The 227,073-nt window shown below is 48.9% G+C and overlaps 4 protein-coding genes, 1 long non-coding RNA gene and 1 other non-coding gene across 17 annotated transcripts; 3 read left to right on the top strand and 3 right to left on the bottom strand.

The window, feature by feature from the left end:
- Positions 1,009-17,718, bottom strand: PQLC2 (PQ loop repeat containing 2). The gene is given in 9 exon segments (NM_001243851.1): positions 1,009-1,909; positions 3,015-3,200; positions 3,767-3,859; positions 4,028-4,170; positions 5,039-5,126; positions 5,464-5,593; positions 12,047-12,063; positions 12,066-12,269; positions 17,671-17,718. Coding segments are annotated over 8 exon segments (873 nt in total). The 5' UTR covers positions 12,210-12,269; positions 17,671-17,718; the 3' UTR covers positions 1,009-1,837.
- AKR7A2 (aldo-keto reductase family 7 member A2) lies at positions 17,970-25,407 on the top strand. The gene is given in 7 exon segments (NM_001243822.1): positions 17,970-18,303; positions 21,224-21,411; positions 21,588-21,692; positions 22,499-22,595; positions 22,844-22,943; positions 23,530-23,659; positions 24,963-25,407. Coding segments are annotated over 7 exon segments (1,110 nt in total). The 5' UTR covers positions 17,970-17,975; the 3' UTR covers positions 25,125-25,407.
- MRTO4 (MRT4 homolog, ribosome maturation factor) lies at positions 25,655-31,780 on the bottom strand. 2 transcript variants are annotated; one of them, NM_001243715.1, is given in 8 exon segments: positions 25,655-26,271; positions 26,365-26,441; positions 27,062-27,213; positions 27,454-27,521; positions 27,807-27,888; positions 28,450-28,553; positions 29,458-29,516; positions 31,710-31,780. In NM_001243715.1, coding segments are annotated over 8 exon segments (726 nt in total). In that variant the 5' UTR covers positions 31,738-31,780; the 3' UTR covers positions 25,655-26,115.
- Positions 31,799-56,205, top strand: EMC1. 11 transcript variants are annotated; one of them, XR_002344927.1, is made up of 24 exons: positions 31,799-32,148; positions 34,859-34,983; positions 35,944-36,009; positions 36,253-36,346; positions 37,190-37,318; positions 38,049-38,175; positions 38,716-38,865; positions 39,152-39,319; positions 39,826-39,897; positions 40,229-40,288; positions 40,947-41,045; positions 41,773-41,869; positions 42,198-42,320; positions 42,931-42,939; positions 43,930-44,129; positions 44,266-44,415; positions 45,377-45,538; positions 46,167-46,286; positions 48,800-48,937; positions 51,184-51,357; positions 51,946-52,156; positions 53,335-53,419; positions 54,611-54,740; positions 54,893-56,205. It is a non-coding gene; the product is annotated as an ER membrane protein complex subunit 1 (transcript). The 11 variants fall into 11 exon arrangements; XR_002344921.1 differs by having other exon boundaries at positions 40,923-41,045; XR_002344926.1 differs by having other exon boundaries at positions 40,226-40,288.
- LOC110261106 lies at positions 49,647-71,453 on the bottom strand. Its single transcript, XR_002344931.1, has 2 exons — positions 71,333-71,453; positions 49,647-50,451 (listed from the first exon to the last, which is right to left on the bottom strand). It is a non-coding gene; the product is annotated as an uncharacterized LOC110261106 (long non-coding RNA).
- UBR4 (ubiquitin protein ligase E3 component n-recognin 4) lies at positions 71,588-211,170 on the top strand. The gene is given in 108 exon segments (XM_021095464.1): positions 71,588-71,824; positions 80,776-80,873; positions 82,129-82,232; positions 83,006-83,135; positions 83,250-83,389; positions 83,899-84,001; positions 84,113-84,254; positions 84,413-84,537; positions 88,665-88,789; positions 89,499-89,558; positions 89,698-89,888; positions 93,533-93,632; positions 93,773-93,910; positions 94,321-94,438; positions 95,880-96,067; positions 97,262-97,421; positions 97,542-97,627; positions 104,344-104,513; positions 106,049-106,331; positions 106,965-107,100; positions 108,325-108,404; positions 108,892-109,020; positions 109,732-109,914; positions 110,063-110,185; positions 110,276-110,505; positions 112,229-112,350; positions 113,308-113,405; positions 114,599-114,756; positions 115,505-115,714; positions 116,833-116,934; positions 117,244-117,344; positions 117,564-117,762; positions 118,139-118,327; positions 118,721-118,784; positions 120,195-120,386; positions 120,924-120,994; positions 121,084-121,231; positions 121,647-121,874; positions 122,879-123,049; positions 124,840-125,022; positions 125,854-126,012; positions 126,352-126,504; positions 126,950-127,177; positions 127,465-127,622; positions 128,800-128,971; positions 129,219-129,420; positions 130,308-130,471; positions 130,896-131,112; positions 131,911-132,127; positions 134,116-134,179; positions 134,620-134,754; positions 135,644-135,818; positions 136,690-136,830; positions 137,665-137,786; positions 138,440-138,551; positions 140,366-140,496; positions 140,616-140,793; positions 141,255-141,359; positions 142,873-143,010; positions 143,776-143,950; positions 152,587-152,683; positions 153,352-153,459; positions 153,898-154,014; positions 154,948-155,157; positions 156,437-156,586; positions 157,766-157,993; positions 159,020-159,098; positions 159,552-159,671; positions 159,674-159,799; positions 160,255-160,423; positions 160,935-161,079; positions 161,918-162,003; positions 163,259-163,346; positions 163,594-163,787; positions 165,387-165,626; positions 166,032-166,170; positions 166,903-167,028; positions 167,142-167,270; positions 168,282-168,540; positions 168,543-168,624; positions 170,485-170,575; positions 170,916-171,000; positions 171,153-171,280; positions 174,242-174,371; positions 174,494-174,651; positions 175,376-175,485; positions 176,168-176,309; positions 177,140-177,221; positions 177,553-177,726; positions 179,780-179,901; positions 181,097-181,294; positions 182,218-182,298; positions 184,413-184,500; positions 185,002-185,129; positions 186,002-186,109; positions 186,789-186,908; positions 187,622-187,812; positions 188,202-188,375; positions 188,743-188,842; positions 195,943-196,161; positions 197,066-197,179; positions 198,116-198,258; positions 198,713-198,838; positions 200,567-200,761; positions 203,590-203,814; positions 207,600-207,690; positions 208,317-208,479; positions 210,788-211,170. Coding segments are annotated over 108 exon segments (15,543 nt in total). The 5' UTR covers positions 71,588-71,648; the 3' UTR covers positions 210,853-211,170.

The raw sequence follows: 227,073 nt of genomic DNA, 5'->3' as shown, positions 1-227,073 counted from the left end.
TGGGCCGTGAGGGCTCCTCCCTGCAGAGGCTGCAGCCCTGTTGCTGGACTCCTTCCTTTCTCTGGGGCTGGAAGAGGAAGGTTCTAAAAGAGAGGCTCCCTGGAGTTCCTGTTGTGGCTCAGTGGTTAAAGAATCCTACTGGGAACCATGAGGTTGCGGGTTTGATCCCTGGCCTTGCTCAGTGGGTTAAGGATCCGCATTGCCATGAGCTGTGGTGTAGGTTGCAGATGTGGCTCGGATCCCGTGTTGCTGTGGCTCTGGTGTAGGCCAGCGGCTACAGCTCCTATTAGACCCCTAGCCTGGGAACCTCCATATGCTGTGGGAGTGGCCCAAGAAATGGCAAAACAAAACAAAACAATAAGAGAGGCTCCCGCTGAGGCCCAGCTTCTCCCCAGCAGCATTCAGCCACACCTGGCACTCCCCCCAATGACTCATGGGAACTGGGGTGTGGGGGGCAAGAGCAGCTCCTCTGTCCTCAGGCACCCACGGGGTTGTGGCCAAGAAGAAGGTGGACTCAGGATGGGGTCTGGGAGGCAAAAGGGTAGGGAGGGGCCCAGGACCTAGCGCTCCGGGCTAAGCCCTGTCTCCTCTCCACCCTTCCTACCCACAACACCCCCACTTGCCCCCTGGTTGTCTGCTGCTTGAACTTCTGCCATGTCACTTCCTCCAGGGAGGCCTCCCTGATCTCCAGAGAGATCTGGTTGTCCTCCTCCAACTAAAAATTATCAAAGCTAATTTGCTTTTTAGGGCTGCACCTGCAGCATATGCAGGTTCCCAGGCCGGGGTCGAATTGGAACTGCAGCTGCCAGCCTACACCACAGCCACAGCCACAGGGGATCCGAGTCACATCTCATGGCAACGCCATATCCTTAACCCACTGAGTGGGGCCAGGGATCAAACCCACATGGATACTAGTTGGGTTTGTTAATTGCTGAGCCACAATGGGAACTCCCTCAAAGCTAAATTTCACTGGCCTTACCACATCCCGGGCTTTGGGGCTAGCCTCCATAAGGACACCATTTTATTTAATCATTCCATTGCACAGATGAGGTAAGTGGGGCACAGAGATACTAAGATGCAGAACCAAGGTCTGAACCTTAATGATTCTGCTTTGTGCTGGGTGCCGAGGTGCAGGGACGCTGCTGGAGTGTCATTCTTGCTGCCATGTCCCCACCACCAGGCGTGGGGCCTGTTACAGAGGAGCAGGTTCAGGAATCCAGAGGCCCGGGATGCTGGGCAGGGGCAGGCCAGCAGACACGGTCCCCTCCTGCGTGGCTCCTTTCCACATCCTGACCCCCCTGGGGACCTGTAGGTGGGTCTTGATCCCTATCCATCACTCTTCCCCAGAGCAGCCCAGACCCAGCACCTCAGGGAAGGAGCACCAGAACTGGCTTCACACGGGGTACCATTTCTCTGGCTGGGGGCACCAGGCTTAGGGAGGGGGCCCTTCCCCGGGGGGTGAGCAGGCAGAATGAGGTAGGTGAGTTGAGGGGCAGCCACAAGTCCTGAGAGGCAGGGTCTTGGCTACAGCCCCTCCCTGGAGGCCCCCAAGGACGGCTGTCTCAGACCTGGGCGGTGAGTCCCAAGGTGGGCAGGGGTGGGGGGGCTGGCCCCTGGGTCCGTGCTGCTCCTGGAAGAGTCAGTCAGTCTAGGCTTCAGGAATAGTCAGCTCACAGAGGTTTCGGAGGTGTGGGGGTGGCGGTTGGGAGATCTGGGCCCACCCAGCTTCCTTCAAGGCCCAGTCCAGGGTCAGCAGCCCTGTCACTGCCCATACTTCTTCCTTCCTGAATGTGACATCCGGAGGTCCCTGTCATCCTGGGCTTGGCCCGGGTCCTGGTCAGCTGGGGAGGAGCGGCTGGCGCTCGGAGGAGGTGGCAGCGTCCCTGTATATCAGGAACTGTATGGAGATCTGGAAGCGTTGATGTCAAGGCTGAACGGAGCAGAGACGGAGCTGGACCCGCCCCTGGGTGGCTTTCGGCCCCATCCAGAGCTGCCTCCCTTCCCCCACCCCCATCCAATTCTGCCAGGCGGGAAGGGGCAGCCACGGCCTCCCAGCCTCCGCTCTTGCTGCCTTCCGCTGAGCCAAACCCCATTCATCTACCAAGGCCAGCGCTGAGGTCCTCTTCCTCCAGGGAGCCTCCCCTGAGTGCAGCCCCAGGATCTTGCCTTCTTCCCACCCTACAGCATCCTGGGGCTTTCACCAAGTTGCAGGGGCCATTTGGGGGCCCTAGAACGTACCTTTTCTTTATCCCTCGCCGCACCCACCAGGGATGCAGCAAATGTGGAAACAGGGCCATGTTTGCCTTCTCCAAAGGAGATTGAAATATTGCCCTCCTCAGCCAGTCCAGCTCATTTACTGAGCCCCCACTGTGTGCTGGGTCGGCTGCTGTTTCTGGAGAGCTTGGCTTATGCAACTGCCCCGTTACCTTGGTGAGAGCGAGATGAAGCTATGGAAGCGCAGGGAGGCTAATGATTTGCTCTGCATCACACAGCTGGCAGGGGAGCCAGGATGTGAACTCAAGTTTTTGTGTCTCTAATTCACGTGTGTCTTCAGGTTCCAGCGTTCCTTCCTCCAGCCTGGATGGGCTAATATAGGCCCTGTTCCCCAGGACTTTGCACAAACTGTGCTTGCAACAGCCTTCCTTCGGAGCCCAGTTTACAGGGCACTCATGGAGGCCTCTGCTGAGCCTCCGAACCAGGACAGCCCCCTGGTCACACACTCTTGCAGTTTTCCTCTGCGGTGCCTCCAAGATGAAGGGACCATTTATGATGATGTGTGTCTGTTGGACTTCCCACTGACCTCTAAGCTCCCTGAAGCCAGGGCCATTCTGTCGCTGCTCACGACTGGACCCAGTGCCTAGCGGGGTGAACAGCACACGGGAAGTTTGACTCTTGGATGGATGGATAGACGGATGGATGGATGGACAGATGGATGGGTGGATGCTGAAGCCGTGTGCAGGCAGAGGCAGCTGCAGCCATGCCTGCCCCACCAGCCCTCACGTCCTGAAGGATACGATGGTGTCAAGCAGCAGGACGCCCAGGCTGCCCACGAGCCAGGGCAGGTGGTGCAGCAGGTAGCTGCCCTCACTCTGGCCCACCTCGGGGTTTTTGAGCAGCACGCTCAGCCCGTACAGCGTGTTCCCCAGCATCACCAAGGCGAACAGCGAGTAAGAGATCCCCTGGGTGGATTTCCGCAGGAACTGGAGGCGAGGGGGGCGGGATCAGAGACCTCCTAGGGCTCTTGTCTCTCTGGACTGTAACTTCCCACGTGTCCGTCTGCCCGGCCGCAACAGGCCTGCTCTGAGCTGACGGCACACCATGTGACAGCGTCCGACATGGGCCCGGCACCCAGACCAGCCCCTTCCAGGGCCTGACCCCTTGGCCCCACTCTGCCAGGGACCCACCCCCAGGTCAGCCAGACACCCCAAGGTGCCCTCTCCCCAGCCCCGCGCTGACTCGCTGTCCCGCAAGCTGCCCCCATCCCTGGCCCTCCACCTGCCCCTCATTCTCACCGGACCTCCTACCTTCCTGGGACACACAGGTCACCCGTACCCCTGGAAGGCAGGCGCCTCATGCTCATCTCTAGAGGCAGAAACTGAGGCTTGGAGAACTGCATAAAGTCACCCAAGCCAACAGCGAGTGTGGACCGGGCCTTCCATACGAGACTCTTCCCCCCTTACCAGGCCGGGCCACGCCTTCACCCAGGGGCCCAAGCCACCGGCCGCACTTCTCCCACTGGGCCCCACCGCCCCAGCCCCCGGCTCACATTGGTGCGGATCTGAGGCAGCCGGGAGAACAGGTACAGCACGCTGGAGACAGAGCCGATGACGAAGCCGATGATTTCCTGCCGGGTGAAGGGCTAGGAGGGCAGAACAGGATGCTCAGCACCCAGTGGGGGTTGGGGTGCTGGGTGAGAGCCCCAGGCTTCCCCGAGACGGCAATTCTCCCGCTCCCTTGGCCGTGCAGGGAGGGCCCTCGGGACACAGACCCCACCCCCACCCCCTCCCATCCCCCCCCAGCTCCTCACCTTACTGCCTGGCTCCACAGACAGGAGCGTCCGCCCCCGGAAGACCTCCCGCGGGGCAGCCCCGGCGCCAGAGCTGCTCAGCAGCGGGGTGACACACGTCATGCCCACGATGAACAAGAGCATGGAATTGATGTGGGCAGACCCTGGACACGAGGCAGGAGGGAGGCTGAGGTTAAGCATCTGAGCGGCAGCAGACAGACTGGGCTTTGAGTCCTGGCCTTGCCCCCTCAGTGGCTGTGTGGCCTTGGGCAAGGGACCTAAGGCCTCTGAGCTTTAATTCCTCATCTGTAGAATGGGTGTAATAAGAGTCATTTTCTCCCTAGCTTGTGAAGGTGACCCAGTGAGGGCAGGAGAGGGGTCCCAGGCATGAAAATGCTAATGAGACAGCCCCACCCCTAGTGCCCCCCCAATCCTTTTTTCTTCCCTTTTTTTTTTTTGGTCTTTTTGTCTTTTTAGGGCCGCACCCTAAAAAGGCTACTAAAAAGGCTAGGGGTTGAATCGGAGCAACAGCTGCCGGCCTCCGCCACAGCCACAGCAAGGCCAGATCCGAGCCAGTCTGCGACCTACACCATAGCTCCCGGCAACGCCGGATCCTTAACCCACTGAGTGAGGTCAAGGATGGTCCTCACGGAGACTAGACGGGTTCGTTAATGGCTGAGCCACGATGGGAGCTCCTCTCTGAATCCATAAGGGCAGCGATGGCCTGTGTGCCCGGTTCCTGTCTCCCCAGCTCCTAGCCCAGGGTCTGGCACAGAGGAGCAGCCGAAGCCACATTTGCTGAATGAGAACTGCAGGGAGGGGACTGACTTCTTGTGGTCCTGCCCGGATGTGCTCACTGGCCTCTATCGAGGCTGATCAGGGGATCAGGGTTCAGGCCTTCAGATAAGGCCGGAGGAAGCCTTTCTGCGGTTCGGTTTACCACCAGCCATCGGGAACCTGCCTCCTCCCAAGCTCCCAGGCCTCCCCGCTGTCCCCTAAGGCGCCCGACGCAGAGGGAATCGTTGCACTTACAGGGAGAGGGGCGTTTCTTAAACTTGTAGTGAAAGTACAGCGATAGCATCACCACGTCGGCTAAGACATAGTACACGGCTGTGTAGGTCTGCAAGGGAAGGAGGGGGCCCAGGGCACTGGCTGTCATCCCAGGCTCCAGGGACCACACCCCGGACCAGGGCACCTCGGCCACACCCCAGCTGGGTGACCCTGAGCCAGTCACTTCACCTCGTGGCATTTCTGTCTGCATGTCCAGGAAAGAGGGGATCCCACCTGGCAGAGCCCAGCCCGCACAGTTGGAGGAATGGCAGCGGGCATTACCAGATGCGACAAAATAGGACTCCAGAGGTTAGGCGGTGGCTACAGCATGGGGCCCGAACAGAGGGGAGGACGCCTCCGCCATGGCTGTCCCGGGCAGCCCACCCTGCCCCAGGGGACCGGCCCACCTGCAGGGGCAGCTGGTCAGCGAGGAAGGAGCCGATGAGATTGCAGGAGTCTCCGCCGATCCAGCCCAGGAGGAACCACAGGGACACGGCCTGGTCCATGTTGCCCGTCTTGCAGGCCTTGATGTACTGGCTGCGGTGGAGGAAGACCCGTGCTCAGGGGCTGAGGGCTGTGAAACGTGGAACAGCCAACGTGGAAGCGCGTGGCGGGGGCAGTGGCTGCGGGCTGCTGGTCCTTCCCGCAGGCAGGATCTTTGTTGGCCCTTCTTTGCCCTTTGGGGATTCCTACTGAGACACCCCTTCCAAGCCAGGAGCCTTATGGGACATGCATCTTTCAGAGAGAGCTGTCATGATAAGGATTCTCCTCCAGAGCGCCCTGGGGACCTGGGATCTTCATAGGGTCCTGACATCTCACGTCCAGCCCTGAGAACCACTGCATAGGGTCCCTGGATTCTCTCTTCTCTTGGAGGGGCGGTGGGGGGGTGTTAAGAGAAGGATGGTGGCTGTGGCAGTGGGCCCAGGGCCTGGGCACTGCCCTATCTCCAGGGGTGATGGATGATAAGATGGGCCAAACCACAGCCTGTTCTTGTCAAAAGAGAGAGAAGGGTGGGGCTGTGGCTCCCGGAGCTCTCATGACACAAGCCATGGGGTTGTCTCTCTCCCTGACCCGCCCCTCTGGGGATGGGAAGTCGGGAACCGGGATTCACACCCAGACCTGAGGCACCTGGCTTGCTCTGGGGTCATTCCACGATGGCCATTCGCTGTGTCCTTGTTTTTTAATCATCTGCATGTACTGAAATTAGTAAAAGGTAACTATTCATTATCTTCTTTGTCTTTTTAGAGCAGCACTTGAAGCATATGGAAGTTCCCAGGATAAGGGTCAAATCGGGGCTACAGCTGCCGGCCTACACCACAGCCACAGCAATGCCAGATCCCAGTTGCCTCTGCCATCCTACCCTACACCACAGCTCACAGCAATGGTGGATCCTCAACCCACTGAGCCAGGCCAGGGATCAAACCCGCATCCTCATGGACACTAATCGTGTTCTTAACCTGCTGAGCCACAACAGGAACTCCAGCACAAGGTAACTAAATAGCACCTTATCCCGCCCATCACCCAGGACAGAAGCTCGGGAAGCTGGGCGGGTCCCTGGTTCTCCCCACAGGCGTCCTCCCACCTTCATCCCTGCCCCCCTCTTGGTCTCCCACCCACGCCTGTGCCCCTCGTTTCCGTCTTCCTTCTCAGAGTTCTTTCTATAACCCCAACCTTGCCCAAACCTTTCAGAGCCTTCCACTGCTCTTCAGTAAGAACCCCATCCTCCAGAGCACGTCCTGACAAAGCCCCCAGGCCCCCTGTCCCTCTGCCCCTGCCTCTCCAGCACGACCACCTTCCCTTCCCCCAAACTTTTTTTTGTTTTTTTTGTCTTTTTGTCTTTTTAAGGCCACACCCATAGCATATGGAGGTTCCCAGGCTAGGAGTCGAATCGGAACTGCAGCTGCCTGCCTACACCACAGCCACAGCAACACCAGATCCAAGCCGCATCTGCAACCTACGCCATGGCTCACGGCAACGCCAGATCCTTAACCCAGTGAGCAAGGCCAGGGATTGAACCCGCCACCTCTTGGTTCCTATTCGGATTCATTAACCACTGAGCCACGACGGGAACTCCGCTTCCCCAAACTTCACGGGCAGACGCCCAGCCAGGCCCTCCTCTGCATCTCTCAGCACATACAGTTCCTCCTCAGGGCCTTCCTGATGGGAGCTCGGCCAGCACCCGCCAGTCCCTTCTGGACTCAAGCTTTCCAAGGGATGCGACAGTGTCCAGCACAGACCCTAAGGTTGACCCTGTGGCCCTCATTAAAGCCCCTTCTGGGAAACTGTAAGTTGAAGAGTCTCCATATATTTCACGAAAAGTGACCTGGTCAGGAGAGGCCGAGTCCTCAGGAGAAGCAGGAAGGTGGCTGCTGTTGCTGACAGCACCCGGGGCTCCCTCCTGGGCCTCTGGCCCTCCTCTCTGGTTCATCAGCCAGGCCCAGGCAGGCCCGGTATCATGCCAAAAGGGGGATCCGCAGCCCACTCCTCATGGTTCTGGGGAAGCTCACACCCTAGGACAGGAAGTCTCTCTCCCTCGGCCACCCCTGGTCACCCGGACCCATCCAGTGTGCCACCCATCCAATCCCCTGACATCAGTGCTGGATGCCTTACACAACCTCCCAGGCACACCCCCTGCCTCCAGTCTCTCCCTGTCCCTCCCTCCAGGCCTGCTTCCCCAGGGCTCCCGGGTTGTCTTTAACAGGTGCCAAAATGGATGCTCTGCAAAGTCAAGGATGGTGTCGGCTTGGCTTACTTCTGCCACGTCGAGTGTGGCAGCTGGGACAAGGTCAATCAGTGAAAACACCAGGCCCGCAACAGCATGCTAGGGGTAGTCTTTTTAACACAGGGTACAGGACAACTGGGTACTGTGTACAAGAGAGTGAGGCTGGAGCCCTGCCACACACCGTATACAAACCTAACTCAAACTGGATCAAAGCTCTAAATATAAGAGCGAATATATGCTACTGTGATTTATAAGAAATATATATTTGAGGAGTTCCCGTTGCGGCTCAGCAGTACCAAAGGTGACTAGTATCCATGGAGATGTGGTTCCATCCCTGGCCTCGCTCAGTGGGTTAAAGGATCTGGTGTTGCCATGAGCTGTGGTGTAGGTTGCAGAAGCGGCTCGGATCTGGCGTTGCTGTGGCTGTGCTGCTGGCTGGCAGCTGCAGCTCCCACTGGATCCCTAGCCTGGGAAATTCCATAGGCCATGCATGCAGCCCCCAAAAGACAAAAAAAAAAAAAAAAAAAGACAAGCAAAGCAATATATTATATTTGATCCTCTTCCCTGTTCCCTGCACAGAGCTCCTAAAACCCTTGAATGTCCTAAGGGGTGACAGGCAGAAAGGTGTCACAAAATGTTAACGAGGTGACTTTCAGAAAGTCCTTAGGTCACCTGAGGAGCAGGACTGGTTGCAGGGGAACCAACCGTGATGAGAAAGTTATAAAGCCTCCCTGAAAGACATTTCTCGGACTTCTGTGAGCAGCTCTAGCAAACTAAGGGAGCCTGAGGAGGGGTGGGGGAACCGCTGATCTACAGCTAGAGGTCAGAAGTACAGGTGACACCTGGGCTTGCGACGCATCTGAAGTGGGGACAAGGGAGCAGTCTCGTGGGACTAGCAAGACCGGGCTCTTAACCAGTGGGATCTCGGGCTGTCTTCAGGTAGATAGAGTGAGAACGGAGTTGACTACTTGACGGTGTGGGGCAAAAAAACACATGCAGTAATTCACCTCCACTTGGAGATTTCTATATAAACCTCTTAGAGGAAAAGAAAGAAAAGGATGACTCTTTGGATACCTGGATTAAGCTATCATTTCTCAGAAGTGACATCAAAACCACAAGCAGGAGGAGTTCCCATTGTGGGTTAAGGACTGCAGCAGTTCAGGTTGCTGCAGAGATGCAGACTTGATCCCTGGCTCAGTGCAGTGGGTGAAGGATCTGGCATTGCCACAGCTGTCACAGTTGCAGCTCAGATTCAATCCCTGGCCCAGGAACTTCCATATGCCGTGACTGCGGCAAAACAAAATTAAAAACAAAAAACCCACACGTGACAAAAGAAGAAATAGATAAATTGGGAGTTCCTGTTGTGGCGCAGGGGAAATGAATTCAACTAGCAACCATGAGGTTGCGGATTTGATCCCTGGCCTCGCTCAGTGGGTTAAGGATCTGGTGTTGCCATGAGCTGTGGTGTAGGTCACAGATGAGGCTCGGATCTGGTGTTGCTGTGGCTGTGGCTGTAGGCCAGCAGCTGTAGCTCTTATTCGACCCCCAGCCTGGGAACTTCCATTTGCCGTGGGTGCAGCCCTAAAAAGCAAAAAAAAAAAAAAAAAAAGGAAAAATAGACAAATTGGACATCATCAAATTGTTGAATTTTTGTACTTCACACAACACTGTCAGGAAAGTGAAAAGACAACACACAGAATGGGAGAAAATGTTGGCAAAATATATTTAGAATATATAAAAGACTCTTACAACTCAACCACACAAAGACAACTCAACTGAAAGACGGGCAAAGAATCAGAAGAGACCTCTTCTCAAAGAAAATATCAGTTGGCCAATAAACACTTGAAAAGCTACTTAGTATCACTAGCCATCTGGAAAACAAAATCAGAGTTACAATGAGGGAGTTCCCAGGTGTCACAGCAGGTTAAGGACCCAGTGTTGTCACTGCTGTGGCTCTGGTTGCTGCTGTGCAGTGGGCTCGATCACTGGCCCTGGAACTTTCCCATGTGTACAACTTCACACCCACTAGGACAGCTATAATAAAAAAGTAGAAAATAATGAGCAGCTTTTTTTTTTTGTTTTTTTTTTTTTTGGCCACACTCACGGCTTGTGGAAGTTCAAAGGCTAGGGATGGAATCTGAGCCACAGCTACAGCAATGCTGGATGCTTAACCCAAGGCACCGGGCCGGGGATTGAACCCACACTTTCACGGAGACAATGCTAGATCCTTAACCTGCTATGCCACAGTGGGAACTCCAACAATAACAAGTGTTGATGGGGATTTAGAGAAACTGGAACCTTCACGCACTGCTAGAGGGAATATAAAATGGTGCAACCGCTTTAGAAAATAGTCTGGCAGTTGCTCAAAAGATTAAACACAGAGTTTCCATGTGACCTGGCGAGTCCATCCCTTGGGTATAGACACAAGAGGAGAATACACATGTGTCCCCACGAAAACTTGTATGCGGATGTACACAGCAGCCTTAATCATACTGGCCAAAAGGTAAAACCACCCACATGTCCATCCATGGATGAATGAATAAACAAAATGTATACTCCTACAACACACTCTTATTCGGACATAAAAAGAATGAAGTATTGATACTCGCTACATACGACCTGGATGAACCTTGAAGACGTTACGCTGCGTGAAAAAGGCCAGTCACAGAAGGCCACACTCTGTATCCATGGACAAGAAATGTCCAGAAAAGGCAAATCTAGACGGAAAGCAGGTTGGTGGTTGGGGCTCGGAGATTTAGAGGGAAATGAGGAATGACTCATTTCTGGGTTTCTTTTTTTTTTCCTCTTTTTAGGGCCACACCCGAGGAATATGGAAACTCCCAGGCTGGGGGTTGAATTGGAGCTGTAGCCGCCGGTCTACACCACAGCCACAGCAACATCAGCTCCAAGCCACATCTGTGACCTACACCACAGCTCATGGCAGCGTTGGATCCATAACCCACTGAGCGAGGCCACGGCTCAAACCTGCGTCCTCATGGATGCTGGTCAGATTCATTTCCTCTGAGCCGCAATGGGAACTCCCCTTCTGGGTTTCTTTTTAGGGTGAAGAAAATGTTCTAAAACTGATGGTGGCGATGCTTATACACCTCTCTGGATACACCAAAACCTTGGACTTGTACATTGAAAGGGGCTAATTCTATAGTATATGAATTCTCTCTCAATTAAACCATGACCTTTCTCCCTCAGGATAAGGACCATGAAGCTCCCTAACAGTGGGGAGCACCCTCCCAGAACGGGGCACTTGATGACTGCTTTGACCTCCCCTCACCTTGCTCTCCCCCGGACCCCAGCACCTTCGAACCCTCTGCCCAGCCATGGGATTCTGTGCAAGGCCATCCTCAGAGACCCCTATGCCATAGGGAACAATACTCCCATTTTACAGATGAGAGAATGGAGGTGCAGAGGCGTGAAGGGACTTGTCCAGGTCACAGTATGTTCTTGTTCCCTAATCACAGTAGTGGCCAGGCTGTTTGTTGGGGTTTTTTGGTCTTTTTAGGGCTGCACCTGTGGCACATGGAGGTTCCCGGGCTAAGGGTCGAATCAGAGCCACAGCTGCTGGCCTCTGCCACAGCCACAGCCACGTGGGATCCAAGCTGCATCTGCGACCTACACTGCAGCTCACGGCAACACCGGATCCTTAACCCACTGAGCGAGGCCAGGGATCGAGTCGTCCTCAAGATTATTAGTCGGGTTCATTACCGCTGAGCCACAATGGGAACTCCCATGCTGTTTTGTAATCACTGCTTGGCCTCCACCAGACTCTCACATGACAGAGGCTGCGTTTGGTGCCGGCCAGATCTCCCACTGCTCCGCCTCCTCTCTTACTTGCTGTGCAGTTCAGAGCACGTTATTTAACCTGTCTGGGTTTCCATTTCCTCATAAAGAAGGGATCATGATTGTACCTACTTCACAGGGTGGTGATGAGGATTAAATACGGTAAAAACATGCCACATACTTAGAAATGCTGCTGGGCACACGGTGGGCACTTAGTGAGCAGAAGCAGGTGTTAGTATTATTATCTGTGTGCCAGCATAGCCTAGTATGAGGTGGGACCTAGAGCAGGGGCCGGGGCCCGGCTCTCCAGGGTGGACTGGAAGTCGGTGAGTGGGAATGGGGGAGGAAGCACACTTGGCCTTGAGTCTGGAGAGGCCCAAGCCAGCCAGGCAGCCCCTTCTCAGTGCAGCCCCTGGAGCCCTTGCCCCACCCATGAAACCCAGCCCGGGTCCCACCACCCTGATGCTACTCACGGGAAGGTGGATGCAGCAAGCAGAGGATGGAGATCAAGCCCAGGCCCACGCTGGCCTCGTCCCAGCCATCCTGGGCACACTCGCCAAACACGTCCCATATCCACTGGCGGGAGCCATTGGGGCAGCTGGAGAAGTTGCCAGAGCCCAGCTTCTTCCAGACCATGGCTGCAGAGGTGGGGAGGGAGGGATGGAGGCTTCCAGTGTGCCGAGGCAGGCGAGGGCTCTGAAGGGTAAAAGAGAGGGACCTTCAGCCTCGGGAGGTCCTGGTCCTAGTCACGGCCCCGCCACCCCAAGCCCATCCCAGCCTTATCACCCAGCACTGACCGAGTCCCTGAACCAGAGGGCAAAGGGGACACAGGTGCGGGGAGAGCACTGGATCTGCAGTCAGGGGCAAAAGCATTCAAATCTCAGGTCTACGTATTGGTGCTGTGACTTTGGGCAAGTGACAGCTGTGCCTCAGTTTCTTCATCCACAAGATGGGGGCAATAACAGTGCAGCCTCCATAGAGTTGAGAGGGTTAAATGAGTTCAGAAATGCAGTGGAGAGAACTGATCCCTCGAAGTCACCTTTGTTCTAACTCTTGCACATTTAGATTATTTTCAATCTTGTAAATTAGGAGTTTCCCTTGTGGCTCACTGGTAATGGACTTGACTAGTATCCATGAGGATGCGGGTTTGATTCCTGGCCTTGCTCAGTGGAGTAAAGATCTGGTGTTGCATGAGGTATGGTGTAGGTCGCAGATGTGGCTCAGACCCTGAGTTGCTATGGCTGTGGTGCAGGCCAGCAGCTGGAGCTCCGATGTAACCCCTAGCCTGGGAACTTCCAAATGCTGGGGGTGCAGCTCTAAAAAGACACACATACAAAAAAAAAAAAATCTTGTAAATTATACTCTGCAGGTTGGCTGAGACCACGCCCATTAATTATATCCTCTTATTTAACGTACAGCTATCCCCTAACTTTGGTCAAATGAGGCAAGCGGCGAAAGCAGAAGGACCACGTGAGTCTTTCCAGGGTTGCACCAGTGTCTGAGAGTCAAGCCGGGCAGCTCACTTGTGTGGGACACCTGTCAGCAAAGGGTCCAGAGCCACCTCCCCATCTTCACTGGCAACAAAGCCAAGAGCTGGCTGGTTGCAGGGGCAGGCAAAGGAGTCCGTCCCAGTGTCCGGGCACCCTGAACAGTGATGAGAGCAGTCACTGCCTGTGTGACAGTCCCAGAAGAGGGAGACAGCATGGGACTGCTGGAGCATCTCTACCCCACAGAATCATCACAGCCTCCGATTGCTGAGCCCTTTACCAGCCCTGTGCTAAATACCTTGAAGGCCTTTCGGCTTCCTCCACCCCCAGCAATACCTGAGGCATATGGAAGTTCCCAGGCCAAGGTTCAAATCCAAACCACATCCCTGTGACTTAACGCCACAGCTGCAGCGATGCCGAATCCTTAACCCTCTGTGCCACAGTGGGAACTCCCCTTTCTGATTTTTGCTGCATATCAACTCTATCACGTGGGGAGCTACTGATACGTCTGTGAGGACCTGGGAAAGTGAAGTGCCCAGGCCATCCAGGCAGAAAGGGTTCACAGTCACCATGCCACGCTTCTGTCCCTGGGCGTGGTGGAACCCTCCTGTGGTCTGGCCAGGCTGTCCAGCATCTCACGAGGCCAGAAGGCAGGCTTCCCCTTTTCTCACTGTGTGCAGAGGGGTTTTTCTCGCTCTGGATGAGGCTCTCTCCAGCCCCCTTCAGTTCCTGCTTGGGCCAAAAGGTCCAGGATCCTAAAGCTATGTCCTATAGACCGAATGCCACTGACTGAATGTTTATGTCTCTACCAACCCCAAAATCGTACATTGAAACCTAACCTGAAACGTGATGGTAATTTGAGGTAAGTATTTCGGTAATACTCCCGAAATACTTTGGGGAGTATTTCGGTCACAGAGCTTTCATGAATGGGATTAGTAGCCTTATTAAAAAGATCCCTGGAGTTCCTGTTGTGGCTCAGCAGGTTAGGAACCTGACTAGTATCCATGAGGATGCAGGTTCAATCCCTGGCCTCACTCAGTGAGTTAAAGATCCCGTGTTGCTGTGAGCTGTGGTGTAGGTCTCAGACAAGGCTAGGATCTAGCATTGTTGTGACTGTGGTGTAGGCAGGCAGGTACAGCTCCTATTCAACCCCTAGCCTGGGAACCTCTATATGCTGTGGGCACAGCCTTAAAAAGGAAAAAAAAAAAGGCCAAAGAACACCTTCACCCCTTCTGCCAGGTGAGGACCCAGCGAGATGACAGCCATCAATGGATCAGGAAGCGGACCCTCACCAGACACTGAATCTCCCAGGACCCTGATCCCGGATTCCCCAGGTTCAAGGACTGAGAAATCACTGCTTGTTTACAAGCCACCTGGACTGCTATGCTGTGACAGAGGCCTGACTGCCCTGGCTGGACCCTTGGAACTGCTGAGACCACAGCAATCTGAGAGCATTGTGGAGGGAAAGGAAGCGAGTCAGCTTTTTCTCAGGAAGCTCTAGGCTCTCCACTCAAATGTGACTCAACAGGGAGCTCTGGTGCTCAGGGCAAGGGCGCCCCAGGTCACAGCCTGCCCGGCTCATTGCAGCACCTCCAGGGTCTCGCAAGGGGGGAATGAAAGCCTCTTCCAGCACCTTGGTGACCCACCCTGACCCTCAACACAACTGATACTGGAGCCGTTTATCTGATGTCCTGCCACCAGCACTTGCAAGGCCACCCTGGGGTTAACTCACAGCCCAGGTAGGAACTGCGCCTCTGCGGGGTCAAAGGTTATTTCCAAACAAGGCCTTCGGTTCCCCAGCCACCCCTCTACTAGACTGCCTCCCTCGCCCTGCTCCTGTAGATTCTGGACACGCCACTGCAGGTCACCGCGGTGGTCTGCTGTCATCCTCCTTAACTTGTCTGTGATCAGAACACTGTCCTCATATCACGGATAAGGTTGAGTGACCTTGTGCAACTAACTGTCTGAGCCTGTCTGTAAAATGAGGATCACAACGGTCCCTCCTTGGGGCTGCCGTGCAGATGACATACACAGAAAGCTCTCAGCCCCAGTGCCTGACTTAAAGATAGCAACCGTTTCGAGAATGAGAGACCAGGATTGCAACCACCCTGAGGCTACTCTCACTCCCCCCCCCTTTTTTGGTCTTTTTAGGGCCGCATCTACAGCACATAGAGGTGCCCAGGGTAGGGGCTGGATCAGAGCTGCAGCTGCCAGCCTATACCACAGCCATAGCAACACCAGATCTGAGCCATATCTGCAACCTATGCTGCAGCTTAGGGCAATGCTGGATCCTTAAACCACTGAGTGAGGCCAGGGATGGAACCTGCATCCTCATGGACCCTATGTCCGGTTCTTAACCTACTGAGCCACAATGGGAACTCCTCACACCTTCTCTTCACCGGGTTAGGGAAGAAAGAAGGGGGGATACACACCCAGTGAGGAAGGTGGCATCTTGAAGGACGTACCTCGGCTCACAGTGTTCGGGGCACTGAATGGGAGGTCCCCTGTCCACACATAGGGCCCATGTGCAGCTAGAGGCTCAGAATACTCTGAGACACACCTGAGCCCTGGACAGAAGGTGCTTTCCTCTGAGGGTGGCTGCGCCTAGGGCTCATCACCCGTAGGTTCTGACCCAACTAGGAATCCAGGCCTGGCTTCCAAGAACAAGCCCGCTCCTGGTCCAACAGTACTGAGTGAATGGATGTCCAGGCTTGCAACAAAGGTAGACCAGGTCGGTAGGTCTGACAAGGACCACAGCTGGGGTGTCTCAGAATCTGGGAGGGGACATGTTTGAATTCAGGATCAATGTGTCCGGACTGCGGATCAGGGACCTTGGGTTTAAGGAGCTCTTCCAGCAGATGCTGGCGTACATGGCGGCCCTTTAAGCAAAGCATCTTGGAGTTCCTGTCATGGCTCAGCGGTTAACAAACCTAACTAGAATTCATGAGGATGCGGGTTTGATCCCTGGCCTCACTCCATAGGTTAAGGATCTGGCATTGCCGTGGAGCTGTGGTGTAGGTCGCAGATGCAGCTTGGCTCCCAAGTTGCTGTGGCTCTGGTGTAGGCCGGCAGCTGCAGCTCTGATTCCACCCCTAGCCTGGGAACCTCCATGTGCTGTGTGTGTGGCCTTAAAAAGACAAAAAAAAAAAAAAAAAAAAAAAAAAAAAAAGACAAAAAAAAGAAAGAAAGAAAGGAAAAAAAAAAAAAAAGGAAGAAAAGGCATCTCCTGTCATAGCCAAGCTCCTCTTCCAGATTCCAAGCTGAGTCCAACAGATACTCCCTACCAAAGCTGCTTGAGTAGCCATCTTTACCTACCAGGTAAGTCCAAATTCCTTGAGACTGAGCCCAAGGGTACTCCCAGAACTGCCCTCCCCACCTCGTCTCCTGCCTCCTCCCTCCAGATCTTCAGACAGTCATTCCCAGACCTCCAGACTTCTGTTCCAGCTGCCTCTTCCCCCAGGCATGTCCTCTCCCCCTGGAGGGCATGGTAAAAAGATATTAAGACCCATTTCTAAATTGCCCTCTTGGACGGGGCCTTACAGGAGCTGTCACCTTACAGCTCCTGTCACCTCTTCCCCTACCCTCGTTCCCACACCTGAAGAATGATCTTCACATTCCTCAGCCACCGCTGCTCACTCCTCTCCGTTCCATAAGCTTCTTCTTAGGGCCTAGACTCATCAGCTAGGCAGGAAAGGCTCAGAAACAGAGAGGGAGAGAGGGAGGGAGGGAGACAAGAAGGACCACTGTGAGCATGGATGGCCTAGGGTTAAGAAGAAAGCACTCTGGAACTGGCCTGCCGGATGCCTACTCCTAGAACTCCTGAGCTGGTGACTGAGCCACAGACTCTCAATCCGTAAAAAGGGGGCAATGAGGCAGGTTAACCGCAGAGTTTAGATAATCCAGGCCGAGCGATGAGAAGGGTGCCTGAGCACAGGTCAAGCACTCAGTGGGATAACCTGGGATGGCTTTTATTCTGTTCTGGCCGGAGCTCTTCCTCCCCCTCCCCCCCGCCCCCTGGCAAACCGCAGGCTTCAATAAACACTGAATAGATAAGAATGCACCCGTCCGCACACTTCCAAACGGTGGACTCGCCACGCACACGTTTGGAGACCTATCCTAGGCGTGGAGTGGGAGGGGACAATCGTCCCGGTTTGGAGCTACCACCCACTCCAGCCCTCCAGGTGCTCGGTCACAACACCCTCCTAGTGACTCAGCCCAGCACGGGCCACCTGTTTGGCGGGGATAATGACAGGGCAGCCGCTGTGGTCAGCGCTCATTTGCCGCGAGGCCCCCTCCTCCGGCATGCCCTGGGGAAAACAAAGCCATCAGGAGCGAAGGGGCCCGTCGGCCGGGATTAGGAAGTGAAAAGGGAACCCATACCCCACCCCTGGCCAGGTCGGTCCCAGAGGTTATGCTGGTCGCCCCTGAGAGGGGGACCTGGGCCGCCCAGGGCCTCCCAATCTCGCCCAGAGCCTCGCTCCAGAATCTTGCGCCCCAAAGGGGGAACGGGGACCCCAGAACCGTCCAGGGGCCGGAAGAGGGTGTTAGAAAGATGTGGCAGGGAAGGCCCGGAGTTCTGACCCACGGCCCCAGCCTCAAATTCGGCTTACCGCGTCTAGATCCTCCCCGCCGCCCGGCTCCTGGGTTCTGCCTCTCCTGCCTGGGTCGGCTGACCAGAAGCGCCGCCCCGCGCCGGCCCCCGCCTCCCTCCTCCCGCCTCCCCGCCTGGGAGCTGAGCGGCTCCGCCTCTGGAGCCGCGCACTTTGTGGACGGTCCCTGGAGGAGTGGCGCGCTAGCCGAGCGTGCGTGGGGGGGCGCAGCGGCGCTTGTCCTTGCTCCCTTAAGGCTCCCGGGGCTCCTCCCCCGCCGTGGGTAGGCGGGGCTCGAGGCACCCCAGCGCGCAGGCGCCGATCTCATGCTGAACGCCGTGTCTCGAGCCGTGGCTCGTGCTGCCGTCCGCAGCTCGCGTCGCCCCAGACAATCCGAGGCTCGCCCCGCCGCTAGCGCAGCCGTCATGTCCCGGCCCCTGCGGGCCACCTCGGGCTCCCCAGCCCGACCCGCCACAGTTCTGGGCACCATGGAGATGGGGCGCCGCATGGACGCGCCCGCCAGCGCCGCGGCCGTGCGTGCCTTCCTGCAGCGCGGCTACACTGAGCTGGACACTGCCTTCATGTACAGCGACGGCCAGTCCGAGAGCATCCTGGGCGGCCTGGGGCTCGGGCTGGGCGGCGGCGACTGCAGAGGTAACTCCTGGCGCCTGCGCCCCCACCCCTGGTCCTCCCCACTGAACCCTGCAATTCAGACCCTGCAACAGCAGGACGCTAACCCAACCCCAGTAAGCTCACGGGCCGTGGTCAGGACCGGCAGTTTTCGTCCCCGCTTCCGGGGCGCCGACCTCCCTTGGCCACCCAACAGCTCTGTGACACCCCCCCCCACCCACCGCTCCGCAAGCCCCCTGCACATCCAGGCTTGGATAGCTGAGCAGCGCTTTGTCCTGACCACCTTCCCCTTCTCTTCACCTTCCCCTGGAGGCTGCACCTCTGTAACCCCCAGGTGTGTTACCCTCAACCTGATCAAGTTCTTCGCTTCCTACCCGCGCTGCTTTCTTTGTGCACCTTTCTGCCGCCCTCGTCTCCAGAACTATTCCATACTCACCTCCAGCCCTGCCAGGTGCCTATAACCTGTGTCTAAGCGCTCTTCTTAGCCTCTCCTGCCCTTCTTTCCCCGCCTAGGCGCTCCCCGAGCAACTTTTCTTCTCCCAGTCTTTGATCTGTTCCTAGACTTTGCTCGGTTCAGTTGACAGTTCTCCTTGGCCCTCTCAGGGAGAGCTGCAGTCCTGCCCTAGGCTGGATTGGGGGAGCAGGGATGTCGGGGTAAAACGTAGGGAGTGGGGAGGGAGTGGGTAACCACTCCTATAGCCCTGTGCCAGGCTTCTTAGGGGCCTGCAGGAGGGAATGTGACTAAGCCACCCTCAAGGAGCTCAGAGGATAGTAGGGAACATTGAAGCAAATGATTGTCGGGGAGCCCAGAAGAGGAAGCAATTTTAGGGGGAAGAGGGTGGATGGGGACAGGAAGAGGCACTTGGGAAGACTCAGAGGATGCTGGAGCTGGGCTTAAAGGACCAACAGTAGTTTGCAGAGATGAGAGAAAAGGGCATGAGAGGCTGAGGGCAGAGCTGTGCAAAGACTGGGCTTGGAAATGCAAAGTGCCTGCTGTGTGGAAGGACAGCCAGGAGGCAAGTGTGGCTTGAGTGGAGAGTTGTGTGTGGAGGAACAGTCCTTTATTAGCCTAATGCCATTGGAAATGCCTCACTATTGCTGTTACACACCCTGCCTCCTCTTTTCCAACCTGAGGCTCTTCTTTTCCAGCCCTTGTTGGGGCCCCTCTGAGTCCTCCTTTGATTCAGGGCTTGGGGGAGATGGAGAATGTGCATCTCGGACCCACACTTTCTAGTTCGCCTAGCTGCTTCTAGTTGCTAACGAAGATTTTGTTTCTGAATTGGTTTTTGTCCTCCAGCCCTTCCCTGCTTCCTGCTCTGAGGCCACCGAATCAAAGTCCTCAGGTCAGGACCGAGGCAAAGTTCACACCAAGAATGCAGGGGGTTTAAGGAGTGCCTGCCATGGCGCTCAGCGGAAACGAATCTGACTTGTATACATGAGGATGCGGGTTTGATCCCTGACCTCACTCAGTGGGTTCAGCGTCCAGTGTTGCCATGAGCTGTGGTGTAGGTCACAGATGCGGCCCAGATCCAGGGTAGCTGTGGCTGCGGTGTAGGCTGGCAGTTGTAGCTCCGATTCAACCCCTCGCCTGGGAACCTCCATAGGCCATGAGTGCAGCCCTAAAAAGCAAACAAACAAAACAAAACAAAAAACCAAACAAGCAAACAAACAAAAAACCCCAAAAGAATGCAGGGGGGTTGAGAAATGTGGGGAATGGAGAAAATCTGGATTAAAAAGCCGTGGGACCTGGTGTCTCTGGTGTCCGAGTGATCTGATAACTCCCTCCGCTCGGAACTGCTGACTCACCTTTGCCACGTATGGAAAGTACAGAGTCCAGAGAGTTGGTGTCTTTTTTTTCTTCTTCTTCTCTTTTTGGCTGCTCCAAGGCTACCTGACCCACAGTTGCGGCAACGCCAGATCTTTTAATCCACTTTATGGAAGGCCAGGGATTGAACCTGTGTCCTGGAGCTACACAGATGCTTTGGGGGGAACTCCCTGGCACCCTATAAAAGCATTTCCAAGCTGCTTGCATGGCAGAACTCTGGTTCTCGTGGGGAGTGTGTCTACACTGGATGTGTGAGTGTGCACGCTGCCGGGAGCCTGGAAGAGAGGGGGAAGCTGTACCGCCTTCAGCTGGATTTACCTTCTACCTCTCTTTCAAACTGACCTGCCAGGGCTCAGATGCAGCAGCTGCACCTCTTTCCTGAATTCTTGCAGCCGCCTCTTTCCTTGTCTGCCCAGGCCTGTGCCCTCAACCTGTCTATGCTGTAGCCAGAGTAAACCAGATGACTCTTCAGTCATAACACCTTTGGGTGCTGGTATTTGAGGAGACCCTCAGGGATCCGGTCTGTGCCCCCTTCTCTTATCTCCTGTCCCACTGCTCCCTGCCTGGAGCTGATGCTCTTACAACTCAGAATGGCAGGCCTGGCCCTTCACATTCTGCTTTCTGGCCTTTGTGGCTTTGTCCAAGGTCCCACCCTCTGGAATGTATTTCCCGCCCTTCCTTGGTGGCTGTGACCCTTTTGTGGAGACTCAGCTTGGGGGCAGAGTGGGTGTCAGGCAGCCCATCCTGGAATTCCCGGGTTGGCCTTCTCTCGGCTCTGTGCTCTTCGGTATCATACATAACCTCACCTTCTTGACTCTGCGCTTCTGGGGGGCAGAGGTGAATATGTTTCGTTCATCTCTGCGTACTTGGCCCCTGAGACAAGGCTTGGCACAGCCAGCAGTTTGGTGACAGATAATGTGATAGCTGTGAACCTTGGGAACCACACACAAAACATTATTTGATCCCCATGACCTACTTTTGAGGACAGTTCTATTGTCATCCTCCCCATTTTATAGATTAGAGAATTGAAACTCAGAGGACTTAAGCAATTTAGCCAGGGTCACATGGCTAGTAAGCAGTTAGAGTAAGTTTCTTAACCATTATGTTCTTCTCGCAAAGTGAAAATCGCCACCAAAGCCAATCCCTGGGAAGGAAGGTCTCTGAAGCCCGACAGCCTCCGGTCCCAGCTGGAGACGTCACTGCAGCGGCTGCAGTGCCCCCGGGTCGACCTCTTCTATCTACACGCACCTGACCACGGCACCCCCGTGGAAGAGACGCTGCGCGCCTGCCACCAGCTGCACCAGGAGGTGACGCAGTCCCCCTGCCCCTCTCCTTGGCCTGTCATAGCCCAGGAGAGTGGAAGCTCCAGGGCTGTCCCAGAGCAGAGCTAGGGACAGAGCCCTCTCCCAGGGTCCCCAGCCCAGTCTCCCCCTCCTCGTGTCCTGGGCTGGGGTGGATTCTGACCTTGGTCTCTGCCCTGCAGGGCAAGTTTGTGGAGCTTGGCCTCTCCAACTATGCTGCCTGGGAGGTGGCCGAGATCTGTACCCTGTGCAGGAGCAACGGCTGGATCCTGCCTACCGTGTACCAGGTGAGGCCGGGGCTGCAGGGGCCTGAGTGTCCAGGGCCCCTGCTGATCCTGGGCACTCTTGTCCCTCCCACTGCCCCTGTGCCATCTCCATAGCAGCCACTCCCCTGCTCACAGCCTGCAGGTGGCTCCCTGCCATCTCTGGGTCTGGCTTCCCTTGCTACCCGCCTCTTACTCTGCCTGTCAGCCTGGAGCCCTCCTGCCCCTTCTCCCTGGAAGGAGGGCCCGGGCCTCGTTAGATGCCTCTTCCTCCGGAAGCCTGTCCCTGCAGGCCAGCGGGCCTCCAGTCTGCAGACCTAATCATTCCCACGATGGTGATGAGTATTTGTGAGACTTGACTCTGATCCCAGAACCCACCTTCACATGATCACCTGTTTTCTGTCTTTGTTCTTAACTTGACTCTAATGTCTCTTGGAAGCAGAGACCTTACTAGATCCACTAGTGTTTGGGAACTCAATGTCCAGCCCACAGTTGGTTCCTACAGATTTTTGTGGAATGACGTATCTAGTCCCATGTCCTTTGCTGGGACCCAGCACCATCTCCCCATTCCCCAGCCACCACTAGTGATTGGGCGGGTTTTGTGTGTGTGTGTGTGTGTGTGTTTTTCGGTATTTTTTTGGCCACACCCGCGGCATGTAGAATTTCCCGGGCCAGGGATCAAACCTGCACCACAGCAGTGACAACACCAGGTCCTTAACCCACTGCACCACCAGGGAACTCCCCTTGGGCAGGTTTGGACTGAAGGTTTTTAAAGAGGGCTGGTGTTCCCCACCCCATGCGCTCTCTCCACCTGGCCCTTCTGCCTGCAGGGCATGTACAACGCCACCACCCGGCAGGTGGAAACAGAGCTCTTCCCCTGCCTCAAACACTTTGGACTGAGGTTCTACGCCTACAACCCTCTGGCTGGTATGGGCGACTGCGGGGACAGGCTGCCCCCCACCCCTGGGTCGGGGGGGAGGGCATTCCTGACCTGTTTCTGCCTATTTCTGACCCAGGGGTACCTAACCCCACACCTGGGAAGCAGGGAGGGGCTGGACAGAAGCTGGGCTGGGTCCACCATCCTTCCTGGGTCCCACCCACCCCACTGACCCCACTTCTGGTCCAGAGCAGCCTCTGTGAGCAGAGCCGGGGATCTGATCACAGCCTTCCTGCAGGGGGCCTGCTGACCGGCAAGTACAAGTATGAGGACAAGGATGAGAAACAACCCCTGGGCCGCTTCTTTGGGAACAGCTGGGCTGAAATCTACAGGAATCGGTGAGCTGGGCTAAGTCAGGATGGCTCAGATGGGAAGGGGTCCCCTCCATCTGAAATGGAGATGTTCAAGGCTGCTTTGCTGGGGGCTCCAGGCCTCCCTGGCTGCCTGGACGTACCTCTCTTGATTCCTAGAGAAATCATGAAACCATCTATGGGGTCTCTTTTTGTTCTCTTGGAACCTCTGTGAGGAATGAGGAGCCCTGGAACTAGACTAGGTCTCCCAGGTCATAGGTCTTCCCTGAGAAATGCTTGTCACCTGCCAAGGGGGAAAGCGAGGGCCTTGGATGAGGCTCAGGAGGCCTAGTGCCGAGTGGGCCCGGTACTAGCTGCCTGTTTGTCAGGGTGAAGGAAGGGCAGACTTTGAGTTCTTAGGAGTAAAGATGTCATTGAGATCCCTGGTGAGCGAGCCAGCATCCTGGGTGGTTCTGCTGCCCAATAAAGCAGGAGCCCCACTGCTCGAGGGGACACCGGCCCCTCTGTGCTGCAGGGGTGGGCTGGGCGCAGCTGCCCTGGTTGACTCTTTGGCTGTGGCCCCCCATGTGACCCAATGGTCCTGACCCCTGTGCTACCACTGACACCTGCTTAGGTTTTGGAAGGAGCACCATTTCAAGGCTATTGCCCTGGTGGAGAAGGCCCTGCAGGCTGCCTATGGCACCAGTGCCCCCAGCATGACCTCGGCTGCCCTGCGGTGGATGTACCACCACTCGCAGCTCCAGGTAAGCCAGCTGCCCCTGGAGGCCCCGCTTCTGCTCTCCTGGGGGAACCAGAATGACCTTTAGGTGATTTCTAGATAGGTTTCCCCTCTGAGATTCCTGTTCCCATTCTCATGGCAGCATTCCTATGGCTCTGAGCAGCTACCCAAGTGCCAGGCCCTGTAATGAAGGCTTTGTCCATGTGGCCTTGTTACTTAGGCCCAATGAAGTGTGATTATTACAGTTTTACTGATGAGCAAAGTGGGGTTCACACAGCTCCGAAGGGGATAGAAATGTAGCATATTTGACCGCTAGGCCCCAGCATGGCTCAGGCTGCCAGGGTTTCTTCCTTTTTTGTCCCCTTGTCTACTCTCACACTGGCCGGCTTTGCCTTAAGCTGATTTAGCCCACTGGTTCTGTTCCTCTGATGGGAGCTGGAGTTTCCCCATCTTCCTGGCTAAAACTTTACTCCAGCTTCAGCCTTACACAGTTGCACAGTTTCTGGCCTATACACAGCAGGTTTTCAATAAATGGGAGCTAAGTACTTTACATCAATTCTTCTTTTGGGTTTTTTTTTTTTTTTTTTTTTTTTCTGCCCCATGGCATATGGAATTCCCTGGCCAGGGATCAGATCTAAATCACAGTTGTGACACTGGATCTTTTTTGTTGTCTTTTTAGGACCACACCCGTGGCATATGGCAAGTTCCCAGGCTAGAGGTTAAGTCAGAGCTGTAGCTGCCAGCCTACACTATAGCCATAGCAATGCCAAATCCGAGCCACATCTGTGACCTATGCCACAGCTCACAGCAACACCAGATCCTTAACCCAGTGGGCGAGGCCAGGGAATCAAACCCGCATCCTCATGGATACTAGTTATGTTTGTTAACCGCTGAACTACAAGGGGAACTCCAACACTGGATCCTTTAACCCACTGTGACGGCCGGGGATCGATCCTGCGTCCTGGGCTGCAGAGGCACTGCCAATCCCATTATGCCACCACGGGAACTCCACCTTTACATCACTTCTCATTCCCATCATCATGCTGAAAATTGAGAAGATTGGAGTCTCAAGGAGGTTAAGTAGCTAAACCAAGTTTATGCAGCTGCTGAGTGGCAGAACTGGGCTCTGTGCTTGGGTCTGCATGAGCAGGAGCAAAGACAGGGTTTGGAGTCACATGGTTACAGTTGTGGAAGGCACCTTGAGTGCTTTCTAGAACTACGTGGGGTCTAAATAAAAAATCAGATCCCAAGTCGTGGCAGGGGCAAGGCTTGGGAGGGGGGGTGTCACTGTGGTGCATTAGTGTCTTGACGTCTATCTCCCCTCGCAGGGTGACCATGGGGACGCTGTCATCCTGGGCATGTCCAGCCTGGAGCAGCTGGAGCAGAACTTGGCGGCCACAGAGGGTGGGCCCCTGGAGCCCACTGTGGTGCAGGCCTTTGACCAAGCCTGGCACATGGTTGCCCATGAATGTCCCAACTACTTCCGCTAGGCCCCAGCATGGCTCAGGCTGCCAGGGTTTCTTCCTTTTTTGTCCCCTTGTCTACTCCACACTGGCCGGGCTTTGCCTTAAGCTGATTTAGCACAGTCTTTCTGCCCGGTCTCTTCTCCCCGCTCTGGAGCCTGCATTATTTTTCTAGTTTCCTGCCTCACTCTCAGTTACCTTCACAATGTGTGAAGGCTGGGGCTGAGCCATGCGTGGGTATTTCTTGTCTGAATAAAGCGGGCACCTGACCTGGCTGTCGCCCAGGCCCAGAGTGAACCCCACAAACTCATCTCCCTGACTGCTTGCAGCCTGTTTTCACCCTGCCTGGGGGCTTCCTGCCAAAGGGGTACAGCAGTGAGTGCAGCCTGACCTGCCAGCAGTGCCTCACTCTTCCACACCCGACAGGAGGGAGGCCCGTACCCCAAAGCAGACCATCTCTCCCTCGGAACTACCTCACTGCTTACAAACAGAAGGCTCTGGGCACAAGCTACCAGCCAGAGTCCCAAGCAGAAGAATAAGCCCCCAGGATGCGGTGGGACATTTCTGTCTGCTGGGTTTCAGCAGTGGCTTTATTCTGGTCATTGCCGAGATCCTCCTCGGCCCTGGTCTGGGAGGGAGGGGGTGGGAGAAGGGGTAGGAAGAGGGGCGGTGGCCAGGCACCTGCTTTCCTCTGCAAATCCCAGTGTCAAGCCAGGGGCACCAAGGGCCAGAGAAGCCTGGTCACACAGGAGCCAGTGCTGGAAACTGGCTTGATGTGAACAAAATCCTGGGAGTCCAAACAAGTCCGGAGGCTTTCTTCCCAAGCGAAGTCCCTCTTGCTGTCTACAGGGAGACACCCTGCCAAAAAGCTTTTATTATTTATCAAGAGAGCCTGTCCCTGTCACCCTCCTGCGTCTTCATCCACAGAACAAACGCTGCTCCCTCTAGAGGAAGCGGCAGTCCCACGTGGTCCCGTCAGGCTGAGACCTGGGATGGGCGGGGCGGTCCCAGGCGCCCATCAGCTGTCGTCGTCGTCGTCTTCCTCTGACTCCTCCTCCGACTCTGGCGCGCTCTCTGGCAAGTCGTCGCCCATCTCTTGGAACCTCCCAGACTGCGCATCCCACATGTACCTGATGGTCACCTTGAATTCGGCCATTTCATACCCAAAGAGCTTCTGCAAGAGACCAAAGGAGCCGGTTGGGGAGGAGCCAGCGTGGTGGGTGGTGTCTGCGCCCCGCCCGCCGCACCCCGAGGATGCCGCACTCACCAGGATGCGGGCCTGCTCTGGGGTTAGCACGTCGCCCTCCTTGCACACCTCGTAGTCTGACAGCAGGGTCACCACACCTGCAGAGACGGGCCCCCAAGCAGTCACCCCGGCACAGAGGCCTGTGCAGAGCTGTAGGCACGGTGGTGCCCCTGTCCCCCAGCACCCACTGGGCAGGGGTTCGTCGGTGAGGGCTCAGCTGCCTGGGAGGGTTTTTTTCTGGGGGGGGGGGGGGCAGTGACCTTCTTCCTTGTTCCTAAATGGCTGTGTTCTGGCTCTGAGTTCCTGTCCACGTTCACCCCAACTCTAAGGTGGACACTCAGCCTCATTTTCATGTGAGAAGATGGAGGTGGGTAAAAACCCACTCAGCCAGAAAGGAGTGGCTGGGTGGGGGGACTTTTGGCCACTAAGCTGTGTCCTTTCTGCTCTAGGGACCTCCAAGTACCTTTCCCTTTCCCTCCCTTTCCCTTCCCTTCCTTTCTTCCCTCCTTCTTTCTTTCATCTTTCTAGGGCCACACCGCAGCATATGGAGGTTCCTGGCCTGGGAGTGAATAGGAGCTACAGCCGCTGGCCTACACCACAGCTCACGGCAATGCTGGATCCTTAACCCACTGGGTGAGGCCAGGGATAGACCCCGCATCCTCATGAACCCTAGTTGGGTTCATTAACCCCGGGGCCATGGCAGGACCTCCACGGGTACCTTTCTTGAGGGTAGTGGGCAGGCCCAGCTGCCTCAGCTGAGGCTCCATGGAGTGAGGGAACTGCTCCAGGGGCCCCGGGTCCAGGTTCACGGTGAACGTTGCTTTGTTCCCTGCTCGGGCGTAGTCCATCTCCCCGTATTTCGTGAACCACCTGAGGGGAAAGAGAAGTGAGAGGGGGTGGTTGTTTCTGACAGCCACCTGCCTGCCTGAGGCCAGCCTCCGCCTGGGCCTCGCCACCCCCTCCCTGGCTCAGCCTGGAGCTCTGAGCTGGAGAGAATAAAGACTCAGTGACAGGGATCCGAGAACCAGTTCTTAGTTGATGCGCCTGGATTTCTCCTTCCCCGGAGACCTCACCAGCTTTTCCTTCCCGCCGCCTCCCTCGAGCACTCACTCGTTTACTTCCTCCTTCGTGCGGTTGGTGAAAAGGAGACCCACTTCACCCCTCAACTTCTTGCTAACCTACAAAACCAAAGTAGGGTTGGTCACAGGAGAGCAGTGGCCCTCAACTGGGGACAGTTTTGCTGCCCCCCCACCATTTGGCAACACCTGGAGACATTTTTGGTTACAGCTGGAGAAGGGCGGTACTACTTGCTGGGTCTGGAGGTTAAAGGAGAACCATGCTTTAGGCCTTTAAGCCGACACCACCCCATGCCCTGCCCCAATGGCTTGTGAGTGTCACATGAGAACGGGCAGGAGAGAAGACAGCCTGGCCCTGGCCCCTCCCAGCGAGGGCGGGACACTCACCTGATGCAGGTTGTCTCTGTACTCATCACATGGGCTCCGACCCAAGGCCACCATCATCACTTTGTTTTTGCCAAAAAACATCCTACAGAGAAAAAGAGGGGTCCATGAAAGAGCTGTCCTGCCCTCTCCCCAGTTAAGTGCAAACCAGCTCCAGTTCTGGAGCCCAAGCCAGGCCGTTTTGTACCAGGAGGTGTGCCCAGAGGCTCCCACTTTTCCATGCAGCCCGCCTGCTGTCCCTCTTGTTATTTTCCTGCACAGAGCCGGACACGCACAGTAATCTGTCTCAGGCCATTGAGTGTGTCTCGATGTATGCAAGAGGCCCATTTAATGGTCTAAGCCAGAGCTGGCGGGGTGTTCTTTAAGGGACCAGACCTCAGGGTTAGGGGAGCCCCCTCTCCTGGGGGGCTCACTGCTCAAACAGTCCTTGAACAACTCCCAAGTCCACCCACCCCATCCCTGTGCAAGAACAGATTTAACAGTTAACAAGTGCTCTTCACACCCTGTCACACACAGGGGTGTGACACCGTGTCCTTATTAAGGCGCCACTGGTGACCCAGGTACCCCAGGGTCACTAACCGCCCCTGTGCCTTGCGAACAGCCTGGTCCCTTCGGCGCGCAGGCCCGCCGTGCCCTGCCTGCTCACCGGCTGTGCTTCCAGGCGTTGCGGATGTCCTTGAGCTTGCTGTTCCTCATGTTGGCCACGGAGAAGATGAAGAGAAACTTGTACGTGTCTACACATTTCCGCAGCTGCGGGACAATTCATGGGACTCTGGAGTCCAAGGGGCGGCAGGGGTTGGGCGATCCTCTGGCCTCAGATGGGAAGGTCTGCTCTAGGGCTCTCACATCCACGGACGTTTGGAGCCTCTAAGCAGGCCGGCTCCCCCTCACCTCTGCTACCGAAGCCAGGGTCACCGAGCACCGGGGCTGCCCTGACACAAAGTAGGCACGCTGGCCAAGTGCAGGGGACATGGAGCCACCAGTCAAGATCCCACTCTTCCCAGGTCCGACTTCCTATGGCCAGCAGTGCAATGGACCAGTGCTCTTTGCTCTGTCCAGTAACTGCTGACAACCTAGAACCTCAGCTACAGGAGGAAGGCTCTCCTGCTATGTGGAAACATACACAGCCTTGTAATTTACTCCTAAGGGGAGTCGGCTCATGGGCCCTGCCGGCCGCACGTTGCTGGCTGCAGCCACAGTGAAACAGTCTCAAGGAGATGGCATCGTTGTGCAGGAGAGCCCGCTCTTGCCCAGCCTGCAGCCCCGAGGCAGTGCAGACAGTGGGTTGGTGCATGTATCCACACCTGGTGACCCCTGGCTTTTTGACACTGGGTGGACTGAACCAAGCTCTGTAAGCTTCAGTCATCAGAGAGCAAAATAGCACTAAGGCCACCCAGCATGTACCTCACAAGGATGTTTCACCTATGAGACAGTGCCGTGCAGGGCACAGCAAGAGTTCAACCAAAGCTGGAAACCACCACTATGGGAGTTTTCATTGCTGCTGCTGCTGCTGGAGGAAAAGGAGGCTGGATCAGAGCACCTGGTGAGTTTTTTTCTTTTTCTTTAAAAAAACAGTATGTTTCCTTGACAGCCCTATACCCACCTTTATACACCAAATACTGGGTCTGGAAAAACAAAAAGAACAAGCTCTTACCTCTTCTATCAAGTTCTGTTTCAGTTCCAAGCCCTTCTTGGCAGTTTTGGTTAGGGAAACTAACACATAAAAGAAAAAGAGATGATGAGTGACAAATCTGGATGTCCTAGACACTCATTTTCTTCTCCCCTTTGGTAGCCCAGCTGGACCAAGCCAGTCTGAAGAAAGGCAGCAAGGTTTTGGTGGCCACATTTCTGGCACCGAAGACTACTCCCAGGGTCCCCAGAGCGCCTACGCTCGAGCCTGGCGATCCCTTCACATGTGTCGTCTTCCTTAGACCAGCTGGTATTCCTCAGCCCCTCTGAGGTGAAACTAAAAAACCCGTGCTGAGGTGTGGGGGCAGGGCATGTCCCCGCTCTGGGGGCGCTTCCAGGGGCAGACCTTGCCCACTGGCCGAGGCAGGTCCCTCTGTGCTCTTGGCCATGGCGCATAGAGACCATCTATGGCTGGTCTGTGGTGTGGAAGGACAGTCTGGGGACAGGATCTCTGTACACCTTGTCCTACAGTCTGGATCTGTGGATGCAGCCGTGCCTCTCTAGGGAGGGACAAGCAGCTCTACTCTGACAACAGCTGGGGCCCAACTTGCCCCTTACCTGGAAGGGTTTGGCATTTGCCAGATCTGACCAGGGTTCCTGCCACAGAACCTAGTCATTTCACAAACTCTTACAGAGAATCAAAGGCCAAGTCGTGGTTCTGGGAGGAGGCCACCTCTTATTCATCTTACCTGGCACTCCCAATCCCTCTTCACAAAGCACACATCCAAAAAGGGAAACACACAGGTCAGGGGCAAATGCAGTGTAGGAGCGTAAACAAAACACAGCTGTCCATTTCCCAACATTTCTACTGCTACAACTGTGGACCAAGCCAGCATCGCACTCTCTAGGATTACTGCTGGTCCCACTGCTTCCACCTTCGCCCATCGCCCCTGCCTTCCCTGGTCTATCCTCAACAAAGCAATAACTAGGGTGATCTTTCTACTTTTTATTTGATTTTTTTGGAACACATGGAGGTTCTCAGGCTAGGGGTCAAAGTGGAGCTGCAGCTGCCGGCCTTCGCCACAGCCACAACACCAGATCCAAGCCCTGTCTTCGACCTACACCACAGCTCACAACAACGCCGGATAGTTAGCCCACTGAGTGAGGGCAGGGATTGAACCCGCATCCTTGTGGATACTAGTTGGGTTTGTGACCCGCTGAGCCACAGTGGGAAGGCCAAGAGTCATCTTTTTAAGAAGTGTAGTTACACCCCATCATTCCTCCGCTCAGGCTCTTGTCTCCCATTTGACACAGGTGTGAAAGCTGATTCCTTGTAAAGGCCTTTCAAGCCCTGTACACTCGCCCAATTCTCTCTTCCTCCTTTTAGCTCACTCTGCTCCAGCCACACTGGCCTCTAGACCTTAGAACACGTTAAACACGCTCCCACCTCAGGGCCTTTGCACTTCGTGTTCCTTCTCCTTGGAACACCATCCTCGCAGGTAAACTCCACGGGTTGCTTATTTCTTTTCTTTGGGTTTCTGCTCATCTGTTCCCTCAACAGAGACCTTCTCTGGTCACATTGTACAAAAGAGTATCAACCTCTCTTTATCTTACTTTTACTCTACAAAACTCATTACAACTTAAATTTATTGATCCGGTTTTTGGTCTTTTGGGAGGTTATGCTTCCCTTAACTAAAACGTTAAGCTGGCTGAAGGCTCTAGGCCTTCCTTGTAACTGCTGTATCTTCCAACGCCTAGAGAGTACAAGGCTCTAATTTGTTGAACGAATATGCTAGACAGCCAAGGTGAAAAAGACGCACCACGACAAAGGAAGGTGTCCTACAGACTGCCATCTGAGAAAGGCAGCCGCACAAAGAACGGCACACAAGCCTGCCAGGCAGAAGCAACTTCAAGCACATACAAGCGACCAGGGTTGGGGGGGAGCGCGGAGGGCTTAAGAGAGATGGGCTGCAGTAGAAGCGAGATCGGGTGGTGCCCGGGTGTTCAGAGGCTGTTTCCCGGCCAGTCGGCCTTGGAAAAGCTCTCAAGGCCAGGCAAAGCAGTCTCAGCTCCCTGCCTAGACCAGGCTCCAGCCTCCTCCGAAGCTTCCCATGCTCCCGCCGCCCGGAAGCCCCCATCCATCCCAGCTCGCAGCGAGCCAGCGGAGTTCCTTGCGGGCCTCCCGGCGTCCCTCTCCGTCCCCCCCACCAAAGCCCCCATTGTAGCTGACAGCCAGCCTACGAATTCCCCACCGTTCCCAACGCCCCTTTTGCCCACCTTTCTTGTCGCGCTTGGATTTGGGCATCGCGTCGCAGCCACGTGCGGCGGAAGGCGGTGCTGCCTGCTAGGACCCCGGTGGCGCGGGGGCCTCTGGGATGGCCTTCGGGGGCTGCCCTCGCGCGTGCCTGAACCAATCTGCGCGGCGGCCCGCCTCTCCCTGCCGCCTGCACGCTTTCCTGTGTTTCCAAGGCGACTTCTCACGCAGGTTGGGGATCCCCGAGTCCCGAGCGTCCCACCAAAGGCTGTGCTTGCGGCCCCAACTCTATGGTTCCTCGGGGGCCTGCGGACCGGTGCATGCCGGGCCGGCGGTGGGCGGGGCCCGGGCTCCTATCATGGCGGCGGCGGTGGCGGCGGCTGCTTCCCGATTCTGGCTGTGGGCCGCCCTGCTTATCCCTGCGGCCGCGGTCTACGAAGACCAAGTGGGCAAGTTTGACTGGTGCGTACGTGGGGGGCCTACTTGGAGGTGTGGGGCTATTTGCATACCTGTCTTCTGTCTAAAAGGAGGGCAGTAGCATGCAGCAGGGCCAGCTACATAACTTTGGGGCCCAGTGCAGAATGAAATGTAGCACCTCTTGTTCAAAGATTAAGCGTTTTAAGGTGGCGACGGCAGAGCATTAAACCAAGAGTTGGAGACCTTTCTGTGCCAGTCCCTGTGCGACGGTACAGGTCACTAGCCCGTGAAGTGAGCTCTGCCATCCGGGTATGCTTGGGGTTCTGGTCAGAGGTCACTCTTCTCCTCCCCCATCAGGCCTCATTTCTGTGACTGTCAGGTTTCTGATTTACTGGGTTTCACACGAAGACAGCCCACCCTTCTAGCTCAACTCTTCCACGGGCTCAGAACAGGACCGCCCAAGACTCACATCAGCTAGGTGTCATTCATTCGCTCTCTTACTGGCTTACTCACCCATTTACTCTTCCTTCATTCACTCATTCGCTCATTTTCATTCATTCACTTACTCTTCATTTATTCATTCATTCACTCACTCGCTCACTCACTGACCCAGCCACCCATCCCTTCCTTAACCCCACGGAGTTTGCTCACTTCTGCGTGAATGTCAGTTTGCTACTGAAGGCTGTACAGTCTTAGGAAAATGACTTAACCATTCTGTGTCTCAGTTTCTTTATCTGTAAAATGGGTTTGCTAGTTTCCTAACAATTACCTTCTGCAATAGTTGTGAGGATGAATAAGATAATTCCTTTAAAGTACTCTCAGCAGAGTGCCTGGCTCATTGAGTACAAACAGTATGTTCCCAATTATTATTATCATTATTATTAAGGGGACACTTTAATCCTTCTGATTACTCCTTCGTGGCTCTTCTTTGAAGTCTTTTCTGGACCAATTGATTTGCATATTTATTGAGTGCCTGTATGGGCCAATGGTTGTCCTAGACGTTGTGGCTACAGAGACGGAAAGGAGCTCAGTCTAGGGGGCCAGGTATATAAGTATGTGATATAAGACAGTGTGTCAAATGCAACATAAATCACATATTTAATGATGTGAGCAGATGCTCACAATATAATATGTATGGTTGACTCCTGAAGAACACAGGGGTTGGGGGGGGCAGACACCCTCTGCAGTCAAAAATTTAGCATAGCTTTTAGTCAGCCCTCTGGATTCATGGTTCCACATTTAAAGATTCAGCCAACTACAGATTGTGTAGTAGTGTAGTATTTAGAAAACCACCAGGGTAAAAGTGGGTCTGTGCAGTTCAAGGGTAAAAAGTGGGTCTGTACAGTTGTACAAGGGTCAACTGTATGACACATATAAAGTGTATATGGTATGATTACAATTTAGCAGAATTCTAGGTATATGCAATTTATAAATTGAAAAGTGAACGGAAGGAAATACACCATATAAAAAGTTTATGGTGGTGGTATTTTAGGCATTTTTTGTTTTCCTTGTTATATCTTTATGTATTTTTTTATGTTTCCTAGAATAACCAGGAATTATTTTTATAGCCCAGATGAAAGATAACAGCATTTTAAAAGAGGGCATGGTTCTCCAGCAGGTTAAGGATCCGGCATTGTCATTGCAGTGGCTTCAGTTCCTGCTGTGGCGTGGGTTTGATCCTTGGCCTGGGAATTTCTCCTTGCTGTGGGAGTGGCAAAAAAAAAAAAAAAAAAGAGAGAGAGAGAGAGCATGAGCAAAGGATGTAGTCTAAGAAGGTCTTAGTTCTGCATTCCAGTTCTGACAGCAATTGGTTGACCTCAGTGGACTTTGGTTTACTGGCCTGTCAAATGATAGTAATAATTTTTGTCTTACGTGCTTCATAAAGTGTTCAGTGAATACAGTGAGATTAAAGTATGTGGAAATACAGGTAGAAACTGTTACATGTTGTATATGCTTGTCTTTCTACATTGGTATAGTTTTTCCTTTTTTTAAGAAAAATAGACCAAACATCATAAAAAGGGAAATTCAGGGTAAACGTCATGTGTTTAATTTGCTAGCGATTGCATTTCATGAATAGCAACGTGTAAGCACCTCCTCTGTACTTGGTAGTATACCACTGGAAGCTAATTACATTCCCTCGATGCTTAGAAAAGTGTTGGAAGTGATGGGGTCTCTTCCAAGGAAAGTATGAATAGTGAGTCAAATGGATCCCGAATGTGGTATGGGGGCTAGAACAGGCTGCAGAGAACAAAGACCTGTCCTGATCTATGGAGTTTTGTTCAAAGATTTGCATAATTTTTCTCCTAAAGTCAGTGAAAATAGAAGGGAAAGTTGGCTTGTATGCTCGTTAGCAACAGGCTTTGTGTCTCTTGTGTGTAATGTGAGTGTCTAGTACTATCATTAATGAATAGAGAGGGAGCTATAATTTTGTTCTAGTAGGATTTAGGCCAGGTGCTCTTTTGGGTGTTTCTTATCTTGAGATAAATGCTTGCTTGTTTTTAATCACTTACTTAGTACCAGAAGTAAGACTGTCGTGTTACTCATCTGTTAGGAAGTATTCTCTCTTCTTGCTTCTGACCGCATTGCATGGAAATCTTGCTTTTGGTCAGATCACTTCATTAACACACATTTCTTAGACATCCTGAGATAGGTATGACGGTGATAACCTCCTGTATTTGTGACATTGTCTTTCTCCAAGGGGTTTTGTGCGGTGGTGGTTTTGGCCCCTTACATTTCCCTGTGCTCTTTTCTGTAGGAGACAGCAGTATGTTGGGAAGCTCAAGTTTGCCTCCTTGGAATTTTCCCCTGGATCCAAGAAGTTAGTTGTGGCCACAGAGAAGAATGTGATTGCAGCACTGAATTCTCGGACAGGGGAGATCTGTGAGTGAACTGTGTAGACGGTTAGGTCGGGATCCCTCTAGTCAATCCAGGATGGCCCATGGCTTGAGACGTCTGCCTGGCTGATGACCAGCTTGAGGACAAGTTGGCCACAAGTTGCATCTCTTTGTAGATTCTGATCATTTGGTTTTTTTTGGTCTTGTCATCTTTGAACATTTAATGTATTCCTGTAACTGGCCTTTGAGTCGATTTCCTCAGCCCAAGTCCTGAGTGTTCTTAAATAAGATATTGCTGCAAAAAAACACATTGTTCTGTTTTGCACTAAAGCTTTGGATGCTTCCCACTTCCACCCTTAAAATTTAGACATTTTTTCATGGTTATTTTTAGGCACTAAAGTCATGGAAATATAGGTTTTTTTGTTTTTGTCTTTTTGTCTTTTTAGGGCCACACCTGTGGCACATGGAGATTCCCAGTCTAGGGGTCGAATCAGAGCTATAGCCGCTGGCCTGTGCTACAGCCACAGCAACAAGGGATCTGAGCTGCATCTGCAACCTACACCACAGCTCATGGCAACGCCAGATCCTTAACCCGCTGAGCGAGGCCAGGGATGGAACCCACGTCCTCATGGATGCTAGTCGGGTTCATTAACCACTGAGCCATGATGGGACTTCTGGAAATATAATTCACAATCATTGTTTTTCTTGTCAATCAGGATTTCATTCATTTTGCCGTGGTCTGTTTATATGCTTGATGGGATGGGGTGGGGTGGGGCTGGGAAGTGTGGAGACCTCAGTTTGGGACAATAGCGGCCCCTCTCAACCCATCCCCCCACAGCCCAGTGCGTGGGAGGGAGTGGATCTTTGCCAAGGAGTTGTCTTCCTTCCCTCCCTCGAAGTAAAGCTGGACACTTCCGTGCAATTTGGACACTTCAGTTCTCTCCCACCCGACTTCTTGGATACTCTGCTCCAGTTCATAGTAACGTCTTACTCTCCTCTTTCTCAGTGTGGCGCCATGTGGACAAGGGCACGGCGGAAGGGGCAGTGGACGCCATGCTGCTCTACGGACAGGGTAGGTAGTGTCCTGCTTTGTCTCTCTGATGCTGTTGCCTCCCTCTGCGCATCCCTTGCTTCTTCCTCTGCAGTGTCTGGTAGGGACCAGAGTAGCGGTGTCCCTAATAGGAAAGGACAGCTACAGCTCTAGTTTCTATTTGCACTCACACATCAGAGGTGAGGTCATTGCCCACAGGCTCTGGAAGGCTACAGACAGAGCAGCACTTTGGCAAATGGCCTCAGGTGGCCTTTTCTCTTCCAGATGCAATCACTGTGTCCAATGGAGGCCGGATCATGCGCTCCTGGGAGACTAACATCGGGGGACTGAACTGGGAGATGACCTTGGACAGCGGCAGGTAGAGAGGAGGAAGCTGGATTTCCTCTTGGCCTGGTTAAAGCCTTTGCTGCCACACTGATCTGCATGGACAGCAATTCTGAGCGTTTTAGCTTTTTTCCTAGTGACAAAAACCACTGACGAGCCGAAGAGCATCAGGCACCCAGTTTTTGACGTTCTTGAGGTTGTGAGGCCCATGAGCTTACTCAGCTCGCACTTATGGCCCGCCTGTTAGCTGCAGAGCTCTCTGCTGGGCACTGTGCTCGCTCTTGTACTTGACTGCTTTTCCTAATTTACTATCCCTGAGTTCTTTGTGATGTTCTAGGTATAAGGACATGATATAAAACTTCCAGTGTTCCAAGTTTATGTTTAGAGAACAGTTTGAGCTACTGTCACATGTTTGCTAAAGTTGTGTGAGTTATAGGGTTATTAGGTTATATATATATCTTCTGATAGTAATTCCTTTGGTAAATCCTTTGGGAGCCCCCCAGGCAGTGGGAACACACCTGTGAATATGACACAGTCTCCATCATCAAGGAACTTGTCAGCTGGTGGAGCCAGGTGTGCAGCCCACTAACGACAGAACTGTCTGATGACTGCCAGGGTGGAGGGTTGGCTGTGAAGTCCCAAGGGGAGGAGGGACCAGCCTAATCTCTCCTAAGGGAGATTCAGGGAAACAGTACCGGCAAGTGGCTGAAAGTACAGCTTCTCAGTCAGCCAGTGGAAAGCGGAGCCACGCTTAGGATCCAGATGCATTTGACCCCAAGCCTGTTCATTACCTACTGAGCTATGCTGGTTGTCCTGGATTGTCCAGCCTGAGGCTCAGGAGGCTCTGGGCAGCACTCACCCCTGTACCGGTGCTCAGTTTCCAGGCGCTTGGGCTGGTAGGCCTCCAGGAGTCGGTGAGGTACGTTGCGGTCCTGAAGAAAACCACTCTTGCCCTCCATCACCTCTCCAGTGGGCACCTCAAGTGGGCAGAACATCTCCCGGAAAGGTAAGGCCACCCTCCCACCAGGTGACCGCCACCTCCTCCTGTTCTCTGCGAGCCTTTCTCCTCGAGGGTTGAAGCGTTTGCTTTGATGCAGGCTTACTTTAGCCTGAGTCAGTGATCACTAGCTCACTCGGATCTAGGGAGCCCAACACGCTGCATCACATGTAGTGTGTTGGGCTCACTAGATCTAGGCCTGAACTCCAGTGGCTGCCTCTAGAGTTTCCTTCGCAGCGAGGAGAAAACTCCATCTGGACATGAGAGCCAGTCAAGCAAGGAGAGTGGCTCACTCACTCACTCGCTTTGGCAGGGACTCCAAACTCAGATTCTTGTGGGGCCAAGTGCAGAGCACCCAAGAGCAGCAAAGCAGGCCCAGAGGGGATTGTTGGGAGCTGCAGTGTGTCTAGCCTACCTCAAGGGGGCAGCCTTACCCAGCCAATTGGTGTCCTATAGGAACGTAGGTTGGCCTGGTGTTACCACGCTTTGTACTTTTAAAGAAAAGCTTGGAATCTTATTTTTACATGTAAAATCTCAGTTCTAAATGTTGACAGCGAATTCAAATTAAAAAAAAAAAAAAACCCTCCCAGCTGTGCGCCACATAAAACCTATTTGGGACTGAAGTTTTGTGACATCTGGCTGAGTACCTGGTAGTTTGGTTTCAGAAGACCCCAGAGGATGGTCCTGTCCTGTGGCTAAAGCTGTCGCCCCCTGCTTTTCCTTCCCCTCCCTCCCTCAGTGACAACATCCACTACCAGATGGTGTATTCCTATGGCTCTGGGGTAGTGTGGGCCCTCGGAGTCGTTCCCTTCAGCCACGTGAACATTGTCAAGTTTAACGTGGAGGATGGAGAGATTGTTCAGCAGGTATGATTTGGCTCGAGGAGCCTTGTGCACTGTGGAGGGGAAGAGATGGAGCCTGTCTTTGCACCGGGGACCAGGGGACTCAGCTGGGCAGATGCAAAAGGCATTTTTGGCCACAGATTCTGGGCACTTAGGGGCTGCCTTCTCCTCATCAAGCATTTATTTAAAGCTCTCAGCTTTGCACCTGGTGCTCTCCGGGGGTGGCCGAAAAATTTGCATAGGTCTGTTCATTGCCTGCAAGTATCTCACAAGGTAATTTGAAACCACATGTGGCAAATACAGTAGAGGAATGCTTATTTGACATATCAGGTATTAAAAGCGATCTGGTATATTTTTCAGATAACCAGAAAGAAAATCCTGATCTTCTCCAGCTTTGGAGTTTTTGAGAAGCTGGGAGGGATGGGGAGAACTCCTTGGGAACCAGCCAGGAAGAACCTTTGAGCTTAGGTCCCCAGTGGGATCCGGTGGTGATCTTGCTGGTGAGGTAGGAGGGAAATGTAAAGAAATCCCCATGAACCACCTGTTCTGATGTCTTTGGTGAAGGTCAGAGTGTCGACTCCCTGGCTGCAAAGTCTCACTGGAGCCTGTGGTGTGGTGGATGAGGCTGTCCTGGTGTGCCCTGACCCCAGCTCACGGTCCCTCCAGACCTTGGCCCTGGAGACAGAGTGGGAGTTGAGGCAGATCCCCCTGCAGGTGAGAGGCAAGCGCCTTGCCTTTGTCGCTTTGAAAGGCCTTTTTCTCCCGGGGTCATTGCTTCCTTCCTCTGCATTGGCAGCCCTCGAGAGGTCAGGCCTCTGGCTGAACTGGTATACAGGAAATGGGCCACTCTCCTCTCTGGAGAACCTGGATGGGGGCTTCTGGAGCCACATGCCATGGCCTGGTTACTTTCACTGCCAAAGTGGGACAGAGGATGCTGGCCTGGGACGGGTCAGTGACTTGTCTCCTCCTAGTCTTCATCCGTTTGCTTCTCGTCTCGCAGTCTCTTGACCTAGAATTTGCAAGTGGATTCCAGCCCCGGGTCCTGCCGACACAGCCCAACCCCATGGATCCTTCTCGAGCCCAGTTCTTCCTACAGTTGTCCCCGAGCCACTATGCTCTGCTGCACCACCACCACGGGGTCCTGAGTCTGCTCAAAAACTTCCCGCAGGTAACTGCAGCGGGCGTGGTTTGCTGGGATTCCGGAATATCTAATCTGGCATCTGATGTGGCTGCCAGAAATCCCTGCCTTTGAGTCTGGAGATATTTGCTCAGGAAAGAAGACATCTTTCCATGAGTGGGTTGAGTGGAGTTAGCCTTAGAACAGAAATGGATTTTTTTTTTCCTGAGAGTTGCGAAGGATTTTTAGAGTAACACAGCACCTTTCTGAGTCCGCAGGAGAATGGGGACATTAATTAGAGCTTCCCTCTAGATCTGAGAGCAGCATGGGATGTAGGAGTGACATGTGTCTGTGTTGGAGGTCGGAGAGAGCCCTGTTTTCAGCTGTGGATACAGGGGGGCCTTCCTCTGCTCTCAGATGCCCTGGTCATTGTGCTCCAAAGTTGGGAGCACGTTCAGCTCCAAGGCCAAGGGTCCCTTCCTATGGAGGTGGCCCTCTCTAAGGCTGCTGGCTAGGACAGACCCCGTTTAGGAATTGACACATTCCTCTCTCCCCAGACTGCCCTAGTGAGCTTCGCCACCACTGGGGAGAAGACGGTGGCCGCAGTCATGACCTGCCGGAATGAGGTGGTGAGTATTGAGAGTAACAGCACTTGGGGTTTCATGCCTTATCTTTGCCAGGAGCCCTGAGAACCAGAAGTCGGGCACATGCACCCAGTCACCTCGAGCCCAGAGAGCAGGAGGCTGTTGAGAACCTCTTCATCTGTAGAGCTTTCTCTACCTGCCTTGTCCCCAGGAATGGGACAACCTCACTGTCATCTGGGCCCCGTTGAGCATTGCATGGAGCAGGGATGGGAAGTGGGATTGGCCTTCTCCCGAGGGCTGAAGAGAGAACTCATTTTGGTGACTGGGAAGGGACCCTTGGCTGAATTTTCCCCTTCTGTCCTCTTTTCCCTAGCAGAAGCCTAGCAGTTCTGAAGATGGGTCAATGGGGAGCTTCTCAGAGAAGTCCAGTGCACAGGTAGGGTGTGGCATTGGGCAGCGTGCCAGACCCAGAGACGCACGGGGCCACCCACTGAGGCTCGGGAGCAGCCAGGGCTGTGAGCAGTTCTCCTAGAGTTCCCAGCCTCGGAGGGGCTTTCTGAGTTATGTAAACTCAACCCCGTTTCTCTTGATCCATTATAATTGGGAGATTAGAAAGCAGAATCCCTAGACTCTGTTCCGAACTACGTTCTCCTCTGGGCCTCAGTTCCCCCATTTCCCTTGGGATCCCGGCTGGCAGAGCCGAATAGCAGTCAGTGCAGACGCACTGAGGCAGAGCGTGGGACCCTGGCCGGAGGCACCGGTCTCGGCCGCGGCCTCCATCCTGAGCCTTCCCAAGGGGCTGTGGTCTCCCTGCTTGTGGTCTTACTCTTGGGGCCGTCTCCACTGCATGCTACTGGCTTCCTTCTGGAACGAGAACGTATAGCGGTTGTAGTTTTTATTTATTTGCTAAGGCGCCTTATTTCTGCCTCAGGATCCTGCTTTTCCCTCTTATTTCCCTCTTCTGGCCTGGGTCCTTCTCCAGGGTATCTCCCCCAGATTCCTGGGACTTCCTTCGGGGGACTTTGCTCTGGGGGACCCCTCTCCTTGGCCCGTGTTGTCTGTACCCTTAGGATTCGCTGGCTTGTTTCAACCAGACCTACACCATCAACCTCTACTTGGTGGAGACGGGTCGGCGGCTGCTCGACACCACGATCACCTTCAGCCTGGAACAGAACGGCACCCGGCCGGAGCGGGTGCGTCGGGACCTGTGGGCTTCGCAGCCTGGGGCTCTCTTTCCTCGGGGCCAGTCACAGCCTGGGTCCTAGAGTAGGGTTCTCTGGACGTGGCTCTAGTTCTTCTGGAGCCACTGACACGTCATGACCCCTGTGACTCGCGGTATGAGTAGACTCTGTTTATGCCCAGTCATCAGTGTGCCAGGCTCCTGCGGGGCTTTTTACGTATGCGCTGATCAACTAACCCTCGCAACGGCCTCGTGTTGCAAATGAGGAAACCGTGCCTAGTGATATTTAGAACCCTGGCCGGGTGGCCGACTCCACAGCCTGCACTCTTCACTGCTGCTCGAGGTCAGCTCTGTGCACGTCCAGTGCTGCTCCTCAGCCTCTCTGGCTGTGGCTTCTTCATCTCCAAAGTGTAAAGTCTGACCCGGGCCTCCTGCTGGCTTTAAGGATGTGTTCGGTGTGTGACCCAATGACGCATCTGTGAGGTGCGTCAACATGGGCCAAGTAGAGGGGTCCCCTAGGGCCCAGCACTGTTGCTGTGTCGGCTCCTAAGGATACAGGTATCTGATTGGAGTCCAGGTAAAAGCTGTATTGTTTGGATATCAAATAACGCTGTGACCTGGTCATCTGACAGCTCATGCTTTGAATTTTGGAGTCGGGGGCTTGGGAGGGGGCAGTAGGTGGTGGTGGTGGTGGTTGGACTCTCCCTGACCGAGTGGCCCTGACCAAGTTTGGTTTATAGCTGTACATCCAGGTCTTCTTGAAGAAGGATGACTCCGTGGGCTACCGGGCCTTGGTGCAGACGGAGGACCACCTGCTGCTTTTCCTGCAGCAGCTGGGTGAGTGGACCGCATGCAACCCATTTTTTTAGGCCAGTCCCTTAGTTCCAGTCAGACTCTTTGGGGCTGCGGACAGGCTTCTGGGAAAGAGTCAAGTCAGGAGTATCCTGGATATTTTTTCCAGAGCTCTATGTCACCTGCCTTTCAATAACTCCTTAGCATTCTAGGGTGGGCTATAGAATTTTCCCCACTTGACCTCCTGATTCCAGCCCTTGCCCTGCCATTTCTTCTTCTGACTCGAGAGCTGTGGTAGCCCCTGAGCCACCAAGAAGAGTCCCTTCAGGGGGTGAGGGAGGCGGGCCCGGCTTTTGTAACCCAGTTTCTACAGCAGGGAGGGTGGTGCTTTGGAGCCGCGAGGAGTCCTTGGCCGAGGTAGTGTGCCTGGAGATGGTGGACCTCCCCCTGACCGGGGCGCAGGCTGAGCTGGAAGGGGAATTTGGCAAGAAGGCAGGTATGAACTCGGGGCTGAGAAGCGGGGGGTGCCCTGGGAGCGGGCTGGGTATTTGCCCCATGGGAGATGCCAGCTCACACCTCCCTGGCCTCCAGGCCCAGGTGTTTGGCCAGTCCATTCTGAATTAGGCCTGTAACTGGTTCCCGGCACATTTGTGGCCATACGGTTTATAACACTGCTCTTCCCTCCGGAAGGAATACCTGTGACGCCCTCTAGGGGAAGGTCCTGATGAGAAAGAACCTTAACACAGCACAGTAATATCTACCCTGCTTGAGCACCTAAAATTTGTCAGCCACTGTGTCAGGCACTCATGGGTCCTCTTTGTCTCCGAAGCAGCAGTCACACCTTTCTGGGGCGACATGACTAGGTTGGTGACAGGCCAGTGCCCTTTGAAACTGGCCACGGGCCCAGTGCCCAGCGCCCAGAATGAACTTGGTTTACTCTCCTGATTCAGTCCTGCCCTTCTCCTGCCTCCTGGCCAGTCACCTGGCTGTCCAGGTGCTGTTTATCGCGGTCCCGTGCTGGGCCAGGCACTCTGCTAGGTATTGTAGCCTTTCTTAAGCTGAGGATTAATTTGACTTTACTATTTATTTCTGCTGCCTGGATCCAGCAATTCAAGGTAAAACCTGCTTCCTGTTGCCTGTTGCTCGTTGCCTGCCCACATGGTTAGCTTTGGGTCAGTTGCTTGTTTTCCCTGACTTGCCTCCACGAGATGTATACCATGTGTGTGTGGACTGCTCTGCCTGTGATGCGTCCTGTTTGCTGTCACTTCTCTTCCTTGAGCAGAGGTTGATGGAAAATTGGAGAAGCAAAGGCACAGCTCCCTTTCAGTGAGCACCTAACCACGTTCTGGGGTCTGATCTTGGCAACAGCCCAACCGGTTATATGCCATTTTATAGACGAGGAGCCAGAGGCTAAAAGGTCAAGTACATTTTCAGGGTCACCCAGCTAGTAAACAGTGGAGCTGGGACTTTAATCCAGGGCCGCCCGACTCCAGAGGCCATGCTTTTTACTGTGCCGCCATGCTTGGTGACCAGTCTCATCTGTGGAGGTTTGGGGTGGGAGCCTTATTGGTAGAGGAAGGGGTAGAATGACAGACGGCCCCAGGAATGGGTTGCAAGTGGGTCTGTTGGGTGCAGACTAAATCGTTGACAGAGTAGGATTGAAGGAGTGGGAAACAGGTACCTGTTCATGGCACGTGTGCATCTGGCACTTCCACGCCCCGCCCTCGTCTGGTTTTGTCATGGCTCCCAGAAGCCTTCCTCTGGCTGTTCTGGATGTGGGGTTGTGCTGGAAACACTCACAGCATGGTTGCATCCTGCATGGCTGATCCCTGACCTCTTAGGCTCTTATTTCAAGATTCCAGGCAGGTGAAGTGCTGAGAGTCAGGTGAGTAGGTTTTGGAAGTTCCTGCATGGCTGTTCCTGTGTGTGAGACTATTGGCATCAGGCAGGGCACTGCCCCGTGAGCTTGTGGCCTGGTTGTGGATGACGAGCACTCCACAGGAGACAGAGAGTCTCTCCTTAGGGAAGGCAGGTGCCCCCTTGCTGGAAATAGCCAGTCTGATGGGGAGCGAGCCTCAGCTGCATTACCTTTTCCTTGACACCAGACGGCTTGCTGGGCATGTTCCTGAAACGCCTCTCGTCCCAGCTCATCCTGCTGCAGGCGTGGACTTCCCACCTCTGGAAAATGTTCTACGATGCTCGGAAGCCCCGGAGTCAGATTAAGAATGAGATCAACATTGACACCTTGGCCAGAGACGAGTTCAACCTCCAGAAGATGATGGTGATGGTGACGGCCTCAGGCAAGGTGAGAGGGGCTGGAGCGAGTTCTGGGTGGGGAACAAAAACCCTTTGGAAGGGGATCTCGCCTGCTCCTGTTTTCAGGGAGAGAACCAGTCCTTGGGTCTGTCTTTCTAGCGGCGAGCCAGTTGTTTGTATTGCAGCTTTTTGGCATCGAGAGCAGCTCTGGCACCATCCTGTGGAAACAGTATCTCCCTAACGTCAAGCCCGACTCCTCCTTTAAGCTGATGGTCCAGAGGACAACTGCCCATTTCCCCCACCCTCCTCAGTGCACTCTTCTGGTCAAGGACAAGGTGAGACCTCCACCTCTCTTTTGAGCCAAAGTGGGTGTGGTTTTTTGGTGTTTGTTTGTTTGGTTTGTTTTGCTTTGTTCTTGTCTTTTGGGGCCACACTAGCGGCATATGGAGGTTCCCAGGCTAGGGGTCTAATAGCTGTTGCTGCTGGCCTATGCCACAGCCACAGCCACAGCAATGCCAGATCCGAGCCACGTCTGCGACCTACACCACAGCTCATGGCAACGCCAGATCCTTAACCCACTGAGCAAGGCCAGGGATCGAACCCGCAACCTCATGGTTCCTAGTTGGATTTGTTTCTGCTGCGCCACGATGGGAGCTCCGTTTTCTGGTGTTTTGTGACTGATGACGTTTCTTCTATGCCTTTGGGATTCTCAGAGAGCTAAAGGCGGAGAGTCAGGGGTTAGAGCTCCGTTTCTTCCAGTTTTGGGCCTGAGGGGAGGACCCATCCAGGACTGATGTGGAAGGGACTGAGGAGTAGGGCTGACGTCACCAGGTCCCTAGGAGGCCAGTTGTGCTGCTTCCCGGACACAGGCAGCTGACAGTGGCTCCTGAACGACTGTTGGCTCTTCTCCAGGTGGTGCAGGGCAGGACACGAAGCTGTTTATCTCTGCCTCCCAGGGGCAGACGGCTCTTTGTGGACTGATCCTGCCATCCTCAGAAAGGGGAAGGGGGCTTGGGGCCACTCCCTGGAACGGCCGCCCGGGGGTTACTGAGTTGGTCTGACCGTCTCGTTTGTTCCTCAGCCTGACCTCTTCCTGCTTAGCTTTGGAGCTAGAGGTATTGTAACTTTGACCTTTCTGCCACATCAGCCTTCAGACACTTTCACCTTCAGCCAAGACTATTTTCTGCACGGAGGCAGATGGGGCTCTGCCATGGCCGAGCTGGCGTCCCCACTGTGCAGCTGTGCCCTTGGGGTTTCTCCCCGTACTGACGGAGGGTGACCATTTGCCCCTTTCAGGAGACGGGGATGAGTTCGCTCTATGTCTTCAACCCCATTTTTGGGAAGTGGAGTCAGGTGGCCCCTCCAGTGCTGAAGCGCCCCATCTTGCAGTCTTTGCTTCTCCCCATCATGGATCAAGACTACGCCAAGGTGCTGCTGTTGATAGATGACGAGTATAAGGTACACTGTCTTCCTAGCCGCCGAGGAGTGCCGGGTGGAGTCAGGTGTTGGGCGGGTGGTCAGGCTTGAGGGCCCATTTGGGAGCTGCCTGCAGTCCACACACATTTGGGCTTGAAGGGCAGTCTCGCAGCGACCTGATTACTCTTTCTACACTTAGGAAAACTCGGAGACTTAGCTCAATTTAAGCCCTACTTGGGTTTAGTAGACCTTAATTCTTTTTTTTTTTTTTTTTTTTTTGTCTTTTTGCCTTTTCCAGGGCTGCACCTACGGCACATGGAGGTTCCCAGGCTAGGGGTTGAATTGGAGCTATAGCCGCCAGCCTATACCACAGCCACAGCAATGCGGGATCTGAGCCGTTTCTGCAACTTACACCATAGCTCATGGCAATGCCAGATCCTTAACCCACTGAGCAAGGCCAGGGATCGAACCCACAACCTCATGGTTCCTAGTCGGATTCATTAACCCCTGAGCCACGATGGGAGCTCTCATAGTAGACTTTAATTCTTTTAAGCTTTGCTGTTTTACTGTTTAAGGCCCTCTTTGATGGGAAACAGTGATGAGTCTTAAGAAACTGTGCTCAGAGAATCCTTTTCCCCTTAACTCTTTTCTTGGGCTCTGGGGTTTTAAGGTCACCGCTTTCCCGGCCACTCGGAATGTCCTGCGGCAGCTCCATGAACTCGCCCCTTCCATCTTCTTCTATTTGGTGGATGCGGAACAGGGACGGCTGTGTGGCTATCGACTGCGAAAGGTAGGGGAAGGGCATCCTGGCAGGGCCTTTGTCAGGTGGATGTGGGCATTTCTGGTTACTTGGCTAAGAAGTGAATGATACTGTTGGTTGTGTGGTCAACCTGGATCAGCGTGATCCTGACATCTGGCTCAGAGTCAGTCATTTTTGTACTTACCGAGCAGCCGTTGCGAGGCAGGCCCGGCCTGGCTGCTGTGGAAGGAGCAGCCCTGGAGAGACGGTCATGCCCAGGGCGGTTTCATTCCCCATTCCTCTCCTCCTGCGGAAGGAAGGGACGTCCTCTCCATTTTAGGAGGGTGGGCAGCGGGACTGGTGGCTGAATAATAGGACTTACAGTGTGAAGGTGATGTTGATCCACTCTTGACAGAGTGTGGGCTCTGAATTTTATTTCTACAAGTGGGATTGATTCACTCTGATCCTCACATACTCGAGACCAGCTGTTGCCAACAGGGATCCACCTGGGCTCTGAGGTCCAGCTCTGGCCTCGGCCCTGGGAGCAGGGCTGCATAGAGGGTCATTTGTGGCGCGTGCTCCCCAGAGGCCTCGCAGCCCATCCGTTGCTGAGGCCCTGCAGCCGCCGTGGTCAGGAGCTTGGCCCCAGCCGCTCGTGCAGGAGCCTGGCCTGAGTGCTCGTTTGCTCCTGTCCTGGGCAGTTGACTCCTCCCCGGTGCTCTGCTTCCTTGTCTGTAAAACAATATGGTCGCGGTGCCACGTCATGAGTTTGTCCCTGGGGAGGAGTTGAGGTTAATATGTGTAAGTCATGTAAAGCAATGCCTGGCACACAGTCAATGCCATCCAAGTTTTAGCTGCTGTTGTTTTAAACATACAGGACCCTTCCTGGCATTTTATAACCGCCAACCTTTAGCATAGGAAAAGGTCTGTCCAGAACACATGTTATTTACCCTGTGAGTAAAAAAACCGTCCTTCCAAGTTGATGAAAAGGGGACCTGGGAAGAGACAGTTCTTCGTGACTAGGGGGCATGGCCTGGGGATTCTAATGGTTTCATGGAAGTCTATGGTGACGAAGCCTGACTTGTTCTTAATAGAAATTTTTATTATTTCAAAAAACTTGGACTAAGTAAACACATAAAATCATTCTCATAGTATAAGATCAGATCGCTACAGAGGTCCACGAGCACCCCGTGCATGGGCGTCAGGGCGTCCCCTCCCACCCGCTGTGCCCTGGGTGGAGGGCGGGGTGGCTGCAGCACTCTGTCCGAGGGCCTCCCTGTAACTCCAGTGCCGGGGAGACAGCTGGGCGGCCGCACGGATGCTCACGTCATGCTTATTCTGTCCTAAATGGAATTGCCCTGGGCTGAATAAGAAATCGATTTCTCCCACTCACGGTATTTTCTACCACATTGATTTTTTTTATTAAGCCTATACTTTATTAAAATTCAATACTGAGTAAAGTGCAAAATCCTGCGATTATTGCTTAGTGGCCCTTCACAAAAGGAACCCATTTGTGTACATGGCAGTGAGCACAGGAAGCAGAATGGCCCCAGGAGGCCCTTGTGCCCCCTTTTCAGTCACTGCCCCACCCCCTCACCCCCCCAGGATTCCATGTAATTCCATGGCATGGGTGTATAATAAAGCACTTAGCCGTAAAGGATGACTGGTTTCTTACGACTCTAAAGAATGCTTCCTGTAATATTCTGAGGTCCCCACCAGCTTATTAATTTGCTGTTGGATCAGCGTACAGGGACCTTAGATTTTAGTAATAAAATGTAAAAAATAAGTAATAATTGCTCAGTGTTCTGTCAATTATTTCTTACTTAAACAAGGGGATACTGTTGAATGTTCCTCTTCTTTCTTATTGGCTTTAGTATCTTTTTTCTTTCCTCTTTTTTTGATAGGAAGTAGGATTTATTGGTGGGTGCGAGTGAGGAGGAGGAGTTCTGAGGTCCCCATGAGTGCAGGGCCCGCCATGTGTCCAGGGGGCCATCTGGGAGGAGCTGCTTTTCAGCCACCGAGTCTTCAAATTCATTCTCATTAGACCTAGAAAAGCCCCACGTCGCAGTGAAGTGGGTCTTTGGGTGGCCAGTGTACCTGAACTCGGCCCTGTGTCGGACCTCAGTCACAGACTCCTTATTCTGCAGCTTGGTGCCGATGGACAGTGGATTTGGCCAATGTGGACACTGGCCACTGTACCTGGGGCTTTCCAAGGCTCAACTGTTTGGAGCCTAGACTGGGGACAGCATGAGGTCAGACATGGGTGTCCACTGGAAGGGGCCATCTCCCAAGTCCCTTCATGCAGTGCAGATAGGCAGCAGGTGCGCCCACTGTCCCAGAGGCTGCGGTGTGCAGACACTGCACGCCGGGCTTCACTGTCCTCCTTGGACTGAGAGTTCCAAAACTTCTGCCCAAACTAGGTCCTTATTGCTGTTTCTCCTTGGAGCTCTGATCCCTGTTCCTTCCCGCCCAGAGGCCCAGTTGAACTGTAGGACATGTCTAGCTCTAGCTCTCTCGGGTATAAGTGTCCTTGCTGATGAGCAGTGCTGGCTCTTCTGCCCTAGGACCTCACCACTGAGCTGAGCTGGGAGCTGACTATCCCCCCGGAGGTACAGCGCATCGTCACGGTGAAGGGGAAGCGCAGCAGCGAGCACGTCCACTCCCAGGGCCGCGTGATGGGGGACCGCAGCGTGCTCTACAAGGTACGGCCAGCAGTCTGGTTGAATCCCGGCTCTCGGACTTGGTGGATACAGCATCTGGCGCGAATCATTTAATCCCTTTGATCCCATAATGGGCACGCCTACCCTCCTCCTATGATTGTTGTGATCGCATGAGATCACGTGAGGTTCTCATGACCCAGTCGATATTAGCTGTTATTATTAGGGGTAGTGCTGACGGAACTTTCTGCGTCAAACCTTAACATCAGCAGCTCCGTCTTGGTGATCCAACACTCTAGTTAGTGGTCAAGGCACGGACCACTAGTTGGCGGCTGAACTGCCCTATGAGGGAAGGTAATGGTGGTCGTGGACATGAGCTACACCCTGTGCAGGGCAGACTGAGCTGGAGGAGGAGGTGTCATAGAACAGGGGACGCGGCCCGCCCTGCAGATGGGCAGTCCCGGGTCAGACTTGCTGACCATCGTGGGAGACTTGCCTAGGCTTCCCAAACGTCCCTCTTCACCAGTAGAACGGGGACAACAGCTCCTGCGGCACAGGGTTGTTTTGCAGATTAACAGTGACAGGTGCTGTGGTTAGGGCCACGCCTGCTGTGTTGTTAATGGTACACTTGGTGCCATCACTTGAAATCTTTGTTGAGGGGTGCGTTTCATGGGGCTACCGTCAGTTTTACTTGTTCAGAATGACCCAAATAATACAGATTCTAAAGTACATTCTGATTTATACTAGAAAAGGGTGTATTCAACATATAATTTTACTTTTATAAGGTAAGATACATTAGAATGCTTGTGTTTTCATACATTAAAAAGAATAGTGGTTAAGAGTAGGGCTTTGTGGATTCATATTTTTATGCAGATTTTTTTAGCTTAGCTTTTTTTAAAACTTTTTTTGGGGGGGCTTAACTTTAGATTTACAGGAAAGCTACAAAGGATAGTATATAGAATTCTGAATATCTCTTTCTTAGTTTCCTTTAGGGGACTGTGGTGCATTTGTCTAAACCAACGTTGGTACAAGATGGTTCATTAAATGCAGACTTTACTTGGGTGTCACCAGTTTTTCCACTAGCGCGCTTTTCTGCCTAGGGTGTTTCACCAACAGCAAGGAGGCTAGTGTGGCTAGAAGAGGGTGCGTGAAGAGAGTCAGGGTTGCTGAGGTCTGAGAAGTGACAGGTCCACCTCACAGGCCGTCGCTCTGGCTCTGTTTTGAGGGAGGTGAGAAGCCACACAAGTTCTGAGCAGAGCAGTGACGTAAGTGACGGAGTTACCAGTCTCATTGGCCTGCTGTGCTGGTTGAGACTAGAATGTAGAGGGCTGAAGAGGGAGCAAGCTGGTATCATCCAGGTGAGATGATGGTGGTGAGAAGGGATCAGGTTCTGAATGCTTTTGAAGGTCGAGCCTCTAGGAAGTCTGATGGATTGAGTGTCGTGTCTTTTGTTGGAGAGAACGGAGTCCAGGATGCCACCGAGCTCCCAGATCTGAGACACTCTCGCGGGGAGCAGGTTTGAGCAGGGGTAGGACAGGAGTTCAGTTTGAGATGAGACCCTGAGGAGAGATGGAGACGGCAGTCCATTGGTCAGGTGTGGAGTTCAGGGGGACGACTGGCTTGGCTACGTAAACCTGGGCATTGCCAGCACCTGTGAGCAGTGTGAAAGCCAGGAGATTGGCTGAGGTCACCATGAGGGCAAGTGTAGACAAGAATGTCCAAGAACCTGGGCAGAGGAGGAGGGACCCACCGCCGGGACTGAGAAGGAGCAGCCAGGGAGGCCAAGGAAAAACCAGGTGTCCTGAACACCAGGTGGAGGAGGTGTCTCAGGAAGGGAGTGATCACCTGTGCCACCTGGTACTAGTTGGTCAAGTAAATCCAGAACTGAGGCTTACCCATCGGTTGAATGGTAGGAGGGCACTGGTGGAGAGAAATCACGTAGCTGGAGCTGTGCCCTTTGGTCAGTGAGTCAGCCCACCTGGGTTGTGTCTTGAGTGACCATTTGTGTGTCAGTGACTTGAGCAGATACCTTCACTACTTCAAGGCATCTCCTTGCGAAGTGCAGTGACAGCTGTTTGTCAGCATGTTTAGGGGATTCAGTGAAGCGATGGAGGCAAAGCCCCTGGCGTGGCCGCCAGTGCCCAGCAGACACTGAGTGAGCCCAGTGATGACAAACCCTAAACAGGAAGCTCTTCCAGCCAGAAAACACGACTCCCCTGCTGCCAGAGAGCCCTGGCTGCACCTCCTGGCCCGGGGCTCAGAGGGCGGCGCTTGTTCCTCCATCTCCGCAGAGCCTGAACCCCAACCTGCTGGCCGTGGTGACGGAGAGCACAGATGTTCACCACGAACGCACTTTCATCGGCATCTTCCTCGTGGACGGTGTCACCGGGCGCATCATCCACTCGTCCGTGCAGAGGAAGGCCAGGGGCCCTGTCCACATCGTGCACTCGGAGAACTGGGTGGTGGTGAGGCGCGGGCCACCGCCAGGGCCTGACCCAGCGAGAGGGTGGGGCCGGTCTCCCTGTGTCACAAATGCTTTCCTTGCCTCTTGTTCCAGAAACCAGTTGCTGCTTTGTGTTTTCATAGCATTCAGAACCCCTCCCTGGCTGGCAGCAGAGGGGCTGGTAGGGAGCTGGGCTCAGGAATCAAACTGTCCACATTTGGTCCCAGGTCTTCATCTCCTGACTCTACAGCCTCAAGCCAGTTGTTTAACTCTCTGTGTTATACTCACGTATGAAATGGGGGTAACAGCAGTCATTTCTAGTCTAGTTTAGCACAACACCTAGCAGGTAGTAAGTGCTCAGATGTTAGCTGTTATTATTCTGACATCTTAAAATCTTGAGAATTCCTGTGTCCTATGATGAACTTGGATAGTGTAGATACAGCTGCCCTGGAGGTTAGTAAACCTGGGAGCAAGGAAGAAAGCTAGGGTGCTGGCTGGTTTCTTTCCTTCTGGACGTGTAGCTAATAGGCAAGCTGCCTTTGCATGGGAGCCCCCCTTCCAGGGAGCCAGCGGCCGAGCCCCCAGCAGCCCCCTCCGCCTTTCCCTGCAGTACCAGTACTGGAACACCAAGGCCCGGCGCAACGAGTTCACCGCGCTGGAGCTCTATGAGGGCACCGAGCAGTACAACGCCACCGCCTTCAGCTCCCTGGACCGCCCGCAGCTGCCCCAGGTGCTCCAGCAGTCCTACATCTTCCCATCCCCCATCAGCGCCATGGAGGCCACCATCACGGAGCGGGGCATCACCAGCCGCCACCTGCTGAGTGAGTGACCAGGGAGGGTGTGCGGTGACCAGCTTCCCTTAGGCAGCCACGCTGAAGGACAGCTCTGGGGATCGGTGAGGAGGGCTTATTTTACCAGGAAGAGTTCCCTAGTCTGGCTTTGCTGTCCATGAAGGAGATGACACGTCTCTCCTAGTTCTCATTTCTTTCTTTCTTTTTTTTTAACGTCTTTTTAGGGTCGTACTCATGGCATATGGAGGTTCCCAGGCTAGGGGTCTAATCAGAACTACAGCTGCCAGCCTGCACCGCAGCCACAGCCACACTGGATCCAAGCTGCATCTGTAAACTATGCTACAGCTCACGGCAACGCTGGATCCGTAACCCACTGAGCGAGGCCAGGGATCAAATCCCCGTCCTTAGGGATGTTAGTCGGGTTCGTTACCATGAACCACGACGGGAGCGCCCTTAATCCTCGTTTCTGATGAACCACTTTTAACTCTGTTCTGTTTTCACTTTGCTCAGAAAGCTGAGCCCTGGGATCATACCCAGCAGGTAGGCTGTGCAGGTGGGCTGCCAAAAGTGCCAAAAGCATAGGGTCTCATCTTTATGTAGTTCAAGTTCAGGATTATCTAACAGGCTGCTCTGCCTAGTTGATTTTACCAAAGACATTTGGGACTCTCAGCTTTGACAGGGCGTTGCTCTTACTGTTTTATTGTCAAATTTGGGAAGACAGCCCTCTCGACTGTTTCCGACGTTCAATCCCCAACATGAAGCCAGCGGGACCTCACGTTGCCTGGTCCTCCGACACCCGCCTGCCCCCGCCCCATGCGCCTGGCTGCTGCAGGGCGCACCTGCTTGGTTGCAACAAGGACTTGCTTAGTTGGGGCAGGTATTATTGGAGGGAAGCGGGGTGGGGGAACCAGAGAGATCCCAGGGGTGCTTCATGCTCTTACCTTTCATCGTTACCCGTTTTTTGATTCTAGAACTTTATTTTCTGATGTCTCAGGATGTTGTGTGAAGAAACTAGTATCTTCAAACATGGGGACCTTCATTCAGACCCTTGTGTATTGGATTATTGCTTTTGGTCTTTAAGGGAGTCTTATCAACCCATTTTTTGGTTTTAAACTCCAAGCTTTTGTGATCAGGACAGTTTTCTAAGTGGCTCTGATCTGGGGTGGGTCTGCGTGAGCACTCCCCTGTGGTGACTTGTTTCTGTGCAGTTGGGCTGCCTTCTGGAGCGATTCTCTCCCTTCCTAAGGCCTTGCTGGATCCCCGCCGCCCCGAGATCCCAACAGAACAAAGCAGGTGAGACCCTCGTGGGCTGATTATGTTCGGTCCCTGGTCTGCTGTGCACTGTCCTGCTGTGTGGGGACCTGGTGGAACTAATGCTGTGTTGGGTGCTGGTAAATGCTACAGAGCAAAAACGAAAAGGGACAGGGGCTGTGAAGGGTTAGGGTATGTGAGGTGAGATTCGAGAGCACGGCCTGGGGAAGTCCTCTGAAGAGGTGACTTCTGAGGAAGGACTTGAAGGAGGGAAGAAGCTGGCCTTACGGATATCCGAGGGAGAACCTCCCCGGCGAGGCAGGAGCCATCACAAATGCCCTGAGATCATGCCCAGAGAGTTACAAGGAGGGTGGGCGGCCTCTGGCTGGAGCAGCCAGTGCCGGGGACACTGGGAAATGAGGTGAGAGCGGTGATGGGGGCTGGATCATCAGGGAAGCTAGTAGTTGTCACTGTTAGCATTCATTCTTGTATTCGCAGCCGGCATCTCCTGTGTATCATCATGCCTCCACCCGCAGTTCTCTTCCCTGAGGGAGTGAGGAAGGCAGGGGCAGGGTGAAGAGACAGCAGAGGAGGGGAGGGGAGGAGTGCAGCCTGGAGAGCGCGGGGGGGTCGGGAGAGGGGGGCAGACTGAGGCGCTCTGGAGTGAAGAGCAGGAATGGCCTGGTGAATCGATGTTTTGGTTTTAAAGTAGCCCTGACTTTGCTCCTCTAGTATGAAATACTGGTGGTCTGTTGTTTTTTTTTAGATTCAGAACGAGGTAGGAAGCCAGGTCCATCTTGCTCTCCACACAGCTTGCTTTCTTGCGGCCCTTCCTGATGTTGAGCTGCTGAATGTTTATCTCCCTGATGCGAGTAGACCTCAGAGGGAGATCTGGGGCTGGAGACACAAGTGGAAGCCTGGGGCTCCGGGCAGCTGGGAGATCCCCTGACAGCAGTTTGTTTTTTTTTTTTTTTTTTGCTTTTTAGGCCCACGGCTGTGGGATATGGAAGTTCCCAGGCTAGGGGTTGAATTGGAGCTGCAGCTGCCAGCCTACACCACAGCCACAGCAATGCCAGATCTGAGACACATCTGCAACCGACGCTACAGTTCACAGCAACCCCAGATCCTTAACCTGCTGAGCGAGGCCAGAGATCGAACCATCATCCTCATGAATACTAGTCAGGTTCATTACTGCTGAGCCACAGCGGGAACTCCCCGGCTGATGTTTTGCAGAGAGGAGAACCTGATCCCATATTCTCCAGACGTACAGATCCATGCAGAGCGGTTCATCAACTATAACCAGACAGTTTCTCGAATGAGAGGGATCTACACAGCTCCCTCAGGCCTGGAGTCTACTTGTTTGGTGAGCAGAGCCCCAGCCCAGCTTGTGCCACCTTGTCCACAGCTACCCTGGACGACAGCCGAGGAGTCCGCTTCCTCTCGGACTGGAGCCTGAGGTGGTGGCAGATCACCAGCTGCCTTTCTTACAGGTTCCTCCTTCCCTCTGCCCTCCAGGTGGTGGCCTACGGCTTGGACATTTACCAGACTCGAGTCTACCCATCCAAACAGTTTGACGTCCTGAAGGATGACTACGACTACGTGCTCATCAGCAGCGTCCTCTTTGGCCTGGTCTTTGCCACCATGATCACTAAGAGACTGGCCCAGGTGAAGCTCCTGAACCGTGCCTGGCGGTAGAGACCTGAGACCCACTGCCAGAGGCCAGAGAGGAGTGAGGGTCAGCTCAGAGGCTCCAGCTGCAGCTGACATCACGGGGAGGATGAGCCTTGGGCACTCATCTCGGTTGAGAGTTGGGGGAAGAAGTTAGACTCTGGCGGAGACTCCTTTTGCGATGCGTCTGATGCGGCATCATCGGCGGGGGATGAAGGCTGAACTGTCCCCCACCTGAGACCTCAAAGCATCTTGGACTTTGCCTTGGAGCCCCAAGGCCATTGCCCTGTTCCCTTTCTGTGCCCATCCGTGAATGCTGGTGTTTGATAAGACCTCCAGCAGAGTGTTCTGTGGGAGGCCTGTTTAAATGGATTTGGGCTTGCCTTCCATTTCCCAGGTTGATCTAGAAATCTTTCTGATTGTTTCCCTGCTCCCTGCTTCAAAGTCAGAAGGGAACTCTCACCGACGACTCCGCCTTCTAGGGGAGAAAGAAGATCTGTTCTTAGCTGAGGTTCGAGGACGGCTCCAGCCTCTCATGGCTTCTCTCCAAAGGTCTACGAATCTATCTCTGGTGTCAGAACTTCTTTCACCTAAGCCTCCAGTTTCAGGTTCCCATTCGCCCAGTCTTAGATTCGGATTATCAAGAGCCAAGTATGTTATAGTGCCTTGGTTTGTTGGTCAGTGTCCATGCAGCTGGGGCCTTTTAAACAGTGCTGAATTATGTGAACCTCGAATTGGGTTCAAGGGAAGAAGGCAAATCTCCCCGTTTCACAGTCCTCAGAATCTCTCACTTCACCCAAATCAGCTTCGAACCTAATTAGAGAAGGTTGTCCTTAAGAACCTCCTTATTTATTTTTAGTTGTAAATGAATGTGTGGGTTACTGTATTTTCTCTGAAAAACGAGCAGATTTTAACTGATCTTTACAAAAGGAAGGGAGAAAAGGGTAGGGGGAAGGAAACTGGCATCTTGTGGCTGTCGCGTTGCTGACTGGCTGGGCTGTTGTCTCTGCTACAGACTAAAAGTGTCCTAAAGAGTTCCCTTGTTCATGGATTTGGGGAATGATGGGGGTTTTCTTTACTGGGAAGAATGCAATACACACAGACCCCTGTTGGAAGAGAAGTACATTTACATGTCTGAATAAAGTGAGCGACAAATGACACCAAGTCCTTTTTTGTGATTTTGGAAGGAACATCGTTTTGAGACTCCTGCATTAGATGGGATAGAAAGCTGTGCAGGAACAGACTGAGTGTAGTTTTTTTTTTTTTTTTTTTGTCTTTTGAGGGCCACACCCACAGCACATGGAGGTTCCCAGGCTAGGGGTTGAATGGGAGCCGTAGCCGCCAGCCTACGCCACAGCCACAGCAATGCCAGATCCTTAGCCTGTTGAGCAAGGCCAGGGATCGAACCTGCAACCTCTCGGTTACCAGTCGGGTTCGTTAACTCCTGAGCCATGACGGGAACTCCTGAGTGTACTATTTTAATTGGGAAACATGCCAATTTAATCAGACAAGAGTGATTTTATTTATTTATTTTACTATTACTATTGTTTAAGAGCCACACCCACGGCATATGGAAGTTCCCAGGCTACGGGTCAAATTGGAGCTGCAGCTGCCGGCCTACACCACACCCACAGCAAGGCAGGATTCAAGCCACATCTTTGAACCACACATGGCAATGCCGGATCCTTAACCCACTGAGCCGGGCCAGGGATCAAAACCTCATCATGGATGCTAGTCTGGTTCCTTACCACTAAGCCACAGCGGGAATTCCAAGAGTGGTATTATTTGAAAAACAAATATTTTCCTTCCTGTGGTCATATGTTGATGGTAGAGAAGAGAAACAAGAATAATTTTAAGATAAAATTGTGAAATTGATTTTAAGGAAGGAATGAACATCTGAGTATCTCCAGAAAAAACAGGCATCCGTTCATCCTGACTTAAAGCGTGTTGTATTTAAAGTGACTTGGGAGGAGTTCTGTGGTGCAGCAGGTTAAAGATCTGGCATTTGCCACTGTAGCAGCTCAGGTTGTTGCTGTGGTGTGGGTTTAAGCCCTGGCCTAGGAACTTCCACATGCCAAAGGTGTGGCAAAAACAAAACAAAACGAAAAACTAAAAAAAAGGTGACCTGGGAGACAGCAATAAATACAAGTTACAGAAATTCTGCCGTAGTTTTGAGAAAGCCTGGCTGGAGTTTTGTCTGTTCTATATAAATATGTGCAAACTGCATAATTACCTGTTGCCTTGCTGCCCACTCTCCTTACGCAGCTCAGTAAATCTGCTGAATTTTTGCTTTCCTCTTGTTTTTTTAATTTTTTTTTTTTTTTTTTTTTGGCCACACTTGTTAAAGTTCCAGGGCCAGGGATCAGACATGGACCACAGAAGTGACAATGCTGGATCCTTAACTGCTAGGCCATTGGGGGAAACAACTGGATTCTTATTTTCATTTATCCATGTATGTGCCAGAATCTGATAGGAGAAACTAATGGGAGGGAAGTTATCTGCCCTTTCTTAAAATTCCCTATATTGGCTTTAATCATTACTGTTTTACTGAAAGTTACCACAAAGCTGGTGCTTAAAATAGCTAATGGTAATGGCATGGTCAAATCTAACTCGTCTTATTTTGCTTTTTAGGGCAAAACTAAAAACAAAAAACTTTTAGGGAAACTCCAATCTTTCTGACTCTATTTAAACATTTATTAAAGGATTTTTTAAAAATCGTAGTTGATTTACAGAGTTCCATTTGTGGTGCAGTGGAAACGAATCTGACTAGGAACCATGAAGTTGAAGGTTCGATCCCTGGCCTCACTCAGTGGGTTAAGGATCTGGCGTTGCTGTGAGCTGTGGTGTAGGTCGAAGATGAGGCTCAGATCCTGCATTGCTGTGGCTGTGGTGTAGGCCAGCAGCTGTAGCTCTGATTTGACCCCTAGCCTGGGAACTTCCATATGCTGTGGGTGTGGCCCTGAAAAGCAAAACACATAAATACAAATAAAAATAATAGTTGATTTACAATGTTGTGCTAATTTCTGCTGTATAGCAAAGTGACTCAGTTATATATATATGTGTGTGTGTATATATATATACATATATGTGGGTATATATACTCTTTTTTTTTTCTTATGGCTTCATCCCTGGCATGTGGAAGTTCCTGGGCCAGGGACTGAAATCTGAGCTGCAGCTGTGACCTATGCTGCTTTTGCAGCAGTGCCAGATCCTTTAACCCACTGTGCTGGGCCAGGGATTGAACCTGTACTTTCACATCGATCAGAGCTGCTGCAGTCAGATTCTTAACCCACACTGTGCCATGGCAGGAACTCCTACACTTTTTTTTTTTTTTAAATATTCTTTTCTATCATGGTCTATCCCAAGAGATTGGTTACAATTCCCTGTGCCATTATAGGACCTCATTGCTTGTCCATTCTAAATGTAATAGTTTGCATCTACTAACCCCAAACTCCCATCCCACTCCCTCCACCACTCCTTTGGCAACCACAAGTTTTTTCTTTATGTCTGTGAGTCTTTTTGTTTTGTAGATTTTTTTTTTTTTTTTAAGGGTCTCACCTGCAGTGTATGGAGGTTCCCAGGCTAGGGGTTGAGTCACAGCTACAGCTGCTGGCCTATGCCAGTCACAGCAACGTGGGATCTGAGTAGCATCTGTGACCTACACCACAGTTCACCGCAATGCCAGATGTTTAACCCACTGAGAGAGACCAGGGATCAAACTCATGGATCCTAATTGGGTTAACTGCTGAGCCATGGAGGGAACTCCTGTAGATAGGTTCATTTGTGCTATACTTTAGTTTCCACATATAAGTAATATCATATGGCATTTGTCTAACCTATTTCACTTAGGATGATAAACTAGTTGCATCATGTTGCTGTGAACAGCATTACTTTGTTCTTTTTATGGCTGAATAGTATGCCATTATGTAAATGTACCACATTTTCTTAATTCATTCATATGTTGATGGGCATTTAGGTTGTTTCCATGTCTTGGCTATTGTGGATAGTGCTGCTATGAACATAGGGGTGCATGTATCTTTTTTTTTTTTAATTACGCAATGAATTTATTACATTTATAATTGTACCATGATCATCACAATCCAATTTTATAGGATTTCCATCCCACAACCCCAGCGCATCCCATCCCCCGAACTGTCCCCTTTGGAAACTAAGTTTTTCAAAGTCTGTGAGTCAGTATCTGTCCTGCAAAGAAGTTCACTCTGTCCTTTTTTCAGATTTTCACTGACATTTTCAGAATGTCAGTGAAAGCATTTGATGTTGGTGTGCATGTATCTTTCTGAACTATAGTTTTGTCTGGATATATGCCCAGAAGTGGGATTGCTGGATCATATGGTAATTCTATTTTTAGTTTTCTGAGGAACCTCCATACTGTTTGCCATAGTGATTGTACCAACTTACAGTTCCCACCAACAGTGTAAGAGTGTTCCCTTTTCTCCGTGGAAGGTTCACCTTCTCCAGCGTTTGTTATTTGCAGACTTATTAATGACTGCCATTCTCACCAGTGTGAGGTGGTACCTCATTGTAGTTTTTTTTTTTTTTTTTTGTCTTTTTGTCTTTTGTTGTTGTTGTTGTTGCTATTTCTTGGGCCGCTCCCGCGGCATATGGAGGTTCCCAGGCTAGGGGTTGAATCGGAGCTGTAGCCACTGGCCTACGCCGGAGCCACAGCAACGCGGGATCCGAGCCGTGTCTGCAACCTAAACACCACAGCTCACGGCAATGCCGGATCGTTAACCCACTGAGCAAGGGCAGGGACCGAACCCGCAACCTCATGGTTCCTAGTTGGCACGACGGGAACTCCTCATTGTAGTTTTGATTTGCTGTTCTCTAATAAGAGATGTTTAACTTTTCTTACTCTCAAAGCAGCACCTGCTTCTGATCAGCTATGCTCAGCCTTCGCATATGGCTTTGAAAACTGTTTCCTCAATTCTCTGATGTTTTCTTGTCTTCCTTTTTTTGGTGCATATCCCTAGAGTCATCTGTTTTCCCCTCCTTTCATTAATTAGGTTAATTTTAGAGCCCCCTGCAATGTTGAAGTAAACTCTTGGAGTTCCCTGGTGGCCTAGTGGGTTAAGGATTCGGCATTGTCACTTCTGTGGCATGGATTTGATTCCTGGCCTGGCCAAAAAAAAAAAAGACACGATACTGAAGAATTTATCTTTTTGGCCATGCCTGCTGTGAGCCTAAGTTCCCTGGCCAGGGATCAAACCCATGCACAGCAGACTTGAGACAGCAGTGACAATGTCAGATCCCTACCCACTAGGCCTCCAGGAAACTCCTGTCATTTTTGTATTAGTTTGGTCAGTATACAAGATCTTTTGGTATAAAATTTTGCCACTAAATAGTATTTAGTGATTCTCTGCCCCTATTGGGAATAATGTAGAATGGTTTGTGGCTTTTGTTATAATTTCTCCTTAGCCTTTGATTCTAGACAGGAATCAATTATAGGGGTGTGTGCATGAATTAAATAAAGAATTGCAATCATCCTACTGTGTAGCACTGGGAACTATGTCTAGTCACTTATGATGGAGCATGATAATATGAGAAAAAAGAATGTATACATGTATGTGTGCCTGGGTCATCTTGCTGTACAATGGAGAATTGACAGAACACTGTAAACCAGTTATAATGGAAAAAATAAAAATCACAAAGTAAGAATATATATACATGAAAAAAAGAATTGAAATTAGAACATTTTCTTTCAAAGTTTTGATAGATAATTTTTTGGGGGAGGGGAGGCTTAAAAAGTAATGTATTTGCCCCACTGACCCTCTTAAAATGATACCTTACTGATTGAACATCACCTTTGGAAGAGACTGATACCTGCTCCCCTCTCCCATCCCCAGCAAGGAAAGGCAAGCAGGCTGATGTGCAGTTAATGCAGTTTTATTGTCACAAACTAGGGGTGGCTCTAATACACAACTGACCCTGCAGTTTAATTTCCAATACAACTTACACAGGAGTTCCTGTCATGGCACAGTGGAAAGGAATCTGACTAGGAACCATGAGGTTGCAGGTTCCATCCCTGGCCTCACTCAGTGGGTTAAGGATCCGGCGTTGCCGTGAGCTGTGGTGTAGGTTGCAGACCCAGCTTGGATCCTGTGTTGCTGTTGGCTGTGGTGTAGGCCGGCAGTTGGACCTCCGATTGGACCCCTAGCTTGGGAACCTCCATATGCTGTGGGTGTGGCCCTGAAAAAAAAAAAAAAAAAACTTATACAGAATTAAACATTTCTGCAATCCAGATAATTTTTGTTAGCATTCCTCCAGTATTTATTTTGCTTAGAGTCACCAATTTTAAGTTGCATGTTAACTCATTTTGCCTTTATGGAATAGAATTCTGGCCCTTGATCACTCTTTTGTCTGCATTGGAGCAGATGTAAAGCTTCTTGAAGGCATTACTTCGGCCCTTGGTTTAGCCATAAATCCTCGTCAGGCTCTCTCAAGGAGAGGGTATTACTCCTCTCTCCAGCTTTGATGAGTGCTAAACTGTAAAGCTCCATGCTTGCTCAGCAGCACAGAATAGCTGTGCTCCAGCAAGTTTCATGTAGGTCCTGGAGGTCAGCATCTTATCTTACTACAAAAAAGCACTTGAGGGAGTTCCCTAGGCTCAGCGGGTTAAGGACCTGGCATTACTGCTGTGGCTGTGGTTATAGCTGTGGTGTGGATTTGATCCCTGGCCCTGAACTTCTGCTTGAAGTTGTGGCAAAACAACAACAACAACAACAACAACAAAAACAAACACCCAGGGCCCGCTTATACAAATGCAAATGATACATGAGAAAATAGAATGAAAACTAAGTGGGTGAAGACAGCAGTAAGAGAAGAATAACAAACATGACTCAAAAGGAGATTGGTTGAGGTGCTCCCAGGTGGCTCAGCAGGTTAAGGATCCAGCATTGTCACTGCAGTGGCTCAGGTCACTGCTGTGGCGTGGGTTCTATCCCTGGCCTGGGAACTTTCAGATGCTGTGGGCATGACCAAAAAAAAGAAAAAAAAAACCCAAAAACTTGGTTAAGACACATTCATGGTGGACAAATCTCATTTATGTATATATGTATCATACACACACACACACAAACACACACACACAATCTTAAAGTTACTCAGATCTTCCCTAGGTTAAGCTGGACCAGCAGAGAATTAGCAGTCCATCTAGACTGAATTTGGGGGACAGCATCTCGTCATGGCCTATCCTCAGGAATGGATTTTAGAACTGGGTGCTGCATTTATTCTAGAGATGTTGCTTATTATTATGCAGAGGACCAAGGAGAAAGTTTCCTCTCAGTATCAGTAAGAGTTGTGTCTTTTTTTTTAATTTTATTTTTTTGCTTTAATTAATTTTTTTTTAATTGAAATATAGGAGTTCCCGTCGTGGTGCAGTGGAAAGGAATCTGACTGGGAACCATGAGGTTGCGGGTTCAATCCCTGGCCTCGCTCAGTGGGTTATGGATCCGGCATTGCCATGAGCTGTGGTGTAGGTTGCAGATGTGGCTTGGATCCAGTGTTGCTGTGCCTGTGGTGTAGGCTGGCGGCTACAGGTCCAATTCAACCCCTAGCCTGGGAACCTCCATATGCCGCGGGGGCAGCCCTGAAAAGACAAAAAAAAAAGAAACATAGTTGATTTACAATGTTGTGTTAGTTTCAGGTCGTACAACAAAGTGATTCAGTTTATATATATTGATTAATACATATATATTCATATTCTTTAACGTCTAGGTTATTACGTTATACTGCGCATGCATCCCTGTGCTATAGAGTAGGACCTTGTTATTTTATATATATCACTATGTATATGTTAATTCCAAACTCCTAATTTATCCCTCCTCACCCCCTTTCCCTTTTGGGAATCATAAGTTTGTGTTCTATGACTGTGGGCTTAAGTCACTTTTAAAAATCTTTTTTTTTTCCCCTCGATTTTATTTATTTATTTATTTTTTGGCCGCCCCACGGCATATGGTGTTCCCAGGCTAGGGATCAGATCTGAGCCTCAGTTCTACCTATGCTGCAGTTATAGCAACCCCGGAACCTTAACCCACTGTGTCTGGCCAGGAATTGAACTTGCGTCTCAGGGCTCCAGAATCACTGCTGATCCTGTTGCGCCACAGCGGGAACTCCTCCCTTGATTTTAAATAGAACAGATTATTTAAAAAAAGATACAAAAATTAATGTGCACTAGTTCTAATATAATTACCCATAAGGGCCTTGCTAGTCACTATTTAAAGTTCTTGCATACCTACTCTTTCTTAATGGGATCAGCCTATTTAATTCTGCTACTTGTTTTTTCACCTAAAGCATCTTAAGCATCAGGTATTCATAAAGATTCCTGAAATATTTTCTGGAACAAAGTATGATAGAAAAAAACACTTAACTGCTGACATACGTGTTAGAGAGTTTAACGTAAGTCCCCGGACCTGCAGGTGTTTCATCACTTGTGTGAGGGCATAGATTACACATGGTCTATAAATTGTCTTTCATCTTGGAAATTTCAGATTTGTAACTTCACTACCTTTACAAACTGCTTTTTTTTTTTAATGTGAGCTTATATATAAACTAGAATTATCAGGATTACCCCAAGACTTATTTACGATGTCTGTTCCTTTAAAATTTGGTTTTAAAGTTAGGAATCTGATCTTTCTCTACGACTTTTACTTGGAATGCTTTCTTCCCTTCTCAAAATCTAACTTGTCTGAAATCTAAACTCCATAAAGCCTTCCCTGTTGATTTTGGCTACCCAGGACCTCCGAGGTTCCTGGCTACTGACCACACAATTTCCTCAATGATGTGTCCTGGCATTTTATGATTTCAGTTATTTTGTGTCTCTCAGGGATGGTCAAACTGTTTTCTGAATCCCCTACCAGTTTAAGCATGAATCTGCTACTTGACAAATAGTTCCCCAAATGGTTATATTTTCTTCATCAAAGTCTTAGGACATTTGAACCCAGACAAATTGCTACAGTGCCTTTGGTGACTTAGTAAGGAATTCTTACATTCCTTGAAACGCCAAGAGATGGTCCTCCCCACCTTTTCCTTGTGTGCTCTGGAGCAGGAGCTCTGACAAACCTGACTTTACTACAAACAGAAATGCTCATAAGAGCAATTCAGGAAATGAGCTTTGTGGTACCATAATCTCCATTTTAAAAGGAAAGGTATCTCTCTGGCATTATATTTATATGCACTTATATAAATGGAACAAAAAGAACTTTGATTACTCAGACTCAAAGTCCATACAGGGGGAGTTCTCTTGTGGTGCAGTGGTTTAAGGATCTGGCATTGTCACTGCAGCAGCTTGGGTCACTGCTGTGGCACGGGTTTGATCCCTGGCTGGGGAACTCTCACGTGTCACAGGCACAGCTACAGCAAACAAACAGCATACAAACAAGACAAAAAAATAAATAAATAAACTCTAAATAGGTTTTGGAAAACCTTTTTTACTGTTTTTTTGTTTTGTTTTGTTTTGCTTTTTAGGGCCACACCCACTGCATATGGAAGTTCCCAGGCTAGGGATTGAATTGGAGCTACAGCTGCCCGCCTACGCCACAGCCATAGCAACTCGGGATCCGAGCTGCGTCTGCAACCTACACCACAGCTCATGGCAACACCGGATCCTTAACCCATTGAGTGAGCCCAGGGATTGAACCCACATCCTCGTGGATCCTAGTCAGGTTCATCCTAGTCAGGTTCGTTAACCACTGAGCTATGAAGGGAACTCCCTGGAAAACCTTAAAAAATTTTTTTTATAAGTGCATTTTTCCATTGCCATGGAGTTTCCAGGCCAGGGACCAGATCTGAGCTGCAGTTGTGACTTAAGCCACAGCTGTGGCTATTCTGGATCCTTTAACCCACTGTGCCAGCCTGGGACCAAACCTGTGTCCTGGTGCTGTAGGGACACCACCAATCCTGTTGTGCCACAGCACAAACTCCAAAAAACATTATTCTTTGTAACAATTTAACATTCAAAAGTTGGGAGTTCCTGTCGTGGCGCAGTGGTTAATAAATCCAACTAGGAACTATGAGGATGTGGGTTCGACCCCTGGCCTTGCTCAGTGGGTTAAGGATCTGGTGTTGCCGTGAGCTGAGGTGTAGGTCACAGACGCGGCTCGGATCCTGCAGGCTGTGGCGAAGGCCGGCAGCTGTGGCTCCGATTTGACCCCTAGCCTGTGAACCTCCATATGCCGCAGGTGCAGCCCTAAAAAAGACAAAACAAAAAACAAACAAAAAAAAAACCAAAAAACACAGAAATTTAAAACTATTCCATAATCAAAACAAGGTAGATAACATTCTGTGCACTATTGTTTTTTGTAAAATATAAACTGAGACGCTCCATTTATTTTCAATAATGAAGATACTGGTGCTTCCTGTGCCAAGTTGAATTTTGTAGCCAAGTTCTTTATTTGTTTATTGAATTTTGTAGCCAAGTTCTTTATTTAATTTGTTTATTAACTTATTTTTTTTTTTGGCCATGCCTGTGGCATATGGAAATTCCCAGGCCAGGGATCAAATCTGAGCCACAGTTTAGACTTAACACTGCAGCTGCGGCAACACCACGGTGGGATAGGGATCAGAATCCACGCTGCTGCAGAGACAACACCAGATCCTTAACCCACTGTACCACAGCAGGAACTCCATGCACAGCTTTTATTACAGACATATATCCGCAAGAGAGACCAGAATTTTCACTTCCACTGACCAGCACAGCCCCTCCCCACACTACACAGCCCTGAGGGATGCAGAATAAACCACTTGACTCCACTCTTCCTGGACTTTATGTATATACTTTCCTCCTGTTAAGGACCTGCTACATGCTCTCATACTCATGATAGACTAATCATGTTTTCCTAATCACAAAGAAAAGATTTACAAAGGTTTTTTTTCTTCTAACTTTTCACTTTGATGCAATTTCAGACTTTCAGAAGAATTACAAGAATAGTACAAAGAATTCTGATACCCTTCACTCAGATTCCTCAAATGCTAACATCTCCCACTTTGCTTTATCCTCTCTCACGTCTCTCAAGGCGATGGTCCAAAATTTTGCTGAATAGAAATCCTCTTAGATGCAAGAGCAGATCTGAGGAATATAAAAATCATCTTACAAAACAAAAACCCTTCCAACATCCCTACCTACCTATCTATTTTTGTCTTTTTTTGGGGGGGGGGCACCCAAGGCATATGGAAGTTCTCAGGCTAGGGGTCGAATTAAGGCTACAGCCACAGCCACATGGAATCTCAGCCGCGTCTGCAACCTACACCACAGCTCACGTCAATGCTGGATCCTTAACCCACCAAGCGAGGCCAGGGATCGAACCTGCATCCTCATGGAGTTGGGTTTGTTAACCGCTGAGCCAAAAGACGGGAACTCCCATATTCCAGTCCCTGCACAACTGCCCAAATTATTTCCCTTTCTTAGAACAAGATGATTGCAAGGCACATTTTCTTCTTTCATTTTTTGATTTTATTTATTTTTTTGCCTGCACCTGTGGCATGTGGCATTTCCTGGACCAGGGACTGAACCTGCGCTACAGCAGCAATCTGGGCCGACAAGGGACCTCTTCTTTGTTTTAAATCCATACCATATAAAAGGCTGTATTATGGGAAAAATAATCAATGCTTGTGGATTACAAATGACTGTACCATACCACTAAATTGAATTGAGCTTCTAATGTACTTCCTTATATTCGTAGTATTAAAAAAAACCCTGTTCACTGTGAATTAAAAAAAAAAAAAAAAAGCTGCTCTCAGAGTTCCCGTGGTGGCCAGTGGTTAATGAAACCAACTAGAAACCATGAGGTTGCAGGTTCGATCCCTGCCCTTGCTCAGTGGGTTTACGATCCGGCATTGCCGTGAGCTGTGGTGTAGGTTGCAGATGCAGCTCGGATCCCACGTTGCTGTGGCTCTGGCATAGGCCAGCGGCTAGAGCACCAATTAGACCCCTAGCCTGGGAACCTCCATGTGCTGCAGGAGCGGCCCAAGAAATGGCAAAAAGACAAAAATAAATAAATAAATAAATAAATAAAAGCTGCTCTCCATCTGTAGCATTCAATGTTGCATTAGGATTTTCACAAAACATGCACTGACTAGTGGTTCTTGTAACTTTGTAAAAGCCAAGGACAGATTGACTTCATTTCTGTGGGCCTGTGGGAGCTAATAGCCATGGTTTATTCATACAGTTGTTTCTAAACACACAGTGTCTACTGGGATTTATTTCAAGTAGTTTTGTATCAGATTTTTTTTTTTTTCCCCGAGCCCATGGTACATGGAAGTTCCTAGGCCACAGCAGGGACCTGAACTGCTGCAGTGACAGTGCTGGATCCTTAACCTGCTGGACCACAAGAGAACTCCCAGATGGATTTTTTTTTGAAATAAAAACAGCAATATTTCTTGCTTTTGAGGTTCCCACAGTGAAAGGCACTTTTTGTTGTTTTGAGAGTGAGGTCTAATTTATAACCACTAAAGTGACACATCATAAGTATACATCTCAATGAATATAGTGTGTTTATCCATGTAACCATGACTTCTGTCAAGGCATAGAACTCTCTCAGAGAGCTGCAACCTATGCCACAGCTGCAGCAACACCAGATTCTTAACCCACTGTGCAGGGCTGGGGACTGAACTGGTGCCTCCACAGAAACAAGCCAAATGATCAGCCCACTGTGCCACAGCGGGAACTCACATATATTCTTTTTTTTTCCCATTATAGTTTATTACACTATATTGAATATAGTTCTCTGTTCTATACTGTAAATCCTTGTCATTCATCTATTTTATATACCACATTGATCTTCAAACAATACCATTCAGCTATGGCTCTTAATTTTCTCTTCATTGCATTTCTTGTAACATGGCTATATTGTATCTCTATTTTATCAATTGAAATATTTATTTTAACTGATTGTCCAGCCACTTGGGATTAGAAGAGAACTGGTATTTTCAGTCCTTCAGTTAATAATTTATATTACTCTCCTTTAGTTTCTGTCTCATTTTCTGGACTAAAGTATTGGGAGCTTATGTTTCATCTAGAAGTCTTTTTTACTCCATTTATCCTGTTCCTTTCTTTCATCCAAATTTAGAATATAGATGCCATTCCAAATCTTAGTAGCAACACAAGAACAAAGCTCTAATACCTAAATTAATGTGGTATTTATAAGAAAGATCATTACCTAGAGGGCTTTCTCAAAATATAAGCCAGAAATATTAAAAATATATAGAAAATATTTTTAGATACAGGTGCCAAATCTTCCATGATAGTCTGCATTAGCCTCTTACTTTCTTCCAGCTGCAACAGATGGAGGGGGAAGAAAGGGAGCAGGATCATTTGATCTTTTACTATTTTCTGAAACCTCTCAGAGAGAACCTCTCCAGATTAATTTTGTTCTTTGGGTAATAAAATTAATGTCCCAAAAGCCACAATAAATGCTTGGTTTGCAGCCTACTCCTTAGGGCTCTGGTTCTGTATCTTATAATATTTACTGTTATGGAAAGGTTTCCCCCCCCACCTTTCATTTCTCACATTTTTATGTTTAAGAAACCTGTTGTTATTATTAACCCCTGATATTAGTGGACATTAAAGGAAAACCCCTACTGTTATACTGAAGCCACATTTCCCTCCAAGACTGGCCTTGACATGACTGAATTTTATTTCTATTTTAATTTTTTTTGTCTTTTTGTCTTTTCTAGGGCCACACCCGTGGCATATGGAGGTTCCAGGCTAGGGGTCTAATCAGAGCTGAGGCTGCTGGCCTATGCCAGAGCCACAGCAACGCCAGATCTGAGCCTCATCTGCGATCTACACCACAGCTCACAGCAACGCTGGATCCTTAACCCACCCGAGCAAGATCAGGGATTGAACCCGAAACCTCATGGGTCCTAGTTGGATTTGTTAAGCACTGCACCACGACGGGAACTCTGAATTTTATTTCTAATATAAAACAGCTTGATCACCAGGTACTAATTTATTTATCAGTGTTACCCTGGGGACAAAAGGCACATCTCCAAACCTTGGGGGAGAATTTTAGGGCTTCAGGATTTTCAAAACATCTCCACAGTTCTTGAGAAAACCTTTTGATTTGGGTGGATCGTGGGCCACAGGGCCTCAAGCTTGACGTGGTCCAGCTAGAATGCATACATAAGGCCTTCAAGGCACACATTCCTTTTCTTGAGTCAAACTGCTTTTCCCTCTTAGATCTGGAGCCCAAATCATTTTATACGCAAAAATCTAGCCATGATCCCCTGTGGATAAAAGTTCATATCCTTTCAAATCTGAGTAATGCTTGAAAATATGATCAAAGAACTCAGGAGAAAAATGGCAGAGAAATCAGAAGGTTTTTTTTTTTTTTTGCTTTTCAGGGCCTAACCTGAGGCACATGGAAATTCCCAGGCTAGGGGTCGAACTGGAGGTACAGCTGCTGGCCTACACCACAGCCACAGTAACTCGGGATCTGAGCCTCGTCTGTGACCTACACCACAGCCCATGGCAATACTGGATCCCTGGCCCACTAAGCAAGGCCAGTGGTCAAACCCGCATCCTCATGGATACCAGTCAGATTCATTTTCGATTCATTGTGCCACAATAGGAACTCCCAGAAATTATAAGTTTTAACAAAGAATTAAAAAATATAATAAAGAACAACTAAACAGAATAGAAGAATACAATAACTGAAGTAAAATATACATTAAAAGAATCAAGTCCCACTTATTTAGCAGACTAAATGAGGCAGAAGAATAGAGCAGTGAGCTGGAAGTCAGAGTAGTAATCACTGCCGACCAACAGAAAAAAAAACAATGAAAAGAAAAGGGTACAAGTTTTTTTCCCCCCAGCATGTGGAAACTCTCAGCTCACGGACTGAACCCACACCACAGCAGCGACCCAAGCTACAGCAGTGACGGCAGATCTTAGCCTGTTAAGCCACCAGGGACCTGTGAAAAGAAGACAGTTCTGAGAGACCTTTGGGATAACACCAAGTGCACCAATATTCACATCATTGGGGTCCCAAAAGAAGAGAGATACAGCCTGAGAAAGTAACTGAGGAGATAATATGTGAAAACTTCCCGAATCTGGGAAAAGAAACAGTCACCCAAGTCCAGGAAGTGCAAGGAGTGCCACACATGATTAACCCACAGAGGAACACACAAAGACACAGCGTAATTAAATGACAAAATTAGGGAGTTCTTTGGTGGCACAGTGGGTTAAGGATCTGGTGTTGCGATGTTGCCACTGGTGTGGCTTGGGTTGCTGCTTCCAGGGCTGGCCAGGGAACTTCTGCATGCCTTGGGCAAGGCCAAAAAAAAAAAAAAGACAAAAATTAAAGATAAGGAGTTCCCATCTGGCGCAGTGGAAATGAATCCGACTAGGAACCATGAGGTTTCAGGTTTGATCCCTGATGTCACTCAGTGGGTTAAGGGTCTGGCGTTGCCATGAGTTGTGGTGTAGGTTGCAGACACGGCTTGGATCCCGCATCACTGTGGCTCTGGCGTAGGCCAGCGGCTACAGCTCCGATTAGACTCCTAGCCTGGGAACCTCCATATGCCCTGGGTGCGGCCCTAAAAAGACAAAAAAAAAACAAACAAAAAACAAAAGAACAAAAGATAAAGAGAGACTATGAAAAGCAACAAATAACACAGGGGAACTCCCATAAGGCTATCAGCTGATTTTTCAGCATAAACTGCTGGCCAGAATGGAGTGCACTTAAAGGGATATATATACTCGAGGTTAGGAAGCAGAAAAATCTACAACCAAGAATACTCTACCCAGCAAGGCTCTCATTCAGATTTGAAGGAGAAATCAAAAGCTTTACAGGCAATTGGAAGCTCAAGAATTCAGCACCACCAAACCAGCTTTACAACAAATGCTAAGGAATTTTTCTAGACATCAAAGAAGAAAATTACGAAATGAAAAAGTTTATATTTTTCTTTGCTAGCAGAAAACTAGGGGACATGAAATCTTAACGTGGCAAATCACAAAAAGCGATGCAGATGCGAGCTGGTAACAGTAGTAAAGAAGGTAATCAAACAAAAAGGATTTCAGCGTTTAGAAAGTAAGGACTATTGACAATGACAGCGAAAGATGGTGTGGGAAGGACAAAGCTTGGCAAACTGTGAAGCGCTATAATTTAACTATGGGGGGGCACCAGGGAGGAGAAGAAGCGGGTGAGAGTAATTAGGCTTTGACCTCCTCTTTTTGTCCTAAGCTGTCTTGAGCCGGAGCCATTATATTTGTCGATGCAGGTCTACCTCGCCGCCTCAGTCTAGGCAACCGAAACCAAGCCTCAAACTCACCTTCGCCGGACGCCCCACAGCGATAAAGTTCCCACAGTCAAGAACAACTTCCAGTGCGCAAGCGCGGAGCTTAACGTGCCAGAGCGCAGCCGAAGCGCTACTTCCTGCGCAGGCGCAGCCCCTCGGCCCCGCCCCCACACCACGCCACGCTCCCACTGCAGGAGCGGAGGCCGGCCGTCCTCCCGGGTTGCGTATTTAGGCTGGCGACTGCGTCGCGCAGTCTGACGCGCCGATTGCGTCACTTCCGCCCCCTCCCGGGAGGCGGTGCTGGGCCGGTGGCAAGCCCCGGGAGGGAGCCGCAGTAGTACGACGGAAGATGGCGACGAGCGGCGGCGAAGAGGCGGCGGCTGCGGCCCCGGCGCCCGGGGCTCCTACAGCGGGGGCAGACACGACCCCGGGCTGGGAGGTGGCGGTGCGGCCCCTGCTGTCCGCGTCCTATTCCGCCTTTGAGATGAAGGAGTTGCCGCAGCTGGTGGCCTCAGTCATCGAGAGGTACCGGGCGGCGGCCCCGGCGGGTCGGGCGACGGGAGGGGGAGGGGAGGTTGTGCCAGAGGGTTTGGACCCGCTTCCTGGCTGTCTCCTGCCGCTCTGGGACCTCTGTCCAGCCACAGCTTTGGGGTTCCCAGGTCCTGAGAGACTGAGGCTTGTCCGGCCAACCCCGGTAAATCCTGTGCCTCAATTTCCCTCCTGAGCAAAACTTTTGAAGACGCCCTTTCGGGAGGGTGTGGCCGATTGGTTTGGGAGTACTTTTGAGCTGCATTGCTCTCTTAGGGGAATGTCTCCCGGACCGCCCCCTCCGTTAAGGTCAAAGCACAGATGAGTTTGCATTTCTTGCTCGCACTCATCCCTCTAGCCTGGGCCTCAGCGGAACCTAGGGTTTAAATTGGAGACCTAGCACATGATTTAATAACGGTCTCCGTGGTGCTATAATCGCTGGGGGCACGTGCTATTTCTGTGACTGATATGTGACTGAAACCACTAGTTACCATCGATGACTTTCTTTTCAGATTGCACGAATAGTATATTGTACTGTAACGGTTTTTTGATAAAAACATTTAAGTGTGTTAGCCTGAGAGGTCATTTTCCCATTGAAACAGTGTACTCGCGCTGTCTCTCAATAAAATATTTTCAGGCTCTTACCAACGGGACTGTTTATTGGTTTGCTGTTACACGGTTTTGTCTTTTTGAGATTCTTAGATTTTGAGAGTTGTGTTTATACAAGGCAGTAGTACCTGGCTTTTGTTGTCTTACCTTACTCAGAGCACTCTTTCATTAGTTTAATGGTAGATGTACCTTTAAAGCAAGTCTCACTTTCATTTTTCTAGTTAAGAGTAACTTGACTTCAGCAAATCTCTGCAATTGCTAACCCTGTCATTTATAGCTTCATGTCAACAAGAGTGTATCTACATGTTGTCCAGAAGGTTAGAAATTGCTATTTATTGCTCAAGGGAGGTTCATGCGTTGGCACATTGTCTAGTATGGTGTTTATTGTTAGGTTTCTGATGCTTTGGATACAGTTTAAAAAATAAATTATAATGAAATAATGGCTTAGTTTGATAATTTCACAGTTAACTTTACAGATGGATTTCCCTAACAGATTATTAAGCCAAGAATGTTCTGAAGATGTAAACAAATAACCAAAGATACTGCTTTCAAATTAGGTAGTCTTTATAACTGTTTCAACATTTGGATTAGTGGTATTTTTCTTGAATTATTCTCATCATGCTACTTTTAATGGACAGTGTTCCACTCTTTAGAACATTTGCTTTTATGTTTTTATGGACATGAGCAGAGTAAGTTATAAAGTTATTTGTTGACACCCTTCCATACATCCAGTATTCTGGGCTCATGCTTTTTAAACTGTAATAGTTAAGCAATTCCCTTCAATCTGTAGAAGGAGCCAAAACCAAATACATCAAAGGTACATTTGAATTTTGCCAAATAAGTGATAGTGGCACCCTGTATAGCTGAGATAATCAAGGGTTGCCTGTGTTTGTAGACACTAGTAAAACCACTTTTCATGGTTTAGAAAAGAATTCCAAACTGATGGCTATTTAGTAATGCACATTTTTAGTGGGTGCAAGATCCTTAAAGTCTCTGTTCTGGTATTTGTAGCTCAGTCAACTTTGGAAGCTCCTTCTGTGTCCTCTTCAGGCTCTCTGAGAGCAATAGGACTTTAAGGTTGCACTTAATTGTCTGAGAGGTCATTTTCCCACAGAAACTATATTCTGTCTCTCTCCCTCCCTCCCCCTTCCCCCTTCCCCTCCCTCTCCCTTCCTTTCTCCCTCCCTCAATAAAAATATTTTCAGACTCTTGCAGACTGGATTGTTTGTTGGTTTGCTGTTACATGGTTCTGTAATTTCCAGAAGTCAAATACTGGCTTACAGGTTCTTTACAGTTAAAGCAACTAAACATATCAAGTATTCAGTTTGGTATAGACCAGAGGTCAGCACACTCTTTTGTAAAGGGTCAGAGAGTAAATATTTGCGTGAAAGCAAATTTTTGGTGAAATATTTGATTTTTTTCTTCTTGTCTTTTTGCCATTTTCTTGGGCCGTTCCCGTGGCATATGGAGGTTCCCAGGCCAGGGGTCGAATTGGAGCTGCAGCTGCCAGCCTACGCCAGAGCCACAGCAACTTGGAATCCGAGCTGCGTCTGCGACCTACAGCACAGGTCACTGCAACACCGGATCCTTAACCCACTGAGCAAGGCCAGGGATCAAACCCTCAACCTCATGGTTCCTAGTTGGATTCATTAACCACTGAGCCATGACGGGAACTCTGTGGTGAAATATTTGAAAGCAAAATATTTGGTGAAAGCAGCCATACACACTGCATAGATGAATGGGTGTGGCTGTGTTCCAAAATCTTATTTATGGACACTGAAATGTGAATTTTGTATATGTACATGTCACAAAATGTGTTTTTTTGTTTTGTTTTGTTAGCCGTAAAAACCACTCTTTAATGTGGGCTGTACAAAGATGGGTGACTGGCTGGATTTGGCCTGCAGCTGTAGTTTGCCAGCCCCTGGTTTAGAGCACAGAAATTAATACCCTGCTATGAAATTTAATACCCTGCTATGAGTAATTTGTTTCTGAAAAGTTTTGTCTTTACAAAAAAAAAAAAAAAAAAAAAAAGAGTGTCAGTTTGTGTGGAATTAGTTCTTGAACATCAAGTTATGATTACTGAATATAGGACCAGGTTAGAACCAGCACTGTACGGGTGCTGTTGTGTGCTTCGTTTTGTAGCTAATCAAAGGTGTAGGTGCCCAGGCTGCTCCTTTACCTCTGTGGTTGCTGCTCCCATCTCCTGCAGTTTTTCCCTCTTTCTTTCTCTTGCTATGCCTGCCTTGTTTTTCTTTCTTGCCTCCAGGGACCTTCTGTTTTTCTTTTGGAGTCTTCTCTCTGCTTCCCTTTTTGATGTCCTGGCTCCATCACGCCAGCTCTTACTTCCCAACTGGTGGCCTGCCCATCCATTGTATTCCTCTCTTTTTGACTTTTGGGGATTATGACACATGCCCCAAGAGACTCCTCAGTACTCCTCCGTTCTACCATCCGTCTATTTTTTTCAAACTTTTATAGTTGAAATTGACCTTTGGGTTTGAAGAAAAGGTAGATGAAATAATTCTTAGGTCCAGATCCTGTTTGTTAAGTTTGACTTTGTAACCAAACTGAAACAAAGGAGTAGGCATGGATGCCTACTCTCAAAAGCGTCATTAGATCTTTAAGAGAAAAAGATACAAGAATTTACTGAACGGGGACTTCATTTCTACTGCTTGTTGTCTTTTAGTAGTATTGCATGTCTTTTAGTAGTAAAGATTGAAAATCTTTTAAACATCATTCTAGACCAGAAATGAAGGTAGAACTAGCTTAATGGAGCACATACCATACATGGGCTTGATTAGTATAATTGCTGAATGTAGCCTTATGTACGATCCAATACAGAATTCCTTCCTTGGCGTTCCTGTCGTGGCTCAGCAGAAACAAATCTGACTAGTATCCACGAGGAAACAGGTTTGATCCCTGACCTCATTCAGTGGGTTAAGGATCTGGCGTTGCCATGAGCTGTGTAGGTCACAGATGTGGCTCGGATCTGGCATTGCTGTGGCTGTGATGTAGGTCGGCAGCTACAACTCCAATTTGACCCCTAGTGTGGCAACTTCCATATGCTGCTTTTTAGGGTGTGGCCCTAGAAAGACCCCCCCCCAAAAAAAAGAATTTTTTTCTTAACTCTGCAGAACGTCTTGGTGAACATGGTTGCCACTGAACGATTTGATTGAGTTTTTGTAGATTAAAAAAACAAAACAGGAGTTCCCGTCGTGGCGCAGTGGTTAACAAATCCGACTAGGAACCATGAGGTTGCGGGTTCTATCCCTGGCCTTGCTCAGTGGGTTACGAATCTGGCGTTGCCGTGAGCTGTGGTGTAGGCTGCAGACGCGGCTGGGATCCTGCGTTGCTGTGGCTCTGGCGTAGGCTGGTGGCTACAGCTCCGATTCGACCCCTAGCCTGGGAACCTCTATATGCCATGAGAGTGGCCCAAGAAATGGCAAAAAGACAAAAAACAAAAAACAAAAACAAAACAAAAAAACAACCCCTTTCCCCTGAGCCAGTCCTTCCTAGGCTATCCTGGCTTTCTTAGTGATAAACCTCCTTGAGTCTCTGCCCCCAGCTATTTGGTAAAATTTAGGCCAGAGAAACCTACTTGGGAAGGCAGAAGCTGTTACAACATCTCCATTAGAAAATGCACAGTCATTTTCTAAAAATCTCGGAAGGAACAAAGGGATGGACTAATGCCATGATCAGTTGAGTTCATGACTGACCTATAGGAAATAAAAGAAGCCAGCCACTGAATGATGAGAATATAGTTAATTGTGAGATTAGATTATATTTCTGTGTCTTAATATCAAATTCCCCACAAGTTTGTCAAGAGTGTGAAGGAGGTATGGAAATTTTCAGTTATTTGTTAAACACGTATTGAGTATGCTGTGACACAGCAGATGTTCAGTAAGTATATATTTTAAAAATGGATATAGGAGTTCCCATTGTGGCTCAGCGGTAACGAACCCTGAATGGTATCCATGAGGATGGGCGTTTGATCCCTGGCATCTCTCAGTGGATTAAGGACCCAGCATCCACAAGCTGCGGCTTAGGTGGAAGATGTGACTCGGATCCGGTTGCTGTGGCTGTGGCGTAGGCTGGCAGCTACATCTCCAATTTGACCCCTGGCCTGGGAACTTCCATATGCTGTGGGTGCAGCCTTGAAAAGACCAAAAAAAAAAGTGGGTATAATTCAGAGTTCCCGCCATTGTACAGTGGGTTAGGAACCCTAGTGTGGGTCATTGTGGGTGTTCGTGTTCGATTCCTGGCCTGGTGCAGTGGGTTAAAGGATCTGGCGTTGCCGCAGCTTGGGGTAGGTCACAGCTGTGGCATGGGTTCAGTCCCTGGCTGGGGAATTTCCTTATGCTGCAGATAAGGCTATAAAATGAAGAAAATACGGACACAACTCAGTGTATTCACTATGCTTATTTATTTCATGATTATACGTACCTTTTTTTTTTTGAGTGTCATGAGATTTTTATCTCTTTTTAATTTTTTTAATAATGATTATTTTTTTCCATTATAGCTAGTTTTCAGTGTTCTGTCAATTTTCTACTGTACAGCGAGGTAACCCAGACATACATGTATACATTTTTTTTTCTCACGTTATCATGCTCCCTCATAAGTGATTAGATATAGTTCCCAGTGCTATACAGCAGGAGATTCTAAATGTCTTGAAATAAGTAAGCATAATGGATTCTATACTTGAGAGTTTATGATTCTGATGAGGGGAAAGGGCTTTGTGGAGTTCCCATAATTTCCAAAAAAAAAGATGAATAACATGTTATCTAAGAGGGAGAAGGGAGATGGATGGATCCTTGGTCTTTTATTTTATCCTATCAGATTTGCACCTCTTCCTAAAAAAACCTAGATATTTCCAGATCCTCGCCAGTTCTTTTTTACCTGCATGTCAGATTGGATTTCTCTGACCTGGCTGCTTAGCTGCTATTTTCCTTATACTCTGCGTTCTGTTTATTTTGTATGGAGTAGAAACACTTCATATTCCTTGTCTTTTCCGTGGTACTTTTCTTGGGAAGTTTGTTAGGAGAAGCAGATATTTGAGGAAAATAGCTTAACTGCCTAGAAGAAAGATCTACTTTTAACTTTAAGTCTCTGTCTTTTTCTTCCCATGTCATTATTTGCCTTCAGTTTCTTCATTCTTCCCTTTCCTACCTAACACCCTGCCCTTTTCTCCATTTTTCCATTTCTTTGCCTGCTCTTGTGACCTGCTGTCTGTTAGGTTCTTGGGGGATGAGGACGGCTGAGGAAGCGAGGCAGCATATCTTTCTTAGGTTACTCAGACACACTTTTTCTTTTTTTTTTTTTTTTTTTTTGTCTTTTTGTCATTTCTCGGGCCGCTCCTGCGGCATATGGAGGTTCCCAGGCTAGGGGTCCAATTGGAGCTGTAGCCACCGACCTACACCAGAGCCACAGCAACGCAGGATCCGAGCCACGTCTGCAACCTACACCACAGCTCACGGCAACGCCGGATCTTCAACCCACTGAGCAAGGGCAGGGATCGAACCCGCAACCTCATGGTTCCTAGTCGCATTCGTTAACCACTGAGCCACGACGGGAACTCCTGATGCTATTTTCTTTTGAGTCTTCTGTTTCAGAGCATTTTTATTGCTATACCTTCAAGTTCATTAATCTTCTAAAATTCTAACTTGCCACTATTCCTGTTCTATGCACCACGGCGGGAACTCCCAGACACACTTTTTCTTTAGAGGCAAGAGGTCTGACATCCTTTGGACCACGTGTGCATCTGTGTCCTCTCTCCTTTAAGTCTTTCAAACTAATTTCCCAGGTTTATCCTTAGTTGCCCAAAGCAGATTGTGAGTGGAACTCAAGAGTGCTCTTTTTTTTTTTTTTTTCCTATTGCTAACGGTCATCTTTCCCCAGAGAGCATTATTCTTGGTTTCTTGACTGTAATAAGGCAGTTGTATATTTCTAGGGCAGGGAGTAGGGTTTGTTAAATCACAGTGAGGCAGCATTGAACCAGGCAATTAAATGTGTCTATTCCCATATTTTGGATGTTTTATCTGAATAGGATGAAAACAACAGAATAAGTTCATCCTTTGGATGGGCAGTTTTTCTCTTAGTTTTGGTAAACCTGTTCAGCTGAAAAACTTAAGCATATGCAGCTCTGAAATTTGGAAGTAAAGCAGAAGGTAAATACTTAGCAAAAATCTATCGGATTACAGGGTAGAGAAACCTTAGAACAATGAATGCAGAAGTGTCAGGATCGGAGTGAAGGGACAGCTCTGCAGACGAGGTGGAAGCAGGGGGTTAGGGAGTTCACTGCTGAATGTGATGTGACCCTTGCCAGCACGATGGCCCCAGAAACTGAGTGTTGCTTGATGTTTAAGGGTGGTTTACTCCTCCTTTTTTTTTTTTTTTTTCTTTTTTTTTTTTGTCGTTTTGCCATTTCTTGGGCCGCTCCTGCGGCATATGGAGGTTCCCAGGCTAGGGGTCGAACTGGAGCTGTAGCTGCTGGCCACAGCCACAGCAACATGGGATCCGAGCCGCATCTGCAACCTACACCACAGCTCACAGCAATGCCAGATCCTTAACCCACTGAGCAAGGCCAGGGACCGAACCTGCAACCTCATGGTTCCTAGTTGGATTCGTTAACCACTGCACCACGACGGGAACTCCTTTTTTTGTCTTTTGTCCTTTTAGGTCTGCACCCAAAGCGTATGGAGGTTCCCAGGCTAGGAGTCTAATCAGAGCTATAGCTGCCGGCCTACACCACAGCCACAGCCACACCAATGCCAGATCCAAGCCTGCGACCTACACCACTGCTATGGCAATGCCGGCTCCTTGACCCACTGAGTGAGGCCAGGGATCAACCTACAACCTCATGGTTCCTATTTGGATTCGTTTCCACTGCCATGATGGGAACTCTTTTTTTTGGTTTTGGTTTTGTTTTCTTCCTTTTTTTTTTTTCCTCTCTTCCCATTTACAGCTAGGAAGAAGTGGTCCTTGGTGGGCAGCAGTGTCTGGTACATCATAGGTGCTCTATAGATATTTTTTCTTGATGAAGGAGTTATTCCAAGATACAGAGCTGACTCTTTGATCAACATCCATTTATACTTGGTAAATCCCCAATAGTGAAGTGTTTGCAGTGCCAGGATCTTAAGTGCTGTTTCAGTTGATCACCACTCACATTGGCACCTTCTAAATGTTAAACTTGTCTTTTTGGCTCCTGTGTTGATTTGGCAAGTGGATAGAGTCCTGACTCTGTTTACCTTTCCCTTCCTAGGCTAATAGTTTTGTTGGTGAATTAACTTACAGAGGAAACTCTTTAACCACATGCCTCTCCTCTTTCCAATTAATAAGATAAAATTTCTTTGCCTTCGTGTTTCATGGATTGCTGTTAGCATCTGATTCGATAGAGAGAATGGCAGAAGTGTATCCAGCTTTTAGACCTAGTTGGGTTCCAGATTTTCACTGAAGAGAGCATTTCCTCAGCTAAAGTTAAGGGATGCGGTTAAATATCACTGTGTTGTGATCTAGCTGTACCCAGTGGGTGTGGGGAGGAGGATGGAGAACGCTGGTCTCTAAAGAATTTTTGATTTTATCACCCATCAGATGATTTCTTCCCTTGAGTTGTTGATTCTTTTGAAGTTACTGCATTATGGACTGGCCTTGTTCCGGCTGTAGTGTTACTGTAGTCATTATTCCAACAGTGTTTCGAGTGCTGTGCTGTAACCCTTTTTTTGTCAGCTCATGGCATTATTAGTTAAATTTTGGTCTTTGCCAATCAGTAATATAGGACAAAATGGTATCCTGTTGTGTTTTTTCTTGTTTCTTTAATTCTAAGTGAGTTTGAAAGTGTTTCCCGGAGTTCCTGTCTTGGAGCAGCGGAAACATGTCTGACTAGGAACCATGAAGTTGCAGGTTCGATCCCTAGCCTGGCTCAGTGGGTTAAGGAACCTCATTGGGTTAAGGAACCGGCGTTGCTGTGAGCTGTGATGTAGGTCTCAGACACGGCTCAGATCTGGCGTTGCTGTGGCTCTGGCATAGGCCAGCAGCAACAGCTCCAATTAGACTCCTACCCTGGGAACCTCCATATGCCTTGGGTGTGGCCCTAAAAACTCAAAAGTAAAAAAAAAAGTTTTTCCTGTTTATTATTAGCCTTTGCTACTTACTAAGCTTAGTACCTTGAAGAAGATACTTTGTTTTAATTCTTTAAGCTTCATTTTCTCAACTTGAATATAGGAATGATAACAGTGCCTACCAAGTAGGATTGCAAGAGGATGAGGTCAGGTAATGCCTATAAAGGGGTGGGTAGCTAGCATATAGCAAGCACTAAGTAAATGTTGACTAAAATATTTTCTTTGCAGTGAAACAGAAATCTTGCACCACGAGAAGCAGTACGAGCCATTCTACTCATCCTTTGTTGCACTTTCCACACACTATATTACAACAGTTTGTAGCCTCAGTAAGTATTCCACTCTTGTCATTCCCTTATAAGACTTTGTGAATAGGGGAATTGTGTATCCTCTTGTTAGGGTGTCTGAACAAGTTGTTAATGAGTTTGTGTTTTAGTTCTAACCTGTTCATCTAAGAGTGGAGATAATTGTCAGGCCGAAAAGGCTCTGGAAGTTCCTTTACCTAGGCTAACAAAAATTGTTTGGACATCTACTTCATTACCCATCAAATTAACCTTCCTTACCTTTTTAATCAGAACCATTTTATTATCTCACACATGTAATTACTAGTGTGCTAATTTCGGGGGCGTGGGTGGTGGAATTGGGCAAGGTGGATACTGACCCAGGGTTAGCAGCCACTAACCGAGGCTCTATTCCTTATTTGGTTTCAGTGAGAAATTAGATTCTCCTTTTGTGTTCTCTGGTATGTGAAGGGATTTCAACGTCAGTTCCCTATCTTTTAAACTTTCTACCCCCCGCCCCCACAAAGTGTCCAAACCCTTACATTCCACTATTTCTGCAATTTTGCATCTTCACTTGTTTAAAATCCTAACTCATATAGTTCTGAAGAATTCTAATTATTTGTTTACTTAATTTGCTAAGCAAGCAAAATGAAAGGAAGTTGCAGAGTTGTTGAGTAATCCTTCAGTGTCCAGTCCTGTTTATTATAGGCATTGGCTACTGGTGTAAGAATCACTTTTAGCTTGGAGAAATTTTGAGTGGTAAGCCCACTGCACAAGGGAAAAGGAGAGGTAGTATATTCTAGTGGTTAAGAGCGTGAACTCTAGAGCCAGACTTCGTGAATTTGACTCTAGCCGTGTAACTTTGGGCAAGTCATTTAACCTCTCTATGGTTTAATTTCCTTATCTGTTAAAAAAAAAAAAAAGGAGGGGGAGAGGATGACAATGTCTACCTCCTAGAATTGGTTTAAGGATTAAGTGGGTTAATGTATTTGAAGTGCATGGTTCTTCCTGTGATGTAATTCCTTTTAGAGTTATCTTAATTTCTTTGTGTTGTTTTTTTTTTTTTTGAGAATTATCTTAATTTATAATAAATGTTCATTGACCTAGAAGCAATTGATGGTTATCAATCAATGCCCAGTTGCCTTGCTTGCTTATTGGGTTGTTGGTTCTGAATAATCATTATAGAATGATATTGGGAATGCTGAACATATGAAGCTCAATACTTACTGGGTTTGGTTTATTGACTCTGAAGCTGAAGTGAGTCATAGCAGTCTTGAGTTAAGTAAAGCTTATTACTTCTCAGTTCCCCGGAACCAGCTTCAGTCTGTGGCAGCAGCCTGTAAGGTCCTGATCGAGTTTTCTCTCCTACGTCTGGAGAATCCAGACGAGGCTTGCGCTGTGTCCCAGGTAAGAGTAATGGACCTTTTTCTGGCCCTTATTTTGAAGTGGGCTTGTCACTGACTAGTGGAATGATGGAGAAGGCATGGCCTAGAGTAGGGGTTGGTAAACTTTTTCTGTGATAGGCCACATAGTAAATAATTTGCTGACCATTCAGACCTTGTTGCAGCTGGTCTCTGCCTTTTAAACTCTGCTTTTGTAGTGTGAAAGCAGTGACAGACAATGCGTAAACGATGAGCACAGCTGTGGTCCAGTCAACTTTATTTACAGAAACATAGTGGGCTGAATTGGGGCCATGGTTTACCAACCTCTGGCATAGAGGTCTGCAGAGGCTTTTTCAAGGATTGCAAGGGTGTATGCCTTTGGGGGCCGGGCAGGTAACATATGAGTTAAGTGTGTTAGTTGAGATGAAAAGGGTGCATGACCCAGCTATGAAGGGGCCAGTCACCATTTGGCTCCAGGTGATTGTTGCCATGCAAGAACGGAGCCTGGAGTGCTGAATTATTGAGAGTGACAGGAAATCTCCATTTGTATGTTAAACCTTCCATGCTTTAAAAAGTTAGCCATAACTTCAAATTAAACACCACCACCACTGTGAGAACAGTAAGACAAACCTGCAAGCTGGTATGGTCTCGGGACCATCAGCTTGTGATCTCTGCTTTAGTGATTTTCTCCTAATTTGCGATTCATGGTATGAACCTAAATTTGGCCCTGTGCCAGTTAGAGGTCCCTAAAGAATAAAAATCTTCTAAAAGATGTACTTGAATTTCTTTTCTTGTCAGAAACACTTGATTCTCCTCATCAAGGGCCTGTGCACTGGCTGCAGTCGACTAGATAGAACTGAAATTATCACGTTTACAGCAATGATGAAATCGGCCAAGCTGCCACAAACAGTGAAGACACTCTCAGATGGTGCGTGTTCCTTCACCTGACCTGGTTTCTCGGCCACTCTCCTGGCCAGGTTTTTCCCCTTTTGCCTTCTAGTGGCACTGCCCTCATCCCTTCTCCTGCTTTTGTATTTTATAGTGGAAGATCAGAAAGAGCTGGCCTCCCCAGTAAGCCCAGAGCTGAGGCAGAAGGAGGTCCAGATGAATTTTTTGAACCAGCTGACATCAGTTTTTAATCCTAGAACTGTAGCATCATCGCCCGTAGGGCCACAGACTCCGGTGAGTTACTGCAGCCAGATGGCCTCATCCTGTGGGGTTTTTGTTAAGATGATGATTCTAGAAAAAAGAACTAGCAAACGTATTTTATATTTGTGATATGAAATGATGTACATGCCTATGGTAGAAAAAAAGTTGAAAACAAAGCAAAAATAAGTAACACCCCAATTCTTTCTGTCCACAGTTATTCTCTTGGTGACCATTCTTCTAACATTTCTCAATGCAAATGGACAAATAAAGAGTCTAGATTCCTTTCTGTAAAAGGCATCACTTTGTACTAGTAGCAGGATAGATATATATTTTAAAGCTATATATTTTCCCCTCCTCTTGGAAAATAACTTGTATTTTCTCCAACATTAGAGAGGGATTACCCCCTCATTACTGGGAAGTCTGAAGAGTACCTGCGGAGCTGCTGTCAGTTTGGGCAGTTGGTTCGATTCTGAGCTTGAGGGCAACAGCTAACCTGATGATAGTTTCTTGATAAGCCTTTCATGTCCTTTGTTTCTTTTCAGGCGGAAGGAGAAGGTGATGAGCAGTCATCCACAGATCAAGCCTCTGCTGTCAAAACCAAGAATGTGTTCATAGCTCAGAATGTGGCTAGTCTTCAGGAGCTTGGTAAGCTTAATTGTTGTCAGAAAGCTGGTTTCTCTGCCTTCAGAAATTCCTTGAGTGGAAAATAAGCAGCAGAGGCCTCTTGGTAAGGTTGAGCCTTTTTCATTACTTCAGGTGGCTCAGAGAAGCTGCTGCGTGTGTGTTTGAACCTGCCCTATTTCCTGCGCTACATCAACCGGTTTCAAGATGCAGTGTTGGCCAATTCCTTCTTTATCATGCCTGCGACAGTAGCAGATGCCACTGCTGTTCGAAATGGGTAAGGCGCTCCAGGGCACGTGTGTTACGTTTCAATGCTGTTCTCAAAAAGAGAGAGACTTGTTAGTTTTTGTGGCATGCTGACTTTCTTTGTCAGATTATAGAAGCAAGTGATTCAAAGAGATATTTTTGTTCATCTTCTCTTCTGTTACATTCCAGTTTTCATTCACTAGTGATCGATGTAACCATGGCATTGGATACCCTTTCTCTCCCTGTGTTGGAACCTCTCAATCCTTCTCGTCTGCAGGATGTGACAGTCCTCAGCCTAAGTTGTCTGTATGCAGGTGAGAAGTTATCATATCTGATCTCACTTTCTCAGCCAAGCACGGTTATACTTTCTGGAAGCTGTGATATCCTGAGTACTCTTTCCCCCTTTCCTTAGTCCCTTCCCCCAAGGATCCTTTCATAGCTCATCTAGGTGAAAGGAGGTCTCAGTAGGAATCTTGTAAATTGCCTTATTGTTCATCTGTTGCCGTTGTGTTATGTGCATATTGATTTCATAGTAGTATGTTCATGTAGTAAATGTCTGCTGTGTGAAAAGCAAAATGCCACGTGCTTTTGGGATACTGAGATGAGTAATGTGTAATCCCTGCCCTCAAGGAGCCTACACTTGAGCAGTGGAGAACAGATGGGACCACAGAGCATAAAGTAAAGTAGGAGATGATAAAGGCGAAAAGAGAAGTGGAGAAGAAAAGAGAAGTGGAGAATGTTGTGGGCACACAAAGAAGGAAGAGATTGAGTCTTGCAGTCTCTTTTTGGGAATAGATTTGAGGAAGGCTTCATGGGACAGGTGGTGTCTGTTTATATTGATAAATACAATGATTGTTATTCTCCATGCTTCCACAAAATCTCATCTCTTCCTGTTGATTATGCTGCCTCGGAAGTAGGGCCTAACAGCTGGTGTTTACTCTCTTTTAAGTTATTGTTACAGTGATTTTTTTTTAACCTAAGTCGCTGATCCTTCATTTCAAATACCATAGTCCTGGTATATTTTGGGAGGTATAACAATTTCCAATGTTTACTGGGTACTGTGAGTGAGGATTTGAACAGTCTTGGAAACCTGACCTTGGGAGCACCAAGAAATTGCTGAGGTTAATCATCTCCCTGCAATTCTTTGAATAGCTTTATTTTTTCATTTTTATTTTTTGTCTTTTGTCTTTTTAGGGCCATACCCTAAAAAGCATATGGAGCTTTTGGAGTTTACTACTTATGGAGGTTCCCAGGCTAGGGGTCAAATCGGAGCTGTAGCTGCTGGCCTACACCACAGCCACAGCAACGTGGGATCCGAGCCTGGTCTGTGACCTACACTACAGCTCATGGCAACGCTGGACCCTTAACCCACTGAGTTAGGCCAGGGATCAAACCTGCATTCTCATGGTTGCTAGTCGGGTTCGTTAACCACTGAGCCATGATGGGAACTCCTGAATAGCTTTATTTTAAACATCTGTGTGTAAATAGGAATATAAAGATATAGGTACTTTGAATTGGGGAAGGCAGTAGTTGCAAAGGAGTTCTGTTGATATATCTTGCAGGACAGGACAGGATTTCAGCATGACTATCCCAGGCAGCGGTGAAAGCAAGACCACAGTGTCCCAGAGTTTGGAGGAGCATTGTGTATGTGAATGAGATTAGCAGGTGTTGTACAGCTGGAAAGGAAATGGGACCCAATCACTGAGGGTTTATTTTTATTTTATTTGCTTTTTAGGGTTGCACCTGTGGCATATGGAGGTTCTCAGGCTAGGGGTTGAACTGGAGCTGTAGCTGCCAGCCTATACTACAGCTATGGCAACACTGGATCCTTAACCCACTGAGCGAGGCCAGGGATCGAATCTGCATCTTTGTGGATACTAGTCAGATTTGTTACCACTGAGCCACAATGGGACCTCCTCACCGAGGGCCTAGAAGTGCAGTCGAAGTCCTTTGGACCATAGCCTGTAGATAGTAGAGACCATTAAAGATTTTGAAATGTGGCAGGAGCTGCGCTGTACTTCAGGAAACATGTTCAGGCAGAAGTACCAGAGTGTTTTGAGGTGTTGGGGATATGTGGGAAGCTGGAAGGCATGTTAGGGTGAATTTGCCATCATTTGGGAAGGGCCTGAGCTAGAGGAGCAGCTGTGGGAATGAAAAGCTGAAGCTGCTGTGAGGATGCGCTCTCTCCAAGCCTGTTTCTAGTGTTTATTTCTCAGTTCTCTGTCTTCGATTTTCGCATTTTTTAATTTGTGGTTTATTAGCTTCAATTTTCAGGGAATTTCTTTTCTGTCTTTAAAAAAAAATGCGATGACCGCACAGGCGGCATATGGAAGTTCCCTGGCCAGGGGTTGTATCAAGGTCATAGCTGTGGATCCTTTAACCCACTGTGTCAGGCCAGGGATCACACCTGCCTCCGCAGCCATCCAAGTTACTGCAGTCAAATTTTTTTTTTTTTTCTGGCCACCCTGTGGCATATGGAGCTCCTGGGCCAGGGATCAGATCTGAATCACAGTTGCAACTTAAGTTGCAGCTGCAGCATCGCTGGATCCTCAGCCTACTGTGCTGTGACGGGATTGAATTTGTGTCCCAGTGCTCCCAAGACACTGCTGATCTGGTTGCGCCACAGCAGTAACTCTTGCAGTTAGATTCCTAACCCACTGCACCATAGAGGGAACTCCAGTTTTCAGGGAATTTCTTGAGTATGGACCTCAGTGTACTTAGTCAATAAAGATTAAAGAATCTTTTAAAATTCTTGTTTAAATAAAGAGCTCAGATTTGGCTTGTTGAGATTTGATCACTTGGGATTTGTTTAAAGAAAGTGATTTGGCCTAGATGTCTTTGAGAAATATTAAGTGTGGGATTTTTTTTCTATTATCTTAAAAAATTTTAAAATATTTTAGGAGTTCCCGTCATGGCGCAGCAGAAACGAATCTAACCAGGAACCATGAGGTTGCAGGTTCGATCCCTGGCCTCGATCAGTGGGTTAAGGATCCAGTGTTGCCATGAGCTGTGGTGTAGGTCGCAGATGCAGCTCGGATTTGGCGTTGCTGTGGCTGTGGTGTAGGCCAGTGGGTATAGCTCCGATTAGACCCCTAGCCTGGGAATCTCCATATGCTGCGGGTGCGGCCATAAAAAGACAAAAAGACCAAAAAAAAAAAAAAAAAGAAAAAAAATCTAAATTAACAGAGTTCATTTTTAAAGCAGTTTTTTAGGTTTGCAGAAGAATTGAACAGATTGTACAGAGTTCCCATATACTTTCTGTACACTATACACATTTCCCTTATTATTGACATATTGCATTAATGTATTTGTGGTAATTGGTGAACCAATATTGATACATTATTACCAACTAACGTCTGTAGTTTACATTAGGTTTCCTTCTTTGTGTTGTACAGTTTATGGGTTTTGACAAATGTATAATGTCATGTAACCATCATCACCTCATATAGAATATATTCAATGTCCCCAATCCCCTGTTCAACCTAGTAGTCCCTCTCCCCTGCCCCTACCCCTGGCTCTTAGCAATCACTGGTCTTTTACTGTCTGCATAGTTGGCCTTTTCCAGAGTGTCATAGAGTTAGGATCAATTACATAGTATGTAGCCTTTTCAGACTGACGACTTTTGCCGTTGTGCGGCAGGGAGCAGTTTCAGGATGCCCTGTGATACCAAAATCTGTGGATGCTCAAGTCCTTATATAAAATGGTACAGGAGTTCCCATTGTGGCTCAGTGGAAACAAATCTGACTAGCATCCACGAGGCTGCAGGTTCGACCCCTGGCCTTGCTCACTGGATTAAAGATCCAGCTGTGAGCTGTGGTGTAGGTTGCAGATGTGGCTTGGATCCCTCGTTGCTGTGGCTATGGTGTAGGCCAGCAGCTACAGCTCTGATTCGACCCCTAGCCTGGGAACCTCCATATGCTATGGGTGCAGCCCTAAAAAGGCAAAAAAAAAAAAAAAAAAAGGGTGTAGTACAGTTGGCCTCTGCATTTGCAGCTTCTGCATCCTCAGATTCCACCAACTGCAGATCAGGTCTCCAGATGAGAATCTGCAGATATGGAGAGCCAACTATGTGCGTTTTAGACTCTCCTGTGTCTTTTTGTGGCTTGACAGCTCATCCCTTTATTGCTGTATAATGTTCCTTTTATGGATAAATCACAATTTGTTTATTGATTCACATATGAAAGGGCATCCTGAGTGCTTCCATTTGTTGGAAATTATGAATAAAGTGACAATAAATATTTGTATATATGTTTTGTGTGGAAAGATTTCAGCTCTTTTGGGTAAATACCTGTGAGTGCGCTTGTTGGGTCGTATAGTAACACCGTGTTTAGTCTTGCTCTGATGGAATTTGTTTTCAGTAATCAAATCATGGAATTGCTTTGGGTGGATTATGTTTTGTGTTTCAATTTTTTGGAATGTGTGCATTTTTTTTTTTTTTCAGGTGTGAGTGTGGCAACTTGTATGGCCATCCTTCATGTAGGTAGTGCCCAGCAAGTGCGGACGGGGTCCACTAGCTCCAAAGAAGAAGACTATGAGAGTGATGCAGCTACAATTGTCCAGAAATGTGTAAGCTACACTCTGGGGGTGCAGGAGCCTCGATTATTCAAATGCGGGAATATGGCCTGGCTTGGGGGAAGGACACCATATCCATACCCCTTCCTCTTGGGTAGTAGGTCTCTAAGAGGTAGGTGTTCTTTTTGGCAGATTGGTTGGCTCTGCAGAAAACAGTACCACTTCGTGGGGGCAGTGGACTTTGGAAAGATGAGTCATTCAGTCAGCAAATGTATTTGAGGGCTGTCTATAGAAAGTTTTTTTGGGGCGGGGGTGCTTTGTGCCTCTGACATGTGCAAGTTACTGGGCCAGGAATCAAACCTGAGCTACAGCTGTGACGATGCCAAGTCTTCTACCGCTGGTCCACCAGGGAACTCCTTGAGGACTTTCTGTGTGTCACTATACTTGTAGTGGAGACATAGGATAAACATGAGATGATTTCAGATAGTAATAAGCAGAGTGGATGCACAGTGTTAGAAAGTGATCTGAAGTGATCCTGGGTGTGTTGCTTTAGTTGGGTGGAGGGAACGGCTCTGAGAAGGTGAGCTGGATAAAAGAGGGTGTCAACATCATGTGAAAACCAAGGACAGAGTGTTGGAATTATATCATTGGAAATGGCTTGAAGATACTGAACTCTTCAAGCTAAATCAACGTGGGTAGGATGTAGCGTTTATAATTAACTGTGTCAGCTTGCTCAGATTTTTGTGTGTTTGATATTGAACAGCTTGAAATCTATGACATGATTGGACAAGCAATTAGCAATTCCCGCCGGGCTGGTGGTGAGGTAAGAAGTATGTCTCTGCTACATTGCTGTCTTATATATAGTCTGTAAGATATATAGCAAATAAGATCTCTCTCTCTCTCTCTCTCTCTCTCTATATATATATATATATATATATATATATTTGTTTCTCTTTGAACAGCACTATCAGAACTTCCAACTGCTGGGTGCCTGGTGTTTGTTGAACAGCCTTTTCCTTATATTGAACCTCAGTCCTACTGCCTTGGCTGATAAGGGGAAAGAGAAAGATCCACTGGCTGCACTCCGAGTCAGAGACATCCTTTCTCGGACAAAAGAAGGAGTGGGCTCTCCAAAACTGGGGCCTGGAAAAGGGTATGTGTCTACTTGATTGCCACTCAGTTTTGTTTCCCTGCCATTTTATCTTGTGGGGGCACTAGTGCCACTCATCTCATCTCCACATCAATAGAAAAATTGACCTTCATCCAGTTGAATTTAACAGCTATGATGCTGATCATGGTTTACTGTCTCTGCATCATAGCTCTGTGATATTGGGTAAATCACTCATTCTCTCTGGTCTTGTTTCCTTCTCTGTAGGAGGGAGGAAATATCTGTGTAATATGTTTTAGGACTTTTATGAGGTTTAAAATCAGAAAAAAACAAAACAAACAAAAAAAAACCCTGTTTCTGTTCTGCAAAATGGGCTTGTTTGACTTGGACAACTCATCACTTGTGTATTTAACCTGTAAAATGAGAATTCTGTCCAGTCCTCCTGGCTTGCTTCCTGAAACATTTGCTACTCTTTTGATAAATTCTGGACAAAACACCTTGCTTGCCAGGAAGGAAGTTAGAGATATGACTTCTGTGTTGTTCAAGGTTTTATTTTCTAAGCCTAGTCATTCCTGGATTTTATTTATTTTTTTCAGTCCCTACCGTGTACTATAAGGCCCTATCCAAACATTGAGGATATAGCACTAAGCAAAGCAATCTCCTTACCTTTATAGGGTTGGCTTTCTAACTGAAGCAACAGTGAATAGATACACTAGTAAGTTCGTAATAGATTATCATATATAAATGTTGTGAAGAAAAATAAGCCAGTACAAGGAGCTTGAGAGTGGCAGGGGCTGTTACTTTAGTAAGCATGGTCCGGAAAGGGCTCTGAAAGCAAGATATAGTAAAGTGAAGTGACAGATGAGCCATGCACATATGGGGATAGAGTTGGTCAAGTTTTGAGGTGGAGGTGTGATGGGCATTTTTAAGGATCAGCAAGGTCAGTGTGTCTAGAGGAGAGAAATCCAGGAAGCGGGGGTGATAGAAAATTAGGTCAGAGAGGTAGCCAGGAGCCAGAACACCTAGGGCCAAGTGTAATCTGTAGGTGTTAGAGGGCTTGCAAGAAGGGAGGTTGGTATGATTTGATTTATTGGTGACCTGAGGACCCAGCTGCTGTGTGGAGAATAGACTGTGGGGTCAAGAGCGAGGAAAGAACAGTTAGGAGGCTAATTCCTTGTTCCAGACGAGAGATGAGGGAACTTGGAGTAGCGTGGTGGTGGCGAAGGCAGGGTCAAATCGGGATATGTTTTGAAGGTCCAGCTGACGGGATTAGCTGATGTCTTGGATGTTGAGTATGAAAAATACAGCATCAGAATTTTTGGCATGAGCACCTGGGTTGTGTAATTTACTGACATGGCACACCAGTTGAGAAGTAGATTGGGTGGCAGGAAGGGGAAGAAATGAAGAATGTAATCCGCGAGTTCCTGTTGTGCTTCATTGGGTCAAGAACCCAGCTAGTATCCATGAGGATGTGGCTTCGATCCCTGGCCTTGCTCAGTGGGTTAAGGATCTGGCCTTGCCATGAGGTGTGGTGAAGGTCGGAGACATGGCTTGGATCTGGTGTTATAGCTGGTGACTACAGCTCCCATTCAGTCCCTAGCCTGGGAACTTCCATGTGCCATAGGTGTGGCCCTTTAAAAAAAAAAAAAAGCAGTGTAATGTGGGCCATGCTGTGTTTGTAATGACCATCAGATCTCTGTGTGAGATTTTTAAAAAAAAATTTAAAAATTGGAGTATAGTTGATTTACAACGTGAGTATTAGTTTCAGGTGTACAGCAAAGTGATTCAGTTCTACATATACATATGTCTTTTTTTCAGGTTCTTTTCCCATATAGGTTATTTTGGAATATTGAGTAGAGTAGGTCTCTGTTGATTATCTTTTTTTTTTTTTTTTTTTTTTTTTAATTTATAAATTTTTTTGGCCATTGCTCACAACATGTGGAAGTTTCATGGGCCAGGGATTGTACTTAAGCCACAGCAGTAACAATGCTGAGTCCTTAACTGCTAGGCCACCAGGGAACTCCATGATTATCTAATTTCTATATAGTAGTGTGTATATATGTTAATCCCAAACTCCTAATTTATCCCTCCCCTCCACCTTTCCCCTTTGGTAACCATAAATTTGTTTTCTAAGTCTGTGAGTCTGTAAATAAGTTCACTTGTATCATTTTCTTTTTTTCTTTCTTTTTTTGCTTTTTAGGGCCATACTTGTGGCATATGGAGGTTCCCAGGCTAGGGGTTGAATCAGAGCTGTAGCCACCGGTCTACGCTAGAGCCATGGCAACACCAGATGTGAGCCACGTCTGTGACCTACTCCACAGCTCACAACAACACCAGATCCTTAACTCACTGAGTGAGGCCAGGAATCGATCCCGCAACCTCATGGTTCTTAGTTGGATTCGTTTCCACTGAGTCAGGATGGGAACTCCTGTATCATTTTCTATGTGAGATGCTGATTAAGCAGTTGCATATGTGAGTTTGGAGTCGAGGGAGGAAGATAAATTCTGAACCTTATTCAACAAATCATTCACTACCTTTTCTGTTCCAGGCTTTGTGTTAGTTCTGGAATGCTGATAAACAACAGCAACAAAAATAGACACGTTCCAAAGAGAAATAAGAAGTTGATATTCATGAATGTATATGTAAAATTGTATCTAGAAAGTATTATAATAGAGGCATTTGACCTGATTAGAGAAATCAAGGCAGGCTTCCTTGAGGAAGTGAAATCTGATACGGTCTGAAATCTGATACAGTCCTTGGGATGGTAGGCAGTAGATACATGGCAGAGCATGTTCTGGAGAGAAGAGTAGTTTTTTGATTTTTGAGTTTTACTTCATGCTTAGCACTCCTTAGCTGCAGCAGTAACATTTTTAAAATGGCTGTCGTTTCTTTCTTTCTTCCTTCCTTCCTTCCTTTTTTTTTTTCCTTTTTTGCCTTTTAGGGCCACATCTTCAGCATATGGAAGTTCCCAGGCTGGGGGTCAAATTGGAACTGCAGCTGCTGGCCTATGCTGCAGGCCCAGCGATGCGGGATCTGAGCCACATCTGTGACCTACACCATGGCTCCAGGCAACCCCAGATCCTTTAACCCAGTGAGAGAAGCCAGGGATCAAACCCACATCCTCATGGATACTAGTTGAGTTTGTAACCTCCCAAGTCACGGTGGGCCCTCCCTAGTTTTGGAATTCTTTTTTTTTTTTTTTTGTCATTTTAGGGCCATACCATGGCATATGGAGGTTCCCAGGCTAGGGATCCAAATTGTAGCTGCAGCCACTGGCCTACACCACAGCCACAGCAACGTGGGATCTAAGCCATGTCTGTGACCTACACTACAGCTCACGGCAATGCTGGATCCTTAACCCACTGAGTGAGGCCAGGGGTCAAACCTGCATCCTTGTGGATACTAGTCGGATTTGTCATCGCTTAGCCGCAAAGGGAGCTCCAAGTTTTGAAATTCTTAACCTGAAGCCTGAGGCTCCTTATGCAGTCTGTAGATGGGCTTTAGGTAGATTGTAAACTTATGAAATCATGTGCAGATTTTGTTTCTGCAAATTCCCCCCCCCACCTCGGGGAAAGGTCTATAGATTCTGAAAGAGGTCTAGGCCCCAAAATGGCAAGGGCTATGGTTTCCAAGACTGTAATTTGTCGTGAGTAATCTCAGGGTTTGTGTTTTCCTTTTTCTTTGTGTAGGCATCAGGGATTTGGGGTACTCTCAGTAATACTGGCAAACCATGCTGTCAAGCTGTTGACATCTCTCTTTCAAGACCTGCAAGTGGAGGCTCTGCACAAGGTGAGGGGCTTGTACTTACTTAGAACCAGCATGTTGCCTGCTGGCCTCATTCCTGAGTAAGGCATCTTGAGCTGTCAGATCAGGTTCTTAATTCCTGCTGAGTAGTAACGTCAGTTCTCTTTTGCTGTTGCTCCCTTCAGGGTTGGGAGGCAGATGGTCCCCCTGCGGTCCTGAGCATCATGGCCCAGAGCACCTCCATACAGAGGATTCAGCGGCTGATTGACTCAGTCCCACTGACGAACCTGCTGTTGACATTACTCTCAACTTCCTACAGAAAGGTGGGTGGGGTCCTGTCATTGATAATTTGAATGCCACTGACTGGACACCATGACCTTTATCTGTTCATAATTTGTGGTAATGCTTTGGAAATGAGAAAAGCTCTTAAGTGATTCCAAACATTTGAATCAGTTGTTGATTATGAGCATCCTGATTCATGGAGTTGGCACGGTGAAGCAGAAACGTAGAGGACGCTCTGGAAACATTCCTGTTTCCATTCTTGTCTAAATCTCTGCTTTTGGAGTGCTTTTATAAAGCTGTGAGAATCCTGAAGGGGGCTATTCGGAGAAATAGATACCTCTTGGATTTAGAAAAAAGAAGACATGGAGCAAACGTCATGTGGTGAACGGGATGAAATAGGGTGACTTCATTTATGCGTCCATCAGTTCCTCAAACCTGACTGTGTTCCTAGGCCTGTGTCCTGCAGCGCCAGAGGAAGGGCTCCATGAGCAGCGACGCCAGTGCTTCTACTGACTCAAACACTTACTATGAGGATGACTTCAGCAGCACGGAGGAGGACAGCAGCCAAGGTAGACGCCCCTCCCCTCTCTCCCAGGCGATAAGCCCCAGAGCGCGGCACGAAGTGTCCGCAGTAGCTTCCTAGTCACCTGCCTCTCGTGGATCATGACCAGATGTGCACTTAAAGGGGACATGTTATTCAGGAGTAAGTGGCGCTGTTGAAGACTGAATGATTGAAACGGCAGTCAGCAGAGCCCTCCAAAATCAAAACGCATTTCAGTTGTTCCTGTTTCTTTTTGTCCTGATCTGTTTTGTGCACTCTGCTCTCAGCTTTCCCAGTGAAACTTAAAAGGCCCTGTGTGAGCTATTGGGTTGGGCACTTGTCATAGATGTGTGGCTTGGGGAAGCAGAGAAATGCCAGACTCTGTGGTGAACAACAGGGCAAAACTAACATTTTCTCTTGCTTTGGTTTGTGGAGAGACCGAATGAGATAAATATCTCAGATTCTTTATAACGAGGTTTGTGGGGGCAGTGTACAATATTGAAAGAGGTACAATTCCTTTTTTTCTTCTGCTTTTTAGGGCCGCACCCACAGTATATGGAGGTTCCCAGGCTAGGGGTCGAATCAGAGCTGTAGCTGCTGGCCTACACCACAGCCACAGCAACAGCAACACCAGATCCGAGCCGTGTCTGCAACCTATGCCACAGCCCACGGCAATGCTGGATCCTTAACCCACTGAGTGAGGCCCGGGAAACCTGCGTCCTCATGGATGCTGGTCAGATTTGTTTCCGCTGAGCAACCATGGGGAACTCCCTAGAGGTGCAGTCTATGTCTTGAGGCTTGCAGTTGGAGACAAGTAAAATTTGCTCTTGAAAATCTTTGCCTTATTGCCAGTAAAATAAAGTGAGGTGATGGAGTTCCTGCTGTCACGCAGTGAGATAAGGATCCCTTGTTGCTGGATTCAATCCCTGGCCCGGGAACTTCCATTTGTCAAAAAAAAAAAAAAAAAAAAGTGATTTCTCTTCCTTCATTGAGCTTCTTTAAAATAATATTGGTGTTATTGAGATATAATTTACATACAATAAAATACACTTATTTTGGGTATGCACTGAGGTGAGTTTTGACAAGTTTATTCAGCCTTCTAACACAGTCATAATCTAGATACTTTTGTACCCTTTTTTTTTTTTTTTTTTTTTTTTGTCTTTTGCTTTTTCAGGGCCACACCCACAGCATATGGAGATTCCCAGGCTAGGGGTCTAATCAGAGCTGCAGCTGCCAGCCTACACCACAGCCACAGCAACAATGTCAGATCCAAGCCACGTCTGTGACCGACACCACAGCTCACGGCAACGCCAGATCCTTAACCCACTGAGTAAGCCCAGGGATTGAACCCTCGCCCTCATGGATACTAGCCCGGTTCGTTAACCACTGAGCCACGACAGAAACTCCAGATATACTCAACATTTTTTTAAAACATGTTATTTTTGTTGCTTTTCTCTTTCCCTCTTCAGATGATGACAGTGAGCCTATTCTGGGGCAGTGGTTTGAAGAGACCATCTCCCCCAGTAAAGAGAAAGCAGCACCTCCACCTCCTCCCCCTCCCCCTCCGCTGGAGAGCTCACCTCGGGTTAAAAGCCCCAGTAAGCAGGCCCCTGGTGAGAAAGGCAACATTTTGGCAAGTCGCAAAGATCCTGAATTGGTAAGAGTGGATTTCTGAGGTTAACGGGGAAGGAGAAATGGGGAGAGGGGTGTGAAAGGCAGATCATTTGAACAAAAATGTTTGTAGTTTGGATAACTAATGTTTAAAGATGTTTTTATTTATGGAGTTCCCGTCCTGGCACAGTGGAAATGAATCCGACTAGGAACTATGAGGTTGCGGGTTCAACCCCTGGCCTCGCTCAGGAGGTTAAGGATCCGGCATTGCCATGATCTGTGGTGTAGGTCGCAGAAGCGGCTCAGATCTGGCGTTGCTGCGGCTGCGGTGTAGGCCAGTGGCTACAGCTCCGGTTAGACCCCTAGCATGGGAACCTCCATGTGCCGTGGGTGCAGCCCTAAAAAGACAAAAAAAAAAAAAAAAGATTTTTTATTTAAGACTTTAAGTGTGTTGATTATGGTTGACAAAATAATTCTTGTATACTTGGTGTTTCTCTGAATGAGGTTAGTAACATAGCCTTTGGAGTTAGATAGAAGTGAGTTTGGATCTTACCACTTACTTGCTTTGTGAGGGCAAGAATTTGAATTTCTCCAAGCCTCAATTTTGTCTCCTATGGTATGGGAATAATTGTACCTCCCCCAAGAATGTTGTGAAGAAGTAAAGAACCCTTAGTGTAGGTCATGTGCATTGCTAGCGATTGCTGTTTGTTCAACCAGTATTTATTGATGACTGTCATTCCTTCTTCTGAAGCTTTTATCAGTAAACAAATTGGATGGTGTTTGCTTTCATACAGTTTAGTCTAGTAAAAAATGTGGATATAAAACATTTACACAATAATTCAATTTAATTTTAATAGAAAAGTACAAAACATTTAATTCCAAACTTGTATAATTATATATAGGCTTCCACTTAGATATATTTCAGTATATATCTAAGAGCTAGACAAACATAGGGCCTTAGGGGAATAAAATGGTCTGTTTGGAAATTCTTTGTCTTCATACAATATTTTTTGAAGTCTATTGCATTACATTGGCTTATTACCATTTTCTATAACTGGTAGAATCACATGGGAAAGACTGTCATTAAATTTAGTCCCACTCTAGATGATTTAAAATCTGATTCTTCAGTTTATTGTGTTTATTGCATGACATCTGTGGGTGTATTTTGCTTTCTGTTTGTATTTGGGATATGTAGGAGCTTTTGAACCTGATATGAGCTTTTTTTGTGTGTTCCTTTTAGTTCTTAGGTCTTGCTTCCAACATTTTGAACTTCATCACTTCTTCCATGCTGAACTCTCGGAACAATTTTATCCGAAACTATCTGAGTGTATCTCTTTCAGAGCACCATATGGCCACTCTGGCCAGTATCATTAAGGAGGTGGACAAAGATGGACTCAAGGGTCAGTAGACAGGATGTGTGTCTGGTGGATATTTTCCTAGTGAACTTTGGCTGTTGGCACAGGGTGGTGTGATGCATCAAAGGGAGGCTTGAATAATTGCTTTTCCCATTTGTCCTCAAGGTTCATCAGATGAAGAGTTTGCTGCTGCTCTCTACCACTTCAACCACTCTCTGGTAACTTCTGATCTTCAGTCACCTAACCTGCAGGTTTGTGCACACTAAGCTGTGTAGGCCAAGAGCCCTCTATGTCTGTACCTAGTCGGCCACAGTTGTTTCTTTTGCTAAGCAACAGTTTGTCGGAATCCCCTCCGTGGAAAGAGTGCTGAGTGATTATTCTAGTATGTCCCTCTGCCTTAATTAGGATCATTTTAAGAAAAAGAAAATGTGTCCTTTATTCCCAAGTCACTTGGGTTAAAGAAAAGGAAAAACCTATAAAAACAACTTCAAGTTACTATCCTAGTAGAAAAGTAAATAGATAAGAGGGCATTTTATAAAAAAAGAAATATGAGTGGCCAACAAACATAGGAAATGTTCAAGTCATTAGTAATCTAAGAAATTTAAATGAAATGTGTGTTTTGAAAGAATCAGATTGTAGGAGATGGATGCTCTCGTATATATTCTTACTTGCAAACCCATTGCTGAAGTAAAGCCTAGGATCTTGATTATGGATTTCTAAACACTGTGGCTTTCTTTCCTCACTGAAGTAGCTAGTACTTAAATTTCTCATTTCATTAGTTTCATATGTGTAAATGTTTTTGCATTTAAGGAATACTTTAAATTTTAAAATTATTTGATTTTTAGCCATGACATCATGCTCTATGCAATTTTTTTCACTTAATATTATTTAGTACTTAATTGCCAGAATTCATGTGTATTGCATGTTTCTGTAGTTTTTGTTTTGGTTGCTCTATGATATTCCATTGCGTTTATGACTATACCAGTTTGTTAATTTCCTTTTTACTCCCATTGATGGACATTTAGATTGTGTCAGGTTTACTGCCATTCTAGCTATTGCTATGATCTTTCCTGTAGTCCCCTCTATGTCCCCTGTTACAAGTGAGTCTCTGGGGAATGTAAATAGGAGTAGAATTGATAGGTTATAGAATATGTGACCATGAGCAGATAATGCCAAGTAGTTGCACCAAGTTTTATTCTCACCACCAGTATATTAGGAGTGGTGGATTCACATTCTCTCTCAGCATTTGGCAATATCATACTTTGTTTGGTTTTTGGCCACACCTGTGGCATGTGGATGTTCCTGGGCCAGGGGTTGAACTTGCGCCACAGCAGTGACTTGAACCACAGCAGTGACAAAGCCAGATCCTTAACCTGCTGAGCCACTAGGGTGCTCCAGCAACGCTGTATTTTGATAATAATTCTCTTAACATGGTCAGAGTTAGTGGTTCTCAGTCTTTAGCAAACGTAAGGATCCCTGGGGAATTCGTTAAAAAAAATCCAGATTCCTAGTTCTGTAACCACCCCCCTGCCAGCCCCCCGAAGAATTTAATTTGGTAGATCTCTAATAATTTGCACTAAGATTGTTCTGAATTTTTTTTTTTTGTTATTGGGTTTTCTTTTTTTTTTTTTTTTTTTTTTGCTTTTTAGGACTGTACCCACAGCACATGGAAATTCCCAGGCTAGGGGTCAAATCGGAGCTACAGCTGCTGGCCTGCACCACAGCCATGGCAGTGCTGGATCCATGACCCACTGAGTGAGGCCAGGGATTAAACCCACATCCTCATGGATACTAGTCAGATTTGTTTCTGCTGCGCCACAACAGCAACTCCCTAAAGAATTTTTTTGTTATTTTTATTTCAGTGGATTCTCAGAATCAAAACACAGTCGAAGGGGTTGCACTAGCTCCCAAAGGGACAAAATCCAGGAACCTGTCTCAGGACATTAAAATTGACTCTCCTAATCCCAAACCATTTGAGAAATTATCTTTTTTCTTCATCTTGTAAAGCCTTAATGAGGTACAGTTGATTTACAATGTTGTGGTAATTTCTGCTGTACAACAAAGTGATTTAGTTATACATATACACACATCTGTATCTGAGAAACTCTTAAACATTGTTTTGTTATTTAAAACGATAGTCATAAGAGCTATTTATTTTTTTGGTCATGGCTGCAGCACATGGAAGTTCCTGGGACAGGGATCAAATGCACACCACAGCAGTGGCCCGGGCCCCTGCAGTGACCGTGCCGGGTCCTTAACCTGCTAGGCCACCAGGGACCTCTGTAAGACCTATTTATACTTAAACTACCGTTATATGAAAAAAATTTTTTTGGCAGGAAAGGGAAGTAAATTGAGTAGAAAAGTCTACCAGTCCAAAGTGAAGAGAAGGAAATGCTTCAGTTAGTACGTTGCCTTCAGTACCTTCTCAGACATAGGGCCAGGGTGTCCTGCCAAAATTATCAACTCCTTGCCCAGATCCGAGTTTATCTGGGTAGGTTTTGAAGTTCATAGATTTGTCCTTTTCTTGTCTAAACTTGTCCAGATGATGGGAAAGAAATATTTCTTTCTAGAGAATAGAATTCTTGAGACTCCTGTAAAGATGTTGCCCTCTTAGCATTTTAAAAATAATTGCAGACCTTAGGTGGACATGCAGCCTGGCTGCCCCTAACTACTGACTTTATGCAGAGGAAATCCTCAGATCTCCCTTTTCATTCCATCTCCAAACATGGAATTTTTAAATTCCTAAAATTCTTCCCCCACGGTTTCATTGCTACCTTGGCAGATGGTGAAGGATAGTTTAATCTGTCTGCTCTTGCGTTCCCCTTACCTTGGATATTGTTTCTTTGGAGTCAGGTGCAAAGCTACCTTACCCAAGGTACCTGACTTAAGTTGCAAGACACACACACTGTCTTTTGAGGGAGGTTAATAGAAGGTATTTTGTTGTTCTTAATATAATTTAATATTATATTTAATGTTGCATATGCAATTGTAATAACTTCATAATACTAAATACTGCGGTGACCCAGGTTCATTTGTAAGTTTTCATTGACACTATGTACCAGCTGCTATTACAGGGACTGAAGAAATAAAGATGATGTGAATTAGTGTGGAATCATGAGAAAGAGGGGAGATGTGGGGGTAAGGGACCTGTGTAGAGATCATGGGAACTTATTTGAACGGGGTGAAGGATAAGAAGAGGAAGGAATCTAAGATACTGCCTAGATTTAAAACCCTTAAACCAAAATGAAGCCAGCAGGATGCTGTTGTCTTTAGTAGAAATAGGGAAGTCAGGAAGGAGGATTGGTTTGGGGGGTGGAAGGAGCAACATCGAGTACTCGGTGACTCCTTTTAGGTTTAAGTCAACTCAGACATTGGATGGGTCACTTATTTATTTCCACTTTCTCACAATGGTCCTTTGAGGTCTTTAGGTACATGAGGCACAATTTGCCATGTTCTCTCTGTTTTTAAAACAAAACAAGTCAGTGTCAGCTCACCAGTGACTCTCAGTCCCTTATAGGAGGCCAGCCTTGGAGTCTTTGGGTGGTAGAAAATTGTATAGTTAAGTGTGAGGACGTCCTTAAAGGAAGGAATAAGCTGAGGGCACAATCTGTGATTGTGTTGTTTCCTTTGTCACTGTGTTGAATTTTGTAACCCTTTTAATCAAATGCGAAAAACAGTTTGTATATTATCAATTTTATAAAATGTTTATTTTTCTTTTTAGGGCCGCACTTGTGGCATTTGGAAGTTCCTGAGTTAGGGGTTGAGCTGGAGCTGAAGCTTCTGACCTATGCCACAGCTTGTGGCAATGCTGGATCCTTAACCCACTGAGCGAGGTCAGGGATCGAACCTGCATCCTCACAGATGCTGTGTTGGGTTTTTACCCCACTGAGCCACCATGGGAACTCCTTAGAATCTTTTCTTATTTTATTTTTGTCTTTTTAGGGCCACACCCATGGCATATGGAAGTTCCTAGGCTAGGGATTGAATCAGAGCTACAGCTGCAGACCTATACCACTGCTACAGCAACATCCGATCCGAGCTGAGTCTATGACTTACACCACAGCTCACGGTAGTGCTGGATTTTTTTTTTTTTTTTTTGTCTTTTGCCATTCCTTAGGCTGCTTCCCCGGCATATGGAGGGTCCCAGGCTAGGGGTCCAATCGGAACTGTAGTCGCTGGCCTATGCCAGAGCCACAGCAACGCGGGATCCGAGCCACGTCTGCAACCTACACCACAGCTCACGGCAACGCCAGATCCTTAACCCACTGAGCAAGGCCAGGGATCGAACCCGCAACCTCACGGTTCCTAGTCAGATTCGTTAACCACTGAGCCACGACGGGAACTCCAGTGCCGGATCTTTAACCCACTGAGCAAGGCTAGGGATTGAACCTGCATCCTCATGGATGCTAGTCAGATTCATTTCTGCTGAGCCACGACGGGAACCCCATGGAATCTTTTTTTAAAAGACCACAATTTTTTTTTTTCGCCTCCCCAACAGCATTTGGAAGTTCCTGGGTCAGGGATCAAACCCACGCCACAGCAGTGACCTGAGCCACAGCAGTGACAATGCTGGATCCTTAACCTTCTAGGCCACCAGGAAACTTGTGTATTGTTAGTGTGTTTAGTTTAAATAGTCAGCATTATTACTATTTTAAAAATATTTTAAATATAATAAGATTTTGAGGTGCCAGTGGAGTGACAATATCTAGAAAATAGTTGGAAATGTGAATCTGAAATTTAACAATTAAAAAGAATTAAGATTGATAATATAGCTTTGGGAATTATCCATTGAGAGTCAGTCGTTGAAGTGACGAGAAACAATGGGATGGATTGAGGATAGCGAGAGAGGTGAAGGCTGAGACTGGAAGCTCAGGATTGCCAGCCATGGAGGGGAAAGGTAGGAGGAATGGGCCAGGCTCAGTTTTACTGCTTAGATACGCCAGCCTGAGGAGGGGAGAAAGGTGCAGAGGAAGGGCCCAGGCCAGGGCTCTGCTGTGCTGTGGCTCAGTTTTACTGCTTAGATGGTCAGTTCTTCTTAGCTGGAGCTAGTAGCGGTTTGAGTGCGTTCCTGAGGAACGTTAGCTCGTCTCCTATGGCTCTGAGGCCTACGAAAGTGACACAAAACAAAAACTCACGTAAAGTATGTGATAACATTATAAGGAATATACATTAACCATGACCTTTCCATCAAATTCATGATTTTACTTTTTCCATGTTTTCCTTCCTGTTCCTGTCCATTTGGCGGCATAGTTTTACTGGTATCATCAGAACATCAATACATCCCTTGGTTTCTGCTTTTTCAAGTTTTATTATTTTACATATATATTTACGTATATATATATATATACAGCAATATATAGCAGTACAGAGAGAGTACATTTTTATGTTTATCTTGGTCTCTATGGTTGCCACCATTATGGCTGTGATGTCCCTTGATTTGATTTTTTCTGACTTTTTTTATTATTATAGTATTGTTACAGTTAACTTTTTTTTTTTTTTGGCCGTGCCTGCAGCATGTGGAAGTTCTCAGGCCTGAGATCGAATCCATGCCACGGCAGCAGCCTGCTGCTGCTGTGATGACACCAGATCCTTAGCCTGCTGCACTACAAGAGAACTCCTATGGCTGATATTTTTGATAGTGCGCAGGCATGTTTATTTATGTTTTGAGTTCCTTGAGTCAGGGATTGAGAAGTCCTTACAGCCGTGCGAGCATAGTGATTAAAAAAATAGGTTTTAGAGGTAAACTGGCTTCATCACTTGGTTATCTGGTGGCTTTGGTCATGTTCTTTTTATTTATTTATTTATTTATTTATTTATTTATTTATCCCACTGTATAGCATGGAGATCCAGTTACACATGCATGTATACATAATTTTTTCTCCCATTGTCATGCTGCATTGTAAGTATCTAGACATGGTTCTCAGTGCTACATAGCAGGATCTCATTGTAAATCCATTCCAAGAGCAATAGGTTGCATCCATTAACCCCAAGCTCCCAATCCCTCCCCTCCCCGCCCCCTTGGCAACTGCAAGTCTGTTCTCCAAGTCCATGATTTTATTTTCTATGGAAATGTTCATTTGGTCATGTTCTTAAACTACTCTAAGCCGTGTTTCCTCAGTGAAACAGAGCACACCCCACATGACATTTTAGCTCTGAGCATTTAGTGTGACAGTCTATATAGCACTTAGCCTGTGGTAACTCCCCAGTACATGGGAACGACTCCTGCTGTCTGTGACATTTTGAATATTTTTGAGGAATACAGTCCTCTAGGATGTTTTATAAGAATATAATTTAATTTGGCAGACTTCAAAATTTATCCTATATCCTGGGGTAAGCATGATCTGTGTTTTTGGAAGCCCTGTGAGAAAGCAGACTTTTGTCTAGTTTTCCATTGGCAGCCTGCTCAGTTTGTATGTGTGTTTGAGAAGATAAGTTGCAGCTTAGATAACTGAGCTGAAAGTAAAGCTCATTTGAAAGACATGCCACAACTGGAGGCACAGACAACCCTGCTTAATTCCAGATGCCTTGACATCTTAGGGGCAGAATTTCTCTACTAATGCTGTTAACACTAGTTGTTGGACCTGTAAGTCGTTGGATCTCCCCCTTTGGATTATTTGTCCATATGTAACTGATTATGAAAGAAAACCTGTTAGCTGTTGCAGTTGTTGAAGTTTTCTTTCGAAGGCACCTCTCCTTTTTTGGGACCCCCCGTTTCTGACATGAATTAACAGTGCAGTTAACCACTATATGTTACTGGGGCTAGATGAGTAATTTTTCCTTTGTATTTTTCTCATGTGTTAAGTCAAATGATCTTTTCCCAAACTGCTTCTGTAGCTGAATTTGTGTCCTCCTTTCTTTAGAGGACTCTTTTCAGTGTTAAAGAGTCACAGTAGAAAGCATTAATAACCTTTTGGTCTCATTCCCTGCCTTTTTTCCCTGATGGTGTCTTAATTATCTTTCATATTAGAACACACTGCTGCAGCAGCTGGGAGTTGCTCCTTTTTCTGAGGGCCCGTGGCCCTTGTACATTCACCCTCAAAGCCTCTCAGTACTTTCACGCCTCTTGCTCATCTGGCAACATAAAGCTGGCGCTCAAGGTGACCCCGATGTTCCCGAATGCCTTAAAGTTTGGGACAGGTAAGATAACTCCCGTAGAAGCCTCCCAGAGAAGGCTGTTTACTTTTTAAAATTTGTTTGTCTTATTTGTAGCTAATCTGTGGCTCTGAGATCTGTACTCTGATGATAGTGTTTAAAGTGGCAAGGGTGGAGGTGCCTCTGATGGGAAGATTTAGGGGGAGTTGTGCTGTTTAAAAAACAGAAGTACATACTCCAGCCTGGAAAGAGAATCTTCTTTTAGTATGGGGTGGGGTGGGATTTGGATGCAATTATGAGATAGAACCTGAATCCTGAACAGAACCAATTCTATCCTGACCTGGTTTTGTTTTTTTGGAAGAGAGGGAGCAGGGAAGCCAACTCTGTCTTTGGTTATTTTGCTTTCAACATGAAACCACTTTGAGTGACTTGCAGTCTTTTTTGGACTACTTTTAAAGAATTTTTTTACTTGGGGGAAGCTCAGATTAATCATCTAAATCCTCTTTAGATGGACCTATATTTGCCATTTTTGTTTACATGGTTAGGAATCTTCAAAGCGGTTTGTTTTTCTGAAAGGCTTTGTGTTGCTCGTCCCTATTCTACCATCAAATATCTCTAATACTGGATTTGAGAAATTATAAACCCTCTTGAATGCCAAAGACCCACTATATTTTTCCTGGTGGAATCTTGCAAAAAGGCCAGGAGGTTGGGGGGTAGGGGGAGGTAGTGAGGGAAACCCTTATTAAAATACAAATCTCTTTCCTGATAGCCAAAGGCAGTCGAGATTGTTGGCTACACCGATTCCTTTTTTGCATAAACGCTTTTCTCCCAAGTTCTCTGAATGGCGAATTTCTTTTTTATTGCCTTTTAGTGCATTGAGTTATTTTTGACTCTTAGCATGTAGTGATTATATCTGTAGTATAAACTCTCAAAATGAGACTTAAACTATAGAATCAAATTATGGGGAAAAGGTAATTGACTTGTTTCAACCTGCTCATATTTATTTTTCTTTTGTATTTTTAGGGCTGCACCTGTGGCATATGGAGGTCCCAGGCCAGGGGTTGGATCGGAGCTGTAGCTGCCAGCCTATGTCACAGCCACAGCAACAGCAACACCAGATCCTAGCCGCATCTGCGACCTAACCACAGCTCTTGGCAACACCGGATCCTTAACATGTAGCAAGGTCAGGGATTGAACCCGCATCCTCATGGATACTAGTCGGGTTTGTTAACCACTGAGCCATGACAGTAACTCCTGCTCGATTTATTCATTAAAAAAAAAAAAAAGCCACCTTTTTGGGAGCTTGTGGTTCTTTTCACTGTCAGTGAGGGTTAACACTCCTGGGCTACAGTCATTGTTGCTGAAGGGTTCTGAAGATGTTTTTGAGGCCAAATCTAACATCTTTTGTAGCCAAGATTTAGTTTTTATCTTCTCATAACATGTAGTTTCTTGTCTTCCTTTATTTGTTATTTTAACGCCCGGGTTTAAGAACTTTAATTCTTCCAAGACAGAACATTAAAACTCTTGGCGGATGTTCTCATTATTCCCCATCAGACATACTCGCCTTTCCTCTGTGACAGGTTTTTGTCGACAATGAAGCAGAACGCCCTGCAAGGGGTGGTGCCCAATGAGACGGAAGATTTGAACATAGAACACCTGCAGCTGCTCCTTCTCATTTTCCACAACTTCAGCGAGAAAGGCCGGCGGGACATACTGACCCTTTTTGTGCAGATCATCCAGGAGCTGAGCGCCAACATGGATGCCCAGATGCGCTCTGTGCCCCTCATCCTGGCTCGCCTCCTTCTGATCTTCGATTATCTGCTTCATCAGTACTCCAAAGCCCCTGTGTATCTGTTCGAGCAGGTAGAGAGGAACACATTCGTTTATGCTTTGTAGCTGCTATCGAGTGTTCTTCTCAAGGTTGCCGTGATCCCAACTGAGATGACCTGCTCAGTTTAGGTTTGAGGTGTTCGTTGAGGGACGTTTGAGTAGCCTTAGGAAGACCCCTGGGACTTGTGTCTGCGCACCCACACTCTGTGTTTAGCCAGAAGCGATGAAGGCAGGTTACTTGATTTGATGTGTGTGTCGAAATTAGATTGTGGGCTCTTTTCACAGGGGTCCTTTGAATCACTCCACTTTTATCTCTGTCTAGCACAGTGCCTCAAGTGTTGGGCTTCAATGAGTATTTGTTAGTGATGGTCTGGCAGTAAATGTTGTGGATTAGTAAATTCCTTTGTTGCAAGGATCCAAAATGAGGACGGGAGGGCCATTTAAGGGTTATTACATTCAGCATTTCTTAAAATGTTTCATTGAGCACTGTTCTCTTTATGCTCCAGCAAAAACATGCTTCTCAAAAGAAGTCACAGAAAAATCTAAATTTTATTTTAATTTGTAAGTTTCCCAGACTTTGATATACCAATCTAATACCATGTCTAGAGTGAGAAGTAGAATGGTGACTGTTTATCTCTCTTAATTTGAGTGTTTGTGTTTTAAAAGGTGCAGCATAATCTGCTTAGTCCTCCCTTCGGGTGGGCAAGTGGTTCCCAGGACAGCAGCAGCCGCCGGGCGACCACCCCTCTCTATTATGGGTTCAAAGAAGTGGAAGAAAACTGGTCTAAGCATCTTTCCTCAGGTCAGAAAGAAGATTGTCAGTACGAAGCTGACTTACTGATTCTTTTTGGCGGTGGTGCGGGGGGGAGTGCATTTGGATCTTGAGTCTTCCTCGAGGACATTTGGTCAGTGGTTCTCCCCGTGGGTGACAGATGCCCATGGATTCAAAACTCTCTTGGAAACAGACTCTCACATATTCGGCATGTGTTTAAAAACAAAAAACAGGGAGAAACAAGTATTAGGAGTTCTAGTATCTGGCCATAGAGTGAGTGTCTGTTTTTCTGCCACACTGGGTGATTGAGTTTAATTTTCCTCAGGCACATGGATCTAACCCAAAGGTTGATTTCTTGGGCTCATAGTGGTGCCCACTCCACCCCCAAACAGCAATGGGAGCCAGGACACCCTCTCCAGTGTTCTCACGTAGCACTTGTATGTACTTTCTACGGGGAACCTCTTGTGTTCATTTTAGCGGGTGTTTGCTTTCTTCCCAAGGTTGTTAGGTGGAAAGTGTATTTGGTGGAAACTTTCACCAAGCCCTGGTATGAATTTATTGTCATTGGGATCTCCTAGGTAATTAGTCTCTTTGATATTCAGCAAAGGGCATTTAAGTTAAAGTCAGTTGGTTAATGATACAGTATTGTTGATTAACTTGATGGTAGAGCACTTAGTTAACTCCCAGAAAAGGAGGTGTTTTTTTTTGTTTGTTTTTTTAGGGCTGCACGCACGGCATATGGAGGTTCCTAGGCTACGGGTCAAATCAAAGTTACAGCCGCTGGCTACACCACAGCCACAGCAGCTTGAGATCCAAGCTGCATCTGTGACCTACACCACGGCTCATGGCGATGCAGGATCCTTAACCCACTGAGCGAGGCCAGGGATCGAACCTGCAACCTCATGGTTCCTGGTTGGATTCGTTTCTGCTGCGCCATGATGGGAACTCCAAAAAGGAGTTTTTAACTGGGGATGATTGAGGGCCATGGGGCCAGGTCTGGAGACATATGTGGTTGTCACAGTGGGGAGGGAGGGTGCGACTGGCAGTCAGCAGATAGAAGCCAGGATGTCGCTAAATATTCTGCAGTGTGTGGGACAGCTGCCTACAGCAGAGGATTATCTGGGCTCAAATGTCCATACTTAGCACTGGGCTGGGGAAACCCTGCTCGGAGTGTTTTCTTAGTTTTTACATTTTATGCCTGTTAAACCAACTGGAGAATGAAACCATTCTTTTAATAGGCACATTGTTTTTCAGATGCTGTCCCACAGCCCAGATTTTACTGTGTCATGTCCCCAGAAGCCTCAGAGGATGATTTGAACCGACTCGATTCTGTGGTACTTGGAATTTTAAAATCCCATCTCACGTGTGGGTTAGGTGGTCTCCACCAAAATCGGTCTGTCACGGGGGGAAAGGGGATGACTTTCTGTCATGAGGGAACGTGGTCTGTATTAGGATTTGAGCTTATTCTAAAGGGAAAATGTTACTGTGAGATTTATTCCCTGGGCTCCACCTTGCCTGTAGCGGATGTCCTTCTGGTGGCTGACACCTCGCCACGTTATCCCTGAAGACCCTCTCTGCTACTGTTTTCACATGCAGCTATTTTCTGGACCGAACAGTTGCCTCAGTCTGAAGCCTGCACTTGTGTGCTCTCAGTCACCCATAAACCAGGCAAGGTCCCTGAGAGGGACTCTTGCTGCAGTGAGAATTTCATAACTGTAATTGGAATGAGCTATTTGTCAGTCCCAGGCTAAGTGATAGTGTATGGGTAGTAGGGAAAAAATATTTCAAAACATAAAAAACGTTTGTCTTCTTTGCTCTTAGGCGTGTGATGTTCTTTTCTCCACGCTTGTCAAGTATGATGAGCTCTACTCGGCACTGACATCCCTGCTCGCAGCTGGGTCCCAGCTCGATACAGTTAGGAGAAAGGAGAACAAGAACGTCACTGCCCTGGTAAGACCACGGACGCCTGGCTCAGTTGGAAGAGTTTGGGATGTGTCTGGTTATTGGGTAGCAGCCTGCCAGAAGTTTTCTTTTGGGATCTAGTCAGGTTACTGTTTGTCTGTTTGCAAAACTGATTTGATACTTCGTTATTTCTCCCGCGTTTGGCTGGTTATGTTCACCTGGGAGATGATTTTGTCGTTTTTGCAGTTTTTGGTTAACATTGAGAGGAATGCAACCTGCAGCTAAGTTCCGTATCTCCTGTGAATGCTGGTTGATGAGGGATATTGAGAGCCCCACACTGGAGCTTTTTCTTTGGTCTCATAAATGTGTCTTGTGCCTGTGGAAGCCAGAATGGCAAAGAAGGCCCCAGAAAGGGCCAGCTGATAGTGGGCCTGCTGAGGAGAAGGTCTTGCTCTCTTTTGGTTACCTGGTAAATTATTGGGGAGCCAGTTGCCTCAGAATAGCTTTCTTGGCCTGTGAAATGTGCAGAATATGGGGCAGATTCTTTATATATACGCTTTACCATTTTCTGTTTGAGATGTATTCTCTAGAAAGACCTGGAGAACAAACTTGAGAGTCAAATCTCAGTTGAAAATCAAGACCCCCACCCATCCAGTTCTGCTTTAAAAATTGTATTTGGAACCGTTCTTACTGTCAGGGAGGTCTTGAGCCAATATCAAAAGCTTCTGCCTCTGGGACTGCTCCTTTTGCTTCTTCCAGGAGGCCTGTGCCCTTCAGTATTACTTCCTGATACTGTGGAGGATCCTAGGGATTTTGCCACCATCAAAGACTTACATGAACCAGCTGGCCATGAACTCGCCCGAGATGAGTGAATGTGACATCCTGCACACTCTGCGGTGGTCTTCCCGCCTCCGGATCGGCTCCTATGTCGGCTGGATAAAGGTACCACCGAGTCACACAGAGCGGGCTGCTAATGGGTATTCAAAGCCAACACGCTCTAATTTGGGGAGCTTTTAAATTTAAGGCTAATGAAAGCTTTCCACCCTGTCTGTATTGCTGTCCTGAACACTTTTTTTCTTGCTGTGACTAGGACCACCTTATCAAACAGGGAATGAAGGCTGAACATGCTGCTTCTCTCCTAGACCTGGCATCCAGCAAGTGCAGCTCAGTGAAATATGATGTTGAAATTGTAGAGGAATACTTTGCTCGACAGGTGTGTTAGTTTTGGGGTCCATAATGACAGAATTTGGCTTATGCCATAGCACTTTTCCACAACTAATTAACATCTTGGATATCTTTAAAGATCTCGTCATTCTGTAGCATCGACTGTACCACCATCCTGCAACTCCACGAAATTCCGAGTCTGCAGTCCATCTACACCCTCGATGCTGCTATTTCCAAGGTCCAGGTCTCTCTGGACGAGCATTTTTCTAAGATGGCTGCCGAGACTGAGCCTCATAAATCATCCGAGATCACCAAGAACCTGCTTCCAGCCACGCTGCAGCTCATTGACACCTACGCATCCTTCACCAGGTGCGATGGGCTGCCTGCCCAGGGATGTCTGCAACGGGGAATTTAGATGCTTGGGTGGTTTACTTTCTTCTTTAAATATTTTCTAGCGGGAGTTCCCTTCGTGGCGCAGTGGTTAACGAATCTGACTAGGAACCATGAGGTTGCGGGTTCGGTCCCTGCCCTTGCTCAGTGGGTTAACGATCCGGCGTTGCCGTGAGCTGTGGTGTAGGTTGCAGAGGCGGCTCGGATCCCGCGTTGTGGTGGCTCTGGTGTAGGCCAGTGGCTACAGCTCCGATTCGACCCCTAGCTTGGGAACCTCCATATGCCGCGGGAACGGCCCAAGAAATGGCAAAAAAAAGACAATATATATATATATATTTTCTAGCATTTTTCATAAAGAAAAATAATGTAATTTTTCTAAACACTGTCATTTCTGCTATTCAGTAAGATGAAGTTCCTTAAATATCATGGTATGTAGGTAGAGAAAAATATTTCATAATGCTTTAGAGAGTGTTTTATTTTTATTTATTTTTTAAATTTTTTTTGGTCTTTTTGCCATTTCTAGGGCTGCTCCCGCAGCATATGGAGGTTCCTAGGCTAGGGGTCTAATCGTAGCTGTAGTCTCCAGCCTGCACCAGAGCCACAGCAACGCCAGATCCAAGCCGCGTCTACAACCTACACCACAGCTCACGGCAACGCCGGATCCTTAACCCACTGAGCGAGGCCAGGGATCGAACCCACAACCTCATCGTTCCTAGTCAGATTTGTTAACCACTGAGCCACGACAGGAACTCCTGGAGAGTGTTTTAAAACGCATCCCTTTTTATAGTAAACATTGCAGACTTGCTTTGTTTATTCTAGATGATGTTTAAATATTTTAGAATTCCTTTTTGATCTATAAAAATTGGAAATTTATTCACAAGCAAAATTTCTGGCTTTTCATACATTGGAAGAACTGGCAAAACTGGGCCTGTCTTCCCACGTGACCACTGCAGCTACCTCTTGTTAGCTGTCCCCACTGGGCCCCTTTAACCTCCTTTACTTTATCTGGTCCCTGTAAGATTTTACCATTTATTAGTTCCTGTTCTGTGGGGTGGTGTTGCTGAAAGGAACTTGGATCATTGTGACACTTAACTGACATCTCTTAATTTGAATGCCTTGCAGTAGATAGAGGACTGTTGCTTGAGACAAAATTTTTGAAGGAATATCAGCAATAAACGTGAATAACAAATATGAGTGCTTGCTATGTGACAAGTACTTTTCTGGGTGCTGGGTACAGCAGTAGCAAAGCTGAGCAAGTCATTGCCCTTTGAGAGTGTTTAGGTTCTAATCTTGCCCATCAGGCTAGCACTTTCTAAACCGAGCTGTTAATACCTGTTCCTGGGCACCTATGTTTGGGAAGTGCTTAAAGACATACTAATGTATCTTAGACATATATATGTATACATATATTCTTCTCAAAGCCTTTAATGTATACATGGCCCATTTTCTGAGGCCAAGAAGCATGGGGGAGTTATGTCCTGGAATTGAGTTTTGTGAGCATTTCAGAGGAAGGCATGTTCTTTGGGAAATGATCACCCCTTGGAATCCTTAGGAGACCCAGCAGGGGCAGGCACTATCAACCCCATTTAGTAGATCAGGCAACCGAGTTGCGGGGTTTTCGGTTTGTCTCAGGTTAGTTTTTCCTAACCAAGATGGAAGCAGAGTCCTTTGGCTTTGACACAGGCCCTTGTTTTTTCTTCAGAGCCTATTTGCTACAGAACTTTAATGAAGAGGGGTCCACTGAAAAACCTTCCCAGGAGAAATTGCATGGCTTTGCTGCAGTTTTGGCTATTGGCTCTAGTAGGTGCAAGGCGAACACTCTGGGTAAGTGAATGTGCCTTAAACAGCAGGATGACCAGTAGTGCTATTTCTCTCCCTTTCTGCTTGTCTGTGGGCATTTACCATTTATTGGAATCTCTCTGTGGGTCAGGCATTGACACAGGTTTATCCGGTTTTGATCTTCACAGTAACCCTTTGAGGTGAATTTTGTTATTATGGCCCTTTACTCACTAGGAAATTGGGGCTTAGAGAAGTTATTTTGCAAATCCTCCATTTGGCGAGTGGTGGAGCTTGGGATCCTAACCCACTCTTACCTAGTTCTGAGGCATTAGACTGTTAGATTATTAGCAAAGTTTTTGTTCTTCTTTTCATTTATAGAGGCTAGGAAAATTAGCAAGCTACTGCTTTATGTTTGGGAAACTCTTCCTTGTGTTGGGAATGATCTGGTAGAAATTTAGGATGGGGAATCAAAAGAACTTGAGCAGGATTGGAGTTAAGTGTAGTAGTTACCCTTTAAAATTTACAGACATTTGAATGTTCCTGAATTTCAAGTTTCAAGTACCCATTTAATGTTTAGAAATTTACCTCCACGACTTCATTGAATACTATTCGTAATGTGCATTAATGATTCCTGCCTTCAAGCTTTGTGTTAAGAGAGAGCAAAGTGATACATAGATGATCTAGGAGATGTTTAATAGTGACTCCTAGTGACTTGCTCTCACTTTGCATCTTTTTTTTTTCCAGTTGTCTTCTTTACTGGAAAGATTAGAAATTGAATATGATGGGAAATGAAAACCTTACAATTGATATTGTTAGCTTTTAAGCAATTAGCAAGTTCTTGGACATAGTGCTGCCATTGAAATACCCATCTAAGTGATCTTCGTAATTATTTTGACAGCCTGGGCTATGGTGTTTCTCTCTGCATTTGGGCTTGGTTTTTAAAATGCTGTCTGTCATTCTTTCTCTTTTGTGGTATTTCCTTGTCCTTTCTGTCTCCTCCAGGTCCAACACTGGTTCAGAATTTGCCATCATCGGTGCAGGCTGTGTGTGAATCCTGGAACAACATCAACACCAATGAGTTTCCCAACATTGGATCCTGGGTGAGTGTCTGTCCTGGGAGTAGGAATTCAGAGCACTAGCCATTCTGTGTTCTGTTATTGTTCTTTAGGCTTAAACTAGCCACCAAAAGATTTTAATCTGCCGTAGCAATTTTTGCTATGGCTTAAGGAATAATCAGGCCTTGAATTACCTTGATGGTGCTCATGTGGTCATTTTCCTAAGAACAAGAAGTTTGTTACCGTGTTACAGGACAACCACTTTCTTACGGTGGACCCTTGAACAACATAGGTTTGAACAGCCTGGGTCCATGTAATTATTTTCACGAACTATGGACTGCAATGCTAAATGATCTGTGGTTGGTTGACTCTGAGGATGCTGAACTGCACATACCGAGGACCGACTGTAAAGTTAGGCATGGGATTTTGACTGCGGACATCGGCACTCCTAACCGCCATGGCATTTGAGGGTCAGCTGTACCATGAGCCTCAGTTTCCTCATCAATAAGCACTGGGATGGTTAAGGGTGTTAAATATAAAGTGCCTAGCACATTATCTAGCACATGAAATCTCAGTAAGTATTAACCGCTCCCTTTCCTTTCTAGGTTACGTGTCAAGAACCCACTCCTTTTGCCATAATTTTATGGAGTAGTTTTTGAGTTCTCTTGGCTTTTAGAAGGCTCTTGAGTCTTCGCTCAGTTTCCTTGATCTTTCGTGTGCTCTGCTCAGATTGCCTCTGTTAACAGATTATTCCCTTGTTACAGTTCTTGCGGGAAAAGCCGAATGTTACAGTCTTGTTTTCCCTGCCTTGTGATCATGACCTCTGTTTACATCACCCAGAGCCACCGTGCAAGGATAATTAAGATTTCTGTGATGGGGACCTGATGTATTGTAACATCCAGAGCCTTCGCAATTACAAGAGCCAAAGAAACAGTTCTAATGTTAAATATAACATACTCTAATTATTTGAAAGTGGTTTTGGGTATATTAACTTTGTACTGAATTTTAGCTTAACTTTAAAAATTTTAACTCAGCTCTGTCCTGACAAAACATTGTGAACTGCTTCCTTTGCTCCACCCCACTTTCCTTCCCACACTGAGTAAGAGTGCAAACTGAGTAGAGCCGTTGTCTCTCAACCACAGTGGGGTGTCTTAGTTTATGTCATCACGGTGTCTTTTTCCCTACTGTCCTGGGCAGTAGACAGTCTATCCATTTACATCTCTTTTGCTTCCTTTCAGCGCAATGCCTTTGCCAATGACACCATCCCTTCCGAGAGTTACATCAGTGCCGTGCAGGCCGCTCACCTGGGGACTCTTTGTGGTCAGAGTCTGCCCCTGGCTGCTTCCCTGAAGCACACCCTGCTCTCACTGGTCAGGCTGACTGGAGATCTGATTGTGTGAGTACCTGCTGTGTAGCCCTGTGCGCTCTCTGCTTCTGTGTTCTGTCATAGCCAGAGGAAGACAGTGAGCGTTTTTATAACCGCATTGTAATGCTTTTCCTGCATGTTTCTATAGCCAAGAGAGCCTGTTGCTTTCCAGTTTGAGTGTTTGCGTAGAATGATTTTTAATGTGGACGTGAAGGGCAGCAGAGTACTGCCTGTCTCTTTCTATGTAGTGCTTTTTAGGAAAGGCATGCAGGGTTTAAATCACACTGTGATGTGGAGCTGCCGTGGGTTTACGTTTCAAGGTGACAGTGATGTATTTGAAGTCATGCTTCTACAATTTCACTGTGGAAGTCAGATGCTGCCATCCTGGGGACTAAGGCAGGCCAGCGGAGGGACTGTTGTGTCTTCCTGTACATAGGTCCTGGGTCAAGTCCTCTGTCTCATTGCCAGATCCAGATCCCTGGCAGTTCTAGAAAAGTTGTCTGGGGGGTTCCTAGCTTGGGTTTCAGTTAAGTTTCTCTTCTGAATATTATGAAATACATCTTATATTATTAATTTAACATTTTAATAAATGGGTTTTTCATGAGGAAATGATTTTTGCTTCTGATAAAAGCATTACGTTCCATGACTATATGTATGTAAAAAACAGCTATCAAAGGGGGGAAAAAAAACTGGAATAAAAGCCCTTCCCCTCCTTGTGCCCCTTGCAGCTTTTTGGAGGGGCACAGTCACTAACTCGGTTCCATTTTCTTTGTTGAAGTTGGTCCGACGAAATGAACCCACCACAGGTAATTCGGACCCTGCTCCCCCTGCTTCTGGAGTCGAGCACCGAGAGCGTTGCTGAGATCAGTAGCAACTCCCTGGAGCGCATCCTGGGACCCGCAGAGTCTGATGAGTTCTTGGCTCGTGTTTATGAGAAGCTCATCACTGGTTGTTACAACATTCTGGCCAATCATGCAGATCCCAATAGGTGAGCGTGATTGAGGAGAAGAGGCAGGTTCCTGGATCTCCTGCTGCCTCGGTGAAATGTACCAACACCAGCTTCTTTATGTCATTAATTGTTTATGATTGTGCCTCTGAACAGAAAGTTTTTTTTTTTTTTTTTGTCTTTTGTTGTTGTTGTTGCTATTTCTTGGGCTGCTCCCGCGGCATATGGAGGTTCCCAGGCTAGGGGTTGAATCGGAGCTGTAGCCACCAGCCTACGCCAGAGCCACCGCAACGCGGGATCCGAGCCACGTCTGCAACCTACACCACAGCTCACGGCAACGCCGGATCGTTAACCCACTGAGCAAGGGCAGGGACCGAACCCGCAACCTCATGGTTCCTAGTCAGATTCGTTAACCACTGCGCCACGACGGGAACTCCTGAACAGAAAGTTTTGTACTTGTGCACGTTTTGTGTTCTTGTGGACAAGCATGAAAGGTTATTTGAAGTCCTCTTTTGTGATTAATTCTTAGGAATAAACACGCTGTTCTCAATGTGATGAAGTGCACAAAGGAACTTGATACCGTTTCTGATGTTTCTGTGCTTCCGAGATAGGTGTTCTGTGGGATTCAGTGCTCGGATAGCATAGTTCGCCCTCGATAGTGTAGGCCATGTTGTGATGTAGGTGAGCCCCGGAGAACAGCCGAGTGGGTTACAGTGTTATCCCCCCGAAGACTGTACACATACAGAAATAAAGGGCCCAGGTGTTAGGATTTCAGCCTTTTTGTTGTTGAGAAGTCCAGGTCGTCATCAGGGGCTCCCCACCACGCGCCCCCCCGCCCCCCGCCCCAGTCTTTCCCTCTCTCCCTTTCTCTTTCTTTCTAAATGGTTTGAAATACCATAAGTGATTCTTTGAACTCTTAGCCATCAACGATGTCAGTTATTTCAGATTTTAGAAAAAATTTTTTTGTTAGAGTTAAATTCATCATGCATTTATCGAGCACCTCCTGTATGCCAGGGTCTATGCTAAGCTTAGACAAAACAAACTTGAATATTTTTCTCAAGATGTGGCTGCAAATGGACTTTGGATTTTTAATGATCAGTATTAGGTGCCATTGCAACAGCCCTTGTTTCTGGTAGTTAATTTTCCTTTTGGATTTTCAGTGGACTGGATGAATCCATCTTAGAGGAATGTCTCCAGTATTTGGAAAAGCAACTTGAAAGCAGCCAGGCTCGTAAAGCTATGGAGGAATTTTTCTCCGACAGGTGAGCTGTGATTTGTTCTCCTCAGTGAACATTTTGGGGTGCCTCCTGAAAGCGGGGACCTGTGTCTGTTGACTTGGGTGTTCTTTCTCAGGGAATGCTCAAAGCCTGCTTAGGTAGCGTGGGGAGGACTCTGGGTAACTGCTACCCCCTTGAGGTTGTTGATGGAGGGGGTTGATTTCATGAACACCCAGCATTGTTGGCTCACAAATGACCAGTCCCCAGAGGAGATGAGATTGTGAAGAAATAGAACGGATGTCTTTTATGTGAGACTTAATGTGATTTTTCCATTTTGCCTCTTCTGCCTTTCAGTGGGGAACTTGTGCAGATCATGATGGCAACAGCCAATGAGAACCTCTCTGCTAAATTCTGTAACCGAGTTTTGAAATTCTTCACCAAACTCTTCCAGCTGAGTGAGTGACAGCTTTTAGTAATCTTCTTAAGGGAACTTTGATGTCCGGCTAATGACTGCCTGTCTACTGCCCGGGTATAACTCCAGCATGAAAATGCTACCAAGTGGAGAGAATCCCTCAGAGAAAGTTTGGAAGGACGTCCAAGACTTGCTTGGATGGAAGCTTTCCCTTTTCCCCTTGCTCTCCTTCCCTGACCTCCGCCTCTCGGTCTGTCCCTAGCTGAGAAGAGCCCTAACCCAAGCCTTCTGCATCTCTGTGGCTCGCTGGCACAGCTGGCATGTGTGGAGCCTGTGCGTCTCCAGGCCTGGCTCACCCGTATGACTGCATCACCCCCCAAAGATTCTGATCAGCTGGACGTGATCCAGGAGAACAGGCAGCTGCTACAGTTACTGACAACGTACATTGTTCGGGAAAACAGGTAGAGCTATTGCATTTACTTCACTTGTTGTAACAGCCCCAGAAATAAGGACAGAGCGCTTGTGGCCATCTTTCCTTCAGGTATCAGTTTCTAGCGTTTTCTGTGATTCCACTCACTGCTCCATCTCAACAGACTCAAGGAATCTAGTAGAGCTCCTAGATCTTCCTATGGAAAAACTTGTGTGTGACTTGGCCTGTCATTTGTAACATGGGTGAATGTCTTGTGCTGTAGTAGCCCAAGTCCACGCCTGGCCCTAGTATGTATAATCATGCATTTAATGTTTAAACTTCTCTCAATTATTCTTACAAATTTAGAGGTATGAAGTCAGGTTCCTGCTGATTACTTACTTATCAATTTGCTGTTTCTTTTTTACTAGCCAAGTTGGGGAAGGTGTGTGTGCCGTGCTGTTGGGCACCCTGATCCCCATGGCAACAGAGATGCTGGCCAACGGTGATGGGACTGGTTTCCCTGAACTCATGGTTGTGATGGCTACCCTAGCCAGTGCAGGTCAAGGTGCTGGCCATCTTCAGCTCCATAATGCTGCTGTGGACTGGCTGAGTAGATGGTAAGAGGATGAAATTGGAGGAACCCAACCTGTAGGTTACAACATTAGAGAAAAAGGGGATAATTAGTTGCAGATTATTTTCTTTGTAGCGCAGAGTGAGTATAAAAGAAACTCAAACCTCCGCCTTTTTATTGGGGATTGAGGGAGTAGCCAACAACCACTCACTTTAGACTTGATCTTCATTATTAGTAGCATTTCCTTGAGGTCCTGGGGAAAGCATACCACCTGTCACTGATAGGAGCAGAGCCCCCAGATCTCTGATCACCTACATAATTTTCTAAGAATGCCTTTAGTTCACACTGTCCACAGACTGATGCAAGATTTGTAGAGAAACTTTCTTTGGTTCCTTAGATGATTTTGTGTCGTTCCCCCCCCCCTTTTTTTTCTGGACAGCAAGAAATACCTGTCACAGAAGAATGTGGTTGAAAAACTGAATGCTAATGTGATGCATGGAAAGGTAAGAAGAGTGAAGAGTGACAGCAGTCAGGGAGTGATGATTCTTATCTTTGTGGCCAGGTGGGAGTGTCTTTCCCATTGGCTTCTGTCCCTGGCTAGCCTGCAGAGGATAAGGCCTATAATCTCACAGGCCTCGAGGTGTGTAATTGCTAACTACATGCCCTTAAGCCTCTTCTGGGTGGCAAGGAGTGATAGAAAGGAATTATTCTGGTAAACAAACATCCAGCAATATCCTTCTTGAAACAGTGAATTATTGGTATTTTTAGATGTGGGTGTGCTCTGGAAAATGCCCCCTGCATTGGAAGTGTGTGCTCTGAGTGTTATATGGGGTTACAGTCTACCTCCTTAGCTCTAGACCTGTTGCTGAGAAAAAAGTTTGAAACTGGCAGAGATCTTGCATTCCGGCATTTTCTTCCTTCACTCATGAACCTGACAGTGGCTGAGAGCAGATAACAGGCCTCTGACCCACCACAACGCCTTTCATCTCTCCCTCCTTTCTTGCTAATCCTTATCCTTTCCACACTGAACTATCAGAGTGCAGACTGAAGGAACTTGCACATCGGAGGCTTTGATGCCAAACTGTTGGGTTTTTTAAGCAAGTGGAAAGATCTGCAGTGGTTTGCTGGAAAATTTTTCACTTCATCTCTGAAGCTGTTTTTCCTGTGCTGCATTAATTAAAAACCCAATATGCCTTTCACTAATGGTTAAAAAATGCTAATGGCAGAAAAGAAAGCCAATGAGAGCTTACTTATACTTTTAATATAGTCTTTTTTTTTTTAACTAAGGTATAATTCAGAGGATGTTACGTTAGTTTCAGGTGTACGACATAATGATTTGGTGTTTGTATATATTGCAAAGTGGTCATAATAAGTCTAGTTAATATCCATCACCATACATAGTGGAAATATTTTTTTTCGTGTGATGGCTGAAGACTTCCTCTCTTAGCAGCATGCACATATGCACTATAGTCACCCTGCTTGACAGTAGATCCCCATGACTTATGTTATAACTGAAAGTTTGTACCTTTTGACCTTCCCTTCACTCCTTTTGCCCATCCTCCCACCCCTGCCTCTGGCACCACCAATATATTCTCTGTACCAACCTAGTTTTTTCTTGAACAGTTTTTGTTTCCACTTTAATTTTATTTTCCCGAGTTTAATTGTGTTTCATTTTACAAGATTTTAAAAGTGTTACCTTTTTGCTTAAGAACGAATGAATTTATTGACCAACTACATGTAGTCATAATAGTGTTAAGAGCTGAGGGAATAGATAATTAACACGTTTTTCTTCTTTGCTTTTTATACCATTTCTTTGATCTTGAGCTTTATTGGAAAAAGCTTGAAAAACAGTTTACATAATAATTAAAATATGGAGGCAGCAGTTTCCACGGTGTGGTGGTCTTCTCTTTTAGCATGTGATAGTCCTGGAGTGCACCTGCCATATTATGTCTTACTTGGCCGATGTCACCAATGCCCTGAGCCAGAGTAATGGTCAAGGCCCAAGTCACCTCTCGGTGGATGGGGAAGAGCGGGCCATTGAGGTGGACTCAGATTGGGTGGAAGAGCTGGCGGTGGAAGAGGAAGACTCCCAGGCTGAGGATTCGGTAAGTGAAGTAAGCACCACGATCACGGCCGAGTGGCACCTGCAGAGCTCATGCTAACAAGCCCTTGGCCCTTTTTTCTAGCCCCTGTGAGTTTTCGAACTTTCCCAGTCCTTGCTGCTTTCTCACAGCTTCCATGACTAATACCAGACTGGTTTTCCTGGCCTGCAGAGCAGGTTGTAGGGATCTGATCTCTTAGGGGGAAGGACTCTTTAATAAGCACGTACCTTTTTCCATCTAGAGTCACTTGCCTTGAATTTCCTTGGTATTTGCATCCAAAATGGAGTTTCAGAGATGAGTTGTTCATGGGCATGGTGTGAGCTTCCTTGTGGAGAAAGCACAAGATTTATTCTTAACCACAAAACTTTAAGTCTCACTTGGAATTGAAGCATATTTATAGCTTGCAGGCTGTTTCTGATTGGAGTAGGTTTCTACTGGTCACTTATAAGTCTGCGACTTATTCTGCAAAGGGTGTGTTTTTGTGGAGGCCTGTTTGGAAGGGTATATTTCTGATTAAAGAGATTTTTTTTGTCTTTGAAGGATGAAGATTCTCTTTGCAATAAACTCTGCACTTTTACCATCACTCAGAAAGAATTCATGAACCAGCATTGGTAAGAATAGTTTTTCATTTAGGTGAGGGTTTGCTGGGCCTTGATTATTGGAACTTCTGGGCTCATTGGCTGGTCCTTATCCTTTGTAGGTACCACTGTCACACCTGCAAAATGGTTGATGGGGTAGGTGTGTGCACGGTATGTGCCAAGGTGTGCCACAAGGATCATGAGATTTCCTATGCCAAATACGGATCCTTCTTCTGTGACTGTGGTGCCAAGGAAGATGGCAGCTGTTTGGTGAGAGATTGGAACATTCTCTTGGCTAGAAAGGGTGCTTCGTTAGTAACACAGACATGCTTAAGCCAAATGGGAAAATTCCCATGTCACCTTCATGGTGGCCTGGGCCTAGGAGTACGTTCTGGTTGTCACTGATCATGGCCTTAGCAGTTCACTTAGCATATGAGACCTTGCAGTGTACTTAGAGATCCTGCGGTTTATTCTAAGACCGCACAATTTCAGATGCCATAATTGAGACCTGCTGCTGTGAGTGGGTAAATAAAGTATTAGGTGTTAGATAAGAACCATGAAGATCAGCATTCAGACTTTTGGATAACATCCTCTAAGTGGTTGGTCGGTTTCTCCTTGGGGTGAGGTTTTCCTCCAGCGTCTTAGGCAGTATTTCATCTGCGCCTGTGACGTTTTCTGTCCCTAGGCTCTGGTGAAGCGAACTCCCAGCAGTGGCATGAGCTCCACCATGAAGGAGTCTGCATTTCAGAGTGAACCCAGGGTGTCAGAGAGTCTGGTGCGCCACACCAGCACCTCTCCAGCTGACAAGGCCAAGGTCACCATCAGCGACGGAAAGGTTGCTGACGAGGAGAAGCCCAAGAAGAGCAGCCTGTGCCGCACAGTAGAGGGCTGCCGGGAGGAGCTGCAGAACCAGGTGGGCGCAGGGCCTGGCCAGTCGGCCCACGGGCGAGCAGTGCTCCCGGCTCGCCTTGTAGCTCCCGTAGTGGGTGTGGGGTGGTATTCTTCTTTTTCTGAGTTTACTGGTTTCCACAGTGTGAATATGAGTAGGTGTGTGTCAGTCACTAGCTCGTAGGGAAGAATTGTGACTGAGGTGTATTTGGGAGGTGTGCAGGGGTAAGTTTTAGTTGGGAAACCCTCCAGAGCACCCTTTTTTTTTTTTTTTTTTTGTCTTTTTGTCTTTTTGTCTTTTGTCTTTTGTTATTGTTGTTGTTGTTGCTATTTCTTGGGCCGCTCCCGTGGCATATGGAGGTTCCCAGGCCAGGGGTTGAATCGGAGCTGTAGCCACCAGCCTACGCCAGAGCCACAGCAACGCGGGATCCGAGCCGCGTCTGCAACCTACACCACAGCTCCCGGCAACACCGGATCGTTAACCCACTGAGCAAGGGCAGGGACCGAACCCACAACCTCATGGTTCCTAGTCGGATTCGTTAACCACTGCGCCACGACGGGAAGTCCTTTTTTTTTTTTTTTTTTTTTTTTGTCTTTTTGTCTTTTTGTCTTTTGTCTTTTGTTATTGTTGTTGTTGAAGATCACCCTTTCTTGATCAGGGTGTGAAGCACAGAAAACAGAACAGTCCGAATGATTATTTTCTCAGTTTTCCCAAGGCTGGTACAAAACAAGAAGCGTTCTAGGTGCCACGGGGAGAGCTTAGCTGCTTGCACCTAAGGGATGCACTCGAGCAGTGGGTGTCTCCTTGGGACCCCTGGTTTAGAGTAATTGCTCTAGAATTAGCACAGTAGCATATTGACTGGGATCAAATCCTGTGTGATGGTGCGAGTGAGATGAGGGCTGGAATAGCAAAGGGAGGAGATGGATTCTGGGTTCTGAAGGTGGTGGTTGGCAAGGTTACGATGATGAGTGTGACTCATTTTTTTCTGTCCCCCGCTCCCCCACCTTGTGTATTTGGATTTTTCTCAGGCCAATTTCTCCTTTGCGCCTCTTGTGTTAGACATGCTCAATTTCCTGATGGATGCCATTCAGACCAATTTTCAGCAGGCGTCAGCTGTGGGGAGCAGCAGCCGGGCTCAACAAGCCCTCCGTGAGCTGCACACAGTGGACAAAGTGGTTGAGATGACAGACCAGCTGATGGTGAGTGTGTCAGGGCCATGGAGTTGGGCGGGTGTGGGAATCAGCAGATTGCTCAGACGCCAGCGTGTGCTTGGTTCCCTGAGGAGTCAGTGAGTTACAGCAGCCACCTTGGCCATCCTGAACTTAGCAGCTAAGGTCCTGTGAAAGCCAGCTCGCGAGCTGTGTCTTCAAAAGGAGGGAATCTGGAGGCCACGTGGACCAGCCCAGAGCGTAGTCCTCTTTTCAGTCCATACGAGCAGATGAACCCTCAGGTTGTGAGGAGCAGCATTTGGGGGCAATTACAATAGTTAGAAGTGCCTTCTACATGTAGAATAGAAAACCTCCCAAGCGTATCTTCTCCCCTAAGGTTTATCTTGCTTGCAGAAATAATTCTTGTCCTGTTTGGCCAATAGCCCTTTAGGTAATTTTCCTGTAGTTCTTCATACGGCATAGTAAGTCATTATCCACTCTTAACAGCTGCTGCTCAGCATTGAACACAGGACTTGGGGTGTAGACTGCCCGGCCTCTTTAGCAGCTGTGTAAATTAGTAGAAAGTGAAGTGTCGGCTCTTCCAAAAAGGGTGTGTAAAATTGAATGAGGTGCACGAATAGACCTTACAGGGTGACTGCTTTTAAGGGAAAAATAATCACTTGGAGATACACAAACACACACACATATGTTATGGCATTTCATTAAAAACAGGTCACAGGAGTTCCCGTCATGTCTCAGTGGTTAACGAATCCGACTAGGAACCATGAGGTTTCGGGTTCGGTCCCTGCCCTTGCTTAGTGGGTTAACGATCTGGCGTTGCTGTGAGCTGCGGTGTAGGTTGCAGACACAGCTCAGATCCCGCATTGCTCTGGCTCTGGCATAGGCTGATAGCTACAGCTCCGATTCGACCCCTAGCCTGGGAATCTCCATATGCCAAGGGAGCGGCCCAAGAAATAGCAAAAAAAAAAAAAACAAAAAACAAAAAAACAAAAAAAAAAACCAGGTCACAGTTCTGGAGTCATGGTTTTAGACTTTTAGATATTAAAGATGAAGCTAAAAAATATTGGGATGGTATTGGTGATCCATAAGATTGTTGACTTTAAATTTTCCCAACTCAAATCAATGGAAAAAAAAAAAAACCACTTTTATCACTATCATTTTATTTTTTAAAAGGGTATTTTAGGAGTTCCCTGGTAGCCTAGCAGATTTAGGACCCAGCATTGTATTCCTGTGGCTTGAGTCCCTGCTGTGGCACATGATACAAATTCCCTGGCTGGGGAATGTCCATATGCTGCAGGCGCTAGCAAAAAAAAATGATAGTTTAATTTTACATTTTTTAAAAGTCAGTACTTAGTAGTAATTACATTTATTTTTTATTTCATTTTTTTTTTTTTTTCAGGGCCATACCTGTGGCATATTGAGGTTCTCAGGCTAGGGGTCAAATCAGGGCTGCAGCTGCCAGCCTACGCCACAGCCACAGCAATGCAGGATCCAAACCACATCTTTGACCTATACCGCAGCTCACGGCAATGCTGGATTCTTAACCCACTGAGCGAGGCCAGTTATCGAACCTGTGTCCTCTTGGATATTAGTCAGATTCATTTCCACTGAGCCATGATGGGAGCTCCTAAATTTATTTTTATAGAAACATTCACTGCATTGTTATTGGACTGATAATAATTTCTAACTGTTCATGGATCAGAGACTGGTTTCCGTTGCTTTTGGATCAGTTATGCAGTATCAGTCACATGAATCGTGTGAATGAATCCACTTGATCTTTTTTGCCTTGTTATTACCTACTCTCTCTCTTTCTTTGCCAGGTTCCCACGTTAGGCTCCCAGGAAGGCGCCTTTGAGAATGTCCGAATGAATTACAGCGGGGACCAGGGCCAGACTATTCGACAGCTCATCAGCGCCCACGTGCTCAGGAGGGTGGCTATGTGTGTGCTCTCCTCCCCACATGGGCGCCGCCAGCACTTGGCAGTCAGCCACGAGAAAGGCAAGGTGGGTCCTCCGGTTCCTTCGCTTCTGTTTGAGGGCGTCTTTGTCTCTGGTGCTGAGAAAAGCAGATGACTAAACTCAGGTTGGCCCTTGGGGGAGAAGGTCCATTGGGTTCCAGGAAGGCTTTGGGGACAGAGCTCAACAGGCTTTTGTATTGGAACGTTGAGTTACTTTATTGGACTCAGAGCCAGTATGACGAGAACGAAGACTGTTTCTACTTAGTAAATTCCCACTTTGCCTGTTGAGCCTATAGGCAGAGGTGATCACTGGCAATTACCAAGGACAGTGTGGCTTCCAGGCTTCTCCAGTTTGGTCGCCCTGGAGGACACAAGCTGAGAGACACGAGTGTTGCTAGCAAGGCTCTGTGGTCCTTGCTTAGTTCCTCGCTGCCTCACCAGCCCTCAAGGACACAGAGAAGTTGATGATGTTTTGGAGAAGTTGGAAGAGGGTATCTTAACTCATGCTTTTCTGTGTTCTGGCTTATCACCAGTTATTTTAACTTTGTCTTAACTGAAAAACAAACTTGAGATTAAGATAGCTCTAAAACATAAACATTTTCGTAGAAAATGAGAAGAGACCATGTGTGGAAATTACATAAATATTTTATGAACTGATTATATGAAGAGAAGTTGGTTTTATTACTTACCTCCTTTGTCCTCTCTGGAAGGAGGAATTGAAAAGCAATCCGTGTCTTTTAACCAGGAGACAGAGAGGCTGGTATTGGTCTTGGGGTTTCCTGAGAGACTTCTGCACAAGAAAAGCTTGCTTTTGTTACTGCTCTGTGTTTTGTAAGAGGACTGGGGTTAAGACTCCGTTGCTAACTGTCCTTTGCAGATCACTGTCCTGCAGCTCTCAGCACTCCTGAAGCAAGCAGATTCCAGCAAAAGGAAGTTGACTCTGACCCGCTTGGCCTCTGCGCCCGTGCCCTTCACTGTGCTGAGCCTCACTGGGAATCCGTGCAAGGAGGACTACCTTGCCGTTTGTGGGCTGAAGGTAACAATCTGGATCCAGGCTTAGTTATCTCGGGCTGTGGATCCCAGTCACTGTCTCTCTCCTATTCTCAGGACCACTTTCTCTTAGATATTAGAGCTTATAAGCCACTGGGAATTTCAAAGAAATCTCTCTCTCAATTTCTTCCAGATCTTCTAGATTTCTCTCGTTTTGGAAATAATCTCTGGGTGTTCTTGAAACCTGAATATGTTACTAGACAGTCTGAATACTGTCTGAAGGCAGGGAATGTTAGGGAAGAAAAAGAAACATTAGAACTCTGGAATGAATTAGCCTACTTTCCAAAGCAGCTTTTAACCCTTCTCTTCCTCAAACCGTGTCCAGGACTGCCACGTGCTGACCTTCAGCAGCTCGGGCTCTGTTTCGGATCACTTGGTTTTACACCCCCAGCTGGCAACAGGGAACTTCATCATCAAAGCCGTGTGGTTACCCGGTTCACAGACCGAGTTAGCAATTGTCACTGCAGACTTTGTCAAGGTACAATTCCAGCTCTTTGATGATGTGGTCCTAGGATGGCTTTGCTTTGAAATCCTGAACACCTAATCTCCATTATGTGCTAGCTCCTCTTAGAAAGTAAAAATACAAAGTCCTAACATTTTGTCGCCTTTTGCTATGTTGCTGAGCAGGAGCTTTCTGTGTGTGGGTAATACACAGTTGATTCTGATTCAGCCCCCCCCCCCAAACCAAGTGCACAGCTATTGCTGTGCTTGTAGTAGAAGGTGTTGATGTGTATCTTGCCCCTGCTCATTCCTTAGGGGGAGTAAAAAGATACTTAAATCGTCATCATATGCTCAGCGCCTAGCCCTTGCAGATGCTTGCTGAATGGAGAATGGGTGCCCTCCTCACCCTCTGCAGCTCTTTGGGTTCGCCTGGGCCTGGCTTAGATCCCCCGTATTTACTCTTTCTTCCTTCCATCCTGCAGATTTATGACCTGTCTATTGATGCCTTGAGTCCAACCTTCTACTTTCTCCTGCCTAGCTCAAAGATAAGAGATGTTACCTTCCTCTTCAACGAAGAGGGAAAGAACATCATTGTCATAATGTCTTCGGCTGGGTACATCTATACTCAGCTCATGGAGGAGGCCAGCAGTGCCCAGCAGGGACCCTTCTATGTCACTAACGTGTTGGAAATCAACCACGAGGACCTGAAGGTTAGAGCAGATGCGACCATTTCCTTCTACCTGGATTGAATTAGCTGAGCAAGTCTTCTGTTCTTTTCTTGCTTGTCTTCTTTTTACCTAATAGCCAAAGCTCTAGTCCTTTAGGACTAAATTTGAAGTTTCTCTGTTCTCACTGTACTTGTGAGATTTACCACAGGGATCTTATGCTTAGAGAGCGAGAGCCCAAAGTCGTGGTTTAAAATGACCAGCACAAGTGGGAGCGGGTGCTCAACGCAACACAAGAAATTAATGCACGTGTGGTGTGTTTGTTGTGACAGGACAGTAACAGCCAGGTGGCAGGTGGCGGTGTGTCTGTCTACTACTCCCACGTGTTGCAGATGCTGTTCTTCAGCTACTGTCAAGGACGATCGTTTGCAGCCACCATCAGTCGGACGACTCTGGAGGTGTTGCAGCTCTTCTCCATCAATATCAAGAGGTGGGAGTGCGTGGTTACGGTTGAACCTCCGCATCCAACACCCAGCAGGGCCCAGGTCCAGCAGGTGGGCTCTGCTTGGTGCCCCCCCCCCCCCGCTTTTTCTAAATGGCTGCAGCTGTGGAAGCACCACCAGATCCTTTAACCCACTCTGTTGGGCCTGGGATTGAACCTCTGTCTCTTTAGGTACATGAGCTGCTGCATTTGGGTTCTTAACTCACTGTGACACAGTGGGAACACTTGCTTGGTGCCTTTAAATCAAGGAGTACCCAGTGTTGGCCAGTCAGGTGGTCTGCAGGGTTTGTCCTCCACCCTGGAGACCCCAGGCTGTGAGAGGTAGCTTGGAGGGGGTGTGGCCCTGTCACTGTAGCCGGGGTAGCAAATGTGGTTTGGATTTGATTATTGGGTTTTGAGAAGTGAATGTAAGTGTCTCCTAGACACTCGTGCTGCCCACATGCCCTGTAAGTTTTCTCCTGGAGGATTTATCAGTACACAGAAAACATGTCAGTAGAGGGGGCATGCTTGGAGTTCAGGGAGGTGGAGGCCACGGACAGGTTTCCAGGTGATGGGGGTATGTGAGATGGTGAGTGTTTTATTTTTCTTTCTTTCTCTTTATTTATTCATTTGTTTATTTTTGCTGCACCTGTGGCATGTGGAAGTTCCTGGGCTAGGGGCTGAACCCACACCACAGCAGTGATAGTGCTGGATCCTTAACCCACGGAGCCACCAAGGCACTCTATCTTCTCCTTATCTGCCGCTGGAAAGCCATAGTAGTGCTTTCTCTCTGATCTCTATTTTGAGAATTACTTGGCTTGGGATGAAGTGAAAGGGATACCATTCATACATCACTTGATGTGCTGGAGATTCTTAATAAGACAGTGGGTCATTAGCAGCTTCATGGCCCTATGCAGTCGACAGCCTCTGGGCACATAGGGCCCACCTCTTCCCTCATACAGTGGAGCCTGGTCCTAAACCAGGACTCCTGCTGGAGGCACACACTGGGGTGATTGAGAGCACATACGTGGCTTGAAATAAAACCAAGACTCGCGGATGGTTTGAGTCCCTGGGTAGTTATGTTGCTCTGCGAGTCCAGCCACTGGTGAGGATGGACTTTAGGTCAAGAAAAGAACCCCTAGGTGGTGATTGGCACCCTAACCGTGGCGCTTTCTGTTGTCTGCAGTTCCAATGGTGGCAGCAAGACGTCTCCTGCCCTTTGCCAGTGGTCTGAGGTGATGAACCACCCTGGCTTGGTGTGTTGTGTCCAGCAAACCACAGGAGTGCCACTGGTAGTGATGGTGAAGCCAGACACTTTTCTTATCCAGGAGATTAAGACTCTTCCTGCTAAAGCGAAGGTCAGTGCCCCCATTCTCCCATCACTTGAATAGACTAGGAGCCTGCTCTAGCTTTCAATTTGTATGTCATGTCTCTTCCCCAGCCCTTTGGGGGGAGGCCTATAGAAGAACGTCCTCCTGGATGCCTTTTCTTTGCCTCCCTTTTGCACCCCCTCAATTAACTATGGAACCCGTTGCTTCGCTGCCTCTTCCTGTAGGTTCTGATCTGAAGGTGCCAGAACTCACACTCTCCTTTGGCCCCTCCTAGATCCAGGACATGGTCGCCATCAGGCACACGGCCTGCAATGAGCAGCAGCGGACAACGATGATCCTGCTGTGTGAGGATGGCAGCCTGCGCATCTACATGGCCAACGTGGAGAACACCTCCTACTGGCTTCAGCCGTCCCTGCAGCCCAGCAGTGTCATCAGCATAATGAAGCCTGTTCGAAAGCGAAAAACAGCCACCATCAGTAAGTAACTCTCCTCAGAAGATCGCTAGAGGCAGGGGAAGGGAAGGGAAGGGAAGGGGACGGGAATGGCGGTCCTATATTCCTGACGATGACTCAGGTAGACAGTGGCAAGTATCCATGAAGAAAGGGCGACCATCCTGCTTGCCTGGCTTGTAAAGGCTGAGATGCATGCTGGCAGAAGCAGGGACCACCAGTGTTCTCTGCCACTTGTAGAGACACAGTGTGCAAACGGCTGGCCCCTGTTGGCCTCCACTTGAGGCAGAAGTTCCTGGGTGCCCAGGAAGAATTTGCTCTTGGACCTGGTGTGAAAGCTTTCTCTCCAGCTGTAGGGACAGTGGCTTGCCTGTGGTGATGTGCAGGATAGAACTGATTGAGTAGATTCCTCTGGTTGGTTAATTTCTCACTGAGATGTGTGGAGCCCATTTTAGGCGTCTGAGCTGGGAGTCTTGCTCCTGATGGGTCGAGGGCTCTTTGGGGAGTGAAAGCTTGAATTTAAGAGTGGGCCACTTGGGCTAAGCAAAGACCGTGGCGGGAGTCATCCCACTACCTGAAATTTGTTCTGGGTCTGTGCAAGGTAATTGTGCAGCTCATTTTCCTAAGAAGAACTAGTTTTGTTGTTTACTTTAAAGAAACCAGCTCCGAGAGAGCCTCTTGTTGTTAAGTGTAACCAGTGCTGACGCCGGATTTCTTTGGCCTGTTAGCCGTGCTGTGCTTGGGGATGATGACTGCTGGCCAGCCAGCCACATGTAGGCATCTTCCTGATGCAAACATTCAGTCCTGGGTTTGCTTAGACAGGTTTAGGGTGGTGCCTGTGGGCTCAGGGCCGCAGCGGTCGTAGAGGCCACACTGACCCATGCTCTGTGGCGATCCGGTGCTGCTCTCCACAGCAACCCGCACGTCCAGCCAGGTGACCTTCCCCATTGACTTCTTTGAACACAACCAGCAGCTGACAGACGTGGAGTTTGGTGGTAATGACCTCCTGCAGGTCTACAATGCGCAGCAGATAAAGCACCGGCTGAATTCCACTGGCATGTATGTGGCCAACACCAAGGTGAGGAGGGACCACGCTGCGCTGGGTTCGGTCCCTGGGTGGAAGGATTCTCCTCCAGTGTAGTTTGGGGACACGTCTCCTCTTAGAATGTGAGACTTACTGTCACTGACCCTTGATTCTAGTTTAATGGTCCCTAAATAACCGAAAATACTTCCTCCCCCGCGGAAGGGCTCCTATCCCAGTGTTACCAGCAGGGTTACTGTGCACAGTAGGGCAGCAGGAGGTGATTAGTGCTGGGAGAACGAAGTCTGAAATTGAAGGGTCTACTCCTGTCTCTTTTTTCCCACCTTTGGAAAAAAGGAAATCATTGCTGGGCAGGTAAAAGGTTTCGTGTAGATCCCACATGTCATTGTCACAGGAAGGCTTGAAAGTTTGCCCCAAAGAACTTGTATTCATTCTAGGATGTGTGCCTCTCCCCCCACAGCCCGGTGGCTTCACCATCGAGATCACTAACAACAACAGCACCATGGTGATGACAGGCATGCGGATCCAGATTGGGACCCAGGCCATCGAACGGGCCCCATCATACATCGAGATCTTCGGCAGAACCATGCAGCTTAACCTGAGCCGCTCGCGCTGGTTTGACTTCCCCTTCACCAGAGAAGAAGCCCTTCAGGCTGATAAGAAGCTGAACCTCTTCAGTGAGTCCCTAGCCCCCTGCACAGACTGTATCCTCTTCACTAGGACAGCTGACTAGGGGTGGAGCCAGTTTTCTGTGGCTCTCCGGTATTTTGGCACCCTCTGCTCTACTGATAGCTCTGTGCTTGCTGCTGGCGTAAAACTCTGAGCTTCATTCACAATATAAAGGAGGCCAGGAGACAGGAGGGTTTCGAGGGGCCACGATAGGGTAAACTCTGCTTCCGGGCTCAGTTCTATAGGGTTGGGTGGCCTTACTGATTGGGCAGAGAGGCGGCAGGATTAGCACAGGCATCACAAAGCTTTCTTAAGGCCTCAGGGCAAGGCCACCGTGGGGTGTTTGGCAGTGCCTTTGAACTCTCAGTGTACAAACCCCTGAGCCTTGCATCAGGCTGGCGATTCTTCTTGCCATTTACTGGCCACCTGTCATACTCTTCCTCCCAGTTGCTGTTAGCATGAATGATGGTGATCTGTGCTCTGAACAAAGGGAGCGGTCAGAGATCCCTGGGCTGGTTTGGGAGATGCAGTACCCTGATGGCACCAGAGATCCCTTCAGTGGTATTTGCAGACTCTTCTGACTAGGAGACTCTTGCAACCTTTGGTCCATGGAACTGTTTCTGCACACTCAGCATCTACATAAGATCAAAGTTCTGTTCAAGTCTCAGGAGATAAAGTTCCTCTGTGCCTGTGAAATCCCTGTGTCTTGCTACTTTGTCCAGACTAGTCTGGTCTTTGCTTTGGAGGAGGTGGTATTAGCCTCTTAGAGAATGTGTTTTCTGAAGGCTTCTCTTGCTTTGTTGCAGTTGGGGCCTCGGTGGATCCAGCAGGTGTCACCATGATCGATGCTGTAAAAATTTATGGCAAGACTAAGGAGCAGTTTGGCTGGCCTGATGAGCCCCCGGAAGAATTCCCTTCTGCCTCCGTCAGCAACATCTGTCCTTCCAGCCTGAACCAGAGCAATGGCACAGGAGACAGTGACTCAGCCGCCCCTACCACCACAAGTGGAACTGTCTTGGAGAGGTACCAGCACTGGCAGGGGCTGGCTTCAGTTCTCACTGTTTCTCACTCTCCCTGCGGAAATCTGTGTCGAGAGAGAGAGAGAGAGAGAGAGAGAGAGAGTGAGCCTGTCATAAGTCTAGCCTGTGTTTTCCAGGATTTCGCAGGACTCCCCGCCCCTTGCCTGCACCCACCCACTCAGTGTGTCCTGAGTGTGCAGACAGAGCCTGGAGGCAGTGCTCAGGGCTAGTCTTCCCTGGGGGCTTCTGTCCCTTCCCTTCTCTTAATGCTCAGGTACCCTTTGGAGGAGCCAGAGGCTGCTGACCAGAAGATGCTTAAGCCAGTGTTATAGATTAGGATCCAGTCTTGCTGAAATTGTAGGGGAAAATCTTCCCTATCATTCTGATTTCATCATCTTCTCATCATTCTCTGCAGCAGCTATTTAATGTGGTAATAACACTGCTGGCAAGAGGCTGTCCACGGCATCTTGTAGCAGAGTTCAGAGCCTCCAGAGGCTCCCCCCCGGTGGCCTTCTTAGGCATTGCGCTTGGCTTCTTTGTGCTCAGGAGCTGCTGGTTTGCCCTGGTAGGCGCAGTAACTCGGGATGTAAGATATTCAGTTCTTACATTGTAAGTCCTAAGAATAGCCTGGCTTGGAATCACTGCCTCCCACCGGCAGCCTCCCCCACCCTCCGTTTTCTCTCTCTCCTTCTTTTTTTTCCCCCACCCTATTCTTATATTGTTTGCTTAGGATGTGTTTCCAGGTTTCTCTGAGCTTCACATTTTTTTCCTTTTTTTTTTTTTCCTTTTGCTTCTCCCCCAAGTTCTGAAACTGAGTCCCTAACCAAGCTGGACCGGTTAGTATGCCCTCTTTCTTTTCTCTGCACGAGCGAGTGTGTGTCAGAGAGCGGTGTAACCGATGGCGTGGCTTTGCGTTAATTCCGCTTCTGTGGAAAAGTCCTCTCGCTTCTTTCTGTTCTGGTGATTGCATGGCTGCAGAGCTGTCCCGCGTCAGAGTGGAGAATGCGGAGGGTTGTGCGTGCGCGCTTGGTGTGGGCCGCTGCAGACTCTTGGCCTCCTTTCCCTCCCCCATCCCTCTCTGTTCCTTCTCCACAGCGGGTGAGAAATGGGGTGGGGGCGCTGGGTCAATAGAAAAGTTCTACCGTCTGAAAAGCCGTCAGAGAGCTTGTTCCCTCCACTTGGTTTTATGCCTCAGGTCCCTCTTCCCTGACTCTTGACTGTCTTCCTCTGGCCCTTGACCTTTTCTCTCCAGCTACCTTCTCCACACCTTTCCCTCTGTCCAGAGCTTCTGTCCCCAGGGTGTTGGTCTTTTTAACTGTGCTGCATTAAACTGACAGGAGTGAGCCCTGGGGAGCAGGCTACTCGGTACCCTTCAATGCTTGGGGGTCTACCCTTCCCCTTAGAGAAAATTGCCTGGGTTTCTCAAGGTGCTTTTCAGTACCCTTTGAATGTAGGCAGTCGGCATGCACCTGAAAATATGGTTTGGTCTCTTCCCCATACTTAGGAACTCACGGGAAGTGCCTTTGTGCATTTTCTTGGAGGTATAACTAAGATACAACCTTAGTTTTCCCAGGGTCAGAAGATGGCTTTACCCTTCCCCTCTGCATAGCCCCTTTTGCCTCCTGATCTATGGGCACCTGAGCTTTGGGTCCCATTGCATCGAGACTGTTAAGCCTGTCTCAGTGATCCCTGCCACAGGCAGCAGAAGGAAGCATACTTATCCTCTTTGAGGAAGAAAAGCGCTGTCTTTGAGTTACGGATTATGAACATGGCCTCAGGTTGATCTCCAAGCAGGAGCCAGGTTTCTTCTGGCCTGGAACACAGGGAAACGATATGCATGGTGCCTGTGGCAGGTCTTATTGTGCTTTGATTTTGTATTTGGCATTCATTAGCTGTCCCCCGGGTCCTCACGACTATGGTGTGCCCAGGCTAAAGCACCAGGCAGAGAGAAGGGTGGTTGTTGTACTCAAGCCAGCTTTTCTGTCTCCCTAGGCTGGTTGTGAGTTCTTTAGAAGCCCTGGAAAGCTGCTTTGCTGTTGGCCCAATCATCGAGAAGGCAAGTTACACTTTTTTTAAAGCACATGGGAGCTTTCTGAAGAAGCAGGAAGTCAGCAGAGTTAGCAGAGGCCCCAAAGCCTTGCTGCTAAAGAGCATTCATAGCATAGTCTTGATTTGCAAAGATGATCCAGAGGAGTCTTCAGCTTAAGGTCGTCTGTTCTGTTTTCTGGGGACCCATAGTAAGAGTGTTTTATCGAACAGGATGAGTGCTGATTAAAGAACACTGTTCTGGAAGTCATGACCTCGGACTCAATTTCTGCACCTATATCGTGGGAGGATTGTAGTTTCCGAAATTCTTTGCTTTGCTCTTTGAAGTCCATGGAGCATAATTTACTCCTGGTGGCCGAGAAGGGAGGAGGGGGGGAAGGCAGAGTGTGGACAGTTCACTCTGCATGGATTTGGTGGCGTTAGTGACAACTCCCTTGTCTTCTGCACCAGGAGAGAAATAAGAACGCAGCTCAGGAGCTCGCCACTTTGCTGCTATCCCTGCCAGCACCTGCCAGTGTCCAGCAGCAGTCCAAGAGCCTTCTGGCAAGCCTGCACACTAGCCGATCAGCCTATCATAGCCACAAGGTAATCGGGGTGCCTTCTGTGCAGCTGGAAGTTAGGGTACTGACAAGGTGCAAGTAAGTTGGCTTTTTGGATGTCAAGCAAGGGTAGAACAAAGCGAGGTGGGGAGAGGACGGTGCTGAGGTTAGACCGACACAGTCTGAAGTTTCTCCTGAGAAATTAGTGGCTCTCACTCAAAGTGAGGACAAGCCAGTAACGGATTGCTGGTTTGCATTCATTTTTCCTGTTACTCTAATAGGATCAGCAAGATTTAAGGAAGAGAAGAGGGACGTTTGAGCGTGGGTGGCCTCTGACTAGAAGAGAGAGGGGAGGGCGGTCACTCAGGACATGAGGAGCACAGGTGTTCTTGCTCCTGCAGCTGTGGCACAGCGCTAAGGGAGAGGTGCTTGCTTGTAAGGAATTTGAGTGGTTTTTGGAGAGACTGAAGGGGAAATCTGGGGAGAGAGGGTCTCAGCTATGGAAGTAAGTGGCAACTGAAGGAGTAAGTTAGGCCAGTTTCTGTAAATGGAAAAGAAGACTCATTCAGATCCACAGGAAGGGGCCACCTGCCCAGATGCCTTGGCCAACCTGCTGAACCTCTCAAGGAAGGCAGTTTGGGAAACATATCTTTGGTGTGAACCTGCAAAGAAATGCCTTCCGTAGCAAAGAGATTAAGTTCTGGAGAATTGAGTGGTTTCTAGTTTTCCTATCATACTTCGATACTGATTTCATAGCCCTTGAAGTTTACCCATGTTGGGCAGCTTTGATGATCCGTGCAGGAGTCAGTGGTCATTAACCTGTTCCCTTGAGAGGAGGCAGCCCTCCTGATGATCTGCCAGTTCCTGTCTCCCTGTTGCTTTAGTACCAGCCCTGCCTTGCCGTTGGCTCATCCTCTGTGATTCTTTTGTTGTAGGATCAGGCCTTGCTGAGCAAAGCTGTGCAGTGTCTCAACACATCCAGCAAAGAAGGCAAGGATTTGGACCCCGAGGTCTTCCAGAGGCTGGTGATCACAGCTCGCTCCATTGCCATCATGCGCCCCAACAATCTTGTCCACTTTACGGAGTCAAAGCTGCCCCAGATGGAAACAGGTGAACTTGGCCTGTGTGGCCGTGGTCGTGAAATCTGCTTGACCCATTTTCTTTACTCTCTCATCTTCCTGTTCTCACTGACCTCTGACTGACTTCATGCTCTGAGCCGTGCTCTCTTGTTTTTATATCTTGTAGGGCTTTTGACATTAGAATTGTGCCATTCTTAAGTAAATACTCTTTCCAGTGCTTACCCCTTGGACTGTCCTGGAGTTTAGTTAGTGCTCAGGATATCAGATATTATCTTTCTCTGTAGTTATTACCTCTTTAAGATCTTCAGGGTAAAGTGATGCTTGTGCCCTGGTTGCTTTAAAGTAATGGGATCATATCTTTTGCTTTTGTGCTGTTCTTTCCGTCAGTATTTTGTTAATGTGTGTATTGGCCTTGAGTTCTCAGTGCTTGATTCTGTTTCCTCCTTCCTCATCATGCTGGCTGGTTACGAAACCTGTTTTGCCTTCATTAAGTAGAGCTTATTGATGCCTTCACAGTTCTGTTATTTACATGCTCCCATATGCTGTCCTCATCCTGTTAGTCCTCTAATGCTATAATCTAGGAATCATTCTAGAAAATTTCAGATGTTCCCCTAGCTTTGTGAAGTTGAACAGTTGGGCCTGAGATGTCTGCATCTGCTATACAATCCTGAATGCTCCCCCTTCTATTTAATTCTAACATACAATGTTTTCTGTGATATTCCTTTCCCAGACTGTTTTTTTCCTAGATGTGCCTGCTGGAGTCTAGGGATAGTTGGCATATTGATTGGGGCCCCACTTGAAACTCCCTCCCCAGGCAAGCGTCCTTGACCTGAGTTAACCTTAAAACAAATTAAATTCCATCTTGGATTTACCGTCATTAATAATTCTTTTCTCCTGCTTAGAAGGAGCGGATGAGGGGAGAGAACCTCAAAAGCAGTTGGAGGGAGATTGCTGTAGTTTCATCACTCAGCTGGTGAACCACTTCTGGAAACTGCATGCATCCAAACCCAAGAATGCCTTCTTGGCGCCTGCCTGCCTGCCAGGTATCATGTTAAACGGGATACTTGATAGCTAGTGAAGTCTCATGTAAGTTCTGTCTTTGAACAGATTGAATTCCTCACCTTTAGCCGTCATCGTCCATCCCTTACAGAATGAATAGCTAGGAAACGGAAGTCTGTGAGATCAGTGCCTTGCTCCTGGTAGAGGAATTTAGCAGTGTAGCAGAGAAGTGGGGGCTTCTTCTATCTCTGCATGTTGGGTTGAATATTTCACATAAAGACGTGTGCATGCATGCATGTGTGTGCCCTTTAAGGTTTTTATAATTGTTTGAAAGAATCTTTGAAAGTTTAATTCAAAGCCAGTTACAAAGGTAGAAGTTCAGAGTCATCCTAGAGAATTATTTCTAGGCTGCTATTACCTTTGTATCTAAAACTTCTCACACTGTCCACAACTCGGGTGAGAGAGTCAGTGTCTGAACAGTGATCTAAAAAAATAGAAGGACCCCTGGTGCTCATGTGTGTTTGGAGGTTGCTTGGGCAGTAAATCCAAGAGGATTGCTGAGGTCGTCTTTATCACCTAAGGTCTGGGGAGAGTGGCGGACGTTTAGACTCTGCCTACCTCTTCACATTTATTTCTGTGATGCAGGATATCTGAAAGGCTTTTGAGGACAGTTGGGGAGATTTAGGAGACTGTTAATAAAACCAATCATGAATAATGCTGACAGCCTACATTACACATGTACCGTGTTTTTGTTTGTTCACTTTTCTGTTTGTCATTTTCTTGTTAGCTTGATTTTTATGTGGGCATGAGAATTCGTTCTTTTGTCTCAGACTCTCAAGTAGTTAGAAGTTTTTCCACCATATTTTTCTCTTCTGCAGGCCTAACTCATATTGAAGCTACCGTCAATGCTCTGGTAGATATTATCCACGGCTACTGTACCTGTGAGCTGGACTGTATTAATACAGCGTCCAAGATCTACATGCAGATGCTCTTGTGTCCTGTACGTATCATTGTAAGCCCAGATAATCCTGACCAGCCTGGGAATGTCTGGAAACAATTTTTTTTTTATAAGATTGCTAACTATTGAAATAAAACAGACTTAAGGGAGATAATGGGACGGACGTAAGAATTTTGAGTGTCAATGAAAGCCTTAACATCCTAGTCATTCCACAGAAGAGAAAAGTTTGAAAAGGGAATGGACTTGGTTTGTATTGTCCAGAGAATATGCTGTGGTTGCGTCACGGTTCTGAGTGAGCGTGCATTCGACGGGTACGTGAATGAACACCGTCGAGGTCTGTTTCCAGTGACCCTGGCACGGAAGCCAGTGTTAGAAGTGCTGATTTTAGCACAGAGCTGAGGTGAGCCCGATCATCTGATGAAAAGCCAGAACTGTTTGTAGAGAGCCAAAGTGACTTCAGGGCCAAACGGGCTGCCAGTCTCTTGCCAGGAACTGAGATACAAGAGAGTAGGAAGTGGTCTCACAGATGCTGGGTCAGGAAATGGGCTTAACTTCTGACCTTAGTCAGCAGGCTTGCAGGCGAGAGTGGGCAGCTTCATTGTTCGTAAGTGATTGTCCAAGACGGGAAGGTGTTTTGTAGACAGTTACAGGAGTGATATCAAGCCTAAGGATGATGGTTTCCCTTTCAACCTCAGGATCCTGCTGTGAGCTTCTCCTGTAAACAAGCTCTAATCCGAGTCCTAAGGCCGAGGAACAAGCGGAGACATGTGACATTGCCCTCCTCCCCTCGAAGCAACACTCCAATGGGTAATGTGAGGTCTGGGTTTCGGCTCGTGCAGGTGTGCTGGGCTGAGGGACCAGGGCAGTATGCGCCAGGGTGTGCTGCTCATGTTGACCAAGGCCCTGGAGACTTCCATTTCTGGAGCCTTGGTTTTACTCTACCTCATTCCAAAAAGAATTTAAGGTGGTATATAAAAATGCATATAGAAAACAGTAAAAATAAGGAAAATCAAAGCCGGAGAAAATAAAGGTACAAGAGTAAAATCAAGTCAAGGATACGAAAAATCTACATCGCAAAATCCTGCATGATTGTTAGGTGAAAATCTTATATTTGGCTGAAAGCTTCTTAAGAGCCATGGCAAAAATAAAATGAGAACAGTTCTGAGTTCCCGTCGTGGCTCAGCAGTTAACAAACCCAACCAGCATCTATGAGGATGTGGGTTCGATCCCTGGCCTCACTCAGTGGGTTAAGGATCCCAAGTTGCAGCGAGCTTTGGTGAAGGTTGCATATACAGCTCAGATCCAGCGCTGCTTTAGCTGTGGTGTAGCCGGCAGCTTCAGCTCCGATTAGACCCTGGGAACCTCCGTATGCCACGGGCGCGGCCCTAAAAAAAAGAAAAAGAAACCAACCAAAAAAAAGACAGTAAAATAACAGTTCAAAAATCATAGTAACTAAAGAAAAAACCACCAATTTTCAGGAAATGAAAAATTTCCTGGCATGAGCGCTCTTAGATTAAGGGTCCATCTTGTTACCTAAGGGGCAGCATCCTTGGTGGACTTATCTCCAGTAAGATTGACAGGAAATTTCCTTCTTGATACACTTGAACACAAGGCAAAGACCTAACATTTCACATTTTGGTAAAATGTATAAAAGAAAATTGTTAGTAAAATATTTCCCAGTCTGAAAAATATTTCTTGATACTGTCTTGAAAGTCTAGTGTGTCCTGTACACTAATGTCACCTTTCCGTTTGGACCAGCCGCGTTGTAACTAGTGGCTGTGGCCGCGATGGGATACAGTGCAGGTCTGGAGGGGGTGTGCAGCTTCGTGACCTTCAGACAGTCTTTGACTTTGACTCATCTTCATTGTGCTTTTGATGAGTCAGGCAACAGATTGTGCATCTTCTGTCTGGGGAGAAGCTGGAGTCCAGGTAGTTTTATGTTTCTGAGTAAGGCCAGATCCACATGCTTTTTCAGCCCGTTGAGTGCAAGGTGAGGTCTCCATCCTGTTGGGACAATTAGGAGTCTAACCTGGGCTTCTCCCTTCTTAGAAGGCCTCTCCCCATCACACAGAAGCTAGTCTGGGCAGGACCGCAGTGCTGTCCTCGGTTTCCATTTGATGGCTTCCCATTTCACTTCTGGTTCTTCTCATAATGATTCTGTAATCTGAAAATCTCACCAACCCAGTTGTTTTGGGGAAAAAAATAGTAAAATCATGCTCCAGGCTGCCAGGACAGATGGCAGTTAAACATCTCATTGTATTATTTTCCCTGTCTTGCCCAAGGTCTCCTGAGGGTTGGTGGGGGCTCATGGGGCCTGCTGGTCTTAGAGATTTCTCTGCTTTATGGAATCCGAGGGTTTTTTGGTTTTGTTTTCCTTCATCATCTGGAAAAATCTTTTCCTAAGTGGGGCAAGCTGTCACTGCCAACCGCACCTTCCCAGATCTTGCTAGGCCCAGAAAACAAGAGAGCAAGGCCAGGCATGACCCCTGGCACTGACCCTCTCCAGCACAGGGAGCGAGCTGGAAGCTTGTCTTGGTTTTTCTTTGCTGTATAGTTTATCTTACCACATGCCGGGGAGGGCAAGCAAGCGCCTTCAGGTGACTGGGGTTTCTTTGACTCAGGAGACAAGGATGATGATGATGATGATGACGCAGATGAGAAAATGCAGTCATCAGGGATCCCGAATGGTGGTCACATCCGTCAGGAAAGCCAGGAACAGAGTGAGGTGGACCACGGAGATTTTGAGATGGTGGTGAGTCTCCCGCTGCAGGAGAGGGGAGGAGCCTCGGAACTCCCCTCCAGCTCTTACTCTGTGGGCCTCTGCAGAGCTGCTGTTTACCCTGGGGCGCTGACGGAGCTTTCTCTCTGCAGTCTGAGTCGATGGTCCTGGAGACAGCTGAGAATGTCAACAATGGCAACCCCTCCCCCCTGGAGGCCCTGCTGGCAGGCGCAGAGGGCTTCCCCCCCATGCTGGACATCCCGCCTGATGCAGATGACGAGACCATGGTGGAACTAGCCATTGCCCTGAGCCTGCAGCAGGACCAACAAGGTAGAAGGCCACGCCAGCACACAGCGGCCCGTTGGCCTTGCGCAGGAAAGAGGGTTTGGCAGTTACTGATATCCAGCTGACGTAGCTTGTCCCCAGATTGGGGGAGAGGTCGATCTGGGTGAGAGCTGCTCAGAGATACAGGTGGAGAGTGAGAGGGACGGTGCTGGAGTTTAGTCTGGGAGCCAATCTCCCAGTTTCTGTTAGTTTGGTGTTTTGGATTATCTCCTCCCAGATCTGTTAGATTCCTCCAGCTTGTGTCCTGCCTGAGCTAAAGGAAGCCTTCCACCACCTCTGTAATGGAATTTGGGGGGTGGATAGCAGTGGCTGTTGAGTAACTTCCTCTAGGCCAGAGGAGGTCACATGCTGGTGAGTTTAGACTCCTGAGGGCGGCAGGTGGCCAGAGCAGTGTTGTGGATGGGGTCTGGAGGGGATGTTGTGCTCACTCTCCACTTGTTTCCCAGGCAGCAGCAGCAGTGCCCTGGGCCTGCAGAGCCTGGGGCTGTCCGGCCAGGCACCCAGCTCTTCCTCTCTGGACGCAGGAACCCTCTCTGACACCACAGCATCAGGTAACTGTCCACAGCGAGGAGCACGGCTCAGGGCCCCAGAACCCTCAGGCCATGTTTCCGATGCTGTGAGAGTGTAATGGGCAGCTGCTTTGACAGGCCATTCTGGACTTCCTGCTTCTGCCTTTGCTTTAGAAATGCGGGTGTGGAAGGCATAGTGATGCAGCTTGGCGAAGGCGCTCTTGGCTCCGCTTCCCTACACCGTGCATGCTGCCTGGCTTCAGCTAAAAGTCCCCACGGAAAGGCCAAGGGAGCGGCTTGCGGGTTGATCAGCTTTAGGGTTAAGTCGCAGCTTTCCGGGTTCTTCACCAGAGTTCTAAAGTTTTAGACAGTATCAAAAGGGAGACAGAGAGCTCATAGCTTTTAACTTTTTTCTCTTCATTTGTAAATAAAAGTGAAGCTGCCAGGAGCAGAGTTCTCCTTCGGGTCAGCGTGGTTGTCAGGATCCGAGCTTGGGAGGGAGGGCTTTTGTGGACAGTTCAAATGCATAGGAAGTCTTCAGCCCTCGTTTTGCCTTCACTCCCAATCTCTTTCCTAATCTGATAGAAAAAAAAGAAATGTCCTGGGTGGGGAGTTGGACCACGTAGAAGAGACTGGAACATCCAACGGTTTGCCAGGAAATCAGCTGTTGAGTAATTTAAGGGTTAATTTAGAGTTTTCAGGCTGACGCTTTCCTGTATTTGTTTCTTTTTTCCTTCTTTTGTGTTTTGGGCGTTTTGTCCTAGATAAGAAAGGGAGAAATTGGCTGTCCCCTCTCACCTGCTGCCATGGCTTGTTGCTTTTCTTAGGCCTCTTTAGTTGCCGTCATTTCCGGCTTGGAGTTGCGCTGTGCTGGTTGTGTTCCTCATGTGCTCTGTGGCTGTCTTGGCTTTCCTCCTCCATGTATCTCATCCAGCATTATCCTCCTGTCTCAGCTCAGCCCTGATTCCGGATGCTGTGGCTGTCTCTGGGGAATTTCCTTGCTTTATTATTAGCATTTGATGAGGATGATTAGGAAATGTGGAATTTCCCACTGAGCTCCCCTCTGGACCACTTGTTTGAAAAAAAAAAAATAGGGTTGATTCAGGAGCTCATGATAAGTGATTTCTTAGCTTAAGTATAAATTGATTGCAAAACAACTCTCATTGAAATTCAGAGTCTATGCTTTTGAATGGTGATGGCTAGTTTCCGACTCAGCAGGTGTCAGTAACACCTAGACTTTGGTGTTTTAGCTAGAAAACTGAGTGTCCATGTCACAGATTCTTCTAGAATCTCTGCACTCTTTTACTTGCACTGTAATGTAACAGCGAAGGAAATGCCCAGTGAACTGGGTTTTCACTTCTGTCTAAGTACTGTTTGCAATGCACCGTGTATAGTGTTTGTTCCTGTTAGTGATTAACCAGCAAAGCAGATCTTTCCCTTTTTCCTTTGATGACAGGTTGTATAAACTGCATTGTGTCCTCTGCACATATGTGGTTTGATGCTTTCGCCCCAAGGAGGGGTTTTTTACCTGTAACAGCTCTCGTTACTCTCTCAGCTCCAGCCTCGGACGACGAGGGCAGCACAGCAGCAACCGATGGTTCCACCCTTCGGACCTCTCCTGCCGACCATGGTGGGAGTGTGGGCTCGGAGAGCGGGGGCAGTGCAGTGGACTCAGTGGCTGGCGAGCACAGTGGTAATGTGGCTGGGGGTCTTGGTCTGCCTGGGCAGAGGTGGGGACAAAGTAGAAGTGCCTGCCCTGGGTCCTGGGGTTGGGTGCAGGAAAGGGAAATTTAATTATCTGTCAGTGGAAGAAATGGCCTATATCATCCTAAATCATGATTAATCTAAAACAGTTATGATGTGACTTTGAAATCAGTCATTCTGTGGGTTTTGCTCCTTTTATTAGGGGAAGGAATCGGGGCAAGCCTGTTGTTAATGATCTGGTGTATTGATATAGCAGGCCAGCTATACTAGCTGGTGGGGACGGGGCTCTGAAATCAGGAAGCGTGACAGAGCCGTTTTCACTTGATCTTATAAGTCAGTCTCTGCTTAAAGAATTAGGTATGAAAATTTTTTATGGAAAAGATAAAAGTAGCTGATAATTTCTGGATTCCCAAATGAGTGTATGTTTGCTCTGGAATACAAGATGGAAATTTACCAGCAGCTGAGATTAAGCTGTATTCTTGAGGGTAGATCTTCTGTTCCGTGGGTGTCCAGGGAGTCATTTAGTCATTTCGTGCTCTGGGGCCAAGATCGTGAATTCCGTCCTTCTCGAGCTTCACACAGGAGAAGGGTTTTCTGAAGCTGCCACCAGTCATCACGTGACTGTTGCTGATTTCAGAATGCAATGGATTCCACTCTGCTTTGGGAGTGGATTTGCATTTTTTTTAAAGATTTTTACTTTTTCTGTCATAGTTGGTTTACAATAATTTGCACTTTTTAAACCTTTTCCCTCTAGTATCTGGCCGGAGCAGTGCTTATGGTGATGCTACAGCTGAAGGGCATCCGGCTGGCCCAGGAAGTGTCAGTTCAAGCACTGGCGCCATCAGCACCACCACGGGACATCAGGAAGGAGATGGCTCCGAGGGAGAAGGAGAAGGGGAAGGGGAAGGAGATGTCCACGCTAGCAACAGGTCAGGGCTGACCACTTGCAGTCAAGAGGCTTTCCTATGGGAGGTGGGTCAGGAATAGCATGGTGGATCAGTTGCAGGAGGTGGGGTGGAGATAATAGATAATTTCTTTAGAAATGCAAAGGTAATAAACTCATGAAACAGTTTAAAAGTCCTAGGGACTGTTCTAGGTTTATCTTCCTGGTCCTGATGAGAATGTCATCAAATCAGTTGCAGAAAGAATAGAAAGCGGTTTTTCTCTTAAGTTCTCCCTCTATCCACTAGTAACTAAAGTGACTGTTTTTTCCTTATTCAAATCTTGTCTTGCTTCATCATTTCTCATACCCACAAACTCATTTGTAGTGTTCTCTTTATAAATGGCATTGTCCTAGGATCAATAGTGGCAGTTATTAAGTAAATATTAGAAATAGCTTTTCTTCAGTGTGTTTTTAGGTAGTAGAAAATACATGTTTATGTCTAGAAGTACCAGCGGTGGGGCATTTGGCAAATTGAAAATAATCCGTAAGATCCTAATCTAGCCCCCTTAAGAAATTCTGGTGGGAGTTTCCTGGTGGCCTAGCAGTTCAGAATTTGGTGGTGGTGCTGCTGTGGCTGGGAATTTCTCTACGCTCTGGGCATGGCCGAAAAAAAATTCTGGTGGTATTTGGTAACTGTCTGGTGGAGTGAATATATTCTTAACCACGAGGTGACTAGACAGAAGAGGAAGAAAAAAAATTAAGAATCTGCTTGTGATATAATATTTGTTTGTTGAGGCCCATAGTTAATCACATTAGTACAGAAATCAGAATTTTGAACTGAATGATGTCCATCCGAAAAAGAAGTCACGGAAGCAGTGAGGCATTAAACATTTTGAGAGGGCATCACACTGTTTGTAGTGTTTGCTGTAACCTATCGCTCCCCCTTAACTCTTTTTTTTTTTTTTTAATACAATTTTTTTTTCATTATAGCTGGGGAACTGTATCTAGTCACTTATGATGGAGCATGATAATGTGAGAAAAAAGAATCTGTACATCCCCCTTAACTCTTGAAACAACTCTTTGGTGAAGATGACCTCTGGGGTCCGTTAACTGATGATATTTTGATGGGGGTTTTGTTTTTTTGTTTTTTTTTTTTTTGGTCTGTGGAAGTTCCTGGCCGAGGATTCAACCCAAGCCGCAGTTGCAACCTGAGCTACAGTTGGGGCAATGCCAGATCCTTAGCCTGCTACACCACAGGGGAGCTTCCAGATGGGTTTTGTTTTTTAACTGCTTAATATTAAAGGCATCTTTTTTTTTTAAACTCTTAATGTAATTTCTAGGTTAATTCCATGTGTTCAGACAATATGATTTTTGGTTCTTTGAAATTTATTTATTAATTTTGTTTGTTTGTTTGGCTTTTTAGGGCCACAACTGCGGCATATGGAAGTTCCCAATCTAGGGGTCAAATTGGAGCTACAGCTGCCAGCCTATACCACAGCCACAGCAATGCCAGCTCCTTAACCCACTGAATGAGGCCAGGGATCGAACCGGCAAGCTCATGGTTCCTAGTCGGATTCGTTTCCACTGTGCCACGACAGGAGCTCCTCTTTTTTGTTTTATAAGGCCACACCTGAGGCATATGGAAGTTCCCAGGCTTGGGATCTAATTGGAGCTGCAGCTGCTGGCCTATGCCACAGCCACAGCAACACTGGATCCAAGCTTCGTCTGCAACCTACGCTATAGCTCACAGCAACGCTGGATCCTTAACCCACTGAGTGCGGCCAAGGATCAAACCCGAATCCTCATGGATACTAGTCAGGTTTGTTTCCACTGAGCCACTACAGGAACTCTGTCTTTGAAATGTATTTTTTGAAAGTATTTTTAATCCAGTTTTCACCTTTTACCTTATTTTGTGCTTCTTACTTGTTCTGCCTCTTTCTGTGTTTCTTTTTGTCTTCTTTGTAGCCCTCTTGGGTTGACTTGTATTTTTTCACTATCCCATCCCCACCCCACCCCAGTCAAATTTGTACATTTGGAGGTCATTCACTGTATTTCCAGTCTTTTAGTAGTTATGCTAATCATTTCAGTATACATGCTTACCAAAACTAAGGTTGACTAAGAGCCGTATCTTCTTCCTGAATAATATAAGTACCTCAGAAAACTTTTCTCATTCTTACCAGTTTAAGCTATTAGATTTGTGTGTTTTAATTTTAAAAAGTCTTTTTAAAGCTTTCAAGATATTATTGCTATTTTATATCATTTATATGATCAGTGTTCGTTTAGATTTGCTCACATATTTACCACTTTCTCTGCCCATCGTTTTTTGTGCATCTCAGGACATTCATCTATGATCATTTTCTTCTTGAATTAGGTCAATTAGATTTTTCTTTAGGGGAAATCCCCTCGTTATAAAATCTCAGGTTTCATTAGTCTAAAATTGTCTTTTTTTAGCTTACATTTTAGCTTAGCTTAGCTGTGTTTTGATGGGTATACAATCTTGTGTTTGATGGGTATACAATTTTTTCTTCCCCAAATGGAAAGTGGAATCCATTGTTACTGCCAATGAGATGTCGCCTTCTGTTACAACTAATGCTTTTTAGAAAATAGTGTCTTTATTGCTGCTGCTTTTAAGATCTTTATTTTGTTACTGTTTATAAAACCATAGTTTTACTGGGATAGGTTTAGGATGGATTTCTTTACATTTGTTCTGCTTGAATGTTTGGGTTAGTATCTTTTATTAGTTCTAGAATATTTAATCTCATTGCACTTTCTTTTTCATTTTCTCTTATTGGGGCTCACTTAAATATATGGTAGGCCATCATATTCTCTTCACGCATCTTAATAGCTCTTTTTTTAATTCCCTGTGCTTAGTTATTTGTAGTTTCATGAGCTCTGAGTAGCGTCAGAAAACAAATACACAGTTATAAGTTTGAAAGATATGTGAGACTTCTACATTGAAAACTATGGAAGCTGAGAGAAATTAAGGATCTAAACAAATGAAGGGATATACCGTGTTTATGGATTAAAAGACTCATTATTGTAAAGATAACAGTTGTCTTCAAATTGATATAGGTTCAGTTTAATCCCAGTCAGAAATCTCAGCTGATTTTATATATATGGCAAAATTGACAAGTTGATATGAAAATTTATTTGGAATAGCAAAAAAACTAATATTAGCCAAGGCAGTATTGAAAAAAAATCACAAAATTAGAGGACTGCACAACTGTAGCTTATTATAAAGGTATGTTAAGAGACGTTGGGATGTTGGTACAAGGATAGACAAAATAATGAAACAGGAGTTTCCATTGTGGCGCATCAGAAATGAATCTGACTAGTACCATGAGGATGCTGGTTCGATCCCCTGGGTTGGGGATCTGGCATCGCCGTGAACTGTGGTGTAGGTCGCAGACACGGCTCCGATCCTGCATTGCTGTGGATGTGGCATAGGCTGGCAGCAGTAGCTCTGATTCAACCCCTAGCCGGGGAACTTGCTCATGCTACAGGTAGGGCCCTAAACAACAGCAAAAAAAAAGATGAATGAAAGTGATAAGTTCAGAAATGGACATACATGGTCGCTTGATTTATGACAAAAGTGACTCTTCTGTGCAGTGGAGGAAAGGATAGTCTTACCAAATGGCAGTGAGTCAGTTGGATATTAATATAGAGTAAATGTGTCTTGACCTGATCATACACAAACATCACTTGCTCCACACATTTAAACACAAAAGGTAAACCTTACTGGTTTTAGAAGACAAGATATTTTCATAAATCAGGGTTGGCAAAATTTTCTGAAATGGGGAGTTCTTTTGTAGTGCAGTGGGTTAATAATCTGGTGTTGCCACTGCAGCAGCTTGAGTCACTGCTGTGGCACAGGTATGATCCCTGGCCCAGGAATTTTCTCATGCTTCAGGCACCGCCAAAAAAAATAAGAGGACACAAAAAATATTTACCCCTTAAAAAGGAAAAAAAAATAGATGAGACTATATTTCAGCGACTCGTTCTTTTTTCCCTCCTTTTATTTTGGTGTCAAGATTTGAATCAACTAATTTTTCTAATAGGCTCCTGAGTGGAGAAAAGTGGTATGGGAGGAAGTGATATGTTTCTTTTTACTTTTAAGCTCAAAGTTTTGCCTTCTGTGGGTTTTTTTTGTTTTTGTTTTTGTTTTTTTTGTTTTTGTTTTTTTTTTAATGAGGTTCTCAGAAAAGGCATTCCTCACTTGGGGTAGATTCTGGGCCATTTTTGAGGTCCTTGCAACCAGACACCCAAGTTACCTTCAGAGCATCATGGCTGTCAAGTTTTCAGATGCCCTAAAGTCAGTCTTGGGTCCCTGCTTATCCCTTTGGATTTCTGTCTTCACTCATTTTCTGGCCTAAATAATTTCTTAATTGCTGGAGAGCTCATTAGTGCCTTTATTTTATTTCCTTGTATTCAGTGATCTTTTTAAACTTACTTAAATTCTAATTATTGGTTTGGTAATTAGATTTAATTCTGATCAAAGATTCTGCATGAACAGTCTTGTCTTCCATAAATCATGACATTTCACTCTTTTCTCTCCAATCTTTTATTTATTTGTCTTTTGTCTTTTTGTCTTTTTTTGTTGTTGTTGTTGTTGTTGTTGTTATTGCTATTTCTTGGGCCGCTCCCGCGGCATATGGAGGTTCCCAGGCTAGGGGTCCAATCGGAGCTGTAGCCACCGGCCTACGCCAGAGCCACAGCAATGCGGGATCCGAGCCGCGTCTGCAACCTACACCACAGCTCACGGCAACGCCGGATCGTTAACCCACTGAGCAAGGGCAGGGACCGAACCCGCAACCTCATGGTTCCTAGTCGGATTCGTTAACCACTGCGCCACGACGGGAACTCCTCTCTACAATCTTTATTGCCTTTTCTTGCCTTATTGTATCGGATAGGATGGAAGTGGTTGATAATGATGGAAATCCTTATCTCATTCCCAGACACAAGGAAAAAGTTTTAATATTTTACCATTAAGTATGCTGTTAACTGATTTTCTATGGAGAGTTTTTTAATAGATTCTTTATCAAATTAAGTTTTGTTCCCAGTTTGCTGGGAGGTGTTATATCTTTTTGGTGGACTGCACCTGTGGCATGTGGAGGTTCCCGGGGCAGGGATTGAACCTGCACCATAGCAACAGCCTAAGCTGCTGCAATGACAATGCTGGATCCTTAACCCACTGAGCCACACAAGAACTCCAAAATGTTTTATCTTGAATTAGTTTTTAAAGCTTTTCAGTTGTTTCTGTTGTACTTGGTTGATTATGTCTTTCTCCTGTGTTCTTTTTAAGGTTGTCAATTACATTAATTGCTGTTTTCCATGATTAAACAACCCTTCTGGGAACACCTGATCATGATATCATATGCTTTATATCCCAGGATTTGGTTTGCTGATATTTTACTTAGGCCTGTAATTTTTCTTCTTTGAAATATCCTTGTCAGGTGTCAATATGCATGTTATTCTGGCCTCATAAAGTAAGTAAGGACATGTTTCCCCTTTCTTCATTCTCTAGAAGAGTTGTCTAAGATTGGTAGTACTTTGCAAAGTCTTGGAAAAATTTAACTGTGAAGTCATCTGGGTTTAGATTTTCTTTAAGGGAAGGTTTTAAACTATAGATTCATGCTTTACATTATAGAATTATTTCTATTTCTTCATGTGTCAATTTTGGTATGTTGTGCTTTTCAAGGAAGTTTTTCATTTTAACCTGTCAGCTTTATTGTTCATTACTTATTTTAATTGTTCATTATTTGTTTTATCGTCCTTTTAATGTCTTTAGATCTGTAGTGATACTATACCTTTTTTCATTTCTAGTATTATTAAATTTTCCCCCTTTTGGGGAAAAAAGTCAGTATCAACTTTATTTACAAAAAAACAACTTTTGACATTGATTTTTTTTGTGTCGTATGCCTGCTTTCTATTTCATTTCCACTCTTTATTATTTCCTTTCCCTTACTAAAATTTTTGTTTTAATACCTTATTTTGGGGGGGATTTAACTTCCCATTAGAAAAAGAAGCTTCATAAAATGGAAGTTTAAGTCGTTGATTTTAAGCTTTTTTTTTTAAAGATACAAATTTGAAGCCTCTATAAAATTCCTTTTAAAAGGAGTTCCTATTGTGGCTCAGTAGAAACAAACATTAGTAGTATCCATGAGGATTTGGATTCAATCCCTGGCCCCACTGGATGAGCTGTGGTGTAGGTCGCAGATGCAGCTCAGATCTGGCCTGGCTGTGGTGTAGGCCCAAAGCTCTAGCTCTTATTCAGCCCCAAGCCTGGGATCTTCCATATGCTGCAGATGCGGTCCTTAAAAAAGAAAAAAAAAAATCCCTTTAAACCTTGCTTAGGGTAGAGCCCACATATTTTGATGTGTTGTATTTTCATTGATGTTCAGTTCAAAATGTTTTCTAGCTTCTGTTGTGATTTAGTCTTTGGCTCATGGGATATTTAGAAATATGTTGCCAACTTTTCAAACATTTGGGGATTTTGTTATTTTTCTGTTACTGATTTATAATTTAATTTACTATGGTTGGGGAACATACTCTGTGATTTCGATCCTTTGAAATTTCTTGAGACTCATCATTATTTCTAAAATGATGTTATATCCTTTTGGGATTTTTCCGTTGTTTTTAGCTGGAGGGTCAATTTAGGTAACCTAGCTATATTGCTAATGGAATTCTCTAAAGTTGTTTTAAGTTAACTTTATTTCTTAGTATGTTAATTAAACAACTGTTAAGTGTTTTATTGTTTTAAATAATATAATTGAATTGGTTTTAAGTTACAAGAGGAGGAAATTCCAATTTTTGGTACACCGTTTTGTTTTGGGTTTTTTTTGCTTAAGTTTCAAGAGTACTATGTCTTAGAGTTCCCACTGTGGCTCATCGGGAGCAAATCTGACTAGCATCCATGAGGACATATGGCCTCGTTCAGTGGGTTAAGGATTCAGCGTTGCTGTGAGCTATGGTGTAGGTTGCAGATGCAGCTCAGATCCTGCGTTGTTGTGGCTGTGGTGTAGGCTGGCGGATACAGCTCTGACTGGACCCCTAGCCTGGCAACCTCCATATGCTTCGGGTACAGCTCTCAAAAGTAGGGGGGGAAAAAAAGAGTACCACTATCTTAAGAGTTTGAAAAGTCAGTAATCTGGCGTGATCTTGGTCCAGGTCCAGACTCTTCATTACATTGACTTTTTCCTTTCTGTGTATATTCACATGCTCATTATCCAAATCTGAAGATTTTCATCCATCTCAAAACCTGTTATCTTTTATCCTAGAAGTATTGCTAATGTCTTGTCTTTTGGTCACTTGTACCTAATCCTGTTCTGAGCAATTTCATTCATTTGTAGTCCGTACGTAGCTGGGCTAATTATTTGAAGATGCATGGATGGGCTTTTATGTAGTACTGTATGGTGAAGGTTGTTTTGGTCATTCTTTTGAATTCTTTTTATTTTATTTATTTGTTATTTTTTTTGGTCTTTTTGCTATTTCTTGGGCTGCTCCCGCGGCATATGAAGTTCCCAGGCTAGGGGTCAAATTGGAGCTGTAGCCGCCGGCCTACGCCAGAGCCACAGCAATGCGGGATCCAGCCGCCTCTGCAACCTACACCACAGCTCACGGCAATGCCGGATCATTAACCCACTGAGCAAGGGCAGGGACCGAACCTGCAACCTCATGGTTCCTAGTCGGATTCCTTAACCACTGTGCCACGATGGGAACTCCGAGTTCTTTTTAAAATGATTGTCATTTATTACTCAAGATTCTATTTTCACCCAGAATTTTATTATTTTGAAAATATTCTAGATACCCACTAGGATATATAATACATGGAAATCAAACTTAAAAAAATGCATAGGCATATGGTTTCTTGCACACAGCTGGTAAAGTAAAATGAAGCAAAAGCAGTTTATTAATTATAAGAATGAATCCATTAATTGGTTCAGCAAATGGATTGTTAATCTGTGTTAGATGAGAGTGCCAACCAACTTGTTGACAAGACCCTAGCTACTTAATTTGCATAGTGGTTCTCTTGAATGAGCATATTCATTCACAATCCAGAGGCACACATTTGCTACGAAGTCCAGGTGTATGTCTGCAGATGCAGAAGGCAAGGTAGTAGCCAACTGTGTATATGGGAGAACTCATGGTTCTAGTATGGATGTTGAAGTTGAATTTTACACTAGCAAAGCCGATAGAAAAGGTGTGAGAGGGTGAAGCAGTGACCGGTCTTCCTGAGGATTGGGAAACAAGAAGAAAGGGCTGGGGCACCATGCAGCTGGATGATATAAAATTTGTAGATGGAAGAATTCCAGAAAATAATGCCCAGAGGAGGCAGAATAGGGCCATGTGTCAGGAAAAGCCGTAGAGCTTACTATGGAAGGTTTGATTTTATTACTGAGAACAACTGGGACCGGATTGCTTGAGAAATATTTTAAGTTTCCTCTAATAAGTTTTCAGGGCCATCAGTTATATCTTGGAATAGTTTTGCTCCCCTTCAGCAGAGAGAGATTTTTCCTTCCATTTCCTACCTCCAAAGGCATTTCTCACATTTTTTTAAATGCTAGGATTATTCCTAAGAAGTAGGTTCCTTATTTAACCTTGATGGCAGGAGGAAAGAACTATGTTCAGCTGGTTAGTGTTCGTGTATTAGCTCAAGTTTCACATGTTTCCCTTGGCCTTCAGGCTGCACATGGTCCGTCTGATGCTGCTGGAGAGACTACTGCAAACCTTGCCCCAGTTACGAAATGTTGGAGGTGTCCGGGCCATCCCATACATGCAGGTATCCCTCGGTTCACCTGGGTCTATCTCATCATAGTTGGACCATCCTTTGGCATGATCAGAGCTCTCCTCCAGGGGCTCTGTAAAGCCTTGTTTGGTATTAGGTTATAGAATAATGACATGTAATTTTGAATTGCAAGTAACAGCCCTGCATTTTGTAGATGAGAAGCCCAAGGATCAGAGAAATAAAATAAACAGTGTCAGTCTGCAGCCGTCCAGCTAGTTATTGACAGAGCCAGGAACAAAAGTCAGCATCAGAGATTCTTAGTATATAATAACTCCCTGTTAATATTGGTGTTAGAGTGTGGTCTGGAGGCTATGCTCCCACTAGTTGCCTTTCTCTTAGGCAAAATTGTTCTTTATTTAGCACAGCACAGTGCTGTATCTTAAGCCACTTTTGTTGGATATAAGATGTAGGTTAGTTAGTTTTGCAGACTTTTTGCAGAACATTTTCTGTGATGCCAAGGGTGGCATCTACCAAAACTGGGCTCTTCTGCCTCTGGACACTTCAACTTTGATTACCTTGAAACTTAGAACCTTTTCGTGGATTTAGTTACATGATTGACAGAGAAGTCAGGAAACCCAAGGGGTCTTTGGAAACCTCTTTGTTTAGTGTTGTTGCTCTTCGGGGAACTGGCTTTCATGTTTTATCTCTCTGTTGACTTCCAGGTCATTCTGATGCTTACTACAGATCTGGATGGGGAAGATGAGAAGGACAAGGGTGCCCTGGACAACCTGCTGTCCCAGCTTATTGCTGAACTGGGCATGGATAAGAAGGTGAAATTTGAGTCACACTGTGTGATAAGCAGGGATTGGCGAGACAAGTTTTCAGTTTTTCATTCCTCTTTTAAAGAAGCTTCACCTAGTTTCAGGGGGTGACCCTGAGGACTGCAGTCTTATTGATTCGTCAAAGATGTTTTGGTGCCTACTTTGGCCCAGACATACTTTTGGATCTGGCTGTGCATGCGTCCCTGTCCTCATGGACCTTTTGTAGCTGTTCAAGGTGTAAACAGCAAATTGGTTGTTTGTCTCTTACCATGGCTTCCTGGCTGTGTCAGGCTCTGGATCATCCAGGGACGCTGGGGCCTGCTTAGTCTCTGATTCCATGGGAGGAATAGTTAGCATCAGTGGGCACAGGGTGGCAAGGGGTCTTGTTGAGAGGATCCCTCAAGGCTGGAGTCAGTGTGGTCTTCTGGGCTCCGCCTCCGCCTGCAGGATGTCTCCAGAAAGAACGAGCGCAGCGCCCTGAACGAGGTCCACCTGGTGGTGATGAGGCTCCTGAGTGTCTTCATGTCCAGGACCAAGTCCGGATCCAAATCTTCCATATGTGAGGTATTTAGCCTTGAGCTCATGTCTGATGGGTGCTAGGACGAGGGGCAGAGGGGATAGCCCTCTGTTAGAGCAAGGCCGTTGTCGCTCGGGAGGAGTAAGATTCTAAGCTGTCACCCACCTCTTCAGGAGCAGAGCCTCCACCTCTTTCAGAATCCCTTCCAAGCTCTGATCTTTTCCAACAATCCCTCCATTGGAGGGGTTAAAGGGTTTGGAAGTTCCATTATTGAAAAGCAGGGACTGTTCTGCAAGGCGCAGAATGGCTAAGAGGATTCCCCTCTGTGCGTCGCTATAAGGTATGGTAATAACGCAGAGAAAAAGCAGCGCGTGCGGGGTGGAAAGGAGATTAACACAGAGCAGGGAAGGTAGAAATGGAGGCTGAACTGCGTCCCATCCTAATGAGCTTACGAGCCGTGGGGTTTGCTGGGATTTGCAAGGCTCTCCTAATGGTTTTATTTACAGTAGCTTTTCTCCTACTTTTTTATTCATGTGATCCCCACCCCATCTCCTGTGGAAGCTGTGGGAAGAGCCCCTACTTGGAGAGTGGGGTTGCTGAGAAGGGCCTATAGGGGAAAGTTTTCTCTCTTCTTGAAAGAAATGGGCTTCTTTCCTAGTTGCCCATGGGAAAAGAAAAAACCTCTTCCCTCCAGGTGGAAAGGTTATCAACTCCTTGCCTCCCTGGCTTCTGGCACGTATGAGTAGGGAGATTAGAGTTGAGAACTAGTGTTTCTTTGTTCTCCGTTACCATGCTGTTGTTCCAAAGAGTTGGGGAAATGTTTGAGCTGGTTGGGAAACTTCTCTAACTCAAGAGACTGACTCACTCACTCCCATGACCATGCGCATTCTCAGACTCCTGTGAGCGGGTCTCCTACCCCCACAGCTGGATGACACACAGCTTTTACAGGCCATTCTCAGCTTCTCCCTCTTTCTCCCCAGTCGTCTTCCCTCATCTCCAGTGCCACGGCAGCAGCCCTGCTGAGCTCAGGGGCTGTGGACTACTGCCTGCACGTGCTCAAGTCCCTGCTGGAGTATTGGAAGAGCCAGCAGAATGATGAGGAGCCCGTGGCTACCAGCCAGTTGCTAAAACCGCACACTACGTCATCCCCACCCGACATGAGCCCGTTCTTCCTCCGCCAGTACGTGAAGGTGAGGCCCTTCCCCGACAGTGGCCCACTCCTGTCCCTCAGCCAGAGAACTGTCACTCTCCTCTTCACCCTCTGTGAGTAGTGTAGATGGAGCCACGAATGTCACGTACTCCCCCTGCTGTCGTGAGGCCCTGTATCAGGCTAGTTGAGAAGATGGGCTTTCTGGTCAGGTGAGTCTGGGAACAGGTCTCAGGGAACAGATGTTGCCACCTACCAGCCGTGAAGCTTGGAGAAGTTTTGTCTGACCTCAGTAAGCCTCAGTGTGTACACCTGGAAAATGAGGCTGCACATGAATCTGCTTTATAGACTTGTTGTAAGCACTGAACGAGGTGATGCTTGTGAAGTACAGTGCCTGGCACATGCCAGTGTGGCTCATAAATGTTAATTACTACCATTTCTGTCCCACTTGAGTCCCTGTAGTGGAGTAGCGTGGCCTGGGCTGGCTCTTATTCCATAATCAGTTTTGAGTAGTGTGGGAATGTAAGGGGATAAAATGCAAATCTGGTCATGTCCTTCTCTTTTCTATAACCTTTTGCGAGTTTTCTATTATAACTTTTAGGTCAAAAACTTCTTTGTGGATCCACCTGTCTACTTAACTCTTGTTTCCTCACCTGCAGCACCCTGCATGCAGCCCTGCTGATCTCTGCGTTTCTCCTCATGTGGCTGTTACCTTCGTAGATGCTGTCCCTTCTGAAGTTCTTTCCTCTCCTCTGCATCCCATCTTTTCCCCAGCTCGTTATTCCTTGTCTTTCCTCAGGACCCAGTTCAGGCATTGGCTCCTTCCCCAACGCACACTTCCCTGCTGTCCAGTCTGGTCCAGGTAGCCTTTCCCTGGTCCCTGGGCTTGCGTGGAGTCCTTCCGTCCAGACTATCAGCAAAGACCATATGTTATTCCTCTCAACCCCCAGTTCGATGACACAGAAAGTCAGAAATCCTTCTCCACTACTATGTGTTCTCTTTTTTCCCTAATCTAATTTTTATGTAAGCAGAGTAAAAATCAATCCAGTGTCAAAAACCAGAGTGAAATGTGAGAACTTTAAAGAGCAGTGAGATCTGCTTCCACCATAACCTTTGCCTGTAATGAAATTGCCCCAGGAGCCGGGGGCCTTTGGGGGGTGTGTAAACTAAACTGTCAGTCCGTGATGGCTCCAGTTTTGAAAGGCACCACTTACCATCTCCAGCATAAGTGGTACCTAGTCGGCAGTAAGCTGGCCTCTTTTCTAACTCTGGCCACGGAAGCTTGTCAGTCACAGGTTTTTACACGAGTGTTCTTCTCCCAGGGCCACGCTGCTGATGTGTTTGAGGCCTACACTCAGCTCCTAACGGAGATGGTCCTGAGGCTGCCCTACCAAATCAAGAAGATCGCCGACACCAATTCTCGAATCCCACCTCCCGTTTTTGATCATTCGTGGTTTTACTTTCTCTCAGAGGTAAGTGAAGGTGCCAGTCGAGCAGAGGATCCGCCAGCTGTGACTGCCTTTGTGGCCGCCTTGTGCCCTGACCCTCGTGCGGTATTTCCCCAGCAGAGTCCCCCCACCATTTAGGTCTCGCCCTTCCGGAGAGTAGTGAGACCGTGGAAGATGGCCATCAAAGCAGGCCGTCCACTCTCGTCTCTGCTTCCGTACATTTAACTTCGCCCACACGTGGTCATAACGGACAAGTTTAGCAGTCCGGACTCTGTCTGGAAAACGGAAAAGTGTCCTAGTTAAAGTAACTGGGAGGTTTTAATATAGAGAATGGGTTAAACAGCTGTTGAAGAACCAAAAAGATAACAAGGGAATGTTGAGGTGACGCAGAGATAGTCACCGCAAGAAGCAGCTGCCAGCAGCCCCACGAATGGGGAGGAGAGGCCTGGGGGATCTGAGGAGGGGCTGCTGCAGCACCACCCCGAGGTCTCAGGGGCTGCAGGGTGCTTGGTTCTGCAGGTGTGAAAGGAGCTGATGGACAGGACCCCGTGCGCCGGGTTTGTCCTTGACTGAAGAAATGCTGGAGGCCGCCAGGGTGAAGGGCTGCTAGGACGGCAGGCAAACAGGGAGGAGCGAGTCCCTTTTCCTCTGGCCTTCTGGCGTCCCTCCCATGCTCCCGTTGGCAGACCCTCAGGGAACCCACTGCAGAGCAGCAGTTCATTTAGCGTAGCTCTGGACTGGACATCCCAGAACAGGGTGGGTTTGGAACTGAGAGAAGACAGTCTAATAACTCACACAGCAAGTGTGAGGTTAATGTTAGCAAACCCCAGATGACCTCTTCATGTTGTGGAGCTTCTGCCCACCTCTTTGACCTGGACCGGGGATTCTGAATCTCTTTCCCACAGAGTTTCACTCTGAGTGCGCCAGAGTGGAGGCCAGCTTCCCTGTAGATCCCTCAGTTCTTCACAGGGGTAGCAGGAATACCGCTCTTTCCCCCTTTTGGACATTTGTCTTTCTATGCCTTTCTTCTTGTCCCTCTAAGGGTTACTGAAGCTCACCAGGAGGTAGCCTGACTGTGAGGACATAGCTTGGTTTGTGTTCCTCACCAGTTTTTAATAATAGTTCATGAAAACCCAGAGGGCCACGGCTTGTGCATGTACAGTTCCAGAGTCATTGACACTTTGTGCTCTTTCTCCCTTCAAGTACCTGATGATCCAGCAAACCCCGTTTGTGCGCCGGCAAGTCCGCAAACTTCTGCTTTTCATCTGTGGGTCAAAGGAGAAGTACCGCCAGCTCCGGGATTTGCACACCCTGGACTCCCATGTGCGTGGGATCAAGAAGCTGCTGGAGGAGCAGGGGATATTCCTCCGGGCGAGCGTGGTCACGGCCAGCTCAGGCTCCGCCTTGCAGTATGACACGCTTATCAGCCTGGTACGGCCGGTGAGGGGCAGTCGGACAGGGAGAGGGTGTGTGCTGGGGCTCAACAAAGTAGGTAACAGGATGGAGCAGCACCCTCAGGGCTTGTCAGCGCTTAGAGAACATCTGGCCAGGGCCGAGGTCAGGGTCAGCCTGTGGTACCCGGCAGGGTGCTGTGCCGTGTGAACTTGCCTTCAGGGTCCAGGATCTCCCCTCTCTGATCCCGCCCCTGCCTGGCAGTGGTTCTTCCATTATGAGGAGCGGTGCTTGGGCTTCTTCCCAGTGTCATTTGCTCACATTACAGATGGGATCAACCTGAGATTTGTGCACCTCTCATTTTTGTCCTAAAATTATTTATCACCACCCGAGATAAATTGTTTGACTTTGGGGAGTGAATCGAATATATTGCATAAGAACATCTAGAAAGAACATCTTCGGGAGTTTCCATTGTGGCTCAGCGGAAATGAATCTGATTAGTATCCATGAAGATGCAGGTTCAGTCCCTGGCCTCCATCTGTGGGTTAAGGATCTAGTGTTTCCATGAGCTGTGGTGTGGGTCGCAGACACGGCTCAGATCCCGAGTTGCTGTGGCTGTGGCATAGGCCAGCGGCTATAGCTGCAATTTGACCCCTAGCCTGGGAACCTTTCTGTGCCAAGGGCACGGCCCTAAAAAGACAAAAAAAAAAAAAAAGAAAAAAACGAACGAACATCAACTCCTAATCCAGAGCACTTACCGTAGTGTTTTTAGCAAGAAAAAGAATAAACCTGGATTGTGGAGTTAGGTCATGGCCTACCTTGGCTGCTGCTTTATTGAGTGTTCTGAAGGATCCCTGAAAACAAAGGGCCTTTGGGTGGTGGGGCCTAGAAGATAGGAGGCTCAGTAAGCGCCGCAGAGTGTGGGCCTTGGTCCCAGGGTCACTAGGACACTGGGTCAGTCTTGTACAGACGACAAGTGTTTGTAACCCGAAGCCAACACTCAAGGCAGCAGGTGTGGGCAGTGTGGTGGGGTGACTTATTTCTGGTGACCTGTTTCCATTTCAGATGGAGCACCTGAAAGCGTGTGCAGAGATTGCTGCCCAGCGAACTGTCAACTGGCAGAAGTTCTGCATCAAGGACGACTGTAAGCAGTGGCTCTTCCTTTGGTTGCTGTTAGTCCTTCATTTCTTCGAGAACTATTCATTGAGGCCCACTCTATGCCAAGCACTAAACTGGGTGCTTAAGATAGAGCTTTGAGCAAGAGAGGCAGAACTCTGCCCAGCCAGGAAGAGAAGTAAAAACTTTAAAGGGTCCATAGACAAAACTTGGGGTGCTACAGTGAGGATCGTCTTGTTCAAATGAGTGGGTGCAGGTGCCCATCTCTGTAGTGATTGCAGTGCTCAGTCGGGTGTTTCCACAGAGGGTGTGAGTTCTCCTCTCGACAACGTCCAGCAGAGAACCTGGACAAGGAAGGTGGTGGGAGTGGGGTAGCCCCAGCGTGTGGAGAAGGCCTCCTAGTCGTGCGGGTGTGGGTATGGGTGGGTGTGTGCTGTCTGTGTCACAGTTGTCTCAGCGCCCCTGTCTCCTCTGCCCACAGCCGTCCTCTACTTCCTCCTCCAAGTCAGCTTCCTGGTGGACGAGGGCGTGTCTCCGGTGCTGCTGCAGCTGCTCTCCTGCGCTCTGTGTGGCAGCAAAGTGCTCGCCGCTCTGGCGGCCTCGCAGGCTCCTCCAGCGCCACCGCTGCCTCCTCAGCCCCTGTGGCTGCCAGTTCTGGACAGGCCGCAGCACAGTCAAAATCATCCACGAAGAAGAGCAAGAAAGAAGAAAAGGAGAAGGAGAAGGAGGGTACACGTCGTCTTCTTGTCTTGGTGATGAGGGTGTGGTGTTCTTGGGCAGCACACGGGTCATTCTAGTTGATGTATACTAGTGTATAATGTTGTGTTACTTTCACGTATACAGCAGAGTGATTCACTTTTGCATTTCTAGAGGTCTGGAGTAAATGTTGACTGTTCGAGGTAGCCAACTTTTGAAAAGAAATTCCTTCTCCACTGTCACTATGTTTGTTCACTGATAGGCTTGTGCAGGCACTTGATCCTGTGCTTTTTTGGTAGCTTTATGATGTTCAGTGTGACCTTTTGTCGTTTAGCAAACAACTAGAGGTTGTTTTCAGGTTGCAGCCGTTTCAGTGAAACTTTTAAGACATGGGCAGAATCCCTTGCCTGTCCACCTGAGCACTGGCTGTAGGCCCCTTGACTGCTTCTTCCTCTTCGTCAGCCCTCAGTCCTGCTCTGATGTTGCAGGTGAGAGCTCAGCCAGCCAAGAGGATCAGCTGTGCACAGCTCTGGTGAACCAGCTGAACAAATTTGCCGATAAGGAGACCTTGGTCCAGTTTCTGCGTTGCTTCCTCTTAGAGTCCAATTCTTCCTCGGTGCGCTGGCAGGCCCACTGCCTGACGTTGCATATCTACAGGTAGAGTCTGGGGCTTAGTTTTAGCAGGCTGCATGGGTCCAGGGTCTGGGACCAGAGTGGGTGAGGCGGTTCTGTCTTGGATTTATGTTGCTTCCTCAAGGTCATGTGTCGCTGTTTACACCAGTCTCAATCCTCTTGACCATCACAGATTTCTCCGTCAAGTTGTCTGCTTTTTAGCTATTAAACTGGTGTCGGAAGCAAGAGATGATCCATTTTCCTTTAAGAAGGCTATGTTTAGAAGTTCGTAAAATGACCAGGCTTGGCTCTTGAGGCTAACAAAGCTCAGTTCCTGCCACCGTTGGATGACGGGAGTAAACAGCATCCTGAGACAGGAAAGACCTGTGCTACTTCTGTTAGGGCTGATTGTCAGCTGAGCAGTAGAGCCATTTACACTTAACTCATGCTTGTGGGGAAGTAGATAGTATCTAAAACAGTGCCCGAGCCTTGGAGATAAATAAAGGAACTTCAGGATTTCCTACTCCTTATGATATGAACTGTCATTTATCTACAGAAACTCTAGCAAATCTCAACAGGAGCTTCTGCTAGACCTGATGTGGTCCATATGGCCAGAGCTCCCAGCCTATGGTCGTAAGGCTGCCCAGTTTGTGGACCTACTAGGATATTTCTCCTTGAAGACCCCACAGACAGAGAAGAAGGTAACCGATGAGGCTGACTGGCCTCACGTAACCTTTTTTCTCCTGAGTTAAGAACATTATGACCAGGGAGTTCCCGTCGTGGCTCAGGGGTTAACGAATCTGACTAGGAATGATGAGGTTGCGGGTTTGATCCCTGGCCTCGCTCAGTGGGTTAAGGACCCAGCGTTGCCATGAGCTGTGGTGTAGGTCGCAGACATGGATCGGATCCCACGTGGCTCTGGCTGTGGCTGTGGCTGTGGCTGGCGGCTGCAGCTCCGAATGGACCCCTAGCCTGGGAACCTCCATATGCTGCGGATGCTGCCCTAAAAAGACTTAAAAAAAAAAAAAAAAGAACATTATGACCAACCCACACAGGGTATGGGTATGGGTTTCACATATATATATATATATATATATATATGAAACCTCTTAAATATATATTAAGCGTTCCCAATGTGTATACCACCTAGGTAATATATACTAGCAAATAAGTACGATCTGAATTTGGCTTAGCCAACAGAAGTAGGTAAAGGGAGGAAGAAAATGCAACTGACTGAAGTTGCTTGGAAAAGAAAGTGCTCCTGGTTTTCCTAGCAGGCAGTCCTGATCACATATCCAAAGGTGTTTCTGCAGTTTGGTAATCATTTCATGGCTTCTCCATAATAGCAAAACTAATCTTCCTCCACAAGATGTAAAAAGATGGACTGTCACAAAGATCGTGGAAACTTTTAAAGGCGGGAGTCCTTTAAATGACTAGGAATGAGGCCCCTCTGTGGGTCTAATTGAGGGCTGGTCCTTCTAGGGCAGTATCAGCTTTCCTTTGGGCTCTAATTGATCCTGTATTGACTTCTGTTCTCAGTTGAAGGAATATTCACAGAAGGCTGTGGAGATTCTGCGGACTCAGAACCATATTCTTACCAACCATCCCAATTCCAACATTTACAAGTGAGTTTTATTCTGCTTTCGTCCTGTTTGAAGCTCAGTCAACAGTCTTGAGTTGCTCTTTCCACATTGATTGGCTCTTATATGTGAAGCAATACACAGAGCTGGTCTCTGAATTCCTCCCTTGTATCTGCGTTCTTGCACATAGGAGGGGCTCACAACGTAACTGCTGAATTAAGGTTTGGTAAGCGGTAATTTAAGAAAGTCACTAGTTTCAAGGGTTGAAGTTTAAATCACATAAGACAAATTTATAGAAACGGTTGCATTTAAAGAAAAAACTTCGGAATTCACATTGTGGCTCAGCGGTTAGCGAACCTGACTAGCATCCGTGAGGATAAGGGTTCGATCCCTGACCTCGACCTCGATCAGTGGGTTAAGGATCTGTCATTGTCGTGAGCTGTAGTGTAGATGGCAGACGTGGCTCGGATCCCGTGTTGCTGTGGCTGTGGTGTAGGCTGGCGGCTGCAGCTCCAATTTGACCCCTAGCCTGGGAACCTCCATATGCCGTGGGTGTGCCCTAAAAAGACAGAAGGACCCCCCCCCCCAAAAAAAAAAAAAAAAAAAAACGCCTTTTGAAAGAGAATGCTGGTTGAAATTTCTTTTTTTTTTTTTTTTTTTTTTTTTGCTATTTCTTGGGCGCTCCTGCGGCATATGGAGGTTCCCACACTAGGGGTCTAATCGGAGCCGTAGCCACCAGCCTATGCTAGAGCCACAGCAATGCAGGATCCGAGCCGCATCTGCAACCTACACCACAGCTCACGGCAACGCCAGATCGTTAACCCACTGAGCAAGGGCAGGGACCGAACCTGCAACCTCATGGTTCCTAGTCAGATTCGTTAACCACTGCGCCACAACGGGAACTCCTGAACTTTCAGTTTATTATTTCCCTGGTTTATCAGGGACTGTTCTTTTTTTTTCCGCCAAACTTTATTGAGGTATGATTTACATAGCAATGAGATTTACCTGTTTCAAGTATACAATTCAATGATTTTTAATAAGTTTAATCGGGACTCTTCTTTGAGTCAAATTTTAATGCACTGTTTAGGAATCCTCTGACTTCAGGACAGTTCAGAAATAGGAAACCTCTCAGATCGATCGGTAGAGATGTCCTTCTTGGGACTTGTCAGCCCTGTTTGGTTTCCTCACGTTTCCTTCCTTCTCACATTTCCCACTGGATGGGGCTTGCCTTGGGGAGTATTGAGCTGCACTTTTCTCTAAAACGAAAATCTCCTTATGCTGAGACTGCTTTCTTCCTTAGCACTTTGTCTGGCCTGGTGGAGTTTGATGGCTATTACCTGGAGAGTGATCCCTGCCTGGTGTGTAATAATCCAGAAGTGCCATTTTGTGTAAGTGACACCTCTACCTTGGACAGTCCTGAGCCTTGCAGGGCCAGTGGGTTCCTGTTTCTAGAGCTTGACTGTGCCTCTTCTAATGGTTGGTCACCAGGGGCATGAATCCTTACCTGCCAGGCTACATTAGGTAGAAATGTCATCCCTGGATGAAGAGTGGGTTACACTGATGAATTATGACATGGACAGGATGAGCCGGGAGCCTTGAACTAATGCCGTGTTTTGTGTGGACTTTTGCCTTTAGTACATCAAGCTGTCTTCCATTAAAGTGGACACGCGGTACACCACCACCCAGCAGGTCGTGAAGCTCATTGGCAGCCACACCATCAGCAAAGTGACAGTGAAAATTGGGGACCTGAAACGGACCAAGATGGTGCGAACTATCAACCTCTATTACAACAACCGAACCGTGCAGGCCATCGTGGAGCTGAAAAACAAGTACGGGTTTCTCAGACTCGGGGAGGGCAGTGGGCCTGTGAGACTCAACACAGTTGTTGGCTTTGGTTGTGGGAATCAGGTAAAGCAGCATATTACTAGAGGCTTCGTGTGCTCTCTTGTCTACTTCAGTCCTGCTGAGGGACCGGGGGCAGTTCTTAAGGAAGCTCACTGGGATTATTTTGAATTATGTCCCATGGAGCCCTCAGGGTCTAAACTCTGCAGCAGCCTGAAGGGAAGCTGAGTGAGGCAGACTCCAGGCTTCTCCTACCCATGATAACTAGAGTGGTTCTCTTTTCATATAAACTTCTGTGTGGGAAGTGGTTGTTTCTTGGATGAAGACCCTGGCCTCTTCTTCTCAGGGCAGGCAGTATTTCTCAGGAAGCTTCTCAAGTACCAAGTCCTTCTGTTTCTGCATGGGGCCTTCCCTCTGTGTATGCCAATGTTGGATCTTTCGGGCTCATCTGTCCCAGTGTCCAAATCGAGGCATGTCATGTACAGGCCTGAGAAAACACTAGCCCGGGTTACAGGGTCGACTCTTACAGAAACAGATCACTCGTTGAAGGCTCAAGCATTGCCCTTGGCCAGAGAGCATAGGTAGATGCTGCTTGAATGTTAGCCTTAGAGTGAGGGCCGTGCTGTACCTTGGATGGACGTGTTGGAATTGTTAAGAGGCAGCGTAGAGCCAGCGTGTACCACACGAACAAATGGCCACCAGGAACTCTGCCTAAAGGAAGTTTTCTCCTTGTCCTTTGAAAAGCAGAATTAACATTGGTGACCTACAAGTGAAAGCTGCTCACTGGGATGGCCCAGTCCCCTCTGGAGAAGGTGGATCTGGTTTCCTGTCGGGTAGGGTCAGGGCAGCTGTTGATAAAGCCCTCAGGCTCTGGAGTGAGGCCGAGGACTCACATCCCTTAGAGAATTTATGTTCCTCAATTTCCTTAACTATGACATGGAGATAAGTCTACTTTCAGGGTGTTAAGGGTTAGATGTGTTAGTGTATGTGAAGTGGTGAGAACAGAGCCTGGCACATAGTGAGAGCTCAGTAAGTGTCAGCTCTCATTACATAAATAGAGTTACCTCTAGATTGCCACAGGCCTCTTCTCTCGGACTCTGCCTGACTCTTGGTCCGGATCCTGATACGTCCCTCTGCCTCTCTAGAGCAACCTGAGCTTCATCCTTCCTCCCAAGGTAGTGGTCCTGATGGGAACTGTCGGCAGGCAGCGTCATGGTAGCTCTTGGGGCTGCAGGCTTCCGTGTGGCATACTCGTGGAGGAATGTCTTCATTGGTGCATATTCACTTGTTTTTCTGGAATCTCAAAAATTACTGTATTTGATATCTTAAAGCACCTGTGCGTCCTATCCTTTTTTTTGTTTTGTTTTGTTTTGTTTTTAGAGAAAGGGTAGAGGCAAAACATTTTATTAAATTAAGTTGCCTTTATTTGCCAGATTTTTTTTTTTTTTTTTTAAGAATAATCACTTAATTGCCTTAGGGGAATATGTAGGGGCAGCCTTCTCTTCGTCTTATCAGACTGTCAATGCCGAGGGCCTTGTGAGAAGCTCTCAGGCCCTCTGCCCCTCTGTCTGACACCGTCTCTTTAGGCCGGCTCGCTGGCACAAAGCCAAGAAGGTTCAGCTGACCCCTGGGCAGACAGAGGTGAAGATCGACCTGCCTTTGCCCATCGTGGCCTCCAACCTGATGATCGAGTTTGCAGACTTCTATGAAAACTACCAGGCCTCCACGGAGACCCTGCAGTGCCCACGCTGCAGTGCCTCAGTCCCTGCCAACCCGGGGGTCTGCGGTAACTGTGGCGAGAATGTCTACCAGTGTCACAAGTGCAGGTCAGTGAGTGTTGTCCCCCAGGCCAGGGACATTCTTTGTATTTTTCTCTAAGGGTCTCATTATGGGCAGTTTTGGAGTCTGTTGCCCTCACAATAGCAAGAGGATTAGGGGCCTGTAGAGTGTGGAGTTCGAGGGCGGAAAGGCAGGAGTGGGGGAGAGTGTGCGTGTGTGTGTGTGCGCGCATGTGTGTGTGTGTGCGTGCATCCATCCTGTGGTGGGGGTGGCAGGGTCCCCAAGTTTAGATCTGGGTCCTAAACTTCCTTGTTACCTGGTTGCTTAGGTCATCCTCGCCTACTTGCAGCCAACCCCCTGTTGTAGTTTCCTGAGTATAGAAGCGGCACAGTCTGTCTCTTCTTCCCCCCAAACCTCTGCTGCCCCCTGACCCAGACACTTTGGATTTTTAGATCCATCAACTATGATGAAAAGGATCCCTTCCTGTGTAACGCCTGCGGCTTCTGTAAATATGCTCGCTTCGACTTCATGCTCTATGCCAAGCCCTGCTGTGCAGTGGATCCTATTGAGAATGAAGAAGACCGGAAGAAGGTGAGGCCACATCTGTCCTGACTCAGGGCAGAGGCTTTGATCTGAGCTGTGGACCGAGCTGGAGTGGGGAATGTGCTTTCCTTCCAGCTCAAGCTTCCTCGTCTCAGCACTGTTCTCAGGGCTCAACTTTTGAGTGGGAACAAATAAGGTATATTGGAACACATGGTTTGTTTAGGATTTTGGAGGCATGGTGGTTGGTAATGAAACTAGAATATCTCAAGCAACCAAGAACTAGATTTGGAAAGGCAGACATTGGATGACTTGCCCTGCATTTGTTCCACTGCCTGCTTCCAATTGCAGCCGCTGGCCTGCCCTCAGCATTAGGTGGTCCAGGGGCTACTTCTCTGCCAGCATGATGTGGTGGGACTGGACATCAGAGGACGGTGGAAAGGGGGGCGCTGTTGGGATAGTCACGTCAAGCACATGGGGGAGCAAGAGAACACGGAGCTTTGGAATCAGGAGGACAGAAGTCCCAGTTCCACCTGTGCTTTTTAGTACTGTGCGACCTGGCATAAGTTGCTTCTCTCAGCGCTTTTTTTTAATAAGTATATTTTATATTATTAGAAATAACATACCCACCCCACAGGATTATTGTGAAGAATAGAAATAATGAATAAAACACAGTATGCGACCCAGAGGCAGTGCCTCAGTAATGGTTCTCAATTCGAATTGCTCAGGGCAGGTTTGCGTCCTGAGACGCCTTCACGCATGTGCCTGTCTCTCCCTGCTTAGGCCGTTTCCAACATCAACACTCTTCTAGACAAAGCTGACCGTGTGTATCACCAGCTGATGGGACATCGGCCTCAGCTGGAGAATCTGCTCTGCAAAGTGAACGAGGCAGCTCCCGAGAAGCCGCAGGTAATGACTGCAAGCTGGAGGGGCATGTGAAGAGGGTTCTGGGTCAGAATCAGCCTGCCCTTGGGGAGACCGTCTCAGGGTGCAAGGCTGACAGCTTACCTCTTGCGTTGCAGGATGACTCGGGCACGGCCGGGGGCATCAGTTCCACTTCAGCCAGTGTGAATCGTTACATCCTGCAGTTGGCGCAGGAATACTGTGGAGACTGCAAGAACTCTTTCGATGAACTTTCCAAAATCATTCAGGTAGAGATGGGAGCACCCTGAGAGTGTTTTGTTGTGTGTTATCCATATTGTTTTCTTTTCTTTTTCTTTTCTTTTTAGGGTCACACCCATGGCATATGGAGGTTCCCAGGGATCGAATCAGAGCTGTAGCTACTGGCCTACACCACAGCCACGGCAATACAGGATCTGAACTGTGGTATACAGCCCACGGCAACCCGGATTCCTTAACCCGGCAAGGCCGGGAATCAAACCTGCATCCTCATGGATACTAGTCAGATTGGTTTCCACTGAACTACAGCGGTAACGCATCCATATTGTTTTCAAAGCAATTCTTTGCTCTCACCCAGAAGTTCAGCCCTGTCGGTGCCGGGTCCAGCTGAGAAGACAAGAGTCCGAGTGGCTGGCGCACAGCTTCTCACCCACTGCAGTTTCTGGTGCTCGGCTGAGAGCCGAGTTCATTCCAGAAAACAGATTCATGAAGATTATGACAGATCTCTTTTTCTTGACTGTTTACAACTTAGCTTTTACTAGAGGTGTTACTGGTTTCAAATTCTGTTTCTGCTTTTCCTAATATAGATGTTTGTAGGCTGGTAGGTAGAGCTCACCACCTCCAGGCCACCAGGGCAGGCCCTATGGTGGATGGAAAGTTACAGACCTCACCTCCGCAGCGTGGAAGGCTGGCACAGACAAGAGCAGCCAGGGTCCTTGTCCCCAGAATTGCTGGCGTGCCGTCTTGCTGTGTGTCCCTGTGTTTCTGCTTTGTTCTTTATGAGACAGCGTTACAGGGGAGTTAAGGGTATGTGCCTACAATCAGAGGCTGAGTTCTAACACCACCACTTATCTTGGTCAAGCCAACCCCTCTAAGCTTGGTCCTCCTCTGTAAAATGGGGATAAAGTACCTGGTAAGGTTATCAAGAAGGTTAAATTAAATAATGCATATCAAGTGTTTTTTCAAACCAAAGCTAATTTCAAGTTAATTTCCTCCTTTTAATTGCTAATTTCTTCCTCTTTTGTCTAATTTTTTCTGCTTAGAAAGTTTTTGCTTCACGCAAGGAGTTGTTGGAATATGACCTGCAGCAGAGAGAAGCAGCCACCAAGTCATCCAGGACCTCTGTGCAGCCCACCTTCACCGCCAGCCAGTACCGTGCCCTGTCCGTCCTGGGCTGTGGCCACACATCCTCCACCAAGTGCTATGGCTGCGCTTCGGCCGTCACCGAACACTGTATCACGCTGCTCCGGGCCCTGGCCACCAACCCCGCCCTGAGGCACATCCTCGTCTCCCAGGGCCTTATCCGGAGCTCTTTGATTACAATCTTCGCCGAGGCTCCGCTGCCATGCGGGAGGAGGTCCGCCAGCTCATGTGCCTCCTGACTCGGTCAGAGCCAGCACCTCGACAATGACGGGGCTAGTCGGTCCTACTGCCACTGGGGGTGGGGGCAGTAGCAGTGCTGGGAGGCGTTGTGCTTCTTGCTGCCTGACAGGTTAGCTAGCTCATCATAGAGGGAAACAAATGCGAAGACATCCAGGGAGAGATGAGAGAACTTGAGTGCATTCGAAGCCCCAGTTTCCTCGGAGGTAGTTTAAGTGGCTTGTGCTTTGTTGGTTCCAGTGAGGTGTGCTGAGGAAATAGTTTCTGAGTTGTGGTGGTAGAGGAGAAGGGAGTGACCGGCCGCCTGGACTCGGGGCTCAAAGAGCAGACAGTCAGAGCCCTGAAGCCTAGTGCTTAAGGCTGGGGCTCTGGGTCAGAAAGATCCAGAGGCTGGTACTTGTGCCTTGGACGGATTATTTAACTCTTTGAGCCTGAGGTTTTCTTATCTGAAAAGTATCGCTAATAGCAAATACCTTAAAGGCTCATGGTGAGGCTGGAATAGCATAGTTTGTGTGAGTAGTAACTCCTGTCTGTGGAGTTCTTAGTATACACCAATACAGTACCCACAATTGGATATGGAGCATTTACCGGGTAGGTGGTATAAGTTGTGGAACATAATAGATGGTTGGGAAGCATTACTTGCTGTTTTGTTTTGTTTTGTTTTCTTGTCTTGTCTTTTTAGGGCCACACTGGCAGCACATGGAGGTTCCCAGGCTAGGGGTTGAATCGAGCTACAGCTACCAGCCTACGCCACAGCCATAGTAACGCAGGATCTGAGCTGCGTTAGCGACTTACGCCGCAGCTCACGGCAACGCTGGATCCTTAACCCACTGAGTGAGGCCAGGAATCGAATCTGCATCCTCATGGATCCTAGTTGGGTTCGTTAAATGCTGAGCCACGACGGGAACTCCTTACTTGCTGTTTTATTTGTTCATTCATTTAAGAAATATTTATTGACCATCTGTTGATTGCCAGGCACTGTTTTAGACTCAGAAGATGTAGTGGTCGGTGAAACAAAGTTCCTACACTCATGTCGCCTACATTCTAGAGGGGAGGTCGGCAGTAAACAGATAATTACGCAATATAGTGTCGGTGTCAGAGGTGAAGAGAAGTGAGGCTGGGATTTGCCATTCCACGTCCCTGATTGTGTGTGGGGTTGCTGCATAGGATAAGTGGTCAAGGACAACCTGAGGGGTGATGGTTGAGCAGAGACCTGTGTGGGGTAGAGGGGGCATTGCCATGCAGCTGTTGAGGGCATGACTGCACACAGAGGAAAGAGCAGGGGGCAGGGGCAGCCAGGAGGCCCATGTGGCTGAAGTGAAGGGGCCGTCGGGGAAACGGGAGGGGAGTTAGATCCTGTAGGGTCCAACTGTAAGGACGTTGGGTTTTATTCAAAACAAGCTGGGAAGCTAGAAAGTGCTGTGACACAATTGGTGGGTTTTTAAAAATTATTCATATAGACATTACTACAAAGGGGCATAGATGGGAAATGTGGATGCCTCGTGGGAAGTGAAGTTGGGGCAGTTGGAGAAGATGAGGAAAGAGTGGCCGGGACTGAGAGTGGACACCTGGGTCTCCCGGAGACTGTGACACACCAGGCAGTGTCTGGGGACTCAGCAGCCTGGGCTGTGGGCTGGGGAGCAAACCCCCGTGTGCTGGTGCTCCTCTGCCCTCAGCCAGTGTCTCCTCCCGGGAAAGGTGCTGTGGCCTGGCCTCTTTCTCACACAGCAGGGTTTGGGGGCCGGGGGGGCCGATGTGTGGCCTTGCCCTGGGGAGGCGAGGTAGCCCTAGACAGTGATCCCTTTTCCCTGGGCTCCTCACGTGCAGCGTTGGTGAGTAACAGGGCTCCTTTCCCTGCCTCCCCAGAGACAATCCGGAAGCCACTCAGCAAATGAACGACCTGATTATTGGCAAAGTCTCCACAGCCCTGAAGGGCCACTGGGCCAACCCTGATCTGGTGAGCAGGCCAGCCGAGCACTCAGACTCCTCTCTCACGCTCCTTCCTTCCCGGCTTCCTCCCTGCCCCTCCCCTTGTGGTGACTGAGGAGGGCGGGGGCAGCACGTTTGCAGAGCGCACGTCCCAGAATGGTTTCCCCACATCAGGGCCAACCTCAGAGAAGAGAAGCAGGCACCCAGCCCTGTGGAGGGTCTCTAGCTCTCCTTTCTCTCTGATGGGCCACCTGCCATCAGCTGGTTTAGTTCCGAGTCCCTGGATTAGAGCTGGGACGTGAGCCCTGGTCCTGGGCTCAGCCCTCCGGACCCTCCTCCTCTCATGTCTCTTCCTGTCGGCCTTCTAGGCAAGTAGCCTCCAGTATGAGATGCTGTTGCTGACAGACTCCATCTCGAAGGAGGACAGCTGCTGGGAGCTCCGCTTACGCTGTGGTGAGTTTGGGGGGACATCAGGTTGGTGGCTTTCCAGAGAAAGGAGAGGAGGTTCAGGGTGCGGTTCTGGGCGCAGAGCAGGAGAGGGCATGGAAGCTGCGCTGGGCCGGCCTCGCTGCAGCCAGGGTGACGTGTCTGTGGGCCTTTCCCAGCGCTCAGCCTCTTCCTCATGGCCGTGAACATCAAGACCCCCGTGGTCGTGGAGAACATCACCCTCATGTGCCTGCGGATCCTGCAGAAGCTGATTAAACCCCCGGCTCCGACCAGCAAGAAGAACAAGGTACTGGACCCAGAGGGTGGGGCGGGGCGGCAGCCCCTGCGGGCCCCAGCCAGCGCCTGCCCTGCCTCTTACAGGCCTCTGCCCACCCTGACTCACCTTCCTTTGTGGCAGGTCCTCAGAGGTGGGTTGGGGTTTTGGGAAGGAATGTGTCTCAGTAGAAAGTCAAGAGTAAAGCAGACTTGAAAATACAAATATGAACAAAGTGTGACTGTGGAGCACGACCTCTGTCTCCAGTCAGAGGGCAAGGGCTTCTGTCCTGCCCTCGTGCCTTTGCACGTGCAGGTTTATGCACTGGTGGGAGGCCTGGGCTCTGAGGCGGACTTAAATCCCAGTTCTTCTACTCACTGACATTGTGATGTAGGCAAGTTATTTAACTTAGGTGGTTCAGTTCCCCATCTGTAAGATAGAAATCCAATTTCTGCCTTCAAGGGTTGGGAAGAATAAACGTCTTAATGCAGAACAAGTGTTCAGAGTGTCTGGGTTACATTAGTCATTAATAAATGTTAGCTGTGGCCATATGGTGTCTCCTCTGCCTAGAAAGCTCTCCTTCACTGTGTTAGCTGCTCCTTAGATGATCTGTTTCTTAGCTAGGATGGCTCTGAGCTTGAATCCAGGGTCTGTCTTACTAATATTTTTTATGTCTAGTGCATTGCATGGTTTCTAGCTTATAATAGCCACTCAGTAACTCATTAAGTGATTGACAAAAGCCACATTTTTAAATCTAAAATAGCCCAGCCTAAGATTGCCTCGCTTATCCCAGTTGTAGGCCATCACTCTTCCCCTGAGCCATGGCCGAGGCTGTCAGCCTCCTAGCCATCCTTGTAGCCCTTGGGCCAGTCTGGTTCCTGCTCCATCCTAATGGAATCCTGTGATGGGAGACAGTCTTCATTGCAGGTTTCTGAGGGGTACGCACCAGGGAGGAAGCTGAGTAGTGAACACCTTATTCCATTTTCCTTCCTTGGTCTGCCTGACAGTCTCAGAAAAGATGGGACTAGAGTTCCCGTTGTGGCTCAGCGGAAGGGAATCTGACTAGCATCCATGAGGACGCAGGTTCAATCCCAGGCCTCACTCAGTGGGTTAAGGATCAGGCATTAGTGATGTAGGTTGCAGACTCAGCTCCGATCTGGCGTGGCTGTGACCGTGCAATAGTCTAGCAGCTGCAGCTCCGATTCAACCCCTAGCCTGGGAACCTCCATGGTCCTGGGTGCAGCCCTAAAAAGACAGAGAAAAGAAAAGCAAAGACAGGACTGAGGACCGTCCTACCTAAGCCAGTGGTTCTTGATGGAAAAGAGGAACCTCATTCCCATGTAACTGTCGTTTTTTCCCCGCAGTGTGAGGTGGAAGATTTCCACAGGGTTCTTACCCTCTGAGCACTGAAGCCCAGTGTCTGTTCCTGTTTTGCTTAGTTTTAGCCTCGAAAGACCAGCAGTTCTCGAAGTTTGACTCAAAAGATCCTGGGTGTTCCCAGGACTATCAGAGAATCTGGGAGGTCCACAATATTTTCATAATTATCCTAAGGCATGATTTGCCCTTTTCACTCTTGTGGCATGTGTGCTGATGGTGCAAAATCAGTGATGGTGAGCCTGCGGGTGCTTCAGCGGGAAGGGGCGGTGGCCCCAGCTCCTCTCAGCTGTGCTCTTCACAACCGTGCAGTTTCGTCAAGACCATCCTTGATGAAGTGTTGTGATTTAATTTTAGTAACTCTCAACTCTTGAATACTAATATTCAGTGTGACAGCACAGGAGGCCTAGACAGCACGTCTGCGGAGCACTGCAGGGCCGTGGTGGTCCTGGGGAAAAGCACCTGTGTGCCTGGGATGCAAGCTGAACCAGCTGCTTCTCTCATGGCACCCCATTTGTGCCTGAAAGAAAGTTATAGACAGATTGTGGTTATTGAGAATTGGGTCTTTGGCAGACATTTTCTTGAAAAGTAAATAAGATGAGTCTGTTACTTAAAGAGGAATTGAACTCAGTGAACCAATAATGTCCAAATGACCAGTGCATGTTACTGAATCATTCATGAGTAAGAGATGAATTTTAGTGGAATGGGATCCAAAACATTTACAGATTTGGTTTCAGAGTCCACATTTTAGCCAGTCTTGAAGAACCTATAATTTGTTGAATTTTTATTTTAGCCTCAAAGAAAAAAATGTACAATTAGTTTAAAAAAAAAACTATTAAAAATTCATCTCTTTTCTAATCATATATTTGTGTGAGTTGGATGTTTTTCACATACTTCAGCTAAAGCAACATATCATAATAGTTTGAGCTCAGAGCAGGTATAAGACTCCAGTTGTCTTATTAAAATCATCTCATTAGATGATTTTAAAAATAGAAAGCAGTGCGACTCCTTTCTCTAGATTATTTTTGATTTGGAAAATGTAAAAAATGTTATTTAGGTTGAATATTTATAAATATTTCAAGAATTGCTGAACTTTCATTTTAATATAGTGCATATCAGAAGGTAGAGCCACACATTACAAGAGCTCTTTGAAGTCCTCGGTAATTTTAAAGAGTGTAATGGGGTCCTGTGGCCAAAAAGTTTGAGAACCACTGGCTTAGGGTTCTGTCTGGGCCTCTGCTGTGCAGGCTGGTTGGGATTAGTAATGGCTCTTTAAATCATGGAGGCTGCTCAGTGACCCCTTGAAGATTTATGTCTGGGAAACTGCAGATCAGCCCTGGGATAGGCATTAGAGTGTGTTAGCGTATGTGGCTGTGGGACTGTCTGTAGGAAACGCAGTCAAGATCAGTGACCCTAAGCTCAGCATGGAGATGACGCTGCTAAATTGGATCAAAATGCTCTAACAGGAACACATGGGGGGCGTAAAAGATGAGTGTGGAGCCTTCTGATCTTCTCGCCTTTGGGTACGTCCCCTTGGGTGCCAGTGCCATCGTGTTGGAGCCCCGGCTCCGGTGTGCCCTCAGGCGCTCTTACCTTGATCACCCTGCTTTCGTCCTGCAGGATGTTCCCGTCGAGGCCCTCACGACAGTTAAGCCGTACTGCAACGAGATCCACGCCCAGGCTCAACTCTGGCTCAAGAGAGACCCCAAAGCATCCTACGAAGCCTGGAAGAAGTGTCTTCCCATCAGAGGTGTCTGTCTCTTTAGGACTCGAGATATCAGTCATTCCTACCCCTGTCTCGCCAGCCCCACCGTCCCTCCTTGCCCGCCCCTTCCTTTTCCTTAGCTCTCCCTGCACCCCTTTGCCTGCCAGGGATCGATGGCAATGGGAAGTCCCCCAGCAAAACAGAGCTCCGCCATCTCTATTTGACTGAGAAGTACGTGTGGAGGTGGAAGCAGTTCCTGAGTCGCCGGGGGAAGAGGGCCTCCCCCTTGGACCTCAAGCTGGGCCATAACAACTGGCTGCGGCAAGTGAGTGACCGTCGCCTGGGCCCCTCGTCCTGCTGCACCGGCCCAGATAACGAGCAGGGTGTTCCTGCCCCTCCCATGTCTGCTCTGTTTTCTCTCTCTTTGCTATGCTTGCTTCCTTTCAACTAGGAAGTAGGTAGAGGTTCTCGGTCACAGGCACCAGCATGGTGGACTGGCCGAGACAGAACCCTTTCCTGCCCTCTCATCGAGCATGAGCTCTCTGCTCTCCTCCCTGACCACCCAGCAGACCTGAGCCTCTGCACCTCCATTCCCCTTTCTTCCACCTTTCGTATCTTCTGCGGTCCTCTTCCTCTTTCTGGCTAATGTGTTTGAAGACGAAAGCAATTATGTTTTAGAAGACTCATTTGTCCTTTGGTGTATAACATAAATGCTTGGCTTACATTGAATGTAAGTATTCAGCATGTAGCTCTCCCAAAAATAGAATTAGAGAAATCTTTGCGAAGGAAAATCCCTGCTTATCTTTTTGCCTAGTTCAGTCATCCTAGGTCTGATCACCAGACTCTTGATGGAGAAAATTTCATGAGGAAGGCAGCTCTCTAGCAGCCTCTTTCCCAGTCTGTAGCAGTCGGATCTTGTGTTAGCTGGTGATTTTTAGCTCTAACCTTTTCCCAGAGGACTTGCTCTGGATGAGTGGCAGTTGACAGGGCTGAGGGCCTGGTGAGACAGGCTGTCATCTGAGCCCGGGGCTTCTCTCCATACCCCACAGGTGCTCTTCACTCCTGCAACGCAGGCTGCACGGCAGGCCGCCTGTACCATTGTGGAAGCTCTAGCCACCATCCCCAGCCGCAAGCAGCAGGTCCTCGACCTCCTCACCAGGTACCTTTAAGGGCAGGATGGACAGCATGGTTGGACTTCATCTGCAGCCCTTCCCACTTTCCCAGGGGAATCCATACATCAGGGTGATGAGAGGCGCACCTGTGCTCTGTAACCATCTCATTCCTTGTAGAAGACCACAGAACCAAAAATGTCATAAGAAGCTGAGTTGTGGTGGTGGTAATAGAACCAGCAGCTGGTATTTTTTGGGAACTTAGGAGTGTATTAAGTGCTTGACATGCGTTATCTCATTTAATCCTTACCTGGGCTTGAAGTGGGTAATTAACTTGTTTGCTGGAAGGCAACATTGAAATCCAAGCAGTCTGATTCCAAAGGCCACATTATTGGCCACTAAACTCTGGGGGAAATTTGCCTGGTGAGTGGTTCAATCAAAAACAGTCTCGCAGCCCCAATAACCACCATCTGTATTTTGGTGCTTTGTTGTTCCAAACGTGTGTAGTTCGTTGCATTGCATTCCCAGTGTGTGTGCTCTTGAGCTTTTCCCAGGTGTAACGAATTCCCAAGTGGGGTGTTGGGGTTTTCTGAGCACCCCTGCCCCGACCCCCAAAGGAAGGGGGAGTGAAAGACAGCAGGGATGTGGAAGATGGAGGGAACAGAGTGGAACTGTCACGACTGTTCGAGCCATTTGAGTTGGCTCTCAGTGCGCTGTCTCTCTCACTGGCAGTTACCTGGACGAGCTGAGCGTAGCCGGGGAGTGTGCTGCCGAGTACTTGGCTCTCTATCAGAAGCTCATCACTTCAGCTCACTGGAAAGTCTACCTGGCAGCTCGGGGAGTCCTGCCCTATGTGGGCAACCTCATCACCAAGGTATCTCCCCATCCAGGAGAGCCCCTTCCCTGCTCTGCTTTCACTCTGCTCTTTCACTACTTAAACTTTGTGGTGTTCTTGAATGCCAAGAAGTGTTTGTTGAAAATGCAGGCGTACCTCGATTTATTGTGCTTTGCAAATACTGCCTTTTTTTTTTCCTGCAACCATGGTGCATGGAAGTTCCTGGGCCTGGAATCAAACCCATGCCACAGCTTCAGCAATGCTGGATCTGTAACCTGCACCACACAAGAACCTCGGGTTTTTTGGGTTTTTTTTGTTTTGTTTTTTAAATAAATTGAAGGTTTGTGGCAACCCTGACTACTGGTGCCATTTTCGCAACAGCATTGTTTTTTTTAATTGAAGTGTCTGCTTGTTTTTTTATTTAAAAAATTTTTTTCTGTTTTATTTTTTCAGACATAACACTTACCTAGATTATGCTAGAGTGTAACCATATCTTTTATATGCACTGGGAAACCAAAAGGAACTTGTGTGACTTACTTTATTGTGATCGTTACTTTTTTGCAGTGGCCTGGAACTGAACCTGCAATATTTCCCAGGTCTGCCTATAGTATTTTTGTGACTTTGTTGTTCTTATCCTAAGGATATAGCCATCTGTTGAGGGCATTAGGACTTTTCTCCATTATTAAGCAGTTCCCTAACATCCTTGCAGCTGATCTTGGCTTCTCTGGGAAAGGAGTTTTGTGAAGGGTCGGTTTGAAAGACTGTAGAATAAAAAGGTGGGCTACAATTGTAGTCCCTGGCCCAGGAGTGGAGGTGACCCATGTTGTTGGCAGTGCCATCACACTGACTGTGCTTATCGTTCTGTTTAGGAAATAGCCCGCTTGTTGGCCCTGGAGGAGGCCACCCTGAGCACGGATCTGCAGCAGGGCTATGCCCTCAAAAGTCTCACAGGTAGAGAGAGCCTCCTGGCCCTTCCGTTAGGGCACCCACCCTGGGTATAGTTTGGGGCTGACCCTTAGTCCCTTGGGCGCTGAGACTGATTCTTCCCTCTCGTGGTGACCATACTGCCCTTATAAATTCTCCGTTTTTCTCCTCGTTGATGGGTTGACAGTTTTGAGCAGCCATTGGCCATTGACCGGTTCACGTCATTGAGCACCTGCTCTGTGCCAAGCATGGTGTTTCCCTGCTTCTGAGTTGCCTTTGCTGTTGTTTGAAGACAGGGGCCTTCTTTGCTTATACTCTCATGCCGAGCTCTTGTTGCAACTTTTTCCTGTCCCTGCAGGCCTTCTCTCCTCCTTCGTTGAGGTGGAGTCCATCAAAAGGCACTTTAAAAGTCGCTTGGTGGGTACTGTGCTGAACGGATACCTGTGCCTTCGGAAGCTGGTGGTGCAGAGGACCAAGCTGATCGACGAGACCCAGGACATGCTGCTGGAGATGCTGGAGGACATGACCACAGGTAGCACCGAGGACATTTGCTCGAGACTCTTAGTTCTCGGGGTTGGAAAATTCCAGAGCTGGGCTCCGTCAATTTGAACTTTTTATATTGGGCACATAGTGCAGGCAGAGGTCACAGATTCTGGGATTGGTGTCTGTCTTTCATTGGTTCTGGAAGCCTCTCAGCCATTGTCTCTTCAGTTGCCTCTGCTCTTTTCTCTCTGCGTGTCCTTGTGGAACTCCACTCTCACTCTTCATCCATATGTCTTCCCCCCTCTTTCATTGTGTCCATCTCATTGTATCTTTATGCTCATGTTGGGTAATTTCTTCCACTCCGTACCGTATCATTCAGTTCATTAATTTCTTTCTTCACGCTCTGTTATCTGTTTAATCTACCCATTGAATTCTTGTAGTTCTATACAGATACTGCAGTTTGCCATTTTTACTGACATTTCATACCCTTTTATAGTCTTTCAGCATAGCAGACATTGCTGTATTTAATAATTCTACAATTGGAAATATGTATTGATCTAATTCTGTTGTTATTCTGGCTCTTGCTTATGGTGCCTTAAATCTTTTTGCATTTATGATTTTTTTTTTTTTTTCCCCACTGTGAGCACACGTTTTGGGGGGTTTGTTTATCTGTAGAAATTCTTCAGGATCCAAGTCAAAGATGGGATTTTCCAGAGAAGATTTGTAACTGCTTTTTTGAGGTGTCTCAGGGCACAGCCATTCCAGGGCCACTGTAACAAAGTTCTGAACTTAGAACTTTTAAGACCTCATAGGTAGTTTGAGCCACAAGTTCCTGTGAGGGGAAGAAGCGTGTTATGAGTTCTCAGAGGAGATTCCCTCCCCCCGCCCCGCCCCCCATTCAATGCTGCATTTTTTTAAGGAAAGATAATTTTCTTTCATTGATTTGCTTGGGGGAAAGGATCAGTTATTTTTAGTCAACCCTTATACCGAGGGTATAGTTCTTTTGGGGTACCAGATTACATGCATGTGTATAGAAAGGTGTTCCAGACAGACTGTCCACCTTGGCAGATTTGGGGCTTCATAGTCAGTTCTCAAATCCTGGAAGGTTGTAGAAACCAAAGCTCATGGGAAAAATTAGCCTCGGTGCTTTGCTAACCTCCCTGGCTTCCTGATTTTTCTTTCTTTTTTTTTTTTTTTTTTTTTTTTTGCTTTTTAGGGCCACACCCATGGCATACGGAGATTCCCAGGCTAGGGGTCGAATCGGAGTTACTGCTGCTGGCTGCTGGCCTACGACACAGCCACAGCAACACCAGATCAGACCCTCGTCTGCAACCTATACCACAGCTTAGGGCAACACCGGATTCTTAACCCACTGAGTGAAGCAAGGGATTGAACCCGCAACCGCATGGTTCCTAGTCGGATTCATTTCCCCTGTGCTGAGACAGGAACTCCCTGGTTTTTCTTAATTTTGGAGCCGTGGTTTTTCTTTACTAGTGTGGCAGATACCCTTTTATTCAATATTTTAAATTGTTTTTAAGTGGAGGAGTGGAAGTAGGTCAGGGAACATAGTCTGTTCTGATGCCAGACATAGATGTCCTTCTGGTGCCGTCTTCAGCTGCCATGCTGAGCTGGTTTGTGACTGTCAACTGGACCCTTTTCAAGAGCGTGTTACTTGCTTGTATGATTTGAAGTAATTTCTTTGGCTTATAGAGGGTAATCTACCTAACATTGAAAACGATAATTTCCTTTTGATTTGACTGGAATGCAATTAGCATCATTATTTAACATTTTTGAGTACCTATTTTGGGCAAGAAGATGCAAGGTTATAATTCTGACAGGGAGTAAGACATGTACACAGTTAATTGTGATGCTCCGTGTTGACTTGGGTGTTAAGGCTTTCAAGTGGGATATGGGCTGAGGGTAAGAATCAGTCAGCTTCAAGTTTCCAATTGAAATAATGGTATTGCCATGTAGGATATTTAAAGACTTCCTAGGCAGAGAGAATCTGTCTGTCCGTCATGGAATTTCAGCTAAAGTCTCATCTTAGTGTCTGTGTGTGAAGCCTTTTTCCCAACTGACTTGGCCGCATTGATTTCTGGCAGGTACAGAGTCGGAAACCAAAGCCTTCATGGCCGTGTGCATTGAAACAGCCAAGCGCTACAATCTGGATGACTACCGCACTCCCGTCTTCATCTTTGAGAGGCTCTGCAGCATCATTTATCCCGTAAGCATAAGCAGTGGTGCGTCCCGTGGGTCTCTGGGTCTCAGCATGAGCCATCCTGCCATGAAGCCTCTGGGTGATTCTTTATAGTCATGGTAATCTTCCCAGCTGTGGCCCACGTAGTGTTTTTGGAAGCTCCACTGATAAAGCAGAAGCAACCTCGTCATCTTCATGTTCCTGAGGATGGGGAATCTGAAGACCTTCCTTGGTCTTATTTCTTAGATTGAAAATCAAAATCTTTTTTTCTAGCTAGGTCTGACCTCCCCTTGCCAAAGTCCTATTGCTTAGCAGTCCAGTATGCTATGAAAGAAGCACCACTGACTTAGCGGGTTAAGAACCCGACTAGTATCCATGAGGATGCGTGTTCGATCCCTGGCCTTGCTCAGTGGAATAAGGATCTGGCATTGCCACCAGCTGGGGCGTAGGTCGCAGGTGTGGCTGTGGATAGGCCTGCAGCTGCAGCTTTGATTTGACCTCTAGCCCGGGAACTTCCATATGTGGCTCTAAAAGGAGGGGGACGGGGGAGAAGACAACTTGGAGCTAGAACACAAAGAAATGTTCCCTCTCTTCCTTCTTTCCCCACCCATATTTTGTGTGTGTGTGTGTGTGTGTGTGTGTGTGTGTGTTCGTTCGTTCCCTAGCGTGAACTGTGTGGAAGCCTGGTATGATCCAGAGATCTCCTGCTGGCTGGCATTGAGGGAGCATGAAAACACCAGCATTCTCTTAACGATGAGAGATCTTGGCGGTGGGGCACGCCTGAATATTGTGTCATAGAGAAGACCCTTTTCTTGACTGGAGGGTCACCAGCGACACAGTCATGTGGCCCCAGATTGGTTAGTATCGCCTGAGATGAGCAGGAGAAAACCCCTCTTTCCTCATTTCAGCAGTACAGCTTTCATGGGTTACTCCTCATGATTATTTTGTGAGGCTTTCTCTTGTAATCCACTGTTAAGTTTCAGAACAGAGAGGATGGTTGATATTTAAGGTTGTTTGAGGTACATTTGGATTTTTGGAATCACCTCTGAGCTTCCTGTCCTTTATATCTGTAAGTGCGTAAGGAGCTGGCTGAGTTGGGTGTGTTTGCCTCAGAGTGTCCATGGCACAGGGTGGCACGGTCTACCTCTCAGAGGCCTCTGGTATCCCTCTGCACACATCTTCATGCCATTCCTTCTGCTGCTTCCTCCTCTCTGTCCTTTAGGAGGAGAATGAGGTCACTGAGTTCTTCGTGACCCTGGAGAAGGACCCCCAGCAAGAAGACTTCTTACAGGGCCGGATGCCTGGGAACCCGTATAGCAGCAATGAGCCGGGCATTGGGCCGCTCATGCGGGACATCAAGAACAAGATTTGCCAGGACTGTGACTTGGTGGCTCTTCTGGAGGATGACAGTGGGATGGAGGTAACAAGCCTAGGACCCCACTGCCATGGTTCAGAGCGTGGGCAGGGATCACATCCAGGTTCCTCTCCCTCAGTAGCTGATTAACCTTGGGCATCTCTAAATGGGAGCTAATGATCCCCACCTGCCTCCCTCACCTGGCGTCCCGGGTAATTACCTGTAAAGGGCCCTGCCCAGAGCCTGGCATGTGGTCAGGCAGGACTTGGTGGCTAGTGCTTGTCATGGCTCAGGCTTTTCTTGTTCTTATTGCTCTGGCAAAGGCTTGCCAGTGATTCCAAGTGAATGACGTTCCCTAAATACTGGCCTTCGGCCCCTGTGCAGATTTCTGGCCCTGAATCTGGCGCCTTCTGGCAGACAATACCAGCGCCTAGAGTTATGCTGTAGCCAGTGAAAGCATAGTGCTGAGCCTGAAATGGACTCAGGATAGGAGAGAGTCCTCAGCAGGGCATTTTAAACCTGGAATCCGTGGTTTGGGCTTAGAGTATTTATAACGCCTGAAATTGTGCACAGAATTCTGTGTTATGCACACATGTCCGTTTTTCAGACAGGGAGGGTTGGTAGGTCCATGACACAGATTATGCTATTAAGTGCCCTTTTGTCTTGAAATTTACTTGCCTTGGAGTTCCCTTCATGGCTCAGCAGTTAACGAACCTGACTAGGATCCATGAGGTTGTGGGTTCCGTCCCTGGCCTTGCTCAGTGGCTTAAGGATCCAGCATTGCCGTGAGCTGTGGTGTAGGTCGCAGACGTGGCTTGGATCCCGAGTTGCTGTGGCTGTGGTGTACACTGGCAGTTCTGATTCGATCCCTAGCCTGGGACCCTCCATATGCTGTGGGTGTGGCCCTAAAAAGCAAGAAAAAGAAAAAGAAAGAAATTTACTCGCCTTCCTCGATTTGGAATAACAGCCGTATCTTCTTTGCTCTTCAGCTTTTAGTGAACAATAAAATCATTAGTTTGGACCTTCCGGTGGCCGAGGTTTATAAGAAGGTCTGGTGTACCACGAATGAGGTAGGTGCTGGTTTTCCTGCTTGGGGATGTGGTTTGACTTGCAGACCTGAATTGGGAAGCGCCCTTGTTCGTCACCGCTGGCCCAGCACACAGCAGCACTGCAGGAGCCTCGCTTCCCCTGTCGGCGTTTGTGTAGAGAGAACCCGTCACTCTGACCACCTGGTGAAGCACCTGACTGGTGAAGGAGGAAGAGCTCCGGGCGAGGAGGGTTTCCTGGCTGCGCAGCCCAGTGTGGCTGCGTCTGAGCAGGCACCGCGTGGGGATGGCCTGTACCCTTTATGTGTGGGCACCTCCCGACTGAGGTGGATCTCAGCTTCTGTGGGCTTGCTCGCTTTCCAGAACATTTTCTAGTGCTGCATCAAGGAGCGTAGGTTCTGTTTTGCTAGTTGGGGAACTGAGACAAAAGGCAGTTCTTGAGGAGGGAAAGAGAAGTGAAGGAAGCCTGCGCTCTGGTGCTTTTGGCCGCCTCAGTCGTCTTAGATGTCCTCTCCCTCCCACCTCCTTTCTCGGTCTCTCTCCTCTTCCTGGTCTCCTGTCTCCTCCTTCCTCCTTTCTCTCCTTCCCTTCCCTCCCTTCTCTTCTCTCTGTTGGGGAGATTTTTAGTGAATGAGTCAACTGAGTAATTGAATTACAGCAAGCTAGTGGACCAGTGAAGCACAGCGAACTTTTCTATACTTGGTGTCAAATATTTCTGTAGAGTTTAAGAAACTAAATGGGTAATGTACTATTATTAGGACGATTTGGTTTTCGACTTGCTAACTATTTCTGCTTCTCTCTTTTCTGTCCTCCTGCGGTGCTGGGAGTCCCGGTCCCTGTTTACTGTTGGTCTGCTGCCAGCTGGGTAGACATAGCACTGTGGGCTGAGGACACACAGAAGACTGTTCCATCCACTGCATCTTGTCACTGACATTTTAGCTTGTCACTGACATAAGAAATTAAGACCAGGCCACGGCGGGCTCCTTGTAAACAGTGGTTTGGAGCCTAAAGAATGCACAGGGGCGTCTCCCTTATTAAACCCTGAGGCAAGGAGTTGGAGATCGTTTGTCCCTCACGTTAATGTGCTTAATTCACGAGGGGTTCTTCTGGCCAAGGCCAAATTTGTGGCAGCTCCATGTCTGGGCCTTATCACCATCCCTTATTACCCCCATTTCCCATCTCTTCAGCTACCGCCAACGGGCTCTTTTCTGTGTCTCTCTGTCCGTGGTCTGCGGCCGTCCCCTCTCTCATTGCCACTGGGCTTCCACAGCTAGAGACACTCCGCCACCTGGCCCAACAGCATCTCTTCCTCCAGGCTGTCCTCTCCTAAAGCCGAGTGCTCTCCCACTGAAGTTCATAGACTGACTGCAACCCCCCTTTTCTCAGCTCCAGAGTGAGGATAATATGGTATATGCTAGAGTGCCTGAGTCCAACCCTGGTGTGTAGTGAGGTTCTTGAGCCTCCGGATTAGGATGGCTGCTGTAAGCTGATTTACAGGACCTATTTCGGAGCATGCTATCAGATTGTAGGTTTTAGTTTGAGGAAACTTGGATGAGTCCTTGCGGCATGGTTATCTGAAGACCCCAGGATCTCTCAGGGCAAAGACTGGTGTAGTCTCTTTTCTTGCTTTGGAATTCTGAGACTTGAATCAAAGCCTTTTGATCTAATTGACTCCCCTCATCCTGATTCTTTGAGTAGGGGTCCCTGTTGATTAGACTTTATACTCCTGAAGGAGGCAGGCTTGGAAACAGAACTGGTGTATCCCTGGATAACTTTGAGCAAGATGCTTCCTTTGTGTAAAAGGATAATATAAGGTACCCAGTTGGCAGAGAGCTTGGTGCAGAGTAAAACGATAAATAATAGTTGTTACAGCTGTTACATAGTTTTAATGAAATTAAATGAGGTGGTGCCTATTACATGCTTCACACGATTTCTGGCCTGTAGTAGACCCTAAATAAAATAAGCTTTCTCTCCCTAAGTGAATTGTAGTGCATTTGGATTCTAGATTTTGTGGTTGAGACTCTGTAGAGAAATAGAAGTTGTCCACACTGCTGAAGCATTAAGCAAGACCAGGTGTCGAGTCCTTGGCATTTTCCGGGGCTATTTACAAGTGTATTTCTCCAACTGTCTCTGCTTAGGGAGAGCCCATGAGGATTGTTTATCGAATGCGGGGGCTGCTGGGTGATGCCACCGAGGAGTTTATCGAGTCCCTGGACTCCACCACAGGTATGGCCCTTTTCGCAGATGCTGCCGCACGTTGGATTTGAGGTTTGGGGCCAACGAGCAGTTCACGTCCTGGGATGCAGAGGTGGTGTGGGGCAAATACTCTCTTGTAGTTCTGTTCAGAATTGAGGGGAGATGACTTCTCCGAGGAGAAATATGGTTCTCTCTGGCCTCATTCAGATACCTTTGAGGTTACGGGGTGGGAAATTTGAGGGGAAATGCAATTAGCAACAAACTTGAGTTCAGGTTTATTTTATTTAGGGTTTTTCTCTTTTTCTCATTGGTTGTAGCACTTACATTTGAGGAAATAATTTGAACTGACCTGAATCTGAAAAAAGGCTAGAGTGGGACAGTGCAGTTGAATATTCAGTGCTGACCTGTTTGGTTGGCTGCCTTCTTTGTCGGGAATGTGGAGGAGGGGTGCAGCTGTCAGCCTGGAAGGAGCTGTGCTTCATTTCCATCCCCAGCTCCCTCCGTCTCTGCTTGGCTTTCCTTTTCCTCCAGATGAAGAAGAAGACGAAGAAGAAGTGTATAAGATGGCGGGTGTGATGGCCCAGTGCGGGGGCCTCGAATGCATGCTGAACAGGCTGGCAGGGATCAAAGATTTCAAGCAGGGCCGCCACCTTCTGACGGTGAGTTGGAGGCAGCCAGATGGGACCAGCCCTCTGCTTGGGGAGAGGCCCCTGTGGGTGGAAGCTTGTGGCTACTGCCATGTAACCCTAGAGGGCAGCATGGTGCCACTGAACAGTGCAAGCCAGGGAGGACCTGGTGGCTTCCTTGGCCCTCTGCGCTTGAGGCTTCTCCCCCAGCTCCCCTCTTCCTGACCCACTGCTCCCAGAAAACCAGTGTGATAGCAAGCCTTCTGCTGTATTTTCTAGTTACCTAGTTACCGATGTCAAGGTGTCTTTCCCAAAACAAACTGCGCCTGTGTCAGTTATTACTATTATTGCTTTGTAAGTGGATTTTGTAACTCTTTCATTTCTTGTAGGATTTTGAGTATTCATCCAGTTATCTCATTAGTAAGGCGTAAAGGATTCCAAAGGCAGCACTCATATCACACTACTATTTTCTCCTCCAGGGGATTTGAGAACATGTATTATAATACCCGTGTTTTAAATGACCTACATGGTTCTGAGTTCCCCCGGGCCTTGAGCTTGGGATCTTTCTGTTCACTATTAGTTTAGAGTTTGAGTACTGGCATTTCCCCCAGGACAACAGAGCATCACCTGTTCGACTTGAAACTGTGGTCAGTGCCATAGTTTTAGAGGTGGTAGAGATAGACCTGGCCCCTGGGAGCTATTGCTGGAGAACATCGCTATTTAAATGCCAGCCCACTGGGAGAGCCCAGCCTACTGATCATGTCTCCTTAAGGAAGCGTTGCTGTCTCTGTCTCAGGAGGAGCATCTGCTGATTGTACAGGCCCCCCAGGCCCTCCCTGTCCCACCTGTCCCCACATCTTCACTCTCAGATGGTCTCCTGGGTTTTGACGGGCTTTTCTTGTCAGGTGCTGCTGAAATTGTTCAGTTACTGCGTGAAGGTGAAAGTCAATCGGCAGCAGCTGGTCAAGCTGGAAATGAACACTTTGAACGTCATGCTGGGGACTCTCAACCTGGTAGAGCGTGTGGGCTGCAAAGACAAAGCCTGGGCCTCGGTGGGGGGGCAGTCCCAGGTGGGGGAAGGACATCTCACTCCTGGGCTCAGATGATACGGATTCATGGCCTTTTCCAGCCCTTCATCTGTGTAACGGGTGGGCACAGAGGCTCGAATTATTCACACCTTTATCCTCTTGCTGGCTCCCCCGTGCTACTACCGTGACATCTGAGAGCTTCCCGGTTTCTTTCCCGAATTCAGATCAGAGGCAAGAGGGAGTTAGTCCCTACAGCAGTCCAGACTGCACACTGATGGAGAAGTAGTGCCACTTCTCTTAGCAACCAGAAAGAAACCTGAAATGTCATGTTTTCACTGTCCTCAGAAACGCACATGCTGGAGTTCCCTTGTGGCTCAGTGGGTTAAGGATCTGGGTGTTGTCAGTGAAGCAGCTGAGGTCACTGCTGTGGCGTGGGTTTGATCACTGGCCCGGGAACTTCCACATACCACGGGCAAGCCATAAAACAAAGCGAAACAAAACAAGAAATAAATAACTGGCCGCGTGCTGTCTCCCTCCACACCTGCACTGGCATGCACAGTCTCTGGGAAGGAGGGCGTGAAGGGCATCCTTAAGGAGCAGATCCCCAGTGCAGTGGGTGGTTGTGGCCTTATCCCCAGAGTGACTGGGCCTCCTTCTCCTGCAGGCCCTGGTAGCTGAGCAGGAAAGCAAGGACAGTGGTGGTGCAGCTGTGGCCGAGCAGGTGCTCAGCATTATGGAGATCATTCTGGATGAGTCCAACGCCGAGCCCTTGAGTGAGGACAAGGTGAGGGGGGCCCGGTCTCTTCATCTTCCGACACTGTCTCATTGCCAGTCACTGGCTCCTTTGCGTCACGCTATGTCAACCAAGAATGATTGAACCTGCTCAGCTCATAGGAATGGCAGGGCTCAACTAATGGTGACATCATTGCATTAAAGCCTGAAACCTGAGGAAACAAAGCTTCCGAGGATATTCTGTCACTCAGAAGCTGCTCATTCATGGAATCCTGGCTGTTCCAGCCTTAACTCAACCCCTCATCTTTCAGTTGAGCAAACTCCAAGCCCAGGGGAATGAAGTGTGCCGTCCCATGTCATTTAGTTGGTTCCTGTATAGTTGGAGGCCTAGAACCCAGGTCTCCAGTTTCTGGTTCTGTTTCTCTCCATTTAGCACACCCATGGGTTCTTTGGACCTTACTGGTGCTAATGTTCGGGCTAGAGATGTGACCAAATGGGTATCTGCTGGCCTCCTCCTCTTGGGGGACGGGGAGATGGCATTGGTATATTTTGACCACCTGAGACTGTTAACGGAGCCACTGCAGAAACTGATGTGTGGGGTGTAACTCACACTGCATTATGTCCCTGGTAGTGCGGAGACACTGTTCTTCCAGAGCTCCTTCGGATGGCTCTGATAGAAGTGGGTGACCTTTCAGGGCCAGATGTTGGCTGCAGCCAAAGTCCCAGCCTTATTAATGGTCTTTCCACCCTCTGTCTTAACTGCAGGGCAACCTCCTCCTGACAGGAGACAAAGATCAACTCGTGATGCTCTTGGACCAGATCAATAGCACCTTTGTTCGCTCCAACCCTAGCGTGCTCCAGGGCCTGCTTCGCATCATCCCCTACCTTTCCTTTGGCGAGGTGGAGAAGATGCAGATCTTGGTGGAGCGGTTCAAACCATACTGCAGCTTCGATAAGTATGTTGCTTGGGTTTCAAACAGTTAAGCGAAAGTCCCCAGGCACACCCTAAACTAGTTCTCTGAGACCAAGGAAGAATCACCTGAGTTTCTGTTAGATTTCTGTGTGCCAGTCTGGCCTTTAGTTAAAATATATTGTCTTAAAGAAGCAGTTGGTGAGGCAGAGAAGGCAAAGTGGTTGGTGATGTAGGAAAGGGGATGTGACAAGATGGAGGGAGTCACCTGTGCAAAACCTGAAAATGCAGGAGAGTGATGGGAGTTGGGGACTGTGGCAGGAGCCAGGTCAGACGGGTCTTTATGCTCAGGAGTTGAGGACTGTCCTGGAGGATGACATGATCACCTTTCGTTGCTCCTTTCACGCTCTCAGACGCTTTGCTCTTTCCTCCCAGGTATGATGAAGACCACAGTGGCGATGATAAAGTCTTCCTGGACTGCTTCTGTAAGATAGCAGCCGGCATCAAGAACAACAGCAACGGGCATCAGCTGAAGGACCTGATTCTCCAGAAGGGAATCACCCAGAGCGCACTTGACTATATGAAGAAGCACATCCCCAGTGCCAAGAAGTGAGTAGCACCTCTGTCAGGACTGCTTTCCTTCCCCTCTTCCTCATTCCTTTTCTTCTTATCATCTTGGCATCACTTTGTCTCCTTGGGGTCTCCTCGCTTCTGGAAACTGTCAAAGTGACCGACCATGCAGCCAGTGCAGAGTCCTTGGGGCCTATAGGAAAGACTGGCCATTTGTTGCTTTCTGTTTAGAGTGCTTAATTTCTGTCCAGTTTCTCACTGGAGCTGGCGGTTGGTCCTTTGTGAGTCTCGATAGTCTGCTTGGTAAGGTCACAAACTGAACCAGCCAGGAACACCTAAACAGCTGGTTTCTGATGGCCTTTGCTTCTCTGGCCTGCTCATAAGCCTTTCTTTCTTTGCTTCACAGCTTGGATGCTGACATCTGGAAAAAGTTTTTGTCTCGCCCAGCCCTGCCATTTATCTTGAGGCTTCTTCGGGGGCTGGCCATCCAGCACCCTGCCACCCAGGTGAGTAACCAGCGTGCGTGTGGGCCTTATTCTGGAGCAGGACACGTGGTGTGAGGGAGCCACACACTCTCTTCTCATCTCCCACGAGTGAAGACACCCACCGTGATTAGCCTTGACCCATGAATTGCCCTAGTATGCAAGGCTCCTGGAGCAGAAGGACTCAGAAGTCCTCTGGCTCATCTCTCTATGTGCGGAGAGGATTAAGTTTCATTTGTGATTTCCTCATTCAGCTCATTCTCTTGTGGGGCTTCAAGACCTCACAGCCCAGCTGAGCCACAGTGTTGAGGGTGTGGCTGGCCAGAGGGCAAAACAGTTTTGATTTCTGGTCACAGTCCCTGGGATGTGTGTTAAGCCATCATTGCCATTTTTTGTTCTGCCTCAGGCAGCGGAAGACTTGGCCCTCAGGGAGGCCCACCCTGTCCCCTGTGCTGCTCATTCCTGGTGCTCAGTGGGCTGCGGTGTCTGTTACCCTCACAAACCCTAATTTGCCCAGACAGCTGGCCAGGCTGGATTTTTTTTTTTCTTTCTGTTTACATTTTTTTTTTAAATTAAAGTGTAGTTGATTTACAGTGTTGTGCTAATTTCTGCTGTACAGCAAAGTGACCCGGTCATTTGTGTGTGTGTGTGTGTGTGTGTGTGTGTGTGTGTGTGTGTGTGTGTGTACACACTCCTTTTCTTATCTTCCATTCATGGTCCATCCCAAGAGATCGGATATAGTTCCTTGTGCTATACAGTAGGACCTTGTTTTTATTATTATTATTATTATTATTATTATTTTTATTTTTATTTTTATTTTTAAGCCACAAGGAAGTTTATTAAAGTATAGTTGATTTACACTGTGCCAATTCCTGCTGTACAGCAAAGTGACCCAGCCATACATATACATACATATATATATATATATGTATACACACACAAACACATGCATATATACACACACACATATATTCTTTTTTCTCATATTACCTCCCATCATGTTCTATCACAAGAGACTGGATGTAGTTCCCCATGCCATACAGTAGGACCTCATTGCTTATCCATTCTAAATATAGTAGTTTGCATCTACTAACCCCAAACTCCCAGTCCATCCTACTCCCTCGGCAATGACAAGTCTGTTCTCCATGGCTGTGAGTCTGTTTCTGTTTTGTAGATGGGTTCATTTGTGGCATATTTTAGATTCCACATCTAAGTGTCATCACTTGGTATTTGTCTTTCTCTTTTTGACTTACTTCACTTAGCATGATAATTTCTAGTTGCATCCATGTTGCTGCAAATGGCATTATTTGGTTCTTTTTGATGGCTGAATAATATTCTATTATATATATGTACCACATCTTCTGAATCTGTCCTTCTGTCAATGGATATTTAAGATATTTCCATGTCTTGGCTATTGTAAACAGTGCTGCTGTGAACAGAGTGGTGCATGTATCTTCTTGAATTATAGTTTTATCCAGACGTATGCCCAGGGGTGGAATTGCTAAATAGTATGATAGTTCTATTTTTAATTTTCTGAGGAACCTCCATACTGTTTTCCATAGTGGTTATCTTAGTTTACATTCCTATCAACAGTGTAGGGGTGTTCCCTTTTCTCCATGAAAGAGTCACCCTCTCCAGCATTTGTTGTTTGTAGTCTTATAAATGATAGCCATTCTCACTGGTGCGAGGTGGTACCTCATTGTAGTTTTGATTTACATTTCTGTAGTAATTAGTGATGCTGAGCACTTTTTCATGTGCCTACCACCCAGCCATATGCCTTCTTTGGAGAGATATCTATTAAGTCTTCTGCCTATTTTTTGATTAGGTTTTTGGTTTTTGTTTTTTGGGTGGTTTTTTTTTGTTTGTTTGTTTGTTTGTTTTGCTGTTGAGTTATATTCCTTGTTTGTATATTTTGGAGATTAGGCCCTTGTTGGTTGCATCATTTGCAACTATTTTCTCCCATTCTGTAGGTTGTCTTTTTCTTTCTTCTTTCTTTTTTTTAATGGTTTCCTTTGCTGTAAAAAAGCTTGTAAGTTTGTTTAGGTCCCATTTGTTTATTTTTGTTTTTATTTTTATTGCCTTGGGTGACTGACCTAAGAAAACATTTGTATGGTTTATGTCAGAGAATGTTTTGCCTGTGTTCTCTTCTAAGAGTTTTATGGTGTCATGTCTTATATTTAAGTTTTGAAACCATTTTGAGTTTCTTTTTGTGCATGATGTGAGGGTGTATTTTAGTATCATTGATTTACATGCAGCTGTCTATTTTCCCCAGCACCACTTGCCGAGGAGACTTTTTTGCATTTTATATTCTTGTTTCTTTTGTTGAAGATTAATTGACTGTAGGTGTCTGTGTTTATTTCTGGTTTTATGTCTGGTTTTGTACCAGTACCACACTGTCTTGATTACTGTAGCTTTCTAATATTGTCTGAAGTCTGGGAGAGTTATGCCTCCTGCTTTGTTTTTTTTTTTTTCCCTCAGGATTGCTTTGGCCAGTTCTGGTTCTTTTTCGGTTCCGTATGATTTTTGGATTATTTGTTTTAGTTCTGGGGGAAAATATCATGGGTAATTTGATAGGGATCACATTAAATCTGTAGATTGCCTTGGGTAGTGTGACCATTTTAATAATATTAATTCTTCCAATCCAGGAGCATGGGCTATCTTTCCATTTCTTTGAATCGTCTTTAATTTAGGAAATTAATGTTTTAATGTTTTATAGTTCTCAGCATGTAAGTCTTTCACTTCCTTGGTCAGGTTTATTCCTAGGTTTTCTTTTTTCTTTCTTTTTTTTAAATGTGATTTTAAAAGGTATTTTTTTATATTCCTTTTCTAATATATTATTGTTAGTATATAGAAATGCAAATGATTTCTGAATGTTAATCTTGTATCCTGCTACTTTGCTGAATTTGTTGATCAGATCAAATAATTTTTATGTGGTGTCTTTAGGGTTTTCTGTATATAGTAACATGCATGTCATCTGCATAGAGCTGACAATTTTACCTCTTCCAATTTGGAAACCTTTTCTTTCTTTCCTTCTTTCCTTCTTTCTTTCTTTCCTTCCTTCCTTCCTTCCTTCTTTCTTTCTTTCTGTCTTTCCCTCTCCTCTCTCTCTCTCTCTCTCTCTCTCTCTCTCTCTCTCTCTCTCTCTTCCTTCCTTCCTTCCTTTTTTTTCTGATTGCTATGGCTAGGACCTTCAATAATAAAAGTGATGAGAGTGGGTATCCTTGTCTTGTTCCAGATTTTATTATTTTTTTTTTTTTTGTCTTTTTGACATTTCTTGGGCTGCTTCCGCGGCATATGGAGGTTCCCAGGCTAGGAGTCGAATCAGAGCTATAGCCACCGGCCTACACCAGAGCCACAGCAACGCAGGATCCAAGCCGCGTCTGTAGCCTACACCACAGCTCGCGGCAACACCGGATCCTTAACCCACTGAGCAAGGCCAGGGATTGAACCCACAACCTCATGGTTCCTAGTCGGATTCGTTAACCACTGCGCCACGACGGGAACTCCTTGTTCCAGATTTTGGTGGGAAGACTTTTAGCTTTTCTCTGTTGTGTATTGTATTGGCTGTGGGTCTGTCATAAGTGGCTTTTATTATGTTGAGATATGTTCTGTCTACACCCACTTTGATAAGTTTTTATTATAAATGGATGTTGAATTTTCTCAAATGCTTTTTCTGCACCTATTGAGACGATTGTGTGGTTTTTAACTTTTGTTAATGGGTATATTGGATTTGTTTATTTAGTTAAACTTTTTATTTTGAGATAGTTGTGATTCACATGTAGTTTCTAAGAAATAATACAAAGACATTGTATGGACACATTCCTTAGTTTCTCTCAGTGGTAACATCTTGTAGAACGATAGGGGATTATCAGAGCCAGGAGACTGACAAGGATGCAGTCCAGACTCAGGGTGGTTTCCTCACACGGGGATGCCTCCTGTTGTCCTTTTATAGCCACATCCACACCCCCCCCCCCCCCTCACCACTCACCCCTGGCACCACTGATCTGCTGTCCCTGCCTGTAATTCTGTCACATCAAGATTGTTATATACTAAATGGAGTAGTCATGCAGCATGTAACGTTTGGGTGTTTTTTTCACTCATAAGTGAGTAAGCATAAGTTTTTGGCAGTTCATCCCGGTTGTTGTCCGTATCAGCAGTTTGTACCTTCTTATTGCTGGGCTGTGTCCGCGGTAGGGCTGCACCCCCGCCTGTTTAACCATCACCCATTAAAGAGCATCTGGGTTATTGCCAGTTATGCCATAAAGCTGCTATGAATGTTCATGTGCAGGTTTCTGTGTTTGAATCAGTTTTCATTTCTCTGGAATAAATGCCCAAGACTGCAGTTACTGGCGTGTGTAGTCGCTGAGAGCTATTTTGTCTTAGAAGAAGCTGCCAGAAGTCTTCAGGGTGACATTCCCAGCAGCAGTGTGGGAGGGATCCACTTCATCTGCACGCTGGCCAGCAGTCGGTGGGTGGTGTCTCTCTTGTTTGTTTCGCCAGGCCGGTGGATGTAGAGTGGTGTCTCCTGGTGTCAGTCGTGTTCCTCTAATGGCTGACGACGCTGCACGTCTTTTCATGGGCTTTGTCTGCCTGCCTGTCTTCTTCGGTGAGGTGTAGGTCCATAGTTTTTTCCCGTTCTCTAGTAGCAGTGTATGTTTGTTTAATGTTGAGTTTTGAGAGTCCTCAGAGCGGCATTTTTTGTTTGTTTAGAGTGCCAATTCTAAATATAGTCCCCCATTCTCATCTAGTAATCTTCTCTGATAACTCATTGCAAAAATGTGGTTCATTGGCTGTAATAAAGATTCTGCCATACAGCTTGCTTGAATAACTATTGTCCTCAGCTTTTGTTAGTTCAGCGGAGAGAGTCATCATTAGTACATTTTGGGGGGTAATTCTTCCTGCATAAGATTTTTCACTTACTTCCTTGCAACGTCTTTGTTCTGAATGTGGATAAATCAAGGGGCACAATTGTGATTTGGTCACTGGCAACACCTTGAGCTGAGAACTCAGGTCAGCAGATGCCAGGCTTGTTCTTAGTTACCAAATGGAACTCTTTTTCAAAAGTAAGGCTTTACCTAGTGAGATACTTGGCTTCGGTACTTCTGACTTTCCCTTCTCTCTCAACACCTACTTACATAGTGGCTGTTGCTCCCCGTGCTGGGCTAGGCTGAGGCAGGGTTGGCGAGCGAGCCAGTCATGGTCTGTGCCCGCTGGGAGCTTACTGCCTGGTGGCGGATAGAGCCAACTACATAGTGATGGCAGAGCGGGGGTAAGTGCCATGTGGCAGGGTCACAGGGAAGAGGTTATATTCTAAGAGGAGAATATAGTGCCTGCAAAGGCTTGGAGGCAAGAGAGCTGAAAGCATTTCCGGAAATGAACACAGTTGCCTCGGAGGTGAGGCATGGCCAGAAATGGCACTGGAGATGCAGGCGTGGGGCCACATCACCTTCTCCAAGGAGAGGATGTGGGTTTTCTCCTGAGGGTAGTGCCCCCGCCCATGCTCTGGAGGGTGAACTGGAGAGGTGAGAGCAGAGGCAGGAGGAACAGCTGGCAGGCTTTTGTCATAATCCAGGGGAGAGGCCCTGGCAGCTGGACTCTGGTGAGTGGCCTCGACAGGGATCTGGGAGGTGGGATGAGTGGGACTTGGAGTTGATTGCACACGGGGGTGAAGAAGCTGGATAAGTCAAGAGCACTGCTCAGCGTCTGGATGGAGTGACAGGGCCGTGGCTGGTGCCTTTGAAAGGGGTGGGAACTAGGAAGTTTGGGGGTGAGGTGCAAGGGAGTCTGTGGAGTTGGGGTCTCAGTGTGTGGTTTGTCCTCCTAACTAGAGTGCACACTTCAGGAAGCTGGGAGCTGCACATGCACGTGTGTGCACACATGTGCTCAGTGAACACTGGAGTGTGAGTCTGGGGGAACCTGTGGGGCGTTCAGCAGGCAGTTGAACTATGAGTTCAGCGTTGGGAGCATGGGCATGAGATAACCTGTCATTTTGCTGAGCTACAAACTGGAAGCGTACCTGCTGTGGAAATAGACTCAGGAGCTAGCGAGTGACCTGGGTTGAGTGCTGAGCTTTCAGATTGAAAGTAGGTTTGTTGTTTTCCTCTGGTTGTCAATGTGTAGGAATTATCCTGAAATCACTCGTGATGGGGCGGTGCAGGTTTCTCAGAGAGCTTTTTCAGACCACACACCTGCCTTTAGTGTTGTGATGCTCTCCCACCCCGCTGATGTTGGGCTGCTATAGTATAGCAGCTGCCAACATTTTTACGTACACGGTTTTTTGTGTACATCTCTTTTTTTTGTTGTTGTTGTTAAATTTTTTCTTAATCCCACTCCCACGTAGTGGTGTACCTCCAGAGTCCCCAGGTTGAAAAAAACTCCAGTGCTACTGAGTTGGTGGGGCCCAGATGGCCTCCAAGAACTTAGCACAGTCCCCACGAATGTCACAGGCCTGCCCTCCTTGGTGTAGTTGCTGAGTTCACACTGAGACCTCCTCAGGTGCTACTTCTCCAGGGAGTCCTATCTGAACCCCTTTCTCTTTGTGCTGGGTGCTTTTATATGTTATCTGATTTAATGATCACAGCATCCCTGGCACTGCCCCATTTTTTTTTTTTTTTTTTTTTTTTTTTTTTGGTCTTTTTGCCTTTTCTAGGGCCACTTCCACAGCATATGGAGGTTCCCAGGCTAGGGGTTGGATTGGAGCTATAGCCACTGGCCTACACCAGGGCCACAGCAACGCAGGATCCAAGCCGAGTCTGCGACCTACACCACAGCTCACGGCAACGCCGGATCCTTAACCCACTGAGTGAGGCCAGGGACCGAACCCGCAACCTCATGGTTCCTAGTCGGATTTGTTAACCACTGCACCACGATGGGAACTCCTGCCCCCATTTTATAGATGGAGATATTGAGACGAAAGAGTATGGTGACTGGTCAGAAGTCAAGGGCAGAACCTAACCCTCCATTTGTCCGAATCTCTCCAAGTGTAAAATCAAAGGATCTGATTGAAAGCAAGCAGATGGCATGAGATTGGGCACACTGTTTATTTTTTTAAGCCTTTAAGCTCCTGAGAAGAACACATGGCTACATAATTGGAGGCCTTCATCTCTCGGGTCCCTTCTCGGCAGGTTCTGATTGGAACTGACTCCATCACAAACCTGCATAAGCTGGAGCAGGTGTCCAGCGATGAGGGCATTGGGACCCTGGCAGAGAACCTGCTGGAGGCGCTGCGGGAGCACCCTGATGTGAACAAGAAGATTGACGCGGCCCGCAGGGAGACCCGGGCCGAGAAGAAGCGCATGGCCATGGCCATGAGGCAGAAGGCTCTGGGCACCCTGGGCATGACGGTAAAGCCACGCGTTGGTCCCCGCGATCTTGCTCAACCTCCTGAAAAGGAGGTGGCTGTGGCACAGTCTCTTGTGCTTTGGGACAGAGCTGGGGTTGGGGATGGTGAAGATGAAGGCTGGACAGGGTTGGGAGGCAGGCGGAGTCGGTGTGCTGGGTACCTGCTAGATTTCTCACCTTCTTTCGTCTTCCCTACAAGCCCTAGAGATGTCACTGTTTTGCTGTGCAGATGAGACTTAGGTTAAATGACTTAACAAGTTCACAAAAACAGTAAAAGTGCTGATAACTGTTGCTTATCAAGGATTTACTGTCTGCCAGGCACTGTGCTTAGTTAGGCACTTTACTTGTAAGATTTTATTTAAGCCCCTGTGCCCATTCTTCAGAAGAACTAACTGAGGCTGAGGGGCGAAATACATAGGCCAAGGCACACAAATAATAAGCGGCTGACAGGGGTTTGAACCTGGGTCTGTTTGACGTGAAGGGCTCTGCTCTTTGCACAGGCCCACCTTGGAGGGAGCAGTAGTCCTGTGAGAGCCTTCTCCAGAGCAGCAAACTTGAGTGTCAGCAGTTTTAAAACTCCCATGGGAACAGTAAATGAATCATACTGCAACAGCCCCTGGCAGCTGAGACTTGGTGCTGCTGGCACAAAGAAAGGGGGCTTTTTTGGTGGCAAGTGGCAGCTTGCCAGGGTTCCAGCTGGATGGTTTCCTCTGCTTCAGTGGTTCCTTAGGAAGAGAATAGCAGGAGAATCTGGGTCTTCACCCTCATTAGGCGCCAACTAAAGAGACTGCCTTTCAGAGCAGCAGTCCTTCCAGTGTATGTGACAGTCAGCCCTGTGCCTGTGTGTCCCTGCCGGGGGCACGGGGGAGACTCCCATCTGACATGCCTCCTGGGGTTCCCCTACAGACCAACGAAAAGGGCCAGGTCGTGACCAAGACGGCGCTCCTGAAGCAGATGGAGGAGCTGATTGAGGAGCCAGGCCTCACGTGCTGCATCTGCAGGGAGGGGTACAAGTTCCAGGTACGGCTCCTGGGCCTGTGGGCCCAACCTGGGCCCTTGCTCTGGTGGCCTCCCTCTCCTGCAGCCTTTGTGTCCTTAGGCCACAGTCAGGGCTCGTATTTTAGGGCCGGCTGGTCCTCTTTGAAGGCAGGAAGGCACACTGATCTGAACACTATCTTCATCCTCATCCTTAACACCTGCCACTCACTGGGTTCCTTCTGCACGCTAGGCCCTGTGCCCAGAGGCTTGATGTAAGTTGGGTAATTCTATTTTTAAACCTGTAAGAAGCCCTAATGTATAGATGACCGAACAGGTTCACGTTGCAGAGCCAGAGTCCTAGGCCAGGCCTTTGTGCCCTCAGACCTGGGGCTTTGCACAGCCCACCACGCCGCTTGCATTTGGGATCCCTGGGGAGGCCAGGGCCTTACTTAACTCTCTAGGCCCCAGCAAACTAGACTGACACCCAAAGGAACAGAATAGCCAGTGGCCAGTGCGCCCCCTAAAGGCCCCAAAGGCATCCTTCTTCCTCTCCAGCTTGAATGTACTACTTAGCACCCAAGCCTATTGAAGGGTCGGTGCCCAGGCCACAAGCCCTCAAAGTCCTGCTGTGACACAGGTTCCTTGGAGCTCTCTGGTCAGTTTTGAAAAGCAAGTGACTTTCTAAGGAGGCACTCTGGTCTTTGTTGTCAGATAAATGAAGCAAAAAGAAAAGGACAGTTCAGGCACGCATTTCTGCCCTCTGCCTACATGGCGTCCACTTCATCTCGGCTGCTCCCCACACTCCTCATTTCACTGGGACTGTGTCCAGACAGGTGCTTAACCACGAGACTTTGGGGCTCACTGTCACCCACCTCCTGGAACGCAGACACTTGGGTCCCCCCTGCTCTGCTTCACCTCTTCTGAAGCCCGCCTTGGAGTCTCTCCTCACCTCCCCTCCTCTCTGTGCTGTCTTTGCAGCCCACCAAGGTCCTGGGCATTTACACCTTCACCAAGCGGGTGGCCTTGGAGGAGATGGAGAATAAGCCCCGGAAACAGCAGGGCTACAGCACCGTGTCCCACTTCAACATCGTGCACTATGACTGCCACCTGGCTGCCGTCAGGTAGGCTCGGCTCTCGGGAAGCGGCTGCTTCAGCAGACCTCCGCTCACAGGTGCTTCAGCCCCAGACCTGTGTGACTTCAGGGGAGTGGGCAGCTTGCCCGAGGCCCTGGACCGAGAGGGCCAGGCCTACTACCTCTGGGGTTTCCATTCTTGCCCCCGGTCTCGGGAAATAGGGTGTCTTGCCTTCAGCCACAGAGCCCCAAGAGCCATTCCTGCCACACAACCAGGAAAATACACTTGGCTTTTGGCCCAGCGCTGGTGAGAGCAGTCTTGCTTCCCTGAAGCATGAAGCTGGCATTTCCCTCATCGCACGTACAATGGCTGCTTCTCTCTGTAGAGTTGGGCATGTGGGCCAACACTTCCTTGGCGCCAGCAAACCCTTCCTCCCCCTGCGCAGGTGCTTGGGTGCCTTTAAACTAAGCAGTCACTTGTCCCTGCTCTCCTCCTGCTCCAGGCTGGCCCGAGGCCGGGAAGAGTGGGAGAGTGCTGCCCTTCAGAACGCCAACACTAAGTGCAACGGGCTCCTTCCGGTCTGGGGGCCCCACGTCCCTGAGTCAGCTTTTGCCACCTGCCTGGCAAGGTGAGTGAGGAACATTGTGCATGGTAGAGAAGAGGGGTTCCCAGGAAATGAGGGGAGATCAGCTGTCAGCTGCTGGGACCCCAGGGTACCGTCTCCTTCCACCTTCGTCTCGAGCCCACATCTATCTTTGATTGCTGACAGGGGTGCTGTCAGGGATAGAGGGGGCTCTGCAGAGAAACCAGCACCCTCGGCATCTGGGGCACCATGTGGAATTTCTAGTTATCTGCCGCCTCTCCTCCTTTGCTGATCTTAGGACGCAAAACACAGGACCCCTGATGATCCTGGAGGCCAAAATTTCCCAGGGTTCACTTCTCTTTCTCTGACATTTAAATAATGAAGATAGCGTAGTGGTGTGGGGAATATCAGGCTCTTCAAAGCCTCCCTGGTCCTAAAATCCAGAGTAGAGTAGCTGAGCCTTCCCTGAGGTCCTCATCTCTGGCAGATACCTTGCGGAGTAGTGCCCCACCCATAGTCCCATTTTAAAATGCAGGGATGAAAAGGTGCTCACCGTAAGCCAGGTACTTGGCAGCGATAGTGATGAAAGTACTGTTGGGTAGCAGTGAAATGCTCACCGAGTGTTACTGTTACGCACATTCTATAGATAAAGAAACGGAAGTACAGACTTCATCAAGGCAGAGCCCAGACAGATGATAACATATAGTGACACAAGAAAAAACTCTTATTTGGAATTTTTTTTGAGTTCACATTTTACTTATTTATTTTTAAATTACTCAATGGATTTTATTACGTTTATAGTTGTACCACAGTCATCACAACCAAATTTTATAGCATTTCCATCCCAAACCCTCAGCGCATCCCCCTATCCCCGAACCTGTCTCATTGTTAAACCATAAGTTTTTCAAAATCTGTGAGTCAGTATCTGTTCTGCAAAGAGGTGAATTCATTGTGTCCTTTTTTTAGATTCCACATGGAAGTGATAGCATTTGATGTTGGTGTTTCATTGTGTGACTGACTTCACTTAGCATGATAATTTCTAGGTCCATCCATGTTGCTGTAAATGCCATTATTTCTTTCCTTTTAATGGCTGAGTAATATTCCATTGTGTATATGTACCCCATCTTCTTGATCCACTCCTCTGTCGATGGACATTTAGGTTGTTTCTGTCTCTTGGCTCTTGCAGATAGTGCTGCAGTGAACATTGGAGCACGTGTGTCTTTTCAAGTCATGGTTTTCTCTGAATAGATGCCAGGAGTGGGATTCTTATTTGGAATTTGAAGAGGTGGTTCTAATGGATAGGGCACCTTGTCGATCAGAATGGATGAGTTCTCCATTTCTTTTTCCAAAACTACTTCCAGGAGTTCCCTTATGGCATGGCAGGTTAAGGATCTGGTTTTGTCATTGCATCGTCTCAGGTTGTTACTGTGGCATGGGTTTGATTCCTGGCCCGGGAACTTCCGTATGCCAAGCAGCTCCTCCCCAAAACAGAACACACTTCCAGATGTGGTCACCATATGTCCTAGGACATTGGTCCAGTAGGAAATGGGTCCCCAAACCAGCGCATTCTCATCAAAGTTTGGAGAGCTTCAGGTTCAGTCAGAGAGTTGAGAGCGTGCTCTGCTCGGGTCCTCCTCCCGGCCCAGCCCTTGTCTTTCACTCCCCTTTCATTCTTTGACCGTCTCTGACCTTCACAGCCATCAGGCCAGAGCGGGGCTCTGGTTTCCCGGCTGGGTTTTCACCAGGAAACTTGCTTCCGGTTCTCCTCCCCAGGCACAACACTTACCTCCAGGAGTGTACGGGCCAGCGGGAGCCCACATACCAGCTCAACATCCACGACATCAAGCTGCTCTTCCTGCGCTTCGCCATGGAGCAGTCTTTCAGCGCAGACACCGGAGGGGGCGGCCGGGAGAGCAACATCCACCTGATCCCGTACATCATCCACACTGTGCTTTACGTCCTGAACACGTCAGTACCTCGCCTCTCGGGTAGCAGTGGCCGAGCCGCCCTGTGCTCCTCAGCCCAGCCAGCTCCCCCATACCCACTCTGGCTCGTTCCAGAACAAATGCCTGGCCCAAGGCAGCCCATGCCAAAGGTGACGAGTCACCCACAGTAAAGCTGTAGGGTGGCTTCCTTTCCAGAACTGCCTCATCTCCCAAGGGGCTGCCAGGGGCCACATCCTTAGACTGACCTTCAGCTCAGAGGGGAGCAGGAATCGGGAGAGGCCAGATCAGTGAAGCTTCTACTTGAGCGCCGTCTCTACTTGCAAGACTCTTTGCCCTTGGAAGGGGGGGGCCATGCGTCAGGGCTGCACACAGTCACTGTCAAGGGCACACAGGTTGTTCCAGGTGAGGGATTCACAGCTGGAGGATGTGGCAGAAGCAGGGACCTGTTATTTCATAAAAGGAAGCTGGACTTGCTATCCCTGCTTCCTCTCCAGCAAGTGATCCTTCTGGCAACTGAAGGGAGAGGGGTTGTTGGAGATTATCTGGGAACATGCACTGAGCAGGAAGGTAGCCAGGGGAAGAAAGAGATTTGTGTCTGTATCTGTGTGTACACTGTGGATTAGTTAGGTTGACACATGGAGGGTTTTGTTTGCTTGCTTGCTTTTTAGGGCTGCACCTACAGCATATGCAAGTTTCTCAGGCGAGGGGTTGAATCAGAGCTACAGCTGCCGGCCTACACCACAGCCACAGCAACGCAGGTTCACCACAGCTCACGGCGACACCGGATCCCCAACCCACTGAGCGAGGCCAGGAACCGAACCCTCATCCTCATGGATGCTAGTTGGACTCATTTCCGCTCTGCCACAGCGGGAACTCCCATAGAGTTTAATTTGAAAGAAACTCTAGGCGGGTGGAGAATAGTCCTCTCTTCCACCCTGGACCTTAAAGCAAACTAAGAGATTCATATACTTTAGCTCTTAGATGTGATTTAAATGGCTTCATGCTTTTAGGCCCCATCTTCTAGCAAGTCTTGCGTGTCTGTTGGGCAGAGTATTGAGAGGTTGTTGAAAGGCCATGTGTAGTCCATGAGGCAGCTTGCAGTTTTGTTTAGGCAGCAGGACAATCTGTGTCATTATCCTTTCTGGTCTTGGACACAGTTATTTTCGTCTTCCCTCCTGTTTTTTTTTTTTTTTTTTTTCTTTCATGAGAGGAAAGACTGACCTGGAGACCACAGGCTTCATTGTTAAAGAGAAGCACTGCTGGGACTCCATCAGACTTGACATCATTCGCTCTCTCTGTAGACGGTCAGGAGAAACACCTGCATCGTTGACAGCACGAATGTTCCCCATTATCCAGACTGTGCTGCAGGCCTGAGCAGTGCTGCCCGCTGGTATCTGTGGGGCCTTCAACGGAGCTCTTGGCCCTTCCTGACAGCCGTGAGGTCGAGTGGACGGCCCTTTCTTCAGGGAGCGGGGCAGGCTGCCCAGAGATAGCGTGTGATTTGCCCAGCAGAGCAGAGCCGATGGCTCCAGGTGTCATTGTGTTTCTCAAATGCCAGACATTTGTAGCGCATGCTCAAGTCCCTTAGATGGAGTGGGAGGTAGCTTTGTCCTGGTTGTCATGGTCAGTTGGAGGCTGAACTGGAAGCTGCAGCTGGCCTCCCTCGCTGGCTCGCACTGCTGTGAGCTTGGTCCCGGGTGCTGGCTGAGCGGGGATCACAGTGCCTTTGGTGGAACATTTGTGTATGAAGGCAAGCGTGTCAGACCATGAGCCAGAGCAGTGCTGAGCGATGCTGGACACTCTGGTCTAGTATAGCCATCTGGTCCATCCAGGTCCTTTCTTCATGGCGGCTAAGGGACCACGGTCTTTGCCCACCCCCACCTCCTTTCTCACGGTGCAGAGTCTGGCAGTGCCATCTGCAGCCCTGGTGACTTTGATTCAGTGGCTGCTGGTGTTGTGCTTTTGTTTGTTTCCCCTACAGAATTAGGACAGGGCGTCAGGCACTCCTGGCCTGAGAGCACCAGCCGGGTTAAAAGGGAGGCATGTAGTTAGAAGTATCTGATAAGAAGGTGATCTCTCAGTCTGATCCAGTGACTCTTTGGAGTTCCATCGTGGCGCAGGGTGGAGAGTCGGTGTGGGGTGGGCTGGAGCCAGACTGACTGGGTCAGAGCCCGCTTCCTTCCTTCCCACTGTGTGGCGGGGCAAAACGCTTGCTTTCTCTGGGCTGCAGTTTCCCCTCTGTAACATCAGGATACTGCCCCTCTGATGAGGTCACTGTGATGATTAGAAGAGACAATCCGTAGAAAGCACGTAGAAGGTTCTTGGCGTTGAAGGTGATGATGATCATTATTTAGGCAAGAGCGAGAATGAGAAGCCATGTGTGCCTTTCAGAAGACGCTGTTCTAACGGAGGAGGGGGGGCGTAGGTACATAAGAGAATAGAGCCAAATAGAGAGTCCAGGGCAGGCATGGACAGTCATCCGTCATGAGACCGCGTGGGGGGGGACTGCGGGCTGTGGGCTCAGTCACTGGGCTTGGTCACCTCCCTTCCTGGGCCTCAGGTAGAAAGGGGCCGTGGACCCTTCCGGAGTCATTGGGACCCTTGGATGGTGGCATGTGTGTGAATACACAACGCTTGGCACATGCACTGTTGCAGCTGTGTCAGAGCCGGACTGGGGTGGGGGACAAGGGTGATGCCACCAAGAAGGGCTCAGGAGGGAAGGAGCCATGCTTGAAGTGGGGGACGGGGAGCCCAGCATTCAGGAAACTTAAAAGAAGACGGGAAATTGAGCAGACCCTCCTCCCCTCCTGAGGCTTCTGCACTGGTTTCATGCCACCCCTTCTGTTCCAGAACCCGAGCAACTTCCCGAGAGGAGAAGAACCTCCAGGGCTTTCTGGAGCAGCCCAAGGAGAAGTGGGTGGAGAGTGCCTTTGAAGTGGACGGGCCCCACTATTTCACAGTCCTGGCCCTCCACATCCTGCCCCCCGAGAAGTGGAGAGCCACACGCGTGGAAATCCTGCGGAGGCTGCTGGTGACCTCTCAGGCCCGGGCAGTGGCTCCAGGGGGAGCCACCAGGTCAGTACCTGTTTCAAGAAGCTGTCTCCCAGGCTGCCTGTCACCTGGACTCTGTCCCCACTGTGAGTGAAAGTCCCCAGCAGTGTGTGTGTGCTAAGGGGAGGCGCCCTTCCTGGACTGGTAGTTGCCCACAACCCTTCGTGGTCCGTCACATCAAGAATCTGGGCCTGAAAGCTGACAGGCACCTGCCTTCTCTGGATCAGGCACCTGGGTGGAGCCAGGTGCCTCTGGAAAATTTCTCAGAGAGGAAGCTAGCCAGGCACAGGGTGAGATTTCTCAGGAGAAGAGTTAGGGCCGACAGGCAGCTGAGGCAGGAAGCCAGCTTTTCTGACTCTTGCTGGTCTGGGCGTAAACTAACAAAGTTTCCTCAGGGCCATGGCTGGGGAGCTTCTTTTCTGATCATTAAAAGCTCGTCGTCTCCCTCTGTCACGTTCCTGTCCTGTCTGCGCCATGTTCCCTGAGCCTTTCCTTCTCTACTGTGCATGTGGACACCTCTGAAGAAGGCGGGCATTTCAGGAAGGATGCGGTCTCGTTTGCCTGACCCGGTGCTCTGATCTGGGTCAGCTGGGAGCTGTCTTGAGAGAAACAGCTGCAAACAACAAGAAGCCCTTTGTGACGACCGCACGGACTGCCACATGCTCAGTGGACTCCGTGGCACCATGCTGAGCCGGGTGGCCCTGCACAGTCTGCCTGCCCTGGGCTTCAGAGCAGGGTGTGGGTTTGTCAGCTTGCTTCTGCCCCTCGAGGGAAACCTGCTTCGCTCCAGGAAGGTCTGTCCTCATGTGTCTGCTTCCGCTAGCATCCGAGGGACCGTTTTCAGGGAGGGAGTGGTGGGGGAGCTTTGAGGCCCCTGGTGACAGACTAGGTGCAGACAGACCAGGTGGAGACAGCTGTGGGCCTGAATGTGCACACCTGGTGCCTCTCCCTCCATCACCCTGATTTACAGAGTCACTGGTCATGGGAACCTCCCAGCCCAGAGAGACCAGGCTGAATCTCCAGCCAGTGCCAGCCTCTGTGTAGAGTAGCAGCAGGCCAGTCTTATTGGGTCCCTACCTGCCCTCTGCCCCCATGCCAGACAGTGCACTTTCCAGCCTTTCCTGAGAGTCTGAAGCATTGATAGTTAACTAGCTGCTAGCAGTCAAAAGTTAGATCTGCAAGAGACTAAGTTGTCAATAAGCCAGGCTCGGCTTGTGGCCACAGCACATAAAGTGGCTGTTGACTGGGCACGGGCTCTCGGTGACAGGTGTGAAATCTGAACCCACAGGAGCTGTTTTGCTTTCAATTAGGAGACTAGGATTCATTACTGTCCTGGGCAGTTAAGGAAAAGCCAGTTTGGTCACAGCTGAATTAGGAAATCCAGTGTGAGCTGTGTTCGTGTGGCCATTTTCTCTGTAGCACATTAGTCACCTTTACTGATTAGTCTTAAATAACTAGGTTAGGGCAGGGCCACTGAAGATTCCTGCTGCTAAAGCAGAAGATCCACAAGGCACAGCCCTGGTTATGGTGTAGGGGTGTGAGTGGGGCTCCTGAAGCCGCTGACAGGGTGCTGGGCATTGGCATGGTGTGGGGACTCCTCCCAGGAGGGCCATTTAGAGGGAACGTCCTGGTGCTTGAGGCAGAGTCACTGAGCCCATTATGGGGTAGGAGGTAGCGGCAGATGCACAAAAAGCTAGGAATTTGCACAAGAGAAGTTGTTCTGCAGGTTTTACATTCAGGAAAAAGATTCCTCTGCCAGGAACTGGCAGGAATTTAAGCCGAGGCCTTTGCTAGCCTTTTCTGTTACCGGGTCTGCCTGCAGAGAACAAAGGTCACCCTCCCCTCAGCCCACCTGGCAGTAGTTCCCCCTTTCTGGCAGGAGGGCAGCGGCTGGGCGCTGTGGAGGGAAGGTACAGGTAGCATATTTTAGCAGAGTTGCCTCACTTTATTCTTTCATTTCACTTTTGTTAGTAGTTTAAACATTTACTGAATGCAGGTGGGGATGGCCTGTCCCATGCTAGGTAGTCCCAGGAGACCCATACAGTCTAGTTGCAGCTTCTGTAAGGAATCACCTGTTGGCTTGTTTTTATTTTTATGAGTCTAGCGTATGTAAACATGGGTATACACACAACACACACGCACGTCTTATTTATTTATTGTGGAATCAGTGGACATCTTTATTTTGGGGATACCCATTAGAAGTGTTTTGTGCTAGAAGAATGCTTTCCCAAATGATAGGTATAGAGTAGCATAGTTACGCAGGCGGTCGTGAAGCCCAGTAAGGACCATAGACAGAGAGGGAAACCTGGGGGACTCCGGGAGATCGCTGTAAGTTGAGATGGCTCAAGAAAGCCGTCAGAATGTTGTGGAGTGAAGCAGCCTGGCTTAACTGTAAAACCATAAATAGAAGCATGAGGTATGCCTCAGGTCATTAGGCAGAAGATGAAGCAAGGCCTGCATTCAAGTTCAGCGAGATAACCATCCTTTGGTTCAGGGACAGGAATTTAAGGGGAAGACGACATTCCACAGTGGCAGACCCTCATTATGCCCACACATGCTTTTCTTTTTTGTTGCTTTTTAGGGTCCCACCTGCAGCATATGGAGGTTCTCACGCTAGGGGTCAAATAGGAGCTGTAGCTGCCAGCCTGTGCCACAGCCACAGCAATGCAGGATCCGAGCTGCATCTGCAACATACCCCACAGCTCACAGCAAGCCCGGATCCATAACCCACGGAGCGAGGCCAGAGATTGAACCTGCATCCTCGTGGATGCTGATACTAATCAGATGTCTTGACCTCTGAGCCACGGTGGGAACCCCCCACACATGCATTACAGTACTAAGTTCTGATCCTTTCCGTTACGGACTCTGTTCCAAGGTGTGGAATCTCCACAGTAAGGGCTTATCTACCCTTTATTATTACAGACACAAAGGTGGTTTGCAGACGAAGCCTTTCCTAGATCTTGGGTTGTAGAAACCGAATCCTAGCCCTGACACTTCACTCCTTGTGCAGAGGGGCGTCTGGTCTTTCCGTATTTCCCAGGGGCCGTACCTGTTGTAATCAGTCCTCGGGCTGGGAGTGTCTGTCGAGGAGGCTGTGGGTGCTCTTGTCCCTGGCAGCCCCCGGTTTCCCAAGGGCCTGGTTGGTCTCTACTCCCAAACTGACTCATTGGACTAAGTAGTGACGATACTGGTTAGAAATGAAGGGGTGTGGTGAGCAGCTCCAGGATTCACCCAGGATTTGGGAGGCGTTGGGGCGGTTGCGGCTTCCATCCGAGGCAATGCTGTTGCTCAGACCAGGTTTCTGACAGCTGGCTGCTTTCTAGCACGGCACGTGGTGGACTGAATACTATGGCTGGTTTAGGTTTGCTGACTGTTTGTAAAAATTCTCCGGTGGAATGTAAAGATGGAAGTAGAACCTCGTTTCCTACGTCATTTACCAGGTCCCTCGAAGTCCCAGCGTGTGGCCGGGGCTAAACTCAGGGACACTGGGCCCCGCGATCTCCTTAAGCAGCAGCCTGGCGGTAGCTGTGGTGCATCTTACATCTTCCCCTCTCCGCTTGGCCCTGACTCAGCCGAGTCAGCGCTGGACAGGACGCGTTCATGGAAAGCCCTGTGGGGAATAAACCACTGAGTCGGAGGGCTTCAGAAGCCCTGTCCCAGCTGCTTTCTTCTGAGCAGAGGGGCTGGTGGCTGGAGCGAGTGACGCCCAGCTCCCGTGACCCTTCCCCAGCTCCCAGAATGCTTGGCTCTGTCCTTGTGCTGTGTCCTCCCAGGCTCTGCACGGACATGGGCTTTGGTTTCTGTTGCAGGCTGACAGACAAGGCGGTGAAGGACTACTCCGTGTATCGCTCTTCCCTTCTCTTCTGGGCTCTCGTCGATCTCATTTACAACATGTTTAAGGTAAGGGGCCAACCGGGGGTAGTGCGGGTTTTGGCGAGGACGTAGACACCCGGGCTGGTGCCCGCGGCCCTGCCCTGGCAGCCTGCTCCTCCACGGCCTCCGCCTGAAACAGGCTGCACCCGCCGTGGGAGGGCTCCCCTCTCGCTCAGGCCTGCGGCCTCAGGCTGCCGCAGACCCTCTCCTGCAGGTGCATCTCCTCCCCTCCGAGTCCCCCTTTCTTTGCTCTCGTCCCTCTGGGTAAAGCCCGTTGCCCTGTGTGAGTGTGACTTGTTCCAGCCGAGCTTCTAATAGGGACACTCCCCTCTGCCTGAGAGGATCAGCAGGGAGGCGGGAGGTCCTTTCATCACCTGCATGAAAACAGCTCCGCGAGAGCACCCTGGCCTCCCTCTCGGGGAGGTGCGGGTGTGGGAGGTGTGGGGTGGAAGAGCACATCCATGGCCTGTTGGAGCTCGTGGGACACACGAGCCCTGCTTAACAGGGGCTGTGAGAGGAGCGGAGGGGAGTTCTGTTCTGGAGGCAGAGCACATCCTCCGGGGAAACCGAGATGTGTGGGAGGTGCCCCCCCCCCCCCACCAAGGCACTGAGTGCCCCCCCCACCCCGGCCCGTCTCGCATTGGTTCTTGTAGAAGGTGCCGACCAGCAACACGGAGGGAGGCTGGTCCTGCTCGCTCGCGGAGTACATCCGCCACAACGACATGCCCATCCACGAGGCTGCCGACAAGGCCCTGAAGGCCTTCCAGGAGGAGTTCATGCCCGTGGAGACCTTCTCCGAGTTCCTCGATGCCGCCGGTCAGTGTCAGGGTTGTTCATCTTTCACAGACCTTCTGGGCAAAGCCCAGGCCTGCTTTAGTGGAGCTGGCCATTGCTTTCATCTCCACATGCGGGAAAAGACAGGTGCGACCTGGCCTGTGGGCTGCTGCTGAGACCTCGCTGGTGACAGGACAGCAGCCACTTCACCCCAGGCCTGTGCCTCTGCTCATGCAGGCGTGCAAAGTGGAGATGGGCTGATCCCTGTTCACAGACAGAGTAACTGAGGCTTTGAAGACCAAGCGGATTCCCGGTGGGGCACAGCTGGAGAATCGCTAGAGCCCCTTTTGCTTCCTGGCTTTTTACGACAGTTCAGAGAATTACCCGTCTTCTCCTGCCTCTTGGGGGCTGAGACATCTGTGTCACAGCTGCCCTGGGGAGCCGTGGAGAATTTCAACTCTGATTCCTGACGATAAGAAGTAAACATCAAGAGACAAAAAAAAAAAAAAAAAGAAAAAGAAAAAAAGAGGAGTTCCCATTGTGGCGCAGTGGTTAACAAATCCGACTAGGAACCATGAGGTTGCGGGTTCGATCCCTGCCTCGCTCAGTGGGTTAATGATCCGGCATTGCCATGAGCTGTGGTGTAGGTCGCAGACGCGGCTCGGATCCCGCGTTGCTGTGGCTCTGGCGTAGGCTGGCAGCTACAGCTCCGATTATACCCTAGCCTGGGAACCTCCATATGTCACGGGAGCGGCCCAAGAAATGGCCAAAAAATAAAAAAGAGAGAGCAAAGAACACCTCTGCTGATAGGAACGGGGCAGCACCCTGAACGCTGTCCCGTGAGACGTCCTCAGACGGTTGCTCAGCCCTGATAGCCAGTAAATGTGCAGCTCATTGTTCTCTGCTGTGTCCAGGTGCTCTGCACAGCAGATTTGTCATCCAAATTGCAAGCACATTAAATTTTGTTTGGATTTCATAACCAAGCATCAGATGACAGCAGGGGGAGGTGACTTGGGCCAGTGCTAGGAAAATCCACCCAGGATGAAAATCCCGCGTCCTCCCAGGCTGTGGGTGCCGTGGCAATCAGCCCCCATTGCTGCCATCCTTTCCAAGGTCGGGCTCCCAGAGCCAGAGCCGGGGAGCTACCTGCCTCACTCTTCTGTGAGCTGGTTTCCTCCCCCCGCCGCTCTTAGTCTGACATCTAAGAGCAGGAAAAGGTCTTCCCAGATCCACCATCAAGGGAAGGCCTCCACTAACGCTTTCAGGCGGTCCTCTGGGAGCTAGACCCTCAGATGTCTGGAGGGATGCTCTCTGGGAATTCTTCTTCCCTCCCGGCTCAGCACCAGCGGGTGGAGTTTCCCCAGAAGCCCTGAGCCTGCCTTCTAGTTTGGCTGTTTGTTACAATGGCCTCCCTGGAAGCTGTGCTGGATGGGCCTTTGCTGGCCTGGTGCCTCCCCCGTTATCTGGGGTCAGGTGTTAGCACTGCCCACCCCCGTTGCTTTGTTAACTTCCCTGGATGCTCCACGGTGTCTTTCCAGTCTAGACATCTTACCTCACCTATATCCTTATTTTCTTCAGCCATGACCCCTGACCAAGGGCAGGTAGCCTGTGCACTTGTGTCTCCTGGCCCAGCGCCTTGCCCGTCCCCTGGGGGTCTGACTATCTACAGAGACTGTCCATATGAATGTCAGAGTCCGAGGAGGAGGAGGAGGAGGCGGGCAGGGCAAGGAAGATACTCACCTTGGTTCAGGGCTTCGCATCTGCCCCAGAGCAGGGGAGCGTGAAGACTTGTCACTGTCTCCGTTTGCCAGCGGAGGAGACAGCACTCCTGACTCTGGCAGCTTGCTGCAGGCCCTGGGCTAGGGGTTGGATCGAAAGTCAGCTGAGCCAGGGTCCTGCCAGCCTGCCCTGTCCTCCCAGCCCAGCCTACCCTGTCCTCCCAGCCCTCCAGGGCAGTGCCATTAGGATTAGCCTGTCTTTGGCCCCCGGTCACTCTGCAAATGTGCTGAAGGCTGTGGACACTCCGTCTGCAGGAGCCCCTGTCCATGTTATACTCCATGTCAGTGGAGTTACAGGACCCCTGCAAAGACCGCTCCAGGGAGGTGGTAAGACCAGCCTCAGTGACTTTAATGCCTTTAAACGAACAGCAGGGCCTGGTTCCAGAGCAGGACCCTCCTTGCAGGACGAGAATGTTTGCAGGCTGACTGTCTCCCCAGTCATGGCCCGCCTCCAGTGAGCAGCTGTGTCAGGGCTTGTCAGGGCACAGCGCGTTCCCTACATGGATGCAGTATTCGTGACTCGGGGCTGGGGGCCTGCCTGCCGCTGCTGACCAGCCTCTGCCTGTTTCCAGGTCTCTTAGCAGAAATCACCGATCCAGAGAGCTTCCTGAAGGATCTGCTGAACTCAGTGCCCTGAGCACCATGCGGAATCTGCGGCCGACGGAGATTGACGCTAGCTGGCCTTCCATCCTTCTGTGTCTCCCTCCCGTGCGTTGACTCCCCCACGGGGTGCTGCAACACTGCTCCTCCCCCTCCCCCTTCTTCTTGGAGTGGCTTGGGGCTTTTAGGCCTCCTGTTTATCTCGTGTGTGTGGTGCACTAGCTATGAAGTTGTCTGTGACCCAAGCCGTCAAAGGATCTGTACATACCTGGGAGCCATGAGTTGTCCTGGCCGACTTAATACTTGAGTGTGCCCATCCTGAGAAATAAACGAATGACTTAATACACATCGAAAAGGAATGTGTTGCCTGTGCTTAAACCCTCCGTAGTGGCACTGGCCAAGTGCCTTTCCTGCACAGCCCTTCTGGCATCAGCAAGGAGGACAGCGTGTATCATAGTCACTGTCTCTTCTTAGCGCCAAATGGAGCCTGTCTGTTCTTGGCCAGCAAGTTGGGGCATTGCGTTTGACGGCTGTGATCTTTCTTGAAACAAACACCTTGGCTCCTCTTTTTTGGCCTTAAGAACTAGCGCCCAAAGTCATGTGGAGTCAGTGATTTTCTATTTCTAGTCCTCAGCTCAGTGCAGTTGGACGCTAGTGTTCCCACGGCAGAGGCGTTTGACAAACCCTGCTAGCTTCCTGTCGGAAATGCTTTGACGACCTCTCCCAGTAGCTTCCCTTTCTTGAGTGCCTTCTCTGTGTGTGTGTGATTTCTAGTCTTTCTAACAGCCTTGCCTACAAAATAAGGGCCTCTGGGAGTTCACTTGTGGCACAGCAGGTTAAAGATCGGGTGTTGTCACTGCAGTAGCTCTGGTCACTGCTATGGTGCAGGTTTGATCCCTGGCCCAGGAACTTCTACATGCCACGGGTACAACCAAAATAAAAATTATTATTATTTTATTTTTTTTCCCATTTCTTGGGCCGCTCCGCGGCATATGGAGGCTTCCAGGCTAGGAGTCTAATCGGAGCTATAGCTGCCAGCCTATGCCAGAGCCACAGCAACGCAGGATCCGAGCCGCATCTGCGACCTACACCACAGCTCATGGCAACACTGGATCGTTAACCCACTGAGCGAGGCAGGGATCGAACCCGCAACCTCATGGTTCCTAGTCGGATTCGTTAAACCACTGTGCCACGACGGGAACCCCTAAAAATTATTTTTAAGGGGAGCTAGTTCTGAGCCGGTATCACACCTCAAGGCCACCCAGCCAGTAGCTGCCAGAGCTGAGGTTTTGTGCTTCCGAGGCCATGTCCTGAACCACAGTTGGCAGCTGCCTCTGGAGCCTTGAGACCTGCTTCCCCGCATTTGTGGGCAGCAGCCCTCTCAGAGAGACAGGAGACTCCTTAGAGCTTCTCTGCAGGTTGAGGGCAAGGCTGATCCAGACGTGGCCTTGGTTGGAGGCAAAGAGCTTGCTAATGGCCATCTCTTTGAGATCCCTCTGGGCCGCTCTGCCAACTGCTCTTGGAGTGACAGCCTCCTGTATCTTGATGTTCAATTTATGTGGCTCACTCCTCAGGCCAGACCATTTAGGACAGAAGGTGCCTCCAGGTCCCTTTAGACGACATCCAGAGCCAGGACCTCGTGTACCTTCCCCAGAGCCACTAACCAGGCAGCCACAGGCAGGCGTGAGTGTCCTGGTCAGGGCTTAGCCAGAGAGAGAGAGGCACATGGTTGCAAGAGCCCAGCTGGGGGCCCTGGCGGAAAGAAGGTGGGTTCGCTGAGTGCTTGGTGGTGGCGGTGGGTAACCGGTTTCTGAAGGACTGACTGGCTTGAGGGAGGGGCACATCCAGTCCTCAGTCAGCCCAGCCCCCACGCTTTGTGTGCAGCCTCGTCCCCTCAGGAGGGGAGTGTGGACACCTACTGGGTGCGAAGGTGGTGAGTTTCAGGAGTTCATTGCCTGCCGTGTAGTAAGGAGATGCCTCTCTTCTCACGGATGAATTCATCTGCAGTTTGCAGGATTGGGGCTCTGTTTAAATGAAGCACCACATCTCGGGTGAGGTCCAGTACATCCAGCTTTGAGGACGGATGGCAGACCCTGGTCTCAGGGACACTCACGTCTCAAACCAGCACAGCAAGTTCATTCCCTCTCATAGGTCCGTCCCCTGCGTCTCCGAGAGGCATTCCGGGCCCACATCAGCATGTGGCGTTGCTACCATGTAACACCCTAGCACGGAGTAAACTGAAACCGCCTCATCTGGGACATCGACGCTGGAAGGGAGAGTGGGGCCAGGGGCAGGGAGACAGGCTTCTACGTACCCGGTGCCGGCTGCCCCTGGAGACTGAGCTGCGCTCACGCCAACACCTTGGGGCATCGCCAGTTGTTCCGGCGCCTTCCGAAGCTTGACCTCGCCTTGGTTCCTTGGGCCTGCAGGGCTGGGGTCTCCAGACCTCGTTACAAGGTGTTCAGCTCTTTCTCTCTGCCCTTCCAGTTTCTGATTTTCTTTCGAAGTCCTCAGAGAATTTCGGCCCCAGCCCTATCACATCAGACCTCTTGGTTTCACGGTCACAGCTTTTCCTGGTGTCCACATGGGGTGCTTCCCAGTGACTGTCACAGGTCAGCCAGGCTGCTGACACAGTGGCAGTCCAGGTCATGAGGTCCCAGGGCGGTGAGTTCTAGGCAGAGCTCGGGCAGGAGTGGCAACTGGCCCAGGATGAACTTGGCCTCCCCGAGCCCACGTGCCATGACAGCACTGAAGGACGTCAGGCAAAAAACAAGTTAGTCTCTTTCCGACCTGAGCCATTATCTGGACTTATGGCTTCTTGGGTCCTTCCTTGCCTTGTCAACAGGCAACCCTAGCTGGGGAATTCGGGCAATTCCAGATCGTCCACACCTGGTGATGGCTGTAGTTTTTAAGCCCCCCAAGTCTCCGTTCAGCAATAAAGCTCTAGGTATGTCAGCACCTTCCTTCTAGAATGAATGGCTAAATCCTCAGGGTTCCGCAGTTGGGTCTGTGGCTTTCCTGGCCCCCAGCTTCCTGAGTTCAGTGCTCTGTTAGCAGCTAAAGGGGGAGTCAGGTGCCCCCTTTCCACGAGCCCCCTCTGCCCACCCCCGTCTGCAGTTACATTTGCTGAGACACGGGGGCTCTTTGCATCGAATTCCCATATTCTGGCATGGACAGGTGTGGGACTCCAGGGTCCTGTCCACTCTGCTAGCATGTATTCCCTCCAGTCTGGAGCGTCACCTTGGCGCCGGGCACTGTGCTGGATGCCAAGGGCCCAGCAGTGCACCAATCGTGTGATCTGTGGAGCTTAGACTCCGTGCGGGGTGGTGGGCAGTGCACCAGCCAAGACTGTGAGGGGATGACACTGGGGCATGGGGTTATGGGGCCAGTGCCCCTCCACTGCCCACCTGCTCACACCCAGTTGGAACGGGCATCCTGCTGGTCATTCAGCAAACTCCAGTGGGATTCTTGCCTGCGCTTGGCTCCCAGGGGTTACTGCAGCTTCGGCCAGGAGGGCCCTTTGGGAACAGGGGACTAGCCAGAAGGGGAGACTCCCTCTGCTTTCTGGCTTCGCAATGTAGCCTGGCTCTGGCCAGTCCCATCACCTATGCACCTCGTCCTGGGAGCATGCGTCCTCTGGCCCCCGCAGTCTGTTCTCCTAGCGCTCTGCATTTAAAACTGCCCTCAGGCTGTGCTCCCTCCTCACGCTCCTTCCATCCCCTTGTTCAGCCCCTGGCAGGGCCTCCAGCCCTCGCCTGGCCCTCCCTTAGCTCCCAGATTTCAAGGCTGATCCCTCCTCCACCCAGACTGCCAGGACCCGTGTTTGGCTGCAGACGCACGCACCCTGTCCACACTTGCACACCAGTGCTTTGCTTTGGTGATTCCCGTTTGCTCCCGTGGTTACTTCTGTCTCTCCAGCTCTGCAGGCCCTGCCCCAGGGGCTGCTCCATTTCCTGCCTGTCCTTGTCTCTTGCCCCATCTCGGAGCCCAGCCCAGGACTGGGTGCTGCCAGCTCACCCCCTTTGCTCCCTAGAGAGCCTGGAGCAGCTGAGCACAGTGTGTGCAGGGCAGAGCCCTTTCCCCAAGGCTCCCTCCAGAGCCAGGGGGCCCAGCTAGGGCAGGGGAGGCTGCCCTGAGCCCCAGGCCTGTGCCCGGTCCTGTGGGCGGGGCTGGTGTCACCCCACCTCTCACCCATCTGTGCCCCTTTGCCGACTCCGGAGCTTGGGTCGTGCGCTCTGGCCCCTTCATTCAGGCTGGGACAGTGGGGCACAGAGATGAGGAAGGACTTGCCTGAGGTCCCCAACTCACAGCTGTCGCCCTTTTCCAGACCCCGGGCTAACAGGGTCGGGCACTTAGGCTGTCGCCTGGGTATGTGAAGGATGATTTCCACATCCTGGCTGACACTGATGGGAGGCAAGAGGGAGGTGGTGGCTCTGGAGGGGGGAGAAGCTCCATTTGTGGCGAGAAGGTGGCGAGTGGGTGTGGAGCATCGAGTACACGGCGGGCACCCTTGCCAGCTCACCCTGTGCAGGCTGGGTGCTCACACTGGACGCAGGTCTTGGCCACTGCCTACGTGTGCCCATGAACTTCAGTGTCTGGAGCAGGCCCTTGTGCTTCTGCCTGAGGGAGGGGTGGCTGGACCATTTGGGAACAGGAGGGGCGGCTGATGGGATATCCTCGGCAAGGCAGGATGGGGTGACGGCCACCACCACTGGGGGAGGCTGGGTGGGGTCCGGGGGCTGCGATAACTGGAATTAGCCCTGGGTTTACGGGGCAGTCGGTGAGGGGGCCCAGAACTCCTACCCAGGGTAAGTGCCACCCCCGGGTGGGTGTTCTGGGCCTGGGCAGGACTGAAGGAGACGGAATCTCTGCTGGCTGCTCCTTGGACTGCCGTCTTTGCCCCTGACCTTATTAACCCATCAGCTCCACCTGTCCCCCAGCCTGCTCAGTCTCCACTGGGGTCCCTGCTGCACCCCTGTCAGGCTGCTCACGGATTTAGCTATCTGGGGACTCCACCATAGCCCTGTGCCAGGCATGACCTACAGTTGTCCATTACTGTTTTTCCTCCTGTTTCACAGAGGGACCCAAGGCTCAGAGAGGCAAACTCACCTGCCCAAGGCTGCACAGCCTGTAAGTGGGATGCAGCTGCCATGTAGTTACCTGAGCCCCGCTCAGCCACCTGGCTCTGCTTGCCATCTGGTCTGGGCACGGATTTGGTTGGATCGACCCAGCTCCCAGCAGGAAGACACAGCTTTGGGAGTCAGGGCCCGGCCAGGTGCCCACAGGGTGGGCAGGGCAGCCACAGCCAAAGGTTTACTGGCTGCACGATGGGAACCATGCGTAGATGAGATGCCATGGGCTGGCTGGCAGGCCAGGTATATGGGCCCTGTTGCCCTAACACCAGGGCCGACAGGGCCAGTAGGAGGTGGTGTTTGTTTGGTGTAGCCTGAATGCTGGGCTTGGAGCTGTGAGCAGCTGGTGGCCCAAGCCCGTCTCGTACTCTGGCTTTTTTTTTCCTCCCTTCTTTACAGTGGCACCTGCAGCATATGGAAGTTTCTAGGCTAGGGGTTGAAGTGGAGCTGCAGCTGTGACCCACACCACAGCCACAGCAACACTGGATCCTTACCCCACTGAGTGAGGCCAGGGGTCGAACCCACATCCTCACAGACACTGTGTTGGGTTCTTAACCCACTGAGCCACAAAGGGAACTCCATGCTGTGGCTCTTCTTGGGGTGGGCACCTTCCTGTTCACAGGGATGGGGACAGGGGTGCAGCCTGCGGAGAGAGGGTGACTACACACAGCGAGACAAAGCCGCTCTGTTCCTCTCCTGGTTCGGGAAGTGGCGCTGGGGGGCTGATCCTTTATACCTCGCAGGACACCGATCCTCCCTCCCCTCCTGCTCCCGGCAGCCTCAGGGGCTCCAGCCGCCCCAGGAGTGGCCTCGTGGGGGCTCCCAGACTGCGGGTGATGGGCCCTTTACCGTCACGCTTCCCTTCCTGTGCTTTCAGCCCCTGATCGTTGCTTCCCTTACACTCCCTGCTCGAGGAGGCAGGCATTATTAGTCCCGATAGGAGGAGGACATCAAGACTCAAGGATGGGGGAGTTCCCGTCGTGGCGCAGTGGAAATAAATCGGACTAGGAACCATGAGGTTGCAGGTTCAATCCCTGGTCTCGCTCAGTGGGTGAAGGATCTGCTGTTGCCCTGAGCCGTGGTGTAGGTCACAGACGTGGTTTGAATCTGGCTTTGCTGTGGCTGTGGCGTAGGCCAGCAGCTACAGCTCCGATGAGACCCCTAGCCTGGGACCCTCCATATGCTGTGGGTGCAACCCTTAAAAAAAAAAAAAGAAGACTCAAGGATGGGGTGCCTCCCTGGAGTCGCTGCTCCATTTAGAGCTGCCATGTGAAATTCTGGGTGCTTGGCCATGTTTGAATTTTGGGCAAATGAAAACTATTTTAGTATAAAATTATCCCCCAATGATTGTGTAGAACTATTTTATTTTGGCCATGCCTGTGCACGTGAAATTTCCTGGACCGGGAATCAAACCCATGCCACAGCAGTGACAACACTGTGTGCTTAACCTGATGAACCACCAGGGAACTCCCCCAATTTTTTTCAATGTAAGTATATCCCATACCAGAGTTGGGATATAATTATACTAAAAAATTATATTCATTTATCTGAAATTCCAATTTAACTTCACAGCCTTCATTTTTAGCTGCTAAGTCTGACAACCCTAGCTCAAGTGGTCATCGAACGCACAAATTTAAGAAAACTCAGATCCTGATCTTGAGGAAGCTCCCTTTGTTTCTGTGGGAGAGATAAGCCCTGCAGGGGGAACAAGGGAGCAGCCAGTGCCCTGGCTGGAAGTTGGGAAGAGCCTGAGGCAGCCATGAACCTGATGGCGGGTCTGGTGTGGCCCTGGCCTTGCTGCCCTCCGTGCTGCATTGTGCTGCCCCGGCCTGGGAGAGCCACCAGGACTAGATGCACACACATGCGTGGAAGTTTCCATCTTATTAACTCCCGGAGGGTGAAAGGTGGACAGAGATCTGTCCAATTGGTGACTCTGGGGGAAGCTGGGGCTGAGAGGGGCAGGGACTCTCACTGGCCCAGGGGAATCAGCACTGCGGGCAGGCAGCCTCATCAAGAAGCTGATGGAGGGGTTCCTGTTGTGGCTCAGGGCATTATGAACTCAACTAGTATCCGTGGGGATGCTGGTTTCATCCCTGGCCTTGCTCAGTGGGTTAAAGATCCCGCATTGCCATGGCTGTGGTGTAGGTTGAAGACGCAGCTTGGATCTGGTGTTGCTATGACTGGTGTAGGTCAGTGGCTACAGCTCTGATTCGACCCCTAACCTGGGAACCTCCATGCGCCGCATGTGCAGCCCTAAAAAGACAAAAAAAAAAAGAAGAAGAAGAAAAAGCCGGTGGAGGTGCCATTCAGAGGAGGCCCCAGACCAGGGTTGGGGCCACCAGATGTGTCCCCATATCGTCCAACTGTCCAGCATGCGCCTCGCCCCGTGGTAAGCGCTCAAGGGGTATTTAAGCCTCGCAGCCACCCTGTGAGGTGGGCATCGTTACCTTCCATTACCATCTGAGGCTGCCCTCTCAGAGGTGGCAGAGCAGGGATGTGAGTCCAGGTCCATCTAAGGCCACTGTCCACAGCTGTCACTGCTTCGCCACCTTGTCTCTGTGCTCATCCCAGCTGGACGCTATCTTGGCCACTTCTTGACTTGAGTAGCCGGGACTGTTGGGGGCAAACAGGAAAAAGTTCTTGGTGTCCCAGAGGCTGGGCAGGCTGAAGGTGGTAAATTGGTCCACTGAGTGTTTCCAGGGTTGAGGCGAATCTGGCTGCTCTTGTCTCGCCTGAGAGGAAGGCTCGTCTGTACATTTTTTAAAGAGTTGGAAGAAAAACACAGAATAGGAGTTATTGCTGTAGCACGGTTGGTTAAGAATCTGACTGCAGCAGCTCGGGTTGCTGCAGAGGCTCAGGTTTGATCCCCGACCCGGTACAGTGGGTTGAAGGATCTGGTGTAGGTTGAAGCTGTGGTTCGATTCGATTCAATCCCTGACCCAGGAACTTCCATATGCCACAGGTGCAGCCATTTAAAAAAAGGAAATAAATAAATAGATAAAAACATAGAATTTGCAAGAGAGGATGTATGGGGCCCATAGAGCCTAAAATCTTACTATCTGGCTCTTTGCAGAAAATGCTTAGAGTCTGGTTCAGATGCAGGACCCACGTGGTTACAGAAGAGAGATGCAGAGTGGGGGCCACCCCCCCCTTAGCTATTCAAAGTCCCTGAAGTCCTCTGAGTCATCCCATGCCCGTGTGCAGCTTTAGGGTGAAACACAGCAGGCTGTCCCCTGATTACTCACAGTGCCACCTGCTAAAGACAGCGCCGGAGGTGAAACAACTGCTGGGACCAGGGTGTTGGGGTCGAGCACGTGGAGCAGCTAAGAGGCCTTGAGTGTCAGTGGGCCCAAGGCCGAGCGGCTAAGGGCCCATTGTCTCACCCAAGAGCAAACACTGAAGGGAACCCGGGGAGTGGGGTGGGGTGGGGTGGCTGCAGGACCCTGAGTGAGCACATGTGTGTGGGCCTTGTCGGCCACCTCTGCTCCCAGGTGGCTGCCCTCCAGGTCCCCCAGGGCTGCACCCCCAGGGGTCCCGGCATCACTTCCCGCCTGGCCCGACCACGTCAGAGGGAAATGGGGCCTGCTGATTCCTGCACCCGCGTCTCAGGGAACCTTTCCCAGAGGCCCCTTGGGGTCCCCCCTCACCTCTCATGGGCCAAAGATGGATCCCTCAGGAGACTTGAGACGACCCAGCTTGGCTCCGACGCCAGGGTTCTTCCCTGGGGCTCGGAAGGAAGGGACATAGGGGCCCCGGGACTTCCCAAGGAGGGGCAGCGACAGTGCCCTAGTCCGTCTCCGGAGGCCCCAGCCTCTCTCACTTTGGTCCACACAGGCTGCCTCACTCCAGACACTGGACGTGTCTGGGCCCCACGGCCACTGCCGCCCTCACCGGCCCTCAGGTCGATCCCGAGTTGATTCTGTTTTTTTGCATCCCTGGCTCTGGTTTCAAAGTCTGTGCAGGCTGCGGGGAGGCTGGATGGCCTTGGTGGGAGGAGGGTGGAGGAGGCAGGTCTCCCGAGCCTTCCAGGTGGGCTCAGACCCAGGTGGCAGCCTGGGAGGTCAGAGAGCGCGTGTTCCGTGGGGATGTTTTGGGGTCCGTTGTGCTGGCTTCTGGTCCCAGCCTGCCACCCACAGCTCCTTGGACAGATGGCTTAATTGCTCTGGGCCTCAGTTTCCTCATCCATAAAAAAGGAGATAATCGCCCTAACAGCAGGGTTAAACCAGATTACGGGTGCTAAGCCCTTGGCGCAATGCTGTCACTGGTGACCACAGGACCGTTATCAGGAGCCGCCCGGAGCCTGGCACAGGGCAGTGTCAGCAGACATCTGCCAAGCCCTCTTTGTACCCAAAACCCAGGGCTGGGCCTCCAGGGGAGGCGAGAGGAATACCTCAGGGATGAGGGCAGAGGACTGAGTCCCAGGGGACTGAAGTGCTGGACAGCTGGGATCCTAAGGGAGGGAGAACTCACCTCTGGTTGGGGGTGGCATGCAGGCATCAGGGAGGACTTCTTGGAGGAGGTGACATTTGAAGCAGAGGCTCCTAAGTTGAGGGGCAAACTCTTCAGAGGGTGTGGGCCAGCCCCTGAGGACCTGGGCATGTCTCTCAGCCAGTGTAGGCACTGCCCTGGGAAAGGCCTGGTGCCAGGTGTGCACCAGGTGGGACTTGGGCTGGGCTGCAGGTGCAGGGTGCCACTGGGGTACTGGGGGTGGGGGAGGTGCCGGCAGTGAGGAGGGTGGCCTGGCTGCAGTGGACAGGACTTCCGTGGGCCCTGGGCATGCCCTGGGCCCTGCTGGTCCTCTCAAACTCAAGGAGATTGGGCCAGACCAGACCTTCTCCTGGTTCTCCCGGAAGCCCCTGGAGGCTTCCTCTTCCTTCCCCAAGGACGACTTGGGAGCTGGACGATGCTGCAGATCCCTGGGCCCAGCCCAGCCCCACCTCCCATGGCAGGGGGACGAGGGAACTGTCCCACACTCCAGTGAGCACACGGCCCCTTCTTCCATGAAAGCTCTAGATTTAATCAATCCACACACACTTGCTGAGCACCTGCTGGGCACCAAGTCCTAGGATTGAGAGGTGACAAGGCACGGCCCCTGCCCCTGTCCAGGCTGAGTGGGACCAGCACAGGCAACCCGTGAGTTTCCTCTCCAGGAAGCTGTGCGCTGCTTTTCCGAGGACGACGGTGATGATGTGGACAGATGTCACTGAGGACTTCCTCTCTGCTGGGCTCACTCCCCCCCATCATCTCCTTTGACTCCTTAATCTGTTCCTGTCATACCCATTTTACTGACGAGGAAACTGAGACTGAGAAGGTCAGTCTTTCCTGGATGGCACAGCAGGTAATTGCGATCCAGGATTTACTCCTGCTCTGATTTCTTTTCTTTTCTTTTCTTTTTATTTTTCTTTTTAGGGCCGCACCCGTGGCATATGGAATTTCCCAGGGTAGGCCGGCCTACACCACAGCCAGAGTAAGGCCAGGACTGACCTGCATTTGTGAATTACACCCCAGCTTGAGGTAACACCAGATCCTTATCCCACTGAGAGGCCAGGGATTGAACCTGTGTCCTAATGGATACTAGTTGGGCTGGTTACCCCGGCGCCACAATAGGAACTTCCAGGCTACGTCTGTTCTTAACCTGCTGAGCCACAAGGGGAACTCCACCTGCTCTGATTTCAAAGCCCCTTATTTGAATGGCTCATTCCAAAGCGTGGCAAAGCCTGGGAGCCTAACTAAGCTGGGACCCCCACCCTGCACTGGCCTAACGATTCCCCTCTCTGGCTCCTGCCCTCCCCCTGAAGTGCCCAACTGTCCTTCCCACCCGCTCTGGCAAGAAGCTGTGCCCCGGGACCTGGCAGCCCTGGTCAGGTCTCATCCAGCCAAGAACCTACCCCAGGGCCAGTGTGTGGATCTTATTACCCCGGGAACCATGGAGATCCCAGCTCTGGGTCTGCTGAGCTGCTCTGGAGCCTGGGTCATCTCCAGGCACAGTGTTCAAGCCTACCTCTGGGCCCGAAGCCTTTGACAAATGTCAGTGACACAGAAACACGAGCAGGCTTTGCTCAGTGGCATCAGGAACCCCTTCTGGGAAGCCCAGCGTGGTGGGAAAGATACCCCTCCCCCATGTTAAAACCTCCTGAACCCCAAACCATAGTGATCTCCTCCAAGTGCCCACAGGTCCCCTTCCATGCGCTGGGACAGGCAGAATCCTCCCTGGGAGCTGCAAGTTGCCTCGATGGGAGGTGTGGGGACCCCTGCTTTAGAATGAGGACCCCCGGCTCCCGTGGTTCCATGGGGAGGCCAGGTGTGGCCTCGAGCCCAGCGCTGGAGTAAGTTTGGGGAGCTGCTGCCACAACCCTGACGTGTGTCAAAGTTCTTTCTGGGAGCCTGCAGGGACTTCCGCCCTCCGGGGGTTGGTTGCCCCACAGCACCTCACCTGTGGGCTTGGTGGCCCCAGTTCACCCTGGGCACATCCTGCTCCATCCCCAGAGCCTGTCTCTGTCCCGTCTCCCAGCACAGTTCAACCACACTCACCTCCTGAACCAACCCTCCTCCCACCTGCCCCTCAACACGCCAGCTCCTTCCAGAACCTTCCATTTCTCCACCCCTCTGCTGCTCGTTTCCCATTTCACAGATGGGAACACGGAGGCCGGGGTTGGGGGTGATGGAGGGACCTTGCAGGGCAGGGCTCAGTGAGTGGTTTCTAGAGGCTGATGGATGTTTTTTCCTTTCATCGTCTCTTTATTCCAGAAGCTCTCCACCTCCACCTGTCCCCACAGCAATGGCATTTGGAAGAGCCCAGGTGGGCAGTCTTCTAGAATGTTCCCAGCAGCGTGTGTCTGTTTCACAGAAGTGTCATGGACCACGTCCCTTTACCTGCCGCTGTCCTGGAACTTGATGAGGTTCTCATTACAGCTCCCAGCAGGTGCATCTGAGGCTGGGACCGTGTCAGCCCTCAGGTCCGGGTGTCCCACTCAGCACTCATCATGCCCTTTGTCTGACCGACGGCCCCGCCAAACCTCCAGTGCCTCGTTAGCTGGTGACCTCTGGCCACCTCTGTGCCAGGCCTGGGGGGCAGGGACGATTATTGGTTATGTCCCTCTCGGTACTGGCCCTGAGCCGAGGAGGACACAGGAGGTTGAAGGGGACAAGAGGCAGTGGAGAGAGGCGGCTGAGCCAGGGGCCAGAGGGAAGGTCAGGGAGCCTTTCCAGGGTCGGGGGCGGGGGTCACCTGGGCTGAGCCCCCAAAGCCGGTAAGACCTAGATGAAGGGGAGTGGGTGTGGCGGAGGAAGGCATTTGGGCAGGATGCAGGCGGGAGGTGTGATGGCCAGAAGCAGCAGGGGTTCCTGGAGCATCACACGTGTCAGATGGAGTCCCGGGTTCGCCCCTCCCTCAGAAGGGAAGTGGGGCTCAAAGCCGGTGGCTGAGACCTGGGTGTCTGCAGACACACCTGGCCGCCACTTCCCGAGGTGGGTGTGAGGCGTGCTGCGCTGGCTGCCGCGCGAGCCACCTCCCAGGCCGGGAACACTCAGCTGCCTGCCTCCACGCCCACCCCATCCTGTCTTCACATTGACATCTCTATCCAGGGCTCCTGCCAACCCAGCATCATAAAACATGCTCAGAGAGGCCCTCTTCCTCCTCCTCCTCCCTTCCATCCCCCCCTCCCCAAGCCAGCCCCTTCTCCACCTCATCCTCAAGAAAGCCTTGCCGGCAAAACCTGAGTGTTTCCAGGCTTCCTGCCTCTGGCACACAGGGGCCCGGAAATGCCCCTCAGGTATGCAAACAGGTCTTGGTGCTCAGACGCCTCCCATCCTGCCTTCCTCCAGAGTTGGGGGCAGCCCTACCTGGCCACCAGGAGCTAGTCCCCTGGCCAGAAGGCAGTGACATCACCTTTTCTTGGGCAAGCTCTGTGTGCTAGGGCGGGGTCCCCATCAGATAGAGGCCGGCACGTGTCTGGGCACCTGAGCCCAGGTGGGGTGAGGGGACAGGAAGGCAGCCACACAGCTGGGATCCTGGGTGGCTCAGGTCCTTGTCTCTTGGGATTTTCCCAGCCTGCCCTGGGGCGGGCTGTGTTCCTCGTCTAATGGCTCAGGGCCCAGCTCCACCACACAGGAATTTTTCTCTTCTGTGACTCTGCCTCCAAAGTAGAGTTAAAGGCAGCTGAGTTTCAGGAGATGGAAGAAACAGATGCCAGCGTGGGGCAGGTGCCCCCAACAGGCAGTGGGGCTGCCTGACCTGTGAGGAAACAGCTGTACCCACGCTAGCCTCTGTTTCCCCAACAAGCCAAACTCTTTCACCAACCCCAGGGCCTTTGCTCAGAAAGAATGCTCTTTCCTTAGCTCCTCATAGACTCCGGGGCTCTCGGGTCCCATGTCATCTCCTCAAAGGGGACTTTTCAGGCATTGGTCCAATATTGTCCCCATCAGTCTCTATCTGAAGTGGCTATATTTATCTGCTTGGTTGTGTGTTAAGAGCTGGCCTCCTGATTGGCCACCTCTTGGTCATGGTCCTCTCTGGCTTTTGGGTGGAATGACCTCTATAAGCATCAGCTCCCGGTACCCCTGAGATCTCCAAGGGCAGGAGTGCAGTCCTGTTCTGCCTGTACCCCTAGCATTGAACTTGGGAAGCTGGAGGACATTGCCACCAGCCGCCTCAAGGTTAGTTTGCCCTTCCAAGGACAAGGACCTTAGGGAAACTCAGGAAGCTGTCAACGCATTTCTGTCCCCAGCCCCATCTCCTGGACCTGGGCTTTCCCCCACCTGTTCAAGGTCGCAGGGACCACATGTGGGCTGTGCCTGAGCATGCCCAGGGCCGGCCAGGGCCCTGAGCTCAGTGGGGCTATGCAGTCCCAGTGCTGAATGAGCTTAATGGGATGCAGGAGGGAAGGAAGCCAGGAATGGCGGTGCTGGGGGCTCCCAGACTCCCCTGGGTCATGGTTTGCACACATCATATTTTCCAGCCAAACCCTAAACGGGAGCCCCCCTAACCAGCCACCCCCACCCCACAGATGGAGAGATGCTCCAGGTCCTGTTCTGGGGACACTGTCTCTGTGGGAGCCAGAGCCCCACCGGCTTGGCACATCCTTCCCTCCCCCCAGGGGCCGCAGCTCCACAGAGAACAGAATTGAGACCACTGATCAGAAGCAGGCTCAGGGCCATCCAGGGACCTTTCCACTTCAGGGTGGGCTCGCCTCACCCTGGCCCTGTGTGTCCCCTGCCGGCTGCAGAAGGCATTGGTGTCTGGCCCATCCTTTACCAGCACAGAGAGCTCGCGGGGCCAAGGTCCTGCCTCGGATGACCCATTTCTGGCTATGACCTCCTCCACTCTGGGGGAGAAGTGTGGTCCCCCGCAATGCACTGGGGAAGGTGAGAGGTCCCTTCAGCTTTCTGGGGTGTCGGAGGCCTTGGAAGCACCCTGCCCTCCCACCTGCAGGCATCCATCCGCCTGACTTAGTGAGTACCATGTAGCCAGGGCCAGGCCGAGACTCAGGTCCCTTCCATGGAATTTGGGGAACAAAGGTTGTTCCCAGTGTGGGGAGTGGCGTCCCTGGCAGGCCGGGGGAGAAGTTCTGTGCTGAGCTCAGCTTGGGGCTGACTCACGCAGGTGCCTCTCCCAGGGCCCAGTGGAGCCGTCCGGCCGCAGGAGCCTGGCCTCCTCAGGGCTCCCACGAGGCTGCCGGGTAGCGCAGGGCCCCAGACACGTGCGGGCTAATGAGTGTGCCACCCGCCCCGCCTGCGACCAGGCTGGGTGGAGCCACCCTCACTCCAGGCTGGCCTGGGGCCTGGGCTTGCTGACACCAGGGTTTTGTCCTGTGCCAGGGCTGGGCCCTCCCACTGTGGCACCCATGGGTTTCACTGGGCACAATGAGACAAACACAGACCCCTGCTTTTTTTGCTGGTCTCAGGTAGAAGGAGTGGGTGGCTGGGCTTCTAGAAAGAGAAGGTGTGCGTATAACCTGCATTGTCATTGGCGTCCTTGACGTCTGCCTCAGATGGTAGCTCTGAGGGGTGGGGACGGAACCGCCCAGCCCTGCCAGGTATGACCAGAGCCACACACCTGGGGTCCTCAGGAGGGGCTCGGGGCTCCATTGAGAGGGAAGTAGAGTGGTGGGGAGTGCAAGGACTGGGCTTGGGTCAGACGGGCCCGAGGGAGATTCTGGCTCTGACACCCACGGACTGTCTGATATGGACTTTGATCAAATCTCCAGTCTCAGCCTCAGTTTTGCTGACTGTAAAATGGGTTTACGGATCCTGACTTTGTGGGGCTGTTGCAAAACACATTTGCTAAGAACTCTGTAAAGTGCTGAAAAAATGGTGAGCTGTTTTTATTATCTGCCACAGACAGGCAAGTCACTCCCAATTCCTGAGATCACCCCTGGGAAGGCTCGAGGGCCCAGCTGAAGCCCTGAGCCGGCAGGAGCAGAGGGCCTGGGGTGCAGCCCTGCAGAAGGGCTACAGGTGGGGCCCCTGTCTTCCCGCCCCCAGGAGAGCCAGTCCTGGCTGAGGCTGAGAGCATCCTCCATTCCTTGGAATCCGGAGAATTCACTTGGGAGAGAAGGTGTCCTCCTTCTTGGGGTGGGGGTTGGAAAACTCAGTGATCAAGAGCTTCAAGTCTGCATCCGACAGACCTGGGTCTGAATCTGAGTTTTGCCACCTACTAGTTCTGGTAAGGAGAGTGCACACGGGGGTGAGAGTGGCTCAGAACGCCCCCAGAGCCTGAGCAATGGGACAAGGACACTCCTTGGCTGGCGTGGGCATCAGATCCCAAAGGGGTGAGAAGGTCTTCCACAGGGGGAGGTGGAGGGCCTCAGGGGGTGTCAGAGCCCCAGCAGGTATGGGGGAGGAGTAACCACCACCCACCTCTGGGGCAATCTGTGCGTTACCATAAACAGGATAGGAATGGATTATAAACTGTTGACCACAATAGAAAATCATGAGTCCCTCCTGCTATATGTAAATAAGTGACTAGGAGTTCCCGTCGTGGCACAGTGGAAATGAATCCGACGAGGAACCATGAGGTTGTGGGTTTGATCCCCGGCCTTGCTCAGTGGGTTAAGGATCCGGCATTGCCCTGAGTTGTGGTGTAGGTCACAGACTACAGATCGGATCCTGCACTGCTGTGGCTGTGG

This window comes from Sus scrofa, chromosome 6, assembly GCF_000003025.6.
Source record: "Sus scrofa isolate TJ Tabasco breed Duroc chromosome 6, Sscrofa11.1, whole genome shotgun sequence".
Lineage (NCBI taxonomy): Eukaryota > Metazoa > Chordata > Mammalia > Artiodactyla > Suidae > Sus > Sus scrofa.
The sequence above is the reverse complement of the archived record's forward strand: the minus strand, read 5'-3'. Positions and strand labels throughout refer to the sequence as shown.

What these genes read in the sequence shown, in the direction of transcription:
- MRTO4 (XM_021093294.1), bottom strand. Translation starts at nt 28,130, where the DNA reads ATGGGCCTCTTGCATACATCGAGACACACTCAATGGCCTGAGACAGAT. An exon ending in ACAGAGACAACCTGCATCAG is followed by an intron (nt 27,522 to 27,806) that starts GTGAGTGTCCCG and finishes TTGGTTTTGTAG; the next exon opens with GTTAGCAAGAAGTTGAGGGG. An exon ending in GCCCACTACCCTCAAGAAAG is followed by an intron (nt 26,442 to 27,061) that starts GTACCCGTGGAG and finishes CCGTCTCTGCAG; the next exon opens with GTGTGGTGACCCTGCTGTCA.